The sequence below is a fragment of the Lutra lutra genome, chromosome 7, assembly GCF_902655055.1.
Source record: "Lutra lutra chromosome 7, mLutLut1.2, whole genome shotgun sequence".
NCBI lineage: Eukaryota > Metazoa > Chordata > Mammalia > Carnivora > Mustelidae > Lutra > Lutra lutra.
Genome location: NC_062284.1, coordinates 102,438,476 through 102,706,247, shown reverse-complemented (window position 1 = coordinate 102,706,247; position 267,772 = coordinate 102,438,476). Strand labels below are relative to the sequence as shown.

Sequence of the window (267,772 nt, the reverse complement as noted above, 5' to 3'; positions counted from 1 at the left end):
AATCTGAGTGGCCCTCATGCCTCTGTTATTCTAAATCTAAGTTTGGGAAGCTGCAGCCTTCTGAGAACTGGCACTGTTTCTGTGTGGGAGCTATTGGAGAAGGAAGAGCAGACTGGGGCAGGGAGCCGGGCAGTGCAGGGAGCGGAAGAGATTTTCACTCCTTCTTCTAGGGAAGAACCTTCCCTGGACAAGACTTCTGAGTAAATGTGAAGGTTTTGCTGCCTCTTTTCTGTCTGTGGCTGGTGACCTCGTCAGTCCCTCTTTTGGGCTGTTCTTCTCCCCATTCTCTGCTCTACCCAGGCAGAGGCCCCTGCACTCACTGGTGTCAGCATGCCCAGGTGTCAGGGCACTGGAGTGGCATGCTGCTCCTCAAAGGACTTTGTAGACTGTTGGGTAGTGAATCTAGTCACCCAAACTAGGGTTGCTTATTGTATAAACATTCCTAAAACCACAACTCATAGGTGTCAGTAAAACAATGAGCTGCTCAGCTAAGCCTGAGTTGCTGCTCCTGAGTTTTTTCACGAAAGATTGGCCGAGTTCCTTGTTTTGTAACTTATGGGAAGAGCAGTTGCAAACACCAAAGGTAAGAGAGAATGTCATCAGTACAAACTTAGATTCATCCTGAAGTTGCTGATGGTGAGAAGAGGGAGTCTCAGTAGATGAGTTCAAGGCCAAATGTAAATACCCAATAGCCCCAACCCTCCAGAGGCACTTGCTTTATTTTAGTCTTTATTACAGAAAAAAACATATACAGCATAGACTGTACATAATTACATGAACCTCTTCTACCCATCACCCAGCTTCAGTAAGTTTCAACTCATGGCCATCTTGATTCCCCTGTACTTCCTATCTCCACTGGATTATTTCAAAGCTAATTCCAGATATTATTTCACCCATAAAATATTTCAGATTATCAAAAAGGAGAAAAACCACATTAAAAAAAAGCGCATTCATTATCACACAAAAAATTAATGCTTTAATATCAAATATCCAGTCAGCATTCAGTTTTTCCCTATTGTCTTATAAATTTATTCATCGCTTATTTGAATCAAGGTACAGATGAGACCCATACATTGCAATTGGTTGATCTGATGTTTTTTTAATTGTAAAAAAATTCATAGGGGTTTCTGAGTGGCAGAGTCTGTTAAGCACCCAACTCCTGGTTTTGGCTTAGATCGTGACCTCAGGGTCATGAGATTGAGCCCCACAGCGGGTTCCACACTAAGCAGGGAGTCTGCTTAAGACTTTCTCCTCCCCTGCCTCCCCCCTCCCCTGATGCACACTCTCTCTAAAATAAATAAATCTTAAAAAAAAACCTACAGAAAATTTACTATCCTAAACATTTTTAAGTGTACGTTTAGTAATAACTATATGTATCTTGTTGCAAAACAGATCTCTAGAATTTTTTCATCTTGTAAAACTGAAAACTTATATCCATTGAACTCTTTTTCTCTCTCCCCTCAGCTCCTGGTAATCACCATTCTACTTTCTATTTCTGAGTTTGACTACTTTAGAGTCCTCATATAAGCAGAATCATACAGTATTTGTCTTTTTGTAACTGGTTTAATTTCACTTAGCGTACTGTTCTCAAGACTCATCCAAGTTGTAGCAAATGACAGGATTTTCTTCTTTTTAAAGGTTGAATAATATTCCACTGTAAGTATCTAGTACATTTTTTTTTTAAAGATTTTATTTATTTATTTGACAGAGATCACAGGTAGGCAGAGAGGCAAGCGGAGAGGGGGAAGCAGGCTCCCCGCTGAGCAGAGAGCCCGATGTGGGGCTCCATCCCAGGACCCCGGAATCATGACCTGAGCCGAAGCCAGAGGCTTTAACCCACTGAGCCACCCAAGTGCCCAGTATATAGTACATTTTTTTTATATAGTACATTTTTAAAGATTTATCAATCTGTTGATGAGCATTCAGATTGCTTCCACCTTTTGGCTATTGTGACTAATACTGCAATGAATATGGGAGTGCAAATTATCTCCTGGAGAGCCTGCTTTCAGTTCTTTTAGATATGTACCCAGCAGTGGGATTACAGAATTTTTATATTCTCTCTATATTTTAAAAATTTTTGAGGAACCTCCATTTTGTTTTCCATAGTAGTGCTACCATTTTACATTCCCACCAACAGTGTACCAAGTGTCCCAATTTCTCCACATTCTTGCCAAAACTTGTTATTTTCTGACTTCTTTGGATTGTGGCCATCCTAAGGGGCATGAAGTAATAGTTCGTTGTGGTTTGGATTTGCATTTCCCTGATGATTCATAATGTTGAGCATCTTTTCAAATTCATGTAGACCATTTGTATATCTTCCGTGGAGAAAAGTCTATTCAAAGTCCTTTGCCCATTTTTTAAAAAAGATTTTATTTATTTATTTGACAGACAGAGACCACACAGAGAGAGAGGGGGAAGCCGGCTCCCTGCTGAGCAGAGAGCCCGATGTGGGGCTCGATCCCAGGACCCCGGGATCACGACCAGAGCCGATGGCAGAGGTCTCAACCCACAGAGCCACCCAGGCGCCCCCTTTGCCCATTTTTAAATCAGGTTATTTATTTTTTGTTGTTGTTGAAGTATGGGAGTTCTTTATAACCCCTTATCAGATAAATAGTTTGCAAAAATTTTCTCCCATCTTACAGATTGCCTTTTCGCTCTGTTGATTGTTTCTTTTGGTGCACAGAAGTTGTTAAATTCGATTTAGTCCCATTTGTCTGTTTTTGCTTTTGTTGCCTATGTTCTTGGTGTCATATCCAAGAAATCATTGTCCATTCCAATTTGTAAAGATCTCCCTCTGTGCTTTTTTCTAGGAGTTTTATAATTTCAGCTCTTACATTTAGATCTTTAATCCATTTTGAGTTAATTTTTGTGTGTGGTGTAAGGCAAGGGTCCAACTTTATTCTTTTGCTTGTGGATGTCTGATTTTCCCAACCCCATCTGCTAATGAGAATCCCTTCCCCATTGTAAGGTGTTGGCACCTTTGTAAAAAAATCATTCAATTATATATATGCAGATTTATTTCTGGGCTGTCCATTCTATTCCATTGGTCTATATGTCTTTATGCTAGAGCCACACTATTTTGATTGTTGTAGCTTTGTAGTATGTTTTGAAATGAGAAAGTGTGAGGCCTCCAGCTTTGTTTTCCTTTCTCAAAATTGTTTTGGGTATTTGGGGTCCTTTGAGATTCCATATGAATCTATTTCTGCAAAAAAGGCTGTTGGGATTGCACTGAATGTAGATTGCTTTGGATATGTATAGTATCCATATTTGGTATACATATTTAGATATGTTTAGTATGTATAGTATGACTGTTTTAATAATATTTAATAATCATGAACGTGAGATATTTTGCCATTTATTTTTATCTTAAATTTCTTTCACCACTGTTTTATAGTTTTCACTGTACAAGTCTTTCCCTATCTTGGTTAAGTTTATTCCTAAGTATTTTATTTTCTTTTTTAACAGACTTTATTTATTAGAACAGTTTTAAGTTCGTAATAAAATTGAGTGCAGGATATGGAGATTTCTCATATACCTCCTGTCCTCCTCATGTGTAGCCTCCCCAGTTATCACCACCCCCCAGTTATTATAATTGATGAACCTACATTGACACATAGTAACTATCCGAAGTCCATAGTTTTTATTAGGTTTCACTCTTGGTGTTGTACCTTCTGTTGGTTTGGACAATATAATAATATAGTATAATAATTTGCCTCCACCATTACATTGTCATACAAAGTAGTTTTGCTGCTCTAAATATGATCTGTGTTCCATTCATCATCTGTTTTATTCTTTTTGGTGTTATTGTAAATAGAATTTTCTTAATTTTTCTTTGGATTGTTCATTGGTTGGTATGTTTCATAAGTCTGTTTAAAGTTGTAGATTCACCTCTTTCTCCCTTTCTTTCATACTTTTCTTACAATTTATTTGGTTATTAGCTTTTGGAGAAGCTCCATGTGTACCCCAGGAAATGTCAACTGCTGGGATGTCTGTGACCGTCTGAATGAAGAGGGACTTCGGCTGAGCAGAGGCAAAAGGGCTGCTATCTGCTACAACATTCCTTCATATCCTTAAATTCTTATTCCTGAGACAGCCCAGGTCAGCCTGCACTGCTCAACATTCAAGTTGAGCACATCTCTTTTTAGTTTTGTACCCTCCTAGGTATGGAACAGAATTTACTCCTCCTTGGGGTGGTTTGGGCTGGAGTGTCTTAACCTTCTGGATAGGCTTCAGTTGTAAAACATTTACCACACGGTTTCCTTGGCTCCCACAGTGTGGTAGTTTCCTTGGCTGCCAAGATTTTGGTTTATTGTAGGACTGGAAATAGTGAATCCCCCAAGACTTGACATCACTTTGAAGGCTGAACCCCTGGGGAATTCCGAGGTTTGGGTTGGATGGTAGGAGTGTTTGGGTACCTGACTGCAGTTACATTTGTTTGGCCTTCTGAGTAAGGATGCCAGGCAGGCTCTGGCTGATCGGGGTGGAGGAGGAAGCGACACACTGGGTCTTGTGTTTAAGTAGCTTCTTTTGTTCTCTAACGGTGTAGTTCTGACTTGTTTACAAATCCTGTTGGGAGAACTTGTAGCACATGCCTTACATAACCCTAATACATCCCCCCCCCCCGGCTTTTCCTCTTATTTCGGCATTCTCCTGTTTGGTTTGAGCAATGTGTCTACAGCACTGACCTTCTGAGAAATCCTTTAACTTCTGGAACTGACTGTGCTGCCCAGAGAGATGTGGTTTGGCTGTTGGCCAGCACAGAGAAGGCGCTGTTGAGGAAGTCCTGTGATGAATTGCCTGGACATGTATGGAAACTTCCTGTAAGGCCATCACACTTAGGCTTTGTTGATTTTCTCTTGACTTTGGGATGAGTGTCTTCTCCCTCTTTTTTCCTGGATTTTTTCATATTTGAAAATGTGCTGAATGACTAGGCAAACGGGCTATTTTTCTTTCTAATATGTCTTTTTTTTTTTTTTTTTTTTGAAGATTCCACTTATTTGACAGAGATCACAAGTAGGAAGAGAGGCAGGCAGAGAGGAGGAAGTAGGCTCCCTGCTGAGCAGAGAACCTGATGCGGGACTCAATCCCAGGACCCTGAGATCATGACCTGAACCAAAGGCAGAGGCTTTAACCCACTGAGCCACCCAGACGCCCCTCTAATTTGTCTTTTTGTGGGGTTTCCCATTACATATGTGATGATACTAATTTTTACAGTTATCTTCTGTCTTGACTGGTAAATGTCATTTTTTTCAATTTTTATTAACATATAACATTAGCCCCACGGGTACAGGTCTGTGAATTGTCATGGTTATACATTTCACAGCACTCACCATAGCACATTTGACTGGTTAATTTCTTTATAGAGATTTTTCTCTTTGCAGGGCTCTTTCACTTCTAAAACCTAAAAATAAACTGAAAAGACAGAAAAGCCAGTAAGTAAAAAATCAGTTTAAAACAACTGGAGGGACCACAGGTTTATTTCATATTGGTCATTTGGAAAGTCATATTAACCAAAGACAACTAATCTCAGAGCAAAATTTCTCATTTCTCATTTCTGGGTTGAAAGTCAATTCTCCTGAAAGTTGGTTCACCTGTGAGATAGAAGCCAGGTACTTGAAATCCTTATTCAAGTCTTACTGACCATGCCCTGCTTAGCAGTTGTCAGAATCACCTCATAATGAACAGGTAAGGGGGAGAGTGACTTATGTCAGTGCCTGAACATTTTGTTAATGAAATTTCCATATAAACTTAGTATTTAAAAAATAATTATAAAATGAAAAAGGTCTTCTGTGTTTGAAGTATAAGTAGGTCAACAATGAATTCTCATGGCCTTTTCAACTAGAGCAGTATAAAAAAAATTAAAATCAAGGTTGAACCTTGAGTCCTGAGAAATGGCAATTTATGTTTCCTGCTTTTTAGTTTTATGGAGATGGAAGAGAAATTTTCCAGATCTAACGTTGTGTGTGCACATGTGCATGTGTACCCAACATTAAGTCTGGAATAGTTGTTATAAGGCGCCTTTTTTTTTTCTTTTAAATGGGGTATATTAAACTTTTAATAGTACTTCTCACAGTGTTATTTTCTCAACACTTTTTTGAGTAAAGAACATTTCTGTTTTATCAGTAAGCAAGTTTGGGCTCCAGGAGACTTAAATGACTTGCGTCACTGTCGCTGGATTAAAGAGCAGATGTTCCTATCTTGAATCTCCATCTGTTGGTCTTTCTATTAACCAGTGGGCCCAGGCCATTAGATCATTTTTAGCTCATCATTGCAGCTGGTTAATCTTTTCCAGTTGACCTCTGTATCTCCAAGCTCCCATTGTTTTGAATTGGAATCAGATTTTTGGAACGTGTTTACAATTGGCTTCCCCCTTTGAACTCAACAGTGCTCTGGGGGAGTAACTTTAAGATAGGGTGTGAATTAGCTATCTGTATAGTTCCATCTTATTGTAAGTCTTAAATGCTCACATTTTAAAAAAATTATTTTTTTTATACTGGTAATACCTGTACTTAGCACAAAATTCACATAGCACAAAATGACATTAAGGAAAAGCTTACATTCACTTCTGCCCTTGAGTAAGGCAGGCAACTGTTACCACCAGGGATATCTTATGAAATGCTTTACTATTATTGTGAATTGAAAACCCTTCTTTCCCCCGTGCAGGCTGACTGTTTGTACTTCTAATGGTAACATGGGTGGCTCTTAAGTGGTGAATGGTTTCTGTAACCATCGGGATGTAAGATCCATTAAGATTATCATTTGTAGTGTTCTTAGATCAACATTAGGTGCTTTTTTGGAAAATTTTTTAGCAAAAGTTTCTGCCAAAAAATTTGTCCACTTTACAGAAATTTGACCACTTTAGCAAAGAAAAGTGCTTCTGATGAGCTGAGTGTTTTAAAGCAGAGGCTCTTCAAAATTTTTTTTCAATTTTCACCATTTTTGAATAGCTAATGCATTCATTTGCACAAAATTTAAAAAGCATGAAAGGATCTACAGTGAAAAGTCTCTCTCTGTCCACAGCCATCCAGTTCCCTTTCCCTCAAATTATTATTTTTTACTACTTTTTAATGTATAATTCCAAAAATATTTAAGGCACGCATAAGCAAACTCATACACAGAATTATTCCTATATTATGTATAATAAATGTGTGTTTGCTTATTTGAATTAGGGATTCTTGACCATGTGTGGCCGTCAGAATCACCTGGGGACTATTAGATCACATGTGCCTGTACCCTTACTTACTTACTTACTTACTCAGTATTTGTATTTGGTTATTCTGGTAGGCTCCCTTGGTTGAGAACCACTTGCCTAAGATATAACTATTCAGACCCATGGGGCACATCAGAAAGCCACTGGGCCCAAGCCCAGGTGATCTGGGCAGGAGAACACCTGCATGGATCACTCTGTGACCTGTGAGCAATTGGTTCCACTATCCACAGTTAAGGGCATCTGCAACTACTCAGCTGATAAGCCTAAAGGTAAATTGCCCCTTAAAAGGGACTGTCTCCAGATTAATATAATCAGTGCTGCAATTACCTGTGTATAAATAACTTAAATTCTCTGGTTTCATTTTTCCAAATATAGCTTACCTTTTCTCTTCTGATTTTTTAGTTGATCATCATAGAAAATTTAGAAAATATAGTAAGGTATAAAGAAACCGACTAGCTATGCATAATTACATAGTCCAGAGATAACTACTATTAACATTTGTTTTATTTTACTTTTAACGTTGTATTAATAACATAAGCACGCTCCTGGAATATTTAAAGCAAATTCATCCCGACGTTATTTCATTTCATCTGTATTTACTTCAGTATGTAACATTGATGAACAAAGGGCAAGGAAGGACTAAAAATACACACACACACACACACACACACACACACACACACACACTACTACACGTAACAAAAATCTACAATGATTACTAAGTATCATAGCCATTCAGCACTGACCTTTTCCCAGATTGTCTCAAATTTCTTTTCAGAGTTCATTATTAACACTTTGATACATACTCTGCCAGCTTTTGTCTCTTCCTTCTCCTTGTGTAACTGTTTGTAATTCTTTGGATACTGTAAAGTACATATAGCCTTTCCCTCTCTTGGTATCTTATCCTGGTACATCTTACAGCTTTGTTTAAATGGCTATGTGACATTCCATGGTAGAAATACAATAATGTACTGCTCTTTTCTATAATGAAGGACTTTTAGGTTGCTTCCAGTTTTTTTTTATTATTACAAATAATGCTATAGTAAACATTTGTATAGAAATGTTTACTATATTTCCAAGAATAAGGTTCTAGATATGGATTTACTGAAACAAAAAGTCCCTCCTCTTCTTTCTCTCTTCCCCTCTCCTAAGTTAACAAAAATGGATGACCTCTCTTGACTAGTTACGATGCCTCCCAACCCCAGCAATGTGTAGATATCCTCTTATAGAACTGTCTTACAGCTAAAATTTTGATAACGTACACATTAATTAATTTCTTCTTTTACCTAGGGACACCCTAGGTAAAACAGTGATTTATCTTGGCAAGTTCACATTTTTAAACAAAATATTTTCTTGAGACAATTGTAGGTTTACAGGTTATTGTAAGAAACATTACACAGAGATCCCTTCTATATTCTGCAATGGTTTCCCCCAATGCTAAATTTAAAATCATTTTAAATGATACAATATCACAACCAGGATATTGAAATTGATACATTTTACTAATCTTATTTTGATTTTCCCCATTTTACTTGTTCTTAAGTTTAATAATAAGCATGTGGTTTGGTGTATCCACCGCCACATTCAAAATAACTCAGCAATTGTAACATCACAAGGAACCATTGTATTGCTTTATTATAATCTCATATTCCTCCTCCTCACATTAAAAAAAAAACTCTTGAGATCTGAGTTCTGCATTTTGATATTCTTGGGGTCTTTAGTCCTTTCTAATGACAGTATAAGAAACCACAAGTCACCTTGTTAAAATAAAAATTAAAAAAATCACTAGGGTATTGTAAGGAAGACCTTGAATATGTGTAGCTTTGTACCAGCTAATAAATAGATGAGAATGATTTGTGATTAGTATATTAATTATTTGTAAATGAAAGGGTGTGTTTTGAGGTTATTTGAAAACTATTCTCAGGAGGAACTTTAAGTGAGTATACACACAGACACACACACACACACACACACACACACTTACACAAAGACTCTTGATAAACATTCCAAATTGCTTCCAGACAAGGTATTACCAACATTGAGTATCATTTAAAAAATGTAATATGTTACTAAGTGAACAATATTTTCATTGTTCTGCCTTTGTGTTAAAGTCTTTTAATACATTTATTATTATTGGGTTTCAAAGAATACTGCCAATATTCTCCTGGAGGATACGGGGCAGACGTTTCTTTCATTTCTCTGGTTGTCCAATACTTCAAAACATTATTTTCAGCAAAAATCTAATCACCAAGCTGCCAAAAGCAATAAGCATTCAGACTTCTTTCTTTTTTTTTTTTAAGATTTTATTTATTTATTTGACAGAGATTACAAGTAGGCAGAGAGATAGGCAGAGACAGAGGGGGAAGCAGGCTCCCTGCTAAGCAGAGAGCCCAATGCAGAACTTGATCCCAGGACCCTGAGACCATGACCCGAGCAGAAGGCAGTGGCGTAACCCCCTGAGCCACCCAGGCGCCCCAGCATTCAGACTTCTATCTTTAACAAAGCTGGTACTAAGTACTCTGCTCATGTGGTTGAGGCAATCATATTTTGCTTTAATGGGGTTTTCTGTCTAAGGGCAGACTGGAAGACTTTGGCTAAAATTATTTCTAAAAGGGATTTGATCTAAACCAAAGGATACTTACCTTTTCTGGGTACAGTTTAATGAAAAATAATCTTCTTTTCTTTTCTTTTTTTTTTTTAAATAATCTTATTTTCTTTGAGAGGAGGTAATCTCTGAGAGGAGGGGCTCTTTCATTCTCTCTCTGAAAAATGATCATGTTCTTTCTCCTTGTTGCTGGTCAGGGTATTCCAAGTCATCGTGGCACGTTTCCTGGCATGATATCTCCTTTCCTGGGGTCAGAATTACTGGTCTAGAGTGAATTGGTGTGGATTTACCTTTATTATAATCCACGGTTTCTGCTAAAGTCAAACATTGCTGAATTTGGAATTGAGGAGATTATAAACAACACTCTATGGGTGAACTTGGAATTGAGGGGATAATAAAGAACAGTGTTGGAGGGAAGGTCATGAGCAGGTGGCATCAGAAGGGACTGCTCTCAGGCAAATACAGCATGGGGAGGTGCTAGGGGCATAAATGCAATCTGTGATAAATTGTTCCCTAATTAGCCTGGAAAAATGAATGCATATGATGCATGGAAGATGCAATTTAACTTTAACCATGTAGTCACACACACTTTAGGTCTAGAAATCATATAGGAAGTATAAGCAAAAGAGATCAAATTCTGAAAGACCCTATATATATTTGTCATTGAAAGCAATAATAAATGCATATATCTTTTGCCCCAACAATTCTACTTTTGAGAATTTATCCATTACATGTATTTGTGTATGTGTGAGAGTGACATTTGTGTACAAGGTTATTCACTGCAGCACTGTTTGTAACAAGAAAGCTCTTGTTTATAAGTCAGCTCTAAACCCAAAGTATGTGAAATGATCATTTGAGGTTTCAGTTGTGATTTTTTTTTTTAAGATTTTATTTATTTATTTGACAGAGATCACAAGTACACAGAGAGGCAGGCAGAGAGAGAGGTGGGGGGGAGGCAGGCTCCCCGCCATGCAGGGAGCCTGACGCGGGGCTCGATCCCAGGACCCCGGGATCATGACCTGAGCTGAAGGCAGAGGCCCAACCCACTGAGCCACCCAGGTGCCGCTCAGTTGTGATTTTTAAAGTTCCTCCATGTGGAGGTAGATCAGATTTTGATCCCTGTTCACTTTTATCTCTCCGTCTCACACTGAATAAAGTTCTGAGATTAGGCAGGTAACTAGGGTGGTTCTTGGTGAGAGCTTTAAAGATGTTAGTTAGCATTTCGTTCTAGGAATACCAAGAGGCGTGGCCTTCTTGATTTGCTTTCAGTTGAAGAGGCTGGAACAGGGAGGTCTGGGGGTACTGGGTCTTTGACAACATGTTTTATAAGCCGAGGAAGCGAGTGCTGCAGACCTGTCCTCCTCACTCTTTTCTTCTTATTCTTTTCCTTTAGGATTGAAAGCAAAAGGCTCAAACTCTTTCTTATGTAAAAGCCAGGCGAGGGTATTATGACATGGAAGGGAAGTTCAGATCTGAGTGCCTGTGATTCTGAACAGACTGTTTATTTTTCAAGCAACATCTGTGTCATAATCTATTTTATAGATATGTAATTGCTCTGATAATTTGCAGTGTACTGAGTTTAGAGAAGATCATTATTGGAGACCTAGAATTTCTGACAGTATTGGGACACAGAGTTCCTCCTCTTAGCTTCCAAAGACGTGGAACAAAACAAAAAGAAGGATGTGAGAAATATAACCATGGAATGGTCCTTGTATCTGTGGTGAGAAATAGTTACAAATCAATGGGGCGCCTGGGTGGCTCAGTTGGTTAAGCATCTGCCTTCAGCTCAGGTCATGATCTCGGGATCCTGGGAGAGAGCCCTAAGGCCAGCTCCTTCTCCTTCTATCCCTCCCCGCTGTTTGTGTGTGCCTGTGCACTCTTTCACTCTCTCAAATAAATAAAATCTTTTTAAAAAAAGAAATAGTTACAAATAATAGTGTAAACACTGATTACTGAGTTAACGAAAAGTTGTGAGATAAACTCTATCTTCCTCTGTGATGATACAGTTCGGATAACATCTAACCTGAACAATCAAGAAAGAGCAATTAAGGACAATTTTTAGTTAAGTAACTACAAAGAGATACAGATAAACCACTTTTAAGAAGTTGTGTCTAAGTGGGGAGGTGCGGAGGACTCTTAAATTATAAACCTTCTGTCACTATTTAAGTTTTTAAAAAAATCATGTGCCTGTATTTATTTTGTTAAAAGCTAAAAATATACCTTTTTATTTATATATTTGGAGCCAAGAGAATAAAGGTAAGTGTAGTGTTTGTAATGATTATCTGAAATATCCTCAAACAGCTAGAGTAATGTTTTGGGGAAAAAAGGATAGAGGTGAAGAATGTGAATTCTTGGATAAAATAAAGAAAGCGTTGCTGTCATGTAAACTTATTTGGCCTGAATTTTTGCATCTTTATTTCTCTGTAATTCACAGTCCTTTTGGTATGCTAGATCAAGCTAGTTGGCATACTTTATTTGCAAAGTGGCTGATAGTAAATATTTTCGACTTGGCAGATCACGTGGTTTCTGTTGCAACTGCTCAACTTTGCCATTGTAGTGTGAAAGCTGCCATAGGCAATGTGTAAATGAATAAGCATGGCTACGTTCCAATTTAACTCTATTTATGGACACTGAAATTTGAATGTCATATAATTTTTATGTGTCACAAAATATTCTTTTGATTTTTTTCAATCATGAAAAAATACAAAAACCACTTGTACCTTATGGACCTTACAAAAAAGCAGGTGTGGGCAGGATTTGGCTCACAGGCCATAATGTGCGGACCCTGGCTCTAGATTGAACACATTTGTGTGATTCTCTCCCATGCATAGCAAAGAGCTGCAGCCACGTGGGCTGTAAGAGGAATTTAACCTGAAGTGGATCAGCATCAATTTCCCAGCATTTACAGCTATGGAAATGATTCCATAGAAGGCTTTAAAGTCCTTATGGCCTCCTTTTCTCCTCTTCCCCTTTTCTATTCTCATTTATTTTTATTGTTTAGATTATAGAAACATCCCTGTGAATGAAGCTGTATTTCAGTGACTACTTCATTGTTGGAAATTTCATTACCAGAGAAAGAAATAATATAAGAGGTCATGGTGTAAAGACTTGGGTTCTCTTTGTTCCAGGAGGGCTGGATTGGGGCACCTGGGCTCCAGCAGCTTCTGAGGGGTTGGGTATAAGGGGGGCTTCATAGATATCATGCCCTGTCTCCACTCACAAGTGACCAGACCAGGTGAGTCCTGGGAGAAAGGTCCTCCCTGCCCTGAGAGGGCTATCCTGGAGACAGCCAGCCCCACAGGCCTTTTCCTTGTCACCAATAGTTGCTATTGATGGGGAGGACACAAATCTTCTCAGACTTGACTTTGTTCCTATTGGTTTAACTGTGCTGTGTATTAGAATATAAAGATGAGGAAGACTGCCCCATCTTGAGTCTAGTGAGGGACATATGTAGAGAAATATGTGAAACACTTGGATAAAGAGTGCTAATATATGTAGAGCCCACAATGGAGAGGGGATGAGAGATCATGGAGAAAGAGGGTCAAGGAGGTTGACAGGTGCTAGGATGCAGAAGACCCTGCCTATGCCTTGTCCAGGACCTGATCCTGAAGCTCTGGAAAGCAGAGAAGTGTAGGTTGTAATCAGAGTTGGAGGATGGACAGTTTAGGGAGCTGTGGCATTAATTTAGTGGGGATAATGAAGCCCAAACTAGATCAGTGACAGTGGAGACTGAGAAGAAGAGACAGCAGATAGATTTAGGAGGTAGAAACAGAAGAGCCTGGCTGCAAATGGCTGAAGACAATTAATATGGGACAATCCCCAGCTTGGAGCTTGGGTGTCTGGGAATCACAGCAGCACTGATCACTGAGCTAATAATGATAAGAGAAATGGGCATCTGGGGATCCTCAGGGTTGGGGAAGGGTGGGCAGCAAGGCCTTCAGTTAGACATGATCATTGAGGTCCCTGTGGGAAACCCAAGGGCAGATGTCTAGAAATGAAAGTTTAAGAGTGAGCTCTAGGCTGGAGGCAGAGAAGCAAAAGTCACTGCAGACCAGTTGCTGCTGGAGTTGTGCCTGGAGGCGAGGTCAGTCAGGAGAGGGCACAGAGTGAGGAGATTGGAGAAATGAGAACTCCCCATAGACCATACATAGTTAGGACTCAGAGACATGTGTGCATTCAGTGTCCAGATGGGATTTTCAGAAAGAGAGAATGGGAGGAGATCAAAGTGGATGTGTGTACCAGGTGAATGTATCTATGAGGATGTTTATCTTGGCATTGTTCGTATTTAAAAGGTGAAATAGCTTAAATATCCACAACAGGAACTAAATCATGGTATGACCATATGATAGAGTTCCATGCAGCTATTAAAATATGAAAAATGTATATATACACAAAACACCAGGGGCGCCTGTGTGGCTCAGCCAGTTAAGCACTGGACTCTTGATTTCAGCTCAGGTCATGATTTCAGGGTCATGAGATTGAGCCCCACATTGGGCTCTGTGCTTAGTATGGAATCTACTTGTCCCTCTCTCTCTCTGTTCCTCCTCTGACTCTCTCTCTCTCAAATAAATAAATAAAATTTATTAAAATAAACTTTAATAATTAAAATTTATTTAAAAAAAAAAACCACTGGTGGAAAGTACATCAAAATGAGTAGTAGGAAAATACTATTTTAGTATTTGTTTCTTATTTATTATTATTTATTAAGTTGTCCTAGTTGCCTTCTCTCTTTTCCAAATGGTATTCAATAAACTTGTATGACATGTGTGAACAGACCCAGCCAAGGAGGCAGGACAACATTGCTGAAATGCCCATTTGATTCTGTATGTGGAAGTCATTAACTTGGTAGTGCCAAAGCTGCCTGAGGGGTGAAAGGGAAGAGAGGAAGTAGAAACTGCAAGTTTAGACTTTTCTTTGAGGATGGCTGTGAAGGAAAAGGGAGACCAAGGGGGCCATGTCTACCAGGGATAAGGAGTTGAGAGAATTACATTCTCAGGTGGGGAGTCTTGACCAAATCCCTATGTTTAAGAGAAGAATCAGTATCTCAGGAGAGGTTGCAGGTTACAGGTATGAAAAGGATTGTTGACTGGGCAAGGAAGGAGTAGAGGAGAAGAGAAGGAAGAGGAGTCTAGAGCTTCTTTTAGGGATGACCTGTGGGCAAGATATGGGAAAGAGGATACAAAGAATGCAGACAAAATCGATGATGTGTGGCTATGGAGAGGGAGCCAATGACGTGCATTTTGGAGTGAGATGACTTCTTGTCTGAGATCCACATTTAAATACTGCAGTGGAAGAGGGGTAGGTAGGGGTAGGGGTAAGGGTTGGGATAGATGAAACAAGATCAGTGAGTTATTGACAATTGTTGAAGCTGGGGAATAGAAGCTTAAGATTCTGAATACTTTTGTACAATTTCCAAGATTAAATAAAAAAGGGCCCTATCCTTACTTGAGGATACCAGCTGAGTCTGACCTGCATATGCCTCTCTGAAGCTGTTAAGCCAAGTGCTTCCTACCCCCAGCATCCCAAACAGTAGATGCGTTGGCTTCCTGGCTGCCTTATTTCCTGTCCTAACTCCTCTGGGGAAGCCCCCCCCCCCCAAGGCCCTAGTACAACTGGATAGCAGTTTTTGCAGCAAGGATTCAGTGGCCAGATGAGTCAACCTGGGGAAAAAAAAAAAAGGAAGCTTGAAGGCAGAACCCCCAAGTAATCCTGGGTCAACAGTCTCAAAACATGCAATAAAAAGTAAGTGGGCTTGTGTGCCTTCCAGCTCCCCCAGAGTATTGTGTTATTGAGAGGTTCTGTGGGCTGCCGGGTCTCCAGGTTGGAACATACTATGGAACAGTATATTGGGAAAGAACGATCACTTTGTGCTTTGTCCAAATGTCCCATTCCCACGTCCAGGAGCCGGGGCCTTGCTCTGAGAGGCCTTCATCTTCTGAGGCAATTATGGTACCCCGAATAAAAACTTGAGACCTTTTTTCTTGAGACGGTACTTTTAAAGATTCGGGCACATAATGAATGTTCAGCAAGTGTTAGGTCATCGTCATCATTGTCATCATCACGCCTAGAGCAGAACTTTCAAACAACATAATGTTTTAGGGAGGATACGATCTCAGAGTTCCTTCATTTTCAAATCACTCATTTCGTAGATAAAGAAACTGAGCTCAAATGACTTGTCCCAGGTCACCCAGTTGTTAGTGGCAACCTTTCTCCTTGAACAAACCAGAGTAAGCATCTAAATCTGCTTGTCACCCTTTCAAAGCCTGGGCCTGAGTGGAGGGTGGTGTGGTAAAAGAAATACTGTCCAGGAGCCAAAAGCAATGCCAAACCAGCTAAAATCCACTGTTTAACCTTCTTTAAAACTTTCAAGACAATCCCATTCCATAAACTGTAGAAAAAAATGATAAAACCTCTTCATCCACCACATCCATCATACCTCCCACAGCCCCAGAACACCACCCTCCATAATTCAAGCTCCTCCCCAACACTGCCTCTCTCCCTCTCCCCACCCATTCCTTCAGAAGGAAGCCTCCTCCAACTTTGGGAGGGGGAGGCAGAGGGGAGGATGCTTGCATGACAAGTGGCAGGTTTGATTTTGGCAGGCTGGCAGAGGGGGCAAGGTGGAGGACGACTCCCATGATAATAGCCTCAGAAGTGCAGCTGAGGTGAAGATCGCAGTGATGACAGGCAGGGCATATGGGACCTGTTTAATACACATTCAAGGAAATACACTGAATTGAGAGATCTGAGACAGTAATGAAAAGATGTGGTGAGAGCAAGACTAGGGGATACAGAGAAAGTAGTCAAGTGGGAATGTCTTCTCCATGTGCCAGCTCCTTCAACAAATCAGGAGTTGCTCCCTCCACATATGGCCTAGAACTGGGTGACGCCCATGGACATCCTCCTAGATTCTCTCCCATCAGCTTTAGTGTCCGAGCGAGTAGATGAAGCTTTTCTCTCCCATGCATGTGTATGTCTTGGCTTCTTGGCTATGATTCCTTCCCAGGTAAGCTTCAGATTCAGGGAGGGTCATCCAGGGATCCTGGCTCACTCTCTTTGCTGAGCTATGCTGTTTGGTGGCCAAGGAAGGAGGTGTATCCAGGTCATTACCTGTGGCTGATCAGGGTGGGCCCTGCCATAGAGGGAGAGGCACCTGGACCTTGTGGAGGGGCTGCCCATGCTATGCTGGGTGCCGGAGAGCCATGGAGATCTATGGGGGAGGGGGGTGAGCCTGTGCCAGTTGTTATAGCTCTGTCCAGACTTTCTGGAGGATCTGGATGGAGTGGGAACCACTCAGCCTATATTCCTCTCTTTCTATTTATGTGAAGGAAATATTGAGGACTCAACTATATTTATCTTCCTAGGAAATATGAGCTTTCAAATAAACACAGAAATAAATAAGGCAGACAAATTCTGTAGATAAATGGGCAAAGCACTTTTATCCAGCCTTATAATTAAGGATTAAAATGCTCCACCCTCACAGAAAACCTGCCATGTCTCATCAAGACTAATTACAGAATTCATCACTGCCATGACTGAGTTGTTCCTTCCATCCAGGGCAAGCTGCTCGCAAATCACAAGTTCCTGTTCCACGTGGCAGGAAGGTGAGAGCAATGGCTCTCTCACTGAGTTTTCAGCCAGTAATCAATCCGGCGTCTTACTGAGCTCATACTGTTAAGGAGGGGTCATAGTGAAGGGGGTAGAGTTGATCACAGCTAGTGGGGAGGCCTCCTGTTCTCCAGGTGCATAAAGAGTAAAGAGAAGATAAGGCTAAGTCGTGTGCAGCCATCAGAGAACAGACTGGTCTATCATAAGGGCCTGTTGCATGGACTGTTCGTTTCTTCATTTGTTTGACAAATCTTTAACAAAGAATTTGGGGTATGTGCCAATACCGGGGATAGAGCAGAGAAAAAAACAAATCCCCTACTTTTATGGAGGGTGTCCTAGGGGGAGGGCAGAGAGCATGAACAGATAAATATATGGCATATGGTAATAATAAATGATGAGGGAAAGGGATGGAGAGATTGATATTTAGGGTGAGTGGTCCAGGAAGATCTTTCTAATTAGCTGGCAACTGAACAGAGTGGAGAGAGGGCGAGAGCCAAGCTGATACCTAGGGGGAGAGATTCTGAGGAAGCAGTGAGTGTCCAGGACCCAGATGGGAGTTTGTTAAGGAGGAAGCAGTGTGTTTGCAGGGAAGGGAGTGTAGGAGAGTTGGTGGGGGGCAGTGGGTTTGGGTCTGAAGGGCTCTGTGGACTATTTAGGACATTGACTTTCAATAAGTGACTTTCACTGAGCCACTGGGGGGGTGTTGAAAGTGTGTAAGTGTTGCACATGGGTCTTAGGTTTTATAGGGCTATTTTGTGTGGAGATTAGGTGGGAAGTAGGTGAGGAGTAGAATGGAGTAGGTGGGGAAAGCTGTGTATAACCAGTGGCTCACGATCTCCAGGGAAGAGCTGATAGTGCCTTGCACCAATGCAGTCATGGTAGGGGTTGAGAAGTGGAGGGATTATGGATGCATTTTAAAGTAGAGCCAACAGGACCTGTTGACAGATTGCATGTGAGGGGTGGGAGAAGGGAAAGAGGCAAGGATGACTCCAAGACTGAGCATGAACAACTGGAAGAAAGGAGCTCCCACAGAGGTTCTAGAAAGGATACGGTCACTGGGAGGGTGACCAAAGGGCTTGGACCCCAGTGACTCATGGCATCAAAGATAAAACTTGGAGTGTATTTATTGATGAATATGTCCACTTGCAAGGAGGAAGAGGTTGCGCATTGGTGGCCCCTGGGCAGAATCTGGCTGCAGACGTGATTGGTTTGGTTCTCATAGTATTTATCAAGCAACTGAGTTAGTTGATATTTAAAAGCAGTGGGATTTTATATACAAATCTGGATTTCCTGCTTCTTTTAGGAAAGTGGAAGATCTGGCAATGCAGGTGAGGGCTGGCTGGCCCTGAATGACAGTTGGCCCCTTTGGTAGGGCATGCCCCCTACTCGCTATTCTCTCAGATCTGCTGCTTTTCTCTTCCAATCCCGGTCTCCTCATTCAAAAAGAGGAATCACGGTCGTACTTACCTCCTGGTGGTGTTAGGAAAATTAACAGAGATAACTCACGTAAAGCCACTAGAATACACAGTGTCTACTAAATGTTCAAAAACGTTTGCTATTATTGTCGGTATTATTATCTGTCTGGTCTGGCAGGGCTGTGAGTTTGCAACTCTTGCCATGAGAATTTCAGAAAGCTGGAAGACGATTCTAACAGGGGTTGAGAGGTGAGTGAAACTTCCCTTAATAAAAAATGGCACCAAACCAGAAAGCAGGAGGGAAGGAAGCACAGCTCCGAGACACTTAGAAAATTGTGTCTGCCTGAGCTCTATCAGCCCCACAGATCAGGGTTCATTTCTCTTCTTCCGCAGAGCTGGGCATAGTGGCCTGGATCACCCAGTGACTCATCTAATAGCCCGGTGAGTTTGCCCAGCTTACAGCATCACAAATTACATTTGCAGCCTCCTTATCAGGCAAGCTAGGAAATTAAACCTAAACGGCTACGGCGTTGCTAAGTAATATGGCTGCGTACACAGCCACCCGAGGCTGAGACCATCACAGCCCTGTTCAAGCACCATTTCCCACTGTGGCTAATACGGTTTGAGACCTTCAAAAAAACCAGTTCTCTTTTAAGGTCAGGAAACAGGGTGATCTGGTTGTACGCAAGAGAGAGAATTTCCCTTCCAGATGCTAGGTGTGTGCGTGCATGTGTCTGTATGTGTGGGTGTCTGTATGTGTGTATGAGTGTATGCATGTTTGTGTAGGGGTCTATCTTGGAAATCTATAGTCTTGAGGCTAGTAAAAGCAGGGGCACAGGTAGATCAGAGATAGCTTCTTGCCATCCTGGACCTCTTGTGTTCTGGGCCATCTATGTCCATTTCAGGGTTAGTATCCTCATGGCCCCACAAGGTGTAGAGCTCCAGGGCACAGACCCAGGGAGTGAGGCAGTAGCTCCATGGCCCCCTGAGTTCCTGCAGGTGGGGACCTAGCATGTGTGTATCACATCTCCCCAGTGTGGCTCTTCTTAACCCAGTAGCTATGCTGGGTGAAGTGTGGTCAGGGAGTTGAGACATCTGTTGCCCAAAGGTCCTCCACAGCTTCCTCTCTGAAAGGACTCCCTTCAACTTCTCTGAGGTGATCTCCTGGAAAGGGATGAGGGAGTGAATTCCTCTTTAATTAGTATCTTCAATCACATCTTCTTCGTAAGCTGCAGATTATATTTCAAGACTCATTTGGGTAGGATGGGACCCACATACTTCCAGTTGGTAAGAAGAGCTTATAGGCCACGGGAGGGGGATGCCTGCAGGATGGAGGGTGTGTTTGACCTGGTTGGCTCTGAGGTAAGACCTCAGCTCCATCCTCTGGTAGCTCTCAATAATCTGACCTAGCCAGTCCTGATCTTCTCTAGGCAGAAGAACATGGAGAACTCCTTCTGGCCTTTGTTGTGTGGTATGAGACATGTCTGTGCCTAGATGGGACAAGGACTTTCAGATGAGGGATGTCTTAAAATCAAACTTTCCATATGGCATTCTTTCCATTCAGTTGGCAGGCATGGGTCTGTCTCCCTGGGGGTGGGGCGGGGGAGCTGTGCTCTGAAAGAACAAGACTAACCCGTGGCCATTGATCTGACTGGGACATCCTTGTACACCACCTTCATGTATCTCTCAGGAAACACTTGACCAAGCAAGGGTCAAACTTCAGTCCCGTCTTTTGTGTTAACAAACAGCTGAGGGTAGATATTTATATTCAATCATTAAACCACCAACCCATCCCATTTTGTAGTGCTTTGCAAACATTGTGTAGCTATGAGCTGTGACTTTTTTCACATGAACTTGTGTTGGTACTTGGGTCTTATTGGTTAGTTTTCATATAACTTATAACTATCTTTGCCAAATGTTTTCACTACCGACTGGTTGCTTAATAAGTTAAATCAAGAGCTTCATGATTTGTATCCCTTCCACTTGAAGGCCATATTTAAACAGTGCCTCTTCCATTTCTCTGGAGGGCCACCACTGGTTGAATATATGTGTTTCTTTCAGTGGATCTTTCATGACTTGTGTTGGTCTTGTTGCCCAGAAGACTTCCAGAGAGTGAGCTGGCCCCAAGCTGCCTCAAGAGTGCCTCTTTAGCTCTGCTTATTTTCTTCTTGATGACTGGTGGCCTGCTAAGAACATGTCTGCGTGTCTATGTACTTGCCCATTTCCAAGAGTCAACTCCATCTGAATTCTCTGAGCTGGTACAGAGACAACCTGGGTTAAGGTCCTCCAAGGGGAAGGGAGACCCTTGACCCCACTGGCAGCTTCCTAGGGCAGAACAAGAACAGCTTCAGGACATCCTGATTCTCCTAGGACCTCAGAAGACACCATTCCTATCTAGGATAGTGGCATGTCAGTGGGGCAGCCTTGTGTTTTGGGGACAGTCTCTCCTCATTCAGAATTGTTTCTCTCTCCACCTCCATTGAAATGTCCTGGCCAGCTCTAGGGTCTCGGATTTCTTCTTTTCCTTCAAAGTGAAGACTGGTCAGAACCTCAGAGATGGTGATGCACCTTTAAACAGTGAGCGCCTTTTACAAAATTCTGATGATCAACTATTGCAGTGTCATGGTGAAAAATGCTGAAGATACAGAAAAATACCATAAAAAAGATAAGAATCGCCCATAACCCATCATTAACCCACAGAATACCATTACTAACATTTTGAAATATCTAGTTCAGGATTTTTTTCTACTCACATATAGATACACCACACTTACCTATGTCTATATGTATAAATTAAAAAAGGAATCATGTTTTTTGTAACCTATTTTTCCCATTAAGATTATATTGGCATTCCTGTGCCATTATAGTAGTCTACATCATCATTTTGTTTGCCTGTTGTTTGTGATATGGACACATTCTGGTTTATTTAGCCAATTCCCTATTATGTGACATTTAGGTTGATTCCAATACTTTTTTTCTTGTCATTAGAATCATTGCTGTAAGGAGTACCCTTGAGCTATGTCAAAGTTTAACCCATTTTTTAAAAGACTGTGATATTGTCAAATCATTCTCCTGAAAGGGTAGATGTATTTCTGACCAACTGCGTATGGATGCCTTTTATTACAATTTAAAACGTATTTGCCAATTTGATGGGTGAAAAAATGAGCATCTCCTTGTTAATTTTAATGCCTTAGATTATGCGAGGTTAAACATTCTCCTTGCCGTTAAGTGGCTGGCGGGGATATTTTGTGTTCCCCTGCTTCCAGACGATGGAGTTTAAATGTTGTTAGTTACCACTTAGGAAGATGAAATTGGGGCACGCTGCCAGGCAGCGGAGGGCAGTGAAAGTGGTCGCTATTAGCCTTAGGAGCCGAAAACCAATCTTCCTAAGTGTCTGTTTTCAATCTTTGCTAAGCGGGCCTCCTGATCTGAGGGAATCTTCTCCTCCAGGCTTCCTGTAGGACAGAACTGGATGGAGCACGATGTGGGACCCAAGAGGCTTGGGATGGCTTCAGGATGCAGACAGGGTGCCGGGCTCACTAATAGATTGATATCCTTCACCTGCAGTCATCCCCCCATTTTCTTCCTCTCATTCATGCAGATAATCACATATCAAATAGCTTTCATTTTGTTTTGTGGTGTCAGTTCCCTTAAATGATGGAGTAACTTGAGTGTTTGGAGCCATTGCTGATATTTTTGTGTCTGACTTGGGTGGATAATCTGCCCAGGAGGTGGTTTAGGACCTGCTCCTAGGCAGGCAGGCCCTCAGGACTAGGTGAGGACAGAGGTCCCAGCAGGGGAGCTGGATTTGGGAGGTGCCTTACAAGCGTGCGGTACACTCGGGATCAGATCTGTGATCTGTGATACGCAATGCGCTGGGTGGCCCAGCAATCCCGGGTTGGGGTGGCTGGGCTTTGAGGACATCTTGTGGCACCGTACTCCTTTCATGATACAAAAATGACTTTAGTGTCATTCATTCCAGTTAGAAGGTCTAGGGGTGGATCTAGAAGACAAAAATCATGAGGTATTTTGCCAGTTTCGATAACCAAGTTTATGGGGAGAAAAGCAATGGCTGTGGGGAAGGCCTGCGAGGTGGTGAAGTCTGGGGGGATTCTGGCTTCCCTCCAGCTTAAGCAGGTGGTGTGAGCAGCTCTTGCGAAGACTGGGCTAGAATGGCCCCTCCATCATCCCAAACTGGCAGGTGCTCCCAGAAAAGCCGCTGAGGTGTGAGAGAAACAGCCTCGTTACCTGGAATGTGGGAAAGAGAGTGGAGGTTTTATGTATAATTTCCTTTCCTCAGAATCCAAAATAGTCATAAATAAGCCCAAAGAGGCAACAGGCAGGAGAATTAAACATGAATGCCTATCATTTCTGAGGAGCTGGAAGCTGAGAGGAATTCAAATAGCATCTTTCACTGTGGGTTTTGACTCTAAAGTAACTTGGCCAAAGCTCCCTGCAGTCAGCTTGTGAAAAGGGATCTGCAAGGTGACATCATGTCACAGAGATGAAGATTTTCGCAGTGGAAAAAACAAGTTTGGCGTAAGTGAACTCCTTGGTGTGGCGGGACATAGGGCCTTTTGGTGTTTACTGCACACAGGAGAGGATTTGGGAGGAACTGGTGGCCCATGCAATTGGCACCATGAAGAGAACTGCCTCTTGGAAGAACCTGGAGGCATTCGGTTGAACTTAGTGGTGGGCCAGGCTTAATTATTCATCACAGTGAAACTGCTTTTTCTTTTTCTTGTTTTTCTTGTAAATCTGATTTGATCTTCATCATATAAAATATTTACCACAGGTTTATTGAATTTTGGCTTTTCAGTTGGGATTTGAACACCTGCTGAGGCTCATGGGAGGGGAAGTTTATAACTGGTGTGGGGAAGAAGAAGGACGTGTGTTTTATAAGTTATGGTAGCACATGTGTAAGGATTCAGGCATGGACCCTCAGTCCTGTTGGGGGTGCTGCAGAACAATGGGCAGAGTGAAGACCCCAGAGTCAGACCATAGGAGAGGGGTCCACCTTATCTGTGGTCCTGCTTTCTGTGATCTCAGGTACCCACGGGTCAGCTGTGGTCTGGAAGCAGATGATCCTCCTTCTAACATATTGTCAGAAGGTCACTATTGCCTAATGCCATGTCAGAACACCTCTGTCATTCATCTCACTTCATCTGATCACGTACGTGTTTTGTTGTCACATGTCATTACAAGACGAAGAAGATTTAGTAGTACAGCGCTCCTTTCATGATACAAAAATGGGCTTTCATGTCCTTCATTTCAGTTAGAAGGTCCGAGGATGGATTTGGAAAACCAAACTGATAAGATATTTTGAGAAAGGAAATCACAATCACGTAACTTTTATTACAGCATATTGTTATAATTCTATTTTATTATTACTTGTTGTGAATCTCTTACTGTGCCTAACTTATAAATTAAACTTTATCATAGGTATGTATGTATAGGAAAAAACATAGTATTACAGAGGGTTTGGTACTGTCGGTGCTTCCAATCATTCCTTAGAGGCTTTGGAACATGTTCCCTGTGGATAAGTGGGGAGAGGGGACCACTATAGGTGTCATTGGAACCTCACCTCCCACTCTACCTGGAGGCATCAAGGCCTTGTTTTCTGTCCTAGGGTCTGTGTTTAACTGGAGTGGGAGGCCCTTTTACCTGAGAGTTATTATCCTTGCTGCATGATTTGAACCATCCTGACCTTCGTTCTCATTTGTAAAATGAGATAATAATAGTATCCATCTCAAGGAATCGTGTGGTTAACTGGGTTAATACCTTTAAAAAAAAAAAGAGCACTTAGAGCACAGAGTGAATACTCCATGCATGTTAAGTATTATGATGACAGTAGTAGTAATGACCGTGAATACTGGATGTCTCAGATGGAGGGAGCCTGGGATAGTTACCTGATGTCCCTATCTTCTGGCAAGGTTCCAGTGAATTCCCACTTTACACCTCTGTGACTTTGCTGAGGACATGGTAAAGAGTACCAGGGCTATTGTTCTATCTACTTCTGGAAGGGGCTGATGGAAATATAACCAGACCTGCGAGTTTATACAATAATAAAATGATTGGTCAAAATGGAGAACTTGATCTTGAGAATTTCATTAATCTCTTCAACGGCATTGAAGGGAGCAAGAAAGTGACTTCTCACATGGGTCCCCAAGATTTGAAAGAGTAAATGTTGTCTTCTAAGTCTTTGCCTTGCCTCCATCAGCTGTGTAATCTTGGGCTAGTTACTCAACCTCTCTGAGTTGCAGTTTCCTCATTTGCAAAATGGGAAGAATATAGCATTGCTGGAATTCTGAATCAGGTGATATCTGTAGCACTGAAAGCAAATTAAGTTCTTAGAGCCTGGTGAGGGCTTGATAAAAGCGTAGTATCATGCCTATTATTATGTTTATTATAAATGCTTATAGTTACAAACTGCTTTATAGTTTACAATTTAGAAGGCAGGGAACAGGTGACTTTCACACTAGGGAGTGTCCTGTGATGACCTTCTGCCTCACCTAAAAAGATGATGATATTCTGCCTCACCTAAAAAGATGTTAACACTCACAGGAACTCCCTCAACTCAGCTGATCCTGATCCCCAGAGCTCAGCGGTTGTCTGTGTGAAGATGGGGCTCGTCCATGGGAAGACTTCCATGTGAAGGTGTCCTTGTTGCACAAGGTCCAAGTCGTCCTGCCTCTGTATGTGTCTACAGCCCCAGGGAACAGCTCATGGCTCCTATTGGATGATCAGGACTTTTGAGGCTTTTTGAGGGTTCTGGACTCAGACCGTCCTCACCACTGACTCTCTCCATTGGGCAAATTCCTAGGAGGAGACTGGCAGGATTATATAGTAAGTGTATGTTTAACTTTTTAAGAAACTGCCAACTGTTTTCCAACATGGTTGTAGCATTTTACATCCTCACCAGTCCCAGTCGTACAATATCCCCAGCCACTCATTTTCCATTCTTTCCCTTACAGCAAAGTTGGTGCTTTTCAAGCTTAAAGATATATATATATATATTTAAAATTTTTTAAAGAAGTAGAACCTTAAAAATAAAAAAGGCCATACCTAGATCCCTAGTAAGTAAAGCAAATAGGGAGACAGGTGCTTTGGCTGGAGGGTTGGGGAAGTGCATGGAGCCTGAAGCCCCGAGGCACCTCTGCCTACTCTGGGCCAAGGGCAAACAGAGTGAAGACCCCTTCTAGGTTACAAGCAGGGGTGAGGTTTGGCTGAATTTCATTCTGTTGAATTCTGGGCCTGCCAGAGTAGCCATGATGCTGTCCAGGTTCAGGCTGGCCACATCTCAGCTAGCTGTGCTGGAAGCCTTCCGGAGGGTCATCCAAGCTGGTGGCAGATGGTGAGCCCCTCAGAGATGGACCAGACCCTGCAGACAGACCAGACCCAGCCCCTCAGAGGTGGACCAGACCCATCGCTCCAGGGATGATGTTTCTTGCTGGATGGAAAATGTTTTCAGGATATGAACACTTTTCCATCACCATGGCGTGTCAGTCAAACTTACTCCATCTGCAGGACGAATATCAGAAGCTGTGGGACTCCAGATACCGGGAACAAAGAAACAAATTGGGAACATTGTGCGCAAAAAAGATTTTAATAAAGATTGAACTGGCTCTGTGCATAGATTCTGCCACTCTTCTTATTGTGATCTTGACAGTGATGCAGGGCAGGAATGAAAAGCCTGAGCCTGAGGCGATTCGTATTCCTGGCGCTGATGGGTGAGTATCACCGGCATGGTGGCTGACAACAAAGGTGCTTTTGCAGGGGGCTCCAGGGGCACCTTCCACCCTCGACAGGTCTCCCCTCTCTGCCCTCACCACCCAGCACCCCCTGGCTCAGGGCCCCACGGCTGAGGCCTCAGTGTGCCTGGGGGAGCTTGATGAAAGCAGATACCTGGGCCCCCAGCCTTCATTCAGTACCCCTGGGGCAGGTACCTGAGGAAGCTGAGTTCTCACCAAGCCCTCTGCACAGCCTTCCTCCTCCACATTCTACTTTTATTATGGAAACATTTAAACATATACAAGAGTAGATAGAATAGCATCACAAACCCCATGTATCCACAGCCCGGCTTCAACAGATCTTGATATGAACAATCTTGTTTTGTCTCTAACCATCTCCCCTCCTTTCCCCTTGTATTATTATTTTTTAAAATAAGGAATCAAGCCTAGCAAGGTTAAAGACTCCTTTATTTATTTATTTTTTTGAAAGAGTTTATTTATTTATTTGACAGAGAGAGACAGTGAGAGAGGGAACACAAGCAGGGGGCATGGGAGAGGGAGAGAAGCAGGCTTCCTGCCGAGCAGGGAGCCTGATGTGGGGCTCGATCCCAGGACCCTGAGATCATGACCTGAGATGAAGGCAGAGGCTTAATGACTGAGCCACCCAGGCACCCAGACTTTTATTAATTTTGAACCAAATCCCAGACATCCCATTATGTCATCTATAGATAGGTCAGTTTTTATGGCTAAGAGAGCAGAGTTTTTTTGTTTTTTTTTTTTAATTAAAATATCCACAGTATCAAATCCCACCTGAAAAAATGAACAATAACTTCTGGGTGTTTCTTATGCAGAATCAAGTGTGAGGGCCATGGTAGTAAGCTCTCTGTCCTAGTGGAAAGTCCCTTCGTCAGCCAGCAGGAGCCACCCTGACACATGTTGGAGGACGATGTGTGTGTTTAAAGCTGACAGGAGCTCTACTTCTGGAAATCCACCCTCACAAGAGGAAAACAGCAGAAAGTCTGTTGACTGATGACGTGCATTGCAAAAGCGTCCCTGGCTCTTAGGCCTAGGAATCTGGAAGTCTCGTAGTAGAAGCCTTCTGTTTATTTCTCAAACAAATTTTATATTTTAACCTGAGGGGCAGAAGGGAGCAGCCCTTGAGTTCCCTAGGAATAGTCTTTGGGGCTACCAGTATGACGTCACTCTGCGGGCTCCCTGAAATGATGCTCATTTTCACATGTCCAGTTAGGAAACCTGGGTTTGGTTCACGGCTCTGCAGTTTATGTGCTGTGTGGTTTTCTTAAGTGCATTAGACAGATGAGGGCTTCTGCCCCAGTTACCTCACTGGGGTGTTTGCTTGAAATAATGATAGTAGATCCCCTGCCTGGTTACATACCTGCTGGAGGCTGGGAAGGGTGTGCTGATGCTGGTCATGTGCTCCCCGACCTGCCATGCCAGGCTCCAGTCATGGTTCCTTTTGGGTGCTCAGCAGGAGACAGCCGGGCTTCCCTGACACCCAGAACCCCCAGAGCTGGCAGGCAGAGCTGGTCCTGCTGGGACTCTTGCCTTACTTGACCCCTTTCAGGAGCCCTCTACAGTGTGCAGTGTGACTCTCCCTGACTGACTGTCTTGTCTCTTGCTGGTGAAAGCACTATTGTCCATACACAATGGTCTCCTCAGAAGTAAGACTGGTTTGGCCCTGGCTAACCAGGTATCCCTTGATCCCAGCAGGGGATAAGGAACGAGTCAAGGGAAACTTGCCAGAGGAGAAGCCTGCATGAGGGGACAGAAAGGTGCCAGGTTCTTCTCTTGCTGTCTCTCCTCAGAGGCAGGTTGTATTCAGTAGTAAGTGACTGGGTAGATGGGGTCACCTGTGTGGAACCCAGGGCAGTGGGGCCAAAGTCTCAAAAGTCCCTGATAACAGCCTTTTCCTCTTAGCAAAGGCCTGATTGTGTCTGGAGAGTGGCCAAAGGAGTAATCTGGGGGCAAAGGTCACTTCTCTGCCTCCTTTTTAATGCCTGGAGAGGCCAAGGCATGTCCCCAAGGGCCTAGTCTGTCCAGGATTTACTGCTTGCTGACTGGCTGGACATTCTATCTCTAGAGCCAAGCAGACCCTCCTCCCCCACCCACCCCAAAACCTGGGGCTTCTGAGGAGGTTCATGAGAGCCTACTGCTGCAGCTTGGCCAAAGATGTCTGGTATCTACCTGGTAAGTCCTAGTCATGACTTTGTAGTGGGGGGTGTCAGAGAGGAGGCAGGCCATGGGGGAGATGGGACTGGCTTTGGAATCCGTAGATCCCAGCTTCCATTCCCTCACAGCAGAATGTGGGGGGAGGGCATATCAGTACAACGATAATAGAGGGAAGTTTGATGACATCACTCAAAATCACAAATGCACATATCCTTTGATCCAGCAATTCCACTTGTGCAAAAAGACGTACACACACGGAGGTTCTCTGTGGTGTGTTTGTAGTAGCGGGAGCTCAGCAACATCTAAATGCTCATCAGTAGCCGTTCTTCCATACGACAAACTCTGAAAAAGAATGAGGCAGCACTATGCATTTACTGCTACAGAAGGATCTAGAGATATTACTGAGTGAAAAAGGCGAAGTTGAGAAAAGCGTATAGTATGGTACCTTGTTTGCTTTATTAAAAAGATTCCTTTTATTCACACAGAATAGGTATGGACAAGTAGCCAGAAACTGAAAACCCAGTTTATCTCTGGGGCAGTGACCTGGGGGGCTAGTGGTGGGAGAAGGATGCGTTTTTACTGTAAACTCCTTTGTAAAATTTGTACAATTTTTGTATTTTGTACTTTGTAAAATTTTGTACTATTCGTATGTATTTAAAATAAAGTATATTTCAATGAAGTCTCTGACAGTCATGGGCTGTGTGACTTTGGGCAAGTCCCTTCCCTCTATGAGCCTCCTCTGGAAAACCAGACGATATTTACGTCACGGCGTTGCAATAATGATGGGAACTAACGGGTAAGAAGTGCCTGGTGCGGGATGTGCACATGAGGGGGATTCAGCAATGGGAGCTTCCGTGATTGTTTATGATACTGTTGAAGTTGTTACCATCTGGATGCCAGAGTGGGGAGAACAATCCCACGCTGAGGTGACTGGGGAGACTGTGGACACCTCAAGGGCGAGGATGGCCGCCTTCTCATGTTCATCCCCTCCAGGCCTGGGGCATCGGGGACCTGGGAGGATTGGGGTTTCCAGAGCGGTCCCGGGCCGGCGAACGCACGAGTAGCTGAGACTACTCTGTCCGCTAGAGGGCATCTGCTGCTGCGTCGTTTTCCTTCTCGTTTCTGGAATCTCTTCTTGGGCTGCCACAGTGTGACAGGAGATTTGCCAGGGAGAATGTCTAAGGTGACCTTTTCCTCCTGACGGTGGCCATGAATACGTTGCTTATTGGTTGCTGTTAGGCCTGGGGGATTCCTAATCACCAGCAGTGCTGCAGGAACTGGCATAACCCTGGGGATGAGTGTGTGTGTGTGTGTGTGTGTGTGCGCGTGTGCGCGCGCATGCATGCACCTCTGTCGATGTGAATGCACGGGCTTGCACAGTGTACGCGTGTATGTCTGTGCACACATTTGCGTGGGTGTGTGGGGGTGTATGTGTGTACACATTAGGCTGTGTGGTATGTGCATGCATGAGCACGCATGGTATACGTACAGATGTGTGAGTGCAGGGCCCTGGGCTGTGAGTTCCGGTCAGTTAGCCTCTGCCTGGAGGGGCCTTCTGCCCTGAAATGGACTGAGTTGCCCCAGGCAGGCTTCTCTGCCCCTGGCAGGCAGGCTATAGGACCCATACCTTACATTTGGAGGATGCCTTATATTCCCAGATCCTCCCTTCCTCCCCTGGACCCCAACTTCTTTCTGGTCCTGTTTATCTGCCATTTCTCACCGCCCCACGGCTTTCTTAATAACCTCTCCCCCGAACAGGAGAAGGAATGAATCCCTAAGAGAATTCCAGGCTCCACATTCTCTTCTCAGCAGGATGGTTTCCACCGGCCCTTGCTGGTGCTGGTGCTGGCCGGGGCACCGAGTAGCCTATGCTTGTGCCCTCTGCCTCCACCTCCCCGCTCACAGCAGACACAGAAGGGCTAGAGGACATTTTCTCCCAGGAGCCTCACAGTGACCACTTCATGGTAGCTCACAGCTCCTGACTTTAAGATCAAGTCTCCAACCCTAGGCAACAGCTGTGGACTCCAAGAGGAATGAAAAAATGGTCATGACCTTTGCAGGCACATCTAGGTGGGGGGAACGTGCTGGGAATGACCCCAGGTTCTGACTTATAGCTATTTATGACCCGTGCCTTTGACTAACATGGTGTGGACTGGATGGGACTTGGGGTTTGTGATAATGATGATAATAATATCAACCATGAACACTCAAGAGCATGTCCTGTGGTTGAGGTGCTGTTCTAGATGCTTTGCATACATCACCTCATTTAATCTTCTGAACACAGAGGATTCAATACCTTGCCAGCTGTTTAAGACCCTACTGGGTATTACCCTTATTTCACAGATAGGGACATGGAGGCACAAAGATGGGATGTGATTTACCCGAGGACACACAGCCTACCGGTAAGGGGCATAGCTAGGAACTGACCTCAGGAAACTGAGCTGAAAGCCCTAGTGATTTGAAGCCAGTCTATTCAGGCTGGTAGCATTTGTTCAAGGCACCTGGATGGAGAGAAATCTCATTTTCAAGGTGAAGGAAGCTAGCTTCCAAAATGAATACAATGCTTCCAGTTTCCTGGGATTTTCTCCACTGTCCTGGTTGAGGAACTCCCCATTCAGAATAAGTATGAAAAACAAAGCACCTTGAATATGGGCCCGAATTGGGGTTGGGGGGCGCGTGCTGGGAGCAGAGACCCTTTCCTGCTCAGGAACCAGTGTCGCGGGGGCAGTGTCTCTGAAGGTACAGCTGAGACCACGGGAGGCTGCGGAGGCCTCCCACACCTTCTGCAGCCGGGGAGGGCAGGCCGTTCTCCCTCGGGGCCTCCCCCAGCTGCAGGGAGGGGTTGAGCTGAAGCCTGTTCCCTCGCAGCTCTGGTAGTGGAAGTGGGTGGGAAGCCGCTGCAGGCACTTTGGCTGCTGTATTGGCGGTTCCTTTTAATTTAATTTATTTTTTTTTTGAGTCAGTCCCTCAAACGACCAGGTTTGCTGGCTTCCTGCTGGCTCTCCACAGAACCCAGCCTTTGAATGGGAGACTGAGTCCGAGCAGCCTCAAATGTGCCCCGAAGGTGAGAACTGCAGCTCATAAAAGCACCTTTCAGAGCATTAAATTCCTCTGCTTCTGAGTCTTTGAACCTGGAGTGAGCCACAGGTTGCAGCCCAGCTGGAGATGTGTGATAAAAGAAGCTGGCCTGCTTACAGTCCAGTGGGAGCTGACCGAGGAGGAGAATTTGAGAATGTGAAGCCGGGCCTGCAATGGAGACCCTGGCGACTCCTCAGCATGGGTGGACAGGAGGTTACCCTGCCATTCAGGACACCTCCTAGCCTAATGATACCACTTCAAGCTCCTCCAGACTGAAGAGCAGCAGTGAACCCAGATTAAATGACCTGAGCGTGTCTACGTAATGGACCCACGTTCCTCAACGGTGGGGATGGACACTGTGTAGACAAGGGTCCCAGAGCCTTATCCATCATGGCCCAGGGTAGATGGTACTTCCCAGTCAGATGCAGCCGTGACAATTTCTGTGGCAGATGAAAAGTGAGCTGGTGGAAGCCACATCCTTCTTTCCCATGGCTGAGGCGAATGTCAGTGCTCCCATGGGGGGCCGCTGTGCCGACCGGGGTTCCAGAGTGTGCTATATGGAACAGAGGGCCCTGCTGGCCTGTGAGGGTCATGCAGCTGAGAAGTCTTTGTGGTTTTAAGCCCCTGAGATTTGAGGGGTGTCTGTTAATGCAGCATAATTGCACTGGTACATACATGGATAAGCAGATCGATGAACTCTGACTATGGAACACAGGCTAGTGTGTTAGGCATCCCAAGCGACAAAATGTATGAACCCAAAGAGAGTACACAGGACTTCCCAGATGGAGTCTTCGTGGTAGACGCTGCACACACCACTGCAAGCCAGTGGGGAGGAAATTTGGGAAGTGGCTCCGAGCAGCTAAACCCCACCACTTATTCCGCCTGGCTTAGAGACTCTCAGTAGGTAGGATACCCAAGGACTGTGATGGGTCAGGTGCTTATTTTTAGTTCTGTAATGAGTCAATGGAAACAGCTACCTTTTGCTCTCATCTGTTAAAGCTACAGAAGCATATCAGAGGCCACTTGAGTAAAGAGGAGAAGCAGGTCCTCTTAATGGGTGGTTCTCACATTCGCTACGCTTTAGAATCACTGGGAAGCTTCAAAGCCCCATGCCTGGGCCATGCCCTAGACCAGCCCAGTCAGAGCCTCTGAGGGCGGTCGGCGCCAGCAGCTGACAAAGCTCCCCATGTGAGGAGCCTTGGGGGCTCCTCTTCTTCCACTGGGGACCATATTTTCACCAATGCCCCGAGATGGTCAATTTGTAGAATCTGCTGCCTACACACAACCTTGTGTCTCAGGCTGCAACTGACGCTGGAAAGAAAAGGCCTGGAGATTCACTAGGGTCTCTCCTTAGTGTGAGGGCTCATAGCAGCCACGGTCCCATCCCTATCAGGATTTGGCGGGGGAGATAGGCCCGGATTTGAGGCTCTACCCCCCCACCCCCTAACAGTTCTGCAACCTGAAACAATTTGCTTGACATCTCTGAGCCATCTGCAAAGTGGGTCATCTGATGTTGGCCTTATTGGCCTAGCACAGTAGATTCTGCATAACTACTGGCTAATTATTAATTCTCCCGGGTGACTTGTCTTGAGAGATGAGGTCAGTGAAGTAACAACAAATTCCATCTGCTGTCTTTACCCCAGCCCACTCCTTCCCTGGGGCATGGGACCCCAACACCCCAGCTGCCTAAGCTGGAAACTTGGGAGGCATTCCAAACTCTTTAGTTTCTCCCTTAATTCCCATACCCAACCCATCATTAACCATGATGACTATACCCCCTAAGAATTTCATAGATCTGCCCAGTTCTCCCTATTCTTACTGCCACTGCCTTTCACCCACCCCCCATGCTGAGTGTTGTCTGCATTAATACAGAAGCCCCTGGTGGGTCTCCCCAGCTCCCCACTTCGATGCTCCTCTAATCCTCTTCCCAAAAAGTAGAGTGATGTCTCTAAAACACAAATCTCCCTACCAATATGAAAGTAAATTTTAAAGTTGTTATAGATTAAAACAGTAGGGGTGCTGGTGCATGAATAGAAAAACATTATCAATGGAAAGAAAAATAGAAAATCCAGAAATAGACCTCAATATACAAAGGAAGTTTATATATTTTAAAAAGTAGCATTTCAAATTAGTGGAGGAAAGATAGATTATTCAATAAATAGCATAAGCACAACTGGGTAGTTATCCTTGCATAGAAATAAAATTGGATCTATACCTCATACTTCATACAAGGAATGGTTCAATGATATAAATGTAAAAAAATGAATCAGTAAAGGTACTGGAGGAAAACATAACATATCTCAAAGTGGAGGGGGCCTTTTAAAATATGACTTAAAATCTAGAAGCCAAAAAGGAAAAAAAAAAAAATCAAGAAATGCAACCTAAAAAAAATTCTCTATGGCAACAGTTGCCATAGGCAAAATCAAAAGACAAACAAACTGGGAGAAATATTTGTAAATCATCACAGACCAAGGGTTAATTTCCACAACATGCAAAGAGCTTCTACAAATTAATTAGAAAAAGAGCAACAACCCAATGGTGAAATGGGCAAATATATGGAGCGTTGAAAGGAAAACACAAATGACAATTAAGCATATAAAAATCTGCTCAACCTCACTCAACAAAGAGAAATGAAAATGAAAAGGACACTGATACGTTTTCACATATTAGATTGGAAACTATAAAAAATGCTGATGACATAGGGATTGCTGAGAGTGTAGGTAAAAAAAGCATCATCATTCATTGCTGCTGGATGTATAACTCTACGGAAGTCACCTTGGGAAAAAGTAGTGAAATGACAGTGATGCCTGTGTCATTTGTCAACATGGAAAGGCGATCATACCTGGTTAATTAATCCAACACTAATTTAGGTGTTGCTGTGAAGGTATTTTTGTAGATGTGGTTAACATCTACAATTAACAGACATTAAGTAAAGGAGATGTGTCTTGAGGTAGGTGGCCCTCATCCAATCAGCTGAAGGTCCTAAGAGCGAATACTGAGGCTTCTGGCAGAAGGAGAAATTCTGCCTCAAGACCGAAGGATCAGCTCCTTTCTGTCTGAGTCTCCAGGCTGGGGTCTGTCCTACAGATTGTAGACTTGCTAGCCCTCACAACCAATTCTTTAAGTCTCTCTCTCTCTCTCTTCTGTGATCTCCTACTGGTTCTGTTTCTCTGGAGAATCCTGACTCATATGATATCCTTTCATCCAGCAACCCTACCTTCCCACTTGTGGGAACCTGTGCACACAAGGGAAATGACCCATGTACAGTTTATTTCATCGCAGCACTGTTTGTAACAGAGCGAAGAAGGCAATCTGAGTGTCCGTCAGTGAGGGGCTGGTGAAGAAGCTGGGTTAAGCCACAGAGTGAGCACTGTGGAACCATCAAAGAGTATGAGGCAGTGACAGAGCATGGTTTCCAAAACCGATTGGAGAGAAAAAAGAAAAATGCCACACAGTGAGGAATGGTGTAGTATGCTCTTTTGTGTGTAAAAGGGGAGGAGGGCTATTTCAGTGTTTATAAATATATAAAATATCTTTCGATGGGCACACCGGGAACTACCACTGCATGCTTCCAGGGCAGAGAAGTGGTGACTGGGAAATGGGACAGGAGGGAGACTTTCTACTTAGGCCCTTTTGTTTCACAAAACAAAAATCCCTCATGTCTGATTGTATCACTCCCCAACAAGGAAAGCAATGGTCCTGTAGGCAGAGTCTCCATTTTTCACCCTGGTTTATAAAGTCCTCTCCCACCTACCTCTGCCTCCATCCCGTCCCTGCCCCTGACCTCCCAATGGCTTCCTATTCTCTGCATTCTCCATACCAGTCCCATGTTTACTCATCTCCATTCCTTAAACTCACATGCTCTCTCTTGGCTCAAACTGGGAATGCCCCAAGGCTCTCTGCACAGTTCCTGTTTTTTGTCCTTCTGGTATTGTTTCCTTTCTGCCTAGGGACCTGGATGACAAGGGTGGTGTTTGATGTTCCTCTACTGTGAGCTTGGCTTCCTCAGGAACCCAAAGATGAGTACAGAGCTCTGCCCACTGGCTTCCTCTGGGCTCTGGACTCTTAATAGTCATCCTTATTCTCCCTCTTGCACTCTTGGGGACCCCTGGTCCCTGGGATCATCCCATTCAGGCTAAGAGACTCACAAGACCCCTCAGGGGGGCCTGCTGGGGCATCTCTGTTTTTCTCAGGTAGATGTAGGGAAGAGGTCTCACTGTAACTGAATTTCACCTATCAGTTCCAGAAAGAACTTGGCATTTGTGTCTTGCAAGTTCTCCTCTGTCTTCAGATAGCCAGCTGGTTAGCACCTAGTCTTCAGGAAGTCCTGTTGTAGGAGGAAGACAGCAAACCTGGGGCCTGCTGTCATGACTTGAACACTTTAGAGGCAAGCCTGGATAAACATGGTGAACTGAGGGTGAACTAGGGCTTAGATTCTGTGTCTTAGGAAAGGACAGGGGAGCGGGTTAGTAGATGAAGCAGGCAGGATCCCAGAGTTCAGGGATGGGGGAAGACATATAGGGTGTGCGTTCTCTGCTCATGGGTTGGATATATGCATTTGGTGATGGATGGGGGAAATGATTTGTCATGTATACATTTTATTTCTCTCAGTCACAATTTGCTGACTTTGTACATATTCCAGTTTGGAATAAAGTGGTGAGGTCTGATTGGACAGATTGGCTTTGGGGGTTTTGTCGTTTCATCGGACTTCACTCTGGACCCTGTTAGAATTTTATTGCATGGAAAACTGGAACCATCTCCTAAAAATGTTGACGCAAACAGGGACATCTAGTCCTGGGGTGTGGTCCCCAGAGGAAGACTTAACTGGAACCTCTCTGCTGTCTCCAGACCCAGCAGCTCCGATGAGACCATTTCACTCACCAAAGCTGTGATTTTGTTTCTCCTGGATAGGACTTAAAGAAAATAAAACTTCAAAAAAACTGTGGAACACACTATTTAAAAACATGCATTCTGAGTCAAGCATAAACACAAAGCTGTCTTTTTATAAAGTCTGAGCTTTATGAGGCTGCCAAAATGTTTCTCTGTCAGTTTTAAAAATTGAAGTAGAAACCACTTAAGAGTGAAAAATATTCCGTGGAGGAAATTCTCAGATGTTGAATTCCCAGGTTTATATCACAGAGAAGTCACTATCTGTGTGCGAGAGCCTTGTGGGCAAAGCTGGTCAGATGGAGCCCTTGGGCCAAGTTACTACCTGGGAGGACACTGTGAAAGACCACTGATTCCAGTGGAACACCTCAATAATTGAGATGTCATACTTAAGTTCGCCAAAATTCCCCAATTTCCCAGGCACCCACGTTTCCTACTTCACGTACCTGTATCCTAAACGTGCAGACAGACCCACACGCACAGAAGAGCCATCCTCCATTCTCAACCCATCTGGGCCAGAATGGAGCGTGGGGAGTGGGAAGACACATCTCGGGGGTTGCTCTGGAAACAGTGCTCTATTACTTGTTCCATTTCCAGAGACTCCAGGTTCAGGCTCTCACCTCCCACCACCAGTCCCATTACCTTCTGGATTTTCCTCTTCCTTCCCTTCCAACGTGTCCCCTTTCTCAACTGTTTTCAGCTCTTAGAAATGAGTGGAGAACAAAGCCATCACTGTTCTTGAGCCCACTTCTGGGTATTTCTCAGACCTGACGGGCACTTCTCTACTGTGTTGTGGGCGTTGTTGACCTGGCATGAGGATCCATCATCTCATCCGGAGGGCAATAGCCCAGACTGATTTTGCACACTCGCCCAAGAGCTTAGGGAGCCAGCACAATGATACTTTTTTTTTTTTAAGATTTTATTTATTTGACAGAGATCACAAGTAGGCAGAGAGGCAGGTAGAGAGAGAGGGGAAAGCAGGCTCCCCATTGAGCAGAGAGCCCGATGCGGGGCTCTATCCCAGAACCCTGAGATCATGACCTGAGTCAAAGGCAGAGGCTTAACCCACTGAGCCATCCAGGCACCCCACAATGCTCCTTTTTAATAACAATTTGACAGAATAATCTTGACTCTAGTATGATATGGGGACTTGTTTTTTTTTTAAATGTTTCTCATGTTTTACAAAAGAATTGGACTATGTGGATTCGAAATAAATAGCCACAACTGCAATTCATAGATGGTTTTGAAAAACAGAGTGAGCCAGGGCACCCTAGAGATGCCGTTGACAATCCCGAGGCTGAAGTGCTTAGGGAAGGGGTGGTTTTCCTGTATTGGGACGTGTGGCTGGAAAACAGGGAACAGAAGTGCTTGTGGAAGGCTTTGGAGTGATGTGAGGGGACACTGGAATGTGATGGGCCAGCACTGCCCCCCGGGCATAGTGCAACAGATGACATACAAGCTGTCACACCCTGCTTCCCGGTGGGCCAGATCCATGCGGGCCACTCCACGTCTTTGTAGAGAAGAATTAGATTCTAGTTATAGGTGAGGTCTTCGCTGTCCTCAAACCCTCCTCTCATCTTCCACAAGTCTTGGGCTGACAGGCAGTCAGGGTCGTGGCTAGATGTATTAACTGTTCAAGGGACCAGGCTAAGGTGTTTTCACAGGAGTTTGGATTCTCCTTGTATTACCCTGTTGGCAGCCTCCTCACTGGCTTAGAGAGCATGAGTTGATAGCGCCCACTTGTGCTGCTTCTGGATTCCTTACACAAGCCCACCATAGCCTCTTCCCACCCAGTATGCTATAGAGGTGTTACTCATCCCCCCTCTAATAACGGAATTACATCTCTTCTATAGAGAGGACCATTAAGGGAAGTCCTAAATGCTTTATTATGTGAATAACCTCTCCAGGATTGAACATTCCATTACTAAGGTCAATGGCAAAGAGCTGCAGCTTTGCTGATAAAAATCACTAACTCCTTTTAGGCACCATGCTGAGCCCTGCTTCTCTTCATCTTATACCTTTCACATTTACCCTCATTTCACATGTTGGAAAAGTGAGGCTCAACTTTTCTCTTGTACATTATCCCTTTCTTTTTAGAATACTCTGGTCATACACTGAGCTCTATCTCATTTGAGTTATGAGAATTTAATTCTGGGCAGGATTTCATTTAATATTTCAGCTTATGAGGCATTTCTACATATTTCCAGGGACTGTTTTGGATTTTGTGTGTCACTTGAGCAGCTTGAGCCTGGTGAAAAGAGTCGGTGTGTGGTCATTCTTACAACGTCAAGCTGTGTTTGCCTCAGAGAAACCTTGGATTGCTAAGTTTTGGTGGCAATAACTTCTATATACTATGTTTCTTTTGTCTTCATCTTCTTTTTTGGATTACAGGTTTAATTATATAAACCTTGAGTATCATAGGCCAAAAAACAAACCAAAGCAAGGCTCAGAGAGGTTAAGTAACTTGTTGAATATCGCACAGCCAGAGATTTCAAACCCACATTAGGCTCTTCAACCATTTGCTTAATAGCCATTATTTGTATCAGATATACTTGAATCAGAGGTAGTATGAGATTCAAGCCATATGTGGTTAAAACGTCAAGGTTCCAAGGAAGCTGTTGTTTCTTTATACCATGGTTAAGGGGTGAAATATGATCTCAAAGACATTGAAGATGGAGAGGAAGCTATAAACATTATCAACCACAAGGACAGAATTTGTATTTAAAAATATGCCTTCAAGTCAGGTGATGCATATGCTGACTACTCGGGGCACATATCAAGTAGCATAAATTTTTATACCTCTACCCCTCCTCTTTCGTTAAAAAGCAACAAGGGAATCATAGTTGAAGACAGTTTGCATAGACTGGTCAGGTGGTAATTGTTTACAGAGATGTCATGCTCATTCTTCCTTGCTGGCTTATTTCTAAGATTCAGTTCTTGTTTTCTAATCGATCATATCGACAAACAGGAAAAAAGACACACACACCAGTGTTACAAAACCTTGTATTAATCATTTCCCTTCACTTTCAATATAACGTTGATATGAAATATAGCCATGATTCTTAGTTACATGGGAGGAAATGAGTAATAAATACATTGTAGCAAGTTTAAACCACAAGGGTGTTTCACTGGTAACAACATTTGAAAACTGTACACTTGCAAAGAACAGCATCTTCAAACATTAGTATATCTGTATATCAGTAAAGCTTTACATGTAACAAACATGCTATTTCCATATATGACAAATTTAAAAAATATGCATTGCTTGGCAACATGAACTAGGCAAAAATAGTTTTTTGTTCACTAACTTTATACAGGAAAACGGGACGAGAGGCATGCATGTACAAGAGGGATGCCTGCACGGGGCATGCAACAAAAGAAAGCTTTTTAAAAGTCAGCTTACATTAGGCATAAATACATGAGGGTATATATTAATAAGGGAGGAAGTCTTCTGTTTGACATTAACAACATTCCTGTTTTCTTCCTATTCCTCCCAGAGGAATACACATTCACCTTTAAGTAAAGATAAAGGAATTACAAAAAAATAAAACTCACTTTGCAAACATCTCTGATGACTTGTAAAAAAAAAAAAATCAACATTAGTGTTATCACAGCCCCATGTGCAAATGATCCTTCCGCAGGTCCTTCTTGTAACAGGCACGCCCGAATGCCTTGGTCAGGCTGCTTCCCTGTACCCAAGCTGGAGCCGCCTCCTGCAGACCTCTCCAGAGGGCCAACGAGACTGGGACCTGCTTTTCCGCCCCTTGCTGCCCTTCTGGTTGCATGCCTATGCATTCAGCCCAGCTCGGTTTTTTGGGGGGACTCCCGGTGCTAACTGGGGAATGCATGTCTACAAACCTTGCACTGGCAGTCGCTACAAGAGGTGCAGAAGAACACAGGACCTGGAGAAGGCTCCCATTCCGTAAAAGGCAGCCAGTGACACCTCAAAAGAAAACCTTGTTTCCCTCAGTGTCTCTTCAAAGGAATAGGAGATGGGGGCCCAGCGGTAGTTCCAATCCTGAGTACCAGAAAGGGGCCATCAATACACAGGATTTGAGAGCTTGGTGCCAACAGCCGCCCTCTGCAGGCAGACCCAACAGCGTCTATTTTGCTTGCTGGCCCTTGTTCAAAAAGTGAAACTCAAAAAGCATGTGGAAAAAGACACATATCAGCAGCAATGTTTCAATTCTTGTACACAGTTCATGTGTGTCTTCCTACTGTTTCTGGTAAGAAACCACTATGAATAAAAAGCACCAATAAAACATCATACCTGGTAACAGTATCATAGACCACCACTGTCCCTAGGACAGTGTAGAGGTGCCAAATACATACTGCTTAAATCAGAAAAAGGGGGGGAAACATGTAGTGAAATAAATTTTCCTCTAAGATTTTTTTTATCGTTTACTATTAATATAAAACAGTTGCATTTGGGGGTCAATGGGTAAATACAAAAAAAGGCACTGCCGCTTTATTACTAAATATCCGACTTCACAGCCTTACGCATGCAACTGTTTTTTTTTTTTTTTTTTATAAATAAAGTTCTTTTGCTTTAGGATTTTAAAATTGAGCTGTATACCTGCAGTCAACACAGGATTCAAAACAAGGTGGGGACAGGCTCCTAAAATTTATCAGAACACTCAACTTAAAAAAAAAGAAAAATTGAAACACTAATAGCAAAACACAACTAAGTAGATAAATCTATACACAGTCAAAATAAGCTTTTCTTTTTTTTTAAAAAAAAGAATTATGTTGTTATTAATAACAGACTTTATCATGGTTACCAGCCATAGCAAGTTAATAAGTAACATATCCAAAATAATATCTCTAATAATCAGATAACCATTGTTTCTATATTCAGTGAAGGAATAAATAGAAATCCAGATTTGCAAATACTTTAAGGTCTTCTTCCTTTTAAAGGATTCATGCTAATGTGATTGTGTTCACAATCTGTTTTCTGAACAACCCAAGTCTTTATGGATATATGTGTTTTGCAGCAGATCTGAATGCTTTCTCATTTCCCCACAAGAGGTGTAATACCCTTGCTTTTTCTTCTCTTTATTAACTTTCTTAGCATCCAAAAAACACCTTCACAAACCCTCTGGTCTTACCTTTGGCCTTCAACATTTTTGATCTATTCTTCCTGCCTTACATGTGATCGTCCATCCCAACACATTCCCCAAGTAACACTAAACTTGTTTAGAAAAGGGGTGTGGAGGATGAATGTTAATGGCACTTGGTTAAAAAACAACAACAAAAAACACACACACTAAAAATTGCTGCCCCTTTCTGCACATGGATTTGCATGTTTAGAATGTAGTCCCCGAAAGGGAGGTCGGTCTGTCTTAATGTAAAATGTGATGTGGTGGGTTCAAGCCCCCTTCCCTTGCTAAAGGTGCTCTACGGTTAAGATGCTCCCACTTTTTTAAACTTTAGAAAACTTCAAAAGCAAGGCTGAACTGGGTGCACATTTTCAATCTTGAAGGTAAAAGAAAGTTGTTTAAATTTCATTAAGGCCTTTTAAATCTGTATTTACTTCATTGATTTTTTTTTTTTTTAAATAACCATAGGCAAGCGCAGTGATTTTCATGGTCCAATCTCTTCAATTTTCGACTCTGCCTTCGCCGAAAGCAATGGCACCAGACTCACCCATTTAATAAACAGGCCTTATACTGTCTCCCTGATCTCGCCTCTGGCTGAGCATTCATACCATCATTTACACAAACCAATTTTCCAGTGCACAGCACATCTCCTCTTTTCCTTTAATACCCTCCATTGCCTCGAATCCCAAACGTAGTCTTTCTTGCCCTTAAGAAACAGAGCTATTACTTTGTGGTAGCACAGTTAATATCGTCAAGTCAGGGCTGGTTTTCTCGCTCTTCTGTGCGGCCGGATAGGTAAATCCGCCAACGACACAGCAAACCCCTGACGTACACGTGGAGGGAACCACGTTTCCATCCTGAAGCCGCCCTTTCCCATATCTTCCTTCACAGCCCGCCCGGCCGCGTGGACTGCACGTCTCCCTACACGTTCTCTCTGCAACTTGCTGACTGACCACTTAGACACTGTCCCGGGTCTGGCTCTTCTCCCCTTCCTCAGCAGTGAGCGAGCCAGGGGGACGCGGCCCCCAGGCTCAGGTCCCTCTGCGCAATCGCAGTGGAAGTGGTCTTTTGAGCTCATTAGCTGACATTAAGGCCTTTCGCAATGGAAAAATGTCGGTCCTTGCCATTTTTCCTCCAGTGGAACTTGAACCCACGTGTGTGTGTGTGTGTGTGTGTGTGTGTGAAGTGAGGCAGAGGGCGACAGGATGAAACCCCGCCGTAGGGTGGGGAGGAAGAGGTGTCTCTGGGTGAGAAGCAAATCCAGCCCAGAAAGGGGCCACAGGATTCTTTCAGAATCTCACGGTGACCTGCGAGCCGACCCTAACTGATCACACACACAGTGCGGTCCTTCCCCGCGCTTCCGGTCACGTGCTCGTCCCACCAGCCCACCTGTTTGCCGAGCGCGGGCCGCGGTGGAAAGACGGACGCCTCCTCGGCCTACGTGACGCATCCGCCTTCCGGGCAAGCGCGGCTTGGCAGCCATTTTGAGAGACAAGCCTGCTGCTATTATAAAAATAGAGGAAAGAAATGAATCCATATCAACAAATCCTTTACAAAAACCATAGTATGAAGAGAAGTTCTATCCAAACTCTTTACACATTATGTACCCTTTAAAATTGTTATGTAAACAATACACAAATCAAAGTTTCTCTGAAATTTTGTTGGAGGGAACGTTCCCCCTCTGCCGCTGGGGCCGTGCGGCCTTCTGCTGCGGCTCGACTCCAAGCCGGGTCCTCAGGTAAAGCCGGTCCTGGCGGCAGGGAGGGCGGGCCGCCATCTTGCTTTGGTCGCACTCGCCCACGACTGCGTCCTGGGGCCTGATTGTGGAGGCGGGCTGTGAGGGGCGCCTGGGCCCAGGGTTCAGCCTCCCTCCCTCGTCTGTCCCAGCTCTTTGCCGGTACTCTTTTTGTTCGTTTCTCCCCCTTTCTCCATCCAGGAAGCCACTTGCCTTCCCTCTCCATCCCCTCCCAGCCCCACATTTCCCTAGAGACCCCTCCCCACCCCGCACACCAAGCCATCCCGTGACAGAAACAAATGACAAAATAACCAATCCCCGGTCTACTGATATGTTTACAAGGACGACCTACGCTCTCACAAAATCAAAATGGGAGAGGGACCAGGGAAAAAAAAAAGGCTGCAAAGTATCTCGGAGGATTCTGTGCAACCCTGAAGATGGCTGACACTGGACCCGCAGCAGTCGATTTCACGGCCAGCGCGGTCACTCTCATCTTCAGCTTCTAGATTGTGGAGGTCCGGTCAACCCCGTCTGGGAGAGAAAGAATTCATGGTGGGCACAACTGAGCAAAACCGTTCCCTTCACGGCCACCTAGTCTCACACCGTGCACGCTGGGCTTCCCGGTCTCTGAAGACAGGTGAAGACCACACTTACCCATTCATCCACCCCTTCATTCACACACTCACACACTCACCATCTGCGGAGTAGCCATTTTTCCAGGAACTGTAATGAGTCTGGGAACCAAGACAGGAGACCTAGTCCTCACCCTCTAAGTACACACATCCTAGTCGGGACAGCTCTGTAAAGCCACAGGGATGTAGGAGGGATCGTTGCTATGATGGGAGTATGTACCAGGCACAGCAGGAAAAATGGAGGAAGATTTAAGATGTCCCTGGGAGTCAAGTGCGGTTTAACGGAGAAAGAAAATGACTTTTGTAAGATGGTGCCATCTTGTAGGAGGAGAGAGGAGGAGGCAGGAAAGGAAGAGGGTGTGGGGAGGGCATACAACTCATGTATAGGTGTGATGTTGGTCATTAATTGGTGGGGCTGGGGGCTAGATGGAGATTTAGGATGTGGGATGGGGGAATGGAGGAGTGGCAGGAGATGTGCTGAGAGCTGGCAGGGATACTGAAGCAGACATGCAGGTGGACCTGTCTAGCTCACAAAACTTTCTTTGGTAGCATCTCCCTCTCAGCGAGTCCCTATTGAAAGCCCCGGCATGAGGTGGTTGTGACTCTGAGCCCTAATCACAGCTGAGGAGACCAAGGGGATGCTGCTCACCCAAATTGATCTAGATTCTCTGTCTCGAGAATCTGGTTAGGGGCAGACAGCATAGTTAGAGGTGTGGGCACTGGGAACGGAAAGATCCTGTGGAAGTGGGTGAATGCTATGCTATGCAACACAGGCTGTGTCTACATCATGGAGAGTCAGTGAGACCAGGCTATAAAGTGGAGGATGTGCATGTCTGAGACAGAGGCCATCAGTGAGACAAACTGCTGAGGGAGCCGAAGGCTGCCCAGCTCCTTTATGGTTGTCTGCTTACACGTGGGACTATAGGAGGATCCCCAGAATGAGGCCGTAAGGGTCTTGTATACTATGAACAGGAGCTTGGACTTGGTAATTGGGGCATTCTAAGCAGTAATTAGGTCTGATTTTAGAATGGTTTCTCTGGCAGCTGTGTTAGATGACCTAAAAAGGGACAAGGCTAGTGGCAGCAGGGCCCCTACAATGGTCCATGCTAGGGCTTGTCTGACAAGGGCTTATCCAGTGAGCAGAGAGAAGCATGCATGAGCCATTGTAGAGGTAGACATGACTGTGTTCAGTGGCTGGTAAATGAAGGCCAGGGAGAGAGGCAGGATGCTTCCCTGGTTTTGCTGATATCCAAACATCAGCAGGTATGTCCTGGTCTGAGCCTTGATGTCGCAAACCTGGTTTACCAGGAGGAGCACCTAGATCCAGTAGACAGAACTCAGGTGTGAGGGGAGTGGAGAGTGTTGTGGGAAAGCTGGAAGACCTAAGTGATAGGGGGGAGTACTGAATCCACTGTACAAGCCTCCTCGCCTCCAGATGGGTGGTGCCAGTCTGGTGTCTTGCCAGCAAGGACTTGAAGGAGACATGTTTAATTGAAATTTTTACTGAGATCACTGTAGGTTCACATGCAGTTATAAGAGAGTATCAGGTTTCTGGGTTTGCTGGGTTTCTCCCAATAATAACATTTTGCAAAACTATAATATTACCATGAAGATACTGATGTTGACACAATTCACTGACCTTACTCGGATTTTCCCAACTTCACTTGTACTTGTGTGTGTCCATAAATTTCCACATAGTTTTTGGAGAGATTTTAAAAAAGAAAAGCAAATGACCCTGGGAGTGTTTATGATAAGCAGGCCATCAGTCCTCAAGGCTCCCAGATGAGAAATTATAATCAGTAATGCTGCCCTGACTTCTGCAGGTGTTAACCTGAGCCTTTTATGGTGGTTCTGCAATGGTAATGGGTCATGGGAAACAGTGGGTGCATTAAGTATACACACACGTGTTGGTGTATAGACATCACTCCCTTGTCTGTAGGAGTGAAGTGCACACACTTGCCAGGGCTCATGGCCTACTCATTAATGCCAACCCTTCATAGCTGTGTAAGTGGGGAGCGAGAAACATAAAAATCCCAACTAATCCAACCCCAAGCTGCATTTTCACTTAATTCCAATCCTATGCCTCATCCTCCAAGGGTGACAGTATTCATCTGTAGGGAAATGACCCACAGGTAAGTCCAGATTCACCATTATAGTTGTGTAAGGTGTACAACTCCAGGGAGCACCATTTTCATGTATTTATTGTGGGTTTTATAGTTAATTATGACAAATAACAAATCAGTGGCAGAACAGCATGTTAAGAAAGTAGAGGCTTTTTCTAATTTACACAAAGTCTCCATATCAGGGGTGCCTGGGTGGGTCAGTGGGTTAAGCCTCTGCCTTTGGCTCAGGTCATGATCTCAGGGTCCTGGGATCAAGCCCTGAGTCAGGCCCTCTGCTCAGCAGGAGGCCTGGTCCCCCCACCCCCGACCCCTGCCTACCTCTCTGCCTATTTGTGATCTCTCTCTCTGTGTCAAATAAATAAATAAAATCTTAATCTTAGCCCATATCAGCTAGAAGTGAGGCTGTTAAGTCTCAAGAAGGAATAAGGAAAGAAGGTGAGAAGGAATGGCAAGGGAATCATGTGAAATCCATGAATCCTGGAGCACCAGAGAGTGGATGGGGCATTCCTCTTTATGGTGGAATTCACTGCAGACTCTGTCCTGCTTGGACAAGGCTCCCTTTTGTAGCCGTGGCTGTTCCCGCCATACAACCTCTGTGCAGGAGGAAGATAGCAGCCAGGCCACCAATAAGGAGCAGGTCCAAGAGAGCCAGAAGAAAGCCTTAAACCAAGATGGCAGAGGCAGCCCACCTCCTTGGCTTCCTCATGAGTTCTGTTGGAGGGGCCAAAGGGAGGGCAAAGAAGAAGCAGAAATGGAAGGCCAAAGAGAGAAATGGCTTAGACTGGCACCAGGAGGGTTGTAGTTAATGTAGGACACTGAGAGTAGAGATGTCAGCATAGAAGGATGGGCCCCTCCAAGGCCTAGGGCCCATGGACTAGCCACATTAGAAAGACCATCATAGGATGTGGTGTCCCAGAACTTGGCCACCCTCCCATCCCGTCCTGAGACACAGGCAGAGGAACCTCTTTTACTTTGCTTTCCTCTCCATAATTATATGTCCTCCTGTAAAATGATTTAATTCATTGGCATTCTGTTCCCAGTGAGGTCATCTTCCCAGCACCTGGAAGAGGTGGGCCCAGCAGAGAGGTGCATTTGCAGTGTGGGCAGGCTCATGGCCACTGTGCCCAACTGGGCCACCCTGAACTTAATTTTCATTCTCTGCTCTGGAAACTGCTTACGAGGCTTCCCACCAGACAGGATTTTTGAGGAAAAACACAGATAAGAAGGCTTAGGAGATTAACAAGATGAAAACATTAGCAAAAAACCCATCAGTTCATAGAGGTTTTCTGTAAAAGTAGAAGAATGAGCTAAAAAATGAAACCTTTTCAATGAAAACCTCCCTTTAATAAAGAGCATTTGGCATTCTTGCTACTAATGATGATAATGTTAGCACTTAGCAGTTTGATAAGGGCTCCCAACGTGCCAATTATCGGAGATATATCAAGCCCTGGGGAAGACGATCAGTTATCCTTGCTGACTCTCAAAGGTGGAGGGAGTTCCTCACCCACCAGCCACCGCTGGGTGGACGGGAGCTTGGGCTGCCTGCAGTGGGCTGAGCTTGACCTGAACGCTCAGGGTCTGGGAGGCTTCGCTTTTTGAAAAAATTGAGATCTAATGTGCATACCACAAATTTCACCCTTTTAAAGTGTATAATTCAGAGATTTTCGTATATTCACAGAGTTGTGCAGCCATCACCACTAATTCCAGAACATTTTCATCCAGTTTCCATCAAGCAATCACTATCCACTTGGCAGTTCCTTCTGGCCCCTGACAACCACTAAGCCATACTGTCTGTTTCTACAGATTTGCCTCTACTGGACATTTCATAAATTCCTAAATGGAATCGTATACTGTGCGGCCTTTTGTGTCTGGCATCTTTCACTTAGTGTAATGCTTCCAAGGTTCATCCATGTTGTAGCATGGATCAGAACATCATTCCTTTTTAAGCTGAACGATATTCCACTGTGTGGCTATAATGTATTTCGTTCATCCATTTCTACCTGTTGATGGACCTTTGGGTTGTTTCCCATTACTCAGGGACTACCAGTGTGCTGACCCAGTCTCCTTGGTTAGCTGGAGAAGAGGAGCTGGTGGCATCTCCCCACAGAGGGGCCAGGAATGGACCAATGATGTGATGAAGCTTTTAGGATATGAGTGGCCAAGGGAGAGAGCAGTGTTTGCAGATGGGGTTCCTGGAACCCTGTGGAGGTCACATTAGGAGCTGTGACTTCCCACCATCTGTTCAGTCAGACACTCTGGGAGGCCTTGGGATAGCTCACTTCTGGTACTGAGTGGAAGATTTCTTTGGGCCGTGGAGAGCCCTGCACAGCTGAGGTCAGGTAGGCACAGTCCTTGCTTTCCAATCTCCTCCATGCTGAGCATCTGTTGGTCTCATATTTGGTGTCAGGATAAGATTGTGTTTGCAGGGACTAAAAATCTAAAAGTCCCTGGTCAGGAGGACAAAGACCGCTGGAGCAGCAGCTGACAGCAGCCTTTCTCCCCACCACAGCTAGATAGCGCACATTTTGGCTTTAGGTGTTCTGACTGCCCATCTCCAGGGAGAGTGAGCGCATCTCAACTGGAGAGGACTGTTGGGAAGGGTCACAGGAGGCCTCTCTGACTCAGAGCCTCCGGGAGGTTGGCAGGAAGGGGTGGACATTGCTCCTCTGCCTGCCAAACATCCCCAGGGCTGGCGCAGAGTTCAGGCTGGAGAAAAGCACTTGGTTAGTACCCGGAGGGCACTGAAGGCCTCCTGGGGCTCCAGTGATGACATAGGGCTTTGACCAGACGGACAGGGGACAACCCAGCTGCTTCTGGAGCTCCTTGCGGGGCTGCAGCCCGCAGGCACATGGAACTAGACCATCCCTGTCACACTGTGAAGGACGTCTCAGACTACTTGGGGCTCCAGGCATCGTGGAAACCATTTGGAGCAGGGAGATGTAAAAACAAGCAGGGATTTTTGTTTCAAAAATTCTATTTTTAGAACAAGCTGGGATATGCTTGGACCAGACGGGGAGATCTAGTGCCGAGAAGGAAAGAATCCAATTCTGTTGGGGCGGGGGGTGGGGGGGGATGTTGCCACTAAAAGCCATGTCTTGTGTTTCTGACTCCTCCAGCTCCCAGCATTTGGCTGGGACAGCTGCTGTGGTAGGACCTCAGAGTGCACTGGGTGGGTGGCTCTGAGGAAAAAGGGACAGCCTTGGTCTCCGGCTCCCTGACTCACCTCCCAGAAAAGAAGGAACAGGGCATTGTGTGCTCTTCGGTGTGGTACGGCTTGACCAGGATCCAACAGCACCCTAAGGCTGTTCTCTCTCTCTGTCCCCTGCCTACCTCTCCTTATGCCTTTCCCATTCCTCCTGAGCTATCGCCAGAATGTAGACAGCAGATGGCTGCTAGTTCTCCCAGGCATGCGGTAAAAGGCGAGGAGGACCCACTCACCTCCCAGGGCGTGCTCGGTCATACTGAGGCACAAGGACTCCAGCCTATTGTTGATGTCAGGTTCAGTCACAGGAAGTTGGAATTCTGCAAGGGACAAAGGGTTATCTTGGTGACAGAGACTCTGAGAACAAGGAGAAGGTATGCACGGTGCTGTGGGGCACCACCCCGTCCACCCTGGGGCAACTAGGGGAGCTCTGAGGATCAGCATGGAGGCAAGTTACACTCTGATTTCAACCAACTTATGAGTCTGTTAGGCGCACGGAGTCCATTGTAAACATGGGCAGCTGGAAGAAAACTGCTAACTAAAAATAACTGGTCAGAGTCGGAGTCTGTCAGTCCTCTGCTCAGAACCCTCCAGCAGCTTCCCATCAGAGTAACAGCCAACCCCCTGCCATGGCCTGCAAGGCCCACATGATCGGACCCTTATTAACCCTTCCCCATGTACAGCTTTCCTCACCCTTCCTTCCTTCCCAGGACCTCTTCTGCCCGTTTTTGCACTGCTGTTCCCTCTGCCCAGAATGGTGGTCCCTTGATACTTCCATGACTTTCTCTATCCCTGCCTTCATATCTCTGGCTCTCCTGTGTCTTTAGAAAGGACATTAGAGATAAGCAGAACTTTCCCAGCCCTATTCCTTTTCCTCTGCTTGCTTTTTCTCCACAGCTGTCACCAACATCTGGCCCATTCTTTATTTGCTGCCTGCTCCCAGTTCCATGTTCACTTCGTTGGAGCAGGACTTGGCCCTGCTGCTCCCCGTGCCTAGAAGTGGGCTTGGCGCATTTCTGATTTGTTACAAGGAAACAGAAACCACAGCATGGCACAGTTCTCAAGTGGTCTTAGAGTGACTGGCCAGGTTGGCTGGCTAACACAAGAACCCACAGAACCCACAGGGGTCTGACTCCAGAGCTGGCTCTCTCCGGCATGCTGCAGCGACTAAAGTTGCTAGTCAGTCCTTGCTGCCTCTAGCCACTTAGAAGGTCAGAGATGTCCGCTGGGCAGGTTCTCACTGCCCGGGACTAGGCTGTGTGCCTTATAGTCACAAAGCCTCCTCTACCATCTGGGCCTTCCCTATCTCAGTAGGAGCCTCCTCTGTTCTGCTGGGCCCCTCATTGTCAGTATGTCCCTCTCCCCAGCCCCCATCATCCTGGGAAGCTCTTGAGTGTTTTTCACTGGCTTGGAAGCACCTTGCAGACAGCGACAGTGCTCTTATCTCTTTCTGAACCTCCCCTAATCCCAGCGATGGTCTTCTGGCACACTTCACACATGTCTATCGAGTGATGAAAAAGATGGAAACTCTGACAGCTAAGAACTGTGAAATCCTATAGTGGGGGTTAGGGGACAGACAAAAATCAGCAGTGGGATATGTTCTGAGGGCCTAGGAATCTCAAGGTTGCCACTGTCTTCATATGTGACTCTGGGAAACTTCTCTTCATTGGGCCTTCCCTCTTCAGTCTGGAAGTGGGGAAAGGATCCTGGTGGCCCAAGCTTCAGGCCATTTCCTCGCTCCTTTGAATCTCCACCAGAGGGCACTTGGGGCTGGTGGACGGGACGACAAATGAGGTTAGGTTGGTGGTTTAGTGGGATAGGAAGTTGAAACCAATGGCTAAACCAAAGTATTTGTTTTCCTTGATGAGCTACACATTTAGCTTTTCTCTGCAATCTGTGTTCCCCATCACCGGCTAATTCAGAGGCAGATGTCATTTCTGTTGTTTAAAATTCTGAGTAGATGGGCAAAATGGATCAATAAGAAAAGCACTGGGGAGCAGACAGGGTTCTTTCTGACACAAGTTCCAGCATCAATGGGTTTGAAAGGCAACTGTTGCCAATTCATGAACAGAGGATGACTGGGCTTTCCGGGAAGGGGGGCTGCTGGGAGCCAGGGAGAATGGAAGGGTGTCTCCCACCGCCACCCATTGTTGCTGTCAGAGTAGGGTCGGGGCAATCAGACAATCCAGAGGGAAGAGTATTTTAGTATTTTCATCCATTCATGTGAAAATCATATGCATGCAAAATTAGCAGCCTTCAGGGTGTGAAATCTATAAAATAGAAACACAGTTTTATATATAGCCAGTTAGCAAATATGAAAAAAAAAACCCTCAGCAATTATAACCATCCATATGCTCATTGTAAAATTTAGTTTACTCTCTAGCACTCCCCTTTAAACAAACACTGTGGAGAGATTTGGATAAATAAAGATGCTCGACATTTGGGGAGAAGTGTTTCAGCTGCAGGATTTCTTGCCAACACGCAGCAAAATGCCATTTTCCAAGCCGAGGACTGCGTGTTCAAAAAAGGGGGCTGAGAAATGCGGGGCTCTCCGCTCTAGCATCTCCAAACCTTAGTGGCTGCTCTTTTAGGTTGAAAGTTGGCACGGTTGCTTTTTCTCCCTTGGCTCTTCCCTCTGGTGCGCCAGGGTGTCGCGACCCCCACCACTCTCAGAGAGGCTCCGAAAAATTCTAAGTCTTGGGAGAAGCCCATATGTTCACACTCCAGAGTTTCCTAATAGTGTGACTTTTTAATTGTGTATTTGATAAAAACAGATCCGTGGCATCTCCCCACACATACAAGACAGAGAGAGACCAGCTGGGTAGATAACAGTTTCCATCTCAGGCTAGAAGCCCTCAGCCAAGTGTGGCTTGGGTGGGCAGAACTCTCAAAGCCCCGGGAAGCATTTGGGCAGCTCCTGCCACCCAGGCACACATGACACACCAGGCCAGCTCCTGCTCTGGCTCCTGCTACCCCAAAAGCTCATTGCATTGAGCCTGGGTCCCCAGCTATAATGCGTCAGACAGATGCAGTTTTATGTCCTCAGTAAGGCAAAAGGGAAAGACTGAGCCTTCTCTGCTGTTGCTGGAGGCAGGCCTGTTTCCTTAACTCAGATGACATCTCTGAGAACGAGGAATTTTTCCCCTGACCATCAAAACATTCCAGTATTTAGTGAGGGTCCTCCGTCCTAGGAAGCCCAGGGTGTAGGCTGACCTGGGACTTTTTAAATTGTGCCTTTTCAGAAGTCCCATAAGTAGAGAGCCTTGTGCGCAGGCAAGGAGATTCTGGAAGGGAGCAGCCGCCCATGCCTAATGGAAGTGTTTCTGTAGGGTCCACCTGGAGGGTCCCATGTGGCTTTTTCTTGGCAGAAACCAGCCATCCTAGTTGAGTCTCACACGTGTGGCATGTGTGGTGCAGTCTGCAGCTCTCTCCCAGTCCCTGTGGCTGAGGCAAAGAGGCCAGTGTCTTCAGTACTTTAGAGAAAGAAATGGGGTATCCTAGCAAAAACCACTAGAATTCAACTTTGCCAACAACAGCCTAGGATACTTGTTGAATAGCTAGGAAAGCTTCAAGTTAAGTGAAAAATGGGGTTGCTGGGAGGCTGAGGAGGACAGGACAGAGGATGGAGAAGTGGGATCCGGACGGGGTAAGGGGTATAAGGAAGAAAGGGAGACAGGGAGGATGGGAACCAAGCAGGACGGGGGAGGGTAGTCACAGAAGGAAAAGAAATCAGTGTGGTCAGGGCAAGAGAGCCACGCTGATAATCGCAGAGACAGTCATGGCGGTCGTGGCGAGTGGCAGAGCAACATGAGTCGCAACCCTGAGTCTGCTATGGGAACACAGCTTGTTTGCTGGTGGCCTCATTCCTAAATCTGCAGAAGTCTCTGCTATGAAAATCCTCTAGAATGCACACTTTCATGAAAAATGATGAGAATATAAGACAATATTGTACTGTCTAGGTCTCCAGTCTAGAGGTACCACCTAGACTAGAGGTTGGGTCACTCTCAGTTGGACTTTCAGAGGCAGGGGAGCATGGCCCAGGTGCGTTCTTGGCTGTGATACAGTTGAGTCATTCATCAACCTCTCTACCTGAGCGGAATTGTTTGCCCTGGCCTACCAGAAGGCAGAGAGCAGAAATGCACCAGGTACCTTGAGTGGGTCCCTGTTCTGGTCCCTTCCTCTGCATAGTGGCCCCTTCCATTCCCCTAATGGACCCAGTGTTTGCATGGCACTCTCCCTCTCCCCACTCTTTTGAAAGGCAGTTCTCTGAAAGGGAGAAACTCACACGAAGGAGGCAATGAATGACAACAGCTTGGGGCACTGTGCTCCCCGGTATGCAGCATTCTAATGGTGGAAGAAATACAGTCACGAGCTGGTGCATAGGGGAGGTCTGCTATCGCGAACAACTACGATACTTCATGATCGGCTGCCATGCAAGGCACCTTATTACCCATCTCACATCTGGGGCAGTGCAGCACCAAGGATAGTTTGCAGATGGTTTTGTGCAGGAAGGAAGAGAACCCCAGAATATAGCTCTGTGAGACTGCCCAGCCTGCCCTTCCTCAGGCTTTTCTTTCAATGTCGGCTTCTGGTCCCTCAGACCCTTCCTGTCAGGCCCTCCAGATGGTGAGGAGCCTTTGTAGCTTCTCGGTGTTACACCCGGGCTGTTTTGAGATCCTCTCTGACTAGATCTCAGTGGCGGCTGAGCCTCGGTCAGCAAGGAAGAAATCTGCTTCCAAGAGAAGGTAGTCCTTCTGCAAGCGATTTCCAAACTAATTTTCCAGTTGGGAAAACACCCTGCCTTTTTGGGAGAACATGACCACACTAGGCACCACACCTGTTTTGAGCTCAAGTTACCCCACTGGTGAGTGTAGAAGACCCTTCTCCTCCTTGCTCTGGGAGGACCAGCTTAGTGTTTCTTACTCTTGCCACAGGCCAGTGAGAGGCAGCGATCACTTAGTGGCTCTCCTTATTTATCCCAGGAAACATCTAGAAAACTGTTCCTGTGGGAATAAACTAAAATACCACTCCTGACATGGCCTCCAAGGGGTCCACAAATCCTGTAGATCCAGGAAAGAAGAGATCGTCTTGCAAATTCGAGCCAGGTGACTAATTAATTGATACACAACTCAGGAGCTTGTTCTAGGCCCCAGACTATTCTATATTCTTTGGAGACATTTAAAATTTTCCATCATTTTAATGGAAGCATTTTAAGTTTGCATTGTCATCTTCAAGATCTACCCATCTGATTTAAAATGGAACGTTCTGGGGGCGCCTGGGTGGCTCAGTGGGTTAAAGCCTCTGCCTTCGGCTCAGGTCATGATCTCAGAGTCCTGGGATCGAGCCCCACATCGGGCTCTCTGCTCAGCAGGGAGCCTGCTTCCTCCTCTCTCTCTGCCTGCCTCTCTGCCTGCTTGTGATCTCTCTCTGTCAAATAAATAAATAAAATCTTAAAAAAAAAATAAAATGGAACGTTCTGAAGACATCCAGTGGCCAGGAGGAAGCCACGGTGCTGTATTGTAATGGTTTTCTAAGGATCTAATTTAGGGTTGTTCACACATTTTGTGTTCACTACCACTTCTGCTTGTGTAAAGATGAAAGCCACTCGCTGCCTTCCTGATTTTGACTCCCTGACATGATACTTGTAGTTTGGTCATGCCCCCAGGTGCCAGCCCCTAGAAACCTACCAAGCAAACAAGGACATGCTGCTCTGAGTGGCAAGGCCCATCCTGGATAGACCCTGTCTATCTAGTACAAAACTTTGTCTGGGCCTGACTGTGGCTGTTAGTTGTGGTAGCCCTGTCAACAAGGCTGCCTCCTCAAGACGAAGGAAGAGCTCTGATCATGACTTGTGGTCTTAAAAACCAGTGTCTGATCTGCCAGGGGCAGGAATGATCCTGGAGACTGGGGAGCCTCCCATGGCAGTGACTCTGTGCAGGGTCTGTTCCCTTCAGCCAGGAATCCCTAAGTCGTGGCTGTGCCCTGCCTTGCTCTTCATGACCATGTCCTGGGAAAAGCCACCCAGCATGGGTTCAATGTGCTGGGCAGGACTTAGAAGTGGCTCCTGCCCAGTACTCACCAGTTTATTTGCTTATGCAAATAAAAATAATTGAACCTCTCCTTTAAAAAAAAGACCCCCCCAAGTGTTCTGGAGTTCTAAGTCACATTTATAAAGAACATCATTTAGAGACTTTTGAGTTAACTACCAGGAAAAGTGAAAATAATTGTAAGTGGCTGTCTCTGGGAGATGAGGCTGGGGGCTGGGAGGGGGAGGGGGAGGAGAAGGGGACAGTCACTTTTCCTTAAAAGCCTTTCTATATTATTTGATTTTTTTTTTTTTTTAACAGTAAGAACAAGAGGGTGGAAATAATCTTAGGGTTATAGTTGCTCTGAGCATTAGCAAGCAACAAAGGTGTGGATGAAGGATATGTATCTACAGACTCAAAGAGTCCTCCTAGGGATGGCCCAGCTCTTCCTGGTGGGCCTGGTCTTCCCAATTCACACAGGAGAATGTGGGGGAAAGTAAGGTGAGAAGAGAGGACTGAGGACTTGGAAGAAGCCAAAGGAAGGGACAGGGGCTTAGAAAGGAGCAAGGAGGCCACAGTTGTATAGAGACTGAAGGAGAAGGAGAATGGTCAGCTGTGCTAGGCCTCCCACGAAGCTGCAGGGTGGCTGGTATGTCGTCCCAGGACCAGGCCCGAGATTAGGGTCAAAGGATACATTCAAGGTGAAAGATCTCCTCGTGCTCAGGATATATTCAAATCTCATCTAGCTTCTCTTTTATTGGAAGTGGATTATACCAAATTCTGCATGGAAACAGAGGCTGGGACTACAAGACCCAGGGAGAAGACCTTCACAACTTCATCAAATATTTCTTCCCAGGGAGCTACAAGTATCAAAGGCATTTTAAAACAAACATGCACAAACAGTAAATGTTCTAGAAGTCAAGAAGCAAGTTTAAACAAGCATTTGGACCATCTTCCTTTCCTGACACACCTTACCTTACCTCGCCATTCCTCCTCAGTGTCTCCTGATCTCCGTCCTGCCTTTCTCTCACTCCACCAGGCACACTCCTACTCAGAATCTTCCACACATTCACCACTGAGAGTGGCTAGGGTCCGAGCTCCTTGGCCTTGGGTTCAGAGCCCCCATTATTAGCCAGGATCTTTCCTGCTCCCTTGTTCTACTTGCTGCTACTTCAGCCTGACCCTTTGGCTCAGCCACGGCTTCTGGAACTCACTGAGGTACTTGGTATGATTGCGGTCTTGCTCCCTTGTCTCCTTCTGCATGCAACTCCACCCTCCTCTTTCCACGTCTTCACTCTCTGTCCCCTGAAGCTCAACTCCAATTCCAAGAAACTTTCTTGCCCACCCAGGCCACAGCGACATTTCCTTTCCTCAAACTCCTGTAAGACTTGCTGTACAGAGTGTCCCTCTTGCCTAGGGTGGGTATTTTCCTACAGATACAACACCTGTACCTGTCTGATTTTCCCACTTAGAAAGTCATCAAGCTAGATTCAGTCATTGTTTGGATGGCTCTATATTACTCACAGACTCTTAAGAGGTCACTGTCTCATAGACAAAGTGTGCAAGTGATCATTGTCTGTGCATCGTTCTGGTAACCCTGCTTTAGGAGGTGTGGTGAGAGGTGCCGCTGACTTGAAGTGACCACGCTGCTCTTTAACCAAGTAAAGGGAAGATGGCTGGTCCAAGAAGTCATGTTTGCAAGGCGCTCCCCAACCAGGGGTAGGTCTCTTAGCATCAATGCTGTGAAAGTTTTCTCTGTCTCTGTTTCACTTTCTGCACATCCCCCTGACATGCACCCAGAGTAAACACACATAGACACGCACATGCACACTGCACATGGAACCCCTTGCAACTCCCCCAGATACCCTCCAGTGAGATCTCTGGTTTAATCAATCTAGAAATATGACTAGTATCAAAAATATCCCCGTCAGATTGCAACCGACTCTGGGGCTCCATGTGCTGGCTCCCAGCCAACCAGCCGCTATTCATGCTGGCAAGGCACAGTTTAAAAAAGGAAAGGCTTCTATAAGCTCAAAAGAATGCGTGGTGACAGTCGAGGCTAAGCACTTTCTGGCTGGGTTCACAGGGGCATCTATTTTGGCATCCTGGCCTCCCCTGTGTGTCAGGGGGAGGAGAGAGGGAGAGACCAAGTGCAGGGCCCTACCTGGCTGCTGGAACATCAGCATATTCTGTGGAGAAGTGTGCACGGGCAGCGAGCGGGTCCTTTGGACTGAGCTGTGGGTGCGGCTCGGCATACTGTTGCTACCCCCAGGGTTGGCAAACCACAGGTTCTAGTGAGAAACACAAAGGGGGAGACCCATTAGCCCACACACCCTGGGGTCCGGGGAGGGGTGTGGAGCAGGGCCGCCAGCCAGAATGCCAGAGGCAGATACCCCTGAAGAACTCTTTGCTAACTTCTGGGAGAGGGCTCGAGGCTCAGGCTTGTGCTGCCCATCCGCATATTTATAGAGAGGGGGGTTGAGATTACATTCATTTTCTTCCCCTCTCCAAGCCCCAGGCCTCTCTAAACCCCAGCTTAATCTGGACAGCTCTCTCCTTCACGATCTCCAAAACTCTTTTTATCCCTTTTGTTGCCTTTGCTTTTCCTATCACTTTTTTTTCGGAGATGGGAAGAGTTCTATAAATGTTTGCAACGAAGAGCACAAACTATTTTGGGGCTCTCATTTGATTTTCTTTTTGAGATTCTTACAACTTACTACAAAGCGAGGGGGAGAAAAAAGAATCTTTCAGCTGGCACTGAGCTGGCACACTGAGCTCGCGTTTATTATTATGCGGGTGTCCTGGTGGTGACTTCCTCTTGAACTGATGTGGGGCTTCCCACAACGGTCAGCAAGTGGGGCTTTCTCAGACCCTGTGGTATATGCTCTGGAGAGGAAATCCTGCCCATTTTCCCTGGAGCTGTTCTCCTGTTTTAAAACCAATCATCCCTTAGTTTCTCATGACAACGCAGACCCACTCGTGCCCCTCCAATCGCAGCCCCAACCTGCAGAGCCCCACAAAGCCGGGCACACATATGGAAGGTATTGGGCAGGGTGCGAAACAGGACTGGTGGGTGGGGAGCCGTGGGACAGAAGTCAAATCTAAATCACACAGCCTGGCCTTGAACAGGCGGAGAATGTCCAGCTCTTTCTCTGACAGCCTCTCTCAGACTCCTCTTTGGATTCTCCACCACAGCTGGGACGGTGACAAAGGAGCTTTTCGCGGTGAATAAGGCTAAGAAAGCTCCTTAGAACTCTGGAACCCAGATCTGGAGGTGGTGTGTTCTGCTGCGGCAGGTCAAGGAGCAGGGGCACATAAAAGGTCTTGCATTTCCTCCTACAGGGTGTTATGTGCAGGGCCGCCAAGGTTAAAGTGGCCAGAGGGCATCCTAAGTAAATCCCATGAAGCCAGGTGCCCTCATGGGATTGCTCGGTCTCCCAGAGAAACAGCACAAACCACTGGCTACTTTCGAGCACAGGGACCCCTGTATCTCAGTGCAGCCCTCCTTGGCCTCTGTGCCCACCGTGGGGTCATGTAGGGATAGGTCCTGAAGCCTGGGGCCCTGTGCTTGGCGGCCTACCCCCCTCCGCAGACACAGAACCAACCTGTCTTCCTTGCTTCATGATGGTGGGGTTGGCTGCGGTGCTGCGCTGGGTGGAGCTGACGAATCCACTGGTGCCCAAGAGGCCGAGGCGGGCAGATGGGACGTTCCGGGAGGGGATCTGGTACTGGCGAGGGTTCCGCCGACCCATACCACCGCCCACAGACCCGGCTGTCGGGAGGGAGTTGGACTGCCCAAAGCCGCGGCTGCGAGAGGGGAGAGAGCAGTGAGAGGTTGTTAGCCACCCAGCGCAGTTCCCAAATCCCAGGCTGCCAGTGGGCTGCCTTCCCGGAGTCTGCTTGCATTTTGACAGTTATGACGTCTCTCTAGGGGCACAGGGTAGCTGCGTGCAGGAAAAGGCTAGGATTAAGATGACAGCTAAGAGACATCCGAGAGGGACTATCACGTGCACCATCCTGGGACTTTGACCCTGATTCTCCAGTCCTCATGAAAACCCTAGGAAGTAGGTGTCCTATTCCCTTTTTCAGCTGGAGAATGAACACTGAGTGCTTTGTGATTTTGCAAAGGTCCCGCGGGCAGCAGGGGACAGTGCTGAAATACGAGCCTAGGAGGTTGGCCGGGGTGCTCTTCAGCGGTCTTGCCTGCTGGGTCCTAGGACCCTGAGCGCTCAAGTGCCCATCCCAAAGCCACATAGAGCAAGAGCGCAGAGCCGGGATCCGTGCACCTTCTGCCACACCACAGCCTGTTTCTGATATCTGTGTAGCACACTTGGAAAGGGTAGCCTGTGAGCCCCGCTAGGATGGCAGCTCTGAGACAGAAAAGACGGCACCCATTCTCAGCAGTCCTGCATGGCCCAGGCCGCTGGCTCCCGGCACAGTGAATGCAGGCTGAGTGAATGAACGGACATTCATCTCTGCCATCAGGATGCTTCTCCCTGTGGAAGCGCGGACCCCATGTCTGGGCCTCTGATTCCCAGCTTGAGAGTTGGGAAGGGGAACAGAGATGATGATGTTTGCAAGTATTCTGGACCTAGGACACTGACGGCTCCCCAACTCCACAGGCCCTCCCTGCTGCAGAAAGATGGGGAGGTCCCATGCTTCCCCACATGGACGCAGGGAGGCTGCCATGGACCCATGGCATGGCATTGGGACACCGTGCTCCCACTTCTCCAGTGACCTCAGCGCTCAAGAACTCCTCCCTCTCCAACATGCTTCAGGTTCCGGGACGGTACGCAGCAGCCAGTAGGGTTTCAGAACCAGCACATTCTTTCCAAGAAGAGTCAGCTTTAGTCATTCACTGATGTTTAACTCGAAATGCTTTACCTCCAATGGCCACAAGATGGAATAGACTTGCTTTCCCAGCCACACAGGGGAGGTTCGTACCAAGCCTGTGAGGGGACTCCAGCAGACCGGGATGACGTAGTTTAACCAGCTGAAGAATTTAATGGGGATTGGGGGGGTGTTGCAAAATAGTAATATCCTGTGAAAGAGAATTGTGTGTGTGGGGGGGGCATCTAAGCCATTAGACAGGTGATCTCACAAAATATTTCTCTTCTCCCCAGAATGCCTACATTTCCTAGGGGGAAAAGGGGTGGGGAAGAGAATTCCACAGGTGAGCTGGCTGCAACTGATTTCTGGACCTGTGTCTTTCCACTTCTAGGTTTTTGGGGCAAAGGAAAGGGTTTCTGATTCCTGTCAGGGACTTTTCTACATGTAGTGAGGAGGGTACTAATGGGTTCTAGGTCTCCCCCACTTTTTTTTTTTTTTTTTATGAACATTAAAATTTTTTGGTTTGGAAGAAATCTGGGCCTGGAGAGGGTAAGAGCTCCTAGATCATACGATCTAGGAGACCTCTTTTGGAGGACGGACAGTCTGAGATCCATGACAGGTTGTTTGCTTTTTAAGCGATGAAAACTTGTCCTTTGGCCACCTGGCAGATGATTCAGTATTCTAAGACTTTTCCTTATTTAGTGCAGATAGCTTTTTTGCTCATTTTCTTTTTTGGTCGGATTTTTAAAAAGTTATTTCATATGCAAAATACAGTAGTCAATGGGTGACGTTAAAATGATTTGTGCTTCCAGGAAGGCAAGATGATATCCTCGAGCAATATCATGTGGGTAGAAGATTCTGTGATGGGACACTTAGTCACTGAAACCAGGGCTCCAGGGACTCCTACAGCTAGGACCCATGAGCTGGGCTGTATGTGGCAGGTAGAGCCCAGAACATTATGGGATCAGACTAGATCGGGGGTAGAATTTGGCTAGGTCATCTTTCTAATGGCTGTGGGACCCTACTGTGACACCCTTAGTTGGTTATTACAAAGCCAGAGTTTTGAGGGTTACTTAAGACCACTAGGCTTAATGACATAATCATTCTTTCCGGGGGTGGGGGAGGGGACAAAGTGACACTAGTTAAGTTTTCATTTCTCATTCTTTTGCTCTGCCCATCTGTGTCTTTCTCTGCTTCCCTAAATCTAGCCAAATGACTTCATTACCTTGAAATGCGTGGAGAGGCTGATTAATAAGAACCAATTAAGTTGGTATTTCTGATCATTCAGGCAGGGGCTGGGTGGCAGTTACCTTTGTATTATGGGAGAAACGGTTCTTCAAAGCAAATTAATAGCATAAAAAGACCCCAGAAGTAATACTTCTGAGAACAAATGATTTTTCTAGAGCTTTAGCCACTTCCACAACTGATGATTGAATTCATTCTTATCTCATCAATAAAAACAGGTCCATCAAGACTCCAATATGGCAAAGTTTGGGTAGCCCAATACACACGTTATTAACACTCTAGAGCTCAGGGTTCAGGGGAACTCCGATATGCACCCCGGACAGAGCAGAGCTGACAGAGGCAGGCGATGACACTTTTGAGAGAAGCAAAGAGCTCAAAAGCTCTGTCTTCCTCTTTATCCTCTAAATTCCTTCTTCCTCTTTCAACATGTTTCCTGAGGGCCTGGCGGTGCAAGAGGGGTCTGGAACCTCGTCCTCTCGCTTCAGAGATGTATGACTGCCCTTACAAGAAGGGAGAGTGAACCTGGGAAGGGGGCAGTCCCCAGGACAAGAGGCCTACTAGCGTGTCTTGCTTTTCACCTGGGCTCCTGGGAATCCTCAGAGTGCACAGGTGGTCCCAGCCCATCTCCCCAGGGAAGGCAACCCCAGAGAGCTCGGATCCAGGGAGTTGCCATGAGAGGACCGCTCTGCCTGATGGTTTTTTCTGCGCATTGGCTGGAGAGCATGAGGGCTGCCTGGCATGTGTAGTGGGTTAAAAGCACGGACTCTGCAGCTGGTGCTGGCCTGCCTGGTCCAAATCCTGGACACCCACTGCCTACCAAGTCCTCTGTAAATGGGAGTTAATAATAGCAACTCTACCTCATATGGTTGTTGCAAGGATTAAATGTATTAATATTCCTAAAATGCTTGGATACCACTTGGCATACAGGAAGTGCTAAATGTTTGTTTAATAAATAACAGTGTAATGTATGCTGGCAGGTGATAACACTTCAACTTTTCCATTAATCTTTAATGAAAACTTTCCATAAATCCCAGCTATCCTTATCTCCCCCAGATGATGTAAAACAGTGGTGATTTAAGACACACTTCTGCAAATAAATGCCAAAATTGTTAATGACACAGAGCTTCTCTGTGCACATTGAGAAATGAATTCAGAACTTTTCAGGTGCAGGTGAAAAATTTATCCACTCATGTTTAAAAATGTAAAACAGAAAGTTGATTTTTCACGATGTTTGTACTGTCATCCTTTGTCTGCCCCCAACTGCCTGTCACTGCTGAAGGCTTCACCCCACACCTCCCTAAATTCCTCCCCCGGACTGTCGCTGTAATTCACCTCTAATATGCAATCGGATTCCTCCATTTAAAACCAGATTAAGGTAATGGGTTCTAAAGTACAACGAGGCTTATTTTTAACCGCATCCAAGAAGCGGAAGTACTATGAAAACTCAAGAATGGTGCTGCTTCACTCTGGGACTGCAGCTCAGACCAAAATAGACCAGCACTGGGCTCTTCACCCTGCCACCAACTATAATTAGCTAGTCTGCAGCGAGAAGGGAGAAAGAAATGACACTACCTCAGAAAGTGCTGCTGGAACAACCCATTTTTGTCCCTTTCAGGGCCCCGTTTTGCAGACAACCCCCAAAGTGCTTTGCAGGCAATTCCTTCAACTGTATCCATCTCCCCCTCGATGCCCATCTGGCCCAATGCTGTCATTCTGATCATGTAAAATGCGTTACGAAAGATCATATGCGGTTCTTTTTCTGGGAACGCTCTCTCTCTATAGCCTTTTCCCAACTCCATCTGTTGAAGGAGTGGGATCTGGAACTCCCCACAGGGCATCCTGTGGACCAGGAATGGTGCCCTGCCATGGTCCTGCACAGGAACCCAGGGAGGCAGCAGCCGGCTAAGGAACCACCACCATGCATTAAGAAGAATGAAATCCCAACATACTTTCTTTGCTGTCGATATCCTGATATGTCTAGAAGGGTTTTCCGAGGGAAAGACCGAAAGAGCTTCTGCACCTGCTGTTTCCATGACAACAATCTTTTTTTCTGAGTCTCTGTAAATGCCTGCAAAAAACAAACAGGACTTTTTAATGGGTGGCGCAGCCTGGCATGACAGGGAGGAAAACGCAATTAATAGGGGAGGACATCAGAGTCTCTGCAGCTGCCTTTGCTTCACCTGCTTCCCACCTGGTCCAAACAGCAGTCAGTTTCTACTCAGGAGCCACCTGTACCGACAATTTGCCGTTGGAGGTGCCTGGTAAAGTGTGTGCATTAAGCTTTCGACAACGCTTATTTGTGGCTGCATTTCTGGCAGACCTGTACTCATCTTTGCCTTCTTCCTGACTTTACTCTGGACTCTATAGATTAACCAAGAATGAATAGTAAAAATGGACTGTTGAGTAATCTGGCTTTTGCAGGGTCCCTTTCATTTTCATAATCAATGGAAATGCTAAACCACTCCAAAAATCAATCAGCTTGCTCATGCGTGGTCTTCAGGCTTTCAAAAAACGGCGCATAGTCTCCGCTATTCACTACACTACGCTATACTATACCATAGGCCAGGATTGGTGCCCTGGGGTTTTTGTAGCGCACGGGGCTTTGCTGAGAAATCTCCAGTTAAGGGGCCCCGTGCCTTACAAAAAAACTCCAGGGCACCAATCCTGACCAAAACTTTTCCTAAAGTTTAGGGAAACAGGTACATCTGATGCCTTTTCACCTGTTTTTTTTTAGTAAAAGTGGCGCTGAGGGGTATTTTGCCTGCTTTATAACACACTGTCATCTGTATTGCATGTACTTTTGTTTACACTGAACCCCGGGCAGTGACTTTACGGGAGTTGTGAGTCCCCAAGGTAGAGAGGCTCAAATCTGGGATACAGAATCCCTTAAGAAAACTATTAAATGCAGATTCCTAGGTCCCTTCCCTGATTTAATACATCTGGACAAGAGTCTAGAGGATGTTCGCAGCAAGTGCCTTGGTAATTTCATTGCCAATGGAACATGGGCATGTGGCATTCTAGATGGTTTGAGGGCCCTACATCCAATATAGGAATGTCCTGTCAGGTGCCTAGAACCATGGTCCACAAGCTGTGGGAGAGCCTGCAGCTCTGATTAGCAGTAACTGTGATAGAACATACCCGTATAGTTTTGTCAATAAGACATGAAATCCTTTAAGTAGCAATAAACTATAACTTAGAGTAATAGACTATATGGGTCTTTCCCATAAAGGAAACAGATTCCTTAAGCAGAGAAAACAGGACAGCTTAATTTTTTCCAGATGACATTTAATCTTTAAGGACCTAAACACAGGAGAGCTATGAGAACAAAAGCAAAAAGATGTTATGTTGTGAAAAAATTACTGACTTGCAAAAAGCCCTTCCCCCTGGAGGACCTCAGCCCGATGCCTTTAAGGATCTTCATCAAGGAGGGCTACCCAACCAAGGGACTCCGTGCTTCCTTCAAGAGGCGCAGACACTGCACAAAGTACATGGTGGGTTGGTCTCATGGTTACAAGGTGAAGCCACGGTTCTACTTTGTGGTCCCTTTTCATGTGTTGGCAACACTTGGTGAGGGTCCAACTATACATGAGTACTTCTGAAAGCCCGAAAGGCAAGCATTTCTACTGGCCGAATAAAGAAAGGGGTAGATAGATTCTGCTTTTGACTGGCTTCCTCTGCCAAAGATGGAGTGAGAACACAGGATGCAGAGGTGCTGATCTAGATGACTTGGGGAGGAGAGTCCAGCCCAGCTGGTCGGAATAAGGCTCTGGATGGATATAGGCAGGGCCTGAATCCCTACACATTCTTATGCAAGTTCCTTTACCTGACACTCAGTTCCTTCTAAAAACCTAGGATATTTCTCTCCCTCCAAGAGATGTCGTAAGGGTTAAATGAGATAACACATGAGGTACACTTAGAATACTTAGGACATGCCTGGGCTTAGTAATGAGCCACTTAGAACTGCAGCTCAGAGATCCTCTACTCAGGTTTTTGTGGTCACACAGACCAGACCTTTGGTGGTGGTATATGAGTGTCACATTTGGCATTCAGCAATCACACTTAGCCCCAATAAATGACTTCAAAACTACAATACTCAGTTTCTCAAAACTACAATACCAAGCTGGTCTGGAGCCAGCTTGAAGGACAGCTGGCCTGAGTTTCCAAGGGACAAAAGAGAAAATGGCTCACTTTATAGACAGGCCTTGAAAGTGCTTCCAAGGACACCAGTTCATACAGGACATCTCCCGTGGTGGCAAAGACCGTCCAAGAAGATGGAAATGTTTATACCCCAGCACCACCCGGAGAAGTGAGCTCATTCACTCAACACAGGGCAGCACGCTCACTTCATTCCAGGCTGCAGAGAGGACTCAGGCCCTTGGCCATGTTGAGTGTGGTGGCCACTTCTCAGTCTTGGAGGCTGTAGCTGGGAGGCCTGGAGAGGAGCTAGAGGTCATGGCTGGCAATAAGGGATTTCTAAAAGCTGGTTTGCCTGCATCTGCCTGAGAAGTAGCCCTCCATTGTGGGAGCTCTTCTGCCAGCTGGGATGGCTGACACCTCACTTCAGCCATTCCACTGGCAGCTCTGGGTTGAGCTGATAGCTTCCTCAGGGAGTGGAGGGGAAGAAGCATCCATACAACACACTGACACAGCCAGTTGGCCTCTTCCAAGTCCTCCGTCCCTGTCAGGGCCAAACCGATGAGTCTGTCTGGACGAAGATGGCTAGGATGTACCCTACAACTTTCGTGTAGGATTAAAGGGCTCATAAACGGGCAAGAGCTCATCTCCACAGAACCTCCTTGGGATAGCGAGGAGGCAAGAAGCTGGGGATTATAATCCAGGAGATGAAATTCGGAACTTTTCTGCCCTCTCTTCTGTTAGTCTACGGAGTTGGTCCCTTTGTCCCTGGGGAGGAAGGAAGGTGTCTAGGTTTGGTCAATCCTCTCCCATCCAGTCAGCTAAGGAATGGCTTATTTGGGCTGTGAAAGGGAGTCCTGTTTCATGGGGCCCAGGTGAAATTCAGCCAGGATGGAGACTGTCATGCCTCCATGGAGCCTCACAGGGAGGGAGTGTGCTCCCCGCACAGAATATCCCAAGCCTGTGGAAAATTATTCAGACATGTTTCCTCTTTCTTGAACTAAAATAATAAAAGTCTTGCACAACATTTTCCCTTCCAAGACAGAGTGCAGGCCCCTCCATCCTGACATGAATGCAGGCAAGCAGACGTGGCATGAGCTCTACTTGACCCAGGACTCCCATCAGCCAGAGGTCCCTCTACTGCTGTCAGGGTCTCTTGCCAGCAGATGAGTCTACGTGGTGCCATCTTTGCATTTAATCACTTGGGCAGGCAGCAAGGAAAAAAAAAGGAATTTCTCTAAATATTCTAAGGAAATGGAAAGGAGAGCCAGGTTGCCCAAGGAGGGCACGCATGATAGCTGGAAGGTGAGGAGGATCAGGCCACAGTTTTGGGGCTGGCGGGATCCACTTAGGAAGCATGAGCACTGTCCAGTGGATGCCACTGGAGGGCTCATTACTTTGTCTTATGGGCTCAGCAGACTTGAGGCAAGACAGAAAGTAACTTACAACTTGTTCTCTGGTGTCTGGAAGGCTCCGTGTGAGCATGGGCGTGGAAGAACATGCAAGGTTCTAGTTTGCTTTACGAAAGTTTAGATCCTCCCCTAATCAGTCCCCCACAAAACCCACTCCAAATGTTCTCCTCCCCAGTAAGACACAGGGGAGCGCTCCCTCCTGCTTATGCAGTGAGTCTGTACCACACCAAGACTCGGCTTCCTTTTCGTGCCTAGCTTGGAGGCAGTTCCTCTGAGGCAAAGTCATTTCCGGCTCCTGGTTTGGTGGCCTGGCTCCTTATCTAGGTTCTGTGGGATGCCAGCAGAGCCCCAGCCTCCCGTGTGTGATCACCCGGTCTCCTTTAGTCTTCCCCGCTACCCTCACACCATAAGCTACCTAGCCAGGGGACAGGGCCCAGGCGTTTAATAAAGATCTATGGAATGAATGAGTTCTACAATTCTTTAAGTGCCCTTGCCTTCTCGTCTTCCTGGTGCTTTTTGCCGGCCAAAATGTGTGGTGTCAGGACTGCAAACACCAAAGGGTGAGTTGGGGGTTGAAGGGAGGGACACATAAGAATTTGCACTGCTGAGAGAGGAAATAGCATAAAGGAGAGTTTAGAGGATTGTGGGGCAGTGGCTGGGAAGGAAACCCAGAAGGAGACCGTGCTCGTGAGCGGTGGGTAATCAGACCGTGGAACGGTGGAGGGCCCAACGAACTGGCCTTGGACAGATGCCCCTGTGTGGCAGCTGGAGGGTGGGGACAATGTGAGTGGGGCAGAGGGTGAGGGGGCTAAACCTCTGCCCTGTGTGTCTCCTTTTGCTGGGGCCCACCGCACTTCTTTCTGGAGCTCTGGATACCAACCCAGCAACAGTGAGCAGACTTGGGGGGGCCTTTACCATCTTATTCTAATCTTAAAATCCAACAAAAAGACCTCAGTGCTCTTAAACTTCTCTAAAGCCTACACTGTGATTCTTGTCTCCGTGACTCTTTGGAGGGGGTGCTCCCAAAAAACCACTAGAGTCTCGGGTCTGGGGCACACCCCCTGTCTGCACATGCGCCTCGGGGCAGCCGGCCAGGCAGGTGGCTGTCCCAGCAGCAGCCCCCAGGACCTGCCCTGCTCTGTCAGGGAGACGGCGCTCACACTGAGTCTAACGGGGCACAGCTCCAGCCTGCCTCGGTCCTCCTGCCAGAGGACATGTGGCTCAACACGATTCCCATAAAAATCACAAATCAAACCACATAGAACATAAACTTAAACACATTATTTCTTGTGTACACTCCCCAACCCTCCCCCAAGTTTCCCTGAGTTGAAAGGCAAAAAGTTTCAACAGAAAATTTTAAAAAGACTCGAAAACGCCAAGGCGAGGTGGCAGGGCTGGACGTTCCCACCTCAGGCTTGGTCACTCAGGGATTCTTCTAGAGCCAAAGTTTCTCTCAGGCATTCACCCCTACATCAGAACTCTATCTAGATGAATTTCTAGACACCACCGTGTTACAAGCTGTGCTTAGGTTTGAAACCATCATAGCTGAGTTCTGCCCAGGTATTATTTATGCTTGTCTAGTCTTCAAAAACAAGTTGTTGGAGACCCAAAGGATCACATCACAGAACCTCTGAGAACCATTCCTAAGCAATGAGAAAAACAGTTTTGTGAAACCCATCACTACTCACCTCATGAATTAGACACTTGTCTATGAGCTGTAAATAGGAACTTATATTTTCCTCATCAGGTCTGGAGACCAAGAGCTGTGTGCACACTGTGAGTTTAAAAAAAGAAAGAAAGAAAGAAAGAAAAGATGAATTAGAAACATGTATAACTATTCTAACCTCCAAGATCTGCCCCTGATTTCCTTTCAGGACCAATATCTTGAAAGGTATGTGTGCCTGTGGTTTTACGTAAGGTTCACAAAAAAGGCCAGGAGGCTCCTCATTCCACTGAAGTCAAAGGCTTGGTCACCACGGGAGCCCTCGCCTTGAGAAGCCCCTTCAGTTAATTCCAGGCATACCATTCTATATTAAGCCTTCTGCAATCCAGCCTGAGACAGACACTCTGGGAGAAGAAGAATGCGGCCATGTCCTGAGCCCTCTCTTAGAAAGAGGCTCCTTTTGAGAAAGGAGTTCAAAGGCATCAAAGACCGTGGACATTATCAGAGCGCTGTCGCCGTAATTTGATGAATGAACTGCGTGCCTCATTTGGAGGCGTGAAGCTCTGGCACATCTTCTAGCACACGAGGTTTGTGGGCACGCACACGAGCAGGACACCTGCTACTCGGTTACTGGAGGGTTATTTTCTCAAAGCGGTAACACACTTACACACACGTTGGTCCGCCCACACACGCAAGTAACTGAAGTAATAAAGACAGAGAAGGGCGGGTCTGCAGGTAGAGCACACTGCCGCCCCCCTCCCTCCCTGTGAGCTTCCCATAGCCACGGTAGTATGGCCCATTCGAATCTCGTCCTGGAGGCTCTGATGTTCTGATCTCCATGGGGGTGTTTTGAAGGCCATGGCACAGGTGGTTGGACAGAAGATGTCCATTAGAAGGGAAAATGCCTTGCACTCAGGTAGACCATGCTTGAAACCTGGGCATCACGATTCCTTTCTCCCCCTAATTCTGCATACCCACTCTGTCGCAGAATTCTGCAAATCCCATTTATACCCTATCTTTGCACAGAGACTCCCAGTACAGCATTGTTTGTACTAACAAAAATTTGGAGACCGTCTCCATGTCCGTTCTCCGGGGCCCTGTCAAATTATGCCTTATGGGTACAGTGGAACACGGCATGCAACCTCGGAAAAAGAGATTGGGTAGTGCCATGGTAGTGACAGAAATATTGAAAGTATACAGTGTAGAAATACAAGCTGCAGAAAAACATGTAAACAACACCTGCTTGTGGGTAAAAAGGATACTCGTGTGCTTGTCTAAGACTATTAGGAAGTTTCTGGAGGGGCAGTCCAAACCTGTTTAGAGTGGTCACCTCTGTGGGGGAAGAGGGTGGCACTTGGGGAGAGAGGTTATTTTTCACTTTCCATCATATTGTTTCATTTTGAGTTTTTATGTTGAGCATGAATTGATTTTATAATTTATTTGAAAGTAGCCAAAGTTTAAAAAGAAGCCATGCCAAAAGAGTTTGGGTCTCTTGAGGACAGAGCCCACCATGGACCACCATGGTGGACTCAGGCATCCACCCCCACACGTATCTTCACCCTTGGGGTCATCCATTCTAATCCCCCACAGCGAAGAGCCCACTCAGGGGTGGGAGGTCAGGACTCTGAGGCGAGTGGGGGGAGACCAAGGACCCACCCTGGCCATCAAGCTACTGGCATCTCCCCTCAAAAGGATGTCACAGGTCATCTCTGAACCAGATTTCTATGGCTGGACGTCTTTTTTAGGATGTGTATACACCGGGAGTTTCTCACTGCACCTGTAAGACTCAGGTGTCCATTTCTTTTGGTAAAAGCTTGGTTCTTAAAAATGACTGGACAATCAAGAAAAAATTGTTTCTCCTTCCAAAGGAAAAGTACGGGCATTCACTGCATTTTTAACATAATCACATTTTCTCGTGCAACACCACATTCGAGCACAAATTCTTCTAGCGTTGGGACTTTTCAAGGATAATCACGTAATCATAGTGCCATTCATAGGGGAGGCCCAGGGCAGTCCAGGTGGAAAGAGTGCTCTCACCCAGAGGACCACATGAGAATTCTATCCCGCCCTCAAACAGGCATGAGGCATGGCATTGGTGCCAGCCAGGCACAGTCTCCCATAAGGGCTGACTTCAGCCACAGGCCCAAAGGCCCCACGAGCACTCACCCTACCAGGTGGACCCAGCAAGCCCTGATCTGAGTGAGTGGGAGAGCAAGGGGACCGGGGTAAGGAAAGGCCTTTGGGGATTAGAGGGATCAGAGTTCAGATCCAAATGACCACCTCTGAACCTCAATCTCCTTGTCAGTAAATGGGCTAATGGCCTCTACCCCGACAGGTTTATCCAGCACTCTGGGAAAGCTTCTCAGGAACCCAGGGGTCTGGTTAGTGGTGTTGGAGGTGTGGGGGGAGTGGTGAGAGGTGTGAGAATCAGGCTCTACCTTTCCCCATGACACGTGTGAACTGCCCGGGGAGATCCCCCTCCGGCAGCGGGGCGACAGCCAGCTCCCCATCACAGCTACTCAGCTGGTGTGGCTGCAGCCCCCCGCTGGCCCCAGCCGAGGTGGTTGCTGGGACCCCGGTGGCCGAGGCACTGTCTTTGCCATCAGGGCTCTGGCCCTCAGGGCCCATCAGCGAGGGCGGGTGCGGAGCCTGGGGCTCCCGGCGGCGAGCCTCGGGGGTGGTGCTCGGGGGGCTGTAGGCCTTGATGGGAGTCAGGATCATCTGGTGCAGTTCCTGGAGTGGGACGCGCAGGTTGCCCCCCTCGATGATGTCCTGGAGGGTCAGAGGGAGAAGACCTCTGTTAGCGGCAGGAACAGGGGTGACCCAACTTGGTGCCTCCCTTCCCCTGTCCCGAGCTGTTCCCAGACAGGACTCCCAGCAGCTGACCCCTTCATCGCAACATTCTTTGGAAGTGCAATCACTTTAATTTTATCGTCTTTGATTAGCCCGGGTAGAAAACTTGGAAAATACGGATAGGCGTATCTGTATTTGCAGCACCTGCAAATCCCACCATCTAGAGGTGATCATTAAAAGGATGTGGCACATTTCCTTCCCTGGCTTCTTCAGTGAATTTCTAGAAAAAGCATATATATCATTGACAGATACAGACTTTAGGAGCTGTATAAGAAAGTTGGGTCACGCGGTAACATCCTGTCCTGCGTATGATTTGTTGTACAGGAAGGAACCTGTGCACTCCCACCTTCACTCAGTCCCCAACACAGGCACCACGGGGCAGTGGTGAAGGATACAGACTCTAGGGCCCAGCGAGGGCAAAGGCTGAGGCGGGAGCCTGCCGGGATCGTGTGAGGCAGAGCAAGGTGGCCTGACGTGAAGCCGGATGGTGAGGGGAGAGGGCAGGAAATCAGGTCCAAGTTGCTACTGGGACCTGAGCACAGAGGCATGAATGCTGAAGTGTTTCTAAATGAGATGGGACGTCAGGGAAGGTTTCAAGCAGGGGAGTGACGTGCTTTCGAAGAATCGTTCTAGAGAGAAATATGTATAATCTATGTGTATAGGATACAGCTGACCCTTGAACAATGTGGGTTTGAACTCTGTGTGGTCCACTTACCTGCAGATTTTTTCAATCAATATGGTACAGTATTATGAATTTATTTTCTCTCATGATTTTAACTTTTTCTACTCTCTAGCTTACTTTAAGAATACAGAATATAATACATATAACACACGATATGTGTTAATGTACTCTTCTTGGTATCGGTAAAGCCTTCAGTCAACAGTAGGCTATTAGTAGGTTAAGTTTTGGTGGAGTCAAAAGTTATACATGGATTTTCAACTGCACAGGGGGGTGCCTGTCTACGCTATGTTGTTTAAGGATCCCCTGAAGTTATCTATAATATATAAATGGCTTTATATATTGTAGAATATAGTTGGGTCCTTCTGTACCTACTGTTTGATCTACTGGCCATTATGTATTAGAAAAAGAGTGAAAGTGGATTTTGATTGACATTTATCTGTGCCCCAGATGCTCACAGAGGCACAGAACAGGCTCTGAGTCTTGGGGCCGGGGGTCAGGTCCTGGAAGTCTTTTGGGTATGGTGAGCGGCCTGGCCCTCTGTCCCGCTGCTGTCCCAGTGGTTCTGCAGCAAACCTCTCCCTGGGACCCAGGAAGGACACTGACAATTGGGGCCCTGATTACTAATGAAGTACTTGGTCTTCTGAGAGCCCAGAATAGCAAGGACGTTGCTGTAAAAGCCTGAAGCACGAGTACCAATCCATTCCTGGGAAAATTGTTGGATGATGTCAAGGATGTCAAGGAACACAAGCCCACGGAACAAAATCACATCTGCATCCCGACTTCCCAATCAGTCAATTAGAAAAAGGAAACCTGGGGATGGGAGGCTTGGACAGGCAACATTTCAGTTCTGGACAGTAGACCACCAACAGCCCGGCCCCGTCTTCAGAGGGAACCTGCTTTGCTCAGGACGCTGGAGGCAGAAGCTTAGCGGAGTTGGCACTCAGGGTTATTGAGGAAAGTGAAATGTTAAGTAGCCATCAGAATTCTCAGTCTTGCTCAGGGCTACTGTCCAGCCTATTTTAGAGGAGAGGGTCCATTTTTCTTTTAAAGAGGAGGGTTTTTGAGTCCACTGCCTTCCTTGTAAGCCTGGCAGATACGGCAGAGGTTACGACTAGCCTACTGCCTGTGCTGGCAAGCCTGATGTGGGAGCCCGGTGGGGCGGGGGCAGGGGGGATGCTCCTGATCACTCCCAGTTGTCCTGCTGCCCGGACTGGACCAGCCTCTTCCAGAGTCTACAGGGCAGCACACAAATGGTTCCTTGACTTTGGACATGGTGATCCACCTGGGCAGGGTATATGGAGGTAAGCTAGCTGGCCCACGGCAGGAGAGCACCTGTTGTCTTTCCCAACTCAACTGTGTGTCAACTGACGAAACCCTGTGTCGAGGTCCTCCACTTCCAGCCAACTGCATAGCTGGCACCTAGGACATGGGGGTTTCTGATCTTGTCCAGCCCCTGACTGAGCCAGGGGAGGGGGAAAGGAGAGAGAAGGGATGAAGCTTCCTCAAAGAGTGAGGCTGAGTAGGCAGAGCTGGCCAACCTATTTGCGAGATCACATGCCTCCTTGCCATGCTACCCCATGTGCCAGCGACCACTGAGGTGACATTTTGTCACCTGCCACCAAACAACCCCCGCCCACTCCTGTCACCTGCCAGAAGGCTTCTGTAGTTACTTAGTGATGGAGGAAGGAGATTCTGATTATGCTAAGAGCTGAACTCCTAGAAAGAGGAAACATACAGGTGCCCCAAGTTCAAATCTCATTTTATTCCATTGGAGACAACCGCCCCAGAAAGGAATCCATAAACCTAATGAATAATGACGGACGCTCTCTGTAAAATATCTTATCAGGAATCATGAAGAGTTTTATTTTGTTTTGTTTCCTACCCACAGCCTTCAAACCAGTGTCTCCAAGAAAACACCTGGCTACCAACAAGTTAACAATGCCCTTTAGGCCAGCTCCCATGGGGTTACACGTATGACCCTTCAAAATCCATTCTAGAACTCAACACTGTGTGCCCAGATTGGGAAGGAAGCTAGAAAATGGCCTGAGTGGGATTCACTCCAGTGTCCTCGACTCACTACAGGAATTAATTCTGCATGTTGACAAAAATAGGGAACCAACCCAAGTCTCTATTGATCCTTCAGACCATAAATATAATCCTACATTATAAACACAAAGAGGCAAAATGAAGCTGTCCGTTCACTAACGGGCAGAGCCGAGGAGCTCATGGCAGAGCAGGTACCATGAGACCTGTCCTAGCGCTTACCTCGGGGGTCACAACTCAGGCTTGCATGCAGGAAAGGGAGCTACTTGCTGACCCACCCCTTCCCTGACTTTCTTAGGTCTTGGAAGAAGACTGCTTTGGAAACTTTCACAGGGCTCGTGATGGCAACAAGGGGCAAATCACCTGGAAGACAGGACTCGGGCAGCCAGCATCCCAGCACTCACGCACTGTCTGTGAGTGCCCCACCCTTCCCCCTGCGTGGGAAGTCCTGGACTTGTCATGCAGGAGACAGCAGGCTGGCATTGGCTGAGACCCGCTCCCTCGCCACCTTTCATTCACCAGACCCCAGCTGAGCCCTACCGAGAGCCAGGACCTAAAGCAAATACAGCAGAATCCTTGCCCTAAGATGCTTACCGTTCCTGGGCCTGGGCTCATACAGTGTGAGCATGCTGCCAGGACCAGGAGCTGTGGGAACACAGCCCGAGTGTGTGTTGTGTGTGTGTGTGTGTGTGTGTGTGTGTGTGTGTGTGTGCGCGCGTGTGTGTGTGTCTCCTTTCTCCAGGCCAGGTTCCCAGGGAAGGGTCCAGCTTCACAGTTTGGAAGTTAGTTGCAAAAAAGACAGTGAATGAAAAGCATGCGGAAACATTTTTAGTATCAGAGATCAATGTTGAAAATTCTGTCCCAGCGACCAGTCTGATCTTCTCTTTTCCTTTTCCACCAGACATCTTTCCCTGATGACCTTCTCACCCATTCACACTCCCTGGCTCATGGGTTTTTGCTCTATCCCTCCATTCTCCTGGCGACCCTCCTCTCAGGGGCTACCAGTGACCTGCCGGTGGCTGATTTCGGGGGGCTGGGGTGGGTAGTGTTCAGTCCTCATGGTATGGGACACATTCAGGACCCCTAATGGGATTCCCTCCTGCAAACACTCTCTCTGACCCTCAGGGCAGCTCAGCCTCTGGCATTGTTCAGTCCCTCCGTCTTCTGGTGCTCCTCAGGGTCTGTCCTCAGCTCTTACCACTCAACACACAATTCTGGGAAACCAACTGCCATTTACACACAGATGAACCACAATGAGTCTTTCAAACCCCGTGGACTCCAGCGTTGTCCTTCTGGCCACTAACTTGCCTTTTGCGCCGCAGTGTCCCATTGGCACCTCAGACAATCTGTGGAGGTCCAGCTGACCTCCGCTTCTCCGGCCCTGGAAACTCCTCCTACTTTTTCTGTTTTCAAACGGCACAGCACCCAGGCCAATGCCTGGACTTCTGCTAAATGACCTCCCTTGTCCCTCTCCACCTTCACGCCCCCTGCCTTAGCTCAAGGGACCACCAAGGCTGGCTCTAGGCTCCTACTGGGTTCTCCAGCCCGTGCCGGCCCCTCCATGCTCTCCCTCCTCCTCCCCACGGCAGAGTGCTTGGTTTTATCCCAGGAAGCACCTCCAACCAGCCTCGGTGATGGCGCCGATCACAGGGGATTGTGAGAGCACCGCAATGTCTGTGTGACACATCCGAGCTCCGCAGAGGCAAGCTCCGCAGAGGCAAGAAACACGTATTTCTGTATTACTCACGGTTAGTCTCTGGTTGGGTGGGGGTAAATCTAGTCCAAGGCAGCTGCCTAGTACGTATTCAGCGAGTGAGTGGAAGTGCTCTGGACCTAGAGCTTACCTGCAGTGACTACTGATTATGAACTAGCCACGGGCGGGGTCCCAGCTATCTCCTTAGAAATCTCTGGGTTCTATGTGAGGTAAGAATGCTGTAGGCAGGGGCCTGATGACAGCATTTCCAACAGCATAATCAGCTCGGGACATCTGAGAATGCCAGAGAAAGGGCTGGTGTGAGTCTGTGGGAGGAGACCTAAGTGGTAACACAGTAGGGACAGATCCCTCCCTCCAAGAGCAGGAGGGCCCTGGGGCTGAGAGGAGAGAGAACAGAGGCGAGGGCCAGAGTCCTCAGTGGATGCAGGATCCCTACCCGCAGGGCATCATTTCCTGAAGGGATGAGCACACAGGTGTCTGAGCTCAGGTGTTCTGAGGCAAGGTCAATGCATTGGTCTGATACACACACAAGCTTTCTTCCCCCAAGATGTCAAAATAAACTCCTTATTTCTTTTCTCTAGGCCATTAGCGGTCCTCAGACTTTGTGTGAATTTTGTCATCTTTTTAACAATTCCCATTCCAGTGAGCCTGGCAGAAGGTATTTTTGTGGAATTAATATTATTCAAGGTGTGAAATGGCAATGGGCTTCTCAAAGGCCAGACAGAAAGTGAGCAGCATGTCAGGCCACCTGTGCCACCTTGCTGCTCTTGTTTTCCACACTGAGTCGGCCCAAGGCCACAGGGAGTAGAACAAACAGCGGTCCCGTCTCTGTCCCTCAGGTCTCTGTGTTTCCTCAGTGACAGCATTCCTGTGAGTTTCTGAGGGAAGCTCCAGAGATAAAGGGGCTGATCCCTCTCTCGCCATAATACTCAGCTGTCTAGTCCTTAGGCAGAACACTTCCTGGGCTTTCTAACAGAGACAGAGAAAACTGGCTTTTTCATGGTCAACAACAAAATGGGTTCTTATATTAAAGATGGCAACAATCACTCAGTTAGACAAACTGCTTGGTATATAAAACAGAATTAAGAATAACCTTGAGTTTAGTCAGATAGGTCGCTTGTCATCTGTGATTCACTTTAAAGCAGGCCTCTCAGTACGGACATGCATGTGAGTAGTCTCTCCCCGTCTATCTCTCCCAAGGCTTTCAAAGCCACCTTCCTTATAAAGTTACATATGCATATTCTGTAAGTATATGTTACTTTATATTTTATGAGATATGCATTCAGGGTAACTTTATATATTCTATGTAAAATTATACACACACATCTTTGTAAATCAGTTAAAAAAAAACTCCCATTGCATTACAAAATTTTTACGTGCTCACAGAATTTGTGTTAGCCCCACCAAGCTCCATACTTTCTTCCCTTCCAAAGGCACCCTGGGATTGCGAGAGGACATCACTGCTCAGGCTGTGCAGGGAGCATGTGCCTACGGAGCTTCCAGCCCGCCAATCCCAACCACCTCCCAATAGCAGTGCCTGCACCAGAATTCCAGGTTGGGGCAGAGGCAACACGGGAATGAGTCTTGCTCTCTTTTGCACCTCAGATGAAATCATAAAGTCACCAAATCCCAAAAATGATATTGGTACAAGGGCGATATCTGGATACAAAGATAGGAAGAGAACCTGTGTAGGCAGCAAACAAAAAGAGACAGTGGCAGCTGATAAGTGCTTATCAGCCCAGTGATTCCGATGCCTTCTATTGAAGCCAGAGTCTCCCGGGATGGCCAGTCACAGGCTGCCTGGACCCAGGGAGTAAGTACATGGCAGTGGTCAGGTTACACAGGAGTGTGGATAACCAGGAAACTTGACTTCAAAATCCTTTCATTCTTTTTCTGCCTTTGGTAAGGAAACGAGGTGAAAAACTCTGCAAGGTAGGTCTACCCATGACACCTTCAGCCGAGACATTTCCCATCATGGCGGCAGAGACACGCCCTCCCCTGGCGGTCACTCACCCTTTCCAAAGACTTCAGGAGGTTCTGTCTTTCTTTGAGCTTCTGAATACTGATGACAATTTTGTGTCTTGCACCTTTGGTAACATTCTGTAATTAAATAAAAGTTACACTTAAAAACATATTTTTAAGAATCAGTTTAGAGACTCCTGGAGGCTAGTCAGTACTTCACTATCTTCTTGAATCCTACGTTTGTGGACTAGTAAATATCTATTTGTCTCTCTCTTCAGTCCCCTCAGTCACAAACCTCTCCTTACTAAATGTTCTAACTACATCTGGCTATACATTTGCCTGTGTCCTTTGGTTGTGACCTTTAGGAGAGAAAAGAGAAAGAAAACTAGAACAGCCAATTACCCACCCAGCATGAAATTTCTTGTCTTCAATGATCATTTTAAAGTTACACACTCTTCTCTGTATTTTGTCATTTCATTCCCACCCAAGGTTGCTTGAAGGTTCCAATCCCATACAGAGCTTCATTGTTTTCTCAAACCTTTCCTGGGTTTTCCCATCTCTGAAGTCTGGTAATGGTTCTCACCAGGTACCGTACAACACAGGGTAATTTTTGGCAGTTTACAGGTCATCTTTGGTCTCCATAAGGAAAACAAGAATAGAAAAGAACCTAAAACTCTTGTTCAGTCATCACTTGAGCTAAATGAGGAGGATTCACAGTTAGGGTTGTGGATTTTGTCTTAACGGTGTACAGTGGTGAGCCCAAGGATTTAGTTCAGTGCTTGTTGATTAGAGATACAGCAAAGTTCCAAACAGGAGGTCCTTTCTTAAGTCAGGTCTCTAAGGCAAACTTCTGGTGACTTCTTCTTACACCTACTCATAGAATTCCTCTTAAAGAAGGAAAAGATGGGAACACCAGAGGCATCTCCTTCAGAGATATTAACACTCGAGTGACAGCAGTACTCACTCTCTAAGATGAAGTGCTGAAGGCAGATTTCTCTTTAGCCTTGACTTTGGGTTCAAGTGAATTAAATTACTCTGCATGCCTCTGGCTTTGCCCTCTCTGTCAATTAGGTCTTGTTTTTTCTCAAGTCAAATAACTGAGGACTTAGATTTTTTTTTCTTAACTCTGACCCAAACACCAAAAAATGCTCTTAGAAGTAGGTCTCATCAATCCCTGGGATTGATTAAGGAACAATCAAGATCCAAAAAGTGGTGGGAGAAGTGTTAGGAAGTTGAAATTAGTGCTTTTTCATTCTCCTAGAATGTACAGTGACTTTGGGCTCTGCCTTGCATCTCAATACTAGTATTCAGCCAGGCCTGCGGAGGTTAACCGAGGGTACTGAAGATGCAATGGGAAACCAGCATCTGCTGGGAGGTAGGAGTCGAGAGCAGTGTTGCCCCAAAGGGTACAATCTCCTCTTCCTGCGAAGGAAATATTATTAGTCTGTTCAGACATTTAATTCTTTTAAATCATTGCTCAAAAGAAACTGAGGTCAATTTGAAACATGCAAATGGCATTTTAAACAAGGGAAACAAAGATATCAGTCAGATTTATTTATTTGAGCACAGCATGGTAGGAAACATGGTCAGTTTTGGGGCGTATGTTGACTGGCCTAGCCATTGACATCCAGACTTGGGCAAAGATGCCTGAGAAGGAAGGGGAAACTTTGTTCTTTTATGGCACTCAGAAGGGAAATGAAACCAGAGACCTGGGGTAATCCCATTCTCTGCATCAGTCCCATGTTATTCAAGGTAGTTGGAAGAAAAAAAAAATGTTTGGCACCACTTACTCTGATCTCAACTATGTCCAATCTGAACATGTTCTTGGAAAAGTGTTGGGGAAGGTCTGAGGCATGACTTGGTGCTTCTAATTACTAACTACTAGAAGTTAGCTGATTTATTACCAGACTGGACAACAGACAACCAATCTGTCATAGTCCAGACAACCCCTTGTCCCACAGATGGAGGGAGGGGGCAGGAAAAGCAAAGGCAGGGACCCAGACTCTTTGGGGCCTTGGTCAGATGTTCTTTCTAGGCCACTCTACCCTGAACTTAGAGCATGCACCTAGGTATTACCTTTTTCACACTCTTTCTCACTGAGCCTTATTTTCCTTCCAGTTATATGCTGGTCCCCCACTTCCTACTGGATGCTGAAGATAAGAACTCAGCCTTACTCACCACATAATGTGGGCCAGCACCTGGCAGTTCCTAGAACAAGGCAAGCTACTGGGTGGGGATAGGTATGGGTCCGAACAAGGTCTGTCTTGAGCTGGAACTTCAGGTTCCATCTGGGGCAACTTCTCAGGGAATGGTCACCTGCACCCCTTACCTGAGCCTCCAGCTGGCACTCAGTAAGGGCCATCATTTCCTCGTAGGTCATCTGGGAGAAAAGAGCAGCGTACTTGTGCAGGCGGAGACTTTTTAACCAGGCTGGAACATCTGCAGGGCAAGATGTGCAAGAGATGGGGAGAGAAATTGAAAGGGAACAAGAAGAGATGACAAAAGATGTGGGAATAGAGAGGGGACAGGAGGGTGATGGTCAGAGGGGAAAAAAGAAGGAAAAAAACCCTTTATGTTACTACTTGTTCAATTCCATTTTGGCAACAAATTATGGACTTCGAAGTCTTGGTCTAGCCCTGACATTCCCACTGTCAGGCTCCCTTCTTCTACTTTAGACTAGGGGTTGCTACGTTGGGGTCCATAGGCTGCAGGGCATATAGGAATTCCCTAGAATTATATCCCAATTTGTGAATATAGGAGTAGTTTTCTGGACAGAGGTCATCCATAGCTTCCATGAGATCCTCAAAATGGTTCATGACCAAAAACATGACAAAAACCACTGCTTTGGCCAGACTATTTATTACTGATTTGGGAAGAGGTGACTTAGAATGTTAAAACTACATAGGATGAGGCTTCCTCTCCAAGATTTCCTTCTAGGTTCAGTGTAGCTCTCCATGTGTTCTTTCTGTCACTTCCACAGAAAAGAGCTCACCCAGGCAACCGTGAGAGTCCTTGGGTGGAGCTGCTGTCATTCTTAGCCTAATCTTTCTTCTGCCTTTCTCCGCTCCAGCGGGAATAAGGGCATCCTAGACTCCAAAACTATCACTCCAGTATGTGTGTGTGTGTGCGTGTGTGTGCGCGTGCACGCACACAGAGGCCATTTCTCCAGGCCATGGAATATGTCTGGATGTGTCTCAGACCTTTTCCTTGAATATTAACCACAAATATACCAGGACTGGAAATGCCCCCAAATTGGCTAGATCATAAGATAATAGAATCTCCAAAGCATATCTGAAATAAGCCCACATTTTGGATTCTAGAGTTGGGAAAATTAAATAGTAACTGCATCAAAATCAATGAGAATTATCACCTTGTTAAGTTCAACCAAAACAAAGCACTCATCCCTGCTCTTTTAATTCAGAGTTTTTGAGCAAATAGGATCTTTGAGAATTCTCTAGAATCTCCTTCCTCCACCCTTCGCTCATTTCACAGATGGCAAAGTTAAGTCATTGTCTAGGTCATGGAGCAAGTATGTGATGAAATGGGGCTAGAACCAGGCTTCCTGCCTCCTGGCTTTTTCCTGCCTTGTATCAACTTCTTGTGAGAGGAGGACCAAACAGTCCATCAGTGGTAGGGCTGGGGAAACAATGACATCAAAGTACTTTGAAATGTTAAAGCACTGAGTAAATGTTATTCACGTCTCCTATCAAGTATTATCCATTACTAACCATGTTGATCACAAGATGCTGTCTGTTGTGCCAAGTGCTTTATCCTGAGGGACTGACAGACACCCAGAGTAAGTGGGAAACTTCCAATTTCCAATTTTAAAGTAGTTAACTGGGACTGATGAAGAAAACTGGCCCACTCTGTAATCAGGCCCAGCCCCCCCGCAGAACCTGACCTAGGCTTATGGAATGTGGGTATTTGATATCTCCCAAAATTCAAAGATTACAAGGGGAGGGTAGGCCTGGTAAGGTTATATCTCATGATCTGCTGTAATATGAAGGCTGAAGAAGGGGAACCTGTAGAGAAACAGAACTGGATATCCCCAATGCCTTTTGAAGAACAAACTCAGTCATCTTAGGCAAGAAATCAATTTGATTCTGTGCTTCTAGGCCCTTCCTTCTACCATGACAAGCACAGAGTCCCTCTGGGACCATCAGGAACCACAAAGAGACAAGGCTTCCCCAGGCACATAGTACCAACTACTTAAGTCCTCCTTGACTCAAACTGTGGTTGCATAGATTCCAGGCCCTGCCTGCTCAGGTTCTGGTACTTTCCCTCCTGCGGCATCCTGGACCCATCTTACCAGACTTTATTCTCCACCATGTTTTTTTGTTGAAACAATGCTGATCCTTCTGCGGTGAGAGCAGCAAATAACCACAGCTCCAGCTTTGGGGCCAGTGACTTGTCAACGCTTTGACATCAGGTTTCATGTTGGCTACTCACGTCTTTGAAAAGCCCCAACTTGCTGCTCAGAAAACTCAGTGATCATGATTCAGTAAAGTCTGAGTGACCACATGGCACACTTGGGCACAATCTGTCACAGAGTACGGAGCATCTCGTGGGCCAGACTTTTCACGGTGCCCTAGTGTTTATCAGGCAAAAGCCACTCATGGTAAAACAGCATCCTGAGCTACTAAATCACATCAAAAGAGTGGGTATTTTATAAGCCAAGAGGGCAATATGGTGTTTTGAGAGTTGGGAACAGTAGGGTGCAAATCTTGACTCAGCAAGACTAGCACTCCAGTCAGTACTACCTCCTTTCTACAAAAGATTTGGACAACTAGAATTCCTGTCAGAGGGTTGGAAGAGCCCGCCTCACCCATTTAGTGAAAATGTGGGCCAGAGGGAGTTGTCTTCCTACCAACTTCACAACATGGTGAGTTGTGCCAACAGGAGAATTTATTTGTGTATATCTTCCTGGTAAGCACCCGTTGGCCACTGTTCCCTGAGGCAGGCACATGTTGACTCTGCTTGTACAGCAAGTGTCTCCATGCCTTGCTTGGTGCTCCATGCTTAAAGAGCTCTCCTTCTTCAAACATGAACAAAGAAGAGGAAATCCCAGTTCTTAAGAACACAGCCTACTAATCTTTCACCCCCTGCTTGGAGACAAGGCACCTTCTTTTGCCAGGGATTAAAACAAAACTCCATTAAAAGGGAAAAAAACCAGAGAGGTGAGCCCCCGCACCATTCCACTCCTCCCAAGCCAGGAATTCCAATAATTTGGATGCTAGATTCTGTTAAGATGCTACCCAGAGATGAAGCCTAACTAAAAGTTCAGATCCTTTCCCATTGTCCAGGTGCCACAGGTGGATGCAAAGCTGAGAACCATCTCATATAATCTCAGACATTGTTTCTTCATTCTGAAGAGCTATGGCTGTGGGTGAACGAAAAGACAAGTAGGGGTGTTTCTTGAAAGCACTGATACATGATTGGGGGCATGCATGCCTCCTGGGCTCCCCCCTATGGCTGGCACACAGCCATTTAGCCTCCACTGGGCTGCTTCTGTTGGACTTGCCAACGGAGGTCCCAGACTAGAAAGTCACTCTCTTATGCAGTGTGAGAAAGATTAAGACGCTTTTGCTATATGCCGGGTTGACTTCCTTGCCACATGTGAGCATCCTGATATTTGCCCACTCAACCCTTATTGAGTGTTTTCTATGGGGCCAGGCATGTCCCTGCCATCAAAGAAATTTTAATCCAGAGAGAATGACTGACTCAAACAATACATTTATAACAGTTGTAGAACAAGAGCTAGGTCAACTCCAAGTTCTAGGTGGGCACAGAACAATGAGCATTTTGATTTCCCTTGGGGAGTGAGGGGTAATTTCATAGTAGGAGCAGCCTGGAAATCACTGGGCAGACCACAGTGAGGAAGCCTCTCTGGAAGCAGGAACAGCATATTAGCAAAGCACAGAGCCAAGAGAGCATTTGGGGCCGAGCAAACACTTGGGTGGGTGATAGAGAATGGCTAGTACAAGGTGGAGCACACAGGGTCTGATGATTGAGATCTGTAATGCTGAAACAAGGAGGGTAGACCTGGTCTTTGGTGATGAGGAACTGCTGAAATCTGAGCAAGAGAGGCACAATCAGATGAGGATATTAGAAAGATGATGGCTGTCCATGTAAAGGCTGGACTGGAGGAAGGGGGAATGGAGGCCAAGAGATGAACTGAAGCCCTGGGAGATGGCTTGGAAGGGCAGTGGCAAGGAATAGGATAAAAATGGGTAGTATCTGAAGATCAAGGAAGAATAGGGGAGCCACAGATTTGGGGTGACAAGGGAGAAATGATGAGCTCCACTTCATGTCAGCTGAGTATCACTGCCTTTGAGCCATCTAGGTGAAGAAGTCAACAGGACAAGATCTCTGAAGAGAGGTCTGAACGGGAGAACTTGTCAGCAGCATATGGTGGTGACTTTAAGCCATGGAAGTGGTGAGATCAATCAGGGAAAGAGCATGGAGTGAGAATAGGGGTGAGCCAAGATAGAGCCTTGGGAGCATGAGGTATTTAGGGGAAGGGGTGAGAAGAGAAGTCCAGGAAGAAAACTGGGAGGACAAATCCGAAGGGTAGGTTCTGGGAGAAAGTATCACCATTCATATGCAGATGGTAGGTCCCAAGCACATTGTCCATCCTTCATGAAGCTCCTTCTAGATCTTGCTGCAGTCCACAGTGGTTTATCTCCACATGGCCATTTTTGGTAATAGTGCTACACTCAATTTTTATACACTCTATGTTTACCTGCTGGTCTTTACCAATGGGTTCAATGTCCAATTATGCTGGTTTCTATTTCCCTTTTAGAGTTTGGACAATCCAGTGGTTTGTGGCATGTACAACAGCTCACACAGAGGCTGGGGTCCAATTAGAACCTGAGTTGCTTTTTTTCAAATGTTTGCTGCCAGAATGGCTACGTATACCATTCAATGGGCCATGCGTCAACTGCCTCACAAACAAAGAGGCTCCACAAGAATGAAAGATGGAACCAATACTGCAGAAGGGCCCAATATGGGAAAACTTGTAAGGGCAGGGAGTAAGGTGCCACTGGAAGAGAGAAACATGAACAGCCTTGGTTTCCACAATAAGCCACACCTGTGGTGGTCCTGGTACCTGCAGACAGGAGAGCAACTTCCATTCACCACAGAATGCCAAGCTACTCTCAGACGACTCTCTCTCTCTCCCCAAGATACAAGTGCATCCTTCGTCTTTGAGGGAGAGAAGAGGAAACCAGATGAGAGTAAGAAGAGACGTACTTTTCAGCGTTGAAGTAAGAGGGCAAAGATTCCTTTCAAAAACAAAGCAGAAGTCCAGGAACGGCATCAATATTATGGAAGCCTGTCTACTTTTGGCCAGAGTGGAAGGAGCAGCCCAATGCTGCTCCAGCCTCTGAGCAAAAGAAAGACATGCCTTGGTCTCTGGTTCTTGGGAGCTGAGTGTGTGCTCCTCAATCCTGGGAAACGTCTGCTATGTCCTCCAAGAAGGGCTCACATTGATGGGGAGCCTGTGTGGGTCTCAGAAGGAACAGTTTGAGTAAAATACCAACTTAGACCATTCAGTTACAAACACAGGGATTAAATTTCTCAATGTTTCCTTGAGCTGTGACACTCCTAAGTGGTGTTCTACATGTAGCTTGCTTTGTGTCATTAAGTGGCGGCTAGGTTCCATGTGAAAAGCTGCCCTCCCCAAGCCTGCACAGTTCTTCAAGCACCACAGCTGAAGACCCATGCTTGGTAAGGAGTGGTGGTTAAAAGACTTCTATCTTTTAGAATTTGGGGGAATCCTGAAACTTTGCAAAGACAATGGGCCTCTGGCCTACCTGAGAAGAGGGGGCACAATCTGAGCCCATGAGGACCTACCCATGCAGGATATAGGCTGGCATTTGAGAATAAAGAAAGTGAAGGGAATTTACTAACTCTTGGCCTTCAAGTTAGATGAATTCAAGACAGTGTCTAGAAAGTCAACATTCAGAACATGGTGGCTTGTTCCCATGACAGCCATGCTGAGAAGAGTCCTGGCCACACTCCCAGTCCATCACTCACCCCCTTACGACCCTTAGAAATGCTGGATTCACCACTTTTCTCTCAAAGCTTTAACATAGGGTTCTTCATCTTAAAAAGGATCACACTTCTCAATAATTTTTCTAATCGCATTCTAAGACAGGCAGAGAAGTTCAAAGGTTTACATTTCAAAACCTACTTGAAACCCCAAACTGGCTACTTCAGAACAGACAATGCATTTCCTTCACTGTGACTGAAAAAAAAGTTTACTTCAGTTTCATTGAAGACTCCCTAGAAAAGGCAACCAAGCCTATATTCCCAGTCCCTGGTCCCCTCCACTCTTAACTGCTAGGTTTCTATCAAGGTAATTGGAGCCACAGGTTTCTTTTGAATCTGTATGATGTCTGAATACAAACAATGTAACAGTTTCCATTACCTCCATATTTTGAACACCACACATTGTAAGGCAACCCAGTCAACGTCCACTCCTGATGGTGAGGCTGAAGCTCGTGTCAAGAGAAACAGCCCCCGACCTCCATCCCTCTCCCACTGACAGCTGTGATGAGAAAGTCATGGAGCTCGTCACTCTTAGGAGCCCAAATCTATGGGCCTTACTAGCCAGAAATCTGGAATGGAGTCTCCACACCAGCTTCCCCACAGGCAGTCAGAGTGCTAACCGGTGCAGGTGGGGAGAGAAGCTGGGGCTTAGGGAGACCAGCCAGGGAAGAATATGGCACACTGAGGTCTGGCTCAGCTCCTCGGAGTGTCCTACTGGTTTCCAGACTCACCAGGCCCCACACTGGCCCAGGATCTGTTTCTTCTCCTCTGTTCTCTTTGCTATAGAGGACACTGCGGGCTATCCAGCTGCCCTGGCAGGAACCTGGGCATCGTCCTAAATTCCTCCTGCTCCTGCGCGGTCTACTTTCAAGAGGACACATTCAATTCCGAGCTGTCTCAGTTCTCTCGCACAAAGACCATGCCCACACACTCCTTGAACTCCATTCTCACTGCTGCTTGCCTTGGTCCCACCTCTTTTTCCTCCTCCATTACTAAACAGCCCCCACCTCTCAGCTGGTTTCCCAAACCAGAATCCTCTGCTCCTCCTCCCTTCCTATGGCCCCCTCCCCGACTTCCACTAGGGTCCGATTTCTCAGGAGCAAAGGTAAGCAGGTCACTTTGCTACTAAATGCCCTTGACAGCTTCTATGAATGCCAAACTTTTCGCAAAGCCTGGCTTTCCCCTCTTCAGACTCCTTCCCATGTCCTTTGACCTTCAGGCTACAGGAGATACTTGGTTGATCTGTCTCATCACCATGCTTTTCTTGCATCCTTTTCCCTCTGCACAGAATGGCCTTCCCTCACCTTATGTATTTGGCTAACATGTAATCAGGCTCCAAGACTCAGGTCCAGGCCTCTCCTCCTCAGGAACTTTCCTTGACATCTCTCGACTTGGCAGCAGGGCCCTCCTTGGTGCCTACCCTGACCCAAGGCAAGTCTCCAAAGACAAGACAATTTCATAGCTGTGCACCTGCATCCAGTCCATGTTTGTTGCTCATGGGATGGGGACTCCTATGAGGCAGGTCCCATCTCTTTCTTCTCTGTCTCCCCAGTAAACTAGTCCAAGCCTCTCTCAGCAGGTGCTTAAAAGCCAACTGACTTCATAAGAACTAAAGTAAAACCTATGAACCAGTCTTTCTTCCCTTCTCTCTGCTTCCATAGAACACCGCCCACCACCTGTTGACAGCGCTGGCCTTTTGAGAAGTCTTTGGATGTCATGTCTCTACATTATTTCTGAGAACATGATGCTGCTATGAGGGGTAGATGTGTTTCCCCAACCAACAGACTTCTGCTCGTCTAGATTTCTCTTCCTTGCAGGAAATTAGGGGAATGTCTTTTTTCCTCCTCTGGGCCACCTGAAGGCTTTGCATGAGAGAAGAGGCAAGAGAGCCGAGGGAAAGGAGGGTATTATGATTGAGGAGCAACCTGGGAATCATGACTCTTTCCCCTGGATAAGTCACAGTGATGTTTCTGCCAACAACGAGGACAACTGAATTTAGAAACCCCAATCAGCATATCTGGGCCAACAATGTATAACCAGTAGCCTCCAAGGGGCATGTTAAGGGGGAAACTCCTATTCCTGTTGTTTCCTACTTCTGTTTGTTACTTTCTCATCGAGTAGCTGATCCCACTCCTGCTTCAGCCTGAGATTAGTCTGAGATCCCTACCCGGACGGACAGCCAATCTGAGCTTTGGAGCTGACTTACATCTTCAGGATGGTATTTACTATAAAAGGAAAAACAAAGCAAAGCAGGCAGATGATGTTACTCCCCTGAGAGCGCAAGCTGGTCTACTTGGGAGAGAACTTTGTGACGATCCCTGGCAGGGTGCTGACCCCAAAACAAAAAGAGGAGCGAGATCGATGTTCGTGAAAAATTCAAAAAAGAAGAATACTGGGCTGTGAGCTTTATTTCACTCTCTTGAACCAAGAGGCCCATTCCTAAGGGACAATTCGTAGCCAGGCCTGGCCAGTTTGTCCAGATGAAAAGGAAGGAATAGATGAACACCGTGTTTCTACAAGGTATGCACAGCTGTTGGCAAGAAAGATGAATTCACACTAAATTAAGCTCAATTATGGCAACTTTTTATTCTTTCCCCAAGGTGCAGGGAGAGGGCTGACACGCATCCTCTGGAGATTTGGAACTCCTCCAAATTCAAGTACAGATTCCTTGTCATTTCTGTAAACCAGGCTTTTAAAAGAACTTTAGAAAAATAGCAACTTACTGATGGTGTCCTCAGGTAGACCAGAAAGTAGCCTAAAAGGGTTGATACTCCTGCCAAAAAACCTGGTTACACAGAAGGGGATGTGGATCTGAGGACAAGAGCTGGCTCTTTTTAGAAGCGCTTCGTTTGATTTCATATTTCATTTCTCAGAAAGTATGAATTAATTTGGAAACTTAAACCCATGTCTGCTCTCGGACTTGGGAATCAAATGAGAAACTCTTGGGCTGGGCCTGGTGAGGTCTGCTTCCTGGGCACTGTCCTGGGAGGCCACCCTGTACAGGCTTCGCTGACAGAGTTGCCTTCTTGAGAAGACATCTCCAGGCACCGCTGGCGAGCTGCCTTCAGCCCCCTACATTCTGGGAGGCTGCTGTTTCAGGTGTGGATGTTTCTATGGTTTGACCTATCAGCTGAACTGCAAACATACTTTTCCCACAAATACAACTCTTCATTGTTTCTCCTGCCTTCTTTCAAATATGTTTTGCCCTCTAATTTGCTACAGACTTTATATTTTGAATCCTGATCCAGTTCTTTGGGAAAAGGACAGTTTGCTAGGTCAGCAGAAGGTGGGTGTATATAGGAAAGAGTCTTGTGTTTTACCTGGTCACCAAATCCCTTGGGCCTATAAAGAAAATCTTGGATGTAAGAGCTTATCTGTGTCACTTTCTGACTGAAGGATCTCTGAGGAGACAATTCTTATCAATTCTAAAGAAAAGAATAGAAGATGCTTACATAGGGGATATTCCCTGAACTTTGGAATATTTTGCCTTGTATTCTAAAATAGCAATAAGAAGTTTATTCGGGTTTTCTGTCATTATTCTTTTCTCACCTCAAAACAACAGCACATGATGAGCACACCTTTACCTACTTTGGGAGGATGTTGAAGGTATACATTAAAGCTGAAAAAAAGAATGAATGAATGTATGTACAGAAGGAAGGAAGAAAGAAAAGTAAAAGGAAGAAAGGAAAGAAAGCAGACCTCTAATAACCAGACAGGACGAGCATTCCTCTCTGGGAGACGTCTGTATTCCAGAGAATGACCTTCTTGTAGGACCCTCCTTGCCCTTGAACACAAGGGCCAAGGCCTCCTTCCCACAGTCACTGATTAGAACCACACGTACACTTTCTTGGAAATGTGCTGCCCAGACACTCCACTTGGCCTGGGAAGAAGCTAGTCCAGAGGAACGGCTGGCCCTGCCTCCCCCGGTCCCTTGGGTACTTGGGGGGGTCCCCATGACAGATGTCCTACAGGCTTACCTAAAACATGGCTGAGGCTCATCGGTTACCCATCACCTGGGGCTCAGCTGCTAGAGCACAGAACCATATAGCATGAACTCAGAAATGAGTTTTGCTAGGTCTCCAAAATTATGACACATTCCCTCGAAAACTGTGAAAGAGAAAGAGGACACACATCCCCTCCATGCCAAAATGAGCCATTGTTTGTGCTGTCTGTTAAACACCTTTAAAGACCCACTTGTATCAGCGGAAGAAAGCATCAAGACACATCCCACTCACTCTGGGCACTCACCATGGGATGGGGGTGGCATGGGGAGCATACGGGCCTGCTGCTGAGGGAAAGGAATGTTCAAGGAAGGCACCAGGGAAGGAACTTCCGGCAGCTTTGTTCCCCTAATGGACAGGCTCCCTGCGTCAGCCTGGTGGTCTCACACAACTGGCCCCTGGGTGGTCATGGGTGTCTCTCTGTGCCATGCTTCCATGGCAGGGAAGGAACTTGGTGGAGAGACTCCTATATCAACACATCCTTCTTGAGGGAAAGGTTGGAGACAGCCAGTCCTCAGGACTCTGGATGCCAGCAAAGAGGGCCGCTCTCAGAGCCCCCTGCAGTATTGTACTCCCAGAAGCAAGGAAAATTACTGTTTCTCCATCTAAATTTGTTATTCCTGGGTCTTTGATGAGCATCTTTCCCCTAGGACTTCCCAGACTTTGAACAACTTGGCGTCTAAAAATACAAAACGCACGTATCCTCTTTGAACCTGTCGAGGGTAATGTGGCAATCTCTGTCTCCTGATGAGTAGCTTAAGAAGAGGTTAGATTTACAGGGCAATGTACAAACATTTATTTATGCTGCACGAGAAGGCCTTTATCATTGTATGTGAATCTGTTCTCAGGCTTAACACCCTGACATAGGTTCTCAGTGGTACTGTGTTCACGTCCCTTAAACAGGTGCAGAGGAAAGGGTTTAAAAGTTTCTTTGCACATCAAAAGAAAAAGGAGAGAGAAAGGAAGCACGACTACCATTCTGCATTAGGAGAGACTTAAAAGAAAGAGCCTATGGTTTGTGTTGCTGAATTATTGACAGTTCCCTGGCCACGGCCAATGAGGTAGAAGGCTGGAGGAGCTCAGCGCCTTTCCAAACAGGACAGGGCTGAGCAATGTACGTGCACAGGAGATCCTAGCAGTGCGGTGACTCATTTAATTGCCTGCAAGTCACTGCATTTAAAAAAAAAAAAAAAAAAGAGTGTTGACCTCTCCTGCTCTGGTTCCTGCTTCCCAGGTTTTGGCAAGATACCCTAGAAGGGGAATCGGAGCCCTTTCTGTCAGGGTGGACCCTGGAGCTCTGCAAGGGCTGGGTCAAGTGCACGAGCTTGGGGAGGGGGCTGGGCTCCTCTCTCGCTGACTACCTACCTCTCTTTTCACCCTTCTGACTCTAAATAAAGGGACAGATTCTGTTCCCAGTGGTTTCTCGTTCGTCACTCACCTTTCATACCACTACCTTCTTCTTGGAATGTGTTACGAGCAGTGTTCTGATCTTCTAAGTGTTCACTCCCACCACTTCCTGAAGAGGCTACACTGCTTTGTGGAGACAGGGGGGCATGATCGGATGGGAGGCACTGGGGTCCTCTAGCTCGTAAGTCCTCATGAGACATCCATCCGTGGCCTAGAGGCTGGTTTGGCACATTCATGGGTGGGGTAAGGGACACAGATCGTTTCAAAGGGCTGTGGTGTGCCTGGCCTGAGAGAACTGGAAAAAAAAATAAAATGAAATAGGTTATTCCCCCCCTTTAGCCTGGGCCACAGAGAACCCACAATACCTTTTAACCCTGAGAAATGACGCTAACTATCTGTGGTCCCCGCAGGCTGAATACAGGCCTGGCAGGGGCCTTCCCTTCAGGGGGTTCAAAGGGATGCATCTGCACCTCTTGGTGGGTTGGGTTTCCCCAAAGAGGCTAAACCTACAGGACCCGCCCATCTGGCTTTCACCTCTGTGGGTCCGGATCTGGTTTTCATTCTAACTCTAGAAATCAGGAGCCGTGGTAGGAGGCCTATAAATCAGGTGAGGCTCGACAGCCTGGCAAAGTGGCCATGGGCCAAGAGTGAAGAGAACATGGGCTGGACATTTTCTTTTTTTTTTTTTTTTTTTTTTTGGAAACACACAGAACCCGACATTACCCATGTCATTGGGGGTGGACTCCTTGAAGAGTAGGCAGGCTGGTCACCGTTTGGGATCTTGGCTGGGCTGGACGAGAAGGTAGACTAGGCCTGGCAGCCAGGAAGCAGGGAAGCCTCTCAGTTCTGGAGGGGTGCGGGCTCCTGGGGGGCTGCAGGGCGCACACAGACCTCAGGGTGTGTGCGGGACACGGGCAGCTGTGTGTGAAAGGGCTGATTCTTCCCCTGGCTTCACAGGTTAAAGCCAAACTTCACACTGACAACACTGCCAGGTAACAGGCCTTCATTCAGAAGCCAGTGGGGCGCTCGCAGTGAGCTGGGGACGGTTTCCACCCGCGGGATCAACGCTTCCCCCCGGTGGGCCACATCTGCGCAGCCCCTGTTTTCCATGTCTCTTCCAGAAAAGAAGGAAAAAGCAACACAACTCCTGTAACTAGCCAAACTCAACTGAGGTCATTTGAGGGAGGGATTTCACCCAAATCAATGGCCGGGGAGCCGGCGTTACCCTCGGTTGGTTTTTCTGGGCGTTTAAGTAACTTCACAAAATAAGTCTATTCATAAGATTCTCTGAGGCCCACTTCCTGACAGGTCTGGGGTATTTTGACTGCAGCCACGCTCACATGGAATTGAGCCACATGCATTTTTAAACATTTTTCAGGGAAGCCATTAAGTTCCATCTCGGGCCTTATCCCCTACAGTGAGGTTTTGCTCTCCAAGGCCCGGACAAGCTCTTCTTGGCTAGTGTGAACCTGTGTTTTTTAATAAGCAGAGCTGACACCACAGTGTAAGAAGCACCCACGCCACAAAGACCTGAGTAGCAGACTACCTTGTCCCCACTTTCAAAGAGAAAAGACCAGAGCCAAAAGGCTGGGTGCTTCCAGAAAGCATATTTGGGGGCAGTGGTGGTGTGGGAAGGTAGTTTGTGGTCAGCTGGCTTTGACCAGGCCTTGAGAGCAATGGGGTCACATCTCTGTTGTCAATGTTTCCTTCCATGTGGCTTCACGTGGCCAGAAGGGAGACAACTTGTGCAAAAGAGGGACAGCCTGAAGGGCAAGAAGCTTCTTCATTAGCAGAACAGGGAGGCAAAATGGAAGCTGCCCGAGTACCTGAGAGTTTACCTGAGAGATTCCCACCTGAGGCAGATTCTATCAAAGACAAGGAATTATCACTGGACTTAAAAAAAATGCCAAGGGAACTTTGTTTAAAAAAAATTTTTTTGACCCTAACAGGCTGAAACAGCTTGCCTTTCCACTAAATAGGCTAGGGAAGAAACTATTGAAAAAGGCTCCCTGGAAAACACATTGCTACCTGGTTGGATCAGAATTACCAAGAAAAAAAGAAAAAAAAAAGCAAAAAGGAAAAAAGTAAATAAAAAGTAAGCAGCGGCAAAAATGAAGAGAGAAGCCAATAGGGAAAAAAAAAAAAAAAAAAGCCAGACATCCAGAAAATCCATTTCATGCCTGTCTAAGTATTTATATAAAATTGGGCAGACTTGTTGAGGGCTCACTGAGTGCTGAAACAGTCCAGCTTAGACATCTTAACTTTCTGATACCTTGGCAACTGCTTCAGACTATCTATCTGGTTGATGCTCTGAATGGTGCCAGCCAGGTGTGCCTCAAGTGGAAATGGGGGTTCCTCTTCATAGCCAGGATTAGAGGTAAACCCCACACCATAAAAACAGGCTAAAGAGAGACACCCAGCTTTGAACTGGAAGAACCCTTAGGACCTAGCTTGGTTAGAGGCGACAAGTGAACATGTAATCATGGGTGGGCACACCACTAAGAGAATCCCCTTCTTTGGGTGCTGACAACAATACCCCAAATATGTAGGAGTTGAATTCCATTTCTGGATGGACCCCATTTGCATCTTTCCACCTAAAGTTTTCTTAAATGACACACTACCTCCCCATCGATGGGCATCCTTGGGGAGGCCTGTCGATCGATATCCGAGGAATCTACCGGTTATTGAGAATGGAAAAAGATCGTTACCTAACTTAGTGGGACTTATCGGGTTTTACTCATAGATAACTACACCCATGTCTTCATGTATCTCTGAGCTTGACTGACGTCACAGGGAATATGGCATCCACTTGGCCTCTGCCTCTAATAAAAAATCAATTATAGCCGAGGGAAAACCAGGGCCTTTTCCCAGTGACTTTCTACTGAAGGCCCACCCTGTCTGCATCATAAAGATTCCCGCAGCTGGCACCCAAACAGCAAGGTCTCCTTAGGAGTCAACCTCCTATAGCAACCAAGCAAAATGCCTCACACACAGCTTCCGATTTGCAGAGATGGCCATGTGTTTAGATCCAGGCATGGGACCCACCCCAGTAAGAGTGAAGTCATGCTGGGCAAATGCCTCATTTCTCCAAAGAGAACCAGGCCCAGAGGCAAGACCAGCTCGTCTTCCTGTGTGAAGGAGACAGAAGCAGGTGACAGGTGACCTGCCCAACATGCCATTTTGGGGCGAAGACAATTCTTCAGGTAGAGATAGTAGGCAGAGGCTTGTACCACAAGGCCAATTTTAGGGTTACTTCATGTTTGGCACAAAGTGGCAGAAGCAATGATCAATGCCATGGGAAGCATGTAGGAAAATAGGCCTCATCGCTGTGGCATGAATGAGGTGGCCAGGGGCATAGCGCTGATGGTCGTCCCCTCACTCCATTTTTTTTTTTAACCAAAGAATTCTTCTGATGTGGTGATAAATAGAGGGAAAATGGACATTCAAGCAAAAGTAAATACCTAAATAAAAAATTCCTTTTTCCTGTGGGTAGAGAGGCAGAGCCGTGAAAACAGTCTTCTGGTAGCTGTCCCAGAATGACTCTAGCTAGAGGCAGACCTTTAGAATGACAACAGTCAATGTTTCATTCAGACTTAAGCTGCCCCTGGGTATCCGAACCCTGCAGAATTAAGTACACCTTGGGGAAAAAAAAAAAATCTCAATATAGATTAGAAATCAGCAGGTTCTGGCAGAATCGAAGTCCTGAATTTGTATTGCATTCATGACTTTAGAATAGTGGGAGTTGGAGGGAGAGCGTGTTTCTGGATGGATTTATTGTATTGAAAATCCTACTAAAAAGTACCTAGAGGACCAAGGTTGTGCCTCTGTTGCCCTTAAAAAACTGAAGCTAAAACTTAATATAGTGTAGAGTATAAATTCAATATTGTTTATTATTTTTAGAAGGAAATAGAGGTTCAATATTGCTCATGTCTTCTTACAGGAAATTTCAGGAATGTCCACATATCCACGTATGTACACATAGGTAGGCCAATGGAATATTGTGATTTGGGGGGGCATTTATAAATTCAAGTGAACCAAAAATAAATAACAAATACTGAATAAGTCTAGCTGAAATATGGATAAAAAAAACAGCTAAAAATAATCTTGTCACAGCCATGGAGCCGTGTGATACGGGTTGAGAGGGTCTTATAATCTGGCAATAAACTCTGCCATACCATTCTTGGCTAGCCAATTTCTCTGGCCTCATTTAAACTTATGATTTCTTTTTCATCTCAAAACATCTTTAATGAGACTCCTGTCAATGCCTTTTTAGAGGAAAAGACCATACCTGATTCTAGGACCTATTCTTTTAAGTATTTTCTTGAAAGCCTGGAAATCAGATTTTTTTTTAACCCCTTTCCTTTGACCAAACTTGACTTCAGCTCAATTTCAGCTCAAAATTCAGTGACAGGCTTTTGGGGATAGACTCTTTTAAGAAAATTAGGAATAACTACTTTTTCTGCTTTCTAATGTGACAAATAATAGGGTTTGCAGAAAGAGGAAGTTTGGAGGTACTGGCCCACGAGCTCTTTGGTTCACCGTTAGGTTAAGCATTATACCTCACTGTGGAGCAGAGAAGAGATCCCTACAAGCAAACAGTACAGATATAATTGGACTCCACTGTCAGTGAAACTTTATCCTCACAAATTTTAACGGACATCTTTCAAAGATACATTGCATACTTCCCTGTCCTCCTGAAGCTTATGCATTGAATGCAATTTCTGCTTTAAAAATTATTGTTAGGAGCCTAGATTCATAACGTTTCAGAGCTGGAAGCCCCCTGAAAGGTAATTCAAGAATTCCTAAGTCATGAGCTCTGGGCCCCTGGGGACTGAAATTCCCTGAAAATCCCTGTGTGCACCACACTTTGCTCATGGATGAAATACTGTGTTGCAAATAATCTTTATATATAGGCAGAGTATGAACATTAATAAAAGACAAATTAATTTACATGTTGCTGAATTCATAGCTCTTTTGGTCCCTTTTTTCTATCAGCAGATTCAGGGTACAATTCTTGCTTTCTGGGGACCCCTATTTTTTTATGTTAACAACAGAGCCCCAAATTCAACAAATGGTAGAGATGACTGCTGTTCTCTGCTTTGCTGACTGAGGTTTTCATGGGCAGTAAAGGCAGCCTTGGGCACTGTTGTGCTCAAAGTCCCCAGCATGTCTCTCATCGTCAGGATATTCCCTCCAGTCCTGTCCACCAGCACTCTGCGTTGCTACCACTCTGTGTTTCCACCTCCTTACAGTCTTAACATTTCGTTCTAGAGTTTATAATCTAGAAGCTGACTTCTTTTTGAATAAGGGCAGTAAGTGTTCCCATATTCCTAATTGTGCCCTCTTTCCTCAAACCAAACAGCTTGTCTTCTCAACCCAAACTTGAGTTCTGTCTCGTCACATCCCTATGAGTTCAGACGGGATTGGAAATTTTAATCTTTTTTACTCCTCAGGCAGTCTCTCAATTTCTAATTCAACAAGCTGCCCTTCTCACAGGAAAACATGTACTTCCTCAAAATTTCCAAATTCTAGATACTCACGTGACAAAACTTGACAAAATTGCGAGTAAACTTGACAAAAATAACTCATTCTAATTTAGGGATTTGAAGAAGTAGAACGAGGAAACCAAACATCAGCATATGATTTTAAAATATTAACTTCAAATTTCTTTCCTAAATTAAAAGATCCTAGGCTGTTCCCTACTCTCAGGATACACGCTGGGCATGTCAACACACTATGACAAAGCCTAGGAATATTCTACGTGTGAGCTGCTAATGGTGTAACTGTAACATTGTCTACTAGATCTACTCCCCAAAGAAATTCAGAGTATCCACAGAACATTTGCTGTATACAGCAAGTATACAGCAATCATGTAATTCTTACATTTTGCTATAGGAGATGGTTTGATATTAGTCTAGTTTAAAGGAGAAAAAACTCAACCCACTGCCAGCTACAAAATAGCTTCAATTATTGTTTCAAAGTTACTGGGGGAGCCATTCCGATTATTTCTTTAGATTTAAGGCCTGCTTCTCAGGCATTTTTCAGGTGCCATCCAAGAATTTCTCGAGAGTGCTTTCAGGGCATCTAAGGAACTGCTACTAAAGGCTTTCCGTTTTCAAAGAGTAGAGTTCTGTTAACACCACTTGTTTGAATGATTCCAGGCATTTGCTTAAGGAAAAAAAAAAAAAAGCCAGCATTTTCAAGGCTCAGTGGCGAAATGATACCAGAGCCTGGAATCCTCTTCTTTAGTTGGTTTTGTGGGGCCACAACCCGTAACCCGAGGCCCTGTAGTGGGAATCTTTGGGGAAGAAAAGATTAATAGTACTGCAAGAATACATTAAAAAACCAAACCAAACAAAAACAAAACCAGAGTGTTTGATGAGTGACATCATGCAAAAAAAGACAAAATAACACCACTCACATTTACAGCCAAGTACAGATTGGTGTAAAAGGAGGGGGAAGGGGTTATTAATTACTCAGGTTAAAATTAACATGCTCTGCCATCATTGCTTCAGGGAACAAATCGAAAGCCCATCTAGAAGGTTTCATGCCTCAACTCTGCATGCTTGCTCTCTGCTTCTTGTTCAAAGGTTTGGAAAACCAGTGCTTACAACATCTGGACACCAGAAGATGATTCCCCAAAAACAGCTTCAGACTCCACCTCATTCTGGGGGAAGAGGAGAGAACAGGCTACAAAGCAAAGACGTGGTCGGTGGATGGGGTGTTCCCGACGAGCCCAAAGGGGAAGCCACATACTCTCAGGAAAGAGAAAATGTACGCTTGCCTAAGCAACAAAACAAAACAAATGGAGACTCTGAAAGAAGAGAAAGCCGCAAAGAACATTGCGATGAGGTTGACAAATACACAGCGCCAAATCTCTTTTTCCCTACTAAATCTCATTTTCATACAACACTGAAACAAAAGCATTCTGGTGCAGGGAGAAGCACCTGGAGAGGCTTTTTCAATAATGCGAGTCCTTGTCCCTGATGTCAGCTCTTATTACTCTCCGGACGGCTCAGCCTTTGGGCAGAGGAAAGATGTATGTTTCTGCCTTCACGTTATCACTTAAACATTTGGGCTTTTAAGAAGTAAAGTAGAATGTTTCTGGCAGACTTTTATTGCTGCATTAATCTCTGATACATTTCATTTGTCCTCTTTTGTCAGTTTCTATAATGGCAAAACTGGGTGTCGTCCAGTAGAAAATCTATTTTAGATAACGGCTATTTGACTTTGTATTGTCATTATTTACGAAATAAGCTAGACAAGAAGCCAATATAGACATTTTACAGAAATTGGTTGAGTCTCACTCACAAGCTTAACTTCAAATCAAGTAGTCCTAAAAGAAACTGCCCAAATCCTCTCATTCCATTCCATCAAAACCAATGACATCAACTATGGGAGTAACCTGACACCACGGAAGCCGATGTTGAAGTCGATTCAAGGGAAGGCGGGATCAACCCAGCCACTTCTGAAGTTTCTGTATGTTGGGTTAACTTCTACTTTCCTGCATTTTGTTTCTTTTCCCCTCTATATTTATACCTACATGCGTTCAACCCTGAGGCTTGTCCATGGAATTTCTACCCACATAGAAACTTGAAGAGATGAAATCCAGAAAAGAATTTAGACAGAGACGCAGAATTGGAATCATTTTGTTGACGACACCAAGTAGCGTAAATAATTGAGTCAAGCCAGTGGCCAGGAGTGGATTTAAGAGGGCATGTCCTTTTTCATTTTCCAACGTATCCATAAAAATGCCCCAGTCATTGTGTTTCAGGAAGAAAGTGGAGACACTCAGAAAACTAGATGTTCTATGAAAAAACATCTCTCCCGCCCCTTTCTTAAAAGACAGCTGTCAAATTGTAACTGCTCACATGCCTACCCAGGAGGTCCTTCTTAGCTTTACAAAATGCAATGTCCATCCTGTGTTTAATGACGTCAGGGCTGCTCACTGAGCGTGGGTACCAGAAAAACAATCCTGATATGGAACTGCAAACAGCCGGAATTTCATGATTGAGCAACTCAGACCCTCTCAGAGCATCAGTGCTCCCAAGCCCACAGCAGAGTTGCTGAACAAATAGTCAATGACTTCTACAACCTGACACCGCTAACAAGGCTTCTCCAGAGGAGAAGCAGGTCAATCCCTTGAAAGGGGCTCACAAAGGCTATTTTAAAAACCTTGTCTATGAAGGCAAAGTCTGCTGCTGGAACTTCAAGGCTCCCAGATAAGAGGACAGTATGGCTTGTAAATGTCATGGCTCTCATTAGGCAAGGACTGGAATCATTAGATGCCTAAGTCCTGCCTTCGGGGCCTCAGCTCAGCCCCAGCCAAATGCACTACCTGTGCCAGGATTTCTCTGGGTGTGAAACTCTGAACTTTGCCTTGATCAAGCAGAAATCTTTTTCTTCTCTTTCTAGTGCTAGGAGAAGGGTGATAAATAATTAGGATGTATTATGTGGTCCTGACTAATTCTTAACTTAGTTACTTGATAGAAGAATGAGAACTGGAGTTTCTCAGCATTGTGACTCGCGGGGCAATTTACTGATTAGGGAACTGGTTTTGTTTTCATTAAAGTATTCAATCTAAATGTCAAATGTAATAATACACATAAATGACCATTCCAAAACCCCACAATTTGAGCTTACATGGCTAATTAGATGATTTTGTTGTTGTTGTTAATTAAGAGAAATTGGATGGTTTAGGCTCTCCTGGCTTCTTAATTATGTTTGATTGAATTCACCATGTGATTCAAGACAAGCTATCGAGGCTTCACATATCCCAATTCCCGCTTTGCTTCACCTTTGGTATCTCCTCAGATTCCCAACTGTCACAGCCAGCTCTGGTGGGTGTTGGAACGTGGTGATATTGGTACTGTGTTTGTAAAATTGATTTACTGTGGCCTGTAATTACACATACTGATTTGAATTTTTGACTTGACACTGCATTTTTCACTTAAACTGTACTGTTCTTCTCTACCCTGGAGAAACAGCATTTACGTAATTGCTCTCAACTCATCTACTTGGGTATTATAAATCAGTCCTGCAATAAAAGACTTCCAGAGACACTGCAGGCACGAGGTTGCTGGCATAATTCAGCCCCCGGGACTGTTCTAGTTTAAGGACAGGAATCGAACAGCATTCATTTCTTATTGGAGATGAGATGGGAAGGGCTATATGGAGACTTTGGATCCCGGAGGTAGAGAGAAAGGGGCCATAGGGCAATCAGGAGGGCTGGGCAGAACCCAGGCAGCCAGCTCAGATCCTTAGGTCCCCTCCCTTTGCTCCTTGCCGACTGTCCCACATACTGTATAACGTTTGTGGGGTCCCCCTCGCCTGTCCCACAAACTGTATGATGTGTCATCTGTTCTCCTATTCTGTGTCTTATCTGTCGTGGATCCTCCATATTCACAGATTCCATATTTGTGAATTCACTGATTTGCTAAGCTTTATTTGTAGGCCCCCAAATCAACACTTGTCTCATTTTCATGGTCATTCGTGGATGTGCTCAGAGGGGCAACAAATCGGAGTCCCTCATGCACAGACTCCCAACTGAGGCTCTGCCTTCCTGTGTTGGCTTTCATCCTGTAAGCAAGTGGCCTTTTCCAGGTCTGTGTAGGGTCATGGTTTTCTCACTCTGGTGTTTTTCTTTGGTGATTTTTCTATTTCTGATGGCCCCAAGTGTGGCAGAACTGAGGTGCTCCCTGGTGTGCCTAAGTGCAGGAAGGCTGTGATGTGCCTTACAGAGAGAATACATGTGCTAGATAAGCTTCACTGAAGCATGAGTTATAGTGCTGCTGGCCTTGAGTTTAAGGTTAATGCATCAACAATACATAAGACACAAGATGTCTTTAAACACATATGAAACAAAGTTATGTACTGATCGACGGATGAAAATGTGAAGCTTACAGGAACGTCATACGGATGAAAATGTGAAGCTTATAGGAACGTCACCCTCTATCTCCCCTAGGAGCAATGGTTCAGGATTTGCTAATTGAGTGTTCACAGTGGTTTTATATAATGTAACTACTGCAAATACTAAGAACTCACTGTGTGCATATGTTGATACCAACTCTTCATCCAAATGCTGAATACAAACTCCACCTCCCATCCTGGGACATGTTTATCATATTTGCCACATTCTTTTTGCTTTAGGCTAGTGGTTCTTCACCTTGGCTACACAGTCAACCTTGCTGGAGGCTTTAAAAAAAACCTGACGCCCAGGTCCCATTCCAGACTAAAGAAAGAGACAATCCTTGTAGTGGGTTGGAGCATTCGTACTTTTTAATGCATCTGAGGACCTGTAATGGCTAGCCAGGCTGAGAACTACCATCTTAGGCTATCTTTTGGCCTGAGGGTACCCCCAAGCTGGGTCCGCCATTCTGGACATTGCAAACTTCCCCAGGTTGGATGCCATTTCTGCCTCGTCTTAATAAGATGCCCACAAACAATGGATATCTTGTTTCCTTTTCAAGTGGATTTAAAGGACAACATACAAATCTTTGCTTTTCCTACCAAACAAGTCTTGTTTGCTTTGGATTCACATGTAGAATTCTGTTTGGGCTCTTCAGCTCAGGATTTTATCACTCTCGCCCTGCCCTCCAAGTAAAATAAATAATATTTTGCTTCCAGAATTCCAACCTGAAGGATACCTGAGGAGAAATTTCTGAAGACTCCTTAGATACATGTTTTTACTCCTGAACAAGAGTGCCTGCTTCTTGCTGTGGCCATTTTGCTCTTGCTGAGTAAGAAGAGAGGATCAGGGGTCAGCGGGAGGCCCTCCCTGAACTCTCTAAGTCTGGAAATTTCTGCTGGTGAAAGCAGAACTGATTTACAAACAGCAAAAACTGTGTTCTAGATCTATGGACCAGCAGCACCGACACCACCTGGGAGCTCTTTCCTTTTTTTTTTTTTTTTTTCCCACAGAAAGGCTGGACTCTCTTGCCTTACCTCACACCTACAGAGAACCACGATCTGATTTAAGATGCCAGGGGATTTGTGTGCATATTTAAGGTTAAGATACACTGCCTATGTACCTAGCTCTGACCTGCTAGCTTGACACCTGTTCTCTTGATGTTGGGATAGGCATCAACCACACCAAAAGCAGCCTGCTAGAGTGAGAAAAATTTGGGGTTTGTGTAATAAGTCATACGACCTTTCTGTGCTTCCGTTTTCCCCAATAGTAGATATCAAAGGATGCAGTGTGGGATTGTTGGAAAAAGGCCATTTAATGTACATAAAAGGGTTTTGAAAAAAAAAAAAGGGTTTGCAAAATGTAAAGTGCTACAGAAATACTAGTTATTAATTGTCAGAGTAAGAAAACCTCAAATGGAAACCAACACTGCTAATGGAAAAATCAACTCAAAGTATTAGCCAGTCTAATGACATTCATGGATCATTTTCAGCATATTATGGACAGTATGAAAAATATCTCTGATTATTGATAGTGTTTCACAGATTTACAAGAGATAAATTTCCATCATGGTCTGTCATATCAAAAGGAGTATCTTCCTTGCTCTTTCAGAATCCTTACACTGACAAAATTTTCTCTGCCCTAATCAGAATCCTCTTCCTTTGATTCTGACTCAACTTGGTCTTTCCTTTCCTCTCACATGTTTTATTTTTTTAAGAATATTTATTTTTGAGAGAGAGGGAGTGAGCGAGTGAGAGAAAGCACAAGCTAGGGGAGGGGCAGAGAGAGAGATTCCCAAGCAGACTCCCCCATACCCGCCCCTCACCACTGAGAGGGGAGCCCAATGCAGAGCTTGATCTCATGACCCTGAGATCATAAGTTGAGCTGAAATCAAGAGTCAGACACTTAACTGACTGAGCCACCCAGGTGCTCCTCCCCTCACACATTTTAGTGTTCATGTTTCATTTCTATTTTCTGGAGGGTCAGGGCATGTGGCTCACCTTCTTTATCATTAGATTTCAGTACCCAGAACTCCTCATGAGACCCTCTCTTTCTTTGTCCTGATGTTGGTAAGCAACACTGATTGCCCAAAGTCTTATTGAAAATGCTAAGTACAGCCAGTATATTTAGAAATTCAAGCTACGAACCTATTATGTGGCTGGGTAACACTGAGTTCTTCATATGCAAAACAAGGGCATGGACTAGATGACTTAATTAACTCAGTCATCAGATACGCGTTGAGTGCCTACCATGTTACATGCTCTAAAAGCTGAGGGCACAACATTGAAAAAGCCATTACAGCCCAGTGGATGCTCTTTTAGCCCCTCTCTGAGCCAACCTTCTGCAATGGTATTAGTATGTTGATGCAGTGCCATTCTCATCTGGACAAGGTATTTTCCCCACATTATGTATGTCTGCATATTTTTAAAAAGTCTGCCTTGTAATACCAATAGCACAGCCAGCCAAGGGTGTCAGGGTGAAGGATCTGCCAACTGCTCATCACAGGCAAGGCTCTGGAGAAGGGAAAGCACTAAATTTTATCATCCTCCCCACTCCTGGCTCATCCCAATGCTCTCATTTCCCCCCGCACATTTTAGGATCTCACAAAAGGATGACCGGATGAATGACTGCCCTATCTCCTGGCTCTGCTTCTCTCTTACCTGCCCCAAGGGTGGGGATACTGTATTGTCATTTCCCCAAATGCAATCTAAAAGACCCATCCCTAAGAACCACCTTTCCTGGTCTTTCATTCTCTGAAGAAGAGACCACATGGCAGTGAGCGGCACCAGCTACAATTTGCCAATGCCACTAAGTGTCAGCTATAGATAGACATTGTTTCAGTTAGTACTCATTTAATGCCTTCTGAGGTAGGTTCTACCATTGCTACTCCCTCCACCCTGCCCAACACAAATTTCACAGACAGCAAGCTGAGTTGCAGAGGGTAAGGGACTCGTCAAAGATCAGATAGCTAGGAAGGGGCAAGAGCCAGGGTTCAAGACCAAGTTCCTCTGACTTGCGAGACTGCCTTCTTGTGACCAACACTACACTGCTTCTTGTAGCAGAAAGAACTCACAGGCTTAGACTTTCAGCCCTGACCCTGATCACTCAATATCCAAAATCTTGAGCAAGTTCATTGGCTCCTCAGGCTCTCAGGATCTCCTGTGGAACACAGTTCTAACAACAAAGAGGTAATACCTCTTCTACCGACTTCCCAGGGTTGCTGTGGGATCATATGCTCCCTGCTTCATCCCCATCCATCCATCCATCCATCCATCCAGTTGCTGAGCATGTGCCCTGTGGTCAGAGCATATGCTGGGCACTAGGAAGGACGATCAAGAAAGACCCGCTAAGATGATAGGTGAAAAACTGCTTTTGAAATTTTTCAAAAAATTGTTTGAATTTCTTTTAAATTTCCCTTCCTGGGAAGAGATGGTTCGGCTAATCTCCTCATTCAGCAAACACTTAGTGTCTCTATGCATAGGACACTGAACTAGTCACCAGGGCCCCAGATGCCAAGGAGAGTATAACAGAAGACAGGGCAGCCAGAAGCCATCGGTATCTTCTACTGTGTATTAAGCCACTGCCCGCTATGGTGAGAAGCACAGTGCAGCGAGGAGCTGTAAGGCAGTGCTAATATTCTAAGTAACACCTTGCACGAAGGTGAAGAAGTGCTGAAAAAGTAAAAATTTTAGGTGATTTCAATTTCAATGAATTCACCACAGTATCTCAAGGACTAATGAGCGTTTTCCAGGAGGTGGTAATAGGCCTGGCCCTCTATTTTGGAATGACAGTAGCGGGATATTTGTGAAAGTCAAAGCTCTTCTCTCTGGCTTCCGCAGTAAACGTGCATGTTGTTTCCTTGGCTGTAAGTTGGCTATTCCGTACAATCATTTAAAATCCGTGAATCTGAGATGCATGAAGATTCCCTATGACTGAATTAGAAATCACCTGCTCAACCACATGGAAAGCATCTCTTTTCCATTTGGGCTTTCCCCAAATGACTCACAAAGCTTATGGTTTGGGTCTTGTGTGGGTAGTCAAGGGCAGAGTCAGGCAATCATCTGCATAAAAAAGCCAAACCAGGATCTTTTCATTTTAAAGTAAATGCTGGAAGAGCCCCAGACTTAAAAGAAACAACATGTCTTTTTTTTTTTTTCCCTTCAGAGAAGTAAGATAACCACATAATGTTTCCCTGAACAAAAAGCTATGCATCTAAATGATTCCCCATGCAATGAAGGAAGCCCAAAGCGGGTGTCCGAGGGGGTGAGCTTTTCATTCCTGAGGCAAGACCTCAGGAGAACTGGTCGAGAGCAACACCAACATTTTATTGAAAAGTAGATGTTGCTGTTGTTTGGGTGCCCAGTAGAGTTGGTCCTAATGGAATTTCAATGATGGTGCTACATTTCTTGGGCCCTTCCTCCAAAAATATTTTCAGAAGACTGGAAGGTATAATACTACAATTTGCTTCCCTCGTTTATTTACTCCCTAATTATCTTGGAATTCCAGAACTTTAAAGCAGAGAGGGAGTTGAAAATAGGATTTAGGAATCATCTATTCCACATCCGTCTCTCCCCTCACTGCCCCCCCCCCCCCCCCCCCCCCCCCCCGCCTCCGCATTTTATCAGTTAAAGAATCAGAGGCTTAAAGAGATACAGCGACTGTCCAAGGCCACTCAACAAAATTGATACTGAAGCTAAAAAGAGAGCCTTGATGTTTTTGGTCTTCGTCATTCATATTATATCGACAGTTATTAGTCTTCATATCAGTAATATTGATAAAGAGGAATAGAATAAAAGATCTGTGATCTAAAACAGATAAGCCCTCATTTAACACCAGAGTAATACATTGCAGAAACCAACTGTTGAGGACTATAGATCTGTACAACAGCGTGAACAGTGTAACCCACACACAGCGAGGACCTCCGAAAAATGATCATATGCCATAAGAGTTTTTCCAGAACGAGTGCTGTTGCATCTTCACAGATGTCGGCATTTTCCGGATCTGGGCATTCTGTGCACCTGTCCTTCTCCTATTTGCTGTCTACACTGTTTAGCCATCACCAATCCAGATGTGCCACAGAACCCTCTCATTTTTATCTCATTGCTCTCAGAGAGAGCCACCACTGATGTGAAATCAAGTATTGTTTATAGATTGGGAAAGGCAACACCTTCTTTAGTCAAAGTCTTTACCTGTGGAAGACTTCTTTCTCTACTATAAATAATTCTGCTCATCAGTTTGGGTTTTATTTCCTTAATTCCATGATTTTAATTAGACAATACATTTATGGAGAGGTTTGCAGCTAGGATGTCTATATGTACAAAGACATAGAAGCCATCATTTATATACCTAATTATCTAAGGAATCAACTGATTTGTCATTTGAAAAGACTTGACATTTTCACTGGGATGTCACTATTGTCTGACGTGGGCCTTAGAGATGGTTATTATTTACTGACACTTTATAATTAGCAGAACTGCAGAATCTGTCATTTTCGGTGCTGGAAAAAAACTTCAGAGATCATTTAATCAGTATTTCTCTTCTCTGCAGTCTAGTTCCCAAATAAGAGAATGGAAACTCTCTTCGTAGAGTTCACATCGTAAATGAGAGGCACCAAGCTTGAGTTCCAGGAATCCTTCTACTTGGCCATGGGACCTTCCAACAGTCTCTTAGCATCCAAATCCAGCCCTTGCTTTAATGGAAACAGGCAATACCCTATCAGTTATCCAGATTGATGGTGAGAAGATCATCATTAGGAAAAGTTCAAACTTGAAAAGGAAGTTCTAGGGGAGGTAAAGATATTTCAGGTACTCCCCATTAAAGATCTTAATGTAAAAGAAGATGATTCGGGGTACCTGGCTATCAGTTGGAAAAGCATGTGACTCTAGATCATGGGGTCGTGAGTTCAAGTCCCACTTTGGGTGTAGAGACTACTTAAAAAAATAAATAAAAAACTTAAAAGAAAAAAGCAGCAGGTTTATCCCTATTTAGTATCAATGGCTATGAGTGGCATAAAGTTTTATTTCACTGCCTAATCCTCAAAGAAATAGTTATGGGTAAGGTATTATTTTTTAGTGGGATATAGAGATTGTACAAAGAGATCTATATCACAAGTATTTCATTCATGCATGCATTCATTCAATAAGTATTTATTCAACATCTGTGATATGCTGGGCAGGGTTTGGACAATAAGAATACTGCAGGGAACAAGACCAGGCCCCTGACTTCTTGGGATTTATATTCAAGTGGAAGAGACAGATCGCAAACAAGTAAACAAATTAAAATAGATTTCCAATTTATGCAGATGTTCCTCTGTTCTTTCTGGAAGCTCACTAAAATGACAGCAAATGCAAAAACCCATAAGGAAAAGAGTTCAGGCGAGATGACAGAAAACGACAGTGGGTATCACCAGAAGTCAATGATATTTTGGAAACTGGAAACAGAAGGACATGGGGTAACTGACTCAGCAGACCAAAGAAAGAAGACATGTATGTCCACAGGAAGGAGAAGCATGACCATTCTTGCCACAGGAATCCCAAGAAGTTCCGAACTCAGAGACCAGGTGTCTTTCAAGGCAGGGGTACAGAGAGGGGCCAAAATAGGAGGTTTGGTAGAAAGTATATCGAAAGCACAAGGAGACCCCTAGATTCTCTCCCACACCCCATAAAATCAAGTGACTATCTTGGCACCTTTCTCATAACAGCCCCTAGAATTCTTGCAGCCAGGCCTGAATCTTCCAGGAGGAGACAAAGATTCCTTTAGGGGAAATGGACTGGTCCTTGAGAAAGGAATTATGGCTGGTGTTTTGTGTGAGCCTCCAACAGAAGCAGCCAGTCCATATCCTTACCTGATCTCTCTGTGGTAAAATTCACATATATAACGTTCTAGCACCTTCCCATTAAAAGAAAGGACTCTCACTTGAGAGACAGGGTCCAAAACAAACTGAAAAAGAAACTCCAAGGAAGCACATGGTTGGGAGCAGAAAAAGACTCCAAAACTCAATTGTCATGTCTTCACAGCTATTAGCAAAGATTTTGCAACCATGAAACAAGAACAGAATGCAATACAAAAAGGAACACTCACAGAATAAGAAAGAAACTCTGTCAACAGCAAAATGTGATAGCAGAGATTAAAAATTATATAATAGGTTTGGAGGATTAAAGTCTTAGAAATCATCCAGCAAGTAGAACAAAAAGATTGGAAATAGGACAGGAAAAATTAAGGAGTTAACAGGATCATTAGAGAAAGGCTATTATGTAATTAAAAGGAGTTCCTAGAAAAGAGAACATACAATGAATGAGAGGAAAATATTTTTAAAATTTGATAAACTTTTCTATAACTAAAGGAGAACAAGTTTTAGGGGTACCTGATGGCTCAGTTGGTACAGCATGTGACTCTGAGTCAGGATTGTGAGGTCAAGGTACACAGTGGGCATGGAGCCTACTTAACAATTAAAAAAAAATGAAGAACAAGTTCAGACCAGGACTGAAATAGAAGGATAGGAGACTCCACACGGGATATCTTCAAGGGAAAACACCCAGAAGACTTTCATAATCACTCATGGGTGGCGATTAGTCCCCACTTTATAATATGAGGAAATCAAGGCCAAGAGAGGTTAAGGCATTTCTCCAAAGTCACACAGCTAGTAATCAGTGGAACTGGGACTGAAACACAGGTCAGTCTGCCTCCAAAGCATGTGTTCTGAACCACAACTGATATTGCCTGAGATCTTTCTGGATTCTGTTATCTTTCTGTAACCTAGCATATTAATGACCCTGCCAGATCTGAGCCACCAGCACGAATTCCCGAAATCACCAGAGTATGACAAAGGAGGGAATGTTGGGAAGTGCTGGGTCATTTGCCCCAATTCTCCCTTCAATCCTAGAAACAAATTTCTCCAGCACCGAAGGAAGGCTCCCACCAATGCCGCTGTGTGACAGGCCTAGAGATAGAACTCCTAGAGATTCCTCACAATCATCATGAACTGGTTTGAGTTAGATATTCCACCAAAGTTCCAATTGGGTAGGCTTGGCTTTGGGATTCTAGAGATTCGTTAGGCTGAAGAGAAATCCGGGTATCAAGATGGTTTTTCTTAGAGTTCCAGGTTCCAAGGGCCCATTCGAATCTTTGCCAATCTGGATGATTCCGAGGGCCTAGGTCTAAACTGATTTAAATGAGGGAAAGGCAGAGGGAAAGGTGTTCCTTTGCATTCTTCTTTCCCAAAGTCAGGATCCTTTCCCCTCCCCTTTAAGTCAGGGTTCCTAATGAACATTTTTTTCCCCAGTGCTTTGTTTCTCTCAGTCCATACCATTTAGGGTGGCAGAGTGGTCTCACAGGGTAGGAGGATCTCTGGAAGTAGAACATTATTTACTCAATAATAAAGTGGAGCTGAAAACATTGACCTGCAAGCAAAAGCAATCTGCTGGGTCAAGGAATTTTAGCAGCCCTTTTGCTTGGAGTCACATCAGTTTGAGAGTTTGACCCCTGAGTGTGTAAAGCGTCTTGCTCCCAAGCCATTGCAGGGACAGCCAAAATGACAAAGCCTTGGTTAAGGAAAGGCACTTGTCTTTTCTCTTGGCCAATCTGTGGCTGTGTTTCTGGAGTGAAGACCCAAGAAGTAAAGAAGAAATCCTCTGCTCGCTCCATCCTGTCAGAAAAAGCATTTATTTCTGGTGTTGACCTTTCTAAAAAGTTTGTTCTTGCAACTGCACAAGGGATGGAAGGCTGCTCCCACGCAGACGTGTGGAAGTGAATGAGGAGAGGGTCATGAGCGTGACCTCGGCATCAAGCCCTCCTGGTTGAACGCTTAAAGAGCTTTTCTCCGAACAACTGCTTCTCTAGTACCCCATAATTAGCCTGCTCTCGGAACTGCATACAGATTGAGTGGCTGGGGAAGAGGAGCAAGAGAATAACTCTAAAAGCAAATAAAAATTATGCAGCTGTCTCTAGCTAGAGAGAGAGAGATCACCCACAGAAAATTAGGGAAAGAACTGTTTTCCATTCTTTTTTTTTTTTTTGCAAATCTCATAGATTGAAAAGAAAGCCTTCAAGCAACACATCATTTGCTCACAAGACATCTACCCTCTCCGAGTACTGACAATTCTTATTCCTTAACGACAGTGAGCTATGCACCGAGACTTACCTTGAATTGAGGATCTGCAGCTCAGATCCAGCCTTAGGGACTGGCTGGCCTCAATCACATTCCCAGCTCACACCCCAAGTAGAGACACTTTGGGGAACCAAAAACTCCGACTTTGAAGTTGAGCTCACAGAGCTTTGGGATTTGGAGCTACGTTGCCAAAAGTAAACAAATGTACACATGTGGTCATTTTTACCCAAAGATGCCATTATTACACTTGCAGTGAGCTCTGGCTTTTAGAATAATACTTAAATAGAATATTCAGTTGGGATATTTAAATTATCCTGCTAAAACCAGCAGAGTTAATAACAATATCACAGGCACAGAATAATTTCTTAGATAATGATGAACATATGTGAATAATTCCCTTCCTCACAACCTAGCTCCCTGAGGCCTAATGACTACTCCCCAACTCTTCCAACTTCCCAAACATGCTGCAGTCTTGAATGGTCTCCCACTGCACCCAGTGGATCCAGACCCAGGTGTTATTCTAGCCAAGCACCCCCCCTCCCCGCCCCCGCCGTCAATATCTCTCCTCAGCAAGCTCTCTCTGTGGGGAGGTGGAGGGGAGAGACGCACTCTCCACAGTTAGAAATGCAGCCTGAGGTGTGATTTAGAGCACCGCCTACCTTGCCTGTCCAATGCCATATAAATGGGACTTGTTAGAGACAGCAAACCCAAACCAAAAAAAGCCACCTAAAGAATTCCACCTTACTAGCAAAGAGGACTATTAATACACATTACCAAAAAAAAAAAAAAAAATCACCCAATGAAGACTTTTGAATATTTGTTATCCTAAGATACTTCACAAATTATTAACTTTGATAGAAAATCTCAGGAACTGAGTTCCTGCCAATGAAGATCAATTAGAAACCAAGATAATGTGCACCCCAAATGAAAGTTCTAGTCAAAGGAAAAATGATTTGATTCCAATAAAGGTCATTTCAGGCAATTTTTAAATAATGTACCCAGCATGTAAATGAGACTTGTCTATATTATACGTGCTCTCCTTAGGCTTCACTTTGACACTAATGACAGATTAGGAGAGGGTGCTCAGTGTCTTCTTCTTTGCCACCACTATATCCCTCTTCCGCTGGGAAGTGCAACTTCCGGGCTGCGTGAGATAGTGTTGGGTGCTGTCGCCCTCCACTGACACCACTCAGAGACTGCTCCTCAGGAAACTGGCACTGAGGGATACATGTCTAAATTTATTTTGACTTGGGTATTGCAAAAGTTGTTGTTGGGCTGTGTGTGTGTGTGTGTGTGTGTTTTAATCCAAAATGGGTAGTAGCTTTTGCCACAGAGCCCAAAAGCTGCATGTCTCCACTTCCTCTGTGGAAATATTTGACTTAATGGCACAGGAATAACCAGTAGCACGCCGAATGTGTACCAGATCTCTGAAAACAAAGAACCTTCAAGCAGTCCACTTTTCTCCCAAAAGAATCTCCTCGAGATGATGCCACAATCACAAAAAAGAGTGGCTCTCAGATCGTCTGTGATGCGGGCACTGGGCAACAGGACCTGTTGATCCTCTGATGTGTCTTAACTCCTGACAGGACAGCGAACCCACATTTGTCATTGTAACATGCTCTGGAGTCTCATCACCACCAAGATCTTTACCTATCATTGTTCCCAATTTTCTTTTCTTTCTATACGGCAGAGACCAAGGAACTCATGGTAACGCCCTTCCTATTAACGTGCTTTGATATCCTTCTCAATGATCAAATTGCTCCTTATTTAGCCTTATGACTCCAGGCTAGATCATCCTGCCTTTTCTTTTAGATCTTTTTTTTTTTTTCTCTCTTTCTTCGGGAACATCTTCATATTGTTTCCATTTTATATCTTTTTTATTTTTAGTAAGTGGTATGTGCCACTAACACGGTACTCACTTCAAAAAGTGTTTCCCCTGCAGTCCCTGTCCACCAGACTTTTCAGTTCCAGTGAGCAGTTACTGGTGGTCACATTCTTTTAACAACAACGGGAACTGAAATCTTACCAGGTTCTCACTGAGAGTACAGTTAATGCCAAGTACATCCAGGGAGCCTCCCCCTGGCTTTGGCAGGTGCCACTGCTCTAACACCAGCCCAGCCCAGCACCCACCCCCATCCCCACTCACCACAACCTAACAGTATCAGCTCCTACCTTAGAAGTGTAGGATCCAAATACTAACAAGGGTCCTTACGGTCATCCAACCTCATGCCTTCATGAAGATGTGGGAGTCCCCAAGATTGCAGGATCACACACCCTGAATTAGAAGTGGGGTGACTTTCCCAACCTACTGCTCTTTTCACTATGCCACACTCTTTTCCTTCCAAATATTTTAAACTCTTGGGACCGGCAGCACTTCCCTGGCCTGTATCTATATGCATAGCCTCCTTTGTCTCTCGTAAATCCAATTCTGTTCCTTAAGTATAATTTTATTTTTTTAAGATTTTATTTACTTATTTGAGAGGGAGAGCACAAGCAGGGGGAGAGGCAGAAGGCAGAGGGAGAAGCAGACTCCCCGCTGACAGGGAGCCTGATGTGGGGCTGGATCCCAGGACGCCGGGATCATCATGACCTAAGCCCAAGGCAGACACTTAACCGACTGAGTCACCCAGGTACCTCCCCCATCAAGGATCATTTTTATAAATTTGAGTAATATCCTTACACTTATCACTAATTTAAAAAAAATTATTCCTGTTAGCAATGGATCCCAAAGAAGCAACAACAATTGTTTACCTTACTCTACTCATGTTTTTTTCTAGTCTATTTTAAGGCATTAAGATAAAGCACTGGAACGATCCTCATGGGTACACTGACATGTGTGGAGGGCCAGCTCTTTATAGAGCTAAGTCAAAGTATCTTGATTTCAATTTAGCATAGAAGAAGAGCTTTGTCATAGGGCTGCCCGAGGGAGCCTAGTCCACCCCCATTTCCGGCATGGTGGAAGAGGCAATCCTTACCATATCAGCATTAGCAATGAGTACAGAAATAATAATAATAATGAGGGCTATTATTTGTTGAGCATCTCTACTGGCAAGTGCTCTACACACATTTCTCATTAAATCCTCACAACAGGGGCACTTGGGTGGCTTAGTCGTTAAGTGTCTGCCTTCGGCTCAGGTCATGATCCCAGGGTCCTGGGACTGAGCCCCACATTGGGCTCCCTGGTCGGCAGGAAGCCTGCTTCTCCCTCTCCCTCTGCTGCTCCTCTACTTCTGTTCCCTCTCTCACTGTTTCTCTCTGTCAAATAAATAAATAAAATGAAAAAAATATATTTTAAAGAAATAAATCCTCACAACAACCCTAAGTAGCTCTCAATTCATCTTCATTTAACCAACTTGCTAGACCAACCAGTACCCTCCTTTCCCTCAGACTACTTCCTGATGCCCATGGTGCACCAACTCTTCAACAGAAATTTAATTGTGCACTTCTGCTCCCACCAGCAAACCTGGAGGGGGACCAAGGGTCCATTAATTTTGTCCCCAAACCTGTTTATGCCACTTGTACTTACCGTAAATATGTCACTGAGAAAAGTGTAACAGATGATGACAAAGGAATTATAGAAAAGTTAATTGCACAAAAACTGTGTTACACGCTTTAGAAATAGTCATTGTTTTGCTTAAAAATCCATTGAATTCAGTGAGAAAACTATAAGCTGAATGATAAAAAGACAAAAAGTCTAGAAAGATTCTGTTCTCTGATTGGTTTTTTTGGTTAATGTCTTCACAAATTCTTGCTCCATTTTGAAGAGATCACAGACAATCACGTATGCAGGGTGTGAATTATGCAGGAAAGACAGAGCAGCCACAGTCAAGAGCTCTATTCTTAAGGAAAGGTCCATCACTCTACACAAAAGCAGCATCAGAAGGTATGTATTCAGGCTTTAAGTTAATATTTACAATTTTATTCCTTTATGATTCCCTGCTTTAAACAGCTATTACAATCAACACATCAACTACTAATCCTGCTCAAATCATTTAAGAGGTCTCCTACTGAAATTCAGTTCCATTTCACAGGTAAAGAAAGGAGCTTTGGAGGCCAAGTAACTTGTCCATCACCACACACCTACTCATGGGATGAAAACCACAGCATCTGACTTTGAAGCCATGTTCTCGATCTTCATGGACAGTGCCCTGTCATCTATACCCCAAACTTGAATATCTAATGTGCCACCTAGCCTTGTAATTCCCTTTGCACAGCAACATTTTCCTGTGCAGTGGAGAAGACCGAAGTATAAAATAATCTGTTATGAATCTTTTAGCTCCATATGGATTTGCTGGGCTTTTCTGAAAGGATGCATCTTAGCAAGGCTGGCTGTGAAACAAATCTGTACAGCAAACCCTGTGCTCTCATTGGTTCCTCTAATTCTAGCCATGGAATTCGTCTATGGAAATGGGCCAGACTTTTGGCAAAGAATGATTCCTCCAGGGTAGGTTAGAAAATCCTATATAGCATTTTCCAGATTTTGGAACTCCCTGCCTTCCTTGCTTCCCCATCTCCATATCCTTCACTTAATTGGCTTATACCTGAGATTTCCTATACCCAGATACCAGATACCTATCCACAGATATCCTATACTTGGACACCGTACTTTACCCAATAGAATGTTGAGAATGGGGGTGGCAGGAACTGTATGTACAGTATTGGGGAACTAGAAAATATACCCCGAATTGACAGTAAGCACTGCCATTAAGATTCAACCTCACTTGAAACCATGAAATTCAAGGGTTTAATTTGCCTGATATTAAAGATGTCAAATACACACACACACACACAAAATAATGTATATATTTAAGTTACAATCACGATACATCTTTCTTCAACGTAAACTGAATTTGTCCCTGGAAGTCTTAAAAGTGAGAAAAGAGAAAAATAAGTACAAGATTAAAAGTTTTCTTGTCGAATTTCTTCCTTTCCTTTCCTCTTTTTTCTTTCTTTTTCTTTCTTTCTTTTTTCTTTCTTTCTGTCTTTCTTTTTGTGGAGCAGCCTCTGTTATACTATGACCCTAAATCTTGTGAAATAATAGAAATCATAAGACTACAGGGCTCAGGGACGCCTGGGTGGCTCAGTGGGTTAAGCCTCTGCCTTTGGCTCAGGTCATGATCTCAGGGTCCTGGGATCGAGCCCTGGGCTGGGCTCTCTGCTCAGCAGGGAGCCTGCTTCTCTCTCTCTCTCTCTGCCTGCCTTTCTGCCTACTTGTGATCTCTCTGTCAAATAAATAAATAAAATCTTAAAAAAAAATAGACTACTGGGCTCAAAAAAGTCTTAAAGAAACCACGTTCATTTCTTTCTCCTCCCTCCCCTCTCCAGGCTAGTCCAATCCAAGCCATGTATTCCAGCCAGAACCCATCCTATTTTTGCATTACAGTAGAGAATTAGAACATAGCTCATCTAGTATTTAATAACCCTCCCTGGAATTAGGGTTGAAGAAAAATCCTCCCGGATAGGGGACGGATGGCACAGCCTCCCGACCCAAGGTGCATGGAGCCCACGGAGGTCTTTGACTTTTCCCTAGCAGTGGGATCTCTGCCGACTCCCAATAAACCAGCAGACTTCTTGCTTGTTGTGGTGTTTTTCTGACTGTTGCCCCAGAAAATGAACATGAAGCATGGTGAGGAAAAGCACAGTCCTGTAAGACCTCTGGATACTTGGAAAGGAAGCCTTAGGTAGTGGCAATATCAGGTCCTCTGAGATCTCACTGAGCCACCTTCACACCGTATTATCCAGAAGGCCAGCACCATGCTTAAAAAAAAAAAGTTTCCCCTGAAGGGGAAGGAAGCTGAGGCTAAAAATATATCATGCCAGCTGTTATAAATGCTTCTCAAAGGAAGCAAAGCAACTAGAGTTACCTCTTTGAAGAGCAAAGGAGGGGTTAAGGAAATAATGGAATTTTTCAGTTACATGCCAGGTTGGCTAGATTTGGGGGAGGAAGAAATTTTCCAACCAGAAAGTATGTTGGTAAAAGACAAAATAATTCCATGAAGATTTATTTATACGGCACCAGCAGCTTGGGACGGAGAAGACCTGCAGCCTGCAAAGAAGAACTGGGGTCTGCAGGCCTTGCTCTTTCTTTTCAGTTTCCAAGAGGCCACTCCCAAGACCTCACTTGCTGTCAGGCTACCTACAGTTGTGTGGCGTCCCTCCTTCCCTTGAATACCTGGGTTCTGATGTTTTTTTGCAGACTGACTGGAATGAGCTTGAAATGGCTGCTGGTCTTGTAAGAAAATGCTGAAGGGCAGAGGATTTCTTGAACCAAACATATGTCTCTGAAGGAGTTGGCCCTGGCTGAAGGGGTCAATCCATGGGCTCAGGAGGGGTTTTCTCCAGTGGCGGATCAGGGGTTCCCAAAGGAGCCACTTTCCCTGAGACTCATGTCACCCTCACTTTTCCCCTTGCCTGCTGGAGTGGTTTTTTCCAGGTGTTGGCTCCATGGGGCCTAGCCATTCTCCTTCCCATAAATGAATGGACCCTCCACGGTTCTAGGAGGCCAGGTCACAAGGTCAAAAGCCCAAGAAATATCCAGGTACTGGATGCCTCGGTAGTTTTTTTTTTTTTTTTCACTTTTAATTTTGAAGTAACTATAGATTTAACAATCCTGGGATCGAGCCCCACATCAGGCTCTCTGCTCAGCAGGGAGCCTGCTTCCCTTCCTCTCTCTGCCTGCGTCTCTGCCTAATTGTGATCTCTGTCAAATAAATAAATAAAATCTTAAAAAAAAACAACAGGGGCGCCCGGGTGGCTCAGTGGGTTAAGCCTCTGCCTTCAGCTCGGGTCATGATCTCAGGGTCCTGGAATCGAGCCCCACATTGGGCTCTCTGCTCTGCGGGGAGCCTGCTTCCTCCTCTCTCTTTCTCTGCTTGCCTCTCTGCCTACTTGTGATTTCTCTGTCAAAAAAATAAATAAAATCTTAAAAAAAAAAACAACCAAACCCAGGAAATCAACATTTACGCAATACAATTAACAAAATTACGGACATGACTTTGGGTCTCAGGAGTTTTGTACACATATCTGGGGAATGGGTACATATAAATTTGCATACAACCCTATGGCATTTTTTTTCACATGAATAAATTCATATAACCACCTCCACAATCTCGATCACAGTATGTTATTAAACATCTGCTAGTCTTGAGACCTAGTTGGCAAAATAAGTCATGCAAAAAAAAAAAAGCAAGAGTAACAACGAATGTCACTTTGAGGATTATGACAGAAGGCAAAATGATCAATATCATCACCAGATAGTGAATTCCCAAGGATGTTTTCTCGTTTATTTTGGAAATTCATTAACTTCAAGAACATCTGCCTGGGGAGCCCAGGAATTTATTAAGTTCCTACTGTTCAGCAAACACTTACGGCAGGGCAGCAGACAGGCTTCAGCTCACATGCCATCTCTTATTGAATTACAGTGGCTGCCTTGAGGGGTCTACAGAGGAGGACTGGGAGGCCACATCTGGCCCGAGCATGAGACAGCCAGAATCAAACAGAGACGCGCTACCACGAGAAGATGGGAGCTGAACGTGTGCCAGGAAATGACCATCTCCACAGTTTCTGTGATTTTTTGAGCCACGCAAGTGTTCTAGGTGCTGGGAAAGAGGGATCGAGAAGACATGTCCCTTGTTCCCAAGGAGTCTGCCTCCCCAAGGGAAGGTAAACATGTCAGCCAAGAACTATGACACAGAATGCTAAGGGCTGACATTGAAACATCAGGGTCGGGACGCCTGACTGGCTCAGTTGGTTAAGTGGCTGCCTTCGGCTCAGGTCATGATCCCGGTGTCCTGGGATCGAGTCCCACATCGGGCTCCTTGCTCAGCGGGAAGCCTGCTTCTCCCTCTGCCTCTGCCTCTGCCTGCCACTCTGTCTGCCTGTGCTCACTCTCTCTACAAAAACAAACAAACAAACAAACAAACAAACAAACAAAAACATCAGGGTCAGTGCAAAGTACTGGGGAGGGGAGTACAATTTGGCAGGATCTTAGATCTGTGCACTATGGAGAACCATGAGGTGGCAAATTCAGAGTCAGAGTCAAACAAGGGTCTACTAGCTAGTAACTGAGTCGATCTCTGGGAATAGGATTAGGAGAGACAGTCATGTTTCCTCAAGGAGACTGACTGGAATGAGCTTGAAATGGCTGCTGGTCTTGTAAGAAAATGCTGAAGGGCAGAGGATTCAGAACCAGACTCTGGAGCCTGGCCATCTGGGTTCAGTTTATCCAAACTTGGTTGGTCTGTGACACTGGTCAAGTGACTTTGCCTCTCTGTACCTCAGTTTTCCTCCTCTGTCAAGTGGGGATAACAATGATACCCACATCATGGAGGTATGAGGATTAAATGAGTTAATATTTGTGGAAAGGGTTTTGAATGGTACCCAGCACAGAGCAAACAATACACAGCAGTGTGCTATCACTGTTAATTTACTTTTCATGATCTCTGGTGCCAATATTTTTTAAGGTATTGTTTTTATAACAAGAAAAATCAACTGAGACTAAGAAAAGAAATACTAAGGTTCCAAAGTGTACCATAAGATTGTAGAAGTGGGCAGTTTAAATGGAACATTTTTGAAGAATTTCTGTTACCCAAAGTTTCTGAGTTCTTGCCTCATACTAGGCTGAGCAAAGGGCAGCATGTTTTTAAACCCAAATGTAAAGAATGTGAAGAAAAATCAAGTATTGCAACAATTTGAATAGAAACAAATTTCTTTCATTCGTAACCATAGTACATAGTTTTTTTCTAGGTCCACATCCACCAGCGAAGAGTAGAAAATGGTTAGAAAGGCAGTCTGAAAAAAAAAAAAAAAGAAAAGTAAAGAAAAAAAGGAAAGGCAGTCTGTCATAAAAGAGGTGGCACTGACCTCCATATAAGGGAATTCTATGGGCTCTTCAGAAAACCAGGAGGTCTTTTTCCTGAATGTTCTTTTCCTGAATGGTTTACTTTTTTCTATAGCAGACTGCAGACAGGAAGCAGACGTAGAGATGCTAAGCCAGGTTCTACGCACTTTACAACTGGAATTGCTTATAATGGCCAAAACAAAGTTGACTAAGGCCTGTGTATGGTTTGCGATAGCCAATGCCTTGGTTCTTTCTGGTCCCGTGGGCTCATGAAGAAGAATCTGCATGTTCTTGCTTTTAGTGATCAGACCCGTGAATAGCCTTAAGGAGAGTGAGGTACTGAAAAGTACAGTACCGCTCTTTGGAAACACCTTGATGCTATCCAAAATGTTTACTTGACTTCTCAACTGTCCCAACCCATTCTTTGCTTTCTCATGGAAGGTCTGGCTCAAAGGTCTTATGTGATCTCACTTGATTTAATGCCTGCAACCAATGAAAGTAACTCTTGATTCTGCTTAAATGGATGAAAACAGGTTAATTCCCTCATACAGGGTTTAGTTTTCACCCCCTACTCTTAGCCTCATGCTAATCCCTTCCTTACAAAACTTCCCATGGCACCATCATGTGCATTTAAAATGTCCTCTAAATATTATTTTTCTCCATCTCAATGTTCTAGCACCTTCTCTAATTCAACACACTCCAAAATTGAGCTTGTAGCTGGTTTCTCTCCCTATCTTGTTTTTTCTCTCTTTGGCATCACTAACTCAACTTTCTTTATCCCTTAAATGCCTATCATGTGTGAAGTACTCTCAATTTATCTCTAATATTCCTTTTTGATAAATCCAGTGGTTAATTCTTGGTCCTCCTTTTCTTGGATGTATTAGCAGAATTTTTTCTGATCACTTTCCCCTCCTTGAAACACATTCTTCATTCATTTTGCAAGATGCCCACACACTTGAGTTTTTCCTGACTTCAATGGTTTCTCTGTGTTTCTTTTTGCTTTATCCTCCTCTTCCTCAGTCTTCATGTTGAAGTATCCAGGCTCAGTCCTTGGTCCTCTCCTCTACCTACATCTTTGCTTTGGTAATTTCATTTGATTTCAGAGCTTTAAATACTACTTCTGCGCTGGTAAATCCCAGATGTCTATCTCGGATCAGTCCCCCTCCCAAACTGCATACTCATACACCTAAATGCCTATGAGACATGTCTGATCATCTCATGGGCTCCTAGATGCATCACCTGCGACACAACTCCCAATCTTGTTTTCAAACTTAATAGAAACTTTCTCCATCCTTCTAGCTACATAAGCAAAAACTCTGGAGTCATTCTTGAATTCTTTCCCTCATATACTTCATCTCTTTCATCAGGAAATCCCATTGGTTGTACTTTGAAAATACAGTCAGACTCTGATCATTCTTCTCTCTTCTACCTCAGCCATCCTGGTCAGAGTCAGCAGTGTCTTGCCTGGATTACTGCAATAGCCTCTGAACTGTTCTTTGTGTTCCATCCTTGCCCTGGTACAGCCTATTCTTAACACAGCAGCCAAAATGATCCCTTTAAAATGTAAGCCAGACCACGTCACTCGTCTGCCAGAAACCCTCCAATGGCTTCTTGGCTTCCTGAGACCAAAAGTCAAAGTCCTTGCTATGGCCTGCAGTGCCCTGTAGGATCTGTCCTTCCCTGATACTTCTGCAACCCCCACCACTCTCTACCTCACTCACTCATTCCCTTTTAGTCACTGGCTTTCTTTCTTTTCCCCAACAAGCTGGGAAAAGATCTTAGAATCTTTGCTTAAGCCTTTTCTCTGGCTGGACTATTCTACTTGGCTAACCCCCTTACCTCCTTCAAGTCTTTGTTCACACGTTACCTTCTTTTTTTTTTTTTAAAGATTGTATTTATTTATTTGACAGAGAGAGATCACAAGCAGGCAGAGAGGCAGGTAGAGAGAGAGGAGGAAGCAGGCTCCCTGCTGAGCAGAGAGCCCGATGCGGGGCTCGATCCCAGGACCCTGAGATCATGACCTGAGCCGAAGGCAGCGGCTCAACCCACTGAGCCACCCAGGCGCCCCCACGTTACCTTCTTGACGACGTCTATTCTTACCATCCTACTTAATACTAAAACCACTTCACCACTTATGCCTGATCTCCTGACTCTACTCTTTTTTTTTTTTAAATTTCCGTGTCACTCACCAATCTCTAACACACTATATAATTTCCTTATATATTATAATTTATATATGCTAGACTGCAAACTCCACAAGGGAAAGTATCTTTGTCTTGTCCACTGATGCACCCTTGAGCGCCTAAAACAGGTCAGGCATATAGCAGGTGCTCAATAAACATATTCTAAGTGAATGAATGAACAAATAAATGAATCGATAATGTATATCCCAGTCAGTACTGAATCCTAATTCTCATAATTACACCTAGGAACAATTCTAGGACCCACTCCTTCTGCTCCATGCCTGTTCCTATCCTCATGATACTTTTACTACCACACAACTGAGGTTCGGAAACTCAGCACTTTTCACTCATCTGGTTTGCCCCCAGCAAACCGGTCCCCCTACAGCATTGCTCATATCACTGCCATGTCCATGGTGGGATGCTTGGACTCCTTAGAGCTCTACCAGCTTACTTGGATTACCTGGCTCTCCAATTCCCCACCCCAGTCTACTTTTATTGCCTTTTCTCACTACTCTTTTCCTACCGTGAACCCCTCCTTCTTCCTCACTGTCTTCCAACCCTGACCGTGTACTACAACCTCCACGCCTTTGTTCTCAATGCATGTCCCGACCCCTGCCATCTCCATCCCAGCTTACTTGGATTACCTGTTACCTGCAAAGGCTTTCCTGACCCTCTGGTCCACAAGGATCTTTCCATTTTACGCTTTCACAGCCCTTGTAGTACAGACCCCCTGTTCTGCTGATACAACCCTATATTGCCCGATGGCAGCTACTGGGGTTATTTTTTTAGCTGCACTTTTATGTAACGCCTGGGTTATTATGTAAAACTTTTGTAGATTAGTCTGGCTAGAGGGAGAGATTTCACTTTTAATTGTGAGACTGAGAGATACATCTTCTCTCTCCACTTATATTATTGGTTCTCTGAAAGGGAATCACTTTCCTCAAGCTTCCTTATATTTCCCATGGCCTCGAACATAGTGCTGGGCACCCAGGACAGGGGTAGTGTTTGCAATGAATGGAGGATGCAGGATCCATATAGGGAGGTGGTCATGGATTCTAAGGCACTTTGCTGGAGCGTAAGGACCAAAGGATAAAATGTTCATGCGATAAGCCAAGATTAAAAACCAAAAACTATGTAAGGAAGTTGTCTTCTAGTTAGTTTCTTTTCATTAACTGTCATAAATGTGGTTGGTAATTTGAAAATGTGAAGCACCAATTGATCTCTGTTCTCTTACTGTGATTTATAATCCTGTTGTAGTGTGTGAATATCTTTCCCGTTTTGAAAGAAGGAAGACATGTAGCTCGTCAGTGCAGCAGGAGAGGTCCAGTAGCCTTCAGCCCAACCCATTTTCTATTGTAGTGAAACGGCCAAAGGTCATCGTCGAGGACCCCTACTCTACTCTGCAAGGCCCAGGCTCAGGGAAAGGTGCTTTCATCAGGTAACGATCAGAGATGCAAATGTGGTTACAGATTCTGTGGGTCAGTGTTAGCGCTTTGCTCCTCCGTGTCCTTCCTACTCTCTCTCATTTATTCGCTTAGCAGACGCCATTGCCAGCTCTGGCCGGGGCTGGCCATCCACATACAGAATCTCAAGTGCCTTCACCACCGCTCTGCACGGTGGATATCAGGAATGTTCTCATTTTACAAGTGAAGACCCTGCTCAGAGAGGTTAAGTAACTTGGCCCAGTTATAGATCTGAGATTTGCACTTGGTGGGGCTTTGACCCAAAGTCCTTGTTTTTCCCACTTCGTCAAACCGCCTCCAAGGTGCCCAGGATATATGTGATAGAGGCACAAATGAATGAATGACCCCAAAATTTGTAGCTTTGACAAACACCATTTAACCACCATAGACAATGCAGAAGACTAAAGCAGTAGCACTGTTTTGTTAAAGAGATACTGAGATACAAGTGTTGACACGGCCCAAGGGTTTGCATGAAAGTTTCTGGAAGATAGATCTCAGCTTTCTTTGCCAGGGTTCTGAAACAGGGTGCCAGCCCCTTCCTTCTTCGTGAGATATGTAATCTAGTTATCTTGTCAAACCTTGAAGTCTCTTTCTACTCAAGTACTATACAGGGACCCAAAGATCTGGGGAGGCCATGACAGTCATCCCTGCATTTCCTCTCCTCTGTGGGGCCGGGCAGCGATGGTGAAAAATGAAAGTACCCACGGACGACAATCTGCTAACCACCCCGAATGTACTAATCTTGTCAAGACTTATAGCCCTGAGTGTGCAAATCAGGAGAGACAGAAATAGGATGATCTAAGATTAATGACATAAAATTCAGTTTTGAGAGGGCAGGCAGCTTGGAGCTCGCCTCTCTCCCAGCTATCAAAGAGTTCTGTAACAATTACTAGATTCTGTCCCTGACCCAGGAAACTTGGGCCAAAAAACTCTGTCATTCAGCCTTCATGTATCTGCCTTAATAGTCCCAGCCACTGCTCTCTGTCACACAGCGCCTAGTGAAAACGTTCCCTGGATTACTAGTCTGCGAAAGAGACCGCCCCCAGACTCTCTTGCATTATCAAGTAATGAGCAATAGTCCCTTAATTCCCCAAATATATGAGTTATCGAAATCTTGGTGTAAAAATAAAAAAAGGAGAATTAAAAATTTCATGTTGTAGCTTTATGAACACAGTATCTTAAGTATTTCCTTGGTTATTTCAATTAATGTAGTTCTAATTCGACGCTCCTATGTATTTGAGAAAGCCCTTTCAAAGGGCCCATTAGCTGAGAGATCCGAGTGGAGGTTGAGGCCAAGAAGCCGTCACTGTTAATTCTTACTACTCTTAGATCTTTTAATTGGGGGTCCTGCATGTTGACAGGCACGGAAGATGTGACAAAAGCTTTCCCCCGAGAAAGTTATCTCAGTGCTGACACTGGATTCACAGACAGAAGCAACTAGCATCAAGGATTTCCGTTTAATGACGGGTGCCCCTGTCCCAGGTTGCCACTGTTTGTCACTTTGCTTAGCCTAAGTGGGGAACCGCAGAGAGGACTCCTGGCCCTAGTCCCGGCTGTGCACAGGGTACTTTGCTTTAGTGGTCAAAGGAGCAGAAAGCTGTCCTCTGCTCTCCCCTTCCACAGAGCTGTCCCCGACCCACCTCTCCTAAGTTAGACTGAGCGAGAAAAGGCCACAGCAGTCACACCAGGCCACAGCACAGAGCAGCATTCTCAGTTAGCAGACCTGTTTCCCCAGTCAGGGGAAAAAGTGCCCCCAACAAGGGGGACAAAAACCAGAAAATGCAAGGGAGGGAACATTCCAGGGTGAAATATATTTAAAAAAAAAAAAAAAAAGGAAGAAAGAAAGAAAAAGGAAAAAAAAAAGAAAGAAAGAAAATGCACAAATCCCATGAGGGTGTCTGGTTAACCAGGGGTTAGAATCAGGTTTAGAGAATCACACGTAACTCAGTGTCTTGGCAAATCCAAAAACCCCAGGGCGAAAGGCATGTGGGTAAAAGGCATTTCTACTTGTGGAAACAGGAAGTTTCCTTCTTTTACCATTTATTCTCTCTCTTATTTATTTTTTAGTCTGTTTGTAACCCACATTTGGACCATCGATCACTTTTACCCACCCCCTCCCACCCCCAGCATTTTTATCTTTCCAGAATGAAAGGAGCAACGAAGACGGGATCCAAAGATCCCTTTCCCACAGCCAATTCCAGTGAGCCCCTCTCTCCCAGGGTTACAGGGGGCTCGGAGCAGACATTCTCCGCGAGACGCGCCACACACAGCAAGTCACCACACCAGACTGCTCTAGAGGGCTTCCAGGGAACTTACTTGTACTTGTGCTGGTTCCAATGGTATTGATTGTGGTGGGGACAGATGAGGAGGAGTAGAGGGGCACGTGGCCGTTCTCACACCCCAGGCTTTTGTCCTGCCAGTTGGAGGCACTGATGCAAATCCCAGAATCCCGAGAGTTCTGCCACCCGTTCAGTTGGTCATCGGAGTTCTGTCTTTGGTGATAGTAGTGGGTCTGCCCATAATCCACAGAGTCCGAGCGGCTTCGGTTCTGGCCGCCAAAGCTGGTCGATGTGCGGTCCTCCAAGTGATTCAGCCACATGGCTAATGCGCTGCGGTCTTCCAGCGAAGTGGCCGGATGTATCAAAGCATAGGACAGCAGTTGCCTGCTCTCCTCAATGTGCTGGTTGTGTTCGATAGAGTGCGCCAGGATTTTGGGTAGCAGTTTCATATACTCTACTTTTGCATCAAGGTTTCCTGGCTTCAGCAAAGGCAGATGAGTTAACAGGAGGGAAATCACTTTATCCTTGGATTCCTGTTGCCATTGGTTAATGATTCCTGGAAGGGAAAATATACAGGGCAAATAAGCAAATCCACCCACCACGGCATGAGACACCACACTGTCAAGAGAATTCCTATGGGTTAGAGTCTCCTTCTATGTATCCTGGCTAAGTTTTTTAAAAAACAGCCCATGCATTGGATTGGATAACTAACTCCAGGTTGTCAGGAGGCAGTGACATAAAAGAAACACAGAACAAATGTTCTTAGACGTTGGGGTGCCCAATCTAATTCCCACTCACGTCTCCAAAGAGCCTACAGCTACTTCGGTACAAATAGAATTTACAGAGCGGTGTTCTTAGAAAAGCCAAGTTACGCCTTCAGATAGGGGATAAGGATTAAGAAAATCTCCACAGAGAAAGAAGTGTTGTCTTGTCAGAGGTTCATTGGATCCTTGCGGGGGGTCAGGCTGCTTTCCCTTCTGAAGACATCTATGGAAAAGTGGTTTACACCCTAGCCAAGGCATTTGTGTGAAGGTGGTAAAACTTCCTAGATAGAGAAATCTGTCAGGAAAAGAAAGGACTCCCCTCGTCTCAGTGAAGTAAGACTACACCTTTCTCATGAGAAGCTGCTTCAGAAAACCACTGTGACCTCAAAGCTAAATCTCAAAGCTAGACTTAGCTCAGGTAGCACCTCTGATTACAAGTGAGAAGCAAAGCTATTTTTCTTTACATATAGACGACCTGTTTAGTTATCTTTATTATGGTAAAGTATGTATAATATAATATTTACCATTTTCACCGTTTTTAAGTGTACAGTTGTGTGGCAATAAGGACATTCACAGTGTTGTGCAGCCATCCCCGCCATCCATTTCCGAATCTTCCTCATCTTTTCAAACTGAAACTCAGTAACCCTTGAATAACAAGTCCCTATTTCTCTACCCCCACCCCCGCCCCAGCTCCTGGCAACCACTGTTGCATTTTCTGTCTCTTATCTATTTGACTACTCTAGTTACCTCCTATCAGTGGGAACCTACAGTGTTTGGCCTTTTGTGACTTGTGACTTCATTTAGCGTCATGTCTTCAAGGCTCCTTCATGAGAAGATCCATTTGCGACACACTCTCAAGGATCCCTTCCTGTCCCCTTCTACCCAAAACACAACTTGTTGCCTTTAGGTAAACATGGATAAACAATGTACTTTGACTTTGACTAGCCTTTGAGAAGTAGCTTGTTCTGGAAACTGGTAGTTATCTTCAGATCCTGGAGCCACTAGAAAGCAAGCTCCCTTCCTGAAAAGTCACTCCTGACACCTGAAGACATTGTCTCTGGCCTACTGATTACCCTACATAGGCTAGGGCAGGGCAGTCCTCCTGGCTTTCATGCAGTATCTGCAAAGTCAAAAAGGGGTCTCTGGAATTTAGCAGAAGGGCTTCACGATTCTAGTGAGGCACAGACATACCAGGACACACTCAAGAGTCATTGTTGACCAGAAGCTACAAATGCATCAGCCAAGTACCATAAGCCCGTCAAGACCAAGGGTATATCCAAAGAAAATTGTCAGGCAAGGAAGGCATGATATATAATGCAAAAATGTGGGCTCTGGAATCAGGCAACCCTGGGCATGGATCCCAGGTCTGCCACTTAATTTGCCGTGGGACCTCGGTATGTTACTTTGCCTGTAGGAGCCTCAACTGTCCCATCATTTAAGACTGTTACCAGCAGCATCTGTCCCTCCTTGCATGGTAATGTATCAAAATGACAGGTCAAGTACTCATTGGCGGAAGTAATGCCTTCTACTCATCTCTACATTGATTGGGTCCCACATTAGATGCATGTGGGATGGTTTCAGATACCAAGGTTTAAAAATAATTATAGAGTCTAAAGACGACCCAGGGAAGGTCATTAAAAAATATCAGAGTTGGAAGAGGTAGGAAGTCAAAGGGTGGAAAAAAAAGAAAGAAAGAAAGAAAGAAAGAAAGAAAGTCAAAGGGTAAAAGAAAATAAGGCTTATAACTGAACAACAGGAAGAGATGCTCCATGTGGGGATTTCATAAGAAGACGAAGACTCAACAATTTGAAGTCCAAGTCTTCAAATGGAAGCAGCAGAGATTAAGACTGGATGTGGAGAAGAAATGAAGTGTCAGAGTAACAAAAGACCCAGAGAAGTCACCAAGGAATGCTTTATCATATCTGTCCTGGGGGCCTGAAGAATAGAGATAGATGGTCTAGGGAAGCACTGTTGGGTAGAATGTAATGTGAGCCACACACAGTATTTGAAATTTTCTAGCATTAAAAGGGAGGGAGATAAAATTAATTTTAATGATATATTTTCTTTAATCCAATATATCAAAACATTATTATCTCAATTTGCAATCAATATAAATCATCGATGAAATATTATACATTCTTTTCTTTGCATCAAGTCGTCGCCATCCAGGGTGTATATTACCACTGACCTCACATCTCTAACTGGGACTAGCCACAGCTGAAGGGCTCAGAAGCCATGTGTGGCTGCCCAGCCACAGGGCTGGAGACATTCAGATGGGGAAAGAGGATGGCAGGAGGGCACCCATGACCTCAGCAGGTCCCTCCCAGCTCCCTAACTCTATATTTAGCTAACTGCCACCTGACAAAAGACAACCCTGGTGCATTCCATTAGTACGGCCTCCCTTTTAAAGCAGCTTTGGGAGACAGAGGAAGCACCCGTTCCAGCTTCCCATCGACACATTTTCAGGAAACACCCAGCATGTTTTTAATTATTAATATACTTCGGACAAAGATGAAATCTATTGATTAAGCCCACAGAACTGAAGAGTTATTGGCAAGAAGCAAAAGGCCCCGAGAGGAAGATACAGCTGTGTCTGATGCCAGCCCAATGAGCAGATGTGGCTGGCATACACCTGGAAAATGTACGTGTAGAAAGAAAATTCAGGAACCAGTTTTAATACAAATTCAGGAGGTTGAGGAACACCCTGGCTTTCTGCAAGGTTACTTTCCTGTTTGTGGATTCTACCCTTCTGTAAAAGGTCAGCCTGGGGGGGGGGGAGAGGAACAAAAACAGAACATAAATAGGACTCGGAGTGCAAACTAACCACGTTATCTCCATGTAAGCACTCTCTGCCAGGGATTAGCAGCAAAGGGGAGAGGAAAACAAGGGCCCTGGCCCTGGTCCCTTCCACGCCTGAAATGGGACAGGGCTTGGGTGGTGTGGAACTGGGGTGTGGCCAGGAAGACAACCATGACTTTTGTTTACTACCACTGGGAACCTGGATGTGAGGCTGCCCCCTGAGGGCGGTCTTCTGAGGTGTACTACTGGATCGAACTTTTCCTGCAGCAGCTACAGCTGCAACGCTCACAGCTAATGGTGTTGAATGGGGTTTATGTGCACTCTTGTAAGCTCCTTGCATGTCATTACTCATTTAATCCTCCCAAGGAACTGATGAGGTAGGTCCTATTACAGCCTTATTTTACTCATGAGGACAGAGAGGTCAAGCCATTTGCCTCCAGTCCCCCGGGCAGGGGAGGTGGCAGAATGGGGGCATGCAAATTAGCATAAAGATACATAATGATTATCATGCTAGAAGAGTTTGGCCATAAATTAGATACATTAATGTTTAGAATATAGGTAAAATGTGATTCTATAATACATAAGATACATAATACATTAACTATATATAAGAAGTGAAGATGTGTATGATATTTACAAATATAATAATATGAGTATCTGAATAGAGTGCATGGATATGCAGGAAGAAGAGTAGTTACAAAGTGACACTTACTGTGGTTTTAAAATATGTCTACCACTTCCTTGATATTCCTCTAAAAGATGGAGCCTCATTAATTCCTTTCCCATTCACGGCAGAGCTAGACTTAGGGAGTCACTTCTAACAAACTGAAGGTGGCGGAAGTGATGGTGTGTGAGGTCATGGATTAGGTTATAAAAGGCACTGAAGGGGCATGTGGGTGGCTCAGTAGCTTAAGCGTCCGACTCCTGTTTTCGGCTCAGGTCATGATCTCAGGGTCGTGGGGTTGAGCTCCGGGTTGGGCTCTGTGCCAAGCGTGGGGTCTGCTTGCCCCTCTCCCTCTGCTCCTCCTGCCACTCACACTTGCTCTCTCTCTCTCTCAAATAAATAAATTAAAATTAAAATTAAAATTAAATTAAAAAAATAAAAGAGGCACTGAAGCTTTTACCTTGCTCTCTCTTGGGTTACTCACTCTGGAGAAGCCAGCCACCATGCTGTGACAATACTCAAACCACCCAGTAGGGAGAAGGTCTTGATAGTGAAGGAGGGACTGAGTCTTCCTGCCAACAGGCAACGCTGACTTACTAGCCCTGTGAGGGAACCAGAACTCCCAGACCATTAAGCCTTCAGATGACCACACTCCAGACAACATTTGGGAGACCCTGAGCCAGAAACACTCATATTCCTGATCCACAGAAACTGCATGTGGTAACGTGTTAAACTGTTGTTTTAGCCGCTAAGTTCTGGGTTATTTGTTATGTGACCCAAAAAACCCAATATATCTCTTCAAGAATTTTCCTCTAGAAAAATGGAAGTGTTAGCCACTTGGCTTTGAGCAGTTCACTCCTTCAGATTCTGAGATCTACTCATGAAGCCAACTGGTGCCACTGAACATTCACCTCAGCCTCCTTCATCCTGATTATCCATTTGTCAACAACTTTTGGACAGTGACTAATCTCTTAGTGTCTTTAGGGAAAGAATGAACTGATCACACAGACTTAAGGTATTTCTAGATTCTGTGATGATGATTTTTCAGGGCGATTTAATGGTTTCTGATTGTGATTTGGTTTCCTGTGGAGGATGCCTTTCTGTTCTCAGTATATAGACTTTGAGTACATCTGGTCCCCTGGTGATGGCTCCTCACAGCAAATTAATAAGCCAGCATTGTGGGGTTTACTTCCCTGCTTCATCATTAGTACTGAGTCAGTCCCTCAGGGTGAACATCTCCAGGACACTGATGAGAGTAAGCATCTCCACCTCGAAATGGGAGCCAGGTCCTCCAGGTGGGAACTTGGGACATAAATGCTAGGTCCTGCTCACCTGTCCATTGGTCTTCTTTGTGGCATCTGTGCCATCTTCCAGAAAGCAAGGAGCTTTTACTGAGATGTGTATTCAGTGGATTCTCCTTACTGGGGAAGACTTAGGAATCTTGAAAGTTTAAATTAGTCAATCACTTCTGTGATGTAGTTTCTGTTACCATATACCCCAATATCACTTTCTTCAGTAGACACTCTGGATTACAGAGGTCCAAGAATGGCAAGGTTCAATGGTTCAAACTCACCTCCATTTACTTTCTCTGAATATTTTCTCTAGATAAGGAGCAAAGATATTATTTGCTAGATGTTTTAAGTGGGTAAAAGTGGATGATTTATAAGTGATATAAGAGTAGTAAAAAAATTCCTAAAGGAGTTATAATAAAAGACCATGAGGATTAGGAAACAGTCCCAATGATTCTTAGAGTGACAAAGATTGTGTTTAAATACCAAGTCTGGTAATATTACTACCCAATGGTATGTCAATGTTTAAGGGCTCCAGTTGTTAGTAAATTACCCTTAAATTGCTATTTTATTATACCCTTATTTTCCGTTTAATAACATTTACTATAAAAGGGTTTCTCTCAAGTATATTTAGGTAATTAGCTTATGTGAGAGATGGCTGGAAAGTAAGTGCACACATATAAGAAGTACTGTTTAAATAAATGCACTAAAAGGCAGAAATACTAGGGGATCTTAAATGGTCAAATTCTCTCTATATAACAAACTCAATCCTAGACACATCGTGTAATAAAACCTTCTAAATGTAGTGCATCTCTGCACAACTCAGGGACAGGCAGCACACACTATGCATTTGGTAGGGGTGTGAGCTGACAGGGCACCTAAAAAGGGGGACAAATGGCAAATACCAACATGGCAAATGGCGGGATTCTTGTATTGGCACTGACACTTGCTTACTGTCTCCCAAGATAACTTCTTGAGCTAGAAATGACTGGTGAAACACTCCCATGATTTGGTGAAACCCTGAAAAACATGAGGATTGGACTAGATGTTATGGGGGACTTGGGCAGCCTGTAGTTACTGAGTTCCTATTGTTACAAGTGGTGCTTTGAGCAGATACAAAGGACTGAGTAGACAGAAACCTTCTCTGTTTTCAAGGAGGGTGACTGCCAGCTTCTTAGCTGGCTCCCATAGATCCTTGCCTCTTGATAGTCACATCCTTGTGTACTCTCCTCCCACACTGAATCCAAACAGGTCTATGTGACCAATAGAGTGTGGTAAGGTGTTCTGAGATAAGGTCATAAAAGGCACTGTAGTTCCCACGTCCTCTCTTGGCTTGCTCACTCTGTGGGAAGGTAGCCACATCAGATATGAAGACATTCAGGCAGCCCTGGGAGAGGCCTGAGTGGTGGGAAATTGGGCCTCCTGGCTAACAGCCAGCACCAGCTTGACAGCCATGTGAGTGAGCTACCTTGGAAATGGATTCTCCAGCTCTAATCAATATCTTGCAAGAGACCTTAAGCCAGAACTACCCAACGAGGTTGTCTCAAATTTCTGACCCTTGGAAAACTGCAAGGGAAATATTGTGTGAAGATATTGGGTTTTGGGGTAATCTGTTACACAGCAATAGTTAACTAATATAGCTTACTAGTTAACTAATTAGGGTTTCACATTATTTGGTAAAAAAGAAAAAAAATCACTCAAAAATGCTACTGTCTCTAGAATTCACTAGAAAAGAAAGGGATTTGTGTAGCAGACTTCACAGCCCAAAACTAAAGTTTTCTCTGAGACAATGAAGGTCATTAGCTATTGGACACTCAAAGACACATGACCATCTTCAAAAGGTACCCCTGACTCCAAAATACCTACAATGATCCACTTACCACTGCAGAGTGATCTGGTCATCTCTACAATGGGGCCTTTCCATCTTAGTCACTTTTCGTCCTGGGCACTGGCATGGCTGAAGAACCCAGTCCAATAGTAAACTAGTCCTGAGTTCTCAGCCAAGAGCTCAAGTTGGGATTCACATCCAGGTTTCTGACCTCTTCCTGGCTATGGCTAACTTTTGTAGGACTGAGGCTGCCCATTCCCAGAGGGTGCACAAAGCCAGCCAGCTCCTCTGACCACTTGCCTCCATTCTGACCTCACATCTGTATAGACAACTCCCTCATTTGTATCGCCAGCCCAGGTCTCACCCTGTGCTCCCGACTCACACATTCAATTGCATCCTCTATGTCTCCACTCAGATGATCTCCTAAGTTAGTCTTTCCCAAACTGAGCTCCCCCCTCACTCTCACAAGATCTGCTCCTTTGGTCCTCTTCTCTATCTCAGCAATGGCTCTTCCATCTTTCCAGCAGCTCAGGTTGAAGGCTTTGAGTATCCTTGACTGCTCTTTCTTACATCCCGTATTTCACCTGTTAGCAATCCTGTGCACCAAATTTTCAAAATGTACCCAGATTCTGACTACCTCTCACCATCCACCTCCTGACCCATAAACAACATAACCATCAGAACAACCCTTTTTATACTAGAATATAGGTCATGTCACTTCTCTGATCTAACTTTCCAATGGCTTCTCTCCTTACTCTAAGTAAAAGCCATACAACAGTGATTAGGCCCTCTGTGATACCGTACTACTGGTCTTTCATTCTTTTCAGTCCATTCTGGCTTTCTTGCTGTTTCTTCAACATGTCAGATATGTGCCTACCCCCCAACCTTTGCTCTTGCTGCTTCCTGTCTGGACTGCTGTTATCCCCAGATCCACATCTAGCCCCCCTCAGTTCTGCCTTTGCTTAAATGTTGCCTTCTTGATGAGAACTTTTCCATCCACAGTATTTTAAATTGCCCACATCACTGCCTCACCCTACACTTCCTTATCCCCCACGCCCTGCTTTATTTTCCTCCCTACCATTCATCATGTGACCTGGTGTGGACGATACCTATTTTCTGTCTTCTTTCACTAGACAGAGGCTCTATGAGGGCAATGATGATAACTCCATTTCCCCATCCATTCTCATTTCCTTATTAATCACATTTTATAATAGCTATATAAAGTTGTCCCCAGGCATTTTGTTTGATAGTGGTTTATTAGACTTTGGGATTTCTTACTCAAAATCTTTAGCATTTCCTAGAAATTTTTTTTCAATGAAGACTAACAGTGTGGGTGACCTGCAGACTATAGTAGGTACAAAATGTCACCCCAAAACTGTTTGGTCACCTGTTTCTCATTTGATTCTGCAGAATTCTGATTATTTCTAGCTTTAATATCAAATAAAAATAGGAACATGTAAAAGAGGAAAATAAAATGATGAACTTATTTTTCAAAATCTTTAGTCCATTCCCCTCTCAGTATTCTGTTAGGATGGAAAATTTCCCTACATGCTAGAAAACAAAAGCATAATGGGTGCTTTTCTTGATTATAACTGACACCAATTAAAGTAATCTTCATGATAAAGTTTCGTTAGGCTGAGACAGCAGAATTAGATGTATTTAATATGACTCTTTTGCAAACATCTGTTGAAGAAAGAAAGAAAACCAATGCCAATAGGATTGTGTTAAGACTATTGTATATCCAAATTTTTTGGCCATGAGTAATTATGTTCTAATAAAATCTCATAGGAAAGGGTCTCCTAAGAGTCATATAAATTAGAAATGAAGAAAATGTTACCTTACTCCCGACACATACAAGACAAATCCTTAAAAACCACATTCGGCTAGTTTTTTATACCAGAAACCCCTCAGGGGAGAGGCTATAAATGTTCCAAAAGCAGGAAGCTTTCCCACTCACTAATCTTCAGTACCATTCTCGCACTCCCAGACCACCACCAACAAAACCCCACATACCACAAAATGACTCTCCAATAGTATTTCAAAATAATGAATTAGCAATCCTGACGCTGACCTTGCAGAGGAGAAAACCATGCTTTGTACTACAGCACTTAGATTTGGGCCTTCTTCCAGGAGAAGCACTAGAAATGAGAACCTTGCAAGAAGCACCCTGCTGTCCAGGTAGCCTAACTGCAAACATATTTGTTAGTGAAGAACTCCCAAGACCAAAATCCTTGGCAATGTCCAGACTGGAGTCAATAAGGAGTGTCTTGGGAGGAATATAAACAGGTCAAGTCTCCAAAGAATAGTTCATGCTGGACCCAACAGACCAAACTGAACACGAGCCACTTCCCACAACAGGTTTACAAACCTCACAAAGTCTGGGAAGAGCTGTTTCACCTCTGACAACAGGGAGTCATTCTACATCTTTAAAGGAGCCTGGATCATTAAGTCGCTGGGTCCCACGCGTTCTAAAATGTGGAAGTTGCTCAAAACTTCTAGACAAAATTTCCCATTTTCAGAGATGAGAATCCAAAGTGTAAGTGTGAATGTAAGAACCCTGTGATGTGTGTAAACACTGTCACCAAGGAACAGCGTACATACACCCCCAAAACAGACGTGCCAGAAAAGTTGGTAGTAAGATTTATGTATCCCACGTTTAGGTGTGAAATCTGAAATACATGTACAAGTTATTCCATGGAGGAGAGAATGGACGATTTTGTGGAAGGGAGATATTCGAATCCATGGTCACAAATTAACTGTCACTGTATTTGAAAAGAAGAGCCCTTATCCAACTCTGTACAAGGACAGAGTTGGGTGAGCAACCCTAGAACATTCCCAATCCCACTCACTTGTCCTTACTAGGTATAGCCCCATAGAGGGAGTGAAAGGTACACCTCCTTTTCTGGGGTTCTCTTGAGCTATTAGCCAAATCCAAGAATTCATGCAAAGGTAAGCAGCTAACGTTCACCTGTTATCTGTGTACCAAACTTGTGTTCAGGTTGGTAGGTCTGTCGATGAAATCAGAATAAGCTTTTTCAGATTTTTTGAATAGGGGAGGTCCTTTTTAATTTCTAAAGCCTTCTGGGGCAGTGGGATAAGAAGAAAGACGAGCAGGAAGGACAATGGCAAGGGATAAAATTCTGCAACCAGAAATGAGTGGTCAAGGTTGTTTCTCTCCTTCTGGGCATCCCACCGTGAAGTTAATAGGCCCACCAGCCACTGGCTGGACCAGAAGCAGGAGCGCGGACCAGCTGAGGACCCTTAGCTTGAGTAGACTTTGTGGGAATACAGCTGGAAGAGACATGAGCTCAGAGCCCACGGAAAGACTATGGATGAAGGCCTCTCAACCTTCTTGAGCCTCAAACACACCGTCTGGAATTCTAAACCAAAGGAAGACCCAAAGACAGCAGGAAGACTTAGGCAACATTGGTCCAGAGCTGGGAGTGACCACAGCAGCCTATTTGTTTTAATCTACTTTTACGTCACCACCGTTAAGGGTAGATGTATTTATTAAGCTCTTGGGTCATTATCTTTGGCCTCTACCAATGTAGATGGTGACTGTTAGGATCTGTCCTCTTCGATGGGGTGTGCAGGCTCAGAGATAACCATGGGAAAAGTTTTGTACCCCATAGAAATGTCTGCAATACAAAGAATTTGGAGAGAATCAGAGCAGAGAGGTAGATAAAATACTTTAAGAAGGTCTTCAATTATAGAGCCAACTGGCAACTCAGTAAGGAATAGAATCCATTTTCTAAAATAACCCCAGAACCTCCAGCAGACCTCCAACCAGCATCCAACACTGTTTACTAGAAAAACACAAAAAGTTTAATTGATCATCACTACACCAATGGAGACAACTTTGGCTGTTCAAATCTTAAAAGAGAATGTTTTTTATTACTAAAGATTCTCTGCTTCAGAAATGCCCATATACATCTAAACCTTTGGTCTCCTGACCCCCATCATCATCCATGACATGGTTTAAGAATCTGCCAACTCCCTCGAATCCTGTTGATCTCCTCTGGCCCTCACTGCCTCTCTGTACTGCACAGACCAGCTCAATGATGTACGCACTTGTGTGACACTCTCCTCAGTGAGACTGCTGGCTCCCGGAGGGCAGGGACAGTGCCTCCCTTGACGTGTCTTCTAAAACTTGTCTAGGTCAGTACTGATCACACAGGCTTGCTGGACAAGACTGGATAAAAGATCCATGTGTTTTTCTATCACAGCCTATGACAAAGCAGATCAGTTCCCTTCTCAGCTTTGTCTGTCTCTGGTTAGGGTGCTCAGTGTTAACAGTGGAAACCTCTGCACCACGGCAGAATCGTGAGAGGACACTGGCCTCAGCAGAAGGGGAGTTCTGGCCTCCTTTCAGGGGTGGATGCCCCCAGGGTCTTCACTTTAGTCCCTCCAGCGGATCTCTGAGTCTCAGTCGGCTCTCTAACAGCCATCTCCCACCAACCTACACACACACACACACACACACACAGAGGTGGGAGCCCAACTGTTTGGAAACTCAGACCCTAAGACACAGGTTACAGGTACCTAAGATGGGCTCGGTTTGCCTTGGGGCTCCCTTCTGAGGTATTCACTTCCAAGGACTGTAGGAACATCAGATGCTGTAAGTGATTTGAGGAAAAGGGAAAGAAAGGTAATGGCTGTATTGTATGGGATTGAATCTTGAATCCCGATCTTCTGTTTGGTTAGCTGTGTGACCTTGGGCAATTTACATAACCACTCGGTACACTTTGGTTTCCTCATCTGGAAAATGGGATATATCATAGGATTGTCACGATGTTTGAATTCTCTAATCTGTGTGTAAAGCAAGGGACTACTATCTGGCCCATAGTAAATGGTGTGTTATTGTCAGTGACAGTTACCATCATCTAAGGAAAATGCTCCATGGACTCCTCTCCTACAGACTTGGGAAGGGGAAGAGGAGAGGACAGGAGAGCCGAAAAGGCCTAAGACACTGGTTCTAAATGTGTAGCACCCCCCAACACACACATACCTGGCAGCTTGTAAGAAATGCAAATTCTGGAACCCCGTCCTAGATCTACTGAATCAGAAACTGTTTAAAAACCCCTTTAGGTGATCTGGATCCAGGCTTAGGTTTGAGAACCACAGGTCAAAAGAGCTAAGAGAAAAATCAAGGCCTCCAATTTCCAGCTTTGGGACAATCAGCAGCTTAGGCCTGATGTGTAACCAGGTAGGAAAAATAATTACCTACAAGGAGAGGAGCTAAGAGGAATCAATACAAAGAGAGGGGGGAGGGCAGGGACCTATTTTTAAGAGGAAGCCGTTGAATTTTTAAAAAGTCATCAACAAATAAGTAAGCGAGATATCATCATATTTCTAGGACAGGGGTGATCTCTCCAGTTTTCCATCCATAAGCAACCTTGCTAGTAAAAAAGACTGAGCACTAGACAGGGAGGCCATGACCCACCTCCCCTGAGTTTGCAGGGACCTGTCGGAACAGTACAGTCTCTCCAGGCCTGGGGTTAGGGCTCTCGATAAAATGAAGGTGAGAATTTCCGGTTTAAAGCATCTTTCCCACAGAACCGCCCACTCCCAAACCACTTCCCCATTGTCCCCCCCCCACCCCGTGGAGTTCTCTGCTGCTCCCAGAAGGCTGGAGGGGGTCCTCGGAAGCGTTACCTCTAGACGGTTGCTCCGGAGAGCCCTTTGGTGAAGAAGTATCAACTCACAGGTCTGACAGTGAACCACGAGACATGCAGCAACAGGAGCAAAACTCTCTTGATTAGGAGGACCGTAAGATTTTGCTGAGTTTGAGGGAGAAGGCACAGACGCTGTACAGGTGATATGGAGCTGAACACATTACAGTTGAACCGGATGTTAGGTGAAAAGTTGTGAGTTGATGGAATTAACACATAAGGGATTGCTCCATCTCCTCCCTCTCCACTTTGTCCTCCTCCTTTTCTCCCCTCCTGTGGTGGCCCCTGGGCACGGCTCCTCATTATTGAGTGTCCAGCTGGGTATTGTGATGTCAGAGGCATCCCCCACTGTGGGCAATGCTGGAGGAGAGAGCAGCGGCCCAGCCGTGTTTGAGGATACATGACCCTGGTTCCAGCTCCTGTGACACCAGGGGACACCACTCTCCCTCCATTTACCAGTAACATCTCACACTTCATACACATCTCTGGAACCCCTCATTGTCCCCTCTTAAAACCAATATGGTGCTTCGGGGAAACTGAGGCACACAGAAGCTCATCCAAGGTCACAAAGCCATGCTCTGGTAGGACTGTAAACAGTGCCAGAGTTTCCTGACCACTCATCCACACCAGTCCAGGGGCCCCGGCTGCCTTTTATAGAAAGTTTCCACACACCTTCTATTCCTAACCTTGATCACAAGCATTGCCGGTCCACATGCTTTGGAAGCACCAGCAGACTCTGTGTGTCATGGACTTAGTAACGCGCCCCATTTAGGACCATGAGCACAACTTGTTTGCACGGGACGTTCAATTCTAGATATCCTTCTTGGGCCATATTTTTGTTTTCATTTCAAACACAGCTAGCTAACTCAGGCTTTCTACATTAAAAAAAAAAAAAAAAAGCCAACTTTGATTCTCCAAGAAAACTCAGCGGTACCACCCACACCCTTTCCAGATCATCTCCGGGACACCGAAGACATCAGATATCTGCAGTTTTGAGTAGAAGAATACTTTGCTCCTAACTGCCCATGGTGGGGCAGGGCCCATCTTTTTTGGTTTCTTTTTTGCAAGCTGAGAGGAATAGTAACAGAATATGAAAGATGATCTAATAAGTAGAAATCATCACCTCAATATAGTTACATACACCCGCACAGATAGAAATATATATGAAGCTCTCAGAGTGCCTTAACCTTGAGATCTAAGATGGGAAGGGCCTTTGGAAGAGAAGGATGCGAGCCCCTCACAGTAAGACCTGTAGGCAAAGGTGAAGAGCAGACATACAACCTTTAGTACATGACTTGTTCCACTAGTCACTGAACACATTCCAGCACCTAAATAAAGCCCCAGAAAGCATACACACTGGAAGAACCGGCTCACTAAGAGAACCACTGATGGGCCCAGACATGGACTGTTCACCAGCCAGTGAGGTGACTTGGTTTCTCAACGGGACAGAGGTACATTTCGACTGTGTAGTAAATAAAATAAAAGTTCATTGTAAAAGGGCCCCGACTGTCCCCCATGTGATCCGTCTTTGCTGCCTCCTCATGTGACTGGCCTCCCAATTTAGAGCATAACCAACTCCCAGTGACCTGTAATAACACCATTCCCAAATTAGAGCTCTCAATTTGACTTGGCCTCGGTCCCTCCCTCAAAGCAAAATAAAGCATCCGTTTTCTTTTTTTTTTTCACATTCATAATACTCTCCTTTTTGAGTTGCCAACTCAAACCCTGCTCAGTCAGATTGAGCCCTTCCTCTATTTTTTTTTTTTTTTCTGGTTAGCCAAAGAGCCCGATGGAAAAACACCAAGAGACAAAAACAAAAACAAAATCAGACAAAAATTCCAAGTAAGTGACATTCAGCTGGAAAAGCTATGATTCACATGCAAATAAAAATCTCCCTGAATTCACTGTTCTATGACGCAAGCCTCTGGCTTCGACATAAAAAGGGCAGAATGAAATCACCCACAATTACACTCACTCTGGAATACTGGAATTCTCTGGCTAGGCCTCCCTAGCTAATGATAAGAAAACCCCCAACTGTGACAGAATGGAGCTAATTGTGTTGGATCTCAGGATATCCCCACCTCAGTAGACATTCTCTCCTGAACATTCCCTGGTCTGGCATTCCCCACCTTCCCTCACTCCCTGTCCTGGACCCAGCATAACCAAGGAGGTAGGGCTCAGCCAGGTCTCCCAGAGGCGACCGTCCTCTCTGGGTACACATGAGGACACTGTGCTGAGAACCTTGGACTTCACTTCCCACCCCCTCAGCCTGGGCTGCTACTGTGCAAGAAAGTTTTCTAAGCAGCTCTGGGAAGTTCTCCCCAAGAGTGAGCAGAGCCTCTGAACTTTACAGTATCATTTGTCTCTGATCTCAAGTCCAAGCCAGAGACTGTTCCACAAGTCACTCTCCTGACTGGTACATAATTTACCATCCCATTTCTCCTGGAGGCAGGGGGGTGGGAAGGGAGGGAAGTTGATCTAATACCACTTTCATTTCCTTCCAGATGGTTCCCTTAGGATGCTCACTCCATCTACCTGAGAATCACAGAATTCTGGAGATGGAAGGGCCCTCAGAGATTCTCTGGCTCCTCCTTTACTAGCTGTGGGGGTCTCACCCCATGATTCCTCCCCAGCGGTCACCAGGGCCGAGCTCCTCCCTAGCCACCATCAAGGGGAGCTAGGATTATTAAAGCCATCATCGGGCTCTCTACAACTTCTTTCCATTCAACAAAGGTCATTTTTCTGAAACCACGAAGAATAAATCTAGAGACACTTACACACCCGTGTTCATAGCAGCCTTATTCACAATAATCAGAAGCAACCCCAATGTCCATCGACAGATGAACAGATAAACAAAGTAAGGTATACACACACCATGGTATACTATTCAGCCTTTAAAAGGTATGAAATTCTAACACATGCTACAACATGGATAAAAATCAAAAGCATTATGCTAAATAAAGGAAGCCAGACACAAAAGGACAAATATCATAGGATTCCTTTGTATGAATACCTGGAGTAGGCAAATTCAAAGAGACAGAAGGTAGAATGGTGGTTATCAGGGGTTGAGGGGAGGGGGGAAGTTGTTCAATGTGTGAATAGTTTCTTTTTGGGATGATGACAAAGTTTTATAAATGGATGGTGAGGAGAATATAGTGGGAATATAAGATAATGGAACCGTATGGGCACCTGAGTGGCTCAGTGGGTTAAGCCTCTGCCTTCGGTTCAGGTCATGATCTCAGGATCCTGGGATAGAGTCTCGCATTGGGCTCTCTGCTCAGCAGGGAGCCTGCTTCCTCCTCTCCCTCTCTGCCTGCCTCTCTGCCTACCTGTGATCTCTAACAAATAAAAAAAAAAAAAATCTTTAAGATAATGGAACCGTACGCTGAAAAATGATCGAAATGCCAAATTTCATGTACATTTCACTCCAGTCAAAACTACTAAAAAGTTCTATTCCCCCTTTCATGACATAGCTTATGTCCCCTAAATTTTCTTTTTTCAGGCTCCAAATCCCCAGTTCCTTCTAATAATCTTTAGATAATAGGACTTCTAGACCCTCACAGCTTCCCGGCCATACTCCTCTAACTGCAGGGGCGGGGGGCAGCGGCAGATGGGGGAACCTGAGGTGGGCAACAGGTCAGCTGAACACGCTCAGGCCTTTCCACAGATTTCCCTCCCTTTGCTTGTGAGTGTTTGGCAAACGGAAACAGGGCAGGCCCAGGAGGCATCTCTCTCCAGGCACTTGGGGGTGTCCCTTGGCAGCCACCCACCACCGGTCTGTAGCCGCCATCATGGTGTTCACCCCACAAGCTGAACCAGCCTCGCTGGGTTCGACACACTCGCCCCTCTCAATCCCTTCTGGAAAAGCTTTTTGGACGTTTAGGTAGGAAAGTTCCCTTTTGCATTTTAAAGTCTGTTGAAACTGAGCAGCCTGGGTGTTGGTCTGATTCCACAAGTGAGTAATCCATTTCCTGAAAGTAAACTGCTCACCCTTTGGAAGTGGACCAGTGATTTTGGGGTGCCATTTGAAGTGTCCCTCACTGGGTAAATATTTATAGGCACAAGCCATGGAGCTTTTCTAGGAATGTCAGTTAATTTGCTAAATTAATGACCCTTAAGGTGGAACCCTTAAAAAAAAGTTAATTCATCTCTAACGGGTGAGTAATTTATGCCTTGGGACAAGGTATTCGTGGGGGGTGGGGGGCAGGTATGCTTGTCTGACTAGAATAACCACATGTAAATTAAAACCAGGCCTGACTCAAAGTCTCTATCTTCTAATTTTTTTTGACTCCTGATTTTCTACGAATATCTGAGCCAATGATGGGTTGACTTTGGAAAACTTTTCCATGCCAATATTTTGCCTGGAGTTTGAAATGACAAGATTTTTAAAAATCCCTTCTTGGTAAGTCTATTGGCCTCAGGGATTACATACGGAAGATCTCATGTATCTGCCACTCACTAAAAAATTGTGCCCACCTGCCTGTACCTGGAGACCTGCCTCCAGTTCTCTGGTGTGGAATAATTCACACTTCAATCAGCTGGCTTGAAAGAGCCTTTTGTCTTGAATAATCAAAAGGTGATTTCTTTTGGGCTCAAATGATCACTTAAACGATCCTTTCAAAAGGACTCCTATGCCATCTTCTCCTCCCTCTTCACGAGACAGGCAATCTGCAATAAGTAATCTAAATTTTCTGATTAAAAGTATGCAGCTAGATGAGTGTTTTTGGAGTTCTGTTGGGAAGATGAGTTTGTGTGTGTGGTGGGGTCTGAGTTATGAATAAATCGGGCGGAGAAGTGATCCTCAGCCAGAGTCGTGGAAGTTTCTGAATCTGATAGAGAAGAGGTCGTTCTGGATTCCCCACCAGCCTCCCTCGAGCACTCTTCTTCTATCTCTGCACAAGCCTGTATAGTAAAGAACTTAGGAATCCCGTGTGACTAATGGGCTCAGCTGTCACCACCACCCTTGTGGGCTTCCCAGACAGAAATAAGGGTTCCCCTGACTCTCCCTGAACCCCAATGTGGTCCTGGGCCTCCGACTCTGTCCTATCTTAAAACCACTTATGCCTGGGTGTTAGCCCAAGCCTATAAGACTTTCTGGAATTAGTTGCTGGCTACCTGCTATCCCATTCCCATCAGGGGTCCTCAGAAAGGAAAGGCCTATGTGACTCCGAGCGATGACAGCCCTCCCTCAATGTCCTGGAGCTTAAGCCCACGAAGGCCAGAGCATCAGAACACCCCTCCATCCCTGGAGAACCAGGCTGGGTGCTGGCGGGGGACACAGCTTCCCCAAGAGGGCCCATGTCTTAACAGTACTGGAGGGAAGGAAACAGGTGCAGAGAACCCAGGGCTGGTTATCCAGGTAGCCAGCAATGCTGAAAACAGTGTTTTTCCTTCTTCGTTCATTTCCTTCCTTCCCACCAGGCCTACGTATGAGGCATCAGGGCTTAACACGAGTCACTGAACGCTCGAAAGACAACCAACCGGCCGGTATTGTCAGCAGAGTGGGGATTTGGTCTTAATTTATTTCCTTTTATGCTTTAATTTGGCCCATGTTCATTCCCCATTGCATTACCTTTTTTATTTATCTTTTTAGGAAGGCAGCCACAGCCAGAGTACAGACCCACCTCAGGAACTTGATTACGCGCTGAGAAACTCCATCTTAAATATTTGTGGGAACAAAAGTAAATGCTTAAAATACAACTGATGATTAATAGGTATTAATGCCACCAGGGTTACCAGGAATCGGGGAATGTCAGGCTCACAAGCCGAGCCTTCAGTGGGCTGTGTGCTGATGAAGTCGGGGACCCAGATGTGGTGTGTGTGTGTCACTTGGCGACTGTTGCTACCAGCAACCATCAGCCCCTGACAAACTACCTTACTTTGTTTTTCTGTGACTCCCTCCTGTACAGACCTGGTCTGGGGTGATAGGCCACAGAAGAAAGCAAACAGAAGGAAACGGTAGTGAAAGGAGGCGGACATGGAACCCAGAAAGCCCCAGCAGCTTCTGCAGCCTTCTATGTGCTGGGAGTAAGACAACTTCTGGACTTTTCTCCCTTATGAACTCACACTTCGACCTTCTTCCATGCACACAGCAGACTCCCCGTAACCCTGAGCAGCAGGCCATGTTGTAGGATGAGAACACGGCTTCTTCTTCATCTGTGGATCCCTGAATCACACACCCCTTTCATGGACTGCCAACCTCACGTGTGTTCCTTAATATTTACCCCCACACCCTCTGTAAGGCCAGCCCTGTAACCAAACGTTGTATATATATGTTTTTTATATTTTTATTTATTTATTTGACAGACAGAGATCACAAGTAGGCAGAGAGGCAAGCAGAGAGAGAAGGAGGGGAAGCAGGCTCCCTGCTGAGCACAGAGCCCGATGTGGGGCTCAAGCCCAGGACCCTGAGATCATGACCTGAGCTGAAGACAGAAGCTTTAATCCACTGAACCACTCAGGTGCCCCCAAAACGTTGTATATTATGATAGCTCTCTTCAAGAGCTCTGGGTTTCTCCTTAAGCCGGACTTTATGTTGGCCATCAATCTTTCCATCACTGGTCCCAGTGGTCTGTCATAACTTACTTCCACTGCCCGCCTTTGGGGAAATTTCCAATTCTCACTTTGGTTAAACTTAAACTGCTGAACTGAACTGGTCTCCTTACCTATTTTTCACTTGAGACCCCATGAAAAGCGACTAAAAACTTTTCCAAAATTATCCGTGTCCCCCACATATAATGGTCAATGCACACATAGAATTAAACTTTTACCTACTTGGCTTCTGGCTTAGTTCCTAACTTAGTATTGAACATCTGTGGAGTACTTTTTCAAAAACTCCGCAACTCTTTGTAAACATCATCACATCTAATTTTCAAAACCAGCATGAGTGGGTGGGGACCCTGAGGCTGGGGGAGGCAAAAGGGCCATGTCGGGGGCTCCCCTGCTGCCCTGACTCTGCTCCCCAGCCCCGGGGCTGGTGTCTCTGTCCTCTCACAGTGAGGCTGAGTGAAGGCTCGCTGGGAGAAGGGTCAGCACAGAGCAGCCCAACCAGTTCATTTGTTTTCTTGGTTCTTCTTACACATGAATCTAAGTCTAGATGGACATTAGGAAAATAATAGCTGTTTAAGAGCAAATCCCAGCGTGTCTCCAAAACAATAGAGAATCAAATTCTGAAAGCAAGTAAGACGTTGCTTTATTCTTCTTTTCTGTGGCTCTGCGGGCTGGGTGTGAGTGAGTTGGGCGTGTCGGGTGAGGGGAGGAGAGCCTCCAGAACATACCATTATGATTATCTAACAATAACAACACTCTCACTGGCAATGTCAACTGAAAAGATTAAAAGCAGGCGGTTTCTTTTTACTTTACATGGCAACTAGCTTCTGAAGTTAAAAAAAAGAAAAAGTAAAACTATTAACTGCTTCATTAAGTCTCAGGGATGCTGGTTACTTTAAGTACTCTTCACCCCTTAACATTCTAAACTAAAGAATGTGCTGGAACAGAGACTTCTGGATCGTATTTTAACTTAAGTTACTTTTCAATTTTTAGGAAAGGATAGTTAACACATGTGGCTAAATTTAAACAACTTCAGCTTAGTTAACTTTCCCTTAAAATAACCACGCCATAAAGTAATCGTACACTAAAAAGGCCTCAGTCCTCACATGACAACCCTAAACACTGTCTCTTCACACAGTCCAGAGACGTGCACCATCCAAGTCTCAGTCACAGACTGGAAATTACACCCCACTGGCAAGAAGCAACACTATAGCAGATGCATTAAAAAAAAAAAAAAAAAAGAGTGGCAGCTTCTGAGGCCCAATTTGCCAGGCATCATGTTATTAATTTTATATTTTGAGAAGTAACTTTTTTTCCAAATAGAAAATGTGGCAGTTGGGCGCCTGGGTTGCTCAGTCGTTGAGCTCAGGGTCCTGGGATCGAGTCCCACATTGGGCTCCCTGCTCCTCCTTCTCCCACTCTCCCTACTTGTGTTCTATCTCTTGCTGTGTCTCTCTCTCTCTCTGTCAAATAAATAAATACAAATCTTAAAAAAAAAAGTGACAGTTGTAACAGGACCAACACTGTTACTTTTCACTTGAATAATTGTTATCCTACAATCACATGAAACCTAAGAAAAGATCGCTGTGTGCATGCAGAAAGACACAGTGATCCCAGACTCGCTTGTGAGATTTCCAGGCAGACACAACACAGGAATCAGTGGTGGTGGAGGACCAGGCATGCGCCCTCCGGGAGCAGAAGACAAGGAAGTATGGCCCCAGTGGGACTCTGGACACACATGTTCCATCTTCTCTGGACACACATGCACCATAGCACACCCCCCCCACCCCGGTATTACCTCGAATTCCTTCAGCTCATTTTCCCCTCCTGTCCTCTCTATCTCAGGTCCCAGACAAGATCCCTTAACCAAATCTTGAAGGCTATCACATAAAAGTGTTTCCCTTTGCCCATTGGGAGAGATTGATCCGGTAAGGATAAGCAGATGGAAGAGTTACCGTGTAAGAACCAGCAATGCAAAAGCAGTTGCTCAATGGCAGAGAGGAACTCAGGGACGTAGTAGTAGGTTCTTAGTCTGGGAGGCAATCTCTTGTATTTCAGATTTCAGTTTTCTGTTTTCTCATAAGAAAAAGTAAACATGATAACCTTCCTGCCACCAGCCACTTCCAAACAATGACCTGGAAAACAATGGTGTGTGGATCTCTAGAGACTCAGTACTGGGAGAGTGAGAAGGCAGCCACTTTGAATATCCTTGTCTAAAGATCTTTACTCCTATAAATAACAATCTCTTCCAACCCCACACTCCCCCACCCCCATCCCCCAGGCCCATGCCTCAGGGCATCCTCTGAAATCCAGTGTTTGCCTAGAATCAATCCTGCAACATCTGGAAAGGGAAGAGAGTTTAAACATTCTTGGTTGCAGATTGGTATTTTTAGCACTTTTAGAAAAGATTAGACTGTTTTTCATGTAACTCATTTCTCGTAATATTAGCACTTGTGTTTTAAGAGCACGGAGCAGGGAGCTATTGTTAGAGAAGACAGGATCAGAATAAAGTGGCTGAGTTATAAGCTATATTGCTCATTCTTTTCTTTAGCTGAAAATAGCTCCTCAATGTCTAGTTTCCTATCAGCAGCTCCCAAATATTCCTGGTCCAAAGGACCGTAGGTATATAAGATTCACCAAAAACTGACTTTAAATATTTGACCTTCTATCCCAGCCTCCAAGAATGATGAGAAACTGGCTCATCTTTGTTTCCAGAAAGTCCTACTAGTCTGTCAGACACAAAATTCAAACCTGAGTCAATAAAAAAACAAGCATTTGAAATGCCTGTCTTCCTTGCTTCCCCCACTTCTTCCTGCAGTCTATTTTTTGGCTATTTTACTACTTTTAAGTTTTACAATGCACAAAGAAAGGGGGAATATTACTTGAAAGAATTTGGGGTGGGGGGCACCCCATTGGCTAGGCAGTTAAGCATCTGCGTTCAGCTCAGGTCATGATCCCAGAGTGCTGGGATAGAGCCCCACCTCAGGCTCCCTGCTCAGCGGGGAACCTGCTTTTCCCTCTGCCCCTCCCCCTGCTTGTGCTCTCTCTCTCTCTCTCCCTTCTGTCTCTCAAATAAATAAATAAAATCTTTAAAAGAGAAAAGAAAGAATTTTGGGGACAAAGTTGGGTCAAGCAGAATGTAAAATAAAAGGTTGGGATTATTCAGGGTTTCAATTTTCTATGCTCTCCCAGTAGACTGTATGTGTATGTGTGTGTGTCGATGCACACACACACGTGTGTGTGTGTGTATATATACACCGCACACACACACAAACACAAGTACAGATGGGTAGATCAATAGACTGAATGAGCAAGAATTGGAGACTACTTAAAAAGCGTTCAGATACTCGTGTACACCCCAGGAGACTAATTCTGTAGACAAAAACGCCCTTTTAACCAAACAGTTCCAACATAGGAGAGAATGTCCTCCTTCCACCGAAGCCAAATATTTTACTGTACGTTAAAAGACTAATTAAAACAATATTGTGGTGTTCAAGCACGGTGGGTTATGAAGAGAAACCTTCACTTCATGAGCAAACACTGAGTCACCGGTGAGCGAGCTCATGCAGGAGTTTTGCAGACGGGGTGTGTTTCATCAATATTCACATATCCACCTTGTAAGAACTGTAGCTTGCAACTATGATTTCCATTACAAAGCCCCTGAAATGCCAGGAATGAGTCATGGCTTTGTGCCTGGGCATTGCGCTGATTTTCTCCATTAACCAGGCTCACATACTGACAACTTCCAGGAGAAAAGCTGAATGAGTCAGTTTCAGGAACAAACTGCATTAGAATACTATGTACGAAGAGGAGTTCGGGTAATAGGAATTGGGGCTTTTTCTGTTTGTTTGTTATTGTTTGGTCCTCCTTAAATAGAAACTTTCATAAAATTCATTTCTCCAAAAAGCAACAAGCATAGATCCACGCAGTTATAAGGATTCTAACACCAGGACCAAATTGGTTACCCAAACACAGCACAGCGTGCGTGAACTGGCTGGGATCAATTCTAGCTTTTTGAGGACCATTCTGCAGTCACTCGAACACACACGGTGCTACCTCTGGACCAGTCCCAAACATCTTCTCTTGCCCTGGCTCTCCTCTTCAGGTGTCTTCCACGAGCTGACTTTCGCATGGGAATGGGACTCACAGGGAGACAAGTCAGCTAAGGGAAGAAGGGAAAGGCAGGGCCAGAATTTGGGCAAAGCAGGGACAGGGTCTCAGCAGTAACAACATCCCTAACTACACAGACAAAGCTCTGGCATCAGCGGGAAACTGAGTGCATTCTGTAGGGCTCCACACTATTGGGACACTTGCCTTCTGTCCTATTCCCTGGTGCTGTTCTAGGAGAAAGGACTCCAGATCTCTTTAGCCCTCCTTTTTCTTGAGAGTTGTTCCCATATTCAAGAGGTGAAGGCCTAGAACACTGTCATCTGGGACATCTTTTAAAAAATTACCTTATCTGGGGCGTCTGGGTGGCTCAGTGGGTTAAGCCTCTGCCTTTGGCTCAGGTCATGATCTCAGGGTCCTGGGATAGAGCCCCGCATCGGGCTCCCTGCTCAGCAGGGAGCCTGCTTCCTCCTCTCTCTCTGCCTGCCTCTCTGCTTACTTGTGATCTCTGTCAAATAAATAAATAAAAATCTTTTTTAAAAAATACCTTATCTGAGCATATTTGGAGAAAGTCTGGCAAGGGGGAAATACTCAAAGTACAGTGAGCATCAGTGGCTAACACCTTCTCAGAACTTCTGATCTTATCTGACGTTTGAGACCTGGATCATGAAATGCTTTGAAAACAGCAGGATCACGACAAGTGGAGAAAATATGAATATGGCATCGGCACTTGCAAAGCCACACTGTGAAGTTAGTTAACGAGAGTGATTCTGCGAAGCTGGCGCCCCTCTCTCCAACACGGGCATCTCATAGGCTCACCCTATCTAGGATTATATTCTGTTGCTCTATATCTTTCCTAGGACTGAACCATGGGCTTACTTTCTCTCTTTTTTGGATTTGGCCTCCAATGTTTAGGCACGAGTCAGCACACACAGATGAGTGTAGATGAACCACGCTAATTAAGGGAGCCCTCCCATGGAAGGATTCTCTTTTAGCCCTCTATATTTAGTTAAGCGCAATTTCAGCGCAAGACACTGAATTTTCTAAACCTTGCGAGCGAGGAGTCTCTGCCATGAGATTTGCCTCCTACAAGGCTGCTCGCTTGTTTACTGGGGCTATGAGGTCCCCATAACCACAGAGCATTCAAACAGGCCAGTCAAGGTGACCTCGTTGACAGGACGGGGGACTAGCTTCACTTCTGTCAATGCAGCAAGCCCGTACAGTGTTGGGATCCAAACTAGTGAATATCCCGATCAGACAAAACCCACTAAAACTTAATTTGACATGACATCCCTACTGAACTGCTCCCAGAAGCAATCATTTTCATTAAACCACAGGGTTCCTAAATTTTACATTTAGTAGCGGACTGAAGATTTTGAAGCTTCCCATTGCTGAAACATGGATTCTCATGTTCTTACGCTGTTGCTTTGTCAGAACTGATACGTGGTGAAGGAATAAGTTTCACGTCTAGCTCTCAAGCAAAAATTTGAGAAAGATTCCGTAGCTTCCTGGCTGTGACACAAGTTGCTTTCCATGATAAGAGATTCTCTGCCTTCTTTTAAAATCTCTCCTCATCCCCTTGATGGGAGCGTCATTTGGGGCATGACTACCTCAGTATTAAGGGATATGCTGCACTGTCACGATGACAAAAGTCAATGGGTTTCCTCCTCATGTTTTTGACATTTAAAGACATCTGCAGAAAGGTAGACTCCATCTGTGTCCTCCTGCTGGTAGAGACTAAACACCTGTACAGAAGAAACCAAGCCAGGATTCCGTTCCGTGTCAGGATGGGCCTTTGGAGAACAGAATCAATTACCCTCTGCTTTCTCTTTTGTTTCTCAAATTCTCAGGCAGGCTGAAGTGGTCAAGTTTCACACAAGCTGCTGTTGCGTTCTGGCTTTTTTAGAGAACCTCATGCAGAAATGTATATCCAGAAGCAACCTAAAGGAGCAGCAAAGCTCCTGTCCTTTTCTCCCTAAAAATGGAATAAATTTATTTAGCAGCATCTTTGCTTCCACTGAATATATTTACTTCTTAAATGAGACAAATCTCTTGCCAGGCTTCTCACCCACTCTGCAGGGACATAGGCCTCCTTTGCATAACCTCTTCTTCCCAAGAAAAAGAATGAGAATGCTATGCTTTAATCTTCTGGCATTTCTCGCTGGATGCAAGTAGGATACCAAAATGGATTTAGGTCCCAGGAAGGAGAAGTGAAAGAATCTTCTTCATTCCCTTCCCCCTTGAATCACATGTGCCCCAGCATGGGTTTTTACGACTCGTGGAGTAGGCTGCGTTCTCAGAGACTTGAGAAAGCAGAGAAGAGTGGCCTCCAAAGTTAAGCTCTGAACAAGAAACCAGTCCAGATCCATGGGCTGAGGTTTGACGTTTAAGACTAATGGCCGTGACTGTTTACACAGACAGAAGACGGTTATTTAAGGGTGAAATTTCATCCACCTTCAGCTCAGCCAAAATGATGATCCAAGAGAAGTGTAATGCTAGGTCTTCTTAGACTCCACGGCTGCAGGGTCCTGCAGAAGCAGCAGGGCTGGAGGGTTGACACCTGCTGCTCCCTCCCTGGATCCTAGGCCCAGGGCCCCATGGCAGAGCTTCCCCTCAATGATATTGGGTGTCCCAAAGGCAGGTGAGGCTTCAGTGGACTTCCAGAACGTTCCTTCCCAGCAGACAGAGCGGGTAAATGAAACCTGTCCAAACCTCAAGTGCTAAAAGCAGCAGGCAGCCTGCTTTGCTGACACAGTCACAAAACCCAGGGTCTAGAACAAGGAAGCCATTATTTCTCCCCTGGTCCGGAGAGAGCTGGTTGCCTGTATTGTTTTCTAGCTTCGGAAACACCAAATAAGGACGACTTTTGGTTCAAGGTAGGAGACATGGCTCTTTTTATGACCTCACTCTTTCTTACATAATATATTAAACAGGCCCTTTAAGCCGAAGTTTAAAAGCTAAATTCTGCCTCTGCAGAAAGATGTGCCATTCCCATTGAAGTTGGTGTGACTTGGCTGTCACAGCTGGGGGCAAACTCTACTCTTTAGCAAGAGTGTGATGGATAAGTAATAGTTTCCAAGACTATTGGAATCTAACGTTCTAATAAAGAGACACTAGAGGACTATGGGGAAAATGACTTTAAAGCCCAAATCAACAAATACTTCCCATCATTTAGGAATGTGCTTGTGGACCTTCCTGGGTTACAAGGAAACCCTTGAAAGAGGGCCCAGGCACCAGTCTGAAGAACATTCAAGGTCTCTTTGGGAAAGCTTCTACTGCAGGAGAAATCCAGCCAGGACCGGAAGACCCCACTTCCAACAGTGGACAGGCTGGTGTCTCCCTCCCAGTCACTTGGTGGGGAGATGCATAGTGAGTTCTAGAACAACAGATTATGTTATAAGTCGCACTTTCTCATTTCCCTGTTCCCAGGCTACACACAGGCATTTTATGGTATTTGATCTTGATGTGGTACTTATATAGATTTATTGTATACTACATTGTTCCACAACAAATTTTATTTTTTTTAAAGATTTTACTTATTTATTTGAGAAAGAGAGAGAGAGAGAACAAGTCGGGGAGGGGCAGAGGGAGAGGGACAAGCAGACTCCTCGCTGAGCAGGGAGCCAGATGTGGTGCTCAATCCCAGGATCCTGATACCATGTCCTGAACCGTAGTTAAGACACTTAGCTGACTGAGCCATCCAGGTGCCCAATTACACAACGAATTTTTTTTTTTAAGATTTTATTTATTTATTCGACAGACAGAGATCACAAGTAGGCAGAGAGGCAGGCAGAGAGAGAGAAGGAAGCAGGCTTCCTGCTGAGCAGAGAGCCTGATGTGGGGCTCGATCCCAGGACCCCGGGATCATGACCTGAGCTGAAGGCAGAGGTTTTAACCCACTGAGCCACCCAGGCACCCCTCCACAACGAATTTTAAATGACTTCCATGGGGTCTTAGGAACTGTCCCACATCCCTGTAACACTTAAAAACAATGAATTTAACTTAAAAACTTGAAAACAATATTACTTACTTAAAATAATTTGGATGATTATTTTAAAAATTGAAGATAGCCTCTACTTCAGTAAAGTCAAAAGTAAACCAAACCTGAGGCATTCAAACCCTCCAATTTTCATTTACAGACAAATTCCAAAAGAAGAAGTCATCCTCTCAGCTGTGAACACTGCACAGCCCTTTCCCAATTCCTACAGAATCCTGCTCTAGGTGCATAGGAGAGGGCAACATCCACATCCTGACAAAGCATACATACATCTATAGGTCACTGAAACCAAAGTCTCCAAAAGTCAGCTTTAATCAACCTCACCCTACTCCCCACCACCCTAGCACAGAAAGTAAAGATGACACACGCATCCCAAAGCTCAAAAGAAATAAAACGACACACGAAAACAAAAACAAAACAGCTGACTATACCCTAAAGAAAAAAAAAAATCGGTACCCTAAAAAGGAAGCAGTAGATGGGGGTAATGGTGTGACCTTTCCTGCCGCCCCACCCCCATGCTTCTGCACCTCCCCTCCCTTCGCTCCCTGGTTTTGCTTCCTGCTCAGGCTCTGCTGCCTGTCTTCCCTGAGGTATCATTTCAGGCCCATGTGTTGAGCCCTGTTAATCCAAGTTTCAACTTCATGCCCACTGGCATCTGGTTCATTGCCATGTTCCCTGCAACGGAAATGTAGAGACCTACCCGGAGACACGTTCAGATTCTGGCTTCACACGTGCTGACAATGGAACTCCAGAAGCCTGATTTCATTGCACATTTTCAGTAAAGTCTAAGGCTCCTGGCCCACCACTCTACAACATCCATAGTCTCAGCTCAAGCGGCATTCCCTCCCCTCATCTTCTCCCACCCTGTACCTCAGAGCAGGCTCTGCCTTAGTTCATGTTATTCCTCCATCTAGAAACAACATTTCTGCCCACCTTTGCTTGGAGGGTAAATTCAAACCTGTTCTAAGCATATCACACATCTCACTGAATCCTTACGCCAACCCTGAGAGGTAGATATTATTATTATACCCATTTTAAAGATGAGGAAGCAGAGGCACAGAGATGTGACCCAGCCTGCTCAAGTAGCCCAAAACAAGAAGTAGTAAGGCCCAGGAACCCTAAGGATCCTAACTAAGCTGCCTCTTTCATAAAACCTGCATGTCCCAACTCTAGCTAAAATTTTGTTCTTCTCCCAAACTCCTTAGCCCATTAGTACTGTCTTTCCTATGGTCTTACCGTTTTCTACCCAACTTCCCGGATGTTTATGGGCATTTCCTCCTTCCTGGTGGATGGTAAGTTTCATAAGGACAGAGTCCATGCAGGATTCAACTTTGGCCCCTAGGGCTCACCTGTGAGCCCTGCACAAGGCAATGGGTACCTGTCAATATATGTGGGTGGGTCCCACCCCAAGTGAGGGGTCCCAGCTGGAGAGAAGAAGCTCGTCATTCTTTGTTTTCATCCCTATGTAGTCACACTTTTATGTTTACTTTTATTGTTTTTAGAGCAAGTACAGTGCTCTAGTAAGGAAAGCAAGTTGCCTGGCAGGTTAAAGCTGTGTCCTACGTGCATGGGAAGAAGCAGGGGTCAAGTTCCCCTTGCTGCTTCCCACGTACAAGAGCTGCTTGGAGAGGCAGTAGTAATGGCAGAGAGGACAACAGCAGAAATAACAAGGAAAACCACCAGCCGCGACAGCACACTAGTGTCGGGCACCTCCCATCCAGTGTCTGTGATCCTTTCAATAACCCTGTAAGCTAGGCCTTGTCATCTTTAGTCCACAGATGGGAACTGAGATTTGGAAAAGCAAATTCTTTTGCTCAGGGTTACAAGAAGTTAAAACCCAGTGCGGTAGCGTAACCCAGATCTTCCTTCAGGGTCGGTCTGGGCTCTGTCCACTCGAGCAACAATGCCTACAGTCTCCTGGGAGCTAAGAACGGCAAGCTACCTGGTCCATTCATTCTTTACTTCCCAGACTCTCTCTTTGGTTTTGTCTTTTAGGTGAAAAATGACCCTCGCACACACCCAGTGATTCCAAGAAACCAAATGAACAGTAACCTACTTTCATATTGCTCAGAGAGTTCTTAATTACTAGGAACAGACAGGACCGTGGTCATAAAAATGTACCAGGAGATATCCAAGAGGGTGGTGCTGATGCGGGAGGGTGGCAAGGGGTGGGGCCAGATAGATTTGCGTGGAGTCCAAGAGGCAGACAGAGAACTAAATGTTCTGCTTAGAAGAAAGATAAATCACTTTTCATTAACCTATAAAGTTGTCTTAGTTGGACCACAACAAACACTTGATGCGTTCACAACATCACCACAAAAACATTTTCGTGGTCTTGGCTGTAAACAATGGTTTTACACAGGAAGAGCAATGCTTTTCACCCTGCAGGGGCGGGGAGGGGCGGGGGGAGAAGGGAATCCCTCAAAATGCAGCACACACTTAAACATGATTCAGCTGTGATTCATCAAAGCTAGAGTAGTATTCTGTTCCCTCTAGGATTCTGGGTGCAAAGTATTCTCTCAATGCTGGCAAAATTATCTTCCCATGCTCCTGAATGATAGGCCACTTCCGCTAACGTGCTCTACAGTTCACAATACGGTTAAGATAGATTCTTCTGTGTGTAAGGCTGAGCGGCGCTAGCGTGAGCAGAAATCCTAATAGCTACTGGGAGCCTAGTTAGAAATCAGCCACATTAACAGTCATGCTTCTAAAGATAAAAGCCCCCACTCAATATTCTTTATCAGCTTGCTTTAGCCAAACTTGACGCATTTGTTACTCATGTCTAGTTGTGGTGATTTTAAGTCTGTGACTGTTCCCTTGAAGGCAGCCTTCCATAAAAAGCACATGCTCTGGAGGGAGCATCTGGGGAGAGAGCAGCAACCGTTCCCCAGCTAAGGGAATCTGGGCTAGGGGCGCAGGAGCGATTTAACAGTCCCTAGACCAAGCCTCCTATAACGACTGGAATACAAGGCAGGCAATCTGGGTGCCATGCCTTCAGGGAGTCTCACGGCAACCCATGATCCAGGCAGCAGGGACAAACCCCGTGGTCCGGCCATTACTCCGACATTTAAGTGGAGCTCCTTCTCAATGGAAATTTAAAGAAGACAAAACATGGCAGCCTCATCTAAATGTCCTCGGCTCTGTTATCTTGGGCACCGATCTGAGGCTCATCCTTCTTTCCGTATCTTTCCCTGTCTGTCCATCCTTTATGACTCGGCAGCAGAACATGCCAGAAGAAGAGCACAGGCTCAGTGGCCAGACCCCTTGGGTTCAAGTCCTGACACTCACTTATCAGCTCTGTGACCTCGAGCAAGTCACTTTAGTCTCTCTTGCCTTGGTCTTCTCACCTGTAAAATGAGGCTGAGAATAACAGGACCTATTTCGTAGGGATTTTTTTTTTTTTAAGTAGGTTCCATGCCCAGCATGGAGCCCAGCACAGGACTTGAACTCACGACCCTGAGATCAAGACCTGAGGTGATATGAAGAGTCTGACGTTTAACTGACGGAACCACGCAGGCGCCCCCTAGGGGCTTAAAGGGAGTCAACTAGAAAGGGGATTAAGTTAAAACAAAAGGGCCATATAAGGGTTAGTTATTACTGTTTTCCCCCTTCTTATCTTCTTTCCTTTGCTTTCTTTCAATAAATACTTATTGATTAACCCCTAGATAGATACAAGACGCTACGCAGGATTCTAGGTAAACTTTGAATATAGACAGGGTAGAGTCCTTGTCCTCCAAGGAAGGACAGAAGGTAAAACGCTGTAGTAGAAAAAGATCACCAGTCTGGGACTGGTGGGACTGGGGAATGGGCCTCTGGCCCCAGCACCATCACTAACTTCTCTGTGGTTTCCTCATCTGGAAGCCCAAGATCCTTCTAGGGATCGTGACAACAGAAAGCAAGAGTACCCAGCCAGGCCCCACACACCATGCCATCAGTATCACAACTAGAGGGGAGAGAAAGGCTCTCTAGCCGGGCCAGTCAGGGAAGGCTTCAGGGATCCGATTTATGCGTGGCCCTGAAGGGCAGCTCAGAGGCTGGGAGACGGAATTGCCGAAAGGAAGGATAATGTGCAGAGGCACGAGAGTATTTGGGTTAACAGCACATTTTGGTGGCAGCTGAGAACGGGTTTGGGGAAAGCAGAAGGGAAAAGAGACGTGCTTGGTTTTTGGAGGGCTGGTGTGCATACAACGCTGGGCAGGTTACAAGGTGGAAATCCTAGCAGGACTGCGGTACAGGGGACACGTCTGGTGGTGGCCTGCAAAATGGACCAGGTGGAGAGCGAACAGTTGGAAGACAGCTGCACAAGGCAGCCTTGAAGACTCAGAGGCTGGGGAGGGAGCCTCCCCACCCCCACAGGACAGCTGCCTGGTCAGGGGGACTCCCGTCCCCTTTCTTCTCCACAGTTCTCTCCAGTTAACGAGAGGATGACAGAAAAAGTGTTAAGCACGGTACCTGCACATGATCAAAACTTAGTACACATTCTCGATAAAGCAAAATAATGCACTTGAGAACAGTTGTGAACAAGAATTACTATTCACTTGGAAGTCAGTTATTGGTGAAACGCAGAGCAGGTGAAAGCAAAAGGAGGGGACCCATGGAGACTTGGCCCAGGTCACCAGCCCTGTGAGCAGGGAGAATATGACAGAGAGCTGGTAATCCAGGAGAATGTCAGGATGTGGAGAAATGGCGTGTACCTCTCCTTGACTCTCCAGTCAGAATGACAGTGGGTTATTGGACTCTGGAACTGCTATGTAGACTAGGGAGAAATTAAATCCAAAGCCCTCCCTGGACTAGGATCCCTGACCTACACTCGTGGTCCCTGAGGAAGAGAGGAGAGTTACACCCTCAGACTCTCAGCCTAAAACCACCAATGGTGCCAATCATAGACACCACTGCATCCCATAAAAAGACAGTTTGTGTAATTGTTCCCATTTTTCAAAGTGAGGAAACTGGGCTGAGGTCACTTGGTGAGTTGGTAACAGCTGAACCCAGAGCCTGGGACTTTGTCATGGACCTGAAAGCCTGTTCCCTTCCCAGCTGTCCCTCAGGGCTGTTCTTTGCCCCAATCAGCCTTCACAAACAGATCTAAAAACCACAGTGCAAAATACAGGAGCATGAAATTGGAAATAAAATAGGTGCTTCTACATCTATTTAAATCTCATTTATTTTTAATAACTACTGAGGTTAGGCTTTGCATGAAAGGTGAGACGTTGGTTTAAATCTTGATTTATGTCTTGGTTGACTAGTAAAATACTGTCATTCTGCTCAAGTGAAGAAAAGGCCCAGGGAAAATGCCACACTTATTTAGCTTTTCTTAAAACTAACTGTACATCTCCTGGGCATTTTCTTCTGTGGTCTTAAACCCCTATGATCTGCCAGATTTTGTTCGCTGGTATGTTTCCTTCCTCCAACACGTGCGGATACGTATGTGTCTGTAGGTCTATGGCAACCAAAGGTTTAATGCTCACCTTGTCAGTCACCCGTAAGTTCCCATCCTAAATGGGGATCATTTGTCCTCTTATTAAGTGTCTTTGACAATGTTTATAAACTGAAGGTATCTGGCTCAGAATGGAGGCTAATACAATTGCAATAAAAAATAACAGTAATACAAATTGTTTAGCAGGAAAGTCTTCAGCAAAAACAATTATGTCAATAAGCCTACCCTAATGTGGGAGTAAATGAGAATATCAGGCTGTAGATCAAGAAGCTCACATAGGCATTGTTTTAATTAAAACCACAAAGCGTTGCTGTTCCTAGTACTTCCCATGGGTGCCTCCTTCCTTTGATCTTGGGGGTCTCCTCTTTACCTCCATGGCCTGGAACAATGCTTCTGGGGTTTTCCCACAATCATCCGCTTCTCCTTATACCTTGTTCCATAGCAAGACTGACCCCATCTGTCTTGCTTAGTGATGGGCAGTGAATCTCTCATTAAACTTAATCTAAGAACCCAAAGGTCTCTCCTTTTACCTGAACAACAGCGGAAGAAACTTGTGTCTTAAATTCACTCCCTGAGCTTTCAAATTCATACCCTGCCCAGTTGTGTCCCATTACCAGGAAAGAAAATCTCCCATTGCTCGAAGGAAGGACAAGATTTTAGGTTGAGGCAGCCCCTTTCTTCCAAAAGCCTGAAAAATAGCAGGTGACTGCTTCTTTCAATCTGTTCAGATTGTAGTCAGCACATTTTGGTTATTCTGGAACCAGAAAATCCTCAGAAATCAGAATTCATTACGGAGGGTCAGAGAGATGGAGATGGATAATGGTCAACCAAGAATTAATGAGGATTGAGGAAATCCAACCAATTTCACCTGGAGATCTCTGTGGCCATCCATCTATTTCACCATCTGCTCCAAATTTGGACCTATGCCCTGAGAGGCAAAAGACAAATGCATCCATCTTAGAAGTCCGCCCAAGTGAAATGCCATTAAATTGCATTATTGTCCAGAACTGCAGAGAGAAACATTTCTTTCCTAGTTAATCTGGCAGCCATCAGTTGTTCCCCCATTAAATTGAGAGAAACATCTGGTTTATGTGCTAGAATAAAATACCACACCATCTATCAAAATTAAACCCTGAAGAGCTATTACTGAAATGAAGGATGGTGTCTTATTTGTTGGAGGTAGGTATGCATGCTTTCCCACGAAGTTCATGTTCCGGCATACTTATCTTTGGGATCTGCACTCTCTGGATGAACAGGAACCCAATAATCCTACCTGTTTGATGACTTTAAGCATTTCAGATTAGCGTAAATTAAAGCACATTCATACAACTGTTGTTGTGAAAGACACCAGCCACAGAGACAGAGGATGGTCTTTCCAAAATGTTTGTAGACAGGGAGGATAGAAAACTGACCTAAAACACATTGGATTTGGGGACATCTAAAAAAGAATTCTTTCCTTATATCCCAATCTCACTTCGTGGGAAGTGGGTATATTCCTGAACTATCTAATGGAAGTCACATAATAATAAATCAAATTGCATTATCTCATTATTTACAGGAATTCCCTCTCTCCTTCTGTGTGTGTTGGGGGGGAGGTAAACAAACATAAACAAACAAATATTTCAAATGTTTTTTAAGCCAAAGACTACCTTTCTTGAAACAAGTATTTGAAGGGACACCTGGGTGGCTCAGTAGGTTAAGCGTCTGCCTTCAGCTCAGGTCATGATCCAGGGAGTCCCAGGATTGAGCCCCCCATCAGGATCAAGCCCCACATTGGGCTCCCTGCTCAGTAGAGAGTCTGCTTCTCCCTCTCTCTCAAATAAATAAGTAAAATCTTAAAAAAGAAAGAAAGAAAGAAAAAGAAAGAAGCACACTTTGAAATATACTGTTGTTCAACTCCAAATACTCTCTCCCTTATTGATTTCAGAGTCCTCTGAACTAAACTACATTGGTTAGGGAGAGAGGAGAGAGAGGCAGAGAGGAAAAGAGAAGATGTGGGGGGTGGGAAATGGGAGAAAGAAAGTGAGTGAAGTCAGCAAGCTTGCATAGACAGTTCTGCCCACTGCGTCCCTCAGTTACATGGGTCCTTGATGAGCATGATCAGGAAGACTTGTGTCTGTCTGCTCTCTCCCCAGCCTGGCTCAGTTCTCTTGTAACCTGCGTAGTATAAGCATCTTGTTGTGCTCAGCGGACATGTGTATTTTACACAACAGACCACAGCTGCAAAAGAGACATTCCCGTACATGACTGGGTTGATGCTCAGTCTAAAAAAACCGGTTAAAGCATGGAATCATAAAAGTGATAATCTCATTATATTATCTATCTCTATGATATCTCATTATATTATCTATCTATGTACCAATCTAACTATCTATCTATGTATCTATCTACCTAGATATACTCATTGATACTTATATAGATTCACAGAATTTACGTGTCATCCTCGCTCAGGGACCATGCTTAATCTCTGTATTATTCCAGGTTTAGTAGATGTGCTGCCAAAACCAGCACCACATTCACAGACATTTAAACATATGAGTGTACACTATCATTTGCAAATTTGGTACAGGAGTAATGCCTTGTCTTTGAAAATGGGTCCACTCTCTGAAAATCCCAATTTCCTGTATAAACCAGAAATCTGCTATGATTTTCAGGTTCTAGTTTCTTTCTTCCTTCCTTTCTTTCTTTCTTTCTTTCTTTCTTTCTTTCTTTCTTCTTTCTTTCTTTCTTTCTTTCTTTCTTTCTTTCTTTCTTTCTTTCTTTCTTTCTTTCTTCCTTCCTTCCTTCCTTCCTTCCTTCCTTTCAAGATTTTATGTATTTATTTGACAGACAAAGATCACAAGCAGGCAGAGGGAGAGGAAGAAGCAGGCTCACTGCTGAGCAGAGATCCTGATGCGGGCTCAATCCCAGGACCCTGGGATCATGACCTGAGCTGAAGGCAGAGGCTTTAACCCACTGAGCCACCCAGGTGCCCCAACTTTAAAGAAGATAAAAAAAATTCCAAAGAAAGCTGAGAAGCAATGTGACTACGGACTCTGCCTAGATTTTTATGATGTTCCCCACAAATCTTTTAAGGCTATCTTGCTTTTACTTAATTTGCCCATCATTTTTGTTCAGCCTTGACAAGTCTTTCCAAGACAATGGTGTAGCTTCACAGAAATACCTCTCCTTGTCACACTCACGTAAGGTTTGTTTACATAACATTTAGTTACATGTCTTAAATGGAGAAAGTACAACTGGTGTAAACAGGTTTGGGAACAAACACGTCTCAGTTGTCTACCGATAGCCCAGATCAGGGAAGTGGGAGGGGCCACGAGAGAGCAGCTGCCTCAACCACCGGGCACACAGGCATCGGGCACACAGGCATCGGGCCTGTTGCTGGGGGACCAGGACACAGCCTGGATGGGAGCGGACCCAGTGAGCTTCTCTGAATCTCAGCTGAGACTCAACCAAAGAAACAGCTAATGAGCTATTCTCATGCCAGAGAGGAAAGAAACTGACCCGGTTGGCCCTAGGGAGAAACCATAGGCCGGTCTCTAACCTGATGCCTTTCTATGGCTTTGAAGGGTTTTCTGTCTGCTCAATTTTTATCTTACATAGTATTGGATAAACTTCCTCATAAGATGCAGTAACACTGCTGTAAACAGAACAGAAAGAAAAAGTAGTCATGCTTCTGGCCAAACAGAGAAAAACTAAAAAGGCAGAATATATATCGTATAAGTATATATAAGTATGTGTTGTATTAGTAAGTTGTATACTTTAAAACATATATATAAAACTATATATATTTTATATTTATATTCAACTATAACAGTATATATTATGTAAAAATATATATTGTATATATTTATGTTTATATGTAAAGTGTTATTACATATTTATATTCTATATAAAGTACGTATTTTTATATACTATATTTTTATACATATTTTAAGATGTATATATATATTTCTGTATGTTATATATTCTTATATTCTGCCTTTTAATTATATCTATTCTGCTTTTTAGTTACATATATGTGTGTATGTATGTGTATAAGAGTACCTATGCAGGTCTACGGCATGTGTGTGTGTGTGTGTGTACACTTATATGATGGTGCTTCATAAGGTGTGGAGGTTTACACTCTGTCTTAAGATAATTTGACTAAAAGCTTTAATCCCTAAAATTCCAGGTGGATCGAGAAATCGGCCTAGTTGCCTTGGTTCACTCATTGGGACCGAAGTCCATCATTTTACTCATCCCAGCTGCTCTCCAGGGTGTGGATAAACTTATTGTGGATGAAAAGTATCTGCAGCTGAACCCAGGCTCAGTGTCAGGAGGTGCCCACCCCTGATCAGCGACCCGCACCAATATCACTACTTTGCCACCTTGCAACACTTGCAGCTGTGAGGGATGGTAGATTGAAAGGGTCTTTATTTAGCACCTGCATTTTGCTTATTTATGATTTATGATTTCCATCCTGCCTACTTCCGCGGATTGGAGGCAGCTTAGCTCTCCAGTTAAGCCCATTCTTAATCAGTTCAGTCCCTTCTCCTTCATCCTGCTGCGTCCAACTTCAATGGAGTAGTCTCCCCAGTGTGATCAATTAACTTGGACCCCTGTGGTCTGCGCTTTCCACTGAGCAACAAAGGCGGTGCCTTTGCAGTCTGTGACCTTTGGATTACTGCCCCAGCGATACAGGAAATCCTGGCAGCCCTTCCGAGGGCATCCCTTTTGGTGTCAGGACTTCTCAGGGGTGGCATGGGGTGTGGAGACCCACAAAGCTGTCATCAGTTCCACACCCCGTGCAGAGGGAGCTGAAGAGTGGCTTCAAGGACCTTCCCTGGTGAGGACGTAGGCTGTCAATAAGCGTCCCATCTAGCAGGGGTCTCCGTCAATACGTTCAATAATTATACACCCCTTTGTGAGAAACATGAGAATGAGCAAAGCCTCAGTCTCGGCTTCTATGGATGCCCACCCCTCCAGGTTCACCGTCAAGTCTCTAACCAATGGAGCAAAGCATCCACAGGTGTTACTTCAATTTGCCGTGATCTTTCTGGGCTGAACAGATCACCTAACTTTACTGTGCTTGGTTTATCCATCTAGACCTCCAGTGATGGAAACACTGGTCATGGGCATGCTTCCAGAACCCCAGGGCGACAACTGCCATGTGTGGCTCCAGCGAAAGCCCCTGAAGGTTGCTGAGCCTGAGAGCCGCTCCTATCTGACCCCCTGTTCAGGCACCCAACCCCTTGCTCCTGGCTTTTCGTAGCAAAAATGGTAGCCGCTGTTGGAGTCTCTGGGAGTGACCCGTGGCCGTGGAAGACCTTGCAGCTAGCTCGCATGCATAAGGAACGAATCCATGACCCACACTAACAGATTCACGAAGGACTGAGGTTAACGAAAAGACAGATGATCCACATGCTGGTCTTGACTGGAATGGAAGCAAATCACAGAAGAGGAACATCTGGGCTAGATTCCCCAAGGGTCTACCTCAGTGGTCCATTCTTACCTGCTACTCAGCAGTCTGTCCCAACCACCGGGCGAACCAGTTACAGACTTAGAACATGCTAGACATGCCAAGGGCAGGGCTTTGAACTCTTCACGAATAAAATGACAACAAAACAATCTATAGCCTCTATTTTATGTATCTGAAACATAGGTATGTAAAATTTTTATTCTATATTATATTAATCTCAGAAGTCAAGGCAAGTAAATGCAGATCCATGTCCTGGGTATAAAAATGCATATAGATCAAAAGAGAATCCCGCTTCTCTCTCTATGAAGCACTTCCAAATGCTACCCTTGTGTGGTCTCATTATAGAAACCTCGCTTGACAGTCGCAGTGACTAGCATGTTCTCCGTCACTGGCAGACCAAGGTGTTGCCTCACGTTGTTGAGCTGCTGTCCCCCTGGACTGTGCTGCTTCAGTCCTGGGGACTTATGGGCCTCCAGGCTCCTGCTCCCACAAACTCTCTAGGAACACTGCTCAGCCACAGAAGGAACTTTCTCCTGTTCTTTGCAAACAGAAGACACCTGTGGCAAAACTTATGCCGGGGCAAATGTCCCGAGAGAGCAGTAGATGACAGTGTGACAGCTGCCTGGGCTTATGTCCCCAGCCTATCACTTTCCAGAACAAGTTATCCAGTTTCTCAGAGGGCTCTTGGTTCCGTCTGAATTAGGAAGAAAATAAAAACAATACCTACATCCCATATTCCTATAGGGATAAAAGGAAGGAAGGTGATTTGAGAACAGCGTGACACCATCCAAAGAAGAGTTTAGATACATGGTAGCCTGGGAAATTAGACTGGCCAAGACCCTGGGACCAGGGGAGGGAGACTGACAAGGGCCTCTAGGGTGGGCCTGGCTCATTTCTCTACTTCTCCTTCCCAGCTCCAAGCACACACCCTGCCCCCTCCCCGGTGGTGACACCAGGCCACCTAAACTCCGCCCCAGTGTGTTGTTATACAGGGAGCTGAGGTTGTCCTAAGCATAGTCCCAGGAAGTGACGCAGCACAGATAGTTTCCAAAGGACATTTTCAGAGCCCAGAGACAGCCAGAGCTCTGACAGTTGGGCTCCATGACTATTTTCAGGTGCTATGTTCTACCTCATGACCTCTAGCTCCCACTCATCTTTCTTTCCCTAAAGCACCAAGTAGGGCATCCCCAGGAATGAAAATGAGAACAGGGATAGGGATCCATCAGTTGATTACTCATGGTCCAGATAAAGGAAGGGCCATAAAAGAACCAAATGCCACCACCAAAAAAATCCCCCCCACAAAAAACTTTGCTAACAGCCCTGAAAAGAATGGATACCACCCAGGAAGATGGCAGGCCTCTCAGGCCCTGTGAGACTGAGTTCCTGATCATGACATATCTCGAATCGTCAAAGGCCTATGGAGATACTGATCCCCTCAGACCTCGAGCAGCTGGGCACAGCCTGAGGCAGCTGGGTGACACCAGCGTGCTGAACAAATGTTAGCATTCTCCATGTTCCTGGTCATCTAAGGGACCCCAAAACAGCCACAGCAATGTGGAACTGCAATCCCAAATATCTCCTCTTCATAATACAAACAGCTAGAGCTAGATCGGATACTTGGTTGCCCTGTTTCATCTATTTCCTGGCCTGATTCCTATGACATTAGGCCCTCTCAAGCAGTCTGTGAACAAGGCATTATGACATTAGGCCCTCTCAAGCAGTCTGTGAATGAGGCAGCCACAATTTACAGGTGCATAAATGGGGCCTTCGAGAAGCCAAGTGACTTACCCAGTGACACTGGGTGCTTCTGAGCACCAGCCTGGCCCCAATTCTCTCATTCTCTACTTCCTGCACAGCATGTAAATCATAGCCAGCCAGGGGTGGGCCTAACTCCTCAGTCTGACTTCTCTTCTAATGAATGTTATCTTAGAAGATGTGAGTATGGAAACCAAGAGTTAAAAGTAAGGACATTGCAATGGGAAGAGGGTAGAGCGGCTTGGGGGAAGGCTGGCAAGATGGAATGAACTTCACCTGGAGGCCAAGTGGATACCACAGTGGAAATCTCACAAATGGCATGGATAAGTCCGGCCCCAGGCGATGATGGAAGAGACTCTTGGGGGGTGGGGTGTGGATGGGGGGTGGCAGTCGGGATTTGACCAGATGGCTACCCACCCAGAGCGGGATGTCACACAAGCTTTCAGGAGTGTCAGGATGGGGGCCATCGAGAGATGGAATTTGGCAGTCATTTGCCCAGAGAAGAAGGCTGAAACTCTGGCTCGCTGAGGCCTTGTAGGAGAATACAGCCCAGATCCGGAATGAGAAGGGGTCACTGAGTTTCCATGAGGAGGTCTGGAAGATCTGTAGCCCCAGGTTAACATTTATAATTCACTGGAGAGCTAAATAATTACACCTTCCCTTTAAGCTCCTCGTACATTTACATCGTGTGAATCAGTTAAAGAGTACTCTTGACCTCAAGGTCCCGGAACCTAAAGTTCAACTGCGTTGTTAAAGGAATCTTCATTCTGCAGAGCCCCAGGTCCTGGGACGAGGGGGGTGAGGGGTATCTCCTCACCGTGCAATCTTCAGACTAGCCAGATCTACAGAATTGCAAAGTAGAACCCAAAGTGGACATTCTCACCTCCAAGAAATGGGTGGAAAGAAGCCTGGTTCTCCACTGGCTAATTTCAACCGTCCTCACATGGAGTTTCCCAATATTGTCACTTACTCTGTAAGGCTGACTGTCCTCCCGGGGCAGCTGGCCCGTAGGGAGGAACAGGGGGTCATCTGATGTGACTGTCCCACTGCAGAGGATGGGCAGTGCCTGTGCCTTAGCAGAGAACCTGGCACAATTTTGACAGCAAGGCTGCAACACTCCTGGCAAAAAAAAACCTTGACTACAAAGCTAGAAATCGTGCTTCCAGCTGACCCTTCCTCTTCCCTTTCAAAACCTGGCATCTCTCTGAGCCCTCAACCGGCAGTGAGCAAGCAAGACCCCAATCACACAGTTCATTCTGGGTGCCTTGGAAAGCGAGAAAGGAGTTGGGGAGGAGAGCTGCACCTACAGGGTTAGGAATGCAGCAGAGCAGCGAGGAAAATCTTCCTACAAGAACATCGTGATCTTGTGACTTAACGAGGGCAAGTTTTAGCTAATTATCAGTTTCAGTTTCTCATTACACTGCAGATAGGTGGTGGGTGGACTAATTTGTTTCAGTGGCCAAGGTACCCGGAATATTTTATAATAAAGTATTTTAATGGCCGATATGTGTCACTGTAAGTTTGGTGAGGAAATTGAAAAGTGCTCAGACTATAGATATTAGACACACGTGTAAGAGTAGATAGAACGCTTGCATTCCTATAAAAGGCACCCTAAATTCTCCTCAATCTGGCATTGAGTTCCACTGGAAAACAGATGTTAGGTTTCTTCAGGGAAAGGAGAAATGGCAAAAAAAAAAAAAAAAAAAAAATCACATTATCTGTCACCTTGCCTTGTAGGCTTGAGAAAATAGGAGAAAGTGCATAAAAAGCTAGTCCCAGAATCAGCTTTACTCTAATTCTGGCTACTTATTTTAGAGGATATCTGTGCAAATATCTCAGCATCTTGTAGTGTCTCAGCAGACAGGTTCGTGTTTGACTTATCACGAGTTAGGGGGCGTCACCTAATACCACCAACTAAGGCAAGTCCAAGCTCAAAGGGGAAAAGCCCGGAAGGGGTGACCTAGGGAAGTCACACTGGGATGGGTCCACCTCACCAAGAACAGAAGCTTCTCCAAAGGAGAACCTTGGGGAGAAAAGCCTTGACAGCTTCAAAGTGCCTCTCCATGTCAACAGAGTCTAGCCAACCAAAAACGCGATCAGTAAAGTACAGTCTCAACAGAGTGACAGGATATGAAAATCTACTGAAACGATAAAGGGTGAAAACAGAAACCATAGATTATTGGAGAGGTGAATTCTACAGGAAGGAAATCTGACTTTTTAGAATCTATAACCCTGCCCATTTGATTTTTATCCATTTTTCCATGTCTACCGCAAAACTAGCTTCAATAATATAAATAATAAATAATTGCTGATCATTCAGATTATGCACCACTCTAAGCAGCACTTTACCTGTTTCAACTCCTTTCCTTATCAAAACAAACCTATGTGGCAAATTGTATTATAATTATCTCCATTTTACAGAAGACAACATTAAAGCACAAAGAGGTTCAGGGGTGCTTGGGTGGCTCAGACTGTTAGATGGCCGGCTCTTGATTTTGGCTCAAGTCGATCTTGGGGTTCTAGGATGGAGCCCATGTTGGGCTCCGTGCTCAACGGCGAATCTGTTCAAGGATTCTTTCTCTTTCTCCCTCTGCTCCTTCTCCCATCCTGGGGGGCTCACTTGTGTGCGTGCTCGCTCTTTCTCTCAAATAAATAAATAAATCTTAAAAAGAAAGGGCATAAAGAGGTCAAATAAATTGCCTAATATCACACACCCAGTAGGAGGCAATGCTTAGATTCACACCCGGCCACTCTGGCTTCAGAGTCCTCTTAACCATTATACTTCAGTGTCTTTCAACGAAGAGGAACATCCAAAGGAAAGGGGGAAAACTGTACGAGTGAAATAAAATGGGCTCTACCTCAAGCTTGCTGGAACACATTCAGTGAGTACATTCTTACTGCTTGGATTCTGTGTTTTCCAAGGAAAGTGAACACAGTGATTTCCTCACCAGCATCCATCCCACCCTGACCCCACGTGGGAAGGACATGGGATTTGGGCAGACCAATCAATTGATTGGTCTGAAAAAGCCTATCTTCTGTTTGCAGAACAATGAACTGTATTTTTATGTATGGGTTAGCAGCCATTAGCGAATTTGGGAAAGGCAAGTCTCTCCTGACTGTCCATGAGACCTCTGATGATGAAATTATCCTAAAGATCTGTGTAGCTGAAGATCAGACCCTACTTTACAAGGAAAACAAGCTCCACAGAACAGTGTCCCTTGAAGACCAAACTGAAATAGTCATCATGAAATAGCGCCATTCACTTTTCTAGGAGAGAATAAAAACAAGCCTCATTTACTCAGTGCACACCATGTATGTGCCAGACACTAATGCGTTCTGCTCCCTGTGCTGTCCTTCATGCATCCTTTGGTACTCTCCCTGGAGAGACGGGCTGGGGCTTCCCAGCCCCAGAGTGAGGGCTGTGGTTCCAATGCATCACAGACCAACACAGCTTCTGGGACAAACTTCATGCTGGCCTATGGCTAAGTAAGAGAAACATAATACAATACAATAGGGTTTTTTTCCAGAAGCTGTATGTGTGTGGTATAGAGGACTGTCCTTTATTCTTTTTTCTTTTTTAAAGATTTTTTTTTTTTTATCTGAGGAAGAGAGAGAGTGCATGTGCACAGATGAGCGGGGGGGGCGGCGCAGAGGGAGAAGCAGACTCCTTGCTGAGCAGGGAGCCCGATATGAGGCTCCATCCCAGGACCCGGAGATCATGACCCAAGCCAAAGGCAGACACTTAACTGACTGAGCCACCCAGGTGCCCGAAGACTGTCCTTTATTCTGAGATTATATTCTTCCTACTTCTGGTGTTAAAATATCTTTTCTTTTATGAAAGGATAGTAACATTATATGACAATTTTGCTCTTACTGTTTTTAACATCCTAACTTCTCCAGATAAAAGCTAACAATCTTATGTTAAGCCTCTTGGTTTAAAAAAAAAAAAAAAAGTTAGATCATAAAATTCCAAAGTGTGGGGTCACTGGCCCAGGGAGCTGATAGCCTGGATTTTGTCCGACCTCAACCACAGGGGGAATTCAGAAAACAAAGAGAAAATCCAGGTGCAGAAAAGTACTCTGTGCTGCCAATGTCTTCCTTGCTAAGCTCCTATCTGACCTCTAGTTACTCCCTGGGTCCCCAGTGGCTGCTACCAGTAGGAATTCCCTATCCTTCCTGGCCAAGCTGACATGCTGGGCAGAGTTCAGGACACAGCTTTAAATGTGGTTTCCTGATTAACAGAGAGACTCCAGTGAGGCAGGAAGGAGTTCAAGCTCGAGTATTATATGTCATAGTCATCTACCGGCTCTTAGGAATGAATACATCCACAAAAATGGCCTGGAGCAAATTACCATTCCTGAGAAAATCCCTAACAACCCAGGGAGGGACTCCTGTGACTGCACTCCATCTTTTGTATCTTCTTTTCACAAGAAAGTGGCACATGAAAGACTCCATTCCCTGAAAACACATTTACACAGAAAAATATTTGAGAAGGCTGATGGTGACTAAGAGAAACGAGTGCTAAAAAGAAGTAGGCATCACATCTATATGACTTTCTGGCTAAAAGGGATAAGAGGAGAACCCCAAAACAGGAGATGGGGTCATTGACTTGGCTCTACCATTAAATTGCCCTTGAATCTGAGGAGAAATCACTCTCTGTCCTTCTCCTTCCTCACTTGCCAAAGAAGATGTCTGGTCACTCTCAATCCTCACCTTCTCTGGTTCTATTCACTGTCTGGAGGAAAGAGTGAAGTACCCTCGTGGATCAAAAAGGACACTGAGAAATAACATGGAAAGGAAACATGGTGTGTTTCCAGGGGCATCTCTGGGGAGAGGTCTCCCCAGAGTGAACTTCCAGCCAGAGCAAATGTAGTGGCCCTACATTGCTGAGAGCAGGAAAGAGAAGATAAGGAAAAGAGCAGGAAGAAATGAGGAAGGGTGGGGTCCAGGGGGCACCCGGCTGGCTCATGCCATGATCCCAGCATTCCGGAATTGAGCCCCACATCGGGCTCCTCGCCCAGTAGGGAACCTGCTTCTACCTCTGGATGCCGCTCCCCCTGCTTGTGCTGTCTCTTTCTCTCTCTCTGTCAAATAAATAAATAAAATCTTAAAAAAAAAAAAAAACAAAGAAAGAAAGAAAAGAGGAGGGAAAAAAATCAGAGAAAAGGCAGGGCTTAAAATAAGTGTGATCCTTGAATAGAGAAAGCTGAAAACAGGAAAAGTGAAGAAAAGTAGAGACAGAAGGGGAAGAAAAGGACCAGACCTCTATGTCTCATTTTGGATAGAAATAGAATTTCCTAGCTCTTCCACCATCCACGCACCAAAAACGTCACCAGATGTGAGGTCCCGGGGCATTCTGCCAAATTAAATAGAGAAAAGCCTCACTCTTCTAGAGAACAATATAGTACCATTTTCCATAATACAGCAAAAACAGAGGTGGCCCATCTGTCCGCAGATCTGACAGAGAAAAGGAAAAAAAAAAAAAAAACAAAACCCAAAATCCACAAAAGGTCTATAACCTTTAGGGGAAAAAAAATGATTCTGGGCTAAGCTCTCCAGAAATAGAACATTTTGATTACAAAATAAAAACTAGGTCAATAAGATAATGGACGTGATTTAAATGAAAATCACAGTATTTGTAATGGGCTAAAAATGGTATCAATATTACTGCAGAGAAGGAATATAATTAAATGTATTTTTACACAGCAGCTCCCCGCCCCAGCCCTACAAATCCCAGCCCCGCCACCAGTATTCCTCCACCTCATCGGAGAGGAATGTGCTGGCGTGCCCCAAGTTGGTCTGAAGAATGCAGAGTTTCCGTACTCCTTTAGAATATCCCAAATGACACTGGTTAGCTACATTCTTTCACTTTTAGATCACTGTTATTCATTTATAAAGCAAAGAAATGGAAAGGTTAGGGATTGGACCACTTCATTCTTTCACGATTTCTGCTCTATGGACAGGAAACATGCAGAGGGAGATGTCAGTGCCACAGTCCTCTAGGGCCGAGTGACCCAGGAATTCCCCACCATCCTAGGAGGGGGACAGAGATCCTAAGAGGTTTCGCTCAGGCCGGGAATTAAGATAAAGGGTGGAAGTGCCAATTTCTGGTTTTCTGCCTACAACTTGGGCTGTGACCTTGTGGATAAACTCTAACTCTGGAGTGCAATTCATCTTCCAAGCCCTTGCAAGGGGAAGGGGAACAAAGAGAAGTGAGATGAATGAGCCATAAGGAATCGTGCTCTGGGTGGTAACTAGGTGGCGACTAGTGGGCACAGAAAGGCTGCTGTGGCACCTGCCTTTGCCTGGATGTCCACATAAAAGCCTGGGACTCTGTCTACAAGAAACAGTCAATGGTCCTTCCACACTCGGGCTGCCTTCAGGGGTCACAGACTCCTGATTAAGATTAAGGAGATTAAGATTAAGCAGGATTACTCTATGATGACTATACTATCGCTTTAGAATATATACGTACACCCACAGGCACACGGACAGAGCATTCCTTATGAAAGGAGACCACGTCAATATTGATTGCATGGAAATCACAGAATACAGTATTTGCCTAAGAACATACCATCATCATCATTCTGAAGAGACTGTTTTCTCAAAATCTCTTTGTGGGTAGTGCCCATTGACTAAGAAGTCTTTTTTATAAGAATTAACTCTTTAATATGTTTCGATTCCAACACCCTGACCACAAAGGGCAAGGCACTCGTTCATCCTTAGACAGCACAAGCTTACTTCCCATGAAGATCTGTGAAGTGACAAGTGAACTTGCCCAACAAAAGAGAAGTAGAGAACTTAGTTATTTGACGTTATGACTCCCGTAACGTTGAACTCCTTAAGGGCAATGAAGTGTGTCTGTGAAGTATCATTCCGTTACTGCCCACTTCACCCTCTCTTTACTTTGAGCATTGGAATACAAGGTATTTCAACAAGCAGCAAGTGGACAGAAACCCTCACCACGAGTCCTTTCTGTAAGTGACTCAAGGAGCTCCGAACCACTGGTATTCCCAGTCAAGTGAAATAAGTCACTATAATAGGCCTTGAGGAATTCTAAGCCAGCAGAAAGGCCAAAAAGTTAAGGATCATCTGAGCTCATCCTATCACTCTCAGGGTTGTTCTTATTTATAGTTCCTTCCTATCACCCGGGCCTCCAGACCATGAAACAAAAATAGTGAAGCAAATGTGTGGCGAGGGTCACTGCAGACGAGGCAAGATTTCTGCGCATATCCACAAAGCGTGGCACTCGTTTTTCTGCAGACAAGCAGTCTGTCAATCTCATTTTTAACTCTGACCTTCCATGACCTCGGTTGGGAGATCCTAAGAGGGGTAAAAGAAAAGAACCGAAAGGTCAAGCGAGTAAAAAACACTGAAAGAATGCTCACTTCAAGCGTATGATACGGGGCACGCCTCTGTCCTGGGAGTGTGGTGGGGGAAAATGGATTATTTATAGGGGAAGGGAAACAAGATGACAAAATAAGCTCTTGACAAAGAGGACAGAAGCTTATGTTTGGAAAAGCTTCATGGGGCGGGGTGGGGGGGTGGCGGCACTGGTGTTCTTTGCACCGTCACAGGGCAAACGTGGTCTGGCCATGACTTTGGCAGATTTGGGCTTCTAGCAGGGAGGAACCAGCTGGGGGCTGGGGAAACTGGTGTTTTTGGAGAAAGAGAAACAGCTGCTTGAGCGTGAGTGTCGGAAGGAAGTCCTCTTCCCTACTGCCAACCCACAAGACATAAGTATAATCCAGTCGCGGGAGCTACTATAATGAGACAAAGGGGGACAAGATTGAGTCACTGCTGATCAGTGGCCCGGACCTCTGACGATGGGACCATGCCAACAAACACACGAAGGGAAAAAACACAAGCCAATGACATGGGGATCCCTGTCTCGAAACAGGACTCAAGGAAGAAATTCTCATTTTATCTCTTCAAGCAGCTATTAAATACTTATACAGGTTTGGAAACAGGATGGACTAATGAATCATATGCAATGTAAAGGCTTTTCTATAAACAACATGTAAACCCTCTATTCCAAGCCTTTGATCTGGTAAAAGTGGGGAGTCTGATTGGACTTAATTTACCTGCATTTGCTTCTCTTCTGTTGACTGTCAGGTGAGAATCAGTGGAGGAGGTAAGTAGTAACTGGAAAGACAAGACCCTTCTCTCTGGAGTAACCATTCCCTTAGTAAGAGTTCTCAGTAACCCCTTCCACTGCCCTTATTGGACCATTAGAAGCCAACAACTATAATAGAAAACCTTGCTTTTTTAAATAGCAAACATTCTTATGGTTAAAAGCCTAAGTAGACCAGAGACAAGAATAAACTAGAATACCGAATATTTCAACACTTGGACATTTTAATGGGAAAAAAATATGAAGTACACATTTCCATGTAAATGGAAATCCTACATTTATAAAAGCAGGCAAGATGATTACGTGTGACAAATACTTATAGGCAAATGAGAAAAACTAGCAAAAAGTTCCCTCTTCTAAAATAAACTCCTCTTTTTTCAGCGCACAATTCTCCTAAATTCTGACATTTATGCTTGCTTGAAAAAACAATTTAAGTCAACACTTCCCACTCTGTTATTCAACCCCGAGGCATAAAAATTTGATTAAATAGCCTAAAAATGCCTTCGTGCACAAGGAGCAGGCAACAACTGGCTTATACCATGACAAAGTCATGCTGTAGCTTGACTTCTACCCAGGTGCTCTGTTGGAACCCTCCGAAATCCATCGTCAACTTTTGCTTTCCCTGCCTTCTCCCTTCTTTGAGAACATACCAAAGCCTCCCAGCGTGGGCTCTTCCCCAGTGATTGCCACCACACTACACCAGCCTCTTGAAAAAACACCTGGTCTGTTTCAACAACACCATAACCAGAATGGCAAGTTCCCCCATCCCCCCACCCCTTGGGTCAGCACCTCCATTCCAAAACAGGATCTTATAACTTCACACTTCCTAAAATCTCTGTCCCACTCTTGAATACTCTTGCCACTCAGCTTCTCCTTCTCTTCTGGTTCCTTCCTTCCCCCAAAGACCTTAGCAAATCATAACTCATCAACTCATGAGACAACCCAAGATCACATGTTCAACTGCTTTCTTGACAGCCCCACTAGGATGTCTAATAGACATCTCTAGCTTAATATGTCCAAAACAGAATTCTTGACTTTGGGTTGTAAACCTGGCACTTCTTCAGAGTTCCCCATAGCAACAAAGGACACTGCTCAAGTGCTTAGGGCAAAATCTGAGAATCACTCCTGACTCCCCCGACCACCACCACCATATGTCTCATCCAACAACAACTTCTGTTGACTCTGCTTTGAAAATATCTCTCTGCAATCCCACCACTTGTCTCCATCATGGCTCCGCCGGTTTAAGCCATCAGTCTTTCTCACCTGGCGTACTGTAGTTACCTAACTGAGCTCCCAGCTTCCACACCTACTCTGTTACTAAAGTCTGTTCTCTGGACCCCATTCAGAGGGGTCATTTACAAAGCCCAAGAAAACTCATGCTCCTTCTTGAACTTTCCGAATGCCTCCCATCAGACTTAGAATACCGTCCAAAGTTATATAAGGACTGGATGACCCCTAGTAGCCCCGTAACCTACAAGGCTACCTCTCCAACTTTATTTCTGACCACACTTTGCCTTGTTCTCCCGACTCCACTCACACTGACTTTCCTACTATTTTTTAAAACATGTAACTCTGAATATTATCTGGGTGCATGGATTACATGTTATCACTACGCAAATGCTAAGTCTGTTTATCCACCTACACCTGCTCTCTGATACATCCTCAGGATACACACTCTGTCTATAAGGCATCTGAAGCTAGATGTTCCTATGCCAACACAAATGAGACATTGCAAAAAGAAGCCGTTTTCCTATCACCAGGGTGGAAACCTTGAGGCAGCTGCCAACCTCCAACCTCCACTGTACTGTCATCCACCATCAGTCAGGGACCAAACCCTGCCATGTCCCCTACCACGGACACCTCACCTTGCCCCTTTCTTCTTCCTCCCTGTATTTAGAGTTTTGTGTCTGTCCTGGTCTGTCTCATGTCTGAAATCCCATGCCTCCACTTGTCACTTATCTTCCTCATATTGCTATCTGAGTGTCCTTCCAGAGGGCTGACAAGGACTTCTTTCTATACCCAAGTTCAAGTCCACACATGTCAGCCTCCATCTCTGCCTCCCACCACTTAAACTTCCTATTGCCTTTTACTGTTCCTATGCTGTCCAATAATGACAGCCACTAGCCACACATGGCTCTTTACACTACAGTGAGCTCAAATTTAATACAACCAAAAATTCAGTTCCTCCACTGCACTGGTCACCTTTCAAGGGCTCAAGGGCTACACGTGGCTGGTTGGGGACCCTGCTGTACATTTCCATCTTTACAGATAGTGCTACTGGGCAGTGCTGGAACCTATCCTCTCTGGAAAATTTACTCACCTCCCAAAGCAAACCTTTTTGTGAGAACAAATCCCATAACCAATGAGCCCTTTCAACATATTTTTGTCAAAACCTCACGCTTCAACATTAAGGAGCTCCTGATACAGTCTTCCCTGAGATCCACCTTAATTTTAAGGGAAGGATAAATGCCATACCCTTCGCCCTAACACACATAAACATGACTTTCCTTTCATAAAAGTTCTTTTCTGCGCAAATATTTGCATATTATTATTCAATTTTTTTCAGTGTTTGATCAGATCTGCTCTTCACTGTCTGCTCAATAGTGTTAACTATTTTAGACTGAACGCCCTTGCAGGCAAAACCAATATTTAATGATGCCAAGTATAGGAAGCTCTTCAAAAAGTGTGTTTTTAATAAGGGTGAGAGCATAGTGGGAAAGCACCTACGCTTCGGAATTACCCTGCTCCGAGTTCCTGTCCTGATCCCTACTAGTCACTTGGATCTTGGGTAGGTTCCTTAATCCTTCATTCTCAGCTTAAACATTCATAAGACAGAGAACATGGGCTTGTTGTGGTAATTACATGGGGTTGTTGTGATAATTGCATGGGATCGGACCCATAAATCTCTTAGCAATAGCTGATACATGATGATCACTCATTAACGTCAGCTGAAGATATCAATGATTTTAGTTAGTTTTACACAAAATAAATTTAAATAATACTTGAGGGGGTTAAAAACCTGACAAAAAAGAAATCATGAATGCAAACTGCTCCTCTTACGGAGTCAAGTGAGTGTCTTCAGATACAATGTGATGGATATTACTTAAATATCAAACGGTGGAAAATATGTATCAAAGTAACATAAATTTGAGCATTTCTATTCTGCTTCTTGTATAAAGACTGCATAGAGTTTCCAGTTCTTTGGAAAATTTTCTTCAGGAACAGTGGAACCTTGCTTGGCAAGTTGAAGAACTTTCCATTAGTTAAATGCAAGAAGGATGATTTCATTTTAAAAGTGAAATGTGGAAAGTGGTTAAATGGGCAGGCTATAACTAATCATACTAGTCTTTTTAAAAATCTAAAAAACAAAACAATAATAGAAGAAAGACTCATAATTCAAAGCACATGTGGACATCTTTTTGTATTGATTGTTTCCAAGTCTACCATGCCAGTGAACAACTAAAATGAATATACATATTCCACACATTCCCTAATCGCTATCACCAGTGTGGGGCTCGACCCCGCGACCCCAAGATCAAGAGTCGCTTGCTCTACTGACTGAGCCAGCCAGGCACTATTCCACACATTCAGAGCATGAGCGATCTCTCCCTGCCTTCAGTAGTTGAAATTCAGAAGGGACTGTGTATACTTAGTAGCCAAAGCCATTATATGAATTCTGCCAAACCTGATATCCATCCTTCTCGTTCTATGGCTTCTGAAGGTACTAAGCCTGTGTGGTTCTCAAAGTTTGCACCTTGGACCAATAGCAACAGCATCACCTGGAAACTTGCAAATTCTTGGGCCTCACCCTGGACCTACCGCACTCAGAAAACTCTGAGGGTGGGGCCACCCACGTGCGTTTGAAGAAGCCCTCCAGGTGTTTGTAGTGACGGCGCCTGGAAGGCACACCAGGGGCTGCACCTGGGCCCTCTACTGGGGGCAGCTCTGCAGGGAAGCCGTTAGGCCTTTTCTTGGACAGGCTGTATTGAAAATATCTTCAACTGGCTCTCATTTGTTTGGACACGTGATATGGATTCAGCTTCCCTCACTAAGGTATGATCCCCTGATGGGAAAATTAATGGACTCATTAACGACACCAAGCAGAGCCCAGGAAGAGAGGACCCCCCACGACTCTAAGCCATGAACAAGCCTTCACAATACCACACATTTTGTCTATCACATTTAGAATGGAGTCAAAATTACATGGCCCCAAATCATTGAGCTTTATAAGAAGACTTACTGACCCACAACGAGACATAGAGGAAGGACAGAAAGGTTGGCGGACTGCGGCTAATTTCCCTTAATGCTTGCTTATTTTTAAATTCGTTTTGGGAAACAAGAAAGTCATATAATTATGTAACAAAATCGCACCAACTGTATGAAAAACAAACAAAAAGTAAAGATACTAGACGCCCTCTTCAGAGGTTTTTCAAAACAAAACACTTCCAAACAGTCTAAATTCTTTTAGAGGGGGAAATGGAGAAACATGCTCGACCTCAAATTTTCATCCTTCGAAAGTACTTTTAAGCAAGAGTCACCCTCAGTGACTTTTGTTGTGATTTTTAAAAAGGATCTAAGACAAAATGGAAGCTTATTTTAATACTTTGATGCTTCCATAATGTTGACAGTTACATTTTCACAATTCAGATGTTTTCTCCAGCACAGTGCCTTACTCATCTTTCGGTGGCAGGCAATAGAATTCAACATGCATTAATTTAAAGTATTGTGCTTTTTAAAAGATTTTCTTTATTTATTTGAGTGTGTGTACATGAGCAGGGAGAAGGGGCGGAGGAAGAGGTAGAGGGAGAGAATCCCAAGCAGACTCTGTAACAAACGACTAGCTCGAGGAAGGGCTGGATCCCAGAACAGGACCTGAGCCCAAATCAAGAATCGAGTGCTCAACCCACTGCTCCACCCACACGCCCCTGAACTCTTGTGCTTTTTTAAAAACAGGTTTTGTTTGAAGATCTTTTTATAAGGTGACTATAGTCATATACTGCTTTGGCAAATAAGATAATTTAAAGAAACTAGAAGATTCTCTCACAAATTTTTTTTTTAAAGATTTTATTTATTTATTTGTCAGAGAGAATGAGCACTGGCAGAGGCAGAGGGAGAAGCAGGCTCCCTGCTGAGCAAGGAGCCTGATGTGGGACTCGATTCCAGGACGCTGGGATCATGACCTGAGCCAAAGGCAGCCGCTCAACCAACTGAGCCACCCAGGCGTCCCTCTTTCACAAATTTTTATCACAGACATATTGCATAGTTGTATATGAATAGCCAATTTCTGAAAGGAGAAAACTTAACAGTAGTAATGTCTGGGCAATGGGACTGGGGTTGGGGGACAGAGAAATAAGACTTTACTTTTCCCCTCCAAATTCTTAAGCCCTATTCAAGCTTATTTTTGTAAATATTTTGTAAAATTCTTTTAACTACACTAGGCAGAACTAAAATGAGTGAACTTGAAAGTCATAAATCCATGTTGCCGGACCATTAACTTTTGGCATCCATTTCATTGTCCATCCCCCAATAGCTTTGGAAGCGGTTTCTGCTAACTCTGCCTACTTTGGGGGTCACTGTCTCCAGATGACAGGAGGCTCTCATCTGGTACAACTCAGTCACACTGCCAATGAAGAAACCGAGGCCCAGAGAGGTTAAAGTTGGTCCATGTCATCAAACTTACCGATACTGGGGCAAGGCTCATCCTGAGCTCCTGGCCTTCTTGGTTTATGCTCGGTTTGTTTTTGTTTTTGTTTTAATCCTATCATGTTGCCCATCCCATGTTCTACACACCACTCATGCATTAATCTAAGATCTGAATCATCATCACGAAGGTTCTAAAGTGTTACACAGACATGACTCCATTAGAACGAAAGCTGGACACTGTAACCAAACCCTGCACCTAGCAATGGTCCAGGCAGAGGACCTACATACAGAGAAGCAGAGGCATGGCGGGGGGGCGGGTTGCTGAAGATCAGGAACTCAGCAGTTTTCTGCCTGAATGTGACTCCTCCACTTAATGATTGTTAGACTTCTTGCACATAACCTCTTTATGCCTTCTTTTTCCCATCGGCAATGTTGCAGTTAAAAAGACTATCTAGGTAGGGAGAGGGTGGTGGGGTGATGGACACTGGGGAAGGTATGTGCTATGGTGAGTGCTATGAAGTGTGTAAACCTGGAGATTCACAGACCTGTACCCCTGGGGCTAATAACACATTATATGTTTATAAAAAAAAAAAAAAGACTATCTAGCTACTTAATAGAACTATTAAATGACATAATAGATGTCAAATTTGTAGCCAAATGCCTGATACATAGTAAGTGCTCAGTAAAAGTTAGCCAACATCAATTATAATTTAAATTAACAAACTAGGCACAATCTAGAACCTTCCACACTAACTCTGGCCGTTTTTTAACCTATTACAGACATTGTATCCACCCTAAAATTTGATTGTAAGTGTTCGTCTTTTGCGAAGATCTGCATTTATCCCAAGTTAGTAACCTAAGAAAAGACGCACCTCCCTGCTCCATTCTCCCCAGCACTCAGGGCTGAGTAGCTCGAATTAATGAATGCTTGTGAAAACACTGTGGAATGGCGAAGTCCCCCAAACAAAAGATAGATTTTGTGTTTAGCTTACCCTGAATCATGGCTGGGAGTCAAGGTTTGTTCTCAGCTCTCCCGATCACCCAAACGACTCTGATGGTTTCTCCAGCTAACTGTCCAAACAAGAACTTGCTCTAACAGGTCCCTCCTGGGCCAGCCTACCTTTCCAGCCCAGTGTGAAGCCCCAGGCCCGCCCCTCTATTAAAGCCCCCTCTTTTCTCTTTTCTGCTGGTGGAGAGACCGTTCTTCTCTAAGCCCAATGTAGGGTGGGGGAGGGGGGAAAACAAACCACAAAAAACCTGTGAGTAATTTCTTTTCAAATCTGGAGAAGGTAGTTTTCCACTCTTCTCTTCAGCAAAGAAGTCAGTCAAACCCCTGTGACCTCTAACAAAAACATTCTTTGAAGGCACAACAGAATAAGCAATAACTGACAATTTAAACATACCTAGAATACTTTGCCACACATATTTCTCGAGTGTCTTATAACGGCACAAAACTTCAAACAGCATACCAACCCCTGCCTACCGGCTTAAATGGAAGTCAAGCTATCCAAATCCACTGTCAAGGCATTTCGAGGATATTTTAAAATGCCTGCTGGAAACAACTACAACCTACAGAGAGCTCAGGCTGTACACCTCTGGACCCAGAGGACTTCCTAGCTCAAGGCTGGTGCAGCCATAAAAGGGCGGACATTGGCCGGCGTCTGGTCTGGTGACAAACTCAAAAAGAACAGCTTTGGATTTTGAAACCAAACACTCAAGGGTGTGAGGCAGGCACTGGCTGTGACCAACAACCGAGCCAAGGAGGCTCGAAGTCAATTCATTTGCAGGGAGTCAGACCAACAATTATTCCATGACCTTCACAATTAGGGCAAACAATCCCGAAGGGTGTCTTCCTTTTTCATCTTTCCTATAGTTCTTTTTCCAAATCAGATCTGTTGAAGAGGAGTGGAAGAAAAGTGAGTAGAGCAGACGATGGAGTTTGTTGGGGTTTTTTTTAATTGAGATATAATAGACATATAACATTTTATTAGCTTTAGGGGTACAGCATAATGTTTCAACATGTGTATATATTGTGAAATAATCACCACAATAAGTTTAGTTAACATCCATCACTGCACATCGTCACAGATTTTATTTCTTGTTCTGAGAACTTTTCAGATCTACTCTGTTAGGCCAGTTCACGGAGTCTCCACACTGTACATCTCATGCCCATTAAGTCCATGTTGAAGATGTATTGATCTTATAACCAGAAGTGCATACCTTTTAACCACCTTCACCCATTTCACCTAATCTTCCCACCCCCTGCCTCTAGTAATCACAAATCTGATCTCTACCTCTGAGTTTGGCTGAAGTTTGTTTTTAGATCCTACATATAGGGGAGATCATACATTATTTTTTCTTCCTCTGCCTGACTTATTTCACTTAGCCTAATGCCCTCAAGGTCTATCCATGTTGTTGCAAATGGCAAGCTTTCCTTCTTTTTTATGGCTAAATCATATTCCGCTCTACATAGATCACATTTTACCTAAAGGATGGGGTTCCTGGAGCAGGGTTCTAACTCTCCTGCTCCTGCCTGTTGTCATATTGATCTTTACCAAGCTCCTTGCTGATCCAGGGGTTTCTTCTTACTGAATATCTGATTTCCTATACAGAGATTAGAGGAACTAAAGATGTGGTTGAATCAGTAAATCACATTGAGACCTTTGAGGAAAGGGGCTATTTTCCCATAGAGTCCAGAACTTTCCAGCCACATGTTGGGCCCACTGCTGAGCTCCCCATCATCCAGAGGCTCTGGTTGGGCAAGTGACCCCATTTGATGCGTCTCCTTTTATCTATTAACGCTCACGGACTTATGATACTGTGTTCAGAAATGTAGGATTTGTTCGTTCGGTTCAAGTAGACTCGCTTCCCCTTGACTCAGAATGCTTTTCTCTTCATCTGACCCTCTGACCCTTCCCTCCCATCTCCCTCCTCCCCCGTCTCCCACCCAGGAACCAGGAAGCTGGATCATTCATTCAACAGGATATTTCATCCCTGTTATTTCAGTGACTAATACAGGCATGTAGCTAGTATTGAATGAATGTCTGGTGAATGAGCAAAGATTTGCCCGGATTTGGGGCCAGAGTCAGAGCCAGATGGCTTCAAAAGGGATTCTTCCACAGACAGTCAACGCCTGACCCATGTGAGGGCAGCAGTTCAGGCCAGGTTTGCCATACCGGCCCTTGTTTTTGTGTTGCTTCTCCCCACTTCCAATTCCCCAGCTGTAAACAGTGCCCTCCTCGTGGAATGGGGGCCCTTGTGCTGTACTCCCCAAGCACAACTTTTCCAGCCTAGGCAAAGCTTTGTCCATATTATCATGACCCTAGTTCTCTGTCCTCATTGAGATGCCAGGAAAGAAACCTAGTAAGTAAGTTCAAGCTACAGTACGGGGAGAAGAGGAGATAAATGCATTGTAGAGAGAGACTCAGAACTCACATCTACCTTCCAAGAACTTAGAATTGAATGACTTCTTGATAAAAGCCCAGGTAGAAAATTCAATGTCATTGCTCCTCTACAAACACACACGTAAAGGGGACCCACACAGAAACTACACTGGACTTGGAGTCAGAAGGGGGCTTGAGGCTTGGGTCTGCCTCCAATTGGCTGGTTATCTGAAGCAGTATATGTACTCTCTCTGATCTGAAATTTTATCACGTGTACAATGGAGAGCACAATGTCCCCATCGCATAGTGCTGTTACTTAGATTAAGTGCAGTGACATTTATAATGCTGCTTGGTCGAATGAAATGCAGATAAATGAGTGAGTATAGTGAAACAGTGCAGAAAAGAAGGACAAGAAGACTATTTGAAAATCCAGAATTGAATAGAGAAGAGAAAATTGGCACCATAGGAAATGCATTTCAGAGGAGACTTGGGTTGTGATTTGTAGGGTCTAACACGTAATCATAATATCAAAATGACAAGTGCTCCCTGCCGGTAGACCCAGTATATGTCTACAGATGGTGGTGATGAAGGACATGATAATGTCTTTACTGAGTGACGATCATATACCTGGCACTATTCTGAGCACTTTATATGTTTTATCTGGTTCAATCTGACAATAACCCAATGATGAAATAAGTAATGTTATTATCCCCATTTCGCAGATGAGAAAATGAACTAAGACCCAGAGAGCTTAATTCATGGTTAAGTGCAACTCTCCCTGAGCGCATACTTATCTTTTCAGCAGACTCCTGGGAGAGAGGAAAAAAACCATCAGGAAGTGAGGGGCGTCAGCACACAGCTCCCAGCTCTTGGTTTCAGCTCAGGTCATGATCTCACGGTCATGAGATCGAGCCCTGCACCCGGGCTCCACGCTGAGCAGAGTCTGCTTGAGTTTCTCTCTCCCTTTCTATCGTGCTAGTACTCCCTCTCTCTTTCAAGTAAATAAATCGATCCTTTTAAAAGAAATGAGGACGTGAAAGGAAAGCATTTATTCAGCAGGACTGAAAGGGTGAAGCAAAGAGAGGAAAAGCTCAAGTTCGGGAGTGGGATGAGGTTAGAGATGCTGAGAAGAAACCCGCAAGTCTCCTACCGGGAAAGACCAAAAGGACATTCTTCATAATAGAAGACAAAATGTATTCTGTGTGTAAGGCGAAGGCCAGTAGGAAGCAAGGAGAATGTAATTGTTGGGAAATCAACAGAGATCATACCATGGCATTTCCCTCACAGCCTGCCCAGTGCACCAGGCACACTAATCAGCAATGTTCTCGTTCTCGGAGGCACGACCCCACTGCTGTGACAGTTGAGGGCTGGGGTGAGAGCACACTGATGAAGCTGCTGCTACCCCCAAGAGCCTCTTGCCACCTCTGAGCCTTCAGCGCCATTCCTGTGAGCAATGACAGGAGGAAACAGCTAAAGCTAGCTGTCACCACCAGACTGCTAATGAAAACATTAAGTCTGCAAACAAAACTGCCAACTTCTTCACAATGAAACAACCACCCAGAAGAGAATCAATTCGGAAAAGGGGTCCCTTCCATGGGGAAGAGGTTTCCTCAGTGGTGAGTCCCCGAACAGGCTTGTCTTAAGGGACCATCAACCAAAAGGAGATACATACATCCTGACACTGTCTTTGCCGTTCCATATTCTTCTCCTTCTAAATCAGTAAGTAACTGAATCTGTGTCAATTGGGACTTATCCCAAACACAGATAAGAGATTTCAGAGATCTTTAAGGCCATGAAAAAGAATTTACAAAACCAGAGTAAAACATGGAAGCCCATTGCACAAAGGCTGCCAGGTCCTATTACGAGAGAGGGATGAAGACAGAGGGTGGCGCGGGGGGGGGGGGGGGGGGGGGGGGCGGTGCAGCGATTGAGAAAGAGAGAGAGAGAGAAAGAGAACATTTCTGAGGAAAGGGGAAAAAGGCAGTAATCCTGTACTGTGTTTTGTTTGATTGGGGGAAGGCCAACACTAGTCATTCTCTTTCTTGATTTGCTCAGGGTAACAGGTTTTGCATATGATGATTTAAAGGCACGCGGGAAACGAAATATGTAGGTTATCTTTTTATCAAACACAAATATTCTGCTTTAATTAGCCAATGCATGCTGGCGTTTTCAGCCAAATGTATTCTGTCAAAAATAAGCAGAATTGCAAGGATTTGGCATTTCAAAAGGGAGTAGTTTGTCGATAGCCGAATGCTAAGACCTCTTTATGACCTTGTCAGTGACCCAGATGTGTTAGAACCACAACCTGATAGCAAGTAATTGTGTGTGTGTGTGTTAATTAACACCAATTTGACATTTAAAACATCTAATCAAGGTAGGCAAGTAGCAGGCACTGCTGGCATACTGAGGAAATGGAAGCAGTGTGGGATAAACTAACTTGTTTGGAATCCCAAAGCAAAGGAGAAATAACCTAAAAACTCCAGGGTTGAACAAGGAACACAGGTCTACATAGAAATGCTGACAGAAAAAAATAAATAAATAATAAATAAATAAATAAATACATACATACATAAATAAAAAGAAATGCTGACAGAGTCTGAGTGTGAGGAGCCCTCCTCGAGGGAAGGAAGGGAACCACCAACCCATCCCATCAGGCCACATTGGCTGCCATTATTTCCTGTGGCCTGGCTGGTGGCCGCTGGGAGAAGGGCCCCCTCCCCCACCCACTCCCCCCTACCCCCTCCCCGCCCAGCAAGGCTGGCTACTCCCTACCACCTCTATATCCCCTCATCCCCAACCCTGATGCCTCAGTTGAGACAGAAGTTAGGGTGAGGTGAAGGCAAGATGTTTTAGGTAAGGGCGCAGACATGCTTGAGAAGCACAGATGCTGAGAGATTTCACGGGGGTTCAACCACAGTGTTTCTTTTCTTATGTCTTCAAGACTGGAGGGCAGGCTGGAGTGTGACAAGAGTGTCACGAGAAGCTGCCATGGCTCCGAGCTCCTAAGCATGGAGCACGGTGTGAGGAACTTTCCAACCAATTATTTTGTTTAATTCTCGCAATAACTCTGTGATGCAGGTTATTTCCCCCAAAACAAAGGTGAAGAAACAGAGGCTTGGAGAAATTCCAGTTTTTTTCTGGGGTCAACAAGTGCCACGTGTCATGGCCCACAGATCTGTTGAGCATTGTCCCCTCCCTCTGGCATGCCAACCTTACTCCAGCATCTAGAGAGATGAATGGAATTCTGAGCCCTATGGTAAATAAGCCTAAACTTAGTCAGATTTAAAAAATAAAACATGCCAAAAGGCAAAGTCAACCCTGTTTGATTTAGAGAGGAACGTTTCTTCGAAGACAGCATTGAAAATAGGAATGGCCCGACGTCCACTCCCCTAGAACATGAGTAGACACTGGATCCGGATAACAGAACCAACTTTTCAATTTCTAGCCTGGCTAGAAATGATTATGAATAGTTTCCATGAGAATAGAAGTTAATTTTGAGATTCTATTATAACTCAGAGTATAACCTATCCTGAAACATTATAGTAAGTGACTGGTTTAATCTTAAAACAAACAAACAAACAAACAAACCTCTCTTGTTGCCCAAAGAATAGTAATGGAAACAGTTTTACTTACAGATGAATCTTCTTATAAACCAAGGGCTTATAGATGACTATGCTTTTAAATCAAGGAATTTAACAGCCTCTTTGATAATTTATTATAACTTCTCTTTTTTCCCCACATTTATTCTCATTAAGACAGAGGATAGTTATATTGCTAAAAGTTTATAATACCGATCACTAAATATTCACCCTCAGGATGTCAATATTCTAGAATTCTATTGCCTTTGTTCAAGGTAAAATATTAATGGGTACAGAAATTTGTATAGGATTAACAGAGCCAACTCAGCATGACAAATGGGGCAAATTCCATGCACAATATTACGGGAAACATCAGGTTAGTATGCTCCTAACACCAGCTGCTCCGTGCTGGAGCTCCCTGGTACAATCACCCATGAATCACGAGGATTCACAGTTGCCCCAAGCCTGTGGCATTCACCAAGTGGCTTGCTTAAGCAAAGACAAGACTTCTTCTGCTCCTGGAGAGTGAGGACTCCATATGTTGTGCCATAATCTTCTTAAGGCAAAAATAGCCTCAGCAATTTATATCGTTTCCAGGAAGAAAGGATGTATGGGTGGTGACCATGTGGCAAAAAGCTACCCATGTTGGGACTGGGTGCAAGAACGGACCTATTTTGATGTCTGAGTCCTTCCTTACTATAGTAACATCTTAGCAGAGAACTTATGGAGTCTGGGCATTGTTTTTTGGCGTATGAAGAATTCTTAGTAAGAATTTCAAGAATTCAGAAGATCCCAAGTGGCACATGAAACGACTGGGAAAGAAATTTTATCTGCAGGGAGTCCTTTAGGATTTTAGAACCAAGTGAACATAACCTTACTGGTGGTTCCTGTCCATCCTCCTTGCTAGTTCCCATGCTTCTCCCAGCCTCTTAATGCTAAAATGACTCAGTTCTTGGTCCTTGTCTCCCCTCTACCCTCGCTCCCTTGGTGAGCTCATGCAGTTTGATGCCAGGCTGATGGTCTGTAGAGCAAACAACACCCAAGTCCACATCCCCACCCTCGATTACTCTCTTGAATTCTAGACTTGTATATCCAACTGCTTATTTAACACTGGATTGGAAGTAAATAAAGATTCTCAAATTCAACATGTCCCAAACTGAAGGCACTTAACACACACACATTAAGTCACTTATTTATAACTACTATATGAGAATGCTGAGATTATTCTCATTTAAAAAGGACAGTAAAGCATAGAAAGGTGAGATGATCGTCTAGGGTCACACCTCTAGTGAGTGACAGAGCCAAGAGGGCACCATCATCCTTGAGTTCTCTTCTCCCTGTCTTCCTCCTCCTTGCAACTCTGCTCCCACCCCTCAGTCCTCTGTATCCAATCCATCAGCAAAGCCAGCAGACTCCACTTCCTCCGTCTCAACTACCACCACATGGCCCTGAGCTCCATGGTCTCTCTCGCATGAGTCACTGCAATAGCTCCTCACTAATCTCCCCGCCTCCTTCCACTTGCCCCCAACTGTCTAGCATCTACCTCACAACCAGAGTGATCTGATAAAACCAACCTTTAGACCCTCTAATAGATTCCATTCCACTTAGAACACACTTTTTTTTAAAGATTTTATTTGTTTATTTATTTGACAGACAAAGATCACAAGTAGGCAGAGCAGCAGAGAGAGAGGAGGAAGCAGGCTCCCCGTTGAGCAGAGAGCCCAATGTGGGGCTCGATCTCAGGACCCTGGAATCATGACCTGAGCCGAAGAAAGAGGCTTTAACCCACTGAGTCACCCAGGCGCCCCCACTTAGAACACACTCTTAAGTCAATATGAACTCTACCTTCCTGTCCAACTCACAGCCAGGCACCCTCCCCCTCATCCACTAGCCTTCAGCTGTGGTTGTCTGCTCTCCAGTCCTTGAACACACAGGACTACTACCTCTGCCTTGTAGTGTAGTCCCAGCTGTTGTGACCCCAGATCTCCCATGGCTGCTGGCTCATCATCTGGGACTCATCCTCAATGTCATGTCCACAGAATAATCTTCCTTGACCACCCAACGTAGAGTAGCCCCTGCCTCCACCCCACCTACCCACTCTTATACACTATACTTTGGATTCGTTAGACTGCCAGTTGGCAATATCCATCAAAACCTAAATGCACATACCTAGCCATTTGACCCAGCAATTCTACTTCTAAGAATTCATTCTAAATATAAACTTGTACATGTGTGAAATGATATATATTACAGGATTATTTATTGCTGTGTTGCCTCTAACAGCAAAAGGCTGGGAACACCCTAAATGTCTATCAGTAAGAGCTCCTTAGATAAATTATTATATATAACAACAAATAAAACAAATGTATTTGGTACCTAATAACCTTAAGAGCTAAGTAATATTATAAGCCTTCTTTGTGAGCGGAAAGCTAAGGGGAGTTCAGGTAACCAACCCAAGAAGCGCAGCTAATAAGTGGTAAAGGTGGGATTCAAACCCCAAGTTCTTAGTCTTTACACTTTTATGCTTCCCAGTACACGTATCATGGTGAAATACTATGTGGCCATTAAAGGCATTCAAAACATATTTATATGTACTCATCTTTAAGACATGTTATTAAGTAAAAAAAAAAAAAGTATAGGACAGTGCCTTTTAAAGAAGGCAAATATATATGTTTGCAAGACATGTAAGAAGCAGTAGGACACTATGTAGGAAACAGTGGCTACCCTAAAAAAGGAAAGAAGGTGGCTAAGGGCAGGAGTGGAAGAAAACCAACATTTCACTGCATACTCTTTTGTGCCTTTTGGTTCTGTTGTATACGCACAGACATATACCCATTGCTTATTCAAAGAACTAAATAATTGAAAACAGATTGGGTTTTCCAAAAGAACAAAAGAGCACACCCACGTCACTCTTTCTCATGACACCTGTTGTATTTTCTTTATATATGTACTAATAAATGATCTATTTCTTAATGTGTGCTTATGACTTCACTAGAGTCACTGTCTAAAATTATTTGTTTTTTCTTTGTGGGCAGGGCAGTGAATACTTACTGTACTAAGTATACAAGCTCACTAGACCCCATTAGAATGCGACTCCATGTGGACAGGGGCTGTGTGTGTGCAGTTCAGTTCCACAACCCCAAAACTGAGCATAGGAGTCATGTTTAGTAGTCATGAATGAATGAATGAATGAATGAAGGAACAAATGAAAATTAGTGCCCAAGAGGCTAAGGCTTAGATAATCAGAGTCAAAACAGTAAGAAGCTTTTTATCAAAAATGCACAAAAGCTTTTAACGCTTCAGATCAACAGTAATTTTTAGTATGAAAAAGTAAGATTTGAGTTCAAAGAGCCCATGCTATTAACAGCTGAAAGTAGAGATTCTAAATAAGCAATATTCACAATGATAAGCCCTACTTCCCACGGGACTTTACTTGGGCTCAGATAGGGTCAGAAAAATGCTGCTGATGAGCAAAAAGTGGTAAGGTTATAAAGAAAAAAAAATAATTCAAAGCTTAAAAACCAGGAATGATTTTGTAAAGCTATACAGGAATCTACAAAGCTTCAGTCACTGTTTTGGGTATGTAATTTTGGGTTATAAAAACTGTTGATTCAGTCAAGGGAAAACTCCCTCTTTGAGACTGCATGATGCTAAAGAGAACATCTGCCCTAGAAACAGCCTCCATGAGCCCAACAGAGATGCTTTGTCTGGTCATATCTTCAGATACAAAGAACCGAGCCCAATAACAGACCCAGACCATAAAACCTACCAAAAAAGGATGATCCTGAGAATATTCTTCATTTTCAAACTAATTAGCAAGACAGAGAAGGACGTATCATTTATCAGTGCATGTGATAGCTAACTTTGTATCAACTTGACTAGACCATGGGGTACCCCGATATTTGGTCTAACATTATTCTGGATGTGCCCATGAAGGTGTTTCTGGATGTGATTAACATTTAAATTGGTAGACCGGGTAGAGCAGAGTGCCCTCCCTAATGTGGGTGAGCCTCATCCAATCAGTTGAAGTCTAAAGAAGACAAAAGTCTGACTCTCTCTCCTGAGAAAGGAAGAATTCTTCCCCCCTGATTTCGGGTTGGAACATCAGCTTTTTCCTGCCTTTGTATGCAAATTGAAACACAGGCTCTCTTGGTTCTCAGGCCTTTGGACTCAAACTGGAGCTAAATCCCTGGCTCCCCTGGGTCTCAAGTTTGTTGATTCACCCTACAGATCTTGAGGCTTGTCAACCTCCACATCGTGTAAACCAATTCCTCATAATAAGTATAATCCATATATTGATTCTATTTCTCTGGAGAAGCCTGGTTAATACATGCTGCTTCCTCTGTTAGGAAAGCTGACAGAGCAAAATAGCCCTTGTCTGGTACTACCTATCACTACAAGCCTGAGATGGGAATACAGTGTTTCTCCATCTGTGACCCCCTTCCCATGAGAATGCATGAATGTATTCTCAGCTAGTGGCAAGAGAATACCTGAGAATACCTGTTAAGGGATGGATATCCCAGAATATATAAAGAACTGTCAGAACTCAACAACAAGAAACCAAACAGCCTGATTATAAAGAGAGGCAAAGGATCTGAATGGACATTTCTCCAAAGAAGACATACAAGTAGCTCATAAGCACATGAAAAGAGGCTCAGCTTCACTAGCCATTAGGGAAATGCAAATCAAAACCACCATGTGATAGCATCTCCTATCCATTAAGATGGCTACTATAAAAAAAAAAAAAAGAGCACGTGTTGGCGAGGATGTAGAGATATTGGAAGCCTCAGAGACTGCTGGTGGGAATGCAAACTTTGGTGTGGCTGTGGGGAACAGTATGGCAAGTCCCCCCAAAATTAAAAACAGGATACCATATGACCTAGCAATGCCACTTCTGGGTATATATAACCAAAAGAACTGAAAGCAGGATCTCAAAGAGATACTTGCACACCCATGTTTATAGCAGCATTATTTACAATTGCCAAAAGGTGGGAGCCACTCAAGAGTCCCTCAGCAAATAAATGGAGAAATGCATATGGTACAGATAAATGGTGGAATACTATGCAGCCTCGAAAAGAAGAACATTCTGACACACACTGCAACATGGCTGAACCTGGGGGATAAGGTAAGTGAAATAAACCTGCCACCAAAAGACAAGTGCTCTATGATTCCACTTCTAGGACGTTCCTGGAGTTGTCACATTCCTAGAGACAGAAGGTGGAAGAGTAGTTGCCCAGGGCTAAAGGGAGAGAGGAATGGGGAATTTCTGTTTAATGGACACAGGGTTTCAGTTTTACAAGATGAAAAGGGTTCTGCAGATGGGCGATGATGGTGATTGCACAAGAACAGAGTGTAGTTAATACCACTAAGCTGTCCACATAAAAGTGTTTAAGCCATGGGGTGCCTGGGTGGCTCAGTGGGTTAAGGCCTCTGCCTTAGGCTCAGGTCATGATCCCAAGGTCCTGGGATCGAGCCCCGAATCGGGCTCTCTGCTCAGTGGGCAGCCTGCTTCCCCGCAGCCCCCCGCCACCACCTGCCTCTCTGCCTGCTTGTGATCTCTGTCAAATAGTAAATAAAAATAAAAAAAATCTAAAAAACAAAATGTTTAAGCCAGTACATTTCATGCTATATGCATCTTACCATTAAGTAAGCTAAAGAGTTACAGATTTCCAAGATCCACAAGTAAACTCAAAAATAAAAAGGCTAAGGGTGCCTGGGTGGCTCAATCAGTTAAGTATCCAACTCTTGGTTTCCGCTCAGGTCATGATCTTGGGCTCCTGAGATTGAGTCCTATACTGGGCTCCACACTCAGTGCAGAATCTACTTGAGATTCTCTCCCTCTGCTCCTCCCCTGCTCTCTCTCTCTCTCTCTCTCTCTCCCCCTCTCTGGAATAAAGAAATAAAATCTTAAAAAAAAAAAAAGCTTACAGCAAAATGCATATAATATAGGCCCATTATATAAAAACGAATATGAATATATATACATAAAGGAGACAAATCATCCTTAGCAATTAGCAGTATGGTGGGAAGGGGGAGATAAAGTGGAATAGGAAATGTTCATCTGTCACTCTGTATGTCTTTGTCTCGACTGACTCTGGTATAATAAGCATATATTTGTATTCCCTTCCTAGGATGGCTGTTAACAAACCCAGGAGCTTAAATTCTCTCCCTATTCTGAAGGCTAGAAGTTCGAAATCAAGGAGCCAGCAGGCCCCAGCTCCCTCTGAGACTCTGGTGGAATCCTTCCTTGCTTCTTCCTAGCTTCTGGTGGTGGCTTTAACTCCTGGCTCGGTGTCCCTTGGCTTAGCTCCCTGCTACATCCCTCCAGCCTCTGCCCCTGTGGTCACACGATGCTCCCAGTGTGTCTGTCTTTGCTGCGTATTTTCCTCTTCTTGTAAGGACACTGGTCATTGGACAAGGGCCCACCTAATGACCTCATCTTAGCTCCATTATGTCTGCAAAGACCCTATTTCTAAATAAGGTCACATTCACAGCCACCGGGGGGTGAGAACGTCAACATTTTTGAGGGGACACAATTCAACCTATAATGACATTCATGTTTAAGAAAATAGTTACTTTTTCTGGAATACTCTACCTACGAGCCCACAAGGGGATAAGTAAAGATCCTCTGGAGGCAGTTTTATGAGAATAAAGACCCTGGATTCAGGTTCACACTACAAAAATTCAAATCCCAGTCTGCCATTTACAAACCACAGAACTTCGGGTCCGTTCACGAACTGCCCCCTGCCTCAGTTTCCCTGTCTTTCAAATAACAGCACCGAACTCAAAAGGTTGTTATGAGGATTAAATGTGTTCTAAAGTGCTTAGCATGTAGGACGTGCCCAGTCAACATGTGCAACGGTTACGCTCTCACCACCTTCAGGGTCCTTAAGGCCACCCGCCCCCCCCCCCCCCCCCCCAGACAGCACTCTGGAGGACAGAGTAGCTTTATGTTTGCGGCACCTACTCAAAGCCCTTCTCTGTGGTTCCTTGCCCTAACAGTCTCACGCTTGACTTTCAGAGCACCAGCAGTTTCATTAGGTACAGGTTACGCTAAAGATTGCTCTAAATATTCTTCATCCCCACATTCATCCAAAACGACCTTCCTGGGGGCACCCCAGCTGCTGAGTGGCAGGCAAGCTCGCCAGGGCTGACTGGGGTCCCTGAGCAGCAGCACCTAAGCCATCAGGGCCAAACGTCCATCACTTCACGTGCAGCCCTGCAGAGGGACGCTGAGCTGTCCTCGGCCTCAGCCCCCCCACTTTCTGTGATCAGTGCCCTAAATTTGGATTTTGATCTTGGCCTCCCTTGCTGCTAAATCTGTATCCAGTTAATCTTACAGGGTTGTGGGGGAGGAGTCACGTTGCCGCGGCAACCCAACAGCTCCGGGCAGGAGGAGAGAAGACTTGGATTTCCAGGACGGAGACCACCAAAGGATCCAGAAGCTCTCCTTTCTGCCTTTGTTTTGAAGATACGAATCTTGATATGCTAAAATAAACAGACCTCTCTTCTCTTTTTTACAAGTTTCCAGCCATTGACAAAAATAAAAGCCTGCTTCTACAAGTATTCTATTCACATGTCATTTCCTAACAGGATAGAAACTAAAACTCGCACTTCATTCAGCAAGTCAGGAAGTCAGCTGATTTCCTTTAAAGCTCCCTCTCCGCATGAAACGAGCAATTGTCCAGTCTGGATTTTATACATAATATTACTTTTTGACCTGCAGTTTACAAATAAACTACCAGAGGGACACAAATAGAACTCGGGCCCTCTCATCTCCTGGCGGCTGAGAGGAGCCAGAGGACGGCAGAGAAAGATGAAAGAAACTGCCTTGGGGACCCACAGATCTCATCTTCCACGGGGACTCCTTACCCTGCCCACACCATAGCAGAGCCGCTCACCCACGCAGAGCCCACACCTTCCATCTCCTTGTCTTTGTTTTCCTGCCAACATTCTGGGGGAGCTTCTAAAGCAATAGTAAACGAAAAGATAAATCACAGTCAAACACACGAACACAAACCAGGCATGAAGACTGTGTCTCACATATGCGGGTGTGAAATCATCTGAAATGGACCAATGAAAATTCTGGTAGACTAGCCCAGGCCACGACCAGCCAGGGAACAGCAAGAGAGACGGACAGACCTCCTCTCTGAGAAACTACTCTGGGTTAAACTTAGCACTGACATCTTAGGGCAGCCGCTGAAGTGTTCTCTAAAGGAAACAAAAAAGAAGAACTCTTCAATCTGATTCTTGTTGCTTTCCATGCTTCTTTACCTCTTTTTCCAAGATAGTCTTCCAGACTCCGGCTACAACAGAGTTAAGTGCAAGAGCGGGGTTTGTTAATTTGAGGGTCAGGGAGTGCGGAGGGGAAAAGGTGGTGCGTTCGCTGGGTTATGATTACATAAATTTTCTGAATTTTTAAGGGAACAGCAATTGCTTAGAATCACATAATAAGATTACATAAATAAACAGACCGGAGAAGTAGGATGTGATCAGGGAACGCTCTGGTGCAGGAGTCAGAAGATTCAACCCCTTGGCTGGCCTCTACCACTTAACCAGCCACATAATCACAGACAAGTTAGGTAAACTCCCCGAACCTTGGTACTTTCAACTATAAAATGGGTATAATAATACCTGCCTTGGGGCGCCTGGGTGGCTCAGTGGGTTAAAGCCTCTGCCTTCGGCTCGGGTCATGATCCCAGGGTCCTGGGATCGAGCCCCATATCGGGCTCTCTGCTCAGTGGGAAGCCTGCCTCCTCCTCTCTCTCTCTCTCTCTCTCTGCCTGCTTGTGATCTTTGTCTGTCAAATAAATAAATAAAATCCTTAAAAAAAAACATAATACCTGCCTTGACCTCAATCATGGTGAAGATCAATTGAAATCATACACATGGAGAGGTCTGAGATAAAATATTAAGCACTGCTTGGTGAATATATTGTTATTTCTTTTTTTTTTTTAAGATTTTATTTATTTATTTGACAGAGAGTGAGAACTCACAAGCAGGGGGAGCAGCAGAGGGACAGAGGGAGAAGCAGGCTCGATTCCGGGACCCTAGGATCATGACTTGAGCCAAAAGCAGATGCTTATCTGATTGAGCCACCCAGGTGCTCCGTACTGCCATTTCTATTAGACTCTAGATTTGTTGGATGTAGGGAATGGTTATTCTCTCGCTTTGTGTTTCCTGCAGTCTCCAAGGATTTCCTTGTATCTGGCTGGAAAAAAAATGCGACTGAAAACAAGAATGTGCTAACCAAATCTGCATCTAGGTTTTTAGACCAATATTCCCTAAAGTAGGTTTAAGGGAGCGCTGTTGGACTGGGAAAGTCAAAGCGTTGGGCCGTCAGCAAACCATCGGCACCGAATTCACCCTTCACGAGGTCCAGAGCACCCTGAGGAAAAGCTGCCCTGCCCTAAATGGCACCTCCATAATCGTATCACTCACTGCTGTGCAAGAGTTAAGAAGTTCAAGTTCGTAAAATTCTAGCTAGTAGTATGCCATGTCAATTAGTTTCTTACTCGAGGTTCATAGCATTAACACAGAATTAGAACTAATTACCCTCTGAATTGACAATTTAGAGGCCATTAAAATATAGATTAGCATGAAAGAAATACAGTATCCTGTGGGAAGTGAAATTCTATGGAAAGCAGATAAACTCTAGCATCTAACTGTTAGTGTGTTAATGACCCTGTGTCAGGGGCTAAAGTAGGGTGTTAATTAAAGTAGAGCTACTACCTCTCCTGACCTCCTGAAACCTAGGGTCTAAAAGGACAAGGTCATTCAGACACACACAGGTTCATGCCCATACCTCACAGAGGAGCAGCCATCTGACACACAGTCGATTCCAAACCTGGGTCAGGCTCAAAACACAGACCTTGCTAAGCATGCTTCAGAAACAACCAGAAGTTTTTAAGCAGAAGTCACAGAGATATCAAATTGGAGTAGGATAGAGAGGTACGGTGTCTGGAGAGATGAAGCAGGGAAGAAAGTGGGGAGAACAAGGCAAGGGAGACCAGTAGTTATGAGCTGAACATGCCCTACGAACAAAGCTGCACACAGGAACACAGAACATTTAATTTTTAAAAATTATTTTATTACAAAGTTCTATTCCTTCGGTACTTCCTGAGGACTTGGTATTTCAAACAGGCAAACCACTGTTTAGGGCCTTCTCTCTGAGAAGACCTGCAAATTCCAGAACTAAATTTTTAAAGAGGCATCCCGTGATGGATTTAACCTCTCCTTGTATAAACATCACCAGGGGACCAGGAGAATAACAGTGTATCAACAAACAAACCCCACCTGGGTCTACCAACAAATCAGTACTCCCGGTTCTGGAAGGAAACTTATTCTGGCTATCTTCACGGTTGAACTAGGGGCAGTTCCTTTCAGAACTGCGATGTTTACGTTCTGTTCACTACAACCCCACACCTAGTGTAGGGAAGCCTAATGACAGTGTCGCGAGGCAGCAACTGTGGGAGTAATTACTTAGCAAGGCGGAGTGCTTGTAATCTGGATGCACACAGCGGCAGGAAAGCCCATTACTCCAATTGCTGAAATTATGTCTCACTCTAGTCAAGTTTACAGAAATATTTATAGAATTAGCAAAACACTATCATTGGCAGTTTCTTTGGATTGCCTAATCTCCTGAAAGCCTTTTGGGGCGGGGTGGGGGCGGGGAGAGCGCCTAGGGAAGGAGGAACATGGGAAGCCATCCACCAAAAAATGAATAAGTGTTAAAAAGAAATAATTGGGCTGTTTGCTGTAGTAGCATAGCATTTAGAGACAGTATGGGAAACCAAACCCATGCCATAATTCATCCTAAAGAACAAAGAGATGCCTATTCCTGTCAAATCCAGATATGTGTTCCAAAGACTTCTATTAGCCTACATTTGAAAAGCACTCTGAAAGGTGGTATTGATTTTCCTGATATATACATTTTTAATCACTGTATATCGTTGCTGTATCCTTCATGTTTTAGTAATTTATGGTTACTTTTCCCCACCCCCTCCCAAAAAATCTCTTTTCTCAGGTCGCCATTTACATTACAAAATAATTGTGGTGTTCATCAATTGAATTTGGTAATTGAGGATAACTGCACAGTCATATGAATAAAACTACTTGCTTTCTTGGCAATTCTGTCAGTTCTCAAAATCTATTAAAAGTCACAAGTGACTCAGAGGGAAGACTGCATTTACTTTCTAGGTCTCAACTGTAGGCGTTTTACCAAACCTCAGTGAGCACATCATTTGGGCTCAGTTAAATTGGTTGTTTCTGAAATTTCCTGCTAGCATTGAAATAGATATCAAAGCAGGTGGTCTCCAAAAGGTCTTAGATCAGTAATTCTTGGGCTCCCTGGCTCAGTGCGGGTTTGTATAATAAGAGTCAATGGAAGTGGTTCCAGAAAAGAGTCATTCCGTAACGTTTGATGTCTTTTTCCTCCCCACATCGCACACTGACATGTAAGTTATCATGTGATGGGAGAGGACTCAATGGAAATTAAATAGGAATACATGAAATCAAACCAGTTCCTCCTGATACCATCCATTATACTGTTCCCTCACCCTAAGGTCTTATGAAAGTGGAAACATCTTTCTTATTTTCTCCCTGGTTGTTAAGTTAGAGGACAAGGGCCGTGGGTAGCCATCGTCCATTTCCTTCCAATGTTTCAGGGAGAGTAGAAAGAATGAGAACATTCCAGGTCAAGAGATTCCAAAGGCAGGTATGCTGTAATAACCAGGACCTCCCAGGTTGCTATCCCCAACTATGTTCAGTATATTTCTACATCGATATTTACTCTTACTTCAAATTCAGCAAGTCCAAATCAAGCTTATCCTCATTCCACCCAAAACCTGTTTTTAAAACCTATTCTAAACACTATCTAGCGAATTCTAGCAGTTTCTGGATCAACTCATTTTTCAGCTACAGAATTAAACCATTTCCAGGTGCCATTAGGACCCTGGGCTATCAAAAGTGCATCTCAGACTTGAATGTACATACTTGGGGCTCTTGTTGCAATGCAGTCTCTGTTTCAGCTGTGCTGGGTGGGACCTGAGACTGCCTTAGAAAGAGGCTCCCAGCTGATTCGGCTGCCGCTCCTCCACAGAACACACACAAGAGAAGTAAAAGTCCCGGTCTCCAGGCTATACGGCAGACCCAGGAGATCACAGTCCTAGCGGTTGGGACCAGGAGTCAGGAATACTTTGAGTTTTCGATGACCCCATAGGCAGCCAAGGTTGAGACACCCCCTGCCCCCTGGGCCACTGACCAAGATGCTTTTCCAGGGCCAGGAGATTTTCCCTGGCCGGCATCACTACACTTTACATGCAGGAGCAAATAACAAGACTTTGTCTTGCAGAAGCCTGGGCTACTGCCATTTCTTTTTTTTTTTTTTTTTTAATTCATTTGACAGAAAGAGAGATCACAAGTAGGCAGAGAGGCAGGCAGAGAGAGAAGGAAGCAGGCTCACCGCTGAGCAGAGAGCCCGATGCGGGGCTCGATCCCAGGACCCTGAGATCATGACCTGAGCCGAAGGCAGAGGCTTAACCCACTGAGCCACCCAGGTGCCCCGCTACTGCCATTTCTTGAAGGTCCTCAATGTCAAGGCAAACCGGAACATTTTTTTAAGGGTTTACAGGTGTCAAGCCAATGCCTTTAACACAAAGTACACTTCACGGATATGCTCGTTTGAAGATAAGATCGCAAGCGTTCATGTGAGGCTCATCGTAATCTCCCATCCTGCTTCCCAGAATAGTGCCTCCATTAGTTGCCTGGTTATCTGAGAAAACTGTTCTCTGAGAACTAGATAATGAGAGCACAAAAATGGCAGAGAGACATTGTAACTGTGGCCTTCTCGGTACAACACCAAAATTGATATGACAAAATAACAAACCCTAAATGATTAATTTCTAATTTAAACAAAAACAACATAACCTTCATAGAAAGTGCTTTTTTCGCCTCATTTACAAGCCACAGCATAGTGTCACTGCCACAAAACTCTATCCATTCAAGAAAATTCGTTTTTTAAGTCAATATCACAAAGATTGTGCGTAGGTAACACATTTTTATACACAGAAAAAATTCAATGAAATACTTCCCTTCCTCCAGAAATTCTTCCATGAAATATTCATTATTTTAATCCTATATTTCACATATTACCAGCAACACAAAGGAACCCAAATGAATAAAAATAATTTTTAAAAGATTAATTGCTTCTCCCCCAAAAAACTGTCCTCCCCTCTTCATTGGCATACCAAAAACAAGTCCAGTTCTCACTTAACAGTTTCGAAATCAGGTTTTCCTTTTTTTTCCTCTTAGACAACACATTACAAAGCATCGATATGTATACATTTTAGGTCGTAGATATGTTTTCTTTGGGTATGGGAGACTAGAAAGAAAGGATGGAATCTAGGATCGCGTATGTACTTCAAAAAGGTGTTCTGAAAGTTAACACGAAGGCAACAGTCTTCAGGCATTTTTAACCATGTGGGTCTTGCTTCATGACAGCCTTATTGGGCTCTCTGTGGTGAGTGCCAGCGAGGGAAGGCTATTCTGTGACTGTGCTGTTTGAGTTCAAGAGTTGCTATTTTTTAAAAATCTGAACAGGAAATCTGGGAGTTGCAGTGCACGAGACCTTCTCCTAGAGGTCACGCCTTCAAAACAGCTCTCAGATGTCAGCTCTTCCTTTCTCCTTTTATCACCTGATCTGGTGTAAAACTTCAGTTGTACATAAGGAAAAAGGAAAGGAGCAATGTTTTCTTTTCTTAGGTGCAATTTAAAATTACACCTCAGTCTGCTGAGGAAACACCACGGCTTTAGCACATAGTCCTTAGGACCTCTTTCCTACCTGATTTAATTCCAGTTTCAAGAAAAAGACCTCAGACCTGAAAATAGTCAAAAACATCCCACTTTGCAGCAAGAGAAGGTGTTTCTAAACTGGCAAGGGAGAACCAATGCCATTATAAATCCGCGCACCCTCTAAGTAGACCACAGCCGCATGAAGGGAAGGGAAGGGCACTCCTATTCACCTGGCATTTTAGAGGGGGGCTTGATAGCACTGAATTTGGGATCAAATTGACCTAGGTTTTTTTTTTTTTCCCAAATTGACCTAGTTTTAATGATAATAGTGATGATGATGATGATGATGACAGCTGAGACTTACCCATTGCTCGTTTTTGTTGCAGGCAATGTTATGGGCAGTTTCCAATGGCTAATTCTTTCAGTGTTCAGAACAATCTTCTGCGGTGGGCAGCGATATTGGGTCCCTTCGCAGATGAGTTTTGGCTCTATAGCTGCTACCTGTGAGACCTGAGGCAAGTTAACCTCCAAAAGCCTTCGTTTCAACATCTGCAAAATGAGGATTATGATGATGCCGACCTCACAGAATGATGTATGGAAGGCTCTCTTCATGTCGTGCCCACTGAAAGGTAACTGTGAGTGTTAGTGGGATGCCTGGTGTAAGAGAGGACCAACAGGGTCTTACGGCTAAGCATCACCTCACATCACAGCTGCAGCTGAATTAGAGACACGGTGGCAGCATTCATGGGGCTACATTTAAGGTCATCCAGAAGACAAACGTTCTCTAGAGATCAATGAAAACAGAAAAGCATCTCCCAAATCCAAAAGAAGACATTATTCCTAAAAATTAATTGACTTGCCTGTTTTTGTTTTTGTCTTCCAGCTCAAACAAAAAAGGTTATCCCTAGCCACGAGCATGATCCCTTTTCTGATTTCTTAATGTGTTCTATATTAAATTTGTTCTGGTTATTTCTCCAATATATGCCACATACGGAAAGAACACCTGTTATGTAAAATGCACTAGAAGTTAAGATATGTCTTATAGACACAGCTAGAAAAGAAAAATGTAAATGAGAAACCAGGAGCTCAAGATTACCCCTTCTGCCCCAAGGGATTAAAGGATTTTAAATATAATTTAGGATACTGTGGGAAGAGAGTTATCATTTTCAGACTTGATAACAACTATATCTGAATACCTAAAACTGATCCTGGCTAATTAACTACTGACTTGAAATAGTTATCTATTAATTATATCAATAAGTAGATTATCATTCCTAGCAATTTTTCCATTTATAATTCATTCCATTTTAAATCATTGTTAAGTATATATTTGACAGTAGTTGTATTCATGTTGGAAATAATTCTACAAATCTACCCTCAAAACATATTTAAGTGACATATTGGTCAATAAAGGGGCTCTTTCTTATCTTTCTAATGAAAGCTATATATTTTTATTCAAGACATGACTTTTTTATACAATGCTAGCCCTACTATATAGAAAGCCTTAGGAAAGAAGTACATTGCTTTACAGAGATCCAATAAATAGTGAAGTAAAACATTTTTCTTTTCTGCCCAAGACATCTTTGAGTAAGTAATTTTCCAAAGGACAAGTGTTATCTTAAGAATAAAACAAACAAAAGAAAAGGGGAGAAAGCATCTTGTTGGTGATTGGCCCACTTCTCTTGCGCGCCAGGCAAGATGAGCAGTCCCAAGGAAATCTTCCTTAGTAACCGCAACTGGCTTTCTCCAAACTTGGGAAAAGACCTACACCCAGAAGTTTCTATTAAATCAATACATTACAGGGGGGCGCCTGGGTGGCTCGGTGGATTAAAGCCCCTGCCTTCAGCTCAGGTCATGATCCCAGGGTCCTGGGATCAAGTCCCATGTCTGGCTCTCTGCTCAGCAGGGAGCCTACTTCCCTTCCTCTCTCTCTGCCTGCCTCTCTGCCTACTTGTGATCTCTATCTGTCAAATAAATAAATAAAATCTTTAAATCAATACATTACAAAAAAAAAATCAATACAATACAAAAATACATTTTAAAACATAGTTATCTTTTCGAACCCAGGCTTAAAATCTCTTGTTCATTTTTAAGTTTGAAAGGAAGCAAGTTTAATAAATGCTTGAGTAGAGGGAAGTAGTTTGGCTAAACCTGTGATTTCTTAATGTCAAAAGCCTTATTTGATATTTCCTTTGTGATCAATTCTGGGTAGATAGTTTAAAAATCTCAAAACTGCAGAGTTTGTACGTCTTGGTTTGAAAGCAGCAGTGTGTTGGTAAAAGTATTATTAATAACTGGTTGTAGGAGAGTGGAGAGGAGGACGTGCAGGGTGCCAATTTCCTTGGTGTGAAGACTCCCAACATGGCTGATTTCCAGCTACCACCATTAACGTCTTCAAAAGTCTAATTGGAAAGAGGTGTGCACTGTCAGCTCCTGGGTGCTGGTGTGAACTGTCTCCAGCACACTAGTACAGATAAAGCACATCAGCAACACCATAGAGCTCTAGGCCAATGGTAATCGGAATTACACCAGAAGCCACCTCATTTAATTTGAAAGCATTTAATTTTGTATTCTTACCGTGTTTGTCACCAAAAGACTAATAATGTTTGGGCACAATCAACTGTGAACTCCTTGAAGGGGAGAAAAAAACAGGCTAATGAATGGAATCGCTCCTTAAAGAACACCCCCTCTCCTACTGAATCTCCAAAAACTCAGGGACATACCAAAAAGACATCATCCATCCTCATGCCAGGAAGGCTCTGAGTCCGTTCCCAAACAATACAGTCCTCAAAGAACTTGTGAAAACATAGTGTATATTGTGATTAAAACAGGTACTCAACTTTCAAGAAACTTCTACACTAGGCACAGTGATGAGTCGCAGGGGAAAGAATTTTCCTGGGAATAGTTGTCGAATGGTGCTCCAGTTTAAAGTTATTAAGAGGACCTCACTATTAGTTCTGTAGAATGATGTGCAACTAGGGGTCGTCAGAACACTCTTGGAAAAAGAGGTTGGATGACTTCTTGAAATTAATTGTGAAACCTAATGACTCATCAGAATGACTGCATCAGTACATGGAATTCCAGACATTTGCTCATTTTCTCAACTTCACGGAAGACAAAAAATGTGAAGCCTCTAGGGAATGGGCTAAAGTAAACTATCTTCCTACACCGCTTTCCTCTGAATTGTTGGGTTCTTCCTCACATAATTTAAAAAACCAGCCTGAACTCCTGTCTTTGAGTGAAGAAAATGGTCTATTACTTGCAGTGAAATTACTGACATAGAAATTCATGTTTGCATGTTCTCGTAATATAACTTACTGACCATTTACGTACGTGAATGCACGGTTGTACTTATTTTTGTTGAAAGAGCCTATCGTGTTTGGCGAGCCACAATCTTTTCATATACAGCTGGGAAGGAAACACTGTATATATCCTACAGAATCTATTACCTCAAGGAAATGAATGATCCTTTCATGTTCCCTCCTTTATTGTCACAGAATCACAAAGGAGAGTACCATATCTAAACATCTCCACATTATTAACTATTTAATTTCAGCATCTTTAAAAATCCTTTAGTTTATAAATATATATTTAAAATTCATCAGAGTCTTGAATAAGTTGTTTGACACATCCGTGAAGTAAGGATACATTTTACTCAAATGTAAATCCACTAGAAACAAACTCCAGCTCTGGCTTCAACGTTCACTAGCTCACACTCAAAATTCACCTTTTGCAATTAAAGGACATTATTTTTCTCCTGCTACCTTATAAAAAGAAATTTCACATACTTTTGAAAATCCAGTGCCCTTAAAACTGCGCATTGTTATGTTGGGAAAAAATACACAACTATAAGACTGGTGACAACATAGGCATTATAAGGCCCCAAAATTGTCAAAACAATAATCATATCAATTTAGCAAAAAGAAATCAATAATAGTACATTTAATTCTATAAGAGCTTAGCTTAACCAGAGGAATTCACAATAGTCAAGTCTTCATATTATTAAATTCTGGAATGAGCCAATAAATGGCCTCACGTAGGAGGGGGCTTTCCCACACTCAGACCCTATGCTTTCATGGCTATTGACCCAATCACCAAGACATACACAGCTTCATACAATGACACGAAACCATAACTGGCAGAATGGGCTTCTAATGGAATAAGAAAAGAAAAGAAGGGTGGTATATTAGTATGTGATCTTTCTGTTCAGGAAAGACTTAAGAAGTGCGAAAGAATCAAAAAGGAAAAATAGGCATTGTCACCTAATTCGGGGGAGATTTATGGAAAGATTTTTTTCCCCCGGACAATAAGAGAGTATAACTGAATAGTTTTAAAAAGAACAATAGAGACAGATATTAAATGTGCATGACTGGAGGGAACAAGGCAATAATTAATCTCTCCTATGGGAGGGTTTATATTTTCATTCTCTGTATGGGATATGCTTAAATTGAGGCAGCTATCTGCCTTTAGTTATCGCCTCTAGGAATAGTGTGTAGTTTTATACAGAGTCACATGGGGCATACCACAGACTGTACAGCCACCTATAAATACAAGTAGAATTTACTTAAAAGACGATAGATTACGTCAAAATTTTATTTTTATATAGGCAATCTCTGATAAGAATTTTCCCCCCACTCACTTCTATTATAAAATTAAATGCGCCTTCTGAGGGAGCAGAGGAGGGGGACTCCCTCTACATAATAAAATAATGAAGTAAAGCTATTGACTTTGGAGGAAATACTATTGGCTTAGTTCATGATCCCAGAGTCCTGGGATAGAGCCCCGCATCTGGGTCCCCACTAGGTGGGAAACCTGTTTCTCCCTCTCCCACTCCCCCTGCTTTTGTTCCCAAATTCCTTGTCTCTGTCAAATAAACAAATAAAAGCTTTAAAAAAAAAAAGAAAGGAAAAAAATAAATAAAATAGTATACAGTAAAACTATCGCTTTCAGGTGAAGTATTCTGACTTTTCAGTGATACCATATTACGATTTCAAGTAAGTCACAAAATGAAAACGATAAACATTTAAAAAGAACATAGTCCCCAACTATCGATTGCTTTGTATTTCAAAAGCTCATTTACATACAGGTTGTGTGGAACACGAAACACCTCTTTCATGGAACAATGCCTTAAGAGGTGATTGGGAACTTAGGTTGATCCCCACAAATATCCACTTAGTCCACAGTACTCCTCAAATGTAGTGCTTACAATATCCAGTCCTGAAGAACCGCCTGTAACTAGCTATGTCGCTATGGGAAAGCATTCAGAGCTCCAGCTGGAGGAGTCCAATACATCTCCTATGCTTTGAGCACGAATTTCTCAAGAACCCAGAGCCCGGTTCATGTACACCATGGCAGAGGTTTTGTGCTAATCATATAACCTCCGGTACTTCCTGAACTGCAAAGTGGAAGTAATGACACCTGCCTTAGTTACTTCGAGGTTTGTTGTAATCATGACATGAGACAGAATACAAATAAATTACATTATAAGCCCTAACGGTGCCCCCCCACTTCTCTAGGCCACTATGTCTTTATTTGACAGATGACCCAGAAGCCCTGGGAAGGTTGGGTGACTTAGCCAAGGTCACAGGGTGAGCTCATGAGTTGCTGAGAGAAGCCAGAACCCTTGACTTCGGGTCCATCTCCCTCTCTACTAGATATGCGCTATCTCAGACAGTCTTTCAATAGTTAATCTCTATCAAAAACACATCAGGTAGAGTACCAAAGAAAGGTGATAGTAACGATGGCACATTTTGCAGTGACTTAGCGGAACTCAAGAGAACCAAGTAACAACGCATCTCACCTCTGAATCTACGACTTTATGAGATGTCACTTTCCACTTCATAAGTTCTATCTCTTTAATTGGAAGAAATAATGTGGCTTCTCCGGTCTTCTTAGGAGACTGCTACTTTGGCTTTTATTTTAACAGATAAATAACCGGAGAATCAATGAAATTTTGTTGTAAAGCTGTGTCCCTCTGGCAAAAAAGGCAAAACTGCTTGCTGTTATTAAAGTATTATTGACAACTTGAAACATTTCATGAAAAGAGAATACATAGTAACTGTTTCCCACATATTTATATAAGGTTTCAGTCAGGTTTTACAGTTACTGGTTTGTAAGGGTAAGAAAGAAGAGGGAGATGTAGCAATTCCTGGCACAGAAGACAGGAGAGACCCAGACCAACTACTTTGTAAAAGTCATTATCAATTTCTGACTTTGTAACTGTATGTTTATGGACCATACATTCGTGTTATTAAACCACCAGATTTCTGTGTTATAAACAAATGCTTACTTTAAAGCTGTGGTTCTCTACCTATTTAGTCTTAAAATCCATTTCCACTCTTAAGAATTGTTGAGAACCCCAAAAAACTTTTGTTTATTTGGCTTATACCTATCTAGATGAACCATATTACAAATTAAAACAAAGAAACTTTTAAAATATTTATTAATTTATTTAAAAATAACAGTAAACCCATTATATATTAACATAAATAAAATATTTTGTGAAAAATAACTATTTTCCAGGAAAAAAAAAACTAGTGAGAAGAGCCAGTTTTCACATATTTGCTATTCTTTAATGTCTGCTTTGATTGAAGTCAGCTAGATTTTCCTATCTCCCTCTGCAGTCAATCTTTTGTGATCTGCTCTTTCAGTTAAAGTATATGCAGAAAATTTAGCCTCACAGAAATGTAGTTGGAAAAGAAAGGAGTATTTTAATAGCCTTTTTTGAATTCTTCTTTGATATACACTAAAACTTGACAACTGGTTGTTTCTTAAAGGTTACTTGTGGCATGGAAGCTGAATCCTTGTTGATGAACTTGTACTCTGTACAGTCATGAGATAATGTGAGCCAAAAAAGGCAAGCAATGTCTTAGTAGTGAAAATAGTTTTGATCTTGCAGATTCTCTGAAAGAGCCTAAGGGACCCTTGGGTTTCCCAGACCACAGTTTGAGAACCACCTCTTTAACTTACTTTTTTTCTCTCTCTCTCTTTCTTTCTTTTTTTTTTTTTTTTAGTAGCTCCATACTGGGCAGGGTGCAAACCCACAACTCTGAGATCAAGACCTGAGCTGAGATCAAGAGCCAGACTCCCAATCAACTGAGTCACCCACAAGCCCCAAGAACCTTCACTTTAAAGACACAAATTGTTTAGACATATAATTGGTAGAATAAAGGAGACACTATGTGAAACTCAAGAAACAATGTAAAAAGAAAGCTACAAAGAAATGGAAGAACGATCACGTGCAAACAAATCGTTCATCCTATGGTCCACTTTCATGTGGAAATGGGCTGGAAATCAAGCACTGTAGGAAAGAAGCACCAGAGAAATGGCCCCAGCTGGAGCCTGGCAATGGTTGGTGCACCCTAACGGGCCAAACGTCTCAGAGAGGATGACTTTTCAACAGTTTGTCTGGGGACACTGTAAAGACATTTACTGCACCATAACTGTTCACAACCAGCCCTAATCCTTTCAGCCAGCCTGGCACGCACATTCCATGAACCTACCAACAGAGGCAAATCAAGAATACCCAGTTCTGGTCCAAGCAATGCCTGCTACCTGCTTCATTTCATCACTACCTGCTCCCACCTCCCTCTCTTCACCACCTAGCTCTTGACCCAGGACTTCTGCTCTATACGTATCCTGTTCTCGGTGTCAAGTGTATTTGCTTTCCTTGGCTTTTTCTCTTTTGAGGCTTGTGATTTTTTCTGTTACTGACTGCCTCAGGTGGCCCCTTCCCCACATTCAGCTCTCCTGCTCAGGTCCTGACTCCTAGGTAGATGAGGCTGTGTGCGGCAAGCTTGAACGGGCCATCCTAGAAAACTGATGCTTTCCAGTCTTCTTGTACAAATTTTTCTTTTTGCCTGTTTCTTAGCATAGCACAACAGAGAACATGGAAATAAGTCATTTTCATGCTATTAGCACATTTAGGAAACAGGCTTCTCCCATAATTAAACTAATGAAGATGACCCTAGACTGAAGAAACAGCAATTAGAGTTGACTGAATAGGCATTATGGGAAATGAAGACATTCGCATTCAAAGAAAGATAAGATTTTAACTAAGAGGTAAAATTAATAATAGCCCAAACTCTGCTGAGGAGGAAAGAGCTTCTGATGACTCAAAGGACGGTTGGAGACATGCAGATTAGTTCACCAAACTCAAGTGAATACAAAAATGATGGTATCCTGACACAAAAGTATGGACATTGAGGGATAGAATAAAAGAAATGAAAAAAAATTAGAAGAAATTGGCTAACTATATGTAACCCAAATCAAAATGGAAAGTATTTTCTTTGAATAAAATTTTCTTTGCTAGGTAAATTTTCAGTTATTGTTTTCCAAAGATAAACAACCAACTTTTAAAGTAATAATTCAAATTCTGTGCTATTCAGAGATGCAATTTGGAAACCAAAGGAAACTCCGTCCAGTGGTAGAGGTACCTAGTACTACCCACCCAGTTCACCTCAGCAGAGGAGTCTGCACATTCAGACGGGTCAAAGGAAGGCTCGATCTGAGGGCTTCCATCCACAGATTGAGTACATCTGTCTACACTCATCATTAGTTGTGACAACATTTATTGCTGGTTTATTTCCAGTCAAACCCAGTGTGATACCTGAATCTATGTATCCTGCTCTCCTTGTAACCTCACAGGCAACCAGAGGCCAAACCCAGAGGGGAAAATGCTATTCCCTAGGACATGACTTCTATGTAAAGGCTGATGGAGTGGTTTGCTGGGATCTGGGGCTCCCTAGGGAGTTTTGTCCACTCTGGAAGGCAACTTGAGTTCTGAACATTACTCAATTGCCAAGCACAATGGAAACCTCAAAGGCCACCCTTTGGGGCAAACAAGGAATATGCTCATTATTTTTGATGCTATTATGATTAATAAATGGGGCTTTATTGATGAAAAGGAGAGTGAGCTATGGCATTATTAACATTCATCTTCTTCATTGATCCTTCTTTGAATCTTTTAGTTTTTTTCCCTTCAAGACCCATATGTCCAGCCAAGATTCAGAGGCTCCCTTTTATGAATTAAAGTACTGTATGCATGCACTATGCATAATCACAATCAATATGACTTTTTTTTTTTTTTTTGACAGACAGAGATCACAAGTAGGCAGAGAGGCAGGCAGAGAGAGAGAGGAGGAAGCAGGCTCCCGGCTGAGCAGAGAGCCCAATGTGGGGCTCGATCCCAGGACTCTGGGATCATGACCTGAGCCGAAGGCAGAGGCTTAACCCACTTAGCCACCCAGGCGCCCTCAATATGACTTTTAATGCATAAATTAAACTGCTATAAATTCTAATTATCATCACGCTGGTTTTTAAATCATTTTTATTCGATGAAACCTTAGGAAAAAACACATACCTATCATGAACACTAAGAGCTTCCTATTTTAATTCTACAAATTTGGGCCTATCTGTTGGCTGAAGGCAGAGGGGAAAAATCTCTTTTTTTCCATCTGACTAAAAGTGCTTTTCATAGTTTATTTTTTTCCACACTCACCCCTAAAAAATGCACTGGAGCTGAACTATTGTAAGATTGTATCAGAGTCAAAGAATTATATCACTATCAATTATGTCACAGGAGAATTGAACTTCCTGATTTTTTTTTTAAATCAGAATGGACTTTTATAGTAATGAGACTTTATCAACAGTAACTGCACGTTTCATGCAACTTGGCTCAAAAAAAAAAAAATCAAAGCTTCAGCAACTAACTTTATCATCAAAAACATTTAGCTGTAAGCAATATCCAGCTGTAGGGCACAGGGATGAGAGACATGGGCTAAGAAATAAATACTTTTCAGACACCGAGTCGAGAGAATAGTGATAGCTGGTGTCCGTCCACAGCAGTGCCAGGCCGAGCTAGCTGGTAAGTTCTCTGTTGAAGAAAACGCTTTTCTGGGAGGACTATAATGGGTACTCTGTGAGCTCTGAGGCCTGGGCTTGCTTTTCTATAGATGACTTTGTTCCTTCTTTACATTGTGAAGTTCAGTTTATATTTCTGTAGAAATACATTCTTGTGATTTCAAATGTAGACGCCGATACAGCCCCATTTCAGTTTCATCCTGGCTCGTCTAGAAGAGAAAATCCTGCAGAATTTCTTGTTTCCCTCTGAAACTTTTATTAACTATTCCGGCCAAAATGGAAGTCACCTAGTTCTGGAAGGGACAGGTCATGTTTATAGTTAAAGACAAAAACCAGGTTGCCCAAAGATCGAAAGACGAAGCAATTCCCTAGCTGGTTGGAAGTTAGAAACACAGTGTCCAAGAGTCACCTCCAACTTAGTGGCAGCAGTGCCAATAAAAGGAGATTTTCAAGGTCATAATGGGCTCCCACTCTTTGGAGCAATAAATTCCTTAGTGGAAAAAGAAAACCCCAAAGACATGGCAATTCTTTTATTTCCAAGATCAAATCATGCCTCCGATGCTGCAAGCAAGCTTAAACACTCCAACAAAGTTTTCCAAATGATTCTGGTAACTTCTGCTATCAGTCTAACACACGAGAGACTGAACGAACTTCACCTTCTTTGAGAGTCAGTTAAGAGTCTGCTCTGAGTAATCACGTGGCAGAGAGAAGTACAGTGTGGCCAAGGGGCATTTGTACTGATGTACTAGTCAACCACTGCTATTTCTTTCAAATCCGTGTCCTGTGAAATTCGCCTTCCCCTCAAGATGCAGAAAAAGCATTCAGATGCCAGAAAGGACATAATTCTCCAAAGATGAACCATCAGGAGCAGACATAGCATACCTTTCGGTGACCATTTTGGAATGGCTTGAGTTTCCTGTTGGCTCCCATGAAAAATCACCATAAACTTAGTGGCTTAAAACACCCACATTTACTAGCTCTGTGTTCTAGAGGCCAGAAGTCCAAAAATGGGTGTCTCTGGGCTAAAATTGGGGTGTCAGCTAGGCTACGTTCCTCCTGGAGCCTTTAGAGGAGAATCCCATCCCTTGCATTTCCTAGCTTCTAAAGGCTGCCTGCATTCCACGGGCGATGCTACCCCCCTGTCCTCCACACCTCACCCCTGCCTCCCCACCAGGCAAGAAGTAATGGTTACACAACCTGGAGGAGAATTTCCCTCTAAAGTAGAGTCGGCTCCTTTCTCTCTTAGGACAGCACCAAAGACAGTGCTGGCAAATTTATGAAGACAGGTTGACCAACCAATACACCTTCAGCAGCACTTTCAGGAGCCAGAGAATCTCTTCAGCCACCAAATGAAAGCAGGAAGGGGGTGGGGGTATAAAAACATGGCGCCAGGCGGCATGCAGCGTGCTGAATTAAGAGCCATCTGAGTCACTCAGTCTCTCTGGACGTTGAAAGCTAAACCTTTAAACCAGACATTATGAGAAGACATTTCACAGAAAACCTCAAAGAAATGTGCTAAATGAATGCTGACAGTCTAGTGATGATTTCCAGAGCACAGAGACCAAACAGGGCCCGTGGCCTTCATCTTCCTGAGGTTACTGTGCCTGCCTGGGAGAGGCAGCCTCACACCCAGCCTGGCTGGGCGGGGTGCACCCTCCCTCCCCGGGCTCAGCTCTGCCTCCCACGAGGGGACGTGTGAGACGGAGGCACATGCCACAGATTAGGCAGCACCAAGCAACATTTTGCAAACAGCTTGTAAACATGGATGTCATACCAATCTGTGATGTCCAGTCAGGATGGTAATAAGGTGCTCTCTAATCTCGAACTTGCTCTGCTGGACACGTGAAGCGTTCCCATGGCATGGAAGCAGCGGTGCAAAAGTGTGCACCAGGGGCACCTGGGTGGCTCAGTGGGTTAAAGCCTCTGCCTTCGGCTCAGGTCATGATCTTAGGGTCCTGGGATCAAGCCTCAAATCGGGCTCTCTGCTCAGCCGGGTGCCTGTTTCCCCCCCTCTCTCTGCCTGCCCCTCTACCTACTTGTGATCTCTGTCAAATAAATGAATAAAATCTTAAAAAAAAGAAAAAAGTGTGCATGAACACACATGCACATGCACACATGCACACACGCACCCACTCAGAATTAAGGCAGATAAAGTTGTGATTGCTTCCTTACAGTGGAAAGTACAAGCTTCATATTTTCCAAAAGGTAGGACTAGTCCTTAAACTTATTTGTACAACTTCTTCCCCTTCCTAGTAGTTAGAACAGTCCCGAGGTAAAAACGGGCACCTAATACTCACGGAAATGAGTTCATTACTGTTCTATTCTAGGTTAAGGATAACTTGCTTTTAACTAGCAAGGATGTTGTAAAGGCCTGGATTTCTTTTAAGGTTTGTATGTGTAAAGTTAGCAACACTGCAAAGTGTTAATTCAGTAAAATAGTTTTTTAAAGTTATATATACCTGTGTGTCTGCTAGATGCCCAATCTATTTTAAGAAAATAGTTTATTCACAAATATGTTTTTGAAAATATTAGTTATAACAGTCAATACCAAACAATGGGGCAATGTAGAAATTACTAGAGTCATTAAAATTATATTTATAAAGATATCATGATGCTAATACTCATATCATTATTATATTATCATTTTAAATATAAAAGGATGCAGAATTGTTTAGAAAGCATGATAATGACCACAATGATATTAAAGTAGTGCAGAAAAGAGGGCAAAATATTAACAGAAATTATGTTTGGATAGTGGCATGAAGTTTTTTCCCATTTTATTTCTATATATTTTCAAATTGCTCTATAACAAATAGTTGCTTTTATAATAATAATGAATTGTTTTCTAAAATATTAAAATAGCTGACTCAGGACACCTGGGTGACTCAGTTGGTTGGGCTGCTGCCTTTGGCTCAGGTCATGATCCCAGGGCCCTGGGATCGAGTCCCTCATCGGGCTCCTTGCTCTGCAGGGAGCCTGCTTCTCTCGCGGCCTCTGCCTGCCACTCTGCCTGCTTGAGTGTACTCTCTCTCTCTGACAAATAAATAAATAAAATCTTTAATAAATAAGTAAACAAAAATAGCTGACTAATCTCAGACTTAGAGAAATGCTCCACACTGACTCTTCACTGCAAATTAGCTAGACTTTCCTAAGTATGCATTGTATGGCGTGCACTGGAGGACCAAGCATTTTACAGTCATTACTTCTTAATCCTAAACACCACCCTAAGAGGAAGGCAGTGTCAGTATCCCTGTTTTACAGATGAGGAAAATGAGGCACCCAGAGGTTAAGGTAGCTTGGCCAAGGTCACAGAGCTACCAAGTGGCTGAATGTGCCATGAACCCAAATGGCCTATACCAGTGCTCATCCTCTTAAAACACTCTGTAATGCTTTCCCTATGAGACTCTAGTAGAGACAGTGACTAATGCAACCCCAGCAGGTGCCTTAGCTTCTCTGAGCCTCAGTTTCCTCATTTATAATAGGACCTTATCAAAGCAGTTGCTATGAGACACTTAACACAATGCCTGGCACACAGAAAGCACTCAATGTCAACTCATTCCTAAAAAAGAGCCAGTGCCTTTGGCCATGAGCCCAGACCTCCAGCAGGATGGGCACTCCACCGGCCCTCTTGAGAACAGTCGTACTAGCCCTCCGCATCACTGGGAGGTTTCCCTGCCCATTTCTAAATGACGCAAAATAATGGTTATCAAGTCTTTCACTCTCTCTTTTTTAAAACTCAGATTTTCATCAAAGCATGTAGTTATTAAATGTATGCATCCAACCTTGGCTCTTTGGAACTGTAGGTAACAACAAAAAAATCCACGTCAGAAGTGACAGGGTAGAACTTTGATGCCCCTGTCACACACCTAGAAAATAATGACACCTTCAGTGGATTTAATGTCAACAATTTAAAGACAGTTCCCATTAGCTATGCTTTCTCCCGGGCCTGGATGGACCAGCTTCTAGGCCCCTCGACATCTCTACAGCAGAAGCTCAAGCTGATGGATACTCAGCCTGGGCTCAGGGAAGCTACCACTGCTGTCACTGCTACGTGAACAAGAAAATTAAAGTAACGAAGGATGCTATTATTTCTTTTTTAAGATTTTATTTATTTATTTATTTGACAGAGAGAGAGATCACAAGTAGGCAGAGAGACAAGCAGAGAGAGAGAGAGAGAGAGGAAAGCAGGCTCCCTGCCAAGCAGAGAGCCCAATGCGGGACTCAATCCCAGGACCCCTAAGATCATGACCTGAGCCGAAGGCAGGGGCTTAACCCACTGAGCCACCCAGGTGCCCAGATGCTATTATTTTTAAGCGGGATAATTAGCTTGTTAAAGGTCAGTTTCTAAGAAGAAGAATTTAACTGTTTTCAAGTTCAGTGTCAGGCAGATTAGAAATAGGAGAAAACTCTGCTCATGAGATAAAACTGACTGAGCCTCTCTTGCTTGGGTGTTCACCAATACGAGTGCTCACAAATAAAACATCGAGGGGCACATTAGAGCAGTTTAGAAATGCACGTTAATAGAGAAAGCTTTAAAGACACTGGTAGGGCACCTGGGTGGCTCAGTCGGTTAGGCATCTGCCTTCAGCTGGGGTCATGATCCCAGGGATGGAGCCCCAAGTCACGCTCCCTGCTCAGCTGGGAGCCTGCTTCTCCCTCTCCCCCTCCCCCCAGCTCAGGCTCTCTTGCTCTCTCTCTCAAAAAAAAATAAACAAAATCTTTAAAAAAAAATAAAGACACTGGGTAATGTTCTTTTTCTTGGTCTGGGTGGTAGGCACAGAGGCATTCATCTTATCAGTCTTTAACGGTACATAAATGTGATATACTCTTGTATGTGTGATAAATTTCACAATTTAAGAAAAGATCAGAAGTCAATGGGAATTCCAACTTTATTTTTTTTCTTTTTTTTTTAAGATTTTTTTATTTATTTATTTGACAGAGAGAGATCACAAGCAGGCAGAGAGGCAGGCAGAGAGAGAGGAGGAAGCAGGCTCCCTGCCGAGCAGAGAGCCCGATGCGGGGCTCGATCCCAGGACCCCGAGATCATGACCTGAGCCGAAGGCAGCGGCTTAACCCACTGAGCCACCGAGGCGCCCCGGGAATTCCAACTTTAAAGAGCATATTAGATAGAATGTAAATTTAAGGCAGAGAGCCCTTTTTCTCTTCATTTAGGATTTATAAACAACGTTTATAAGAGTTCAAAAATTTCAGACTAGAAAAGATTGAAGATCATCTCATCTAATGGGTTTCCAACAATGTCCCAGAAATAAAATTCCATCTTGCATGGACTTATAATCAACTCCTTATTCAGAGCTGGGAGTTTTCTTGGCACTGAAGCTCATTTTGCATTTCAGAAGAGTGGCCCTAAGTCTCTGTGTATCAGACATCACCCCTGGTACTTCCTTTCTTTCTTGATTCAAGAGCCTCTTTCTCATCACCTGAGTTGCTTCAATAAAGATACAGATTTAATTTGTGTCTTCATTAAATTCAGAGAGAGACTGACAATGTGCCTTACAGAGACCTATTCTATTTAAAAGGCAGTATGAAAATCCATTATTCTTGCTGGAACGGTTACTAAGCAGGGAGAAACCAGCACCTTGAAACACCAAAAACTCAACCAGCCAAGCAAGGAGCAAACAGTTAATCACACCTCAAACAGGTATGGTCAGCAAGGGCACTCCAAGGGAATGAAGCATTCAAATAGGTAAGGTTGTGTAGCGGGGGAGGACATATGGGAAATCTTTGTACTTTCCCTCCAATTTTCCTGGGAAGCTTAGACTACTCTTAAAAAAAAAAAAAATTCTTAATAAAAAATATGAAGAAATTTTAAAAAATAAAACCAAAAAAACTCACAAAAAAAACTCTTTAACTAAAATAAACTAATGGAGGTAGAAGAGTTCTCCATTCTGAGAAAATGTTTTCTAGGATGTGGAATGTACCAATCTATAAAGAAGCCATTAAGTGACTGACACACACACACACACACACACACACACACACACACCCCAGTCCTTGAAGGATCTGACTCACAGAATTCCTGAAAACGGCACTCATGTGCTCAGTCCTACATTGGCTATAGGCCAAAGACCTGTATAATCATTGAAAAGAATCAATTTCACAGGCTAATGGGCATGATGGGAGACAGAGCTATGCACATGGGACTCCAGACAGAGCTGGGCACCACGAGCTTTGTGAATGCTAGCACTGATCAGTGTCTGCTAGCTAGAAGCGAGACGTAGCTTGTGTTAAATCACCTGAGCACATTTTTGTCAGAGAGAAAAACTCCTATTCATACAACTGCCTAATTTATACCTAGTCTACAGTGTGTTCAGGCTTAATTATCTTTGAGCCAATGAAACATAAGATATAAATAAAACAATGACATTTTCAAGTAGTAATGGCACTGCAACCAATTTTATTTATTCCTCAATAAATCGCAAGATTTCTCTACTAACTTTGTCTCAACAGCTGGGAACCCACCATGGTCCTAACAGATGCTACAAGTTAAGGGAAGCCTGAAAGTCTTAGAGACTGTATAAGATGAGCCAGCCTGGCCTCTCCCTCCCACAGGCCCAGCCAAGTTCATGCTTGTCACATGGCCCTGCCCATCCCCTCACCCAGGATGATGACATTGGAGTGGGCACCTGAGTAAAGGGAACATCGCTATAAACAGCCAGGGACCTACATCAGTGTTCCTCAAACCCTAATGTGCAAATAAATCACCAGGAGGTCTTGTTAAAATGCCAATTCGGATCTGGGGTGGGGCCTGAGAGTCTGCATTTCTACAAGATTGCAGGCGATGTCCCTGCTGCCAGTCCCCAGTCTCCACTTGGAGTAATAGGACCTAGACGTTTAGCCCGACAAACACAATGAAGGGAAAGAGAAAGTGAGAATGTAGCTGTCCTGGATCCCAAAAAAGCATCCCAATTCTAGCTCCCCTGAGTTTGGGAAGGTTCCTGACCATGAAAGTCTCACATCATTCTCCCAAGAACGTAATCACATACTTGCACTAAACCCCTGTTTCCTTAAGCTGGTTCATGATGGTTTCTGTCCCATGCAACCGGAAGAGGCTTGACTAGAACAGACACAAAGGGAAGTATCTTCATCCCTGAAAGCCACTGTCTGGGCCATTCTGTTTTTGTTTTGTTTTTAGAAGGGCAGTCTTCTAGCAATAGGCAAATACCAAATTATTTTGGTTTAAAATAAAGCAGCAGCATGTGAATGTGCTTCCTCTTTGAATAACAATTTTTCACTTAATCCTAAAGGAATGGTCCAGTCCTGGAAAGATGTTCCAAGTAAAGAGGACACTGATTCTATGGGGACCTAATCTATGGCCAACTGTCCCACCCACATGCTACATCACAAGCCCTCCCCAGGGCCCAGCTGAGACTAGTGAGAGAGGACAGGAAGTCTCTGGTTCCACCTGGATCTCAGGATCCTGCTATCTCTGTTTTGCTTTCCCCTTGGTTTCTACATAGTTTTTGCCTAACATTCTCCCTGCCACTTCTGCCAGATGTCTTTTGAGTTTTTTTCTTTACCCAATGACCTGGAACTGTCATCTTATCCTAAAGTCTTTAAGTCCCTCTAGCCAGACTGGCTTTCCAACCCTAGTGCTCATGCATCAGTTCTTATGGATAGTGATGTTAGAGTATCTAAAAGGTCAGACTCTTTCCTCCACGTCATCGGCCTTGGTTTCTGCCTAAAACAGCAACTCTAAACACAGATATGAGATTCAACCAAAAAGCACTTTGTAATTCTAACACTGAAGGCTGCAGGGGAGATTTTGGCCATGAAGTCCATTATTTAACCTCAACAAAGTCCCCTACCCAAACACTCTTAACTCCTATGCTGTACCTAAGACAAGTGATAGCTATCTGATTCACATGAAAATAAAAATATTTGTACAGTAAGCCTTGTAACTTTATACTTTAAACTACAAAAAATGTTGCCAGGTTTCTGTTGAGGATCATATCCCTTTTTTGTTCCTATTCTGGTTTTCATCCCCATCCAAATATGAGCGAATCAAAAAGGATAAAGGAGAAGTTCAGAGGGAAGCAAGAGACTAACGCCAAACATAAATCAATAATGTGACTGTGACAATAATACGAGCGACAGCATTTTATTTATAATCTGAACTCTACCTACTTCCATAAAGGATTAAAAATGGCTTAAAATAAACACATACAGGATCACTGAAATAAAGAGAAGAAGAGCTAATCCACATGGAAGAAAGGGGAGATAACTACCAGGAAATGGAGACAAGAGTTATTGTAATGAAGCACTAATTTTGGCTCTGAGCTTAGGAAACCAAAGCTAAAAAGGAAACATGATAGGTTATGAATTCTTAATTTCGTAAACGTGGAAGCAGATGGATTTGTCGGAAGGAACGTCCATTTTCTACTGTTGAGCTCAAAGAGGAATTTATGGCATAATCCCTCCATTAAAAAAGTTAGAAATAAGGAATGGTGATTCCAGCTGAAGCCAGGCTCTTCCTTCAACCGCTGGTAGAAGCCAAAGGCCAGATACTGAAATGCAGCTCGGTAACGGCGTATCTGTGCACGGCTGGTTGACACAGCCCAAGCAAGCTGTTTACTGGGGCTACTATGATAAAATGGAAGCTCTTCGAGAACATACAGTAACTCATGACTAACCCCCCCTGCAAACTGTCTTCCTCAAGGAACGATTAAGGTTGCTTGAGCATGTCAAGTACGGCCTATAGGGTACAATCAGCTGCTGTTCCATTTAGGAAACGAAGGAGTCTGACCTGAATTCTTACCAGAAAAGGGGCTCTCACCTTCCGTAATGACTCCTATAGGCAAGAGTCCTATTATTTTTCGGTAGCAAGCTTTTAATAAGCTTTACAATGCGAAACAGTTACCTGAGGAATACCAACCCACCTGTTCTAGATGACAGAGAGAAACAATTTTAATGTAGAAAGTTAAGGGCAGGGGTTATTTGGTGGCTAGCCCAATCACAAAACCACCACGGCATGGTTCCAGCAGAATGACAAATTCGGAGAGAAAATATACCCTATGACAATTCACCAGATTCCAAGCAGCTAGGTCTATGGAAACACTGGAAATACCTCATAATAAAGATCTTATAGGAACAAGCATAAAAAGAAAAACAAAAGCAACAACTACCACAACAAAACCCCAGAACATGTCTTCCAAAGACCCTAATTTCAGGTGTGAGGCATTTAATGCCAAAACATTATTTCGTAAGTAGCTGCTTCCTAAGCTCAGACCGTCTGGGTTTATGACAGTGACATACACAGACGAGGGGCCTGGCTTCCCTTTGGTCTGGCAGAAACCAGGCATCTAACTCGCCTAAAAAGAGAAAAGGGACATTTAGCTCTAATTTAAAAAGGAGAAAGACCAAAGCACAGCTTTGCTTCCTGGATTTAAAAAAAACTGAAATCCGATCTGCCCAAAGGTTGTTATTACTCACTGCAGTTGGGCATTAGGAAATGATGTGGTACACGTTGGGAGCAGAATTAAGAGCAGGATTAATGATCTGGGAATTAATTCCTGGGAACAGGAATACGTGTCTCTTCTCTCCAAGTTCCAAGACTACAGAGTCATAAATTCTCCTGAAATTTTCCTTTCAAGATAGAGAGATTCAGTTTTTTAAGAAGAAAAGAGGCACAAAGTTTCAAGAAAATGTCCATCCAACTAATTAACCTGTAACCTGAGGAGTAACCAGAAGGAACTGCATCAGAAAAATTTAAGAATAGTATTACTATTATTACTAATATTATCAAGAAATTTGTATATTGCTTTTGCAGTTTACAAAATATTCTATATTTTCATCAATAGTAGTGTTTAGCTCTTACAGTAACACTCTGAATCAATTACGGTATCTTCTCCACTGGGGAAATGAGAAGATTAAGACAAGTCAACTAACCTGTCCAAGATCATATAAACAGAGAAACAGCTGGCTCAGAATTAAAATTCAGCTCTTCTAATTCCAATCTTTTATCATAGAGATAATGAGCCCATTTCTCTTGCTACAATCTAAGCAGTATAGTATTTTTAAAAAAATCTTCTCATAGGGGCACCTGGGTGGCTCAGTGGGTTAAAGCCTCTGCCTTCAGCTCAGGTCATGATCTCGGGGTCCTGGGATCGAGCCCTGCATCGGGCTTTCTGCACAGCTGGGAGCCTCCTTCCCCTCCTCTCTGCCTACCTCTCTGCCTACTTGTGATCTCTCTCTCTATCAAATAAATAAATAAAATCTTTTTTAAAAAAAAAGAATATGTGAGAAAGAAAATAAATTTAAAAAAAAACCCAAAACTTAAGTGCTGAGATTATTTACAATATATGGTCCTAGTAGGTAAAAATGTAGTCTGTTTCTGTCATAAATATCTAACAGGCTTTATTTTGGGTTAGATGTCCTCACTATTACTCCAGACATATAGGTCAATTTGACAATAAGAATTAAAAGTCTTAAAAAAGAGGTATGCTGTTTGGGAATGTCTCTCAAAAATTTAAATGCACATTACTGCAGCAATTCCTCTTCTAGGAATTTATGCTAAAGAAATCAGGTTAACTTTGCAAAACTATAAGAAACAGGATGCTCCTGACAGCTTGTTTATATCAGATTACAGGTTATCTGCTTTTTCTCTACTTTCTCTCTCTCTCCCTCTCTCTTTCTTTCTCATTTCAGCCTTTCTTTTTCCTTAGCATGCTCTTGCACTGAAATAAGGAATAAACTGGAACATATTTTATTCAACAATCTTTGTCCTATGGAAAAGAATTAAAAGTTTAAAGGTAAACACAGAGACTGATCTAAAAAATCCAATTGAATTTCATGTATCTAGCAAAAGCTTCTCCTAGGTAGTCTAACAAACACTCAGGCTGTGTCTCTAGGGACAAGATTAATCTCCCTGTCTCTTTATTCCCTCTGTAGAGAAACGCGTCTTCCAAGACAGAGCTTACTGTCTTTCTAGGTTAAGTGTGACTTACCTATCTATCCTTCCTTCTCTAAAGTGCTTCGGTAAGGCCAAGGGTCACAAACTGAAATGTCTACGGGGATCAGTCAGAAGCCATGTGGGTTAAAGACAACAATAGGGAATGGTGGGGATTGAGGCAAAATGAAGAGTTCCTACCTGTCCAAAGGGGCAGCTCCTACTAGGCTTTGCAGATTGTTCCCAATGTATGTTCAGTGCTGCCAAATTTTCCATTTGTCAAAAAGAACTGTGAGACTCAGACTTTGATGTGAATCTCCCCAACGACAATATAGTTTGCCATTTGTGGTTTTTAAAAGAAAACACTGTGTGAACCACACAACATACCTCTATATGGGTGTCCCCTTCATAATATCTGATCTGGAGGTCTACAGGCAAAAAAAATCCTAACAAATGAAGCACTCCAGTTAAACCCTCAAACAAACACATGAATGCTACGGACAATAAAGGCCACTTTTCATAACTTGAAGATTTTTCCCCCGTCTGGATATTCTCCATTTGTCCCTCCAGATCCACACTCCTCCACTTTGCACCCTGATCTGTGCTCCAGGAGTCTACTCTCCTCAGACTACTTCTCTTGGCTCTGTGCTTTCTGGGGTCCATTTGGGTCATCCAATAGAACAGGCAGCAAGAAACTAAATGGAGGGAAGAGACACAGGTGGCAATATTTATCCCCCCTGGTCCCTGCCCTTCTGGGCTGCTTTGGCAGTGACTGTAAACTTTCCCCAAAGGCCACAGCTCCTGCCAGGAATAATGATGTTCTGTTGTTGTTAACTCTAGGATTCTTGTGGATTTTCCTGACCCCTGCCTACATCTTTGTTAATAATCACTTTATTTCCTCCATTTCCCTTTCAAGCAAGCCATGTCTTTCCTGCCAGAACCTGACCAATCCATCTTCTCAGGTAATATACCATGATCTAGTTACGATACTCAACAGACAAGATTGAGATCCCTTCCTTCTAGAACTGTGAGTCTAATTCCAGAGAGGAAAGAGATCTGCTAGTAAAGCTACCTTGACATTAATTTTTTTTCTTGAAAAAATATTATTTCTTGAGCCTTACATAAACTCTAGTTTCTAAATCATACTTCTGAATTACTAAAACCTTTAGATTAGCAGTCCCACTCTTGACTGTTAACATGGAAGGCAAAAACCAGTATCCTCCCACTAAAAATATAATTTGGGAATCATATAGGTTCACGGGGCAAAGATTTTTTTCTTCTATTTTCCTAAAATGTCCACATAAGACAGTTAACAATTCCTAAATAACATTGAATGAGACGTGCCACTAAAATATATTATATTGAAGCTCTTCCCATTTAACTCATTAAACACTTTTAGGTGTTCTGCTTAATCCCATTGTCTAAATATCCAAGTATGATAAAGTTAAAGTCTATATTAAGAAGAACATCAGACTGCCCCTCTACTCTTCTTGACACTGTTCCTTGACTCATTGTATTGCTGTTAGGAATATAAAGATTTTGGTCCACATTACTAGCTTTTTAGTTCACTCAACCATTTATTCAACAAATGTGTGCTCCTGTCTGTCTGTGTCTGTCTATCTATCTATCTATCTATCTATCATCTATCTATCTGTCTTGAGCACCTACTACGTATTCATTTTGACTCTATAGCCATGAATATATGAAGGCCCTAACCTCAAGGAATTCGACATCTATATTACTGTGTAGTTACAGGACAATAAGTGATGCGCTCAGGGAGAGGTGTTCAAATGTGAGCTGGGAGGGATCTGCTAAGTCAGTCTGTAGGGCTAACAGCCCGGACATCAGAAGTGACCTTTGTGTTGGGACATGAAGGATGAGAGAGAGGTTGTCAGATAGAGGAGAGGAAGGTATTCCAGATGGATGGGAAAGCATGTGCAAAACACCAAAAGGGCCAACAGGGGCAGGTTTCACAAGTCTGTATCTCTAATACTGAACATAACAGCACAGAGCAGTTTTTTTTAATGAATGAATGAAGTGGGATTTCACATGCAAAAATTCTACTGCTTTCATTATTGGGCTCTTATGCCTTCCTTTTCTTAAGCTTCCCCTTCTGCTGTATTTTCCATATATAACCAATTCTGTCCTGTTATTTCTACTTATCATTTTACTTCTAACCAGGAGAAACTGTATGTGGTCTGTATACTTCAAAGTTCCTGATTACACTAGCATTTTAAAAAAGTAGCACTTTTGTTCTGTGTGTTATGCAGATAATATATGCTAATATGGGCCTAGAGAAATCAAAATGAGCATATCCAGCGCTCCTAGCTAAGAGTGGTCATCCAGTGGGAAGGGGGGTGGATTACAGAAGACTTTCACTTTCTCTCACTTTGCTGTACATCTCTAGTATAAATCTCTGAAAACCTATTATCTTTTTTTTATAGCAACCATGTTTTACTTTTTTTTTTTAAAGGTTTTACTTATTTATCCGACAGAGAGCGAGAGAGAGATCACAAGCAGGCAGAGAGGCAGGCAGAGAAAGAGGGGGTAGCAGGTTCCCCGCTGTGCAGAGAGCCCGATGAGGGGCTCGATCCCAGGACCCTGAGATCATGACTTCAGCTGAAGGCAGAGGCTTAACCCACTGAGTCACCCAGGTGCCCCAACCATGTTTTACTTTGTAATAGAAGAAACAAAGACATTTTCTTAGAGTAGGCAGGCACATGAGTCATCTTCGCGTATATGACCTGGTGCAGAAATTTCAGCAGGTGCCGCAGAAGAACCCCCATCAGTGAGAGGGCACCAGTAATCCCACTGCCCATCTGACTCTCTGTTTGCTCATCCTCCCACGGCTCACAACGGGCCACATCTAAGGAAAGCATCTCTCTCCACAGCCTGAGATAGTACCTCTTTGAAAAAGAAGCTGCATACCAGAACTCTCCATTTAAAGATGCTGTGTTTTAAAAATACCAAATACACTTGTTAAAATGTACATTTAAATCAGCTCAAAAAATACACATATTGGTTCAGGTACACTTTAGATGCTCACCATTTCATCCATTTTTCAAGCAAAATTAAGCACTTAAAAATAATTTTCCATTGACCAAAGATTATATTTTGCCAGATTATTGTTTCTCCTGAAACCATTTTCTCTTTCCTTCTTGTGTTTGCCCCTTAAGATATCTAGAAAGCAAATGCCATCTCCTACACAGTGAGTTTTGGATTTTTTTTTTTCCCCTAAAAGAAGAAGAGGAAAACATGACTTGTTATTCTAATTCACTTGAGACTCATTCTGGCTAATGCAAGAAATACCTGATGGATGGAGAAAAGAAAAATGATAGTGAAACCGGTTACAGATATGAAATACAATAAAAACCCCAGGACATTAAACTACTAATAATCAGATTTACTTAATAATGAAGAAATTAATTGGGTTCTCCAAAGAGCAAAAATAATAATTATGACTAGAAGTACAAAAACATAAGCATCTAAAATTATAAAAAAAAAAAAACAGAAATCATCGAAATTTCTAGGAAGAGAGAAAGGGTTAAATAAATTATGTATCATCCAAACAACAAAACGGTGTGCATCCATTGTAAACTACACATTCAGAATGGCATACTATTGATAATTAGTGAAGCTGAATGTCAGGTATCTGGGAGTTTATCATATTATTCTACTCTTTCATGCCTAAATTTTCCATAAAACATGTTTTATATAAATACCGTTTCTAAAACTATTCAGTGACACAGGAAATGCTCATGACATAATATTAAGCTAAATGGGTGAGGAGAGTAAAATACAAACTACAGAAAATACAAAATTCTAATTTTATAAAAAACAAAACAAACCAAAACAAAAACATAGATATACACAGAAAAGACAACGTAGAAGAAGTGTTCTAAAATGACAGCAATGAGTGGCTCTAGATAGCAGATCAATGAAAATTGTTATTTTCTTCTTTTAGTTCTCCATATTTAAAAACATCTTAACAATGTATAGATTTTACTTTTATAACTAGCAAAATGACAGGGAAGAATTCCTATCTGGGGAAGGAAAGAGGACAGGAGAGCACAGCTCAGGAGAGGGAGCTGCTTCCTCAGAACACATGCCTGGACATGGCATGGGATCCAAAGAAGACCAAATCAAGCTGACCATCTGCAGGCAGCTTACAAGCTATTTGAGGAAATAACTTCAACATAAAAAGATACGTAATGTTACCAGGCTGAAGACAGGTGTTGAATGAGGAGCTCTTACAAGTGCTACAGTAGTTTAAAAAAAAAAAAAAGTCACGGAGCTCTAGTGGTTCAAGAATGACAGCCTCACAAGGTCGCCTGAAACTGGGCTCTGATGGATGAGTGGGATTTATAGAGGGGGGGATGGAAGGAAGTTGGAGGACGAGGGATAGTTTGAGTTTAAGGCGCACATGGGGGAAGAGAAAATGGGGAACACACAGCAAAGCACTTCAGCTGAAACAGAGTTTTCGCAAAATTGTGAGAAATAGAGCTGCCGAACTAGGTTGGAATGAAGGACTTCAACCTCATCAGACTCCATGCCCCTTTTATAATCTTATAATGAAAATCACAGTTCATATATTCTAAGCTACACATAATTCTAGGAAATCAGTATTATGGCCTAGCTATGATATAAAAAAGAAATAAAAGGAAAATAGTTCGTAATTGTCTAACATATAATAGGTACACTTTCGGGCACGAGATCTCGAGAAGACATCCTCACCCCAATACTACAATCACCATGCAAAGTTGCACATGCAGACACAGACACCCATTAAAGACCACAAGTCATGGTGCTGCCAACGTGGGAAGCAATTCCTGGTAAAATCTCAAAGAAAACAAAATACACACTTCCATCTACTTAACTTGTGCAAAAAAACATCTTTTTCTCGGGGCGCCTGGGTGGCTCAGTGGGCTAAAGCCTCTGCCTTTGGCTCGGGTCATGATCCCAGGGTCCTGGGATTGAGCCCCACATCAGGCTCTCTGCTCGGCAGGGAGCCTGCTTCCTCCTTTCTCTCTCTCTGCCTGCCTCTCTGCCTACTTGTGATCTCTGTCTGTCAAATAAATAAATAAAATCTTTTAAAAAAAAATCTTTTTCTTACAGAGTTGGCTGTAGGCTCTGACAAGCATTGATAGGGTTTTTCCCGTCTCTGTTGCCAGGTGGTTATTTGAATGTCAAGGGGGATGTTGGGCAATTCTCTGGCAAGGGCGGCTGCCCTGGGCATTGCGGGGCTGCTAATATCATTGGCCCTGCCCATAAAATGCCACTAGTAAACCACCCCTTGATGTTGTGAAAACCAACAAATTTCTAAGGTACCCCCCAGATACCACAACCAGTCTTGCTGAGAACCACTGGGATAGAATCAGCACCTCTCGCTGAGGTACTACTGGCATTCTGGACAGGCCAATTTCTCTTGGACATGGCTGTCTCCTGCATTGTAGGATGCTGGGTATCCTATCATCGGGTGCTAAAATCCAGTCATGGTGATAACCAAAACACAGACCCTCAACCATCCTCTTCGGGGTGCTACCTCTCTGCCTTTGAGAGATGCTGAGATCTTGGAAGATTTGAACAAGTTACACAACTGAGTGAAAGAGATGAATTTATGATGAATCTGTCAAAGAAATTAAGTTCAGAATCATGTGAACAGAAAATTAAGACTATAATAAAAGTATCTGTGACTGCTTACTAACAGTTGCCTATCTATCAACTCCTAAGATAGCCTTTGGCTACTTCTGGAAGGAGCTAGCTACTAAAAAGCCTGTTAACTGGGAGTCTGGGAAATACACTGTTCGAGAGTTGACCACTTTGGGTTTTCATGCCATTCAAGTGGGAAGGTCAACTTGGAGTGAGGCATGAAAAGAATGTGGCGTGACTCCTTCGAGAGACTCGGCACAGCTGACAGAGTGGCCATGACAGGGCTAGGAGAGAGGAAAGGGGAGGACTCAAAGACACTCAGGAGAAAGAAAAGGGAAGATAAGACTGCCTTATCAGTGTCTTCTCACCTTTTATAACCCAGGGACTTTTAAAATAGATGTTTTTAGGAACTCTCTGTCTCCTTAACCTGCTTTATTTTTCTTCATAGCTCTTTCCACCAACCATAGTGTCAAGAAAGGTACGGAAATATTCAGTGAAATAGTTCATTCAACAAATATTTATTGCATACCTGCAATATTTGATGTTCTCCTTCTGATGCTGAGGAAAAGCAGTCAACAAAATCGACAACACCCTTCTTTCATGGGCTTTACATTCTGGGGGGGCTGTTCAGATGACAGATACGTAACGTAATACTTCTTACAGTGATAAACATGATGCCTAAAATAAATCAGGGTAAGAGTTTTAAAAAGGGTGGTCAGGAAGACTTCTCTGAGGAGAGTATAAAGACCTGAAGGACATGAAGAAGGGATCCGTGTAGACATCAGAGGGAATCAGAGCAATGAGAGGGAACTCCTGTCTTGTTTGAAAACTAAAGTTAACATATATCATAGTTAAAATAAATCAAAGGAATGGACTTTGCTTTCAAATGAAGGAAGAGACTATGCCTTGCCTACAGCTGTATCCTCATCTTCTAACATGGTATGTGTTCCTTCCCATATAAAATAGTTCTGGGGCAACTGGGTGGCTCAGTCGGTTAAGTGACTGCCTTCAGCTTGGGTCATGATCCTGATCAGCAGGGAGTCTGCTTCTCCCTCTGACTCTCCCCCTTCTCATGCTCTCTCTCTCTCTCAACTAAATAAAATTTAAAAAACAGTTCTGAATGCCACAAAATAAAAATTCTGAAAAAAAAGAATGACACAAACCACCTTATTACCACCTGGAAAGACATATGTCCTCCCCATATTGAGAATCACTAGCTCTAACTGATGTTAATATCATTTGGCCTAAAATAAATTTGCTTACAGTTGAGTCTTGCTACTTCAATTGGTAACATTAGTTTGATGCTGAAAATATTGGAAAAATAACAACATGCAAAATCCAATATTAAGTATCCACACTACGTAGATATGGCTAAAAGATTCTCACACACTGGAGTGAAGAAATGAGCTTTTTGACCCAGCAGGTGTCTACGAATCAGAAAACCATCAGTTTTGATTGGCCCATAGCTGTCATTGTTTCTATCGATCTCTCAGCATTCCTGAGAGACGAGTACACAAATTAGTCTGTCTTCAGAAAATTTCACACACAATGAATCATTGATCCCTTTTAACTTTGATCCCACCTCTAATGTGTCTTAAGTTGGCATAAAATAAACCAAACTCTAAAATGAGGACTTTCTAGCATAAAGTACTAGTTTGAGCTCTTTGACATACTGTTCAGACAATGTAAATACAGAAATGTCTTCTTAATATATAAGCTGTATACATTTTAACAACTTAAAACCTTCCTGAGAGGATTAAAGGAAAACTGAGCAGTTACCTCTTTCTTCCTTCTGGAAAACTAAATTACATCACACAGGGGGAGAAAAATAAGCTTTTGATAGAAATATCACTTGCTCTCAAAACTCATTTTCCTATCAACAGGCTGCATCATAATTTAGCACTTCCCAGCATAGTCACACTATAAGAATGGAAAGGGAAAAAAAAAAAAAAGCCAACACATGTAAGAAAGAGTGCTCATAAATTAGAAAGTAAAAACAGATGCCCTCACGGAAAAGGAGACAGAGAATAAAAACCACAACTGGATCATAAATATAGGAAAAAGTACCATCAAAGAAATGCACCTGAAAATAATGAGTCTATCAAAAAGAGGTATTGTGTTTGTTTTTAATGATAGCCATTTCAGAAAAAAGGGTACAGGAAGTCAGTACTTAAATGTTCGAAGGAACGTTCATTGGGCCAAACCTTCAGAAGAACGATATGGTTAACACACGATATACAAAATTTTAAGAGTGTGTGACCCAGAAATTGTACTTACAGGCATAGATCCAAGGTAATAACCGTGTTTTAAAGGATGTTTACCACAGCATTGCGAGCAACCAGAAATAACCTGAAGGACCATGGGAGGCACAACTGTACTGTGAGATGCCATACAGTCACTAAAAATATTGTTGTAAGACAATTCATGGCGATGCAACAATATATGAATGACATGCTCGGTTTAAACAGACAGTTTAAATATTTTTCACAGAACAGCACATAAACACGTATATGCTACTACAATATGTTCATGTGGTCTTAATTTTGTGTATGCATGTAAACAAATTTATTTGTGTATTTGTGCTGGGAAAGAAAACAAAATGAATTCAATAAAATGAAGAACAGGATCATAGGTGCTATTGATGTGATTTTCTCCCTTTTTCAATTCTTCTATCATAGGAACGCAATTCTTCCAAGAACGTTGTCTTTTGAACTCTTCTACCCAATTTGCTAGGACCTGATTTGCACAATTTGATAAATCTTTTCAAACACAGAAGAAAGTATACTTAATAAAATAGACTTCTCAGTAATAGTTTTCGTGTCAAACTCCATCTCATCCATTCAATGCTTCTAATTCTCTATATTCTAATCTGATCTAGTATAAACTTAGATCAGAACATTTATTTTAATCAGAAAACATGTTAACAATTGTGTTGCCAAGCAATTGGGAAAAGGGCAGTAACTGAAAGATCTTCTATTTCAAATAATTAAATCATATTAGAAGTTAAGTAACATCCCAAACATAATTATCTAGTACATTTCATCAAGCAAATTTTACTTTGAGTGCTCACTGTTTGCTAAGCACTGGACCGATCATTAATTTGACAGAGCCTTCTTCAGTACCTTGGACCCGAGATAAAAGAAAATTCAAGTCTAGGGGGTTATCTGAACAGTTGCCCTTAAGCCTAAAGCCCAGGAGAACAGCTCCTCTGGTAAAAATTCCTCTGCTGCATAAAGAAGACTCTGGATGCTTTATCCCTCAGCTGCTATGTCTTATCTGTAAGCTTTCCAACTCCCGCACATGCAAGACACTCCACCCTGAACCCAAACCTCAACACTGAAATACAATTTGCCAAAGATGAAGTCAGCCTAGCACTTAATCACAATTCCAACGGTAAAATAATGCTGTGCTTTATTCGAATCACATTTCAGTGAAAGCAAGCCAACCAAAGCCACCTGTTACTTGCATAGACCCCTCTTTTAGTAGCTCGGCAACAAAATACTATAAATATTCATTCTTTATGAAATTGCTCAAAGGTCACTTTGAAGGGGAAGGTTATCAATGGGACAGCTGGCAATAAACTAGCTGTCTTTAAAGACTCCACACCTGCATTTTAAAGGGCACTGGTAATCGAGAACATTTTAATACACTGTTACTACATTGGTGGGGAAAATTACTGGAAAATATTACCAAGTGTATAATTTCTAAGACCATTATATTTGATAATTTAACCGTGAACATCATCATCATTTAAATTCTATAAAATACTATTTGTGGGGCGCCAGGGTGGCTCAGTGGGTTGGGCCGCTGCCTTCGGCTCAGGTCATGATCTCAGTGTCCTGGGATCGAGTCCCGCATCGGGCTCTCTGCTCAGCGGGTAGCCTGCTTCCCTCTCTCTCTCTCTCTCTCTCTGCCTGCCTCTCCGTCTACTTGTGATCTCTCTCTGTCAAATAAATAAATAAAAAATCTTTAAAAAAAAATTAAAAAATTAAAAAAAAAAAATAAAATAAAATACTATTTGCCTGAGCAGCGAGCTCCTCTTTTCAAAAAGTTCACTGAATAATATCGGTGTTACGAATAACCTCCTTAACCTGCGGGAGCAACAGCCTAGATTTCCAACAGCTGTCAAAATAGATTCCAGTATCCATTCTACTCAAGTGTGTTAGGAGAAGATCTTAAAACTGTCAGGAGTGTCAGGATGCGGGTAACTTAGTATAACATGTAACCCAGACGACTCCACCAACTGACAGAGAAATGGAGAAAGCTTGAAGCAGCTCCAAGAGAAAAGCTCATTCAAAGAGAGAAGGACGAGGAAATCAGGTCCAAGAACAGGCCAAGTCCCAGCTCCACGCTCTGACCCAGTGGCTTTTACCTAAGGGGAGCTACAGAACAGAATTCTGAAAAGATTCAGCATTCATTCCTGGAACAGAGGAACACGTCCTAGGGGCCCCGAATGCTACGGGTACCAGGGCCGTTGCTCGTTTAGGGCAGAGTTGCCAGATACAGCAAATAAAAACACAGGACCCCCGGTTAACCTTGAACTGCAGACCCATCACAAAGAGTTTCTGAGCACTGTGCGTGCTATAAGCGTGCTCCCATGGTTCACAGGGTATCTGCAGTCCAAAGGTAATTGGACGTCCTATGCAAAGGTCTTCAAACACGGGCTCTTCCCTTTGGGAGCCAACGTTCCAGTGCAGGATATTGATATAAAAAGGTAAACATTTTGAACTTGTTTTTAAAAATGTACTCTCCTGTACATTTCACCAGGATTCACTAATTCTTCATCTTTGTTCACCTTATAAATAACCGTTTGAGAGTAAGTTGCAGACATCAGGTTCCTTTATCCCAAGACTTCAGTACACATCTAATAATAAGGACATCTTCTGATGTGACCAAGGTCTAATTTTATTAAGAAAAGTCAAAATTGTATATGTTATCCTTATTATCCCCTAAAATGGATAGAGTCCACACTTAAACTTCACCAATTGTCCCACTATCCTTTATGGCAATGTTCCCCCCACCCAACCTAGGCTCCAATCCAGAACCTCCTGTTGCACTTAGGTGTCCCCTCTGTTGGTTTCCTTTACTCTGGGACAGTTCCTCAGCTAACACAGTAACTGCAATCCAGCATGCCAGGTGTTGAACTGGTGATGTATAGGGGTGGGGGGTGAGGGCACTGGGTACCATGGGGGCACCTTCTTCTCTTGCCTTCACCCACCCATATCCATTCTACCTAAGGACCAAACCATAGCTGATGTTTTAACTCTTGAGGAGTTCAACAAAATATCCAAGCATTTCCTCCCTGATTGGAAAAAAATCCAAGCATTTCCTGTTTTACCTCTGAGAGTCTCACCCTCTCTCAATGAGAAGAGGGGAGAATCTGAAAGAAAACCAACAGCAGCGATTCACCTCCAAATTACCTCTACAATACCATGAACTCAACATATGCACCCGATTGTTTCCCTGTAACTCACCCGTGGCATAATATCAGAATCACACACGAGGTTCAAGTTCAACCTTACGGCTCAAAATTTCAATATTTCAACTGTGTTCAGATCATCGGCAAGTACCACAATAATCTGGAAAATGTGCTAACACAGCTCATTCTGCCACAGAAAGGAAATGTGAGAAGAGGGAGGTTTTGTTAAATACAAATGTCAAGAAACCATTCTCCTCTTCTGACTAAAACTTGTTCGGTGAACAGGTAAAGGTGGAAGTAATATTAAAGAATAAAAAGCCAAGCATAATATTTTCTTGTTTAGCTGAGGTACACAAAAATATGCAAAGGTTCCCCACTAGATGGTTTTAAGTTGGATAATAACTTTTATTGGGAGTTCCTTCTTCAATACTAAAACAAAACAAAACCCAAACTGTAATTATCACAGATTTTGAAAGAATCTAGGCCTGCCAATTTATGCATAGAATCCCTATGCCTCAATGACTTCTTGAACACTCACACTGTCATATCTGAAGGCAGGAGTATCATGGTCATAACACAGCATTTTAGGGAGCTTTCCCCAAAAGACGTTCTTTAGCACTGACATCAAAGTCCTTCATGCTCAAAGAGAATGCACCCGATGACCTAATCAATTAAACGGATCAAAGTGGACACCAACAGAACTTTGACAAGTGACAGCCAGGCCAGGCTGTGGGGGCTGCGGGTCATCGGCTCCAAGTTCTGACCAAATCAACAGATTTGGGCCTTTTTCCAGGCCCAGAGATGGCCAGTGTTCACCAAGAGAATCTTGCGAACGAGCAAAAGATCTGAAAAAGAAGCCATGCTTATCTTTTCCTAGGCCTTTTGAACACTCACATTCCTGAATTTTGTATCCCACTGTTTCAGTGAGTCCTTGGAGAATAATGTCAGCCTGCATTTGTAGAATGTGATGCAGCTTCCCAAGTCTTACCTGCATATATAATCCTGCTTCATCCTGGGAGTATCCCTGTGACTTCCAGTGGGGGAGCTCCTTTCACAGATGAGGAAATGGGAGGATCAGAAGTTAAATAATGTTTACAAGGGTGACACACTTCTATGTAAGGATGCCAAGACCCCAACCTGGGCCTTCTGTAAGGGACTGAAAAGTGACAGCCTTTATTTCTCTCATCCCATCTGGCCTTTATCACCTACCTCTTCATACCAGCATCGGGATTATCATCACGTCCTAGTTCTTCTTATGAGATCTTTTTGCAGTTAGGTTCCTCTCACAAGCAAGATGTAACCAAGCTAGGGCTAGAAGTTCAATGTCTTTGTACTCATTCACCATTCTTCCAACAACAACATACTGAGACCACCCAGGCGCCATGCACGCTATTAGGTACTGGCGGAGGAAAGTGAACAAGACTCAGGCTAGCCTGGAAGGCGGATGATGGCAGCACCCTGTGACTGGTCCTCTAAAGGAGGTACCTACAGGGTGTAGGCAAGCCCGAGGGGATCGGGGGACACCCTCAGGAGGAGTCCTGCTTGGTCCACCACCTCACCATGCAAAGGAACCGCTTCACCAACCAGTGAATGACATCCCTCCCATAGGCATGGGGACCGTTGTGAACAACAGCTGGCTCTCTGCTGGGATTTAGAGTGACTCCAGCGTGGCCGAGTAGGATTCCCCATAAACAAGAGGACATCATGAAACTGTGATGATGCTGAAATAAAGCCAAAACTTTCTACACTGTTACTCTCTGGTATTTCAAAATATGAATGCCAGTCATCTTCCAATAAAAATGAATCTGTGAGTAAAGAAAAGGAGGGGGTTGTGGACCTGAATTCGAGGAGACCAACCCAATGAACAGCCTTTGACACTCAGGTAAATAGAGCATCCAATAATCCTTGAATTGGGGTGACTGCAGCAGCCATAGAAAGGGGCATGATACCAAGTTCTAGGTCATAGATGGTCAGAAGGTGACCATGAGTAACAGCAGAACTTCCCCACCAGCAGGTACCCCCAGATGACCTGAGTCTTCCCCAACCTTCAACAGAGGGGCTGGCATAGTTAAAGTCTCTCCCACCTCCTGAATTCTATGCTGTTCGAAAATGAAATAAGGGGGATTCACTCTTACACCAACTGTAACATATGTTTTCTTAAACTAATCTTCAGAAATTTTCCACCATTTATAAACAATGGAAGAGCTTGTTTTAATTTACAGCCCTCAAGTTGGTGCTTTGCCCAATTCCAGATCCTAAGGAGATCCTGACCCAGCTCATCAATTGCTAGTTTGTCAACGTCAAGGACGCCATGAGCTTTTAGATAACACATTCCTCATTCTTTCCTCTCTGCAGCCTGCCGAGCCTGTTTCCTTCCCCAAGTCCTGCCCGTTCATGCATAGGCGGCAGAAGCCTCCATTCCACGAGTCTTTCTTACAGGAAGGGAAATGTCTGAATCAATGCTTTTCGCTAATTAAAAAAAAAAAAAAATGCCAGTGGAAAGAAGAAGCCAAGCCGTATCAAGCTACAAAGGATTAAAATGGACAAGCCAAAAAGAATTCTTCTAAGATTAGATTTCTAAAATGTTAGAGGGAAACCTATTAAAATTATCATTAAATATCCTTACGTACTTTTCATTTAACTGCCAACATATTTATTTACCTAAGAACTGGAAGAGCCCTGCAGCATTCAGGTGGTGGTGAGGATTCAACACAGGCTTTTGGAACAGAAACACCTCAGGGACCTTAGTACCTTTCCAACCTCTCTCAACCTAAGCTCCTTCATCCAGAAAATGGAGATAAGATCTGCTTTGTGGATTTACATAATTTTGAAGCCAGTTAATAAGCACTCACTATGTGCTAAACTCTGGGTCATAAGCACATTATCTAATTATTGAAATATAGTGCATTTAATTTTTACAACCATCAGTTCTGCTCCTTTGTATCATTCATCTGTTCCATAACTGGAGATGGCATCTGAGTATATGAGCAGCTATCTGCACAGCGCCCGACACATTGAAAGTGCTTTTTTAAAAAAACAAGGGTGGCTCAGTAGGTTAAGCATCCGCCTTCGGCATGATCTCAGAGTCCTGGGATCAAGCCCTGTGTCAGGCTCCCTGCTCAGCAAGGAGTCTGCTTCTCCCACTGCCCCTCCTCCCAATCATCCTCTCAATCTTTTTCTCAAATAAATAAAGTCTTTTAAAAAATTTTTATAGTGGCGCCTGGATGGCTCAGTGGGTTAAAGCCACTGCCTTCGGCTCAGGTCATGATCTCAGGGTCCTGGGATTGAGCCCTGCACCCGGGCTCTCTGCTCAGCGGGGAGCCTGCTTCCCTCTCACCCTCTGCCTGCCTATCTGCCTACTTGTGATCTCTCTCTCTCTGTCAAATAAATAAATAAACAAAATCTTAAAAAGAAAAATTTTACAAAAAGAAAGAAAAGATAGCTGTTACCCTACATATGGTCACTTGTAGAACCCCGTGGAGAAAACAAAAAAGATTTAGAGATAGAGATTGCAATTATGAGTTAAGTCTGCTAATAAGTGACTGACGCTCGAAGGGCTTTATCACTGCTCTGGTGGGACCCAAAAGAAACAAGATCCAATTCAGCTCACACATCTTCTCTTAAACAGGATGGCCCGATTCATCATAGTGATCTAGCCTCACCTCACTGTCTACTTCAAAAAAGAAAAGAAAATCACCCTACATATTCCTTAAACAAAAGCCACAAATCGGGGACACCAATAGGCCAGGAAATACGGAAGGAATCCACCGGAAGCAACCTGAAGAAGGCCCGTAAGACCACTCATACAGTCTCTCTCTCTTTCTCCTCTGCTCCCAACAGCTTTGTTATTCGTATCTTTATTCCTGATTCAGCTAAGCCATAGAATCTTCAGGTTAGAAGGGACTCTGGAGGTCATCAAAGAGGTCATAGTTTCTTTTTTTAAAGAAACCCATGGAGTGGGGGTGCGCCTGGGTGTCTCAGTCATTAAGCCTCTGCTTTCAGCTCAGGTCATGATCCCAGGGTCCTGGGATCGAGCCCCGCATTGGGCTCTCTGCTCAGCGGGGAGCCTGCTTCCTCTTCTCTGCCTGTCTCTCTGCCTCCTTGTGATCTCTGTCTGTCAAATAAATAAATAAAATCTTAAAAAAACAAAAAACAAAAAACATGGGGTCCCTACAGTGGAGAAGCACGTGGGATTGTCTGGAAGTGAGACTACTTGTTTCCTCCCTGACCAAGGGAATAGTGAGAGTTCCTACCTCATTTCATAGGGTTGCTGGGATGCGTGCCCAGGATAATGGATGCAAAGAATTCAGGATCGTGCCTGGCGCAGAGCACGCACTCCGTAACAAGGAGCAGGTCTCATGCAGAAGCATTACTCGGTGTCCGGCACTGTCCTGAATGCTCACCCATTCCCAGTGAAAAGCCAGCCTCCACCTCCTACAGCAACTAAAGCCACTGTCCGGGAGCTCTAACCATCAGAAAGTTTTACTTTGAGCTAAACTTCAGTTTCTATATATTATCCTCTACACGGATACTGAATTAAAGCCCTCAGCTCCAAGCTAGACTTCCAAGGGACCAATGACAGTTGTCATGTTCTCTGCCCACCTTCTTCTCCAGCCTAATTGCTCCCCTGGTTCTTCAAGTGTCCCCCATCCTTTTTCCTCTGGCTACAACCTCACCTGTCCATCTCCCTCAGCATGTGCACCAGAACTGCTCCCCGGACTCAAGGGACAGTCTGGCCGGCAGAGAAGACCTGTTTCTAAAGACAATATTATTATACACTATATTAAACATACAATGTATTAGTAAAAGTTCAGTGGCTTTGGGGCAACTGCATCATGCCATTATTCATTCTGAACTCGAAGTCTACTGAAAGCCAGAAGTCCTTTTCCTGCACTCTACTGCGGGGTCGTCCCTCTTCGGACTGGGGTCTGGGGGATACAAATGTAGGGGCTCTGCCTACAGGGATTTCAGAGTGATCCTGTTACATTCAAGTATTTTGGCTCACAAATCAGTCACCAGGTGCCTGACTGTCCCTCTAGGTTCATCCGTGGATTTGATAACTACACCTGGGCTTACGCTGTAGTCCTTGTCATAGCCGCCAGCCTTGGGCGGGTGTGACCTGACAGCGCCATGCCTCAGTTGTACCACTTCTCTCCAGCTTTCTGCCTTCTGGCTTCTCTGTCACCCCAGTGTGGGACCCTGGGAAAGACTCAGCACTCACGATGTGCAAACTGGGTAATGCAGAGACTTGGTACCCCAGGGCAGCCCTTGACCAAGGGGAGAAGGGAGCCACGGACCAGTGCCACCTTGTCTCTTCCTTCTTAGGCACGGGCAGCAGCAGTGAAGCGGGATGACATAATCCTGTGTTGGCTTTCCCTCCTTCTGTTTCTCTCCAGAGTGCCCTCTCCTGTCTCTGGGATCAGTGCCCTAAATAAGCTACCTGAACAACAGCCCCTGCCTAGGGCTCTGCTTTCTTGGGGACCCTAGGCTAAGTCACATGTCAACACGAATAATGATGGTAGACAGAACACGTGAGCTCTGAGGAATGGCACCAAAGTCCTCCCTTAAGGCTGACAGCGCCTGAGCCAGGCCGGCCTGTCAGCTCCTGATGCCACTCTGAGGCCACATAACTAGACTCTGACCCAGCCTCCCCATCTCCATTTGATTCAGCAGGAAACAAGGGGATTTGTCAAAGGCTGTGCTAAAATTCAGATAGGGGCTGGCTACCAATTCCAGTGATCTGCCCGGAATACAGAAGTCTCCCGTATGCTATCTCCCTTCCTTTCCCCATCTCCCATCAAAAAGGAAATGACATTAGTTCTCCACAACCCATTCTTCCCCTTCTTATGAAAGCCAGGCCACTTCCTACTTCCTCATCCAAACACTCGCAAATCAAATTTCAATTACTCTTCCGGTTTCTGACACAAGATTAGTGTTAACTTCATAGGTCCCTGCACAGAACCTACTTTCTCCTGCTCTTCTTTTACAAACTGAGACAGGGTTATTTCTCAAGGTTCTTATGATTGCCTTATTCCTTGACCACTCTTCAGAAGTTCACAAGTGGTTCCACATTGCCATTTTAGTCACACATTTCCATCACGTATTTCGTGCACATATTCACACTGACAGAAATGTATACAATGAAAAGCCAATGTTCTATATGCATTTATGCTGCACACACAAACACTTGAATTCTACTGACAGACCAGGGCGAGCTGCCTCAGAAATTCCGATGATTTTGCTGTATGGGAGTGCGCTGGGGAAGTAGGAAGAGATCTCTCCCATCCGGTCTCTGGAATTAACATTCCTACTCTTTCCAGCTCAACTTTACAGCCCACAGCATCAGCAAAAAATGAATCTCTCCTGGAGCCTCATTTTCCATGGGACACTGATCATTAGAATGCCTAAATTCCAGCAGGGGTACCTCAAAAAAGCTCAGGGAAATGCTACCACAGAGCCTGGCACTGCTTTCCTCCAATCCAGACTCATTTTGGGCTGGGGAAGAGATGGTTCGAAAGCCTCTGAGCCAGGGGAAGAAATCACAGTGCTTGGACAGAGATGATTTTCAAACTATTCTCCTCGGAGTTAGGGTGGGGGAGGGGAGGGACATCCACTTCCCATAAGCTTTCATGTAAAGTTTCATTTGCAGCAAACAAAACTCTTCTGATTCAAGGCATCCATAAGACTTGAAAGCCAGTGCACCAATTACCTCTAAATAACTTTCCATCTCTAATCAGTCTATGATCTTTCCACTCAAAGAGTGGTCTACAGACCTGCAGCAGCATCACCTGGGGCCTTATCAGAAATACAGACCTTGGGGCGCCTGGATGGCTCAGTGGGTTAAGCCTTTGCCTTCGGCTCAGATCAAGATCTCAGGGTCCTGGGATCGAGCCCCACATGGGGCTCTCTGCTCAGCTTCCCCCTCTCTCTCTCTCTGCCTGCCTTGCTGCCTACTTGTGATCTCCCTCTGTCAAGTAAATAAATAAAATTTTAAAACAAACAAAAGAAAGAAATACAGACCTCCTCAATCAGAGTCTTCAATCTAACAAGATCCCCAAATGGTTTATGAGCACATTGTATTTTGAGAACTAATGTAAGCCACTTATGTCTTTTCCTACACATGTTCAAAGAGTTTCTGCTCAACACGAGTTCTAATCAAGATAACATCTAAAAGTACTCTGCTGGGAGGAGCCAATTATGACTAAGTCTCATAATTTTATGGCTAATTTTAGGGATAAAAATATTAGGGGAGCAGATATTTCATTTAAATGTTAGAGATCACATGGGCGCCTCGGTGGCTCAGTGGGTTAAGTCTCTGCCTTCGGCTCAGGTCATGATCTGAAGGTCCTGGGATCGAGCCCCACATCAGGCTCTCCGCTCAGCAGGGAGCCTGCTTCCCCCTCTCTCTCTGCCTGCTGCTCTGCCTACTTGTTATCTCTCTCTCTGTCAAATAAATAAATAAAATCTTTTAAAAAAATAAGTAAGTGCTAGAGATCACAAAAAATAAAATTAAAAAAATTAAATGTTAGAGATCACAGAAGTGTTTGGATTACTCCTGCTATGCAGGAATTCATTCCTGATGAACAACAGACATCATGCTCCCCTATCTCTAATGTACTCATATTCATCCTTCAAAGGCCCAGGAAGTCTGCCCCTTTCATGGCTCACACACAGAATCCCCCATATGTGTGGTTTCCTTTATAAAACTTGCATTATGGATACTACAAAGGCAAGAAATGCGTGAGTCTTAAAGCACTTCGCTTCAAATGACATGTTCAGGTTTATTCCTTCTGCTCATTATTTCTTGGACTACCCAGCCCACCCTGTTCTCTTCTTTCCATTCAACTCCATATTCGTTCTCTCGTGGGAACCCCAGCATGTAGTAACTGTTTATGGTCTAACCATTACATATAATGACATTTGTTTTACCTTCACAACTCAAGTGTAAGTTCCTTGAGAAGAATCATTACACCTGGGGCGCCTGGGTGGCTCAGTGGGTTAAAGCCTCTGCCTTCAGCTCAGGTCACGATCCCAGGGCCCTGGGATAAAGCCCCGTATCGGGCTCTCTGCTCAGCAGGGAGCCTGCTTCCTCCTCTCTCTGCCTGCCTCTCTGCCTACTTGTGATCTCTGTCTTTCAAATAAATAAATAAAATCTTAAAAAAAAAAAAAAAAAAGAATCATTACACCTACTTCACGTTTTGATGTGGACCTCGCTCTCTGCTCTGGTATTTGGGGAATGAATAGGTCATAAGGAACTTGGTACCACAGTTTCTTACCCATTAGTCCTTGCCAGGTACCAGTGGATGGTATCATTTACTGTGTAAAAGAAACCACCAAATTATTTGCTTGATTTTTTTCTTTCTCCTAGTAAATCAAGCAAGGAAAACTCTATTACAATGTTGCTATGTGGAGTGGGAACAAATCCCTACAACTAGCTTATGAGTCCCCCAAAGTGATGTGCTCCTACATAAAAGCAGGCGTTTTCGTCCCAAACCCCATGCTGGCCTTTGGGGTACAGGCTTCAGAGCAAGGCCTTGGCCTTGGACTAGCTCAACAAGAGGGAAAGCTCACCTCTCATTCTGAAAGTTCTGCTTTCTTTGGGAGATCCCTGCCTCAGGCAGCTTCCACAGAAGCAAAAAAATAGCTCAGAGGAGACATCTGATTCGTGAACTGGTAAAAGTCAGGAAGGCCTTAGAAAGAATGATTGAGAGGAAGGAAAAAGAAGGAACCGGCTAAAACCTCAAAGCAACAGTTCTCTTTTAAAAAGAAAACAAAAACAAAAACAAAAAACCACACCTTTCCTGGCAGATGAGTTCCACATGGCACTTCACTCAGAGATGCAAACCTCTGAATCTCTCCTCAGATCAAGGAAGAGGGGTATTTTGTCTTCTCTGGCGTTGTCATGGCTCTCTATAGAATCACACCTGTGCAGGATATACTGGGAAGTTTCCGGCTACTTCTCAAGCCCCTGTGACCCTCATTTCACCCTGCTTTGTTTATTGAAACGTAAACACACCGATGGGACTGCTGTTAAGTTTGTCTGCCTCTCACTTGCTTTCACGGGACCTGCTATGACACATACGCCGCTGCTTGAAGCCCTTGAGCCTGGAAGCTGAACGACCAAATCCACGTTCTTCACAAAAGAGAACATAAACGTGCGTGACCGGCTACCTGCCATGCTAGACTGACCCACAGAAAACGACACCTTCGGTGGAAAGTGCTTCAGATATAAAGTCCTTACACACTTTGTTCAACAAAACGACTTCTGCTTTTCACATTCACCAACTGGAAGGGAAATAAAAGCATCGACAAGTTATGTAGGAACAGTGGGCCAGGGTCGAATTTTTTTTAGGACCCAACATGATAAAGAATAGAAGAAAGATGACATGCAGAAGGTGGAGGGAGATAGACTTGTATCTTTTCAGGGGGCCTAGTCATCGTCACTCTCTTCTTGATAATCCTTTCAAGAAAAAGAGTTCCTCTCATCTCCAATTCATATTCCACATTCCACATCCACTGGAGGCAATCCCGCATAAGTTAGAGGCAAACTGAAGCCATGCAGCATAGAAGAGGTCCTCAGTGGATTATTAACAAGTCACTTCTGGACAATAACAAGGTTTTATGAGCTCCATTTTACAGATGAGAAAACTGAGCCTCAGAAATTAATTGACTAGCCCACTCTGATTTCAAAATCCATACTCTAAGAATCCCTTACAACAGATGCCCTCCCATGGGTATAAATAAATGCCCACCTGGACAATATCTTCTTTTCCTCTCCACGTCCATCCTTCCTTCTCCCCCACAGATCAATGCTGAGAGCAACAAAGCTGTCCAGAGCTGATGATGCCACCAGGTGACCAAAGGGTCCCTTTGTGCCTCTCAGAGGATCATGCAAATACTAGAATCTCCTTCCCAAAAGTGTACAAATACACACACACACACCTTCCATCTTCTACCTCCTTTCCTAAAATCCTTCTTGGGCTTTCTAACAACTCTTTAGGATTGAATCCAAACATCCTAGCTGGCAAATCCCACACACCCACAGCTTCTGTATTAACTTTAGCTTCCTCATGGTCAACATTCTGCTCTCCTCTAGTCACCCTGAACTCACTATTTCCCACACAAGCCCCTTCAAGAGGCAACATTCTTATCAAAGCTATCCCTTCTGCTTGAAAAATGCCTTCACGCCTACTCTCTACAATCCTTTGGACACATTGAACCAACTTCTAGTCACCCTTCAAAATTCAACTCAAACATATCTCCTTTCCAGTAAAATGTTCTCGGACTCCCCCAGACAATTAATTAGCTGCTAGGTTCACAATGCTCCCAGAAGCCCTTCCTTCACCCTCTTTATTCCCATAATTGTGCTTTAGCACCTATGATATCATATTAGTCATTTACTCAACACTGGGCATCTATGGACCAGGCTCTGAAATATAGCAAGGCACCTCTGTGCCTCCCACTGCATAACACTGGAGCAAGAAAGTAGTAGGCAGTCAGAAAATGAATGTTGATGAATAAGCGAAAGGAAGAACTACACACAAGGTCTCCTCCAGGATCATCAGGAAAATCTCCATTCTTCTGCTTTCCTTTGACTCCATTTGTGATCTAAAAACAAGCACCTTGGGGTATGGCATACCCACACTATGGAAACCAAACACCATAAAAATCACAGAGTCAACATCTTCATCCTCTAATGAAAGTAAATGGGCACACAGGTTCTTGTACAATTTCCACAACTGGTTTTGTCTCAAGCACTACCATTTCAGATCATCTTTTCTCTTGTATTAATTATAAGTAAAGCAACAATCTTTTTGCCATTTATTTACCACAAACATATGCAATTGCCCCAGAGTATGCAATGTTTTGGAAGTCTTCATGGATTCACTTGTGAACCTCCATTTGTTACACTGTTTCCACCACAAAACATATTTCAAGTCCGAATGACAAAAGTCATGAATAAACAATGCCATACAACCTATTTTTCTTTAGGAAACTGCAAATAAAGTCAGTGGGTTCCATTTTTGCCATTTTAATGCATCAAAGGAATTGTTAGCCCCAGAAACACTCACCTACAAACTGAGGCTGGCCGGAAGTCTCATGGTTAATCTGGGTTGGTGATCAAAGTGCACTGAAATCTACAATTTCAGGGTTCTGCAATCCAGTCTCTACTTAGGAAGGTGACCATTAGCAATACCCATTGGTAAATCTAGAGGGGAAACACACACACACACACACACACACAGGCCCACAGGGATGGATTCAACCATTTTTTGGATCTCACATGACCATGAACCCAAGGCAAAGGATTAAACCAGTGAACCCCTAAATTCTCAATAAGTGCTAAATTTAAGAGACTAAAAAGTTAGTATCAAAATACATCCCACAGATCTCAAACAAGCCATGCTTAACGTGAAAAATTTTCTCTCTCTATTTAAAGTCAGTCCTGGAGAAAACAGAGCCAAGTTCATACTATGACTAATTAATTTTTTTATTATACTGAGATCATGCCTTAGATAGGAATTTGGTTCCCATTCAGCAAGGTTTAAAATCTCTCAAATCCAAAAGAAATATATGCTTTTTAATTGATGATCACAAAGTACAGTAAGTGATACATGATGATTTTGGTATATGAAACCCCAGCCAGCCAATGAATGAGTCATTCTACACAGCCTAGTTTTCTGAATGGGTAAGAGCTTTACACACCAAAACCGCCTTGGAGGTTAATTATCTTGAGTGTCAATATTTTCAAAGTTTATGGCATATCTCCCTCTCTTCTCAAAGACTGCACTTGAAAGCGTACCCTTTTTGGTAGTTCACGCTCATTCATGCTAAATAGTAATTATTGATTTACATTATTACAGAGTAATGCCTGCAAGATCAATTGAGCGTTTCTATCCTCATATCCAAACCTGAGGGCTTCTGCTCCCAATTCTTGTGTCGAAAGTAAGAATGCTTCTATCACTTTCCCGGTGGCCAACCTGTCTAGGGTCACCTTGCACTGCTGGTGACAGCAGCCCCTCATCCCATTCTAAAGGTGCTACCCCTAATAGACCGTGGATTAATTTTTCACATTAAAAAAATTGTTAGGATTGTTGTCTAAAACAAGAGTAAGTATGTTCTGAGAAAGGGTTTGAAATATTCTCCCATAATTTCTGCCCTCTATTATGATTGCCGTGTGGGAATTTTTGTCCCTTTCCTGGCTCTTGGCTAGGTTCCAGGTACGTGAGAGAGTCATACTCCAGACATGGATGGATAACGACAAAGCTTGATGTTCTTTATGATCCTCCTAGAGAAGTAAATCGACTCAACACACACCCTTACTAATGAATTTCTGTCCTGGCCATACAACAAAGCAAGTGTGAAGTTTTCCAAGGAAGCAAAATCAGGTGGAATGATTAATTCAGAAACTGGAAAAGGGTCCCTGTCTTACATAATGGCTCTAGATTTGGTATCCCTACGGCATTTGGCAACATGAACAGGTAGGCTTACACAAGTTAAGTGTAGTGAAATAAAATTTGGGGCGGGGCGGGGGGCGGGAATTACCAAGTGACTTTTAAAAACTCAGAGAAATTCATTTTTCTCTTGGTTTATTCAATGGCAAGGTTTTTAAAGCGAGCAACTTCTTTTTGCATCACACATTGAATGTTTTCACTTACTGAACTGCTGCTACGTGGGGGAAAAAAGTCTCCTTTAACTCGAAGGGTAAAAATGTTGCTCTAACATTTGAGTCACCCAAAGATTCATTACCATTCTTTGAAATAGTCCCTACAAGCGGTGAAGTCAAGCATTGGACATCAATGGCTATACTGAAATCCCCTGCATTCTCTAACACCCGAAAGTTTACATAACCTCTTGTTTGTCAAACCTGAGAAAACAAAATTGAGCTGCTGAACCAGGCCACCCTGTCATATCAAGGACAGAAGTCAAGAGCGTAGATCATCGGTTTTCCTAGTTATGCTTCCACACCCTTATGAAGGAGGCTGGCCCTTCAGCTATTTATAAATGTGGAACTGAACAGAAAGGGTCCCGCCCCCCGACTGCCACCCCTGTAAGGGGGTGGGCTGTCTGGGCTCTGGCTAAATCCCCATGGGGCCTGTGTGATCTCTCTCATGTGGCCTTCCACACCTGGCAGCACAGGGACCTCTGGGTCCAGTCCTGTCTGGTTAAGAAAAGGGCTGTGAGGATTTCCCGGCTCACTTCCAGCCTATGATTCTATATATGGAAACATCCCATCCAAGGGTTTTCAGCCTCATGAGCACCACACCAGGGAGGAGGAGTGAGGAGGAGGCCAGCTCTCCTCTTGCTGCCCAGACAGCACACTCACTCACTCTGGTGTCTCCCAGGCCCTGCTGCCCTGGACTGGACCTTGTCATCCAAAGGCAGCCCAGACCTCTGCTGAGTCTTGCAGACTGGCGGCTTTAACATGGAACAGCTGGAAGAGGACCCTGCATTCTTTCCTCTGCGTAAACACTGGGGGCTCTGTTCACCCTCCTGCTGCAGCATGAACTAAAGAATTTCCCCTATCCAAAATTATATGACCAACAGACCATTCCCCCATCCCCCATCCTTACCCCCACTTCCCCACCCCAAGATATAATTTCAGTCTGTCACCACCCATACTAGCAAATAGAAAACTGCAGCACGTTCCCAGTATATTCACTTTCTATACTAGTTGAGATGTCTGTAAATACTAGCCAAGTGTGAAACAATTGTTATATTCAGCAAAGTTTTCCGACAAAGAGCATGACAGACCCTGATTCACGCCTTCTCTCCACGGAGACCCTTTACATAAGATCCCTTCTACAAGATCCATAATCAACACGATAAGGTCGTGATTGGTCAGTATAACCCCATAGAATACAACCTGCAAATATCATTTTAGTCTGTAGCGTCACCTGCGTCTGAGTCGGAAGACAGAGCTCTAAAACTGGAATATCCATGGGGGGAAACGAATGATAAAATTGAATTTCCATGTATTCCTCATACAGCCTAATCAAAGCTCGGCTCTCTGAAGGGCAGTCCGGCTTCTTCATGTGTTGCTGAAATACAGAGAGCCACGTTGCCCAGAAGGAGAAGAAGAAGGGGGAAAAAAAAAAGCCCAGAAAATCCAGACTCTACGTGACCTGACTTACTTATTTCCCAGGAAACTGCATGAGAGAAAAATCAATCATTCATGCTACCGTGGCTACCACACGGAATGGGCTGAAGGAGTTGACAGTGGGCAAAAAACCAAAGCGGCCAGCGGAGGTAAGTGGGCGGCAGGGACGGGGTGGGGGGGGGGTGGTGCTAAGATGCCAAGGGCCCCGGCTCGCGCCCTCCGTGTACCCGCTGGGAGGCGGGCGGGGACCGGGCCCTGGCCGGAGGCTGGGAAGCAGGAGGGGGTGGGGGAAGGAGGAAGGGGGGGGTAACAGGCGGGACAGCCGTGGCCGCGCACTTACCGGGGCTGTTGGCCTCCCCTTCGAGGACGTGCAGTTCGGCGCAGTCGGCCAGAGAGTGCTCCAGGCAGAGCTGAAGGAAGCGGGCCTGGGTCTGGCTCACGCGCTTAAGCAGCGACAGCAGCGCAACAGTCTGCTCGCACTCGTTCCAGCCCTTAAACCAGCCCGCCAGCACCCCGACCTGGTCGCGAAACATCATGGTTAGGGGGCGGCCCTCGGTCTACGAAGCCCCCTCGGCGCCCCAGCCCGCCCCGCCCGCCCCAAAGTTTGGCGGAGCCGCAGCCCCGAGGCCGCCGGAGACGCGTTCCGGTTCCAAGGTGGCTCTGGTGTCCGGACGCTGCAGGTACGGCCTCGGCTCCTGTCTCTGTCGTCTGGTTTTGGTTACGTTCCGGTGGTTCTGGCTGATTTCCCCAGAGATGATGACAGACAGTAGCACGGAAATGTTTCTTTTTAAAAAAATAACGATTAAAAAAATTCCCCACAAGGCACACAAACTGAAAGAATGCTCTCTTTCCCCCCCCTTCTCGCAGCTTCGGGATGGTGATTTCCGGCGTCCCGGGGTCTCTTCCCCGCTGGGCGGCAGCTCGGACCCTTCACACCCGCATTCCCGAGCGGCGATCACCACTGGAAGGAGAGAAAGGCTGCAGTGAGACCTCGACCAGGGAGAGAGCGCGCCCGGGAAACGAGCGCATCAGAAGGGGCGGGGGGGGGCGCCCCGCGGGGGGCTGGTCCCCCCAAATTCCGGCAGCCCCCCTCCGCACCCGGATGCGCGAGAGGAGCTCTTCCCGTTCTGGGAATGGCCAGAAGGCTCCTTCCCAGGTGCGTGAGGAGACCCCACGGCTTCCTGTTGCTGCCGCGGCCAACGGCTGGTGCTCCCCACACACCCCACCCGGGGTGGCCTCGAGGGCTGAGCCTGCAAACGCCAGCACCAGCAACAGATCCTCGCGCGGAAAACTTGCAATGCGGCTGCGAAGGGGCGCGGGGGTGGGGGTGGGGGCTAATGCAAAACAGAGGCGGAGGGAGCAGCAGCCCGAGTTCCTTCCTCCTCCTCCTCCTCCTCTACCTCCTCCTCCTCCTCCTCTACCTCCTCCTTCTCTACCTCCTCCTCTTCCTCCTCCTCCTCCTTTACCTCCCCCTCCTCCTCCTCTACCTCCCCCTCCTCTTTCTCTACCTCCTCCTCCTCCTTCTTCTCTACCTCCTCCTCTACCACCTCCTCCTCCTCTTCTCCTCCTCCTCCACCTCCCGGAGAAGCAGCCGAGCGGCTGCAGCTCCATCTACAGCAACAGCCAGCATCTCCACCGCCAGGCGCCCCTCTGGATTTAGGCCGTGAGCAGCCGCGGCAGCAGCTCGAGACAAAAATAAACTCCCCACCCAAAGCTCAGAGCCCAGCGGGCGGAGGCGCAGCCGGAGCCCAGGCTCCCCCGCGCCGCGCCGCTCCAGCCCATCCGGGAGGTCTCCGAGGGCCTGCTTTGCCCAGAGCGATCAGATGTGTGCGTGCGTGTGCGTTTGTGTGTACGAGCCTGTGCGCTTTAGGCATTCAGCCCTGACTGCCACCGCCTACGGGCGGGTCCCGCCGGCCCAGCGCCTCGCCCGCGCTTCCCAGGCCGAAGACTGCACGGCCACCGGCGCGCACCAAGCGCGGAGACCGCTTGAGTCCGAAACACTGTTTCCCCCGGCGGGCTGGGCGGCTCCGCGGAGACTGCGGCTCCACGCCGCCCGCACACGCCCCCCAACGACCGCAAAGAAGAAAGTTCAGCTTCGGGGGGCTCTCCCACTCTTATCCCTGTCCGGGTGGCCGCCAGCGGCGGAGAGAGGAGCCCAGCGGCTCAGCCCTCGAGGGGCCAGCATCCCTCTTCCCGCCTCCCAGAAGTTCTCGAGCAGAGGGGGAGGTCTCTCGGGAAGGGGACCCAGTGGCCAGTAGATCCCCTCCCGGGGTCGGAAGGGTGGGGGCGCTCACCTCGGCGCGGTTCATCCCGGCGGCTCGGGACCCCACTCGTGGGTCGGGGGCCGCGGCGGCTCTCAGAGAGGTTGCGGGCGCCCGGAGCGCGGGCCGCGGGCCATGCCGTCGGGGCGGGCGGCGCTGAGAGAGTGCGGCGCTGCGGGTCCGGGCCGCCGCTGCTGCTGCCTCCAGTGTCGGCTCGCGGAGGACTGAGCCGCCGGAGCCGGAGCTCCCCACATGCTACTGATTAACATACACCATTACATCATGGGCTTGGCAGGGAGCGCCCGAGAGGGGGGAGAGGAACCCAGGCGGCGGCGGCGGCCGCACGCGGGGGGAGTCGGGGGGAGGATCCCCGGACCCGGCCGGCGACGGGGGTGGGGGGGGGGGCGGATTCCTAAGTGGGGACCAGAAAAGGGGAGGGGAGCAGAGAGGGAGGAGCCGTATGGCGCAGAGGGGTCGGGTTGGAAGAACCGCCCCGCGGAGGGAAGAAGTTTGGGGAAGGGGAGGGGTCCGAGTGAATTCCTCCCCTGGCCGCCAGCGAGTTCTGGAGAGGTCAGGGCCGTAGAGCCGCGGGCGTGCTGGCCATAGAGGACCCGAAGGGCACTTGAGAGGGGGCGGTGCTGCCACCGGCTGCTCGTCCTTGGGAATGTGGTTCGCCGACTCGGGTGACCCCTGGGTCCCATTGGGGCCCCGGGGTAGCAGATCGGTTTGGCCGGCGGGCGGTGGAGAGCTGGGGTCACTGCAGCTGGGGCGGGGGGAGGGTGGGCGTGAAGGGGGCGTGGGCGGGTTCCCAGGGTCGCGGAGCAAAGCGAAGGGAACCGAGGGGCGGTACGCGGAGCTGGACGTGCGTGGGTGTCGGGCTCCTTGTGGCCCTGGTCCCAGCGGCGCGAGAAGTGCCCGGCCTGATCACCGTTCACCGGGCTCTGGCCTTGGCTGCCCTTTGCTCTTGTCGGCGGCCTCGCGGGAGACCCGGCGCCCCTCTCGGGCCTCGCTCTCCCTGGGGAAGCCGCCCGACTTCTGGAGCCAGCTTGGGAGCTGTGCCTGGGGCGCGGGCTGTGGCCGCGGGCCCGGAGTGGAGAAGAGCGCCGCCCTGGGCGGCAGGAAGGCGAGCGAGGCCACCTGTCAGCGCGTCTGAGTCCCGTGGCTGGGCAATTTACCTGGACCTGGACAGTGCGCCAGGCCGACGCCGGGCCTGGGTCAGAGGTCCACGCTGCGGGAGAGAATAGGGGGGCGCGGCGGGGGTCAGAGAGGCACCAGGTGGACTGCACGAGTGCTGCCGGATTGTCTGGAAAGTAGAGGATGGCTTAAAAACCACCTAAACCCTAAAAACCTTCTATTATCAGGTGAATATTCACGGGGGGCGGGGGGGACTTGATGGCCTAATCCAGCTCTCTCCGTGTTTTCGGTGAAACACTGAGCCCTTGAACATTTTCTCCTGTTACTTGAAGCTTTGTTTATAAAAGAATACTTCTGAGAAATCGGTGAAAGGCGCGCTTCCCTACTCTCGCTAACACAATATTTTTGTAGATAAAGTATTCGAGATATTATCCCACTAATTCACATTTCCGTTTTTCAACTCCAGCATATGTCACTGGAATTTCAGTCCTGCTTTCCTTCTTAAAACCTAGTTTCTGAACCGTTTACTTCGTGTCAGACGTGGGACAACACGTATCTGTTGGAAGTATTCAGAGGTCTTGTGGAACTACCAAAGTTTAGGTGTTACCATTAAAATAGGGTATGCGAATAATTTTTCAAGTTCATTATTAACCAACCAGGAAAGACATCTGCATAATTTAATGAATCTTTTCCCTAAAATCGAGAATTCGAAAGTCGGTGTTTTATTTTTGTTTTGTTTTGTTCTTAGGCAGAAAATCTTGTCGGCATTTGCTCCGAGACATTACCCTCTATTAGCTAGTCCTTAGTAATAACCTGGGTCAGGAAATGGGGAGGAGGATTAGAGCCATCTACCCTGGTGTACCTATACCTTGCTATCAGTGGCAGCGGAAGTTCAAGTTGGGCATCTGAGGCTTTTGAAATCAACAAGGGTCATTTTTTTTTAAAGTGAAAGAAAAAGAAAAGAAAAAAGTGAAAGAAACCTCAGTTTCACTAACTTATTTATTGTCACCTGCAGGTTTCTGAAGGAATAGTAAAATTAAAAAAACAAAAACAAAACCAACAAACCTTGAGGCAAATGTTTAAGAATTCTACTTACGCTGAAGAAAGAAAACACTGCCACCTACTGGAAATATGTCGTCCTTACACCAAGCTTTAACCTAAAAAAATATCTTGATTGAGCTAATTTTTCAGCTATTTTTGAGAAATACAAAGATAAGCATAACTGGGTTGCTAGTCCCCCTTGTTTTTGTGGGTTCACAATCCTTGTGATTTCCCTTGCCTCTTGTCCTTTTTCTCTGATGAGAAAGGGAGTATAGATAAAACCCAGTGATGCTGCTTCATTATTCTAAGGAGTGAAGTCAAGACTGAAGGAAGGAAAGTAATACTAACAGTTAAATATATGTTTTTGTATTAAATGTGGAATTTTCTCATATGAACCTGTATCCAGCCTTTATGGATAATGATGCAGTGGCTTGGGACGCCTGGGTGGCTCAGTCAAGTGTCTGTCTTTGACTCGGGTTGTGATTCTAGGGTCTAGAAATGGAGCCCTATGTTGGGCTTCTTGCTCAGTGGGGAGCTTGCTTCTTTCTCTGCCTGCCATTCCCCTGCTTGTGCTCTCTCGCCCTCTCTTTCTCTGACAAATAAATAAAATCTTGGGGGAAAAAAGTGGCTAACAAGTACTAAAAATCCACACCACTTAGAAAAGGAATGAAAATATGGGATAAGAGAGATTATTAATATGTCTGTGTTCACTATTTTTCTATTTATTCATACCTATTGTTCACCTACTTTGTTTCAGGCACTGCATTAGGCAGTGAGTAAACAGAGCACAAGTACTAAGTCTATAATGATGTTCCAACCAAGAGAGTCTCTGTAAATTAACATTCTTTTTTTTTTTTAAAGATTTTATTTATTTATTTGACAGAGAGAGAGAGATCACAAGCAGGCAGAGAGGCAGGTAGAGAGAGAGGAGGAAGCAGGCTCCCCGCTGAGCAGAGAGCCCGACGCGGGGCTCGATCCCAGGACCCTGGGATCATGACCTGAGCCGAAGGCAGCGGCCCAACCCACTGAGCCACCCAGGCGCCCCTGTAAATTAACATTCTTTGAACACTCTTTTGCTTTTCTCCTTCCTAGAATCTGGGAAGGGAAGAAATTGGTGTTTGTTCAGTGAATAATACTTTTGATCAAATAATTCATGTTCATATTTCAAAGATTAATAAATCACTGCTTAAGAAAATGTCTAGGTATTGGGGTGTCCGGGCAACTCTGTTGGTTTTGCATCTGCCTTGAGTTCAGGACATGATCCTAGGGTCCTTCCTCTCCCTCTGCAGCTCCACTTGCTTGTGCTCTCTCTCTCTTTCTCTATCAAATATAAAACAAATCTTTGGAAAAAAAGATGTCTAGGTATTGTTTGTATCAATAAGGTATCTCCAGAAACCCAAGTTTATATATTCTAAATTCACATTTCTTCTAGTAGTAATAAGATAAAACAAGAAAAAGAAGTGCATTAGTTATAGAGACATTAGAACAAGTCATCTTTATTTGCTCTATGAATTAGCAAAACTATTAAAATCTCCACATAAAGGCAAAGGACAACGAAGAGTTATCATTCAGTCATTTAATAGATGTGTATTGAGTATTTATTCTGTATCAGGTCCTCAAGATACAATATTGAAGATAGATGCTGTTTTCTATCTAACATAAAAGACTATATATGTGTGTGTGTGCATAATATGTGTATATATATATAAAATATTCGTATTTAATGTATAAATATAGTATACTTAATTTATAAGGAAATGTAATAACAAATAAATAGTAATAATAATAAAATAAATAAGAATTAAAAATGCTGAAAGAAATAAAATTTCATACATCCTCTATATATTAAAATATATTTTATTGCATTTATGCATAGGAAAAGGTGTTAAAAAGATTTCCGCCAAAATTGTACCTACTCGTCAATTTCCCTGGATGGTAGAATTACTGAGAATTATTACCTTGTTTCTCTATATTTTCTAATTTTTCTACCGTATGTAATAAAATTGCAACAAAACGAAACTCTGCATAAGCTCAGGACCACTGACCAAACTTAAATTCAGCAAGTATCTTTTAAAAAAAAAACACACTGTAGGGGTGCCTGGATGGATCAGTGGGTTAAAGCCTCTGTCTTCTGCTCACGTCATGATCTCAGGGTCCTGGGATGGAGGCTACATGGGGCTCTCTGCTCAGCAGGGAGCCTGCTTCCCTTCCTCTCTCTCTCCCTGCCTCTCTGCCTCTCTGCCTACTTGTGATCTCTGTCTGTCAAATAAATAAATAAAATCTTAAAAAAAAAAAACCCACTATCAAAATTGGGTCTTCAACTCCCAGTAATTGTTTAAGGGTCTGTTTGCTTCCTCCCGGGGTCCTGTTCCAGCCTCATTACTAAATCTCTGGGCTTCAACTCTAGTCTTTCCAGGTCTGGTTCAGACACTTCCTGTGGTTTCTGAATCAACATTGAATATGTTCCAGGCTCTTTGGCCTGAAATACAAAGACTCCAGCATTTGGCTATTTTCTGCTGCTCTGGACTTGACTCCCAAATTTCATTCACTGATTCATTCAACAAGAAGTGTTTATTGAGTATAAATCGCTGTGCTGGGCAAATAGAGGATACAAAGGTGGGAGGAAGGCACGCTCTCTTCAACCTCTAGTGAAGGACACAAATTAAGTGCACGCACACACTTCATTACAAGGTATGATATGCAGTAGGTATAGGCGAAGCCCTCACACAGTGTTGAATGAGACCGTGGAGGAAGAAATTTTTCCAAAAAATTCAGAAAAACACCGTTCAGCTGGTGCTTTTTGAGTTGGTGCTCATTGGATGAGTAGATTGAACAGAGATGGGTACAATTTTAAACGCTGACAGCCTCTGGTGGGAGCAAGGATGTATAGATGACTTGTACTAGTAAAGTGTCATGAGAACTCCATGTTTCTATACTTTTAGTCCACATTTCTTCTAGCAGCAGTAAGATTAAACAAGGAGAAGAAATGCAGACCTTTCCAGACTGTTAGTGGCATTGTACTTGTGGAAAGGGATCCAACAGTATCTGCTTAATTAGGCATATCCCTTAACCCCAACAATCTCATTCTTAAGAATCTATCCTACTGAAGCTAAAGCATTATTACTACAAGGAATACAAAAATATACAAGAATGTTAATACAAGAATGTGAATTTTAGCATCGTTTATGAAACAAAACACTAGACCGCTTGTCTGTAGAGGAATGTGTGACTAAATGATCAAAACTCCATACTATAAATCTTTCACAGCTATTTTTTAAAACGAGTTACAGTTGGAAAAAGTCTATCAGAGATGGATTGGGGCGCGTGGGTGGCTCAGTGGGTTAAGCTTCTGCCTTCAGCTCAGGTCATGATCTCAGGGTTCTGGGATTGAGCCCTGCATCGGGCTCTCTGCTCGCTTCCTGCTCTTTCTCTGCCTGCCTCTCTGCCTACTTGTGATTTCTCTCTTTGTCAAATAAATAAATGAAATCTTAAAAAAAATAAAGAAAGAAATAGGATGGATTGATGGATAAATAGAGGGATACATAGGTAAAGTAACGTGATAAATATGAGAAAATGTTAATTGTAGAATCTAGAGTGTATAGGTGTTTAACATTCAATTCTTCCAACTTTTTTGTATGTTCATGTTTATAACAAATTGTTGGGAATCAAAATGATAATTCAAATTTCATGTATTGGCCTAGAAATAAGCTTTTTAAAAGTGTGGAATAATGTCTATGTTATGATTCTGTCTTTGTGGTTAAGAATCCCACCTCTAGAGCAAGAGTCTTGGGTTTTGGAACACAGCTCAACACTTCCTAGCCATTTGACCTTTTACTAGTCACTTCCCACTCTGTGCTTAGTTTCACCGGTAACAGATCTACCTCATTATTGTTATGAGTAAATCAGTTAATATGTTTAAGCTTCTCTAAGACAGTGCAGGCATATAGCAAGTGTTCGATAATGTTCTTATTAAATATGATTGAGAGGGGAAATGAGAGGGAAAAGAAGTTATGTGGGATGGGAGAGAGTGAACAAATCTTTGTCTCTATAAATATGCTATAAATACGGGTTGCCTGGGTGGCTCAGTGGGTTAAAGCCTCTGCCTTTGGCTCAGGTCATGAACTCAGGGTCCTGGGATCAGCCCCGCATCGGGCTCTCTGCTCAGCGGGGAGCCTGCGCCCCCCCCAGCCCCGCCTACTTGAGATCTCTGTCTGTCAAATAAATAAATAAACTCTTTAAGGAAAAAAAATGCTATAAATACAAATATACACATATTTGTATGGGAATGTTTGTTTGTATGTTTGGTAGAACCCCATGAGGGAACAATCAGACAAATCCAGAAAGAGGAACATTCCCCAAGACAACTGGTCTGGAAAAGGTGGTGGAAGGACTGTTCTAGATTAAAAGAGACATAAGGCACATAACAACCATATGCAATGTGTTATCCTTGATTACCTCCAGGTCTGAAAAAAAGAGCTATAGAGCCTATTAAATTTGGGGGACAATTGGGGAAATTTTGAGCATAGGCTTAGAATTAGCTGATGATAAGGTAATTGTTATTAGTTTTGTTAGATGTGACTATTACGTGGTTATGAAAAAGATACTTTTTTGTTCTGTTTTAAGGATATTCATGCTGAGGTGTTTGGGTGAGGAGGTCAAGGGGTCAAGATGTCTGCAGGTTACTTTGAAATCATTCAGCAAGGAGGGGTATCCAGGTGACTCAGTGGGTTAAGAATCCCAGCTCAGGTCTTGATCTCAGGGTTGTAGTTCAAGCCCCATTTTGGGCTCCAAGATGGGCATGAAGCCTACTTAAAAAAAAAAAAAAAACTTATTTATTTTAGTGGGGGAGGGGCAGAGGGAGGGAGAGAGAGAACCTCAAGCAGACTCCCCGCTGAGCACAGAGCAAGAGGCAGGACTTGATCCCACGACCTCAAGATCATGACCTGAGCCGAAATCAAGAGTCTGACGCTTAACTGACTAAGCCACCCAGGTGCCCCCTGTTTGAAATTTTTCTTAATAAAAAATTGGAAAACAAAGTTAAGTCGAAGGGTTTTAAAACACAGAGGTGGGATTTATGAACAGCATTTGCAAAGGCCAGGAGATGTGCAAGTTCATAGTAAATGCTATCAGTGCTTTGGTGTCACGAACAAAGGCATGAGTTGTAAAAAGGTCAGACTGGGGGGCTCCTGGGTGGCTCAGTGGGTTAAAGCCTCTGCCTTCAGCTCAGGTCATGATCCCAGGGTCCTGGGATCGAGCCCCACATCGGGCTCTCTGCTCAGCAGGGAGCCTGCTTCCTCCTCTCTCTGACTGTCTCTCTGCCTGCTTGTAATCTCTGTCTGTCAAATAAATAAATAAAATCTTTAAAAAAAAAAAAAAGGTCAGACTGACTGCAGTATTTCTCAAAGTGGGGGTCCAGGAACCTCGTGCATCAGAATCACCTGGGAGCATATTTTAAAATGCAATCTCTGAGTTTCCCCGCAGATGTCATGAATCAGAATCTTAAAACTTCAGGTTTCTATGTGAGTCTCAATTACAGTGCTCACTAAGCTTCTGCTGTCGCAAGATGAATCTGGACTATTTAGTAACATAACAAGATTCCCAGGCCCCTTGCCTGATAATTCTGATTGATTTGGGCTGGGGACTTGAGAATCTGTATATTTGGAAAATGCTCTATGTTATCCTGTGATTGGATTAGTTTGGAAAACACGGAGTCAGAAAATTCTGAAAAGCCTCATGATAGAGTTTCCTAAACACACTTGGTAAGAATCACCTGGGCTGCTGCTGCAAGAAAGCATGCATATTTGCAGCTCTCATCGAAACCTCCTAAACAGAATCTTCTGCAGTGGTCCTAGAAGTCCGTATTTTCAATCAAAAGCCGCTGTTGATTCCTTTTTTTTTTTAAAGATTTTATTTATTTGACAGAGAGAGAGAGTGAGCGAGAGAGGGAACACAAGCAGGGGGAGTGGGAGAGGGAGAAGCAGGCTTCCCACTGAGCAGGGAGCCTGATGCAGGGCTTGATCCTAGGACCCCAGGATCATGACCAGAGCCAAAGGCAGATGCTTAACCACTGAGCCAGCCAGACGCCCCGCCTCTGTTGATTCTTGAGACCAGACAAGTTGGGGGGGGGCGGGGCGGGAGAGGGTATCAACACACAGGTGTGCAAAACCATCTGGGAAAGAATGGCCCATTGAAATAACGAGGTCAGCCACAGAAGCAATGAGAGAAGAGGGCCCATGAAAACACTCTCTAGAAGAAAGACAGCGCCCAGGGTCCCTGAGTGGCTCAGTTGGTTAAGAGTCTGACTATGGCTTGGGTCATGATCCCAGGGTTCTGGGATCAAGTCCCACATTAAGCTCCTCACTCAGTGGAGAGCCTGCTTCTCTCTCTCCCTCTGCTGCTCCCCGTGCTTGTGTTCCCTCTCTCTATCAAATAAAGAAATAAAATCTTAAAAAAAAGATTTTTTTAATTTATTTTTTTATTTTTTTTAGAAAGATAGCTCCTTTCTCTTCTTGGTCATTCAGGTACATCTCTAAGCATTCTAGTTGCCACATTCCAGTGCCAAGAATCTGATTAGAGCTTGTCTTCCCACACGGAGTACTTACAGATGAAAACGTGCACTGGGAGTGTGCATGCAGATTTTTGGTGCCCTTGGAAGTCAAAGATCTCACTGTAAATTAATACCTGGTCATACTAGATGTATGCAAAAATCTCACAAACGTGCTAAATATATGTCAACCCCTGAAAGACGGAACAATTTTTTTTTCTTTATCCTGCAAAAAGGAAAGCCCTGATGAATTTGTAAGGTAAGTCTGTCCCTTTGAATGTTTCTGGGGAAATACCCAGGCATCACTCTTCAAGCCAACTTCACATTCTGCTTTCCCGTGAACTTCAGCGTATTTAGACAAAGAGGAATATTTGTCACTGAAATAAGGTTGTTAGAGCCCTAGACCAGACTCTCAGCCAGACACCCTGGAAATACGTCCTGCTGGATCTCGCAGGCTGCCCCACTTTACCCTTTTCATGTCCCAGCCTCCCCCTGCCCCCGCCACCCCGCCTGAGTTCACTTCCTCAAATGGGCCAAGCTCATTCTCTTCTGGAGGACTTTGCACTTACTATTCCTGGAGAATTGTGTCTTTCTGGCTTCTCTTCCAGCACTTCAAACGCCCGGCTCCTCCCTTTGCTCAAATGTCACCTTCTTAGAGAGGCCTTTTCAGACCACGCAATCTGAAGTCGTGGCCCTTTCCTTTCCTTCCCGGAGCAGGCACCACGAGGGAGACTGTAGTGCTCAGTTACTGGTTTACTGCTTTCTCTCTCTCCACTCAACGGATTGTAAGCCGCACAAGCTCAGGGACTGGCTCAGGACACTCACTATCTTCCGGGACCCATCCCACAGAAGTGCACGGTCAATATTTGTGAGTGGAATGAATGAGTCTCAGTGCCCCATCCTGTACATACATACCCTTGAACTGCGTTTCGAGATCCAGCCCACGAGCATGTTTTTACCTAAATTGCGGCAAAACGAGAGTAGCAAGAACAACGTTTTTTCACTGTTCTAAATGTATTCAACTCAAAGGGCTTCACTCTGAGATTATGTTCTTCGTGCATTGGGGGGTATTAAAGTATCTTATATTAAATGATGGTGGTAGTAAGGAGTATTTCACTATTAATGTCTTAAGTGGAGAGATTAAAAAAAAATGGGGGGGGGGGGACTTTAGTTGGTCTGCTGGTTTTTCTGGCCCATGAAATTCAGAAGTCTGCAAGTCAGAGGTCACATCACTCCCTCCAACTGGCTGTTTCCATGACCTGGGGTGGCCGCTGGCATGGATGATTATTATGTGCTTTCTTCAAGTCCTCGGTTCGTGTCTCTGTGACTTGCACATGTGGCAGCCACGGACAGGCACTGGTCAGCTCTCCCCCCAAGGGTCTGCTCCAGGATGGTGTGGCCGACCCCAGCTGCCACCTCTTTGCTCGGGGACACACTGTCCACTTTGTAGGGACTTTCCCAGAAGTGTACTGTGGTCTGAGGCCCTTCCTCTCACTCCTTCCTCCCTCTCTGCTTTCACCATCCTCGTCTGAAGGCTCTCCCTGTCCAGTCCTGCTCCCTCCTAATGGAACCTTCAGGAGCATTTCCCCCCAATAAACGGCTTACACATCTAATGTTGTCTTCTTGAAGGACCTTCCTAACAGACAGCCTATCCACTGGCTTAAAGTGACCCTGGGAATCACACAAGGGATTCCAAATGTGATCTGACCAGCTGTGCAACCAGGGATAGGTGACAATCTTATTTCTCCCTCTATAAAATGGAGAAAATACAGGGCTGTTGTGAGACGTGAGTGAATTACACGTGCAGTGCCTCCCAGTGCCTGTCAGTAATGGCAATGGCCTGTCCCCCACTCTCCCTCGCCCTGAGGATATGTAAATGCCTGTTCAAGCGCTGTCCTGATCTACGAAGAAGTGTTTCACAGGTTCAAGGGACCAAAAGTGAACCAAAGTGTAGATTCTTTGAAAGTTGTACATTTTAAAGAACCTAAATGAAGGTCTCCTAGGGTAATCAGAGTGTAGTATCAGATGATCACATGTAAAATGAGCTCGAGTGCAAATTCCAGCTTCCAAAGACCAGATGTTCAGGCAGTCGTCTGGGTGGAATGGGGTTTAGCTGAGCTAGAAATGTCGCTGGCAGGTGGCGGAACCGTTTCCTGGTGGAAGGAGACCAGTGCAGGTGTTTCTCTGTCCACTGCCCTCAGGAAAGGAGCAGAAGCACTGATAGGCATGCTGGTGAGAGTAGGCTGTTTGGGTGGAGATGCAGAGAAGAAATGGACGATGAAAAGACTGGACTCGGGCCAGGACTGATTCTGATTTAATTCTGATTTAACGTGTCTGCATCAGACAGTGTTCTGCATTTCCCACTGGGGTCCAGGGTGCTTCCTGGAAAGCAGACACAGCTCTGGTAAAGTAGCTTCTGCATGAAAAATACTATTTAGGGGCGCCTGACTAGCTCAGTCCATGGAAGCATGCGACTCTTGGTCTCAGGGTGCTGAGGTCAAGTCCCACATCGAGCAGAGAGCTTACTTAAAAAAAATATATTATTTACACACAATTGCAATGCTGGCTCTCAGAAGTTCATTAGGAGGTCTAAACATAACCAATCCATTAGGAAGTACTTGATAAATAGTAATTTTCCTTATTTCTGTGCCCAGGTTAGAGTGTGTTTGTTTGTCTACTTTACATCTTGGGGCTGCCTCACAGGGAGAGACATGCTTGGTTCATTCTTCTAAGATATGCTCTCTCAAAATCCATGTTATGAGGCCTAGGACAGGATTGCCAGGGCTTGAGTCAGGATTGGAGGGGATAAAGAAAGAGATGTGGAGGAAGGAACCGCAGAACTGGTGACAGATGGAATGTGGGAAGGCTAAATCAGGAGTCAGGTTTGCTAAGATAGCAACAATGACAGGCAAGCCAGGGAAGGCCCAGGAGCCATGGCCTGGGAGACTACACTTGAGTTCAGCTCTCATCAGAAGAATGCTCCGAGGGGCGCCTGGGTGGCTCAGTGGGTTAAGCCACTGCCTTTAGCCCAGGTCATGATCTCTGGGTCCTGGGATCAAGCCCCGCATTGGGCTCTCTGCTCAGTGGGGAGCCTGCTTCCCCCTCTCTCTCTGCCTGCCTCTCTGCCTACTTGTGATCTCTCTCTCTCTGTCAAATAAATAAATAAAATCTTTAAAAAAAATTAAAAAATAAAGACTTCTCCCCCCTTCAAAAAGACTTCTTAAATCCAGTTTTAGGTAAATAGAATGCCACTATCCAAAGCTCCTGACAAGTAGTTATGATTAGTTATTGTTCAGGAGTCCAACTGGAATGTGAACTGGACAAGTATGTTGAATCCAGGAAGAAAATGGCTTTTTTTTAAATTGTGGTAAAATATATAAACAAAACATTAAATTTACCCTTTTTGGTCAACAATTCTGAAGTGTATAACTCAGTGGCCTTAAGCACATTCACGCTGTACAGCAAATCACCACTATTTCCAGAACTCTTCATCCTCCCAAACTGAAATCCTATACCCATCAAAAAAAACAACTGCCTCTGCCCCCCTCCCCTGCCCCATTCCCTCCCAGTTCCCTCAGTCCTTGCTAACCAGTATCTATTCTCTGTGTCTACAATTTATTTCTAGGGACCTCATAGAAGTGGCAACATACAATGTTGTCCTTTTATGTCTGTGTTCTCTCACTTAGTGTGATGCTCTCAAAACTCATCCATATTGTGGTACGTATCAGAATTTCATTCCTCCTTAAGACTGAAGAAAGAGGGGCGCCTGGGGGGCTCAGTGGGTTAAAGCCTCTGCCTTTGGCTCAGGTCATGATCTCAGGGTCCTGGGATCGAGCCCCGCATCGGGCTCTCCGCTCAGCGGGGAGCTTGCTTCCTCCTCTTTCTCTGTCTCTCTCTCTGCCTCTCTCTCTGCCTGCCTCTCTGTCTACTTGTGATCTGTGTGTCAAATAAATAAATAAAAATATTAAAAAAAAAAAAGACTGAAGAAAGAGTCTATAAAGAAAGCTTTTGAAACAGCTTTCTCTAAGATGGAGTTAGATAAGAGGGGGTTAACTCTGGTTTTTAGAACTTAGTCAGGAACACTACATTTTTTACTGATTTCCAAACAATATAATTCAAACCAATTAACTAGTACAGTTATTTAAATAAAATATAAATACTAGCAAATGAACCACAGTTTCAAACACAAACGCAGATGGAGTCACACTTTTTTTTAAAAATAGACAAGTGTGTGAAGTATTAATTATAGTTTTTTTACAGTAAAACATCTCACAAGGTGTCATAGGTAAATTTTCAAATAAATATAGTCAGAAGGTTAAATGTAAGCATTACAAAATTACTCCCATTTACAGGATTTATATAGGTCAGAATTACAAAAATGGGACCTCAGACATTTTGGAGGGATTACTTGTCCCAGATTGGCATAAGAGAGTAAAAATCAGGGGCGCCTGGGTGGCTCAGTCATTAAGCATCTGCCTTTGGCTCTGGTCATGATCCTGGGGTCCTGGGATCAAGCCCCGCATTGGGCTCCCTACTCAGTGGGAAGCCTGCTTCTCCCTCTCCCACTCCCCCTGCTTGTGTTCCCTCTCTCCCTGTGTCTCTCTGTGTCAAACAAATAAAATCTTAAAAAAAAAAAAAGATTTATTTATTTTGGCAGGTGGGGGGGAGGGTCAGGGAGAGAAAATCTTGAGCCCACTCCCCCTGAGTGGGGATATCCATGCAAGGCTTCATCTCACGACCCTCAGATTATGACCTGAGTGGAAACCGGGAGTCAGGCGCTTAAGCAACTGAGCCATCAAGGCGCCCCTCGGATCATATTTCTATAATCTAATCAAAGATCAGGCTCTCCCTTCCCCAATATTCTTTTTAAAATTTATTTAATATTATGTTTGTTTACAGATTTTTGTGATACTTGTGGTATTAGTCAGCTTTGTTATATTTGTAATTTGTTATACTTTCCCCCAGTACTTTTTGCAGCAACCTCTGTAGGATGAGAAGATCCCACCGTTGCTGGCACCAACAAGCACTGTTGCACAGGATATGTTAGGTTAAATATTGATGAATCCCACATTTTCCACACCCTCAGAATGTTCCCAGTCAGAAAAGCTATGAGAAATGGCCTGGTTACATATTTAAATTTTCTTGCAAGATTTTTCAAAGCCTTTATTAAGCTAATGTTCATTAAGCCTCTTCTGGAGAGTATAGTCTAGGTAGGGCAGGCCCTAAATCTACTTGAGCCCGCAATCCATTCTTCATAGCATAGTCTTGTTGTATAGTATTGCCTGGACTATGTTTTAGGAAATGCATGGCTCTGATAATAGGCTCGAGAAAAACAATAAAAGTGATGAAAGAATTTTTAAATTGTATCTACAGTTCAGTGATGGAAAACCATGAGTTTTTCAAATGATGTAGGAAGGCGACTAGTGACTGAGAGTACAAGCTTCAGGCAAAATAAGAGACAGCAAAACTGGATTCAAATCCCCACTCTACCATCAAGTAGCTGTGTAATGGGGGCTATTTAGCCTGTGGGTCTCAGTTTCCTGTCTACCTCAGTAAATTGAGCCAGGATTACGGGAGATAATATCTAATTGTGTCAATTAGAGTACACCCAGGAGACAAAAACCACAACAATCACTTTATCAGAGATTATTAATAATAAAGAGTCGTTAACTGAAAAGTCGAAAGGAAAACATGAAGGTATTTCAGAGGTAGCAACAGCAGAGAGCAGCTCTCCTCCCCAGGGCTGGAGAAACAAAGTAAATAAGGTGGAATTATAAAACCTGGGGCGTTTGGAGGTTGGGCAGGGGGGTGGCTCCCAGAGCTGAACTTCTCAGACCACTGAGGACCGGGTGCCGCTGGGCTGGGGCTGGTGTCCTGAGTGGGGAGGCGAGGAAGCAGGTTCGGCAAATGTCGGAAGAACAGCCAGTGGGGTTCAGCGGCTTCTCCCGGAACCAACCACCCCTGCCAGGTAGACTGAGGTAATGCTCCCAGGAATAGGAAGCCCACAGGAAAGAGACAGCAAGGAGCAAAACTTTTCTTCCTCTTATCTGCCAGTCTCCCTCTGTTGGTCTGGTTTGCAAAGCTCTATAGGCAGCCCACTGGGGAAGCATGAATGTGGTCCACAGAGCTTTACCCCAGCATCACAAAGCAGAGAATAGAAGGGAAGGGTGGGTCTGGAGTTTAGAGGCAAAAACTTCATTCCCCCCCTCCCCCACACAAACACAAAGTGATTAGATCATGGAAATTAGATGACAGCTCTTTCTCCTCCTCCTAATCTGACTAGTTGACTCAGTGCTGTACCTGGGACAAATTTGCAGAATTTCTGTAGGAAGTGGCTATGATAAACACAGAAGAGATTAAATGCTAGAGGTTCAACCAATTACATGAAACAAACAAGGCAGGCGTAATGTTGCATCTGAAACTTAAAATGTCTAAAATGGAACTCTCGGTTTTGCACAGCCCCTTCCCCAAACGCGTTCCCACTTCGTCTTTTTTTAAAGATTTTTTTTTTTTTTTTTTTTTTTGACAGAGAGAGATCACAAGCAGATGGAGAGGCAGGCAGAGAGAGAGAGAGGGAAGCAGGATCTCCGCTGAGCAGAGAACCCCGATGTGGGACTCGATCCCAGGACCCTGAGATCATGACCTGAGCCGAAGGCAGCGGCTTAACCCACTGAGCCACCCAGGCGCCCCCTACTTTGTCTTTTAAAAGTGCTATTTGAACGAGGTCACCTCCCTATTTGACTCTATTATCTTCCCACTGCACAGAAGACAGTCCTAGATCTTGCCGTGGCTGATAAGGCCTGTCCTCTTTCCAACCCCATCTACGTGGCTCCTCCTCGTTTATTCAGTGCTGGTCACACAAACCTTCTCTCCGTTCCTCCAACACCCAAGCTCTTTTTCACTTTGAGCCAACGTACTTTTCATTTCTTCCGCCCAAGTGTCAGACTTCCCACCACCACCAGGACCACCACCAGATGACTAGTCTCCTATCAGTCTATGGGGCTTCTATCTTGACCTCTTCCTTCCCAACAACACAACAGTTCATTCTCCACATTCAGCCAGCTAGCTTTTTTATTTTTTTTTTTTAATAAAGAGCAGCTCAGATAAGGTCACCTCCGTGCTTTAACTCTCTAGTGTTTTCCCATTGTTGTTTTTTTTAATAAAACAAATCAAATTACTTCTGATTAAAACCCTTCAATGACTCCTCTTTATTTTGTGATAAAGCTTAACTCTTACCAACCCCTTCCTGATCTTGCCTTAGTTTATCCAATGATACCCACTCTTGCCACTTCTGCTCAACATTGTGTGAAGCTTTTTCTGTATGTATTAAGAGGATCTTATGGTTTTTATCCCTCATTGTGTTAATGTGGTGTATTACAATCATTGATTTGCATGTTTAAACATCCTTACATCCCTTGAATAAATTTCATTTGATCATGGTGGATGATTGTTTTATGTGTTGTTGAATTTAGTTTGCTAGTATGTTTTGAGGATTTCTACATGAGAAAGAATGTAGTTGAAACCTCTTCCTCAAAACAGATATAAAATTGTGGAGGCCGAGAAAAATTAAGGCCATCCCACCTCAGGTTTAGCCTTAGCATAAGTACAGCCATCTCAGACCTCTGTGCCCAAGGGCTTAACTTTCCCCTACTTTACTTTAGTTCCAGAGACCCCCACCCTGCTTTGGTTCCAGAAACCCCCACCCTGCTTTAGTAACAGGAACCCATAAATACCCCTGCCTTAACTAAGCTCGGGGTCCAAGTCCCTACTCCGCTGTGCCGGGTATACTTGGGCCCAAGCTTAAGCTTGTTGAATAAACCCTCGTGTGATTGCACTGGTGCTTGGCTCCTTGGTGGTCTCTCAGACACAAAAACCCGGGCATAACAAAAATTTCACTCAAAATTATTCATCGACCTAAATGATAAAACCCTTGGAAGAAAATACTGCAATCATGACTTAGGCCAAGTCTTCTTAGATATGACACCAAAAGCACAAGCAATAAGAGAAACAAATAGATACGCTGGACCTCATTAAAGTTAAAAACTTCTGTACTTTAAAAGACACCATTAAAAAAGTAAAAAGACAAACCAAAGGATGGGGAAATATTTACAAATCATATTTCTGATAAAAGACTTATATCTAGAATATAAGCTCCTACAAGTCAAAAATAAAAAGTCAACCCAATGGGCAAAAGATCTGAATAGGTATACAAATGACTAATAAACACATGAAAAGATGCCCAACATCACTGAGCCATTAGGAAAATGCAAATTAAAACCACAATAATACTGTGTATGGTGGTTGCCTGGGGCTGGAGTGAGGCAGGTAGAGTTTATTGAGTATAGAGTTTCAGTTTAGCAAAATAAAAAAGTTCTGGAGATTTGGTGCACAAGAATGTAAATATACTTAACACTACCAAACTCTACATTTAAAAATGGTTAGGTTGATAAATGTAATATTGTATATATTTTAACCACAATTTTGAAAGTTTAAATTATTTTTAAAATCCCATAATTAGGGGCGCCTGAGTGTCTCAGTGGGTTAAGACCTCTCTGCCTTCGGCTCAAGTCATGATCCCAGGGTCCTGGGATTGAGCCCCGCATCGGGCTCTCTGCTCTCAGGAGCCTGCCCCCACCCCGCCCGCCACCGACCCTGACTCTGCTGCCTCTCTGTCTACTTGTGATCTCTGTCAAATAAATAAATAAAATCTTAAAAAAAAAACAACAAAAAAACCCACAGTTAGGGACTTCTGGGTGGCTCAGTCATTAGGCATCTGCCTTGCCTTGGGTCATGATTCCAGGATCTTGGGATCCAGCCCCGCTTCAGGCTCCCTGCTCGGCAGGAAGCCTACTGCTCCCTCTCCCACTCCCTCTGCTTGTGTTCCCTCTCTCGCTCTGTCTCTCTCTCTCAAATAAATAAATATCTTAAAAAACAAAACAAAACACAGTTCTATCACTTCTATCCACTAGGATGGCAATAATCAAAAAGATAATGAGTGTTGCTGAGAATGTAGAGCGATTGGAACCTCTTTGCATTGCTGGTAAGGATGTAAAATGGTGCAACTACTTTGAAAAACATTTGGGAAATTCCTTAAAATGTTCAAAATAGGATGATAGGACTTCCACTTGTTGTTGTATACCCAAGAAGAATTAAAACATATGTCCACACAAAAACTTGTAACCAATGTTCACAGCAGCATTACCCATAATAGCGAAAAAGTAGAAAAATCCAAATGTCCATCAACTGATAAATGGATAAACACAATGCAGTATATCCATATAATGAAATATTATTTGGTAATAAAAAAGAATAAAATGCTCATTCATGCAATAACATGGATAAACCTTAAAAACATTATGTCAAGTGATGTCACATATTATATAATTCTACTTGAGATTCTACATGTGATTCCATTCCATGAACTGTCCAGAATAGGCAAATCTATAGAGACAGGAAGGAGATCAGTGGTTGCCTAGAGTAGGAACAAGATGGCAGGGATTGAGGATGAATGTTAATGTGCACAAAATTTCTTTTTGGGAGTAATGAAAATGTTCTGAAATTGTTTGTAGTGGTGGTTGGAAAACTCCATAGTATACTAAAACTAGTCACTATACTACAACTATTGAATGGCACACTTTGAATAGGGAAACTGTAGGCATGTAAATTATCTCCATTAAGCTATTAAAAAAGAAAAAGACAAAACAAAAAAGGCCATGCAGCTTTTACCTTGTTCACTAGGAACAATTGCTCTTGGAATCCTGAGCCCCCTTTAAAGAAATCTGACTACGGTGAGACCACCAGGCTGTGACAAAGCCCCAGCCCAAGGAGAGGCCACATGTCCTAGATCAGCCCCGCTTTCAAGTCATCACAACTAAGGCCCCAAATATGTGAACAAAGACGAAGTTAGATGATTTTAGCCCTCTGGCCTTTGAGTCACACTCCCAAACATTTGAGTTTTCCCAACCTAACTCCCAGGCAGGCTCATGCCTACCATATTCTGCCCCAATAGCTGACCACAGAATCTAGGAGCATAATAAGATAATGCTTGCTTTATTCGACTCTGCTTTGGGATGGTTTGTAAATACCACTCTTCTGGCTTTCTTCCTACCTCACTGTCTACTAGTCTACGGGTTCCTCTCCAATCTCTCTGAATGTTAGATTATCTTCTCAGTATGTGGACTTCTGTTCCTGGGTGTACTCCTTCAGCCACTTCACATAGATCCATGGCTTTACATACCACATTGATGACCTCCAAATTTATATTTTTAGCTGGACCTCTCCCCTGAACTTCAGAGTACTATCTTTGCCTGATTATTTGATATTCTTCCTTGGTTTCCAACTAGTAAAACAAAACCGAACCAAAAAAAAAAAAAAAAAAAATTGCTCTTTTCCTCCAAACCTGCTCTTTTTCCAAGTGGCTCCATCTCATTCTTGTAATTGTTTGCGTAGACATTCACATGGTTCACTTCCTGGCCTTCTTCAAGTCTCTACTAAAACCCCTGGTGAGGCCTTTCTATTACTACTATTTGAAATAGTAACCCCATTTCCATCCTTCACATTCCCTGTGTGCCCAACTGAGCTTTGATTTTCCCATAGCCCTTCCCTCCACCTGAACTGCTACATCTTTTACTAACTTGCCTCTCTCCCTCTCTCTCTCCACTAGAATGTAAGTGCCACAAAGGTAAGTGTCTTG

At 44.4% G+C, this 267,772-nt stretch overlaps 1 protein-coding gene and 1 non-coding gene across 6 annotated transcripts; both read right to left on the bottom strand.

Moving 5' to 3' along the window:
- Positions 1-42,279: 42,279 nt before the first annotated feature.
- On the bottom strand, positions 42,280-248,615 carry SAMD4A (sterile alpha motif domain containing 4A). Of its 5 annotated transcripts, XM_047739127.1 has the most exons (13): positions 248,394-248,614; positions 246,440-247,060; positions 125,353-125,871; positions 91,570-91,833; positions 80,408-80,517; positions 78,130-78,216; positions 71,263-71,596; positions 68,850-68,935; positions 63,565-63,683; positions 59,146-59,347; positions 57,705-57,831; positions 49,751-49,834; positions 42,280-44,088 (listed from the first exon to the last, which is right to left on the bottom strand). In XM_047739127.1, exons 2-13 carry the CDS (start codon positions 246,633-246,635, stop codon positions 44,060-44,062), a joined length of 2,157 nt encoding a protein of 718 aa, XP_047595083.1. In that variant the 5' UTR covers positions 246,636-247,060; positions 248,394-248,614; the 3' UTR covers positions 42,280-44,059. The 5 variants fall into 5 exon arrangements, with proteins under 5 accessions (XP_047595083.1, XP_047595084.1, XP_047595085.1 ...); XM_047739128.1 differs by lacking the exon at positions 91,570-91,833 and having other exon boundaries at positions 248,394-248,615; XM_047739129.1 differs by lacking the exons at positions 246,440-247,060; positions 248,394-248,614 and adding an exon at positions 138,315-138,624.
- On the bottom strand, positions 160,827-160,932 carry LOC125105790 (U6 spliceosomal RNA). Its single transcript, XR_007129052.1, has one exon. It is a non-coding gene; the product is annotated as a U6 spliceosomal RNA (small nuclear RNA).
- Positions 248,616-267,772: the final 19,157 nt, after the last annotated feature.

Coding starts and splice junctions, on each gene's coding strand:
- SAMD4A (XM_047739127.1), bottom strand. CDS start 246,635: ATGATGTTTCGCGACCAGGTCGGGGTGCTGGCGGGCTGGTTTAAGGGC. Junction 125,872..246,439: donor AGGGGAGGCCAACAGCCCCG/GTAAGTGCGCGG, acceptor TTTCCCTTCCAG/GAATCATTAACCAATGGCAA. Junction 71,597..78,129: donor TCCTGAAGTCTTTGGAAAGG/GTGAGTGACCGC, acceptor CTGACCCTCCAG/GACATCATCGAGGGGGGCAA.